Source organism: Centruroides vittatus, unplaced genomic scaffold, assembly GCF_030686945.1.
Source record: "Centruroides vittatus isolate TY-2023 unplaced genomic scaffold, ASM3068694v2 contig_301, whole genome shotgun sequence".
Taxonomy (NCBI): Eukaryota; Metazoa; Arthropoda; class Arachnida; order Scorpiones; family Buthidae; genus Centruroides; species Centruroides vittatus.
In genome coordinates this window covers 3,523,316-3,753,008 of record NW_027121927.1, presented here as the reverse complement: position 1 = coordinate 3,753,008, position 229,693 = coordinate 3,523,316, and the positions used below count along the sequence as shown (strand labels likewise).

General features: G+C 27.9%; 10 protein-coding genes across 18 annotated transcripts; 4 read left to right on the top strand and 6 right to left on the bottom strand.

The window, feature by feature from the left end:
• Positions 1–3,591: 3,591 nt before the first annotated feature.
• On the bottom strand, positions 3,592–7,623 carry LOC136972784 (ras-related and estrogen-regulated growth inhibitor-like protein). Its single transcript, XM_067267428.1, has 4 exons — positions 7,486–7,623; positions 5,348–5,404; positions 4,515–4,591; positions 3,592–4,317 (listed from the first exon to the last, which is right to left on the bottom strand). Exons 1-4 carry the CDS (start codon positions 7,544–7,546, stop codon positions 3,868–3,870), a joined length of 645 nt encoding a protein of 214 aa, XP_067123529.1. The 5' UTR covers positions 7,547–7,623; the 3' UTR covers positions 3,592–3,867.
• Positions 7,624–14,570: 6,947 nt separating this feature from the next.
• On the top strand, positions 14,571–46,885 carry LOC136972720 (phosphatidylinositol phosphatase PTPRQ-like). Its single transcript, XM_067267328.1, has 30 exons — positions 14,571–14,912; positions 17,885–18,002; positions 18,859–19,134; positions 19,332–19,619; positions 20,061–20,348; positions 22,371–22,658; positions 27,730–28,017; positions 28,088–28,372; positions 28,459–28,746; positions 31,892–32,179; positions 37,634–37,918; positions 38,459–38,752; positions 38,824–39,126; positions 39,238–39,365; positions 39,463–39,661; positions 39,733–39,876; positions 40,089–40,223; positions 40,296–40,440; positions 40,533–40,597; positions 40,675–40,792; positions 40,861–40,941; positions 41,034–41,115; positions 41,218–41,308; positions 41,570–41,646; positions 43,970–44,104; positions 44,179–44,301; positions 44,375–44,526; positions 45,328–45,463; positions 45,541–45,622; positions 46,560–46,885. Exons 1-30 carry the CDS (start codon positions 14,844–14,846, stop codon positions 46,601–46,603), a joined length of 5,295 nt encoding a protein of 1,764 aa, XP_067123429.1. The 5' UTR covers positions 14,571–14,843; the 3' UTR covers positions 46,604–46,885.
• Positions 46,886–52,389: 5,504 nt separating this feature from the next.
• LOC136972758 (bombyxin A-2 homolog) lies at positions 52,390–59,211 on the top strand. Its single transcript, XM_067267384.1, has 3 exons — positions 52,390–52,521; positions 56,436–56,640; positions 58,825–59,211. The coding sequence occupies exons 2-3, from the start codon at positions 56,436–56,438 to the stop codon at positions 59,034–59,036; spliced, it is 417 nt and encodes a 138-aa protein (XP_067123485.1). The 5' UTR covers positions 52,390–52,521; the 3' UTR covers positions 59,037–59,211.
• Positions 59,212–67,999: 8,788 nt separating this feature from the next.
• Positions 68,000–69,244, bottom strand: LOC136972719 (zinc finger MYM-type protein 1-like). Its single transcript, XM_067267327.1, has one exon. It carries the CDS (start codon positions 69,242–69,244, stop codon positions 68,000–68,002), a length of 1,245 nt encoding a protein of 414 aa, XP_067123428.1.
• A 3,853-nt stretch (positions 69,245–73,097) lies between these two features.
• LOC136972718 (DNA ligase 1-like) lies at positions 73,098–85,939 on the top strand. The gene is made up of 10 exons (XM_067267325.1): positions 73,098–73,362; positions 73,406–73,621; positions 77,257–77,435; positions 79,074–79,335; positions 81,425–81,546; positions 83,310–83,459; positions 83,923–84,072; positions 84,537–84,662; positions 85,152–85,301; positions 85,766–85,939. Exons 1-10 carry the CDS (start codon positions 73,098–73,100, stop codon positions 85,937–85,939), a joined length of 1,794 nt encoding a protein of 597 aa, XP_067123426.1.
• Positions 85,940–98,613: 12,674 nt separating this feature from the next.
• Positions 98,614–102,115, top strand: LOC136972757 (uncharacterized). The gene is made up of 2 exons (XM_067267383.1): positions 98,614–98,708; positions 98,787–102,115. The coding sequence occupies exon 2, from the start codon at positions 98,810–98,812 to the stop codon at positions 100,913–100,915; it is 2,106 nt and encodes a 701-aa protein (XP_067123484.1). The 5' UTR covers positions 98,614–98,708; positions 98,787–98,809; the 3' UTR covers positions 100,916–102,115.
• Positions 102,116–103,573: 1,458 nt separating this feature from the next.
• LOC136972755 (tyrosine-protein phosphatase 10D-like) lies at positions 103,574–131,998 on the bottom strand. 2 transcript variants are annotated; one of them, XM_067267381.1, is made up of 26 exons: positions 131,434–131,998; positions 131,036–131,285; positions 130,665–130,946; positions 129,195–129,470; positions 127,617–127,886; positions 127,438–127,535; positions 127,075–127,243; positions 126,727–126,987; positions 125,456–125,596; positions 124,648–124,773; positions 124,251–124,399; positions 120,289–120,427; positions 119,931–120,209; positions 118,809–119,090; positions 118,590–118,717; positions 117,057–117,152; positions 115,215–115,281; positions 114,903–115,120; positions 113,476–113,668; positions 112,315–112,486; positions 111,008–111,260; positions 108,494–108,751; positions 108,276–108,424; positions 104,466–104,601; positions 104,287–104,392; positions 103,574–104,223 (listed from the first exon to the last, which is right to left on the bottom strand). In XM_067267381.1, exons 1-26 carry the CDS (start codon positions 131,497–131,499, stop codon positions 104,192–104,194), a joined length of 4,596 nt encoding a protein of 1,531 aa, XP_067123482.1. In that variant the 5' UTR covers positions 131,500–131,998; the 3' UTR covers positions 103,574–104,191. The 2 variants fall into 2 exon arrangements, with proteins under 2 accessions (XP_067123482.1, XP_067123483.1); XM_067267382.1 differs by having other exon boundaries at positions 131,036–131,209.
• Positions 131,999–143,083: 11,085 nt separating this feature from the next.
• Positions 143,084–145,800, bottom strand: LOC136972813 (achaete-scute homolog 1-like). Its single transcript, XM_067267451.1, has 2 exons — positions 145,216–145,800; positions 143,084–143,512 (listed from the first exon to the last, which is right to left on the bottom strand). Exons 1-2 carry the CDS (start codon positions 145,783–145,785, stop codon positions 143,441–143,443), a joined length of 642 nt encoding a protein of 213 aa, XP_067123552.1. The 5' UTR covers positions 145,786–145,800; the 3' UTR covers positions 143,084–143,440.
• Positions 145,801–157,084: 11,284 nt separating this feature from the next.
• Positions 157,085–175,335, bottom strand: LOC136972754 (uncharacterized). Of its 8 annotated transcripts, none has more exons than XM_067267380.1 (6): positions 173,359–173,612; positions 170,913–171,054; positions 167,093–167,146; positions 166,871–166,966; positions 158,042–158,136; positions 157,085–157,802 (listed from the first exon to the last, which is right to left on the bottom strand). In XM_067267380.1, exons 2-6 carry the CDS (start codon positions 171,034–171,036, stop codon positions 157,527–157,529), a joined length of 645 nt encoding a protein of 214 aa, XP_067123481.1. In that variant the 5' UTR covers positions 171,037–171,054; positions 173,359–173,612; the 3' UTR covers positions 157,085–157,526. The 8 variants fall into 8 exon arrangements, with proteins under 8 accessions (XP_067123481.1, XP_067123475.1, XP_067123480.1 ...); XM_067267374.1 differs by lacking the exon at positions 173,359–173,612 and adding exons at positions 173,715–173,894; positions 175,205–175,335 and having other exon boundaries at positions 157,086–157,802; positions 166,871–167,146; XM_067267379.1 differs by lacking the exon at positions 173,359–173,612 and adding exons at positions 174,675–174,824; positions 175,205–175,317 and having other exon boundaries at positions 157,086–157,802; positions 166,871–167,146.
• A 16,179-nt stretch (positions 175,336–191,514) lies between these two features.
• On the bottom strand, positions 191,515–199,404 carry LOC136972812 (toxin Tbo-IT2-like). The gene is made up of 4 exons (XM_067267450.1): positions 199,250–199,404; positions 192,423–192,512; positions 192,277–192,337; positions 191,515–192,089 (listed from the first exon to the last, which is right to left on the bottom strand). Exons 2-4 carry the CDS (start codon positions 192,502–192,504, stop codon positions 191,951–191,953), a joined length of 282 nt encoding a protein of 93 aa, XP_067123551.1. The 5' UTR covers positions 192,505–192,512; positions 199,250–199,404; the 3' UTR covers positions 191,515–191,950.
• Between the last annotated feature and the right edge of the window lie 30,289 nt (positions 199,405–229,693).

Here is a 229,693-nt window from a genome sequence, read left to right as displayed (position 1 = left end):
TTACGGGATATTCGTGAATAATGTGGTAACGTGAGTCGACGATGGAGTTAAGCATTAAATCAACTAAACAACGAATAAGCCTATAACTATATTTTTATTCTGTGAGATTATAACTTTTATATACAAATAAATGGAGACTATGATAAAACAATGGTTAAGTTCAACAATCAAATATGCGAGGATATTTTGTTCTTCCACCTATAGTGGAGAGTCCTTGTGAACAACTGGAAGTTGAGAACTGGAGAAGGAATGGCTAAAGTTTCGGCACTCGGCAAGGATGCCAAAACAGGAGCGTTGGCTAAAGCCTTGATCACTCATTAAGAGTATCAAAACGAAAGCAAGTTGGAAGGTGACTTTTCACCTTTTATACTAACCTTCAATAGCATCATTGGAATATCATGCTACGCTTTTACATGAGGGAGTCGGGCGGTCTTGCGGATAGTCGAGTGAGATACTGCACTCGAACTATCACTTCAGGAGGAACTAAATCGTTATTCTCCATGAATCAGAGGAAGGGCTTCCCTTTACAAAGATAGATGATAGAAAAAATTGATATAATTTTAAAACAAGGGAGATATTTGTTAAAATTTAACTCCATATTCTCACACACAAGTATTGAAATTGTGTCAAATTTGACCCTTAGTTATTTGCAAATCACGTTTTGAGACCTGAACCCAAAAAACTCAAAAAAAATTCCGTGTTTGTTTTGGTGTCTATTTCGTTTAATATCTCAGGATGGGGTGAAGTTTATGAAATGAAATTTGGCATAGTAGCTTGTATATATTGATGCAATTAAATTTTGGTTGGGAAAAGTTAAGGGGGTTGGAGAGGTAAGAGGGTGATTTCGTGTCATATCTCGCGTGAGGTTGGACTTAATGAAAATTTTACTTGTTAGCATTTACAGTTTTTCAAAAAACTCATCTCTACCCTCGAAATTAAGTACAGTAGAGCGTCGATAAGTGGAACGTCGGTAAGTGGAATGGTCGGAAAGTGGAACGATTTTCAGTCGGACTGTGTCGTGCTGAATCGAATGTTTTTGATACTAAATTTACTTTTAAAGTATAATTTTCATGTTTTTTTTTATATTCTTTAATATATTTATTTTGTTTGTACAAAATGCAGAAATAATTTTTAACGATACGATAGCCTCGATTATTATTATAAAAATTTTCGTTAGGCTTAAAATCGACAAAAATTCAACACGAAGCGACACGCAACGGAGAAAAATTCAACAGGAAGCGATACGCAACGGAGAAAAATTTGAACATCGGACAGGTTAATGTATTTTTTCGTACAAAGTCGGAAACTGGAACAAATCATTAACTGGAAGGACCCCAGTCCCCAATTGGTTCCACTTTTCGACGCTCTACTGTATTTTACTATTTTATAATAATTATAAAAGTTTTATATTTTTAACAAAATCTGACAACAGATGGCGCCATATCCAATTTATTTATTTTGATTATACCTCATAAAAGCCGGGAAAGTTACTCAAGTCAGTTGCTAGATTTTTTTTTTTTTTTGACTGATCTTAAATATATTTATGGCTCACATTTATTTCACTGTTTAATATTAGATTTGGGTCTTTATTTAGAAGTTTGGTTATTTTTTGTGACCAGAAACATATAGGAACTTAATTAGAAATTTGTATTTATATCAATTAGCGTATGGTAAGATTGCAACATAACAAAAGCAGTTTGCAAGAGCCTAGTAATGATATCAAGGGAGGACTCACCGCGCTTTCAATTCACTGGTAAGATTCTGAACTACAACAAAACAAATGTTCTGAGAAGACCATTTATCTCATTACTTAGTTTTTTATACCCCAAACGTGTCTGAGAGTGATTTGTAGTAAATAGTACAAATCTCTGTCAGATATCTCAAAAAAATATGATGTCACTTTGAAATAAAACTAATGAATGATAGGAATCTCTTCTTTATATACGGTAACATGCATCCATATGCTCTCCAATAACCATAGTTGGAGGTCCAAAGCATTCTCTACTCCAGCCCAGATGTCTTTGTTTGACATTTACATATTTAGTTTTCCAAAGGAAATTTAGAGCAGATGTTAGTGAATTATTACATTTTTTCGGGTGATAGTTTGAGACATATGTAGTCGCAAATGTTTTCTGATACCCAGAAGATATTGAAATAGTTTATTACATTGAACTCAAAATGACAAACACAAATCAATATTTTTTATTGTTGCAATTTTTTTTAACATTTACCAAAAATTTATTATAGAAATAAGCAAGAACAATCAATGTTAGAATCACTGTGTTTTGCATCTGCATGTGAGAAAACTATTCTAATGTATTTATATATCTAATATCAGACTTAACAATTGTTTTACATTAATAAGAGCCAAATGATGTACAAGAGTGCCTGATACGGAATTTTTTACTAGTACAGGGCAGGAGTGTTATGGGTTTCGTGCATTTTTATTTATATACAAAATTCTCTACACTTAAACAAAATTTGAACAATTATTTAAGAAAATTACTTCTTTCTTACATGCAGAAATTAGACAATAGAGTTCATATTTAAAATTCTTGTCAAAAATTAATTAATGAACTACGGTTAGAAGTCTCACTGAAATAAAACTCTTGACAATGAAAAACACTAGAAGTAATATTTTTTATTCGGAATATCTCAGATAACCTAAACAAATTTCTTACAGGCGTTTTACAGGAAAAACAACTAACATCACTGAACATAGTGCTAAATTTCAAGTCTTCATTAGCAGTTTTTAATTATTCAACAGTGTTGTATATATAAATATTAGTCTTTGTTATTTAAATTAATCTCGTGTGCGAGTTGTTAACATTAGTTTAGGATCCAAGATTAATCAAAGTATATCTTTACTACAGATGATTTCTATTCGCTATTTTGTAAATTTTAGCATTAAATTAGCTAAATTAAAAAAAAGACCTATATGGGTTACTCGAACACACAATGTATATAAATTGTCACTAGAGATCGTGTTTACACTTGCACTCCATATCATTTTACTCTTATTGGAAAACTGTCGGATGTATTGATTGACACCTGATCGAAGAATTTCACCTTGATCGTCCTGAAACTCGATCAATCAGAAAACAATACAAGGAATAACTTGAAACTTGTAATTACCTCATTCTTAAAGTTTAAGATCAAATACTGATACGATTTAGTCAAGCCCCCTTTTTTAACGTACAAATCGAAAGCCACCAGTTGAAAATAAAACCTCGTCGCTCGCGTTTGCTTCTAACAATAGATCGCGACCTACCGGTTGATTAATAGTGCATGAACACCGGAATAAGCAATTTTTAGGTGTTAGCGTTTATAAAAGCTTATTATCACAAATACTTAATAGTGTGACGAGCGCAATTTTAATTGCGTAATGCTTAAATTACGGCCAAAAATGCCAAAATTTAATGAACAAAAAAGAAAATGGCGAGGCAAATAACCTCATAAAACTATTAGCAAATTTGGCAAATTGACACGATGCAACAACAGCAATTCCAAAGCCATAAAGTGTGACAAACGAGTAAAAAGAGGCACGTTTCCGTTAAGCAGGATGTTAAATTTACTGGAAACAATACAAAATTTAAAAGATTTCCTTTTATTTACAAAAGATTCTGTACAATAGAAGACTAGATACAATATAGAAAAATCTATACAACTAAAACGAGAATATATACACAGCAGTGAAGATGTTCATAAGACAAAGGATAGTGTCACAAATGTCTTTGTTGAAGCTGGAAAGGCGCACAGGCTTTCGTCCATTTTTATACCAAGACAAACAGAAGTAAAGGACGCTTCTGGCAGTCTTTCAACAAAAAGAATAAAGTTCGTCCGTCTGTCTGGCACCCATTTTCCTCCTCACAAAGAAAACGACGTTCTCCTTTTTCTGGTCGTAGTTTTGGCATTGTTCTTGCCGAACACAGCACCGAACACCTTAGAAACCGTGATGATGCTCAGCTTTCTGTGACGTGGCAAAGTTCGCTGCAATTGTAGTGTCCGAGCTTCTCGTATCAGCGAGTGGATCGCTAAATTAACACCCACGTAACTCTCCGCCGCGGACACTTCGTAAAATTGGCATCCTAACTGCAAACTGAGCTCGTGCCCTTCGTCGACGCTCACTTCCCTGCCGTGTTCCAAGTCTCTTTTGTTACCTAGCAACACTATTGGAATGTAACTTGGTGCTTTCACTTTGTGTACGGCTTCTAAGCATTGTAGAGCATAATTGAAACTGTATCGTTCGCAGATACTGTACACCACCACTACGGCATCGGCCCACCGTATCTGTTCCACTGGAAAGTATTCTTCCTCCTGTGTCAATTGCAAAAACATCCTGTGTTTAACTCTCTTAACACGTGAAAGCCTTATTTGGTTTCAACAAGCACACATCCAATGCTCTAAATTACGATTAATTACACTTAATTCGCGTATTGTGCGAGTTTAAAGTCTGATTAAAGCATTGAATAGTGCGTTTTTTGATTTCAAAGTACACAAAGAACGTTACTTACCGACCATCTAGAAAGATCGAATATTTCTACATTCGTAGCGGTATCGTCACACGTTATGGCTTGTTTGTACATCCAATCTAAAAAATACACACACATTTAATGCCTATTTTAAAACAAATAAAGAACACAGTGCTCATTTATCGCGTAAAGAAACAAAATGCTAATGTATTGGAAGCAGTTTATGTTTTGTTTTGGTTACACAAACAAACTGACGTACTATTTCCAAAACAAGGGATTAAATGCAAAACAAGGGATTAAATTTTTTAGCAGCTAAAAAATATTTTTTTTTTGAAATTTTGCTAACGATAACGTTACGCATTCGTGCAGCAACACGTGCAACGATAAAAAAACTTATATGCAAAAAAAATCGAAAATTCATTCTTAAAAAACAACAGAATTAAGCGCTATTTTATCAGCTAAAAAGGAAAGGAAAACGTCATGTAAAAAACGGAATAATGATAGGAAATAAATGTTTAACATAGGGAGGATAATTAATGACGTAAAAGGCTATTGTCGAGCGAATTTTTCTACATCAGCTTCATCTAAGCCATTGTGTTCACAGCAGCGTAACAAAAGGGATTAACAAATGCCCCAAAAGATAATCATATCGAACGAGCTAAACAGGTGAATGCCCAACACTACGTGTAAAATTACCCCCTAATCATTAATTCGGTTCGAGCGAAAAACGCTAATAAATCATCATCAAAAAAATTTAACCCCTCTTATGTTATACTTACGTTTACTATTCTAAAAAAAAATAAATAAATAAAGTAACACCCTACTTTAGTTACATATTTTGGATAATTAGTAATACACAACCCCCTTCTTCTTACCTGAATTCGATCTGTATTCTCCTATGTAGCGCTTGGTGAGATATCTTACTATCACAGCTGCAAAATAAACAAAAAAAGAACCATGAGTGTGCGTGTTTTTGGATAATATCAATCTGGAATGTTTTAGAAAATAAACAAATTAGTTAAAAAAGAAATGCCATAATTCTTTCTCAATGGAGAGAGGGAGTGAAAGTACATATAAGGTATAAGATCTGTCCAATTGCTTTCGTCACACTTAACGTGCCAAGTGTCGAGATTCGGAGAAAGCTGTGTTTAAGAATGGTGGGGGGATGATTTTTATAAGTAGTGTTTCGAGTTCCGCGATTCATGTAATACAGGAACTGGCGTTCGATCTACCGGATCTAATGAAAACCTCCTACCAATACACCAAAGTAAAGCGGGCTTTATCGATTATACGGCACTTCGAAAGCACTAAATTATTCACTTAACGGTTATCTAAATACTAGTCTTTTCGCTTAACTCGTGGTTATAATGAGTGCGATCAACCGGAATGCGCTATTGGTCGATTAATCGAAATTCGATTATCCAGCAGTTTAACTTTCGTGATCGAACAAAAGAAACCACAGCCTTAACTGTCCAGTATATGAAACAAGTTATAGGAGAGTGCAGCTGTCTTCTCGATTATCCGGAAACAGACTTTGCTTAATCGAACTAGACCGTATTCGCTTCTTTAAATAATACAACAGATTACAATAACTAATTACCTAGCTGAAGAGTTAGCCTCTCCATTATCCGGAAACGCGCACTTCGTTATCCAAACTACCGCCGATTAATCGGGAGCGCAACCGATACTTTCTCGTATCCGGAAGCATAAGCTTATCTCTTCATTTAACCGGAAGTAAAACTGATACTTTCGATTAACCGGAAGCAAAGTTGGTCATTCCTCGACCGGATCGAGACACGAAAAAAAACAGCGCGTAAAGTTCAACGAACTGCTAAATTGTTAACAAACGTTCCCTCATTATTTTCTTCAAGAATCGAATTTTCGAAACGTCTGAAGTCTAGCCGAAGGGTGGAAACAATGGAGTCCAAGGGGGAAACACTGGAATAAATGCTGGAAAATTATTTATTACGCTTTTAAAAAGTTATTTTAACGTTTAAAATAGGGTTATATGTCAAGAGTAGGGTATTTATTTAACCTAAATTACCGTCGTTTTGTCTGCTGCAACACTTACAATTCGACTAAATAAAACATTCCCCCCCTCAGTTTGGTCAACACGATCGCCTTAGCAACGGCACGGCTCCACTTTAACACGCGGGGGTGGTATCAGATTGACAATGTAACTTTTAACAGGGGGAAGGGGAGGGGGAGTGGCAGACTTTGGTATCGATTTGTGTTACTTCGCCAGTATATTTTGCCATGTTCAATTCGTTAAAGGACGTTACTCTCTCTCAATCTGGTGTTGGAGGGGTTGAAGTTTTCGTAATGTTAAATGCACCACCGATCCTTAAAACACGATCCTTAAACTTGCTATAAACACGTGGGCAAGTTGCCAAAATACGAGTGAAGTATGTGATATACAGTAGCGTATTCTAGGCAGGATGTGGTGATTTATGGTTCTTGGTAGTCAGTTATTAATGTTAGCGCGAGTATAACGTAAACTTAAACTTAAGAAGAGAGGAAATATTCTTGTCTAAATTTAGGGGAAAAAAATTTCTAAAAAATACACTAGTTGCTATTTATTATACCCTTAATTTTTGCAAACTTGGCCCAAAACACTCGGTCTCCTGTTTAGTTTCCTCGTAGCACAATACTAGCCCTGACCCCATAAAACATCTTTTGTAGCTTTGGGTCGCGTGTGACGCAAGTTGGACCCTCTCAATAACTATACTGACCCTAATAGAAGTCACGTGAACTGTTTCAATGGATAGTACTTCCACCCCTTTGACCTATATAGAAAGTCCCCCCTAGTAGGTTACTGTGGCATCGTTCTGGGACCTTCACACCTCGTTTGACCTTCGTTTCTAACCAAGCAAATTAGGTCCGAGCTATATACGTTTTTTAAAGTAAATACCCATAATTATGGGCTTAATTTCTCAAGAGGAGGAGTTGCATTAAACAATGTAAACAAAGAACGAAAGTGTGGAAGAGAATGACAGCACACACACACACTCACCTGATTTTCCTACTTTTTTGCTACCAAGAACGAGGACCTTAACAGAAGTGAGGTGAGTCATGTTGCACTCACACAGCTCCCGATCATAACTGCTTCTAACAATCTCAACCCCTATGTTCTTGTACCGCCAAAGCGACCTCTATACTTTAAACCGCACCACGTGACTCGGCTCACCCTATCTGGAGCGTCACGTGGTTTCCGACAACACAGCACTAAGCGCATTTTTAGTAAATTACACTTAAATGCGTGTCAATCCCATTTTCACGCATTAACCCGATTACTCTCATTCAAATTGTCATTTTTGTTCGTCCAAAAAAATCACTTTTAGTGGACCCAATTCAAAAAACTCACTTTTTTTAATTAATTAACTTCTATTAATGCACGTACGCATTGGTCTAAAAATTCAAAAAGAATGCAAACCCAAGCATTTTTTGTTTTTTTGACTTCATTTTGGACACGTTAATTAATTTTTTAGAAGCAAATTCGGGAATGAGTTCATAAAGTTATAAATGCTCTATACTCTAATTGATGCTAATCTGCGCCTTATATAGGTTACATAAGAGAAATTTGCTCAGTAAATTAATTGATTTTTTTTACACCCACCTGGCCTAAATATCACCCGACTTTGTACAATCAGCTGCTGCACTTAGCCTATTCCTTAATTTATGCTTCAATGTATCCAAGATTCCTTCTAAAAAATCCCTACGGTATGCAAATTCCAGAAGCAGGTAACTGCTACTGGTGTTACTGTCTATCAAGTGTGTCCTCTTTGATGCACTTACATCACTAAAAAGCAGTTTTAACGTCGCCCGAATGTAGCATAAAATAACCTGTACTGCGCTTTAGTTTATTCAACCGTACGTTCTGTTTGTCTATCGAAAAAATTATCCAAAAAAACTCAATTACTTTCACAAGAATGAATGTCTGACTCATAAAAATTCCAGTAATTTGGAAGATGTACGAAGATGAATTTTGGCAAGCTCCCACTTAAAAAAGAATATTTTGGGGGATTTTATAGAATTTAAAAGCACGCAAAACTCCTTAAATAATTAATGGCGGAAAAATACAAATTTCATTAAATATTGTTAAAGTGATATTACGTTTTCAAGAGAATAATTTTGTTTTTAAATTTCCAAATTTTTAGGTGTTTTCCTTTAATTTTTCTCGTGTGTTAATGCTAAATAAAGCATCTCACGAATTGTTTACGCGTTATCAAGGTAAAAGGTGTTTTTTTACGCGATGACATTTATGGTAAAGTGTAATAAATGGAAGGATTTTTACATGTTTATTTTTATAAAACGGCTAACGATTGGTTAAAGAATCGTTACTCTGACGACGTAACTTTAAAGAAATTAATTATAATACAATATAGAATGATATACGATTGCTTTATTTATATTCTAAAAAATCCTACACGAAATTTAATTTAGTAGAAAGGCATTGAAAATTCGACAAAAATAGCTTTTTTTAGAACGTTAAATGACCCTCTAGAGTGGTGCTATGACTTATTAATATTCATCTTGGGAATTTCGTTTTATTTTCTTTCGATATAATAAATTTTTTAGAATTTTAGGACACGTCTCTAACGTCTCTTTATGTTCCCTTCCGATAATTCGACCTGATTTTTTAAATTAATAAACAAAGCTCATATTTTCTCTCCCTTCTTTTCATTTTATATTTTACATTTAAGGAAACGTAAATGCCAATTTTTAGAAGAAAAAGTACTAATGAATTGTCTCTTTATATTTCTTTAAACACGTGGCTATTACCGCTTTCTAAAATCTACTTTAACCTTTGAAAATTCAATTAATTGCTAAGTAGATACGGCTTTTTAGAACTTTGCGAGTTAAAAATATATTTTTTAATCACGAATTTCTAACAAAAGCGCAAGCAATAGTAATGTATAATAAGACATATGTAATAGCGCTAGTATTTTAAGAAGTTTCAGATGAAAATAGAGTAATTTTAATTGAAAAATTTCTATAAAACACAAACGTCTTAAAACATTCGTTCTATAAAACAAACGTTCTATAAAACACGAATAGTCCGTTCTTTTGATTTTAGATGTTTATCGATGAAAAATATATAAATTTCATTTATAAACTTCTAAAAATACAAATGTTACCGATCTTTAATACTAGATTTTTTAGAATGATAAGGCTTTTATTTTTAGAAGTTTACGTGTTAAAAATATATATATATATATAATAATTTTCATAAACTTCTAAAAGTTCAAACAATATTAATATACGACAGAATATATAATTTCAGTATGTCCATGCTTGTGTTTTTAGAAATATGAGTCAAAAATATAAAAATATATTAAATTTCTAAAAACACAAAACGATAATTGTTTTAGATTGTGTTTTAGAAAATGTATGATGATTTTTATTTATAAAACTTTAGAAGAGACTAGAAATAATTTACTGAGTGGTACTTGTATTTTTAGATGTTTATCAACTAAAAATATGAAATAATTTTAATTCATAAACATTTAACATAAGAAAGAATTTATTTACGACGATGCATTTTTACTAGTCGCGTTTAAAAATACGAAAATATTAATTCAAAAAACGCAAAAAACTAAATAATAACGAGCAATTATGTATTGTTATAGCGTTACAATCCGCAATTTTTAATCATACTTTTAATTTATTTAATTTAAAATATATGCTCTCCACCTCAAATTAGTAGTGTCTTGCCCCTGTACATCACACTTTTTCTTTAATAATAGTGTCGTGACGGTCATTCAATAACTGCTTCCAGGGGAAGATTTTTGAATCGAAATAACGTAATTTTCGGTTTTCTTCGGAAGTTTATATATAGTTAATTGGGGCCTCCTGAATCTACTATTTCCATATCTAGTCTCGTCATTCGTTTTTCTCATTCCTTTCTCGAGATTAAGAAAAGACAGATAGACGGACGGACGACAGTGAGAATTTATAGGTCTACAATTTTTTCAAATTGCATCCTAATGATAGTGATTTTAGAAGTTTACGAGTTAAAAATATATAATAATTTTACGTAAACTTCTAAAAGAACACTGAAATAATAGTGAATGATACTGAATATGATTTTAGACTGAAAGTATTCGTGTTTTTAGACATTTGAATCAAAAATAATTTTTATTCGCAAACTTTCAGCCAATAATAATAATGCGGATTTTTTTAGAATAACAGGGCTTACGTTTTCCAAATTAACGAATTAAAAATATATAATTTTATTTCTTCGACTTCTAAAAAACGCAAACAATACTAACTCACGATAGTACCTTGTAGAGTAGTGCTTTTGTTTTTAGAATTTTACTAGTATATATACATATATTTATATATATATATTTTAGGTCATAAATTTCTAAACAAAACACATAAATAACTGTAGGGTATGATAATGCATGCACAACAGTTCTTGCATTTTTAGAAGCTTCAGTTGAAAGTATGTAAACATTAATTTTTTTAAAAGCATGCAATAACATTATAAGATGTGTTTGCGTTTTTAGAAATAATGAATCAAAGAGCTTTTTAATTAACTCAACTTCTAGAAGTACATACAATAGTAATAGTATATGATAAGTACTTGTTAAGTAATGTTTGTATTATTAGACGCGTGTGAATTAAAAAAGAAAACAAAAACAGAAATAATTTTAATTGATAAACATCTAAAAACGTAATCGATGATGATAATAATAATTGATGAGGGTGCTTACGTTTTTAGAAATTTACGACTATTTTTAACTCTCTCACTTGTAAAAACACAAGCAACAATTGTATTAGACAAAAGAAAACTGTGTTTAACACACGGGGAGTCGAACAATAATCTTTTTCTATCAATTGAAATCTAAATTTATCTTTTTACGAGTGACAAATTTGGGGTCAAAGTAAGGGTCAAAGGCAACGATTCATATAAAATAGGTCACACATAGTGTAACTGTTCTCAGGAGTTTACTGGCGCCCGTTCACTGTGTTCGAGTAGTAACTAATATAGACCTTGTTGTGTAGCGGATACAAGGTTAAACGATAACAAGGTACTTTGTCATAATCTAAAAAAACCGAGTGGCAATAAATAAAAAATAAAAAGAAAAAAGCCAAGTTAAGAGTCAGTCGTACTGACTACAACTCGATTAAAGTAAACAAATAAAGGGCTCCAAGATGAATTCTCAGACGAAGACTTCCGTCTGCAACGTGCCAAGTGTTGTTAGATGCATTTCCGAGAAGTCCACTTTGTAGTTGTTTTTTTTATTCATTGTTATAACGTCTTGACAGATTTATTCGATTATACAAGATTTATGTACGATAATTTAACTTCTGCGCTTCAAAAAATCGGAAAATTTCTCGATTTACTTTTTAATTTTAATACTATAATACTAAGTAGAATCTGTAGAATAACGGATGCCTTTTTGGCATCTCTTCTTCTTCCCTTCTCTCCCCAACGATTCGGCTAATTGATAACAAGTTTGCATCTAAAAAATCCAATTTTTTAATATAGTAGCCAGCGCGTGTAACTTGTATTTTTAGAATAATATTTATTAAGTGGATGCCTTCTTGGCGTCTCTTCTTCCTTCCTTTCCCACCCCCTAATGGTTCCTAATTGATAACTCTTTAAATCCCCCGGAATTTTTTTTTTAAAGTATTTATTTAAACGCGTGTATTTTTAGATGTGTACAAAATAGAAATTTTAAATCTGCGAATTTTTATGAAAATATTCTTATACAAATTCGTGTTTTTTTTTTAATGCAAAATGCGCAGGATTTTACCCTTTTCATTAGACTTTTTAGTGTTTGCGGACAGACTAACAGACGTTTTCATTTGTTAATTTTGTTTGTTTGCTGTCTGCAGTTAAGTGAAAGTTACTTTATTCACTTGTGTAATTTTAAAATAGCTGACCTTGAGGTCAACGGTCATTAATTCTAATAAATTTTTTTTTGTTTCTTTGTTTTATTTTTTTAAACTTAATTGTAGACTAAACACAATTATTAATTTTTCGCGTAATTAAGTATATATTAACATTTTTGATGTCTTTTTTAAAAACATTTTTACTAATTTTCACGTTTTAGAAAAGGTGACGTGTCTCTTGTTTTATTTAAATTTTAATTGTGTTTGGTTAAATTTAATTTTTAAATTTAAAAGAAAAGTGTAGTTTGTTTAAACTTATACTTAAAGTGTCGCCATCTGTTAGTGAACGTTTGAAACATATTTGAGATGGTTTAAATAATAATAAACAAAACTCAAAACCCAATACGGAAGGTGTTAAGTGGTTTGATTGATTGCTGTGTTTGTCAAGTTCGACCGGATGTTTCTTTCTCGTTTAAAAGAATGCAGGAACGTTAAATTTATGAATGAAGCGTATAGAAAATTCATGATTTAAAAGTAGATTCTAAAAGATTTAATTCCTTTTTTTTAAATTTAAATATTAAATTTGAATAAAACGGAAATTATTTTGTTACGTAATCAGACCAGTACTGTATAATAATTTAATAAATAATAAAAAATAGACTTTGTTCTCTCGTATATCAAAGCCGTGCATTCATTTTTCAATTGTTACGTTTCTTCAATATATTTTTTATATTATTATTATTAATATTCAAACTTAATAAATTTTCTTATTTACTTAACGAGTTTCATAAAGATTTTTTTAAATGTTGTCGCATCTTTTTAGGTTACTTAAGGGCACGATACTCGAATTTCCAGGAAATATCCCGAAAACGTATTATAATTTTGCATTGTTCAACATCATTTATCGTTTTATTAATGTTTTATTGAAATTTCTATACATTAAATTCGATTATAAATAAATACCGCAATTTTTGGTTATTTTTCTTTTACAATATTTAAAAGAATATTGAAAACGAAACTAATGTTATTTCATTTTCGATGTCTATGATTGAACGATCTCTATGATAATTTTTTTAACTGAATGGAATTTAATAAAATTTAAATTATCCTTAAGTTGTCATATAATGACTTTTTTATTAATAAAAATTATATAACTTGAAATAATAATAATAAATATTTTACTTAAAAATGATGAAACAAAAAAATGGCTAGATGACGTTTGTCTAAATTTTTAAATCCTAAATAAACACATTTATCTGCCTTATAAAGTGCTTAAATATTTGAAAATGCTATTTAAATAAAAGTTTTGAGATGAATAACTAAGTTATTTATTTTTTAAATATCAATGTAATAAATGAATCATATCGTTTTGCAGCAGATTGTCGTTTTGATAAATTAATTATTTGTTTATTGATATTAATGTTACTTTTCAAATTAAATAAATGATTATAACAGAATTTTAATTATTATACTTTAAATAATATTTTAATTTCATTTTAAAACAATATTTAAAAAACAATTTAAATTTTCGTATTTCTGCCATCTAGTAGTCAACATCAGAATTTTGTAATAAATTTATACACGCAATATTTAAATCCGAATTTTAATTTAAATTTCTAGAATTAAAATACATTAATATTGCAGTATAAAGTAATTATTTATTACTCATAAATTATAATCATAAACAAAAGTAATTAAAATTGAAATTAACGTTATTTTTATTAATTACGTCAAGCTTTTTGATTCATGACATCTTAACTTAATTAACTATGAAAATAATTCCTTTTTTAAAGCACAATTAAAGAAAATTTCGCTTAAAATATTGTTTATTTTTAGCAATTCTTCTTAGCGTATTTATTTTTAAATCTTATTCAACTTCTTGAAATTCTAAACATAACACAACACATTTACACATCTTCTCTACCGCTAGATGGAAGCACCACATTTTAAAAAAATAAAAAATAAAAAGTTTTAATCGAAAAATGAAACGATTTTTAAATAAATAATTTTAACATAATTATAAAAAATATACAATATAATTTTACGAATTAGATATTGTATATATTATATTTTATAATAAAAAATGTAACTACGCAATGAAATTATAAACTTTACGTATAATATTTTTACATTTGTAATCATTACAAAGCGGAATTGAAACCAAAATTATTATTACTGTAATAATAAAATGTAATAATATGATATCAGTTGGAGAAGATAAGATAAGAAGATATTTTTCAATTATTTAACATTTTTAATATAATATTTGCATATCGAAACGTTAAGTATCGCGCTTCTCGTGACCGTGAGATCGAGAGAAGTCGAGAGTTCTTGTAATAGTTTAGTGTCTCCACCTGGCCCTACAAACAGGAAACACGTGCTTTTTTCGGAAAGCACGTCACTCCTACGGAAGTTGCCCAAAGTTCCGCTCTCCCAGAGAGTAAAAGAGAGTAAAGATAAATGTCGTCGTTTAGTTAAATAGAATATTCTCTCCCGTTTAATGTTTTGCTTTATTTTTGTTGTATAATGTGTCGCACGTACCACGTGACTATCTACACCCCCTTCTTGATTGTGTTGCTCTCTTCGTGCTACCAGGTAAGTTTGAATGAACTTTGATCTACAAAGGCAAAGGTTTTTAGAATGTGCTTGTATATAATATATATATAGTTATATATAAAACTTATATTACTCATCGCCATTTTACTTTAATTATTTTAAGAATAGATCTATGTTAAGTTGCTTCGTCCCAAATTTCTATTTATAAATCCTTTTTAAGTTCCGTTAACAAGATACTTGAATCCATTCTAAATACCAGAACCATCTTTAAACACTAGAATGTACCTTAATGTATAGATCATGCGCTTTAATTACGATTGAAATGAATTAGAATTAACCTTAAACCTAATCCAAATTTATTGTCTGGCGTTGATAAGTGTCATATATATGACTGATAAAAGGTAAATAATCGAGTTATCTTCACGAGTTTATGAGCGGTAACGGTGATACTGATGAACCACAAAAACATCTCTATACAAAAATATAATTGTAAATATAGAAAGCTGCAAGTCGTGACAAGTAAAAGTATCGAGCTTCTCTAACCTTGTTACTATTATTTTTTGATTATTTGGTGTTTTTAGATGATACATTCAAAGAAAAATCCATGCCGATGTATACAATCCGCTGTACTGTACATGTATTGCTTTGATAAGTTTATCATCACAAAATTGTATCACGAATCATAAAAAAAGAAAAAATAGGCAATTTGTTTTTGAAATTTTTACTAAAAAACTCGATTTTTTGGTAAAAATTTTAAATTTCTTCTTTACTTATTAATTGTTGATGATTAGAGTAATTTTGAGAGCTTGAATTGAATTTCAAGATGGCTTTACAATTTCAAAATATTTCAGATTTTAAGGAATCTTTTATTAAAAAAACAAAGGAAAATAAAAGAGAAAAAGGCAATTTTGTTGGAATTTATCTTTAAAGTTTTATTTATTTTTTGTTTGAGGAATTTGAAGGAAAAAAGCTTTAAGTTTCTCATCAATTCTTACCTGTTTTGATGATGATTAGAGTAATTTTGAGAAGATGAATCAAACTTTAAGATGGATTTCTTGGAAGAAAAGTAATAAATAAATTTAAAAAACAACTTTATAATTATTTTTAGATGATGAGTAAACCGTGATATGATAAATAATATCTAAAAAACATATTATTTAATGATTATATAAGTAAAAAACAATTATGTAATTGTTGATTGAAGTTATTCTAATTAATAGTAAATTAAAGTCGTGGAATGTTTTTAGGAATTTTATAAAATTTCAAATGGGTTAAATGAAAGTGTTAAATATTTCCTCCACTTCATTTCTTGTTAGAATGTGATAAATAAACGGAAATTAGAATGTAATGGTGGATATTTCTATCTCACTTCCTCGACTTCTTGTTGTGTTCGACCCAAATGGCTGAATAAAAGGTTAAATCAAATTATTAAATATGCTGTTTATATATTTTATATCATAATTAATGTTAATTAGATTTAATTTATATGAAGCTTAAATTTAATTAACTTTAATGATTTGAATTTTTAGATAGATACCATATAGAATAACAACTGTCTATGTACTGTACTATTGATAAAATGATCGTATTACCATATAGCATATCATACGAGCAAAATAAAATATACCATAAAATAAAGAGCATACTATACATACCATAATGTATCTTAAAGGGATAATACACCATAATGTCATTAGATGAGGACCATAATTATGAAACCTAATTTTATAGTAATTTTCCTGTAAGAGATAGGAAGCGTAAGTTGATAATATACCATAAAGTAGGGAGCGTAATTCAATACGTCATTTAATGGGAAGTTCACGATTGCATTTAGTATAATTAATAACAATAAAAAAATTTAAAAATACAGGTTACAAAGCTTAAAACATATGCTTTCTGTGCTTACAAACTATGTTCTAAATAGCTATGAGGACAAACTATGGGCAGTTAGTACATAAACTGTTATAACAGCTGTTATAAAATTAATACGCGAACAAAATTATGTGTTAGTTAATAAGATTTTGGAATTTCATTAACTTGAAACTTTGAAACTATGACTCTTCGAATTCAAACAAGTAAAGTGATGAATAAATTTATATATTTATTCATACGTTATACTGTAACTGTCACGTTAATGTGTTTTGTTCAAAAATGACTCACCCTCCTTTCGGCCATATGATTTCTTTTTTGGGTGTCATCTCTGTCTAAGAATTAATTTTTTTAATATATTCATGGCGTAATCTAATTATAAATGCATAAAGTGGATCATAACGGGATTTTTTAGATGTCAAGGGCGATCTCCATATAAATTATTCCAAGGGTGGTGTTTCATTTCCGTTGTTTTTGATATTTCAATTAATATTTTTGAGGATATCGTTTTACAAGAAACGTTACGCAAATTTCTCTGTACGAGAATTAATTTTAAAATTAAAACTTTCATAATTTTGTTTCATTTTTAAATATGATATGCGGAATTTACATAGGGAGTGGATTTTTGAATTTTAGAAAATTGAATCTTTCAAGAGATCATCTTGAGAAATCCACGGATCTCCTCCTTTCCATTGGGGTCGGTTTTATTATTTTTTAACTGTTTTTTTATAATTAGGTTTGAAGTTTCATTGTTTAAATAAATGAAACGTTGTTATTAATAATTATTAAATTTTTTGATTTGTTTTGTTATGTATTTTAAGATTTGAATAAGTGTTAATCTGGGATCTCGCTGAAACAGATAAATATATTGGAATAATTCGATAGAATTTAACTTTTCCTCGTTGGTTATAGATTTCGAATGTCCAAAAACTTGTTCAATTCAAAATACACAAATGGAATATTCAAAAAATACAAATTTTTTCCTAAAAAAATCATTAGAAACATTCACAAAATCCATTTATGTGAATTCTCTTGCTACTTATTTAATTGATTTTTAAATAACTTTTTATGATTTTTAAATAAACTTTTTTAGAATTAAAATATTTGAAATCTTTTATTGCTTTGTTTTTTTTAATTTTTAGGCTGTAATAATTACTAATACAACATTTCCACCTATTACAAATGACAGTTCCGTTAATAACGAAAGTACAGAAACCAATTTTACAACAATTTCTACAACGACGGATTTAATATTTCCAGGTAAATAATTTTTTTAGATATAGACGAATATTTGGAAGTAATGTAAAAAATATTTCAGAAACCTTCGGGTTTTAGATACAAGATGGCAGCACCATGCAAACGTTTGATATGTTGGAATATTATTAGATTATAACAACAACAATAATAACTAATTAAAGTAAATTATGAACACAAACGAATTTTTACAGAAAATTATTCCAAGAAATTTGAAAAATTTTATTTTAGGGAATTGTTTATTTAAACGTGTTGTTTCATAAGCTTGCAAATCTAAATAAATATATTCTGTGTATATGTGTTCTTTGTTTTTTTATAAAGAAAATCCAATAAATTGATAAAAAAAAGTATAAAATTGGGATTAAGTTTTGCTTATTTACTTTAACAATCGTTAACAATTTTGTAGAATACAGACAAAGACACATTGTGGAAGAAAAAATAATGAATGAATAAAAAAAAATTAACCTTTCAAAAAACTGTTTTTTGTTGTTTTTAGAAACTTAATAGCTTGTGAAACTCAGTTAAAAGTTATTGATCATAAAACGCATAATTTTAAATTTTTTAATTTGAAAATATTATTAAATTAAACTTAAAACAAGGAAAGAGCGTATTAAATGTAAACAGAGCTTAATAAATATCTATTTCCTTCAAAAAATGATGTTTTGGAATTGGAGACTTACATTTTACATCACTTTATCTCTAATTAAATAAAAAAATTTAAAATTTATTTTTTTTTTATATATTACCTTATAATTGTCAATATTTGCAAAAAAAAGAATTACAGTATATTTAAGTATTAAATCAATAATTATCTTGTTTAGAAATAAAAAAATTAATATTTTTTTTTATGTTTAATTTTTAGATATACAAAATTTAACAGCTGTTGCTATAAATTCGAGCTCCATAAAGTTAACGTGGCAAGTCTCTACTGGTGCTCCACTGTTGAGTGAATTCATCGTCATCTGGACAAAACTTTCAAATAGCTTTACTTCCAAAAACACTACTGTAAACGGAACAAATGAAATAGTAATAGAAAATTTAGATGCTTGGACCGAATATCAGTTTATAGTAGCAGTTTTGTTGAAGGACAATGATTTAAGATATAGCGCAAACACAACGGAAAAAACTGAACCATCAGGTATTGAATAATGATTTTTGGATAATTTGATATAAAGACACCATACTTAGAAATTAATTTTAATGGTACATTAACGTTAAATAAAATTAAATGGAAAATTTTAAAATAAATCAAGCATTAAATTTGCTATATTTATTCAATATTTTCGTACTTTTAAATTGATTTTAATAACCAAACTGGTTCTTTTTTATACACAGCTCCAAGTCAACTAAAAATTCATACTACTAGGACAAATACTTCAATTTTTGTGAAGTGGAAGGAGCCCATTCATCCTAATGGACCATTAGATGGATATATAATTATATTAGAAACGGAAAAAGATAATAATGTCAAGAATAATACTTATAATAGAAGTATCACTTCACATACGTTTGAAGGACTAAATCCCTGGACTAATTATACTGTCATTTTAATTGCTTTTAATGAATGGGAAGGTAGCAAATTGGAGACTAAAGTTAACAAAACCGTTGAAACATCATATGGAGGTGAGTTTTGATTAATCATTAATTCGTAAAAGAGATATTTTACCTGAATATTTTTACTTTTTTGAATTAGTGCCGAGTGTACCTGAAAATTTTTCAGTAGTTACTAACATTTCTAGCGCGATACTAACATGGGAACCTCCAAAAAATCCAAACGGGCCATTGGATGGTTTTAGAATAATTTGTCGGAGAATGCATGATAACGTTTCAGTTAATGAAACAAACGTCGGTAGAGACGTTAAATCCTATTTAATTGATGGATTAGCACCATGGACCAATTATAGCTTTACCATAGTCGCTTACAATTCGAATTTAACTAGTAGAGAAGCCACTGCAAATATGGAAACTTTGCCTGACGGTAATGTTGGTATTTTAAGCTGTGTATGTGTGATGTTTTTATAATGTAATAATAAGTATATTTAAATTGTTACAATTTTGAATTAGCTCCAAGTGAACCTCGAGAATTTGAGGCAATTGTTAACAGTTCTAGAGCAATATTATTGAGTTGGAATGAACCAGAAAATCCAAATGGACCATTGGATGGTTTTAGAATAATTTGTCGGAGAATGCATGATAACGTTTCAGTTAATGAGACAAACGTCGGTAGAGACGTTAAATCCTATTTATTTGGTGGATTAGCACCATGGACCAATTATAGCTTTACCATAGTCGCTTACAATTCGAATTTAACTAGTAGAGAAGCCACTGCATCTATGGAAACCTTGCCTGATGGTAATGTTGGTGTTTTGTGCTGTGTATGTGTGTGTGATGTTTTTATAATGTAATAATAATAATATTTAAATTGTTACAATTTTGAATTTGAAGTGAACCTCGAGAATTTGTAGCAATTGATAAGAGTTAGAGAATCCATGATCGCATTTTAATTAATAATACAAACATCGGTAGAGATGTTTCTCAAACGGGATCCCGGTTGTTTTTTTAACCCGAGAAATCCTGCAAATTTCTTAAAAATTCACTTTTTTCTTATTTTGTGTTAAGGTCGAGAAAATTTTGAAAATACAAAGTATAATTAACTCACAAACTGTCAGATTACATTTGCATTTATTAATTTTAAACCTACTTGATAGTTTTTAAAATTTTTCCTCGTTATGGCATATCACAAATGGTCAATAGTCGATACGTAGCTTATTTGTGGCAGGACTTTGAAAGTTCTTTACTTGTCAGAACCTGTAATATCTGGAATACTTGTGCTTATGCTGTCTTCATTTTTAACCATGGCCAGTAGCTTCAGTAGCTGCGTAACGCCAGGTTGTGCAAATTATACAAGGATAGAAACGAGTATGAAGTTTTTCTTCATAAACATGATTATTAAAGAGAAACGAATTATTGGGCTATAAGTCTAATGCCGCTATTAAAGCAGCCGAAGTAGACAAATCAAGAATACTAGACGGTAAAAGAAGTAGGCTACTGTAACGCATCTCGAAAACGAACAAGAAATCTTCCAGGCTACAGGTGAAAAAACACATAACGTCTGTATTCTCTTAAATGCGTTAAAGACGATTCCACCCACATCAATTGAGTCGAAAAGGGCATTCTCGGTAGCAGAACTTTTCTTTAGTAAAATGAAAATCAAATTGAGTGATTGGAGTATTGACCATCTTCGCTTTTTAAAATCTTATAAAAATTTACAATAATATTTTGTATTACGTTTTATTTAAAAAAACGAAAATTACTTTTTAAGTTAGTAGTTTGATCAGAGTTCATTTTTTAAAAATTTTCTACTCAATTCAAAGCATTTTTGTTGTTGTTGTTGTTGTATGCAGTTTCCAGCAAACTTCAATAAATCTCTTCTATTTGTGAAAATTTCTACGTAATTCAAAGGTAATTTTTAATATATATCTTACACAGCATTATTAATATGATTTTGGAGGCTGCAGAACATATTCAATTTCTTTAAAAAATGAAAAATAATTACAAGTAGGCCTCCTACAACACGGTACCTTTACAACGCGTTTTCGCTCCAACGCGGTTGGAAAAAACGCGGAAATTTTCTTACAACGCGGTTTAGGGTATTTAGAAACGAATTATCTTTCACATAACAGAAAAATCGCAACGGATCACATAAGTGCAGTGGAACTTGATGAAACAAGTTCAGATATTGAAATAAGGCCAGTCAAACATTCTCGAACAACTATAAGTGTCGATGAGGACTGAATTTGTGAGCATTACATTATGTTTCTTTTTGATTTTGACTTGAAATCGTAATATTTTTAGTTTTTATATGATGTTGAATTTTATTTAAGCTTTTTATGTACATAAATTTAAAATATGATTAAAATGTTACACCATAAAAGGCAGTTTTTCTCTTTTTAGAACTGAATCCCAGTTTTTGTATTAAGTTGGTGTTTCCTTTAACGCGATTTCCCACGACGCGGTATTTTCAAGGAACGTATCTACCGCGTTGTAGGAGGCCTACCTGTATATAATTTGATTTCATGATATTTTGTGTATCTTAAAAGTAATTAATTCTATCCCGGAATTTCCCGGGACAAGCAAAAGACCGGAAAATGCGAAACCCTAGTAGAGACGTTAAATCCTATTTAATTGATAGATGAACCATGAACTAATTACAGTTTTATCATATACGTTTACAATTCGATTTTAGCGCATAATATAGAGAAGCTAGTATTTTTATAAAACCTTGAGTGCTAGTAATGAAGTATTTCATGTTTTGCACATGTAAAAAATTTTAATAATGAAGTACATTTGAATTATTTTATTTTTGAATTTTAGCTCCGAGTGAACCTCGAGAATTTGTAGCAGCTGTTAACAGTTCTAGAGCAATATTATTGAGTTGGAATGATCCAGAAAATCCAAATGGACCATTGGATGGTTTTAGAATAATTTGTTGGAGAATCCGTGATAACGTTTCAGTTAAAGAGACAAACGTCAGTAGAGACGTTAAATCCTATTTATTTGGTGGATTAGAACCATGGACCAATTATAGTTTTACCATAGTCGCTTACAATTCGGAATTACTGAGTGAAGAAGCTACTGTATTTGAAAGAACCGCGCCTGAAGGTAACATTTCCACATTTTATACTTTATAAAGTAGATTTATAAAATTTTTATAAGTTTATTCACTAAAACTTCTTTGAATTTTATTGAGATTATTGACAATATTATTCAAAGTCATACCTTAATATAATACGTGGAAAGACTAAAATGTCTTCACTTTTGCCATGTCAATCACCAGGAACAACAATCTTCCACTGCAGAGACGACATACTTCTTTACGAATATGAATAATTACTGTAAATTTCATCCGAAGTATTACGCACTTTTTTATTTGCTGCTTTGAATGGTGTTTTTAGATAGCAAATATTGTTCTGGATATTTAATCGTCTGAGTATGTATACATAGGCTATATACTAACACAGTGTTTCTCAAACTTTTTGGACCGCGACCCCCCTTCTGCACTTAAAAATTTTAAAGGACCCCCGAAGAATAAGTATGTGTTGAAAAACATCCCGGAGGGAGGTGGTTAGGCTCGTATTTAAATATTTATATTATTTTTATTATTTATATGTGCAATTTATTTAAGTAAAAATTATTTTATATATTTTTTATTTCTATTATTTCTAAACATGAATCCATAGTAAATTTATAAAATATTTAAAAAAAATTGATCTGGCATCAATTTTTCAGCGACCCCCCCAAATATTTTTCACGACCCCCACTTTGAGAATCACTGTACTAACAGATGAGCCCGATATGCTGTTATGTTTTGCCCGAGCAACGGGCAAAACATAACAGCAAAGATTAAAATTAAGATTATTATATTTTTTCGTACTTCCAACTCATCTATTAAATTATATTATAGAACTTAATTTATATTTACAATTGTTACTTTACGTAAGGATTTACCACACCGAGTGACCAATCTCACACATTTTAAAACTACTGTAATTTTTAAAATGTGTTAGATGTGCACTTGGTGTGATAATCCTTGCGTAAGATAACCTTTGTAGTTATATAAATCAAACACTGTAATATAGCAAACATTAAAACGAAAACCATATAAAGAGTTTGGTTATGTCAGTCTACCATTTTTATATTTATCGCGATACTCGGATTGTACGAAATGGCACAATTTCATTGGTCAAGTAGACACCAATTCAAAATACGATATCTTAAATTTTTTAAGATATATTTTTTACTAATGTTAACTCTAAGAAACGGTACCATTCACAGTCGAATATCAAACGGTAATCTGCCACCGAATCAAATTTCGCGAAAAATGCACCAAATATTTAGACTCGGCACCCTCGAAAACCACTAAAAACATATTGTGTGCAGGCTGGTAACCTAGAATTATGTAATTTTCCTATTAGAATGCCGCCATACTTCTGGCCCGATAGAAAGGAGGACTTTTTTTTTTTTTTTTTTAACTCTTTCCGCCCTGTGGGCACTAAGAGGGCCTCTTTTTAGTAGGCCCATTATCGGTTCGGCCAGGCCCACAATGGGGCGACCGGGTGGTGAGGGACGGGGCCCGACATATCCGAACGGACCACCCCCCGAAAAATTCCTGGGGATTATTCGACCCGTTCGGATTCGATCCCGGGTCCCCCAGAGCGGTAGGCTGCCACCTTTACCGCTCGGCCATCCGGCCGTCTAGAAAGGAGGACTGTTGCGGAAGGGAGTTGAAATTAATTCGACCAAAAAGTAGTAGTTGACCACCGCCCAGAAGAGAGGATGATTAACTACTACTTATTATTACCGGTCTACTATTAATATTTTAAAAGTGATCCGTGTTGGATAAGTTGTGATGGTTCCGTACGTGATGTAAGTTGGTAACCTTAACGTCAAAAAGACTTCATATGAGTTCTTTAAACAAAAAAATCTTATGCAAATGCCAGAACAATTCCTTTTACGTGATTATAAGGTGTTTAAATTTTGGCAACAGATTGTATAAACTACGTGGGAAGTATTGCGTTTATAGAAAAATTATTGGGCTGCAATGAGAAAAATTTGCAGACCTATAAATTCTGTCAGTCCCTGCTTGTCTGTCCTTCCTTACTCTCTAGAAAGGAGTTAGATAGATGAAAGTCGAGACAGATATGGAAAGCATAGTGGCACAAAGCCTAGATGAACTATATACGAACATCAGATTTGGAATTGAAGTTACGTTACTTCGATTCAAAATTTTCCCCCGAACAAAGTTAGATTGATGATCGACACAACTCTATTGATAAAAGGAAAAGTATGATGTACAGGAGCAAGAACACCGCTAAAAGAATTGAGAACAATGTGACGCTGTCACGATAAATAATTGTTTGTTAGAATTAGTTTGGTTTATTTGGTTACAGCAACGCGATACATCAGCGATCTGCTAAGAGGCATGCATCCTAGGAAAACTTTTATGGGAAGCTGGACCTTATTTAGGTGTTACTAACGTGAAGAAAACCCGGAAAATGCCACGTGGCCGGCCCGTTGGCCATAACCGAACCTACGACTTACTACCAGAGCTTTTTTATCTACTCGGCAACTGGAGGGCACTTTTTAAAATTAAGAAAGTACCGTTCATAAATGGAAAAACCCGAGTTACATATGAGTCATTCACAAGCCAAACAATTAACTCCACATTTTGAATTTTTTTAAATTTTAGTGTGAAAGCACTTGATACACTTGTAAGTTTTTATATTCATAATAAGTTTCCCTAATAATAAGGATCAATAGTACTTAATGACAAAATTTTATTGGTCATGGAAAATTTTTTTATTAATTTCAGAAGCCAATAAAATTAACTCCGTACTGTAACGTTAATCCGCCAGCGCACACTGCGATTGCAATGCTGCAGTGTGCGCTGACCAGTGCTTTATAGATAACGATAAATTATTTAACGTTATCTCATCACAAAGAGTGTAAGTAAAAGTATTGGTTACAGTCCAACTGCCGCAGAAGTAAGTATACTTATGGAATATCGAACGATTGTTTTAATATTCGTGACAATTGTTTTTAGAAAGAAAGAAAAGTTATACCCGTTATATCAAGATGGATAAAACTGAAAATAATTTTTTTCATTCCTCCTATTAAATTCATTCTTCCTTTTCACAGACCAATTCAGAAGTAACAGTCAATTAGCTTGAAGAAATAAAAAATCTTAAGGCATTGTAGATAGATTATTAAAAAATTACCACAAAGTTAAAAAATGATCAAAGTTATGCAAAGTTACAGAACAGTTGTTATTCATTTTTGCGAAAAGTTTTTAATAAAAAATGTACGCTAATGTGAAGACTGAATTTCATGTTACTACGTTTTTCACTTGAAAATCGATTAACACCGTCAATCACACCAAAATCGTAATAATAATAACGATTATAGCATATCTGTGCTATCTTATACATTTTATATGTCGTTAAATAAAAGATACATCTACAATAATACATTGTACAATGATTATATGAATTTATATTTTACGAGGAATTTAAAAAAATGAATGTATATTATTTTGTCACTTTTCTCCACTTCTTATTTTATGGAGTTAATCGATTTGGCAAGTGAAGGGCTCGTATGAAAAATTAAATACGGACTTTTCACAGGATAACACTTTCTATTTCACGCAGGCGAGTGCTATATGCTACCTATTACAGTATTAATGTCGCAGTAATTAGGTGAATATAATACCGTACAAATATATATATTTTTTAAAGTCACATCTTTGTCCAAAATACTTCATTATTTTGTTAAATTTTTAGCCAGTAGATGGCGATACCTGTAAATCGGTATATCGAATGGAGATAGAAATTGATTGATTTACAGAAATCCAATAGATACTTAGATAATGTCTAACATTCTAATGTTAGACATTATCTAAGTTAGCGATAAATAAACGTAACAGCCGAGTTTCGTAGTAATTGGTCGAACGGCTTAGGCATATATAGCGAACAAACATTCTCATTTATATAGGCCTATATTAGGGTGTCCCTTATTTTTCGATTATTTTCTTTTTTAACGCATAGGGCCTAGTTTTGTTTATTTTACCCTTAAATACTCCCACAATAAATTTCAGCTCATTTTGATCACTAGAACCAGTGCCGACTTGCATCGAATCATTTCCATACATATGGTGCTAGAGAAGTGGCACGTATTCGCTTTGTTTGCCATTCTAACACAATTTGTCGGGCTATTAACACGTATAGTTTTTTTTCGAAGATATCAGTGGAATTACGAAGCACTAAAAAACATATTTTCTTAGTCGGAGAGATAAACCACCAAATCACGGGTGCAAAATTACCGTCAAATCGGCAAGTACTTGCAGTTAAAAGTTATTGATCATAAAACGCATAATTTTAAATTTTTTAATTTGAAAATATTATTAAATTAAACTTAAAACAAGGAAAGAGCGTATTAAATGTAAAGAGAGCTTAATAAATATCTATTTCCTTCAAAAAATGATGTTTTGGAATTGGAGATTTACATTTTACATCACTTTATCTCTAATTAAATAAAAATATTTAAAATTTATTTTTTATATATCTATATATATATAATCGAGACGAGTTGATGATAATGATGATAATAATAAGAATCAGTGCAGAGTCTAAACGGTAGAGTTCAAAGTTGAAATTTGGTACACAGTTAGGGTACGTCACGGGGACGCACACTAAAAAGGGATTTTTCGAAATTCCTCCCCACGGGGGAGAGGGACAGGATTAAGTCTTAACACTGGAAGTGTTAAGAGAAAGCGACGTGCAAGACGCAGATGCAGTTTTTTTTTTTCGTTTTTGCGGAAAATCGAACATATTTTTAGACCCATCTAAGAATTCTCTAATTAGTCTAGAAACAGGGACCCAATTCTTGCATTCTGTGAAAACGGGTGAGCTTAACTATAACGTAATAATCTTAATCTTCGCTACCGTTACTTTTGCCCGAGCAACGCCGGGCCTACCTGCTAGTTACCTTATAATTGTCAATATATGCAAAAAAGAACTAGTATATTTAAGTATTAAATCAATAATTATCTTGTTTAAAAATAGAAAAATTAATAATATTTTTATGTTAATTTTAGATATACAAAATTTAACAGCTGTTGCTATAAATTCGAACCAAATAAAGTTAATAATCAAAATGTTTCTTTTTTTATACACAGCTCCAAGTCACCCGCAAATTTATACTAATGGGACAAATACTTCAATTTTTGTGAACTGGAAGGAGCCCATTCATCCTAATGGACCATTAGATGGATATATAATTATATTAGAAACGGAAAAAGATAAAAATGTCAAGAATAATACTTATAATAGAAGTATCACTTCACATACGTTTGAAGGACTAAATCCCTGGACTAATTATACTGTCATTTTAATTGCTTTTAATGAATGGGAAGGTAGCAAATTGGAGACTGAAGTTAACGAAACCGTTGAAACATTGTATGGAGGTGAGTTTTGATTAATCATTAATTCGTAAAAGAGATATTTTACCTGAATATTTTTACTTTTTTGAATTAGTGCCGAGTGTACCTGAAAATTTTTCAGTAGTTACTAACATTTCTAGCGCGATACTAACATGGGAACCTCCAAAAAATCCAAACGGGCCATTGGATGGTTTTAGAATAATTTGTCGGAGAATGCATGATAACGTTTCAGTTAATGAGACAAACGTCGGTAGAGACGTTAAATCCTATTTAATTGATGGATTAGCACCATGGACGAATTATAGCTTTACCATAGTCGCTTACAATTCGAATTTAACTAGTAGAGAAGCCACTGAAAATATGGAAACTTTGCCTGACGGTAATGTTGGTATTTTAAGCTGTGTATGTGTGATGTTTTTATAATGTAATAATAAGTATATTTAAATTGTTACAATTTTGAATTAGCTCCAAGTGAACCTCGAGAATTTGTAGCAATTGCTAACAGTTCTAGAGCAATATTATTGAGTTGGAATGAACCGGAAAATCCAAATGGACCATTGGATGGTTTTAGAATAATTTGTCGGAGAATCCATGATAGAGGTTTAGTTAATGAGACAAACGTCGGTAGAGACGTTAAATCCTATTTAATTGATGGATTAGCACCATGGACCAATTATAGCTTTACCATAGTCGCTTACAATTCGAATTTAACTAGTAGAGAAGCCACTGCATCTACGGAAACCTTCCCTGATGGTAATGTTGGTGTTTTGTGCTGTGTATGTGTGTGTGATGTTTTTATAATTTAATAATAATAATAATTAAATTGTTACAATTTTGAATTTGAAGTGAACCTCGAGAATTTGTAGCAATTGATAAGAGTTAGAGAATCCATGATCGCATTTTAATTAATGATACAAACATCGGTAGAGATGTTTCTCAAACGGGATCCCGGTTGTTTTTTTAACCCGAGAAATCCTGCAAATTTCTTAAAAATTCACTTTTTTCTTATTTTGTGTTAAGGTCGAGAAAATTTTGAAAATACAAAGTATAATTAACTCACAAACTGTCAGATTACATTTGCATTTATTAATTTTAAACCTACTTGATAGTTTTTAAAATTTTTCCTCGTTATGGCATATCACAAATGGTCAATAGTCGATACGTAGCTTATTTGTGGCAGGACTTTGAAAGGAAATGTTACCTTAGGATCCAAAATGGCGGCCAGGAAAATTTTTCCCTACTTCGGAGACTGCGACGTGGAAAAAAATTTTTTCTTCCATTCAAGATGGCCGCGGTTCCGGCCGCCATCTTGAATTTCTCTGCAGACTCCGCGGATTTTGTCACCGAAATAAACAATAAAAAACAACAAAAAGAGGAGTTTTTCACTCACTTTTCGATTGTTCGATATTCTGAGTATGATCTCCTGTTTGGGGGTCGACGAAATTTTTCGAATGTTGACAGTCATGTTCGACCACTACTCCTTCTATGTCGTCAATATGCATATATCCTTTCCATTCGTCCGTTATTATCGTACTGCCGGAATTCACGTATTTATAAACGATCCAATTCACAGTGTTTTCTGATCTGTCGTTCACCTGACATATGAAGCAATTCTTATCTTCATCGCAATGAATGCAAACGGACTCGGTCGGCTGTATGCCTAATTTTACAGCAAAATTCGATGCGTTATCGATACGGGGAGGCAAACCTAGCTCCGAAAAGTCGTCTTCCATCAACTTGTAGAAATCACGGGAAGTGCATCTCGACCAAAATTCATCGTTGCAACTCAAATCGGCAAAACTAGTCATTATCGAACAATTGGCAATAAACTAAACGAGGGGAGGTAAGGATAGGGAAAAAACACGCTTTTTCCTTAATTTCTGATTACTTGGTTCTCTAACTTTTAGGATTAAATTGTTATAAAAGAAATAACAGTACTTACTAATACTAGAGGAAATAATAATAATAAATATTCAACGATAGCAATTTGTGTGCGAATGAAATATCGTTACGAAAAAAAAACACAGCAATTAATCCAATACGCAATTCGTCGCAACACAGCAGTAAACGATTCCAACTGGAAACTAGTCGATTTGCATAAAATTGCCCAGAAATGACCAGAAATCACGTCACAGATCATGCATTTGCATATTCGTTCGTAACACACCTACGAATTTCCCGCCGATTTTACTCTTGCACGACGTCACGAAAAGGCTCCCTCTACCGTCGCAAATTTACACACTACCGTCTCCGTTTCGAGGTTACACGATACTCGGCAACGTCGAACGCAGGGTAGAAACCGAACGGGGAAAAATTCCCCACGTCGTCGACGTCGCGACTCTAGGGAAAAAAATTTTCCCCATCGCAGTCTCCGAAGTAGGGAAAAATTTCCCTGGCCGCCATTTTGGATCCTAAGGTAACATTAACCGAAAATTCTTTACTTGTCAGAACCTGTAATATCTGGAATACTTGTGCTTATGCTGTCTTCATTTTTAACCATGGCCAGTAGCTTCAGTAACTGCGTAACGCCGGGTTGTGCAAATTGGACAAGGATAGAAACGAGTACGAAGTTTTTCTTCATAAACATGATTATTAAAAAACAAACGAATTATTGGGCTATAAGTCTAATGCCGCTATTAAAGCAGCCGAAGTAGACAAATCAAGAATACTAGACGGTAAAAGAAGTACTGTAACGCATCTCGAAAACGAACAAGAAATCTTCCAGGCTACAGGTGAAAAAACACATAACGTCTGTATTCCCTTAAATGCATTGAAGACGATTCCACCCACATCAATTGAGTCGAAAAGGGCATTTTCGGTAGCAGAACTTTTCTTTAGTAAAATGAAAATCAAATTGAGTGATCGGAGTATTGACTATTTTCGCTTTTTAAAATCTTATAAAAGTTTACAATAATATTTTGTATTACGTTTTATTTAAAAAAACGAAAATTACTTTTTAAGTTAGTAATTTGATCAGAGTTCATTTTTTAAAAATTTTCTACTCAGTTCAAAGCATTTTTGTTGTTGTTGTTGTATGCAGTTTCCAGCAAACTTCAATAAATCTCTTCTATTTGTGAAAATTTCTACGTAATTCAAAGGTAATTTTTAATATATATCTTACACAGCATTATTAATATGATTTTGGAGGCTGCAGAACGTATTTTAAATTACTTTAAAAAATGAAAAATACAGTAGAGCGTCGTTTATTCGAAAGCCGATCAACCGAAACGTTGGTTATCCGAAAGCTTTCCAGTCGGACTGTGTCGTGCTGAATCGAACGTTTTTGATACTAGATTAACTTCTAAAGTATAATTTTTTTGTTTTTATATTTGTCAATATATTTATTTTGTTTGTACAAAATAAAGAAATAATTTTTAACGATACGATAGCCTCGATTATTATTATAAAAATTTTCGTTAGCTTAAAATCGACGAAAATTCAACGCGAAACGACACGCAACGGAGAAAAATTTCAACATGGGATAGGTTTATATATTTTTTCGTACATAATCGGTTATCCGAACAACCCCAGTCCCCAATTGTTTCGGATAAACAACGCTCTACTGTAATTATGTAATTTGATTTCACGGTATTTTGTATATCTTAAAAATAACTAATTTTATCCCGGGATTTCCCGGGACAAGGAAAATACCGGGACAAGGAAAATACCGGAAAATGCGAAACCCTAGTAGAGACGTTAAATTCTATTTAATTGATGGATGAACCATGAACTAATTATAGTTTTATCATATACGCTTACAATTCGATTTTAGCGCATAATATAGAGAAGCTAGTATTTTTATAAAACCTTGAGTGCTAGTAATTAAGTATTTCATGTTTTGCAATTTTGAAATTTTAATAATGAAGTACATTTGAATTATTTTATTTTTGTATTTTAGCTCCGAGTGAACCTCGAGAATTTGTAGCAGCTGTTAACAGTTCTAGAGCAATATTATTGAGTTGGAATGATCCAGAAAATCCAAATGGACCATTGGATGGTTTTAGAATAATTTGTTGGAGAATTCGTGATAACGTTTCAGTTAATGAGACAAATGTCGGTAGAGACATTAAATCCTATTTATTTGGTGGATTAGCACCATGGACCAATTATAGTTTTACCATAGTCGCTTACAATTCGGAATTACTGAGTGAAGAAGCTACTGCATCCGAAAGAACTGCGCCTGAAGGTAACATTTTTTAATTTTATATTTAAAATTAAATACCGGTATACAAAATTCTACAAATTGTCGACTAGAATCTATTCTTTATTTTCGACTTTGCAATTTGCTTTCCTAAAGCAAAACGGAACGGAATTAGCAAATTTTATTTTGACTTCTACGATTCAGATCCAAGAATTAAGAAAAAAAAACAAAAAGTACAGTACATGGAGCATTTTTAGATCTGGAGAAATCATACGACTACTGGTATATATTGATAAGCTTCGAATAATTTACTGAACATTAGGACGGGAATAGATTTCCTAATGGCTATTAAATGATTGTCATTATTATGTATTAATAAAATGTGGCCAATTTAGATATCAAATCAATAGAAATTATCTGCGGCCTTTTAAGGGGTGATTCTTTGTTACCGTATTTGTTTAATTTTATAATTCATAATATTGATAATTGTTTCGATAGAGAAGACGATGGAATAATTTTAGGAGATTGTATATTTAATTCTCTATGCAGAAGACATGGTTCTTGTATCGCTTACTAAAATTGATCTCCAAAGGAAGATTAATTAAGCTCATGAGTATTTTCTTTAATTAGGAATGAAAATTAATCAGAAAAAACATATATAATGATTTTCCGTAAAGGAGATAGAATATCTAAGAAGGACTGCAACTTTTATCTAGATAATATTAAACCGTATTTTTGATGAAATTGCTTATTTAACTGTTATGAAAATTAATTTGAAGACGTAGTCTGTCCGAAATTAGTAACCACCATTTATTCACTTGTGTTCCAGAATACAAACATTTGACGACCTGACCTTTCTTTTTAGGCTGCTTCACGGTCAAATTTAAAAACATTCCTCTAAAAAACATAGAATTATATTTACACCAAATCACTTTTTATATTTAAAGAACAAATTTGAGAGAATTATTTATAATTTGATCTATTTAATGGGCAAGATGAAGATCAATACGATTCAAAATCATTTTAAGCTATTTTCCTCAATAATTAAGAAGTCTATTTGCTATTCACTCCTAATCTAGAGTTTTGATTGGATGAGTCATTTGGAGATTATATAGATAAAATTTACAAGAAAAATTATTATGTGTGGATAAGTCAGTTTCAAGTTGTGCCATACATCAAGGTGTAAATCGATTAGAGTTGGTGCCATTTTTTATGATGAAAATTCTGAAATTTTTCAAGAGAATTAATGAAAATAAATTAGTTAATATTGTATTGAACGAGTTTAACGACTGTCAAACCAGAAAAGTTCATATACAAATAATCGGTATATTAGATTTATTCACGTGCCATGGGGTTTATCATGTTCTGTTTAATGGTTCTGAACAGGATTGGAAATTTGGTCAATATATCTTAATGTCTAATATTTATAATAACGTAATCAACTACGAAAACCAATGTATACAAAAAGCAAAAATTCATAGCTGGTATTCAAGTAATTTAGCTTTTTCTCCTTCAAAAGTCTATATTTATTCAAAAATACCTTTCAAAGCGAAAAGATTTTATATGCAACTAAGACTAAGGCCAGGAACACACATGCGTAAAATTGTGTGGCAGAAAACTGAATCAAAAATCAGCTTTCGGTTCAGTTTCTGTTTTACGCTTTTATGCCAGAACACAAAAATTCTGGCCGAATAGGAAACACCACTGCCACTAACAGTGCTAATTTTATTAATTTTTTCCTCTCATATATAAATTACTTTGTACAGTACCTTCCATTTTTTTCTCCGCTTCCTCTGCTATAATTAGGGATTGCAATCCAGCTGGATTTTTGCTGGACCATCATTCCAGCTGGATCCAGCGCGGATGTATTTTTGGTACAATAGTGTTATCTATCTATCTATCTATCTATCTATCCAGCAATTTATGGTTTTTTTTAAAGAAATAAAACATTTTTTTAAAATACTTAAGAAACTTTTATTATTTAGATTGGTCACTATAAATCAGTAAAACGACTTACACATTTAGGGGTAGTAAACTTAATTAACTTTGGTTCGGTTTAACACTTGAGATAGAGATAATGAAACTTTAAATGTTTAGTTAGATTATACCTATAATGTAATCTTTAAGTTAAATAATACAAAAGGTAATACTACTAATTAATTATATTAATATGTTATAATATTGTAAGGACGGATAATCAGTGGCTATAAGTCTTACAGTTTTCTTATATAGGCTCTAAATATCAGTCTGTAGTTATTTATAAGTAATTTAATTAGTAAAGTAGTGAGTAAGTAATGAGTAGTAGTCTAGTAGTTAGTTATTATTATCACAATCATGAATCACATACATTCATATCATCATATATCTAAGATACTGATACTCATTAATTTAATTAACTTTCTAACTAGGTAGTTTCAGTTTCTCATTAATTTTCACAATAAAATTGCCTATCGTAGCCCACTAACCACTTATAGAATAAAAATTAAAAACTCTTACTTAATAGAATTAGAGTAGAAGTTATAAAATATTAATCTTGTCTTGAATAAAGTATTTTAAAGGATTAAATAAAATTAAATCAATCACTTCTGTTATTTTTTGACTTTTCTGGAAGTAGGATCTCAAGAAATAAATGGTATTGATGGTGTCTCCCAACCTATTTCCTAATGAATTGCATATGTATCCCGCTGCAGAGAAGGCCCTTTCTGCCTCTACGCTAGTTGGTTCCAGAATCATCAAATAATCATAAATTGTTCCGTCACGTGATTGATTGACTCTCCTAGTGCATAATTCTAATTTACGGTCGGATATAACATCCGACCGTAAATTAGAATTATGCACTAGGAGAGGAGTTACTTATTTTATTTAGCGCGAAGACACTTTATTTAGCGAAGCGGAAAGTCAACTGGCAATTAGATCAGCAGAGGTAAAAGAGCAGGCGGTGCGATATAGAGAGGGATGTAGCACGTCCCACACTGAACGGCAACGTCACTCTCGCCGCCGAGCGATAACACACGTAGCAAAGAGGCAACGCCGACAACGTAGACTTTTGCGCCATTATTTAGAAAGTTAATTGAGTATTTGCGGATCCGCAGCGCTGGATCCAGCACCAGGTGCTGGATCCAGCAGGCCGAAGAATGCGCTGGATTCAGCTGGATTGCTGGATGAGGGATCCAGCAATTGCAATCCCTAGCTATAATATAGAAAATTTAAATTAATACACTTGTATTCCGAATTCAAATAAAGAACGTGTGATCTAAATACTAGGCCTATATATCTATTCTACTAGACCTACCTGTTATTTGAAATAACTTACAGCCATCCATAAACGTTGTTTAAATACAGTGTATTTATACATGACGCTGATGTTGTCGAACGGATTCAATAAACCCCTCTATTTCATTTATTTGTCGTTTTTTCGAGACCGTCACAATTATAGGGTTGACCCTCATTGCCGCCATTGTTAGAATAAAAACCACGTGTCTACTTTGACGTCACAGAAAAGACTTCTCTTTATTGGAGGAATTTTGGCGTAAAAATTTTACCGCGTAAAAAGTAGAGACATGCTCTACTCTTTTTTCAGTTCTGTTTCAGCCAAAATTTCAGAAAAATTTTTACGCTTTCTGTTTTATGCTAGATTTTATGCCGAATTTTACGCATGTGTGTTCCTGGCCTAACAGTTTTATATGATGATTGATTCAAACTTTTCACAAAAGACAAGTATGGGGATTGTTATGAACCAATTTCAATTTTTTACTTACTTTGTGAATGCAGAGAACTTGAGTCTGTTAGAGAGGATAGTGACTGAGCAGTTAACCATAATTTAATTATTATGCAATATTAGTAATATCGCATGGTAAAATGAGAGATGAGTAAAGAATATGATAAAACTAAGGATTTTTTCTCAAAGACTTCAATTCGAAGGAAGAATTATATCAATTAACTTTTCAAGCAAGCTCTGTTTGATTTTAAAATTGTATAACTTTTTTCCAAATATGTAAGAAACGTCGGATTTAACGTCACAGTTAATGTTAAATTTAATATTATTTGATTTATGATGAATTCAAAAGTTTAACATATAAATGTTAAATATAATTAATCTATTTTGATTGTAGTACTTGTAACTGGGCCCATCCACATTACGTAAATGTTTTTGATTTGATTTGAAATTCTAAAAATGTCTATGATTTTATTCACTAAAACTTCTTAGAATTCTTTTGAGATTGTTATTCAAAGTCGTTACTTCTTCCGGATTATGAATAATAAAATTTCATCCGAAATAATACGTAATTTTTTATTTGCTTTTTTAAATGGCTTGTTTAGATAACGAATATTGTTCTGGATATTAAATCGTTTGAATATATATATAAATATTAATTATTAAATATATATAACTAAATAAGTACTTATAATTGCTCTGAAGCCCTAACAGAAAATCAAAAAGGTTTTTCGATTTCGTTTATCAGGTTTTAGAAGAGTAAATAAATAAAAGAAATGCAAATCACATATTTACACATCGGTAAGATTAATATATGCTTACCGAATACGTTTGTTAGCAATGTTTTTGATATTTTCGCTAAAAAGAAAAGAAAAAAACAAGTCTGTCAATCATTTGAAAGGAGATAGTGAAGTGAAAAATGTTGCCATAACTAAAAGGTTGTTATGCTTTACGTAAGAAAGATCTTTCACCTTGTTTACTCGTTGAAGAGAACTTGTTTGATATAGCTTACTAGTCCTTTACATTCCTTCTCATTCGACTCCGATGTACTGTCGTATGGGAGGGAGAATGTTGTCTTGATCGTTTCTCGAGCGATGTCCTTTGAAATCATTATATCTGACATTGACTTTTTTCTTTTTTGAAATCTAACTTACCACTGCACATTCGATTAACTTGAACGAGACATTCACTGAAATTTGCAAATATTGAAATTTTCTGGTTTTTTTTCCTCTTCATGCTCATCAGAAAAAGGAATTTTTTTATTCAGATTTTTTTAAATGGAAGTTTGTGTTGTTTAGAGTATCTGTACACGTTTTGAAATTATATATATATGGGTTTATTGAAAATAATTTATATTGATATCCAAAAAAATCAACTTCTAAATAAAAGAAATTGTACTTGTAATGCCATCTGTCGGTAGAATTTAAATTTTTTACATTAAAAAAAATGTACTGTACGCTTGTTATTCAGTTGTCATTTCAAAAGAATCAATATGAATTTTGTAATGTTTTTTTTATGAATTTATATACGAAAATTTCAAATAAAATAAAATATTACTTAATAATCGATTTTTTAAATATTTTAAATTTTTGTTGTGGTATTTTGATATTGTTTTTGTCAAAATAATCGCATTCATATTTTCTAAAATCTCCGAAAACAAAGTGAAAGAGATAACTACGTTAAAAATCCTTGTAAATTTCTGCTTGAATTTGTTGCTTTGTTTTTAAGTTAAACAGATTTTTTTAGATATTTAATTTATTTTCTGGTTTAACTGTTTATTTTAGCTCCCAGTGAGCCATTAAAGTTCAGAAACATTACTTATGAGCCTTACAAAGTGAAATTGCAATGGCAGAAATCTACCAATCTCAACGGACCCATCAATGGTTATACGGTAATACGCAGAACGAACACTGAAGTTGAACATCTTAACACAAGTAACACTTCTCTGACTGTCGAGAATTTACGTTCTTGGACATTATATGAATTCAGTTTATCTGCATTTAACACATGGAATGGAAGTCTCTTAAGGAGCCCAGAGAAAAAAATTGAAGTTAAAACCAAGCGTCCAGGTATTTAAATTAATAGGAACTAATTAAAATTAACACTTTAACCAAACTAACGATCGCCGATGCATGTTTATGAAATGGTTTGCAGAATTTCTTGGTCCCTACTCGCTTAATTTGATCCCGTATAATTCAACCACTATGAATGTTAGCTGGGAACCACCCAAATTGTATAATTACAGCATCAATGGCTATCGTGTTACTTGGAATGAAAGCAATGAGTTCAATTAACCCTGTGTTGCAAGTGATAACTGTACGTGGAGGAATGAAAATTCTGAAAAATTTTCATCTCAGATTTGCACTCCGCTACCAATTATTCTTTCTATGTCTATGAGTTTATTAAAAGAGGTGTTGGTGAATATTTAATGAGCAATATAAGTTGTGCTACTGGAAAAACCAAAGATGATTTGTAATTTGGATTGCCTCTAAAATTTTGTATAATCATCTTTCCTCTAAATGTAATTGCATGTATACTCAGTTTAATGCAAATGAATGGAATGTTTTGATTTTGGTCTGCAGAAAATTCAGAAATTTTCTTTGTTCCAGTGCCTGTATCTCCAACAAATGTTAGTTGTCACAACTCCAGCAGTACTTCTATTACTATCAAATGGGGGGAACCATCTCCATACGTGGGAAATATTATAAATTACACAGTTAACTACTGTAAACTTACACAGAATTCAGCAAACAAGAATGAAAAGAATGAAAATACAGAGACGAAAAACCTGACTTTAAACGATTTAGAGCCGTATACAAAGTACGAATTTAAGGTTTCCGCATGGACAAGTAAAGGCCAAGGCAAATGGAGCACATTAATTATTTGTCAGACGAGTTCTTCTCGTATGTTTTAAATTAAAATTAAATTATTTAGCAAATGTTACGAAGAAACATTAATCCTGTTTTATTTGTAGAACCAAATAACATAACTGATTTTAAAGTATCTGGAAGATCCCCTACCTCGTTGAACGTCACCTGGTCACCACCAAAAGAGTTTCCTGGTCCTACCAATTATACATTGACGCTTTTCAAATTAGATAGATGTAATAAAAAGCCTAGAGAGAATGTTCGAACACTAGAGAACATTGGTTATAACAACAGCACTGCCTACTTTTTCAAGTTGGAGCCTTATACTAAATATATTGTGGACATTCGAGCTGCAACAGAAGTAGGGAACTCACTATCATTATCATTAGAAGAGGAGACGTTGCCTGATCGTAAGTTACAAAATATAATTTACTTTACAGCCATGAGTCCTCCAATAGTTCTCAAGGGGGACTAGAGGTGATTAAATATTATTATATTAAGTATTTTTAATTAAATAACAGGTCCTAGTATAGTGAGAGATGTAAAAGATATTAAAGTTAATCCAACTAATATAAGTATTTGTTGGAAGATTCCAGAGAAACCAAATGGTAATATAAGAGAGTTCTTCATATCTTATGTAGAATCAAAGGTAGTGAATTTAGTAGAATTTTTTTTTTTTTTTGTTTTGTTTTGTTTTTGGATGAATTTAAATTTAATTCCATTCATAAATTTCTAATAATTTTAAGGACAAGAGATATAACAGTAAAATTATCACACGTTCTCACCGTGAATGCGAAGTGGATCCTCCATCTTACAACACAACAATAGATCAACTTTTGCCTGAACATTCTTACGAGTTTTCGATTTATGCCAAAGTTGATGACACGAAAGGCGGTTTCATCAGTGGAAAAGAAGAGAATTTCATTCGTACTCTTCCTGCTGGATGTAATTTTCTTAGAAACTATTCGAGAAATAATTAATTAAAATATTGATTTATTTTATGATGTTTTTATTAGGGCCGCCTTTTCCAAAGAAAAATATCACTATTATAGAGAAGTCTCAACGACAGATTACGTTTGAACTCTGTAACGATACATTTTCGAATAGTATGGGCGCTATTATTAAGTATGCTGTTATAGTAGGAAGAGCTGGTCATATAAGTAAGGATAATTAACACTTACATTATCTAAATAATTAGTTTTATGTGGGAAATCCCTTTATTTAGCCCCTAATGCAGTGTTCCCACATTAAGAAATCTGCTGGTTCTCTAATAGATAACCAGCAGATTTCTTAATGTAACTAGCTGTTTATTTACATTATTCTTAAAATATCACAAAAATAAAATATTTAATATATATATATTTTTTAATAGGCGATACACCAGAACAGGGGGATCTCAATACAACTAAATTACCCACGTGGTATGAGTTTGTAAATAATAAATGTACTAAAGAAAAAAAATGTACTAAATATCAAGCTACACCGAATTTTTGGAATCCATTTAATGGTAAAATTTATGGTTAAAAGTTATTAAAACTTTTTAAAAGTGATAAAATTGAGCATGAAAATGATTTTTTAGTAAATGATGATTCTGTGAAATGCAAACCAGTTGGCGACAGTAACTTATGCAAGATAAACTATACTTTGGGGTATGATATCAGATGTAAGAATAATAATACTAATCATTATTGTAATGGACCTTTAAGACCAGGCATTCGTTACAGGTAAGCAATTTAAACATTATTCCAAAAAATCCAATTGTTTCCTGACTATAATAATCACGACATAATAATACTCTTTGAATTCTTACTTTTAGCATCAAAATTAGGGGATATACAAACTCAGGATTTGCTGAAACTCCTCCCATTTGTACAGAAACAGGTATCTGAAATTAAGTTTGTGGAATTTCTTGTTTTCTTTGATATTAATTTTGCGTTTTTCGTTTTGTTTCGTTTTAGAACCCGAAGAAGCACAGAAACCAAAATCGGGCATTATAGTTGCCGTTGTTGTTAGTTTATTGTTCTTAATGTTATTAGTAACCGGATTTTTTATTTATAAGAAATTTGGAATTATCAAGTAAGAATAAGAAGTGTTTTTTAAATAAAGCTTTTTAGATTAATTTGTAATTTTTTAATTGTTTATAGTAGATTTTTTGGTAAGACAGTAATGGAGACTTCAACAGAAACGAATGATATCAGTTTTATGTCAGTTATAACCAAGTCTAGGTAAATAATTGATGATTGTTTTCGACATATTTAAAAGCTATTTTTTTAAAAAAAAAAACTTATGAAAGTTAATTATATAATTTTATTTGTAGACCCGTAAAATTAGGCGCATTTGCCAGTCACGTTAGTTCTATGATGGCAGATTCTGCACTGAGATTTTCTCAAGAATTTGAAGTAAAAATTAGTGCCTTTTTTATTCCTTTGATATTTTTTAGATGTCAGAGATTATAATTAATAAGTTTTTTACGTTTTAAACGAAATTTTTTGATTAATTAGGAGCTGAAGTCTATTAGTCCAACTCATTCTTGTAGCGCAGCACAGATGCAAGAAAATAAATTAAAAAATAGATGGATTAATATATTACCATGTAAGATTTTTTTAGAAAATATTCTCTATAATCTCTATATCCTTGAATATATTTGTATGTTTTAATCAAATTATCTCTAATTTTTCATTGATAATTTTAATAAATTTGAAAATATTTATATCTTCGTTATAGATTAAGTTGTCACATTATTAGTTACTGAAATTATCTGTATCTTTTGATTATTTTAAATGAAAAATATCAATTAAATTAACTTATTGCTGTGTTTTTATAAGAGTTAATATTATTATTTTTGTTTTTTAGTTGACCATTCCAGAGTTAAGTTACTTCCAATGGATGATGAACCTGGTTCCGATTATATTAATGCTAGTTATATACCGGTATGTACATTTTATTGATGATAAATTTGAGTTTTTTGAATTATTTTTATAACGTAATTTTTAAAATTTTAGAATTAATTTTAAAAAACATTCTGTATTTTTTTATATCTGTCTATTACAGTATCTTTTACGTAACTAAGTTATCCGAAACTTAAATATGACTCCCTTTTTTATAAATTAATCAACAGATTGTTAGAATTTCTCGGCTTCTAACAATTTAATTTCCTATAAATTCTTTTCCTAACATTTATTACTTTTAACCTAAAATGCTTACGATTTAGGTGTACCTCGCCTGTGTTAAAACCTACACCTTGTTATATCAAGTAGTGAATCTTAAATTTGCTTAAGTAAAGATCGGTCAAAAAAATGACATCCAAATATTTTTATATTCTTGGACTCGGAACCTTGAAACGTCGATAGTTGTTAGATGGTAACTCGATTTTGTTCACGTACATTGTACCTTAATTTAATAACTTATGTCTTTTGTCGAAATTTCTGAAATTTTGCTAGGTAGTTTGTATATTATGGGGATTAATGCTATTAAATTTTGGTGGTTAAAGGTCCAGAGGAGGAAGATAGAGGGGTCGTGTCATATCTCGAGTAGGGTCGAAGTTAATGAAGATTTTACCTATTAACAATTTTTTTTTTATATCAAGCTCATCTTCACCCCCAAAAGTAAGCCAGTAAATAATTAAATATAAAAACTTTTTAAAAATAAAGTATCATAATAGATGGCGCCACCAGTATTTTAAAATTTTTTGCCGAGAAAGTTAATCAACTCGTTGCTGGATTTTTTAAAATGTTTTTTATAATGTAATTTTTAAAAGATCGCTAAGTTAAGTTTTTCTAAAAGGTTTTATAGCAGAAATAATTTCCAAAACTTACAGATATCGCTAATTTAAATGAAGTCATTTGAGACTGAATTATGATTCTTTTTTATTGTAAATTAAAGAATAACATTTGGAATCTTCCAGTTTCAAACAAAGGAAAAAAAATGAATAAATAAATCTAAGATTTATTTAGGAGTTTTAGCGCAAAATACTCGAGATATTAGAAGTATTTTGCCTATGTTAAAGCTAAATTGCGCTATATCGAATGATTAAATCGATAAAGCAAATTTAATAATTCGATATAGAGCGAATTTATTAGAATATATTTTTAATTTTTCGACACCAGACAAACAAATGCGAAAAATCGAGATTATTGAATGAACTTTGTACATGTGTTTACAAAGTTTCAAATGTAAATTATATTTCATAATTAACTTGTTTAAAAACTTTTAATTTCTCAGAAAATTTACTAAGTATAAACGACGTTAATTACACAGAAAAGATCACAATTTACAAAATAAGGTAAATACCAATAAATATCCCACTCTTCTAAACTGTTTTCTTTTAATTGGTAGTATAGTTTCTTATCATGGAAAGATCACCTTGAACTTATGTCTCTTCTTGTCCTTTATGTATCAATTTATGACACATCTAGTTACTGAGAAAAGAATAAACTATCTTCGGAAACAAGTATGATAGTAGCATTAGTTGAAGCGACAAGTCAGACAACAGACAGAGAGATTTATTTTTTTTTATGGCTGAATGGATAAAAAAGAAGCCTTCGTCAGTACGATCTATATATGGTTTCCACCCCTCCCGAACTTATTGTACTGTGTTTCTTTTCTTCCGACACCCCACAACAGGTGCGAATCTGAAGCCCACCTAGTCCCAACAGCTTTTTTTAAACTCCTGATCGCTTCCTTGTATAGATTTTTTTACTAGTATTGTAAACACAGGTGTTCTCACTTTCACTTGGATTTCTTATTTTTCTACTAAAAGAAGGAAATGCGTTTACAGTTTAGTTTTTAGTGTTTCTTCCTATCGTTTTAATGTTTAAAGTTGTATAGAATATTGAGTTTACATTGTTTAAAAATACCTTAAAATCTATAGAATTGTTCTATTTATGTATTTAGAGCTTTGTTTATTCGCTCGTATATAGAAGACAGAAAATATTTTATAAAAAGTTATATCATGTATAAAGTAAATCTACAGAGTTGTGCTTATAAACAAAGACCTATATACTACTATACATATATGTAACATAATTCTGTTTATATTCTAAATAGAGTAGGATGTAAAGCTTTTACTATACGTAATAATATATAGAATTTAGCTTACCTAGATAATATATAGTGTCTTCTGTATAGATAGTATGCAAAACTTATATATTGTACATAGCTAATGTATAAAGCATAATGTGTTTAGATAATGTACAAAGTCCACGATATATAGGTAATCCCATTACCTAATATATTTATTATTTATGAATCTAGGGATTTAACTCTCATAGAGAATATATTGCTACGCAAGGACCTTTACCAAATACAGTTGATGACATGTGGCGTATGATATGGGAGCATGGAATCTCCATGATTGTTATGTTAACTCAATGTGTGGAGAGAGGGAAAGTAAGTAAACGTTTAATCAATATTTCTATTGATAACCAGTAATTACAATTTTAATTTTTTTTTTAAACAATTAGACAAAATGCGAACAGTATTGGCCTCTAGAAAAAGAAGAAGCAACATACGGAGATTTGAAAGTGCAAACAATCCACGAATCCATCCTATCCGACTATATAATTCGCAGCTTTAACGTTTCGCTGGTAAAGAGCAATTTTTAAAACATGTATTTTTAGTTAATTTATATAAATATAGTGATATATTTCTCATCTTTAGGGGGAGAAGCAACGTGTCATGACCCAAATGCACTTCACAAAGTGGCCTGATTTCGGTTGTCCCGAAAATACGGAGCTTCTGATAAATTTCGTACGAACCGTAAGGGATCGAATGATCGAAAACGATCCGAACCCTATGTTGGTTCATTGCAGGTAACACAGTATACATTTAAATAAAATCATCTAAAAACATTACACGATATTTTCTAAAAAAAACAACTAAAATAAAATTAAACTTTTATATATTTTGTATACGTTCGTAAGGTTGTTTGTCCACTAAATAAATCTGCGCTTGAACTATTTATAAATATTTTTAACTTGCCCGCCTTGTACGTCCCTTAAACTGTACAAACGACCTTGACATCAGTCACATTTTTAGAAGGCATTCTAGAAATTCTTTTAGCAGGAAATTTTTTTGATGACAACAACAACTATACTTCGGTCAACAACGAATATATATATATACACCATACACACACACATCAAATAAAAAAATTATAGTAAAACAAGTTGTCTAGAAATTCCACCTGACACATTACTACTTACAGCACTATACATCGTCGTGAAAGACCTTCAACTGTAACTTATTTACCACCCGGAACAGCGGTCAGTGTCCTGAGTTTGTTCAAAACACCCAACGATTTACGATGGAACTGTATCTAACTTCTCATCCCCCGGCATTTTTCTAATAACTGTTTGCAAAATATTTAAAAAAACAATAAATAAATAAATAAATAAAAATTTGATTACATTTTGTAGGTCACAGACTATTTTATCTAAAATTTGATAAAGGAGATTTTTTTTATATAAAAAAAAATTACACTCACTCATGTGATACAATATACCGATGTGTGTTCTTGTGATCCTATTAATTTATTAACATATTACATAAGTTTATCTCATGTTTTTGGACTCTTTTACTTATTTTTTTTATAAAAACTTGTATATTTTCAGTGCTGGAGTAGGTAGAACAGGTACTTTTATAGCTGTCAATAGGCTAGCAAAGCATATCGAACTATATGACGTGATAGATGTGTTTCACATCGTTCTAGATATGAGGCAGCATCGAACAAATATGGTACAAACGGAGGTTTGTATAAGTTTTTTTTAGAAGTGTATATATATATATATAAATTCAAAAAATTTATATGTTATTTGTTTATCCAGGATCAATATATATACATTCACGAGTGTGTGAGAGATTTAATACAAGAGAAGTTTGCTAGAAATAATGAAAGTTATAAAAATGGTGAGATTATTGGAATTTTTAATGATTTTTTTTCTTATTCCATAAAGTAAATGATTTGAGAAAAAAAACACTTAAATTCATCCCTTGGGTCATTTTTAATGATTTTTTTAAATCATTTATCATATTCATTTAGGTGAATAATTGTGTTTTTGAAGGTTATTTAATTATAATTAAATCTCTAAAATACATAAAAAATTGAGAATTTTTCATGAAATGTTTTGAAAAATTTTATTAATTTTTTTAAAAATTAAAAAATATTCAAAAATATGAATTTTAAAAAAAAATAATTGTAAAATTTAATCTGATATTAAAGTAATTATTAAAAAGCTGATTTTTTTTATTATATTTTAAAATTAATATTAATATAATATATATATATATATATATATATATTATATTGTAACAATATAACAATAATAATAATAATAATAAATAAATAAATAATAAATAAATAATATAATATATATATATATATTTATTTATTTATTTATTATTTATTTATTATTATTATTATTATTATTGTTACCAATTATTATAAAAATGCTAAAATTTATTCAAATTATTATTTTTTATATTTTACTAATTTTAAGTCATTATATGTAGACTATTTCTTCAAAAAGAATTTGCGTAACGATACATTTATGCTAATTTTGTAAAGTAAATTACTTTCTCTGGCTTAAATTTATTTTTGATTTAAAGGGGGAAAAAGCTATTTATGTAATAAATAATATAAAAACTATTGCATTCTAAAAAATCGTTTAAAAAACCTTGCTTTAATGCTATTAATCACTATCAAATGTCATGATTATTACAGTTAATGATTATATTCTGAATGTAAAAAAATTCAATTTTAATATCAAAGTTTATCATTTAATATTAGAAAGTTAATAATTATGTTTAAAATACATCTAACGTATTTTTTGTGCTTTGTTTTTAGATGAAACATATGGAAATTTGGGAAATCATACCACAAACATCTGACGTTCTGTCAATCGTGTGTTGTTGGAAAATGTGAAAAAGCCATAATTGATGTTATATTGTTATATTTTTTACCTATCTAGTCAATGGTTCCTGATTCGAAAAAATTATCTTAAATTTCGATGTAAATTAATTTATTTCTTACACGATTTTAATTTTTTAATTTCATGATGTTTTTGTATATAATATAATATATATATATATGATGTATATTTTATCGAGAAGATATTTTTCATTAAAATTTGGCCTAAAGTGGGCCGAAATAATTTACAAGGTTACATTATACTTAAATTTAGGAAACATAAAAGAGTATAAAATTCCAAAAACACTACAGAAATTAAGGTTTATTGTCTTATAATGGAATGAACCTTCTCTATAATTTTTTAGATGTATCTAATAAAATTCAAGATAAAAAATAAGATAAGGATAACAACCTTCACCTTTTTATCAATACTAATGTTGAACTTCCGCATCTATATAGGACATGCTAATACTAATAAACATGTTGATCCCGACTATTCTAAAGACACAAATGGATCATGTTGCATATGAAGTTTTTTGATATTTAAATTTTGGTTTTTTTTCAATGAAGAATCCTGATAAAATTTATATATACAAATGATGATAATATATAGATACAATTCCAAGAATTATTTGTAAACAAATTTGTAATCCTTTCAAAATTGGGACGTGTGGGTGGATTTATGTCTACTTTTAATGGATATAAATGAATATAATCGCTTCATTTTTATGTTTATGCTAGCAGTTTTTAATTCTAATTAACATAGAACCCAATCAAAATAAATTAATTGTAAGTAATTATGTATATATGTTACGTATGTTCTGTCAATACATATTCGTTTTAGTGAAAGGCTGCATAGTTCAGTGAACGTACTCCGTATAATGAAGCTTAAATAAATTACATACTTTAATGAACATCGTCACAGTTACGTATAGATTTTGTATATTGAATTAATACAGTCGTTATAATGAAGCACATATACCGTACAGTACATTAATGACTATCCATGAACGACTAGATGGACGAGGCAGTTAAGACCTTACCTTATCGCTCTGGGAAACCCGGGATCGAATCCAGGCAAGCAGCCCCAGGAATTTTTCGTGGGCGGTCTATCGTGGATATGTTGGAGCCCATCTCACTGCCTTTCATCCCCCCTGTGTGCATGGTAAACAGGCGCTCTTAATGTCCACAGAGCGAAGAGTTAAAAATTAAAAAAAATCATCGTCCTTATTAGAGTGATATATAGATTATTTAATTCACTCGATACATATTCATTTATGTTTTATTATAACCCTTTCGTTACATATATATATATATGTGTGTGTGTGTGTGTGTGTTTATTTTGTGTATGTGTATGTGTATGTAACGAAACGCAGGTTATATGGCTACTTAAACACTCCTTATAATGAAAAATTGTTAGATCTTTGATACAGTTTTATAATTTAAATATTTTTTAAAAATAAAATCTGCTATAACCTTTAAAAACTGCATAACCGAAAACATGTAAGAAATTATCTAATTACCACGAATGACAGACATTTTGTGTAATCAACGACAATGTAAAAATTAGCTCTTTATTGGAATCAAAGAAAACAATTTTTAAAATTCGAACGAAAAAAAATTTAATTTAATATCTAAAAAGTCTATCTTTATGAAGAAATATTTTTTAATTAACGAAATTTGAAAAATGGTGTCAATGCTTTAAACTTACCTTTAATCGCTTTTTTAAAGGTTAAATTCCATTTTTTTAGAAATTATTTAGAAAATTAAATTGTTTTTAAGATCCGTAAATCATTTTTATTGAGTTCTTTTGCAATTTGTAATTGCAGTGGATGCAGAGATAATCGATTCTTTTTCTTCACCTCGCTTCGATCTAATACATAACATCTTCAACAACATATTGAATTTATTGTAAAAAATTTACATTTAAATGTTTGTAATTTTTGATGTAATAAACGAAAAAAACTTTAAATTCTAAAACACCATTTTCAAATAAATTTATATTAAAATATTTTAATTATGATAAAGTGCTTTATAAAACTCATATATATTGGGATATAAGAATATAAAAACCATGTTAACAATTTACGATTCACGTTTACAATTTAGTCTAAAAATTCATGGTTTTTTAAATTTATTGACAACTAAATGATTTTTTATTCTAAAAACGTGTTTTTTTTAAAATAATATAATATTTTTCAAAAAATACAATTTAGTGTCCATATCTCTGACGATCTTCAATGAGTTCCATAACGAAACTAGTTTGATGCCCACGTCGTTCTTGAGATACTGACAAGCTTATATCACATAGCTTCATTACCCGAGATTTTTTTGATATTTTTTGATACCCTGAAACACACGAGATTGTCTAATAATACCATTAATATAAATGTTGTTTATAGCAAAATAATTCTTAAAAGTTACTTTTAATAAATAACATCGGTGTTAGTATTAATCACTTATAAAAAATTCACTCGTTAAACTTATTTGAATATCTAAGAATTACCTTAAAATTTCACATAAAAATACATAACATATTTTTTGATAATATTAATTTAGTTATTTGAAAAATGTAAAAAAAAATATATATATATATCAAAAATTTTATTTGCGGTGTGTTTAAAAATCTAAAAGAAACGTTAAAAATATGTAAAATATACGTAAATAAAATTATCAAAAATTAATATGAAAAATCTAAAACAAAAACTGTAAAAATATAGAATAAAAATAATCCAAAGAATATATATATATTAACTTATTAACGTATTGAGGTGTTGTTTACTTGAATATCTAAAAATATACATAAATTAACGTGTAAAAGATTGACTTGTAGTCTGAAGATTCAAAAAACACGCGAAAAATATCTAAAAAATATACAGATTGAAATATTGTTTAAGAGAGAATGTAGGTGTCTTAAAGTGATACCAAGTTTCGATTTAATTCGGATTTGTTGGAATCAAAGAAAGAAAAAAAAAAAAACGGAAATGGGTTGACAGATATCAAATAGCTTTTACTACTCTAGTCATGTTTACAAATCTAAATACCCGGAAATTGCTTGTTCTTTGTTAAAATTATTGTTTTCAGTTCATTCGGTTATTCAGTCTATACCTTTTATTAAATATAAATTTCTTAAAGAAAGGGGAAAAAACATTGTTTTTTTGACATTTTTAGAAATTAATAACATTAATAATTCTTTATCATATATTTTCAAGAGTATCGAATTATATTTGTCTATGAAAATTGAATAAAATTCATTTTTCTCTGATGTTATTCTAAAATAACGGTTTATAGCTATTGACGTTTTTTAGGATATTTTAAATAATTCTAACAATGTATGAAGACGTGAGTTTATGTTTATGTTTAGTATCGTAGGAGGTTTGAAGGGAAAAAAATGTTGTTTTTTTTTTGTATAAGAAAGGAAAATGATAAATTTGATTTCTTTAGAATATATATATATATATTTCTTTTCGATCTAACAGTAAAACGTATGATAAATATTCATGTTTTTTGTTGAAAAATTTGTTTAAAATTTATCATTTAAGTCTAAAAAATATTACAGATTAAATCTAAAAATACAAATTTTGTTTTGGATTTAACTTTAAAAATAATTATATTTTTTGTTATAAATTTATATATTTAATTTATAACATTTTTATGTATTTGTTTCACTCATTTAAATCTATAAAAGTTTGATTTAGTTTTCGTAATTTATACACATCTGTAAAATAAATGTTAAAAAGTATAAATTTTCTAAAAATACAATTTATTACATTTAAACCTGTAGATTTTTTACATTAAAAACATTTTTAATAAATAAATAAAATTTAAAAAAGTGTAAAAATTTTTAGAAATATTTTATTAATCTAAAAATCAATTGTATATCCAAAAATTTTATTATAACTAAAAATAAATTTATATAATTTTCTATGACATTCTTTAAATAATTAAATTATAATAACGTTAATTTAATTTTTGGCATTCTTTTATTTTTTTAATGCTAATTAAAGACATTTCTTTTAATTCATTATTTTAAACATCAAAACTGTAAAAAGTCTTCAAAAAACATCAACGTTATAAAGTAAACAAGTTCATAAACATCAAAAAAAATCATTAAAAATTTTTTTCTTTATATAAGAATATTTAAAATAAATATATTAATGAATTTATTTGATAAATTAATTAAATTTTATGGAATTTAATTAGAATGAATTTACCACGACTCCAAATTTATTAATTATCTTCTAAGAAATTTTCAATGAACATAATAAACAGATCATAATTAATTATCATCAAAGAATTATTAAAAATAAATAAATAAATATGTTTTTAGATAATTATTTTCTAAAACAACCATTTTATAAACAGCTTTAAAAAGTCAAATAATATCATACATCTAAAAATCACGTATTAATTATCACAAAGCATGTTTCAGTGAATAAAATCGAAGTTTTTAGATGAGATAATATAAAAAAAGAAATATTTTTAGTAATAAAAATAACGGTTCAATAAATAAGTGCATTATATAAAAGATTTATTGTTTTTCAATCTAATTAAGCTTTTTATTTATTCTTAATTTATTTATTCAATTTATTATTTACGTGGTATTATATTTACAGCAAATTGCGTGAATTTTATTTATATTCCAACGCTAATTATTTTTCCAATGACATTTATTTTCAGTAATTTATCGAAGAAAAAAAATCGTAGATAAATAATGAAAATTAACTAAAAACAGAACAAAACTGTAGACTCAGATAATATTTTTAATGAAAAAAACCGAATTTTATTGACCTATACTACGATATTTCATCATTATAATGTGTGATTTTAGAAGAAAATAATTATAAAAAATAATAATAACTAAATTATTTATCATATTTGTTTGTTTAAATATTTTTTGGGAAAGTTCTCATATATTTAATTATTTAATTTTCTACTTTATTGTAAGTAGAAATCAATTTTTCGTGAATTTTTAAAAATATATATTTTAACTTTTTTGAATTGTTTTATTTAACTTGAACTTTTTAAAAATAAAGTATTATAAGTCGCATTTATATATTTTTGTAATTATTAGAAAGTAAAATAATTAAATATTTGTATTTTCAGAAAGTTGAAATTATACTTTTCAGTTCGTAATAATGATATAAAAATAGTTTTTAGATGATGATAATATAGCATTATTATCTAAAAAACAAAACTGTAGTATTTTTTGTTGTTTTTAAGAATTTTCAAAATAAAGAAACAAAAAATTGTATTAGATAATATTGTTTTTTAGATGATTATTACAAGTTTATGCAACAATAAATTTTTGTTTGAGTTTTAAAAAATGTTTTAAGCAAAATAAATTATATTTATTTTAAAATCAAAAAACAAAATTAAATTTAGAAGATAATCAAATAAAGTTTATATAATTTTAAACAAATTGATAAAAATTTTATAAACTTTTATGCAATGATAATTTTTAAATAGATACCAATATATAAATATATTTCCTGTTAAACAAATATCCTGCCTTTAAAATATATGTATTTTTAAATAGTTTAAATATAGAAAAAATTTCAAAAAAAAAAAAAAATATTTCTTAAAACTTACCAGGAAAAAAGAAAATCGTTTCAAAAACTACAGTTAAAATAAATTAAAATGTTACAAGTTATATGATTGGCCGAATAAATTACCAATAACAACATCGATCAACCTTCCCACAATTCTGTGCTGAAATTATACAGAAAAAGAAAACAAAAAAGCACCAAAATAAAAAAAAAATACAGGAGCATTTTACAGCGCCACCTCAACGTATAAAAGTGAGTAGTTGCACTGACATTGCTAGACTTTCAGCATCTCCCTTCGTGTCAATAACAAGTGTCTCAAAAAACACACACACAAAAAGGAAACTAACAAGGTAAGCAACGTCATAATACTTTCGCCGTTCTCTGTTTTTTCTTATTGTTCTAAAAAAAAATAAAAAATAAAATTTTTTTTTTAAATTAATATGTTCTAGCCTGTCAATTATATGCCATGTCGCAAATAAGTTTTTCTTTTTTAATGATGATTATATATATTCGTGTTATTTTTAGTATCTGAAACTTTCATTTCACTGAATTCTTTTGTTATTCGTTATACTAAAAACTCAATCTTTTCTAATTAGTATAACGTGTTAATTGAGTTTTACTCGCAAATTTTCTTATGATAATATATATATATATATATATATTAATATTACTTTTTAAACTCTAAAAGCTTCCACTTTTGTCTTTCAGTAATCTGGTTTTTAGATATTATTCTAAAAAATCAATCTTTCCTGAATTAAGATATAATATTTTGTCATCAACTCGTAAGTTTTTTTATGATAAATATATGTATGTTAATGTTAATTTCTGAATCTAAAAACTTTCATTAACTCTTATGTGTTTTGATGTTGTTTTAATAACTTGGTCTTTCTGTCAACAGTATATTATGCTGCTGTAAGTTATTAATTTTATTAATGCTATTTTTAGAATATAAAAATTACACTCTACTCTAAAGACCGACATTAATTACTATGCGGTTTTGATACTATTCTAAAAACATTAAGTAATCTCTAAATAAATGCCTCGTATTTTTTTAAATAAAACTGTATAAGTTATTTTGATGATGAATATAATGATTTCATTTTACTGGGAAGCCTTCTATTAGGCTAATTCGTGTTTTTGATAATGTTCTAAAATCTCTGCCTTTTCAAAATTAGAACGTTGTATTGTATCAATAATATTGTATTGGTTGTAAGTTATTATCTAAAAGATAATAAATTTCGTATTAATGTCGTTTCTAGAATCTAAAAAATTTCCTCAAATTCTGTAGCTGTTAATTGTGTTTTAAGAGTCAAGGCGATTTTAATTTGTTCTTGTTAAAATGCTACTTATAGTATATAGTGTCTGATTTTTTTATTGATTCAAATTAGAAATAATTTTGTTGCTAAGGCATTACCATCAAAAAATACGATAAAGATCTACTCTTAGTGACTATTAAGGTACAAATTTTAGTTAGTTAGTTTTCTTTATTTGACTTTTTTTCTAAAAGATCTAAACCTCTTTACGAAGTTTTCTCTCATCCTATATTTGGTATATCATAATTAAAAAAGATTTTTAAAAAATTTGAATTAAAAAAAGAACACAATTAAGTCGTTAATGAGTGTTTTTAATGGCATTAAAACGTTACATTTTCTTCGTAAATTGCATTGATAAGCTGTAAACAAAACAATAAAGAGGACGTTTCTTGTGTTAGTTTCCTAGCTTCTGGTGTTTTGTATGGTATCAGCGGGGTGCACAAACAGAGATTATCTTCCTTTGTTAACTCGATTTTTAATCTAAACATTTTCAAGACACTTACCTGAGCCATAAATTAATTTGTTGTCTCGTTACGGCTCGAATTTTTATGGAGTTTTGTGTTTCTGGGATGGATTCGGGGCCAAATTTACACATAAACTACATCTTAAAACTTCCGTAGTTTAGGGCCTATGATTTCAAACTTATTGTCATTTAGTGAATGAAATGGGTCTCTGTTACTGTACGGGAGCCTAGAGGATAGAATGTATATAATTCTGGAAAATTATTATATTATAAAGATATATTTTGACTTTAAATAAGTTCTAAAATCACTTTGAATACATACACTTTAGTGCACTATATGTTATTTATGCCCCACTCTCTCTCCTTGAATGGAAATAGAGATAACATTCCTAGAAGAGGATTACAAATAACATTACACACTCACAGGAATTCGCTTGTTTATACAAAATATTTCTATGTTTTCGACTGAAAATAAACAGCAAAACACATTGATGTTCTATGAAACAATTAGTAGTAAGAGGTTTTAGAAAGTAGTTTTATATGTCACTGCAATTACTCGAGATAGATAAAAGATAAATTAGTTTAGACTCATTTTTGATGAATACATTAAGGTGTTTTAGTTAAAATAATTATCTTAACAGTCATACTGATGAAAACAGCGCTAATTTGTGAAGATAGATAAGATGAGATTAATGAGATTCACTTAAGAGGAAGGAGGTATTTTTCGTATCTTATCTATCGCATGACACATTTTGCATCTTTGTTTCGTGTTTGAAACAATGATAATTTTTGTAAATTCCTGTTTTACTCTAAAATTGTATATATTTTCTCTATTTTTTAAATTAATTTGGAGAGTTTTCTTTATTAAAAGTCATTAAGATTTTTAATTATTTTAGATTTTTACGGTATAAAATTACAGTATATATTTATCATATTTTCTTCTTTCCCCTCAGTTAAGAGCATCAAATAAATCTGAAAAATTATTAAATTTTGTGAATTAATTAATTTAATTTTTAAAATTAAGACACTTGAGTTTTTGAATTTATTTAAAAACGTACTTTTAAATATTTATTTTCCTTTAAAAAATCGGTTTTTTTTAGATTAAACTTTTACTTTCAGATTGCTGCATTTAGAATATTTAGATTTATTTAATTTAAAAAACATATTTCCCTAAATTTAGAAGACAAAGTATTTAATTTAATTTATTTAGAATTATTGCCTTTAAAATAAAGTTTTTGGATTTAATTGAATTATGTTTATCTAATTAAAAAAAATTAAAACTTTATAGAATTGTTTTATTTAAAAAATAAATTTTTTACATTTACTTTATTAACCATTTATCTAAGAAAAATATCAATTAAAAGTAATTAGAATTTAAACAGATTTTTTAGAATCGAATTTATTAACAAATTTTATTTTTTATTGAAGAAAACATAAAAATATAATTTAAATTTAATTTTTTTTTAAATAAGTAAAAAATAAATAAATTTTTTTATTATATTTCAATCTTATAAATATTAAAATAGAGTAAAATAATTTGATATCATAATTTGCCAAGTGAGTCGAGTAAACATTTTAAAAGATTCTTTAGAAAATATTCAAATAAATTATTTCTTTTCTTGAAAGAAGATCGCTTAAATAATTGCGAAATCATTTATCAAAAAATCACATGATTTTTGAATACATTTTCTGTTGTCTCTTTAGGGGGAAAAAAACTTTCTGGACCCAAATTTGTTAATTAAATTTTAATTTTTTAGAATTTAAGTGTATTTTGAATAAATATCATTCATTTATCATAATTACTTTCTAAAATTCGTAATGATTTTACATTAGTTTTTTGAGATTTTTATCAGCTTGTTTAAGTTTGATTTGCGAAATTGAAGGGTGTTTATGTTCTTCATTCACGCATCTTCGTTTACTGTCTTTTCTTATTTTTATATTATTTTCTAGTGAATATTTACATAATTCTCTCAAATTATTGCAAATATATTAAGTTAAATTATTAGAAATGGTGATTTTTTTAGAAAGTTAATAAACAACGTTTGCTAGTGAATTAAATCATATACATACTGATCTTTTACATGATAAACGGTTAGAATTTTATTTATTTAGTATACTGTTAAGGTGCTTAATCTATTAATTTTTTAGAAGGTTGAAAACAAATAACATTTAATGATAAATTAAATTATCAATACGCTTAATTTTTAGTTGATGGTAAGCACTCGGAGTTTAATAATTAAACTATTAGCATAGTGACTTTTTAAAAGATTATTGATCAGCATGTTTATTTTAAATAGAAAAATGGACTTTTGTATCCTGAAAAAATTAATTTTCTAAAGAAACCAATAAATATTTTCAAAAAGTGACAGTTTTATATGCTACAGTAAGCTAATTTAATGATGTACCCACAGGATTTCTCTGCATATAAGCAAATTATTTACAGTGAAATACAGTTATATAAAAAGTTAATTGAGTGATATTTTTTTAGATGAAAGCTCTATTGACGATGTTGGGGGTCTGTTTATGTACTGCTGCATTTCTATTGGTCAGCGAAGCATTACCTACTGATCATCGTATCCAAGTACGAAGAACGAGATTGTGTGGAAGACACCTGGTTGAAGCTTTAGCACTAGTTTGTGATAGCGAATACTACGAACCTCAACCCCTCAGAAAGCGCAAGAATATGATCAAAAGTAAATATTCACACTTTAATTAATTAGAATTACTTATAAAGTAATTAAAAGTAATCATAATCCATTCATAATATAGTAAAATGTGTGTAAATAGAGGACGTTCTGCTGTTTTCATGCTTTAACTCATGAATTTATAATTATAAAAGTATTAAAAAAGTGAATTTTTAGAAATTGATAAACTCACTGAATATTAATTACAATCATAAATTAATTAAAATCAATTATAATCGCGATATAAAGTAGTAAAACGTGTGTAAACAAGAAAGAGCTCCGCTGTGCTTCACTCTTTTGATAAGTAATTATAGTTATAAAATTAAAAATAATTCAATTTTTTTAAAATTTAATAAGATTATTAGTTAATTTAATAAGCTTATTAATTATAATTGGTCATAAATTAATTAAAAATAATCATAATGGAATCATAAAGTTGTAAAATGTGCGTAAACAAAAAAGACTTTCGTATATGTTTTCACATTTTAAATATTTAATTATAATTATAAAATGGAAAAAATAAATATTTTTATTATTTCGTAAATCTATTATATATAAATTAGATTCATAAATTAATTAAAATTAATAATAAAATAATTAAGTATGATTATAACAAACTCATAAAGCGGTAAACATAGCTGAGATTGCTCTACGTTTTCACGCTTTAGATGGTTAATTATAATTATAAAAGTTCAAAAAGTCGATTTTTAGAACTTGATGAGGATAAATTATTGGATATAGAAATAATATCCAATAATTTATCCTAATAATTTCTAATTACAAATTAATTAGAATTACTCATAAAATATCAGAACTAGTCATAATCGGGACGTAAGAAACGTGAGAAAATATAACGAAGTTTTCTCTTCTTTTGCACGTTTTATATAGTTAATTATAATTATAAAAGTCCAAAAATGTTTTTTTTTTTTTTAGAATTTACTAAGCTTATTAGATCGTTTAAACAGTATATAATAATTTAATTATTATTAAAATGAAGAGAAACGAGGGTTTAGAATGTTTAAAACTTCTCTTTCATCCATTAAAATGGGTATAATAAAGTGAATCATGTACTCGAATAATGCGTGAATATGCAAAGTTGGTTATTCCAAATTCTATTTATTATAATAATAAAGTGAATAACTGATCCTACTTTTAACACTGTTTAATTAAATTATTCTAATAAAACCAAAAACTAAGTAATAATAGCACTTAAAACAGATTTAAGTATCCCTTTTACCTAAAAATAATAAACGGTAGCTTAATAAATTAAGTAAAATAAACAATTTAATCATCGAAATTTAATTAAAACAATTTATTCTAAAAATTTTATTGATTTTTTTACAAAAGTTTTTTGAACTTTTAAACAATTAAATTTAATTACGAACGTAATTTGTTTTACTGATTGTAATTTATTACCATGAATGAAATTAAACTGTCTAATCTAAAAAATTTGGGAGTTTTTTTAATAAATTTTTTTTGAATTAAAGTGTTTTAAATTTGCTTAAATTGAGTAATATTTTCTTCATTGTAAACATCGCTCTACTGGAAATTTTCTTAAAAAAAAAAAAAAACAGAAAAGAGCTCGTTAGAAGGGGAAAAAAAGAATATGGATTGTTTTCATCAACAAAAAATCAATTTATTTACTAAAAAAAAATGGAGAATTATTCAACGTGAAAGGTCGATGAACTGAATAAATTTAATGGATTCCAAAGAAATTGCTTTCACTCATTCTAAAAAAGTGCGAATGAAATGACGAAAATCTCCTTACCCCATTGCATATTAATAATATATCATGAAAAATATTTTAGAAAATCCCCGAATAATTCTTCACCGAATTTTTTTGAAAATTTGTCAACAAAAATAATTTAGCATTTTAAAAAAATCTAAATTTCAATTAAAAATAAATAATAATAATAATTATAAACTTTAAAAATATATTTATAAAATTAAATTTTCAGAGTAGTTTATTCGATATACTTCCATTTTTTCGAAAATATCTTTTAATTTCTTTAATCAAAATAATTATCATTTAAATTTATTTACTTATTGATTTATTAGATATTTCTTTACACCAAAAAAATAAAAAATAAAATAAAATCCCCAAAAATACAGTATAATATTGACTTTTTATTGGAATTCCATACTTGAATTTTTTAAAAATTAATTAATTAATTAATTTGTTATTTCTTTTAGTGCCATGGAAATCCTTGATGGAAGTCCCAGAAGGTGTTGGATTTTTAGATCGGAAGCGCGCTCTATCATTTTATAGAAACGATGATTTTTTTGAAAGACGAACACGAGGTATTGCTGACGAATGCTGTAAGAAGAGTTGCACTATTAGAGAACTCGCTTCTTATTGTAAACATTCGATTTTTTACGACGACGACACGAACGAAAAGAAATAATGAATTAATATAAAAAAAAGAAAACTTCATATCAGGGACCGTTTTATTTTTCTTTTATTATATTTTTGTTGTCTACATTTTACTTTTCACTCTTATGCACGCGTCCATCACTGTACTTCTGTATTCAGTGGCCAATTTCGATCAATAAACTATTATACGTGTTCAGTAAAAATAAGTCCTTTATTCGTCATAATATACTTATGCGCTTTATTTAATTATGAAGCGCATTACTGAATTTTTTTTAGCATTTAAAAATTTTTAAACATGATTAAAGCACAAAAATTAACTATGGGTGCTTCTAGATGGCAAACGAGCCAAAGATACACTCGAGTTTCTGGTTTTCTTTCTACCAACCTATTGAAACCGCTGATGAGCCCAACAGAAACTTACAATTTTGGGGGGTTTCTACTAAACTAGAAGCTTTGGGCAGTTAGTTTTATATGAAACGAACTGTCATTCGCTTGTCTACTACGAGTATGTGGCAAGTATAGATAGTAGACAATATCTGAACGGTCGAAAGCTGCACTTGAACACGTCTTTTTGAGTAACTTTAGTCACGTTTAAATAATTTAACGCATGTTTATAAAATTTAGACGTGTCTAACGTAAGCAAGTTTATAAAAAAGAAATAAACTAACTGAACTTTAATCTAAAATATATCAACGTGTTTAAACAAACGTGTGTTCATCGCGCATACGTGTCAATTGTTATTGATTAGGTTTATACTGCGTTTTAGTTAAAATATAAACTTCTATTTAAATAAATCATAATAATATTAAATATTTATAAAAAAAAATTGTAAGGCTAAGTATAAATTAATAATTTTTATACTCGAGAGTATAATTTTTATACTCTTGTCCATTTTTATTCATGAAATGGACAAGTTAAATCTAAAGCTAAAACGCACTAGTGCTTATCTATTACTCGATTTGAAACTTGTTTTGGGCAAGTTTAAACCTATTTAAACAAGCTTAAACTTGCCTAATAGAATTATTGACGAAAGATTATCCAAAATTGTAAATTTCTACTACTAAAATTGGAAATTTTTCTGGATATTTTTGAATGCAAGAATTTAGTAAGTTGCGTCACGATAAACCAATTTTTGCGTAAAAATTTTTCAAGTGTTTTGACATTTTATTTTATTTTTTTAAAATTATATAACTTTATAAAGCAGTTCCATTGTTAAAGAGATGAAATCTTTTAAAAAGATAAATTGAAAATTCAATATAATTTAAAATAAAATAAAATCAAATTGGTTTGATATACGACGCAGACTACAATGATTGTAAATTAAGCGACACCTAATGGTTACTCAATTTGCGTCACACTAAAATTCGTCTGGTCATATTGTTCGAGTATTATTTTTAGATCAATTAAACTTAATTTTTTTAATCTTTAAATAATTTATTTATTAAATAATTTTTGATAATTTATTATTCAATACTTTTAGATTTTAAACGTTTTTTTTTTTTTTTTTTTGAATAAATTTACTGTACGGTATAAAAAATCGTCTTTAACAATTAGTTACGTTGCGTTTGCACTGCCATCTGGTATAAAAAAAGAGAAATATGAATGAATGGAAGCATAAAAGTGATTATACTTAAAAATTATCAAAAAATTAAAATATGTGTCCTGTTTTCATATACAGTATACAAAATAGACTTTTTAGATATTTAAATATTGATCACCCAAAGAACTATATCTGTACATAGCAAGTAAATATATACAGTACCGTACATAGTTCTAATCTCATTCCATCTAAAACTCATTATTTTTATTATTTTAAAGCTACAAATGGGTTTTTAGAACAGATATTAGCATCTTATGCTCTAATTAAAAAATATTGTATCACTGTGAAGATTGCCATAACTTAAATTAATAATCACGATATGGTTATTTTTGGAATATTTTTTGAAAAAATTCCTGATAATTATTTATTTTTCTCTATCTTTATTGAAAAAAAAAAAAGAATATATAGCTTCATTATTCTCAACGTTAGCTGTGACATCGTTTTTAATTATTGTAACTGTAAGCTAGATAGATGAACTGTAGCGGATAATTCACAAGAGTTGTAATAAAGACAAGCATTGACAACAATAAAAAACTTATTTTTGGACATTCAGCTTATGACATAGAAGAACTTTAAGAAGCATTTAATTAACCAGTGTTAGAAAAGAAAATGCTTCGTTAAGATTCTTCTTCTTCTCTATTAATTATTAAGAAATTAAATATTATTTTTATACTAATATTTATATTTTTTGCGTTTTTAATGAATTTTAATGTCAAATTAGTGATTAAAATGTAAAATTGTGGTTTAAGTGTGAGTAAAAAAGTTCTAAGTTTATCTAAAAATTAAAATTCGTATATATAAAAGTAATATTTTATAATAATGTTCAATTAATATTTAAAAGATTGCATTAGATAATATTCAGAAAAATTATTTTAAAATATTCTTATATAAAAAAATTCGATCTGGAAGTTATTACCAGATAAAGAATGGTGCTGTATTCAGAGGGCTTCTCGTGTTACTGAAAATTGGTCTATATTATGAAAATGAAACGATTTATACAAGAGATTAATCATAAAATATTTTAAAATATTTATGATTTTCTCCAAAACGATCCTAATTTAAATATTCAACATATTCAAGACATTCTTAGATGCTGTCAATTCTAAGAGCATTTAAAGATTTAAAGAGCATTCTGGAGAGTTAATCAACGATTAACTCTCGAGACTCGTGAAAATGATGTGATTTTTCCTCCCGTCCTTGTTACTCTATGTCAAGATCGATGCTACAGTTTATTTTCAGAGTTCCAAATAAGTTACAGGATCACAAATTAAGAATATTTTTACATTCCAAATCTATTTCATCCTCAATATAAATCATTATATTAAAAAATATAAAACCAGCAACAAAAACATAATCTGTAATTCTTTACTTCTTTTAGATCATTTCCTATTTGGCGTGATTTCATTCTGCATTAATTTAGCCTTAATATTTATATAATTTAAAATTTATATCTCGGATTCAACGAAAGAACTTACCACTTAATGCTGTCAAGTATTTATAATTATTTGATTTTTAAAAATTAAGTTGATATTGCTTGTAATGATGTAATAAATTATTTTGTAGTTTAATGTTGTTTCCTATAGTTACTATATTATAAAGTTACGAAGAACTTTATACGACTATTATATAACAGAACGAAAGTATGGCGATTGTCAAAAAATGACCCCCACCCCAAGATTTATATATTTTTGTACTCGGGACCTTGAAACATCGCAAATGCAAAACACGCAAAAAAAGTTAGAGTTTTTTCTGCATATATGGATGTTAGTGTGTATGTGTGGGGGCATGATTTTTTTACCTACTTTGAAATTTAATGACTCTTGTGCCTTTTGTCGAAAATTTCTGAAATTTTTAAGGGAGGTTTGTGTATTAGGGTAAAATATTTCTAGAAATTTTCAGGAAAATCGGACCATTAGTTCGGAAGATATTAAGGGAATGGGGTAATATTTCAAAAATCTTCCAATATATAAAAATTTTTACTCCTACAAATTTTTAGTTCAAAGAATAAATGTATTTATTTGGAAATGTTTTTAAAAAAATCACTACAACTCCCAAAATACTAAAGTTCATTTTATTTTTTAAATAACTTTTGGTGGAATAAACCAATCAAGTTCTACAATATCATTTCAATAAGTATGTATTAATAAAATACTTTTAAGAAATTGATATTTCTCCAACCCCAACTGTAAGTACGAAGTAATTTTACGAAATTCTTTCAGATAAATATTTTTTTTTTGTGTTATTAATCACAATTTTCATCGAAATTAGATCGAAATATGTTGAAGAGATGGGAGAGGGTAATATTATTAGAATAGTTAAATGACGTTCATTTTACAAATAATCATTTATATTAGTAATTTTATGTAAATTTGAATACATATACAGTAGTTGGTAATATTAATTGTTAGGGATGAAAACAAATAAAAAACGCGGAAAAATCCGGCAATAACGTTTCTAACCTTTACTTGTTAGAAATAAAAAAACGACATAAAATAACGAACACCGATTGGTTTTCCCTTGTCTCCAGGTAACAATTCGAAACCTTTCGGAGCGTGGGAAACGCTCAACCCTATACCAATCAGATATTATTCCTCCGAACTTTGAAACTCTCCATTGTAATTCCAGCTTATTGTTTACCTTTCTGACATATAATTTTTTATAATCTTTGCGAGACTGTTGGGCACTCGTTAAGTTTTGCGTCGGTTCTATTTTCTTATGTTAAAATAATATGTAGAACTATCTTTTGAATCTCCTTATGTTTACGATTCCCAAATGTTTTTACTAGTGTTAATTCTTTTCACGTCCTTTCCATAATATAAATTCTGCAAGGCAAAAATTACATAGTGATAAATTCATATTACTTATAGCGATAATAATAATAATAATAAAATAAGTTATTGTTTTTACTATTATGCTATTACAACTATCACTAATATCTTTGAAAAACAGCTTTTCGGCTAGGATATTATTTTACATTATCACCGTTCGTTTCGTCTCCTAATGACGTATTCAGAGTATACACGATTAGTTATTCGAATAAAAAAATCTATCTTAATAACACAAATAAATCAAACAAATTGAAATAAAGTATATCGTTATAAATATATAATATAATAAAGAGACAGATATAGAGTATATTTATTATTCGATATAAAAATAACAAGAAAAATGACATTATATTAATTTATTAACAATTTTGTTTATGAATCTGATTCAGCTTTACTCATTAATCTATGAAGACCATTTGAGAATATTCTCTCGAATTATATATAGCATTCATCGCTATTCATCGGTGCTCTTTATTTGCTTTTATCTTCGTTGACCAGTGAGGATAAGGTATTGTCTTACACCGGCTTTTTAGTGTAGAAATGTACACTGACAAGTGAGACATGACGAACAGTGACGTCACAAATGAAACGAACAGTGACGTCATAGCTACACTTGTTAAGTGTAGTTAAGTGTAGCTATGACGTCACTGTTCGTTTGACGGCATAACATTAATTTGACGTCAAAGCTAAGTGTAGCCATGACGTCAAATTAATGTTAGTGTATAGTGTACACTATACACTTTCTAGATAAAACTTTCATTATTGTGTATAACTTCCAGGTAGTTTCTCAAATGATTTATTACTGGGCACCTGAATTTTGAACATTTTTCACACTTCAGTGGTAATGGATCATCATTTTAAAGCTATATTCATTTATTAAATGTGCATTGAAATAGACACGAAATTTTTACCACAATTATGACAAATTGCACTCATCAAATTTATAAAATATAAGTATAAATCCGTACGACAATTACAAAAACAGACAAAACCTCTTTTGAACTGCATACACGTGTAAATACAATCTACATTTCTATCCATTTACTAACGTAACGATCTCTGTGATTGGTGGATTACTAGGATCGGTTTGATTGGTAGAATTTCAACTACTAATACACCTTCGTAACCTAAACAATTCATTTATTAACCAACAGATGGCGACATGTTATAAATCTGGAAGAAAGTTTAAACTGGTTTAATATGACGTCATGATTTAACTGATAATGGACAGTGTGATAAAATGACGTACAGATGATTTAATAGAGTTCATTGTTTCACCCAATCGAACCAAACATTAAAGTAAAGCGTAAAAGTAAAAAATTAAAGAATGTAATATTAAATTTTTATTGTTTAAATGATAGAATGAAATAGTTTAAAAATACTTAAAAAGCGTATAGAAACATTAAATATAATAAAATACGTAGTACATATTAAAATACAATATATAATAAAACTTTAAACAAGTATAAATTTATTAATATTTCATGTGTAATATATCGTAAATGTATACGGAGATAGGGGAAGGTAGGGCAGGATGAGGACGTTAAGGTTTGAAAAGTCATAAGATGGCAACCACTTTAATGAGAACAATAATTTTTTTTATTCTCAGCAACTACATTTCGTAATATATAATACAAAATTTAATTTTTGAAAAATCTTTTTTAAAAACAAGAAAATTTAATATTTTAAAATTATATGTAAATGCACCATCTTGCCTCACCCATGGGGTAAGATGGGGATATTATTTTTATATACAAGAAGGACAAATTAAAATGGTTAAACTGTCATTTACTTCAATATTGGCACAAGAACAGTGTGCCCATTTATCACAACGGCTATATTTATTATTATTTTCCGAATAAATAAATATAAAAGTTTGAACTTACTCGTATTTACTTTACCAGACGATACTGTCACTTCGCGCATGCTCAGTTTCGCTATTTTGTAAGCAGACAATATTTTTTTTCGGAAAAAAATTTTTATTTCGATTGTTATCTCACATTTTATTTCTTGTTAAGGTAGGATTTAAAATTTAAAAAATGTTTTCATACATAAAATAAAACGTAAAAACATAAATAATAAAGTAATACAGTATATACAGTACAGTTAGATATGATTTAAAAGTGGAATATTTCATTTTCTATAAAAAGATCATTTTTAAAATTATTTTTTTATATATTCGAAAAGGTGATATAGAATTATCAATGACAACGAATTTAAAACTACTGTAGTTTGCTGCAGTGCGTCTAGCCAGCAGCAGAATTCATGGCCAACCTTGGGCAAGATGAGGTACCCAATCTTCCCCCCACCATCTTGCCCCAACGGGCACTTTTCATACTGACTGCAAACACGGATCAACTTTATTTCAAAACTAAACAATTTCATTCTTAAAGGTTACTTTGAATACCATAATATCTTCGCTAAAAGGTAATGTAAAAGTTCCAGTGGCGTGCCGTCATTGGAAGCGGTGGAAGCGCCACTTCCACCTTCCAATGACCTTCCCTTGTATTTTCTAAAATATAAATTTTCATATTTTAACGTACTTTGAATTAATTAAAATTAATATTTTATTATAACCGCATTATGTATCTTATTACAAATTTCTATACTACATGTGAAAAAAACGATAAGATTGCTATTGTATATTCGAATATCAGTGGCGGGAGGAATATCGAAACCGGGTCAGCTTCCAAGCAGCCAGATTATAGGCATTGGCGCATGCGCTTTACAGAACACCAACCTCACGGTTTAGCTGGTGGAAGCTATATACGTATAAAGCTTCCAATTTTATATTCCGGACAGGTTTTGGGCTGTTAGCCGCCTGCCTGCTAGATATTTGGCCGCCCTCGCCCGATTATGTGAATCATGAGTAGACTAGATTTATAACTTAACCCGACCGATAGGAGTTTACTGGCATGTTTTTTGATAGTTCTGTATAGTTGACAGGAGTTAAAAATAATCCATTAAAATATTTGATATATTTATTCTGCGTTTATTCTGCTCTCTCAACTTATATTACTTACGGATTTAAATGTTAAACCGGTGATATTACGATTTAGTATGTCCCATCTGTAAGGGGATGCAGAAAAAACGTGTACCATTCTTGTATAATGTTAAAAAGTTAACTGTTACTTTGGCAGCATCATTTACAACCAAATTTAATGAATGAGACGTACAAGATACAATAAAAGCTCTAGAATTTATTTTCCTTAAATTTACGATTCATGTATCCATTGTCATAAAAATTGTATTTCCACTGTTTTCCCAAGACTACAGATATTGAGGTACAAAGTAACTGGCTTCGACTTATTTCTATTTAAAAAGTAATTAAATAATTAACAGATTAGAAAATTGGGGACATAAATAAAACCCTGCCGAAAGAGCCAGAATTTTAAACGAAAGCTTAACCCAACCAATCTCTAGCCGAGTACAGTGGGGACTGATTTCTTCGTAATATTAGATAATAACGACAGAAATTTCTCCAGTTCAATGAGAGTGACTAAAAAGTTGTAAATTTTGAAAATTTTCGTGGACACTGGTCCTAAAACGAATTAGTTAGAAAGCAAATGACGAACAATCTACTTAGTATTAAGTTTAACATATTTAGATTTTTACAGCTATGGTAAAAAACGTTTAAAATTTACGACAACCCTGTCGCGTTCTTTGAGGTACACTAGTGATGCGAGAAAAGAGACATTTGACATTGACCGGTATCGGCACCCTCGAGATTTGGCATGCAAACACTGCACGCAGGGCCGTTCCTAGGGTATCTGCCGCCCGGGTGCGAGAATAATTTTGCCGCCCCTTCCCCCAAAGTTGTTAAAAATTTACAAATAAAAAAGATAAAGTAAATTTAAGTTAAAAAAATTGTACAAATATACACAGTTTATTTAATAGAATATAATGTTACAACTTATTTGTAATGTAATAAAGAAATAAATACATAATTCATACATACAGGCAAGGATGCTAACATATCTACTATTTTTACTAATAAGTTATACAGTAAAGTTTGCTTTTCTAGCCTTTTTTAATGCAAATGTCTTAACAATGTTAGACACATCTATATTTTTTGACAGCTCTTTTTCAATACTAATAATGGATAAGTCTGAAAGCCTTTCTTGCCCCATTGTAGATCGTAGATAATTTTTTATTATTTTAAGTTTGGAAAAGCTTCTTTCCCCACTAGCTACTGTGACAGGTAATGTTAAGAAAATTCGTATAGAAATTACTAAATTTGGAAATAGATAGATGAGGTTATTTGTGAATAGGTAGTTAATAACATTCAATGCGTTCATTTCAGAGTTAATATAGGGTGCAACATTGTCAATTTCATCATATAAATCTTGAGCTAAAATATCTTTTTGATTTTTACATGGATCACATAAACTATTCTCTAGAGCTTTACATTTTGCAAATCTAATTGATTTATCCATTTGAAGGAAATTATATAGGTTGTTAAGAAAATTAAACAATGTATCATGCTGCTTTATTTGCTCGAACCTTTCTTCCAATTTTGATAATGCGGTGTCCAATATTACAAAGTAAAAATTAATTTTGAATTGGTCAGCCGGGTGCCTCGTCTTCACACTCGTAATCAAATAATCGCTTTTTTGTTCGGGGTCTCACAATATTAATCGGAGGAAACGAAGGGTCACAGTCGATATCATCGGCAATTTTTTTGGCCTCTTCTAAAATATCATTAAAACCTTCATTTGATCTAATATTAGATAAATAAGTTTTCGTCTGCTCCAAGATTAAAACGATATTAGGTAGTGTAGAATCTGACTCCTGCATCACTTTACTTGCAATATTAATTTTTGTTAACACAATATTCCATGTAATAATAGAACAAATAAATTTAAACGACTTGATTTTTAAGAGTAATGAATTTGCCATATTTCTGGTTTCAGGGTCTCTGCTATTATCAGAATAAAGTGCAAATAAAGCGTCATATATTTTTGCCAAATTGTATCTAAGAACTTTCAAAGCATCTATTCTACTTTCCCATCTAGTACTAGAAAAAGGTTTTAATGATAAAGTTGGGATTTCATCTTTTAAAACTTGCCAACGTTTAGTCGATGCAGAAAAGAAAACGTAAAGTTCCTGCACAATAGCAAAGAAATTTGTAATTTCTAAAGACGCTTTTGCAGCGTCATTAACAACTAAATTTAAGCTATGGGCCGCACAAGACACGTAAAAAGCTCTAGGGTTTAATTCAAGAATTTTTTTTTGTAAACCATTATTGCGACCCTTCATATTCGCACCATTATCGTAACCCTGCCCCCTTAAATCTCCTAAACAAATGTTGTGAGTCTCCAAAAAATCCAATAAAACATTGGTTAAGCCTTGTCCTGTCGAATCTGATATTGAAATGAATCCCAAAAAATGCTCCCTAATTTCTATTTGCTTTGATTTATTATTTAATAAAACAAATCTTACTACAACAGTAAGTTGGTCTTTGTGGCTTACATCAGGAGTCGAATCTAAAATAATAGAAAAATATTTACTAGCTTTTAACATAGATATAATTTCATGTCTTATTTTCTCTCCCAGAAGGGAAATTAGTTCGTTTTGAATATGAACACCTAAATAATGAGGCATATTTGATGGAGTTTTTCTAATCCTGTTAATATGATCGGATATCGTATCATTAAAGTTTGCAATTGTTTCAATTAATTTTAAAAAGTTTCCATTTTGTTGCTCATATATCTTGTTATTTTCACCCCTAAAACTCAAATTTTGACCGGCTAAAAATTTAACAACATAAATTATAATTTTTAAAACAGAAACCCATCTATCTTTTTCCATGTTTATTAATTTCTCATTTAGTGAATCAGTTGTCGTTTTAGAAGAAATTGATTGTTTTAGATCAATCCAAGATTTTGTATTGCAAATGTGACCTTTTGATTTTTCATGTCGTTCTATAACCTGACTTAAATGTCTCCAATCATTATAACCATCAACTAAATCACTAGAAAAAGTTTTAAATATTTTGCAAGGAAAACAATATACACAGTCTTTTGATTTAGAATACACCAGCCAAACTCTTGGAATTATTTCCCCATTACACAGTTTTTTTTAATAATAAATAGACGAGAAACCTCTATTGTATTTATTTAAAGGAAACGTTATATCAGCTTCTGTCAGTTGGGTAGGCCCTAAGTCTATCAGAGTTAATTTAATTTTATCCAATAAAACACCAGGCCAATAGTTAGGATCCTCATGAACATGAAGATTTTCATTTTCAAAACTTACTTCTTCAGGACTTTGTTCTTTTAATAAAACACCTGCTTCCATTGTAGTTTTGGTATTCGACGAGTCCTCCTTTTTTTCCCCGCTACCGACCACTATGAATTCGGTCTCCGTCACATTTACATCTCGAGCTTGGGAACTTGATGGTGCCTCCTGTGATGTTGAGATTAAAAACGTTTCGAGTGAACCACTAGCCTTTTTAACTAATTCTTCCTTTTCACGCTTTCTTTTTCTGTACTGTGCGCCAGAAAGCCTTTTTCGATTATCAGACATCTACCAAAAAAAAAATAAATCCAAGTTATGATTCGTCGAAAAAATTTTGTTTTCGAAGATTTAAAGAAGCATAAATTAATTAAACTTTGTTTTTCGAAAAATACCAACTTTTGAAAGGAAACTTTACAAAATTTTTTATTTTGTCTGAAAATTTCAACATTTTTAATCAAAACAAAAAAATATTAAGATTATGCTAATCTTTAATTAAACTATGTTTTACTAATAAAAAAAAGAAAAATGTTTTACTATTGTTATTATGTTGGTATTATTAAGTTATAAATTTGTTACACAATATAAATTTAATTTAACAAAATATTATTTAAATTTTATTTAACCACGCAAAAGCAAAATATAATCAAATTAATGTATGTACTCACCTTTAATTTTTACTGTCTCTCTAACCACGATATCAAACAAAAACTTTTTAAGCTGTTGCGATTTACACGATTACACGTTTAAAATTAAAATAAAATAAATTATCCCGGTGCGTGCATTTCTATGCTTTGACCACAGACGAGTATTTTCCTGTAAAATCTTCCTCGCGACCGACGTGAAAAATAGCTTAAGACGAGTTAAAACAAGAAACTGTTATACTTGCCACTTGTTGTGGCCTGAATAAGTTGTGTATATAAAATTTGAATTTGAAATATAATTAATAATATTTAGAATAGTACATATATTCAAATAATATTAGAATAGTAGTATTTTAATGATAATATTTAGAATAATATTTATGTATTACAGTGGTGCCTCGTATAACGTACGCCTCGAATAACGGACGCTGCAAACAACGGACTTTCTGTTTGGCCGTTACGTGACTCGAGCAACGGACTGGCTGCGAACAAAGGACTTTCTGGCATAATTGGTGGCTGCTCCATGGGTGCGTTCTTTAATAGCGGTCGCTCTGCGTCGCCGCTACTAAGGGAGTGCACTGCTGTTTGTAGGCATTTAGGAACGACGGTGAAAGAAAGAAAGATGGCGGCGCCCGCACTATCGATAGTATCGTGATGGAGGAATCTATAATTCTAAAATATGAGCTTTAAAAGGCAAAAGAAGGGTCCCAATTGTAAAATTTAACTATAAAATGGATTATTTGTTGAAAGAGCATTCAAAATAACCTCGAAAAAAAATTCGTAAAAAACACTTACATCACCGCGTGCGCTAACTCGCGCTTTCACAATTTCTAAATTCTCATTCATAAAACCACATAATGGACCCGGAAACGAAACTATGAGAGCCACGGAGGACGCCATGTTGCTTTCCACCGTAAACTACTGCTACAAGCGGCCGTTTTTGCCATTCGACGGCGCGCGCACTCCCACCGGAATTTAGGAACGCGTTCCGCAGGAATTTTTGAACGGATGTCGCGCGCGCAGAGTTACGCGGAGGAATAAAAGAACGCACCCCATGTTCATTTTTTTATGATACAGAACGGTTATTTTATGCTGCGGAACGAATTAGATGTTTTAACATGTATTTCTATGGGAAAATGCGTTTCGTATAACGGACGTTTCACTTAACGGACGTGCACCTGGAACCGATTAAGTACGTTATATGAGGCACCACTGTATATTAATTTAATGATAAATTAATTTTTCCCTTTTTTTTAAGGCGGCTCGCGCCGCCCCCTAGGCTTGCCGCCCGGGTGCTCCGCACCCTCTGCACCCCTGGGTCGAAACGGCCCTGACTGCACGCCTACCTGAGCCGTCTCTGATTCCATCCATTAGCAACTCGTATGGAGCTATTTGACTAAGTGGATTGTTTTAATATTTAAAAAGTAAAGAATATTTTATGTTATTTTTATGTACGTTTTTTTACAAAGCTACATTTAATTATAATTTTCTTTAAAAGTATATTAATACAATTGAACAATATATTGTACCAGATATGTATATCCAGCGCACATTTTATTTCACCGAGTAAGTTTTTATAATTTATTTTTAATTTTAGCCCTTATATTGTGGCTAGCGATTCGGAATATAATTGTGATATTAAAAATACATTTAGAGAAGTCTACAGTTTTTACTGGCTTATCGAACAGATGAATACGAATGGACCCTAGACCAGAGGTGGCCAACAAGTCGATCGCGAACCCAATTTTGGTCGATCGCTCGCGATCTTTTGACTTAATGTGTTACACTTGTAATCGCACGCAACGCGTGAACGTAACGCGCAAACTCAACAGTATGCATGCAGTTATGACTCGACTCAGAAAAACATAACCATTTAGCTTGAATATTTGGTATCTTTATGCGGTAGCTTCTTTTCTTGAAAAAAGAAATTGTGGAATTTATAACTTTTCTTTTAACAAAGATTTGTGTGAAACGTATTAGCCAAAAAATTTAGACATATTTCATATGGAGCAAAAGGCATTAGAAAATGAAATTATAATTTTACAAACTGATTTAATCTTACAAGCCAGAAAATTTGAAGAAGATTTTTGGAAATACATCAACCGAGAAAAATAGCCCAGTATCACCGAATGTAGCGAATTTATTTATACTTGTTTCGGATCTACATACCTGTGTGAATCGGCATTTTCATCCTTAAAGTTAACGAAGACTAAACAACATTCTGTCCTGACTGATTCCCATATTGAAGACTCATTATTACGAGGGCTGTTCGGAAAGTTCGCGGCCTTGCCTATATGCGGCGCTGCGATCAATTTAATTTTTGGCGGGAATAATTCAGCCATCTTTGCTAAAGATACGATACCAATTTCCGCTTGATTTGTCGTAAAGTTTTGCCACGACAGCTTAGCAGATAGTCAGTGTGCAAGTGCTTTGTCAAAAATGGAGAAGACGGAGACTCGTGCGGTCATAAAATACCTGACGAAAAAAGGGTTGACCCCATCTCAAATGAAAGCATGGATGAAGTTTGACATGGATGAAGTTTTGGGAGAGCCTGCTCCTTCGTACACCACTGTGAAAAATGGACAGCCCTTTTTAAATCTGGCAGAGAAAGTGTGGAAGATGACCCTCGCAGCGGACGGCCGTCAACTGCTGTCACTGAAGAAAATATCGACAAAGTTCACGATTTGGTGTTAGCAGATCGCCGTTTGAAAACGCGTGAGATAGCTGAGACAACAGGCATCTCTGTCGACCGAATGCACCACATCTTAACCGAAAATTTGGGTATGACGAAGGTCTCAGCAAGGTGGGTGCCGCATCTGCTGACCACCGAGCAAAAACGTGTTTGCACTTTGATGTCAAAGGAGTGTTTGGACTTCTACCAGAAAAATCCACAGGATTTCTTGCGTCGGTTTGTGACTACTGACGAAACGTGGAGCCACTACTACTCTCCTGAAACAAAAGAACAGTCGAAGCAATGGAAACATCACAGTTCGCCACCATCAAAGAAGGCAAAGACAGTTCCATCAGCAGGGAAAGTGATGGCCCTCGGTTTTTTGGGATGCTAAAGGCATAATCTTTATTGACTACCTAGAAAGAGAAAAGACCATCAATGCTGTCTATTACTGTGAACTTTTGGAAAAACTGAAGAAAGAAATCGAAGAAAAGAGGCCACACTTGAAGAAGAAAAAGGTTCTGTTTCACCACGATAATGCACTTGCACATTCCGCCAGAATCACCGAACAAAAGATAAACGAACTTCGCTTCCAATTAGTTCCACATCCACCGTACTCGCCTGATTTGGCCCTCAGTGACTTCCACCTTTTTCCAAACCTAAAAAAATTCTTGGCTGGAAAGAGGTTCCACTCAAATGACGAAGTCATCTCTGAAGTGAATAAGTATTTTGCACACCTTGACAAATCGACTTATTGTGATGGCATAAAAAAGCTAGAACATCCCTGGAATAAGTGCATTGCTAATAAAGGAGACTATATTGAAAAATAAAAAAAGTTTTAACATTATTTTGTTTGTTGTTCTATTTGAGACCGCGAACTTTCCGAACAGCCCTCGTATTATCTTCGTCAGGATATACACCTAATTATGACTCCTTGGTTAGAGACGTGAAAACTCAGTCTTTCCATTAATGTTAAGATAATAAAATAAATTCTAAATCTGTCTTTATCTGTAGGCTAATTTGAATTAATAAATATTGTTAATAATTACTCATGATGTTTTAATTCCACTAGACGTGAGTTTTTTGAACCGTTAAATAATTATGTTGATTTTTACGTAGGTACCGCCTCGTACTAAAACACCCTGCATACAGAGTGTTTTAGTACGAGGTGCACTCCCACCAACTATTGATAGATTAGCAAAAAATAAGTCTGAACCTTTATATCATTTTTCCATGATAAATTTTCCTGGCCCCCCAAAAAATCGCTAAAGTGAAATCTTAAAATCAAATTATCAGCCATACTGTGCATTTTTATAACAACTTTTTCATATTTACGAACAAATAGTACCACAAATTTTACATTGCAATTAATAACAAAATTAAATTACATTTTAAGTTACTAAAATCTATCTTGAAAAAGTGTCGAAAAATCGAATTTTTTAGGTACCGCCTGTATCGGAAAGAACTCGTAGCTGCAAATATCAAAAGTTGGGTCTATAAATTTATTTTCTTTATGAGCCTATACCTAGAAAGATTAATAAGTGATTTAAAAAATAAAAAATAGTTTTGAACATATATTTTGCTTATCTACCCATAGCACGCGGAAGTGCACCTCGTACTGAAACACAGTGTATAAACATAGTATGTATTTCACACCTCCCCTCCCCATTTAGACTATGCCTATGACAACAAGTCGATCGCGACATATTTTTAAGATAAAAAGTAGATCTCACGTACACAAAAGTTGGCCACCCTGGTCTATTAGACTTGGTTGAAAACGCTTGCTAAATGAAAGCGAATCCCAGTAGCCAAAAAGGTGTTTATAGACTGATTTTGAATTATTTTGCTCAGATTGGTTTACTTTATTGAATTCATTTTCTATTTACAAATGAATCTTCATTATATTTAACAGCTGGAAATGCCTTCATTGAAATACGAGTGCAATCAATACCTCTTGCAATATGTAAAGAATTGCGTTTGGAGAAACGCGATGATCTCTCGAGACGTAAACAAATTATTATAATTATGAATAATAAGTAAACTTTTGATATAAAATAGTTTTCGCAAGGTGTTCAGCATTTATCTAATCGCGTGCCGCGTAGTTTTCCAATGATATCTTAACTGCTGTAACACTACGTTACGGGTTCTCGACCGAAACTAGACACGTCGAAATCAAAGTAACGTTTGTTTAAATTGAAAATATACAATCAGATAAAAGCACAGTATGAGTTGTCAGAGTCTTTCCGCCAAAAAACCCGAAAACGTTCCCTCCTATCCTCCCGCTACGAGCATTCCAACCAAAATGCCAGCTTCTATTTTCCTTACAAAAGGCGCCCTAATATTCACAATAACTCTTAACAATACAATTTTAACAATCGTAGAAACGAGTTGTTTATCCGAAGCGATTATTGTCGGACGCAAATTTTTGAAGAGCGGATTAATTTTGAGATAAAACGTTGTATAAGTAAGTTAAATTATCTTATTTTGTGTTTAATTACATTAGTTGTGTTATGGCAAGTCCTTAATTGAAATCAAAACAATGCTTCAATGCTGATTTTCGTGGCATAATTTAAGAAATTGAAGCCTGCCATTTATGACACTTATTTGTAAAAATTACTCTACTAATCAAATCTCCGATGCCTTTAATTGATAAAGATAACGTTATTTTTAATTATTGTAATTATTTTTACATTTCCGCTGTTATATATAATGGAGAGAAAGTACAGTGAGCGATGGAAAACGACTTTCCCCAACATTTTTACACTTTTTGAATTGGAGGAACTGTGAAACGTATAGAAATGAAAAAAAAAAACCTTAAATCTTCAAAAGTATTAATTCTGGTCAGAGTTTTACTAGGAACTTAGGCGTAAGACTAAGGGAGCATAGATATAACGAAAGAAAAGGGTCTAATGCTACAATTTTGTCACAAATGGCGTGAGCCCAAGGTTCTGAACTGAAGTGAGACGAGGCAACAATTATCAAACCTTTGTCTTCTCCAACTTTATCAATGACGGCGAAGATTGAAATATATAGATGTAGGCTACAAGAAGGCTGTTTAAATGCAAGAGATGCCGAGAGCCTGCCGTCAGCGTGGAAGTTCATGGTTAAAAAATTTACTAAAAACTCTGACCAGAATTAATACTTTTGAAGATTTATGTTATTTTATTTTGTTTAATTTTATACGTTCTTCCGTTTTCTCTTGAAAAAATTTTTAAAATTTTTGTTTTAAATTTTTTGATTTAAATTTTTGTATTCTATTCATGGAACGTATCTGTTTCATTTTCGTTTTCGACCTGAAGATGGCCTGTTAATCGAGCTGAAAACGTTTGTTTTTTCAATTATATATATTTCTCGGCAACAAATAAGGTGTTTTGTTTCTGTTTATTTATTATGCTGAGTACTTTTGATACTCTAGTATATTAGTATTCACATATCTGCATATACAGTCACGTAACTTCCGACAAGATCATTGACACAGAGGATAGATACACTGTGTATTATTGAAACCTATGCTCGGGCCTTTATCCACAGCAGAGCCATAATCTGTGTAATAAAATTGTTACCGCTGTCTCTCTGATAAAGTCTAGAAAAATCTATCCAAATAATTAAAAGCAAATTTCAAAAAATATAGTAAATCAAAGCACTGTTTAAAAATTGTAGGATCTTTGATCAATCATCCTGTCTTCGGTTGCTAATATATCTATCATTGACCCTGCAGTCAGATCTTTGATTTTGTTTGTTATTTAATTAAAATACTAAAATATCCATAGAATTAGTCTTTCAATTCGACTATCAAGAGACTATTTATACTCGAAATGTTTTAATTTTTTTCAATATTTTAACATTAGTAGTCAGTGACCAATGTCATACTGTAAGTCTTGATACCTAACAACATTTACCCTCATGGTTATACATAGTTACGCACAATGCATAATTATATAGAAATAATAAAGTAATGAATGTATTCAATATATATTTTATATATTGAATACAGATGTACGTTATTGAATACAATTATACGTTATTGAATACAATAACGTGAAACTCTTTCAAATATTTGACTACTTATTTACTGAATTTATTCACGTTATTTCTGCCTTTTTGATGTTATACAAAACTAGGTTTTGATTTCAAGCTTAATAATGATTAAACTACTAATTTTGATTTAAGAGGTTGTTACAGACTGAAACACAGATTGCGTTTTTATTATATAAAACATAAAACTTTATAATAAAGATATGTAATTTTTATTGTAAATTTTCATATTTCAGTGGCTGAAGTATACGTTCAAAAAGATAATAATAGTAAAATGTCAAGAATTGAACTGAGACGAGTGTCTAAAATTTATAAGAAAGAGTCAGTAACAGAAATTCTTGAAGAGAACAAATCAAAAATCAAAAAAAGTGTGACTACGGAAACATATTCCGTAATTTCTAATGAATTTTCTGTTGTAAGTTTAAAGTTAATTTAATTATTTTTCAATTTTTCTATCATTTGAAAGTTGAGTAATACAAACCTGATAAATACAACATTGTTATATTAATACCAAAATATGCATATATATTTATTTATTCAGCACAATGAAGTGCAATTGATTTTGATCTGGGAATAGAATATTATCACATATTTTGATTCCAAGTCATAAATTAGAAAGACAATATCATTTTGCAATTAAATAATTAAAAGTATACTCTCTTTGATAGATTTAAATAATTAATTTTACGTCATATCTCTGATGTGAATGAAAATATCCACGATAAAAATTGTTGTTTTTGAAAAGTTATAATGCGAAACGACATTCTTGTGTTTATAAATGTGTACAGATTGCAGATAATTCAACAGACAGGCAAACAATGACAACGACCAAAATTCATCGTGACATAGTTACAATGCAAAGCGGCAATACTTTTGTCAGTTTTTTTTAATTTAAAAAAATGACACAACTCTCGGTCTAGCCCAGACCCCATATATAGTTAATCGACACTTCGGCTCTCTAAGGTTCTCTTAGGGTGGTCTCGGTTCTCATCTATCTAACTCCGTTCCCGAGATTAGCGAAGAACAGTCAAACAGCCAGACCAACGACAGTGCAAATGTATAGTTACAATTTCAAAATTGCTGTTCAGTTAATATACACTTGGGGTGCAAAAGTAGGTATATGTTACTATCGAAAAACATACAGGAAGAAAATAGGAAGAAAAAACATATACATGGCGGTTATAATTAAAGTTGCCCAACTCAGACCTGTCTAGAGCCCATTCTCCTGAAAGTATTTTGATGAAACTTGGTATATGTGGTATATAGACCACGGAGAAAAGAAAAATGCAAAGAAATTTAGTTCGAATTTTTACAACTAGTTGAAAAAATGGCGCATGAAGAACAGTAAAAACAAACTGGAAACAAGCAGATTTTTATTCACAACATTTGTTCAATGTGCAATCCATCACATGTTCAAAACGCTTTACAATGCTGTAAGACGTTTTGAACACGTGATTGATGCAAATGGATTGCACAGTAAACAAATGTTGTGAATAAAAATCTTTTGTGTGTTTTTATTTTGTATTTCTTGTTCTCTATGCGCAATTTTTTCACTTAGTGGTAAAAATTCAAACTAAATTCTTTTGCATTTTTTTCCCTGTGTCCACATAACATATATATCAAGTTTCATCAAAATACGTTCATAAGAACGGGATCTAGACAGGTCTAAGTAGGGCAACTTTAATTAGAACTACCTTGTATTTTTATGTACAAATTAAATCACAAATAAGGAATACGAACTAATATAAGATTGTAAGAATAATAATAATGAACAACAAACATTTGTATTTCTCAGATTTTCAACTGCATATCTATATTTGCACCCCCTCCGTATTATTGTCAATGAAGTCTTAATGTTTTCATTATCACTCTGCGTTAATGTACAATAAAGGACAATTTGAGCAATATTTTTCCAATTGTCAATTACAACCACTTTTTGAAGCTGCCTGTCATCGCGTTATTAAATTCGTTCAGCAATTACTAAAAATATAACTGTCGAATATTATTAATCAAATTTAATATTTAATAAATGTATTTAAAACTTTTTTTTCAGAGTTCTGCCGAAAATTCGCATGAAAGTGTTTCTTCGACGTCAGCATCAATTGTCAATACAAATATCGAACGTCGTCATTTATTCAAAAAATTTATGATAGTAAAAAAGTTTTCTTCAATAAGAGAAGTCAATTACAAAGAGGATGAAACAAGCCTTCTAGACGACTATTCATCAGAAACTCGTGATAGTGAATTGGGGGCTACATCAAGATATTGTACAAAAACGATTGACGAAATCATGAACGAAAATGCTGATGAAATTGGTACGATGATAAGTTATTGCTTTTATAATACAACGTCTTTCAATTTCTCTTATAATTAAACAGTAAGAAAAGTTTTCGAATCGTCTGTATAAAAATTTTAACATAAAATTAGATAAGTTTGTTAGTATTAACATTAAAATTTGGTAATTAATGTTTCTTGCATTGATAATGAAATTAGAGTGGAAGAATACTTTAGAATTTATTTTACTTAAGCAGAAGTTTCTTTTTTGAATGAAAAGTACTTTAATGTTTGTTGTATCTGTTTAATTAAAATTCTAATTTTGTCACACATTCTATCACTCTGTGCACTTTGTCATTCTTGAATTGCGGATTAGTATTCGAAATCATTTATATCTTGTGTTCACTGCAGACGGATAATGTAACTGTATGTTTCAGAAGCGTGATCGTTTTTGTATAATTTATAGTTAATGGCCGCTTTATATTTTTTACACAAAAAAGAAGGCAACATACACACTAAACGTACCATATTATATTTTTCAGAAAGATTAACAAACAAAATAAAGAAAGACCTACAAACGACGAAGAAGTTGTTTAAGCCGGAAAAAGTCGTTGATAATATTGACTCATGTTCCAAAATTTCTGATGAATTTTCTGTTGTGAGTTTTAAGTTAATTTAATTATTTTTCAATTTTTTATCATTTGAAAATTGAGTAATACAAATCTGATAAATACATCATTGTTATATTAATACCAAAATCTACATATATTTTTTTATATTTATTTATTCAGCACAGTGGAGTGCAATTGATAGGACACAAAGAGCTTATTACATTCTTTATTTATTCATTGATGGGCGTTTCGGGTTCTTTTATCTCTTTTCAGTCAGCCTTTAATTCTTTTTCTCTTATGCATAAAACTGTAAAAAGCGAATCAATTGCACTCCATTGTGCTGAATAAATAAAGTAAATAAGAAAACACAATTTAAAGTAAGAGAAAGAAACATATTTATTTTATGTAAGTTCACTTCATACTATTTATTTATGAAGTTGTTCCTTGTTTAGTTTTTAAAATTGATAGATTCGTTTCACACAGAATATTTGAACTATTATTGCTTATATTAATGATACTACGTTTAGAAATAATTGCTTTCATTTGATCTGGGAATAGAATATTATCACATATTTTGATTCCAAGTCATAAATTAGAAAGACAATATCATTTTGCAATTAAATAATTAAAAGTATACTCTCTTTGATAGATTTAAATAATTAATTTTACATCATATCTCTGATGTGAATGAAAATATCCACGATAAAAATTGTTGTTTTTGAAAAGTTATAATGCGAAAAGACATTCTTGTGTTTGTAAATGTGTAAGATTGCAGATAATTCAACAGACAGGCAAACAATGACAACGACCAAAATTTATCGTGACATAGTTACAATGCAAAGCGGCAATACTTTTGTCAGTTTTTTTTTATTTTAAAAAAATAACACCACTATCGATCTAGCCCGGACCCCGTATATAGTTAATCGACACTTCGGCTCTCTAAGGTTCTCTTAGGGTGGTCTGGTTCTCATCTCTCTAACTGCGTTATCGAGATTAGCAAAGAACACTCAAGCAGCCAGACCAACTACAGTGCAAATGTATAGTTACAGTTTCAAGTCCAATGAATATACCCTTGGAGTGCAAAAGTAGGTATATGTGATTATGAAAAACATACAGGGAGAAAATAGGAAGAAAAACATATATTTTTATGTAGAAATTAAATCAAAAATTAGGAACACGAACTAATAAATGATTATAAGAATAATAATAAATGAACACCAAACATTTGTATTTCTTATATTATCAACTGTATACCTACTAAATCATACCCTCCATCTCATGTTTAATGAAGTCTTAATGTTCTCAATATTACTCTGCGATATCCACAATAAAGGACAATTTGAGCAGTATTTTTCCAATTGTTCATTACAACCACTTTTTGAAACTGCCTGTCAACGCGTTATTAAATTCGTTCAGCAATTACTAAAAATATAACTGTTGATTATTATGAATCAAATTTAATATTTAATAAATATTTAAAATTTTTTTTAGAATTCTGCAAAAAGTTCAAATTTTCAAGTTGAAAAACAAATTGAAAAAGATATGAACAAGTTAAAAAGTTTTTCTATGCCAGAAGAAGTGGCATATAATAATGAGAGATTTCTGCCAAAAAAAGAGTTCAGTCGAAAATCTGATAAAGAGGTTAGAAAATATTTTCCTGTTTAACCTTTTTCTAGGTTAAATTTATTTTTATTTATTTATTTATTTATTATTCTGGTACAAAGACCCTGTTGTGGGGATAAAACAAAAAACAAAACATAAGCATACATAATCTTACACAACAATATAAACAAATTTCACAGATATATTCACTAATTGTAATAACCTAATAACAAAATTACAAAAATTCATAAATTATTAATATCATTTCTAAACTGAATTCAAATCAGAAAACAAAAGACTTAAAGAACTACATGGGAGAACTATCCGAAAGCAAATTAACAACCAACTAGGTTAAAAAAACTTTCCTATAAGAAAGGAAAAACAACAGTTTAAATCACTTATTAAAAAAAAATCGGATAGTCTCCCAAGCAGTCCAAGCAACCACAGGTTAAATAGTAGGCAGGCCACGCCCCAAGACGAAATTTACATAAAATAATCACTACTTGCTTTAAGCCTAAAAACAATTTTTAAAATAATTAAATGAAAAATAAATAATCCCAAAAGTCTCCTCGCGGAATTTTGACAAAAAAGTACAAACAGCGATAATATGAAACGCATCCAATGGCGAGTCAGCTGCCCCACATAAGCAAATGTCTCTTCTGTAATTACATAAAAAACTTAATGAATTACATCTGCTTGCATTAATATGCCCATAACATTAGAAGAAAAATTACTATTATAAATAGAACAATCAAAAAAGGTTTTATTCAAACTCTTATACTACTCACAATAAAATCTTAATAATATATCGTTATTCAACTTCAAAACATAGTTATCAAAATTATTTAACTTTAATAAATAAACACTGTTAACATCTTGTAACAAATTATCAAAATCGATTTCGTTTCTTGAACAATTAGCTAACCAATGCTTCGACCAAGGTAACTCAACTTGTTTCAAAACAATACGCAAACAAATCTTACTAAGACTTTCTTCGTTTAAACTCAACGTTCAAAATATCCAATTAACACATTTGTTCAAAGTCAAACAAGATAAAGGAATCAATGAATATTCCATAGACACTAGATAACCAGGAGTACACTTTGGAAGCCCGTACATTCTCTCAATAAAAGTGACTAATACTGTATCCAAGCTCTCCGCCTGAAACCCCCACACCTTGGAAGCATAACAAAGAGATGAACCCACCACGGCATTAAAAACCTTAACTGATCCTTCAAATTACACAACTTAGCAAACTGACACATATGAATAACTTTGTCCGTTTTTATCTCGGCATTAACTTTACAAGACCTCACATGAGTATTAAAATAACCATTACTTTTAAAAATTACCCCTAAATACTTATATTGTGATACAACAGAAATTGGAACACCTCAGAACCACCATTTGTCAGCCTTAGAAGCCTTACTACCATTTCGACAAACCATAATTTTAGATGTGGCAAGATTCAATTGTAAAATAAGAAACACGAACTAATAAATGATTATAAAAATGATAATAATGAACAACATACATTTGTATTTGTCAGATTTTCAACTGTATACTTATATTTACACCCCTCCGTATTATTGTCAATGAGGTTTTAATGTTTTCATTATTACTATGCGATATTCACAATAAAAGACAATTTGAGCAATATTTTTCCAATTGTCAATTGCAACCACTTTTTGCAGCTGCTTGTCATCGCGTTATTAAATTCGATCAGCAATTACTAAAAATATAACTGTTGATTATTATGAATCAAATTTAATATTTAATAAATATATTTAAATTTTTTTTAGAATTCTGCAGAAAATTCAAATCATCAAGTTGATGAAGAAATAGAAAAAAATATGAAAAAGTTAAGAAGTTTTTTTATGCCAGAAGAAGTGGCATATAATTATAGGAGATCTCTGCCAAAAAAAGAGTTCAGTCGAAAATCTGATAAAAAGGTTAGAAAATATTTTCCTGTTTAACCTTTGTCTAAATTAAATTAAACACATGTTATCATCTAATGTTAATTTGTCCGCTTAGAAGCTTTACTACCATTTCGAAAGACCACAATTTTAGATGTGGCAAGATTCAATTGTAAAATAAGGAACACGAACTAATAAATGATTATAAAAATGATAATAATGAACAACATACATTTGTATTTGTCAGATTTTCAACTGTATACTTATATTTACACCCCTCCGTATTATTGTCAATGAGGTTTTAATGTTTTCATTATTACTATGCGATATTCACAATAAAAGACAATTTGAGCAATATTTTTCCAATGTCAATTGCAACCACTTTTTGCAGCTGCTTGTCATCGCGTTATTAAATTCGATCAGCAATTACTAAAAATATAACTGTTGATTATTACGAATCAAATTTAATATTTAATAAATATATTTAAATTTTTTTTAGAATTCTGCAGAAAGTTCAAATGATCAAGTTGATGAAGAAATAGAAAAAGGCATGAAAAAGTTAAGAAGTTTTTTTATGCCAGAAGAAATGGCATATAATAATGAGAGATCTCTGCCAAAACAAGAGTTCACTCCAAAATCTGAGAAACAGGTTAGAAAATATTTTCCTGTTTAACCTTTGTCTAAATTAAATTAAACACATGTTATCATCTAATGTTAATTTGTCCGCTTAGAAGCTTTACTACCATTTCGAAAGACCACAATTTTAGATGTGGCAAGATTCAATTGTAAAATAAGGAACACGAACTAATAAATGATTATAGAAATGATAATAATGAACAACATACATTTGTATTTGTCAGATTTTCAACTGTATACTTATATTTACACCCCTCCGTATTATTGTCAATGAGGTTTTAATGTTTTCATTATTACTATGCGATATTCACAATAAAAGACAATTTGAGCAATATTTTTCCAATTGTCAATTGCAACCACTTTTTGCAGCTGCTTGTCATCGCGTTATTAAATTCGATCAGCAATTACTAAAAATATAACTGTTGATTATTACGAATCAAATTTAATATTTAATAAATATATTTAAATTTTTTTTAGAATTCTGCAGAAAATTCAAATCATCAAGTTGATGAAGAAATAGAAAAAAATATGAAAAAGTTAAGAAGTTTTTTTATGCCAGAAGAAGTGGCATATAATAATGAGGAGATCTCTGCCAAAAAAAGAGTTCAGTCGAAAATCTGATAAAAAGGTTAGAAAATATTTTCCTGTTTAACCTTTGTCTAAATTAAATTAAACACATGTTATCATCTAATGTTAATTTGTCCGCTTAGAAGCTTTACTACCATTTCGAAAGACCACAATTTTAGATGTGGCAAGATTCAATTGTAAAATAAGGAACACGAACTAATAAATGATTATAAAAATGATAATAATGAACAACATACATTTGTATTTGTCAGATTTTCAACTGTATACTTATATTTACACCCCTCCGTATTATTGTCAATGAGGTTTTAATGTTTTCATTATTACTATGCGATATTCACAATAAAAGACAATTTGAGCAATATTTTTCCAATTGTCAATTGCAACCACTTTTTGCAGCTGCTTGTCATCGCGTTATTAAATTCGATCAGCAATTACTAAAAATATAACTGTTGATTATTACGAATCAAATTTAATATTTAATAAATATATTTAAATTTTTTTTAGAATTCTGCAGAAAGTTCAAATGATCAAGTTGATGAAGAAATAGAAAAAGGCATGAAAAAGTTAAGAAGTTTTTTTATGCCAGAAGAAATGGCATATAATAATGAGAGAATTCTGCCAAAACAAGAGTTCACTCCAAAATCTGAGAAACAGGTTAGAAAATATTTTCCTGTTTAACCTTTGTCTAAATTAAATTAAACACATGTTATCATCTAATGTTAATTTGTCCGCTTAGAAGCTTTACTACCATTTCGAAAGACCACAATTTTAGATGTGGCAAGATTCAATTGTAAAATAAGGAACACGAACTAATAAATGATTATAAAAATGATAATAATGAACAACATACATTTGTATTTGTCAGATTTTCAACTGTATACTTATATTTACACCCCTCCGTATTATTGTCAATGAGGTTTTAATGTTTTCATTATTACTATGCGATACTCACAATAAAAGACAATTTGAGCAATATTTTTCCAATTGTCAATTGCAACCACTTTTTGCAGCTGCTTGTCATCGCGTTATTAAATTCGATCAGCAATTACTAAAAATATAACTGTTGATTATTACGAATCAAATTTAATATTTAATAAATATATTTAAATTTTTTTTAGAATTCTGCAGAAAGTTCAAATGATCAAGTTGATGAAGAAATAGAAAAAGGCATGAAAAAGTTAAGAAGTTTTTTTATGCCAGAAGAAATGGCATATAATAATGAGAGAATTCTGCCAAAACAAGAGTTCACTCCAAAATCTGAGAAACAGGTTAGAAAATATTTTCCTGTTTAACCTTTGTCTAAATTAAATTAAACACATGTTATCATCTAATGTTAATTTGTCCGCTTAGAAGCTTTACTACCATTTCGAAAGACCACAATTTTAGATGTGGCAAGATTCAATTGTAAAATAAGGAACACGAACTAATAAATGATTATAAAAATGATAATAATGAACAACATACATTTGTATTTGTCAGATTTTCAACTGTATACTTATATTTACACCCCTCCGTATTATTGTCAATGAGGTTTTAATGTTTTCATTATTACTATGCGATATTCACAATAAAAGACAATTTGAGCAATATTTTTCCAATTGTCAATTGCAACCACTTTTTGCAGCTGCTTGTCATCGCGTTATTAAATTCGATCAGCAATTACTAAAAATATAACTGTTGATTATTACGAATCAAATTTAATATTTAATAAATATATTTAATTTTTTTTAGAATTCTGCAGGAAGTTCAAATGATCAAGTTGATGAAGAAATAGAACAAAGGCATGAAAAAGTTAAGAAGTTTTTTTATGCCAGAAGAAATGGCATATAATAATGAGAGTATTTTGCCAAAACAAGAGTTCTCTCAAAAATCTGAGGAAGAGGTTAGAAAATATTTTCCTGTTTAATCTTTGTCTAAATTGAATTAAACATGTGTTATCATCTCATGGTAAACTCTTATTCATGACCACATTTCATTTTTACTTTATCTTATTTTGAATTAATTGTTTTGAATTAAGTCATTAAATTATTTCATTTTTTTTCTTAATATTTATTAAAAGTCAGTTATTATTTTATTATTCATTTTGTTTATTTTTATTTAATTCATTGGGATATATTTTATATTACTTTACTGATTATAAATTTTTCATATTAATTAAAATGTAATATTTTCAAAATTTTTTAAATGAATATTAATATTTTCGACTTATAAAATTACTTTTCACTTCTTTCAGAAACCAACGAAATGCCTGGATTTGTTCCAGTTCTACTTCCACAGAATTTTAAGTTTTTTCTGTCTCAAGAAATCAAAAGTCTAACTTATTGAAAATGGAAGTGGAAGATTTTGGATATGTCTATTATTTATTTGTTTCCAATTTCTTTAGTTTTCCTTTTTATTTGAAAAATCAAAGCAAAGTTTTAATTTCTTTCCTTCTTTTTCTTATTAGAAAAAACAAAAAAGTTTTAATTTTTCTTTTTCTTATTTGAAAAAACACAAAAAAGATTAGTTTTAGTTTTTCTTTTTCTTATTTGAAAAAACACAAAAAAGATTAGTTTTAGTTCTTCTTTTTCTTATTTGAAAAAACACAAAAATAAATTAGTTTTAGTTCTTTTTTTCTTATTTGAAAAAACACAAAAAAGATTAATTTTAGTTCTTTTTTCTTATTTGAAAAAACACAAAAAAAGATTAATTTTAGTTCTTTTCCTTATTTGAAAAAACACAAAAAAAATTAGTTTTAGTTCTTCTTTTTCTTATTTGAAAAAACACAAAAAAAATTAATTTTAGTTTCTTTTTCTTATTTGAAAAAACACAAAAATAAATTAGTTTTAGTTTTTCTTTTTCTTATTTGAAAAAACACAAAAAAGATTAATTTTAGTTCTTCTTTTTCTTATTTGAAAAAACACAAAAAAAATTAGTTTTAGTTCTTCTTTTTCTTATTTGAAAAAACACAAAAAAAGATTAATTTTAGTTCTTTTCCTTATTTGAAAAAACACAAAAAAGATTAGTTTTAGTTTCTTATTCTTATTGAAAAAACACAAAAAAAGATTAGTTTTAGTTCTTCTTTTTCTTATTTGAAAAAACACAAAAAAGATTAGTTTTAGTTTCTTATTCTTATTGAAAAAACACAAAAAAAGATTAGTTTTAGTTTTTTATTCTTATTTGAAAAAACACAAAAAAGATTAGTTTTAGTTTCTTATTCTTATTGAAAAAACACAAAAAAATTAGTTTTAGTTTTTTATTCTTATTTAAAAAAACACAAAAAAATTAGTTTTAGTTTTTCTTTTTGTTTATTATTTGAAAAAACAAAAAAAGATTAGTTTTAGTTTTTATTCTTTTTTGAAAAAACACAAAAAATTAGTTTTAGTTTTTTATTCTTATTTAAAAAACACAAAAAACATTAGTTTTAGTTTTAGTTTTAGTTTTTCTTTTTCTTATTTAAAAAAACACAAAAAAATAGTTTTAGTTTTTATTCTTATTTGAAAAAACACAAAAAAGATTAGTTTTAAGAATTTTTTTCTTATTTGAAAAAAAGGATAGTTTTAGGTTTTCTTTTTGTTTATTATTTGAAAAAACAAAAAAAAAATTAGTTTTAGTTTTTTTTCTTATTTAAAAAACAAAAAAAAGATTAGTTTTAGTTTTTTATTCTTATTTAAAAAAACAAAAAATTAGTTTTAGTTTTTTATTCTTATTTAAAAAACACAAAATAGATTAGTTTTAGTTTTTCTTTTTGTTTATTATTTGAAAAAACAAAAAAGATTAGTTTTAGGAATTTTTTTATTTGAAAAAAAATTAGTTTTAGTTTTTTATTCTTATTTTAAAAAACAAAAAAAATTAGTTTTACTTTTAGTTTTAGTTTTTCGTTTTCTTATTTAAAAAAACACAAAAAGATTAGTTTTAGTTTTTTATTCTTATTTGAAAAACACAAAAAAAGATTAGTTTTAGTATTTTTTGTTTATTATTTGAAAAAACAAAAAAAAGATTAGTTTTAGTATTTTTTTCTTATCAGAAAAAACAAAAAAGTTTTAATTTTTTTCTTTCATTTTCTCATTTCAAAAAACAAAAAAAAAGTTTTAATTTCTTTCTTTTTCTCATTTGAAAAAAGTTTTAACTTCTATGTTTTTCGTTTTCTTGAGTTTGAAAAAAAATCAAAGTTCGGTTTTTAAAAAGAAGCTTTCACTTCAATTTTTTTACGTTTATTACAAAATAAGTTTTCACTTCTATGTTTTTATTTATGTAATACAATAGAATATGGAACTGTTATTCATAAAAAATGTTGTATTATTAATTTAATAAATAAATTTTTATAATTTATCTGCATACATTATCAGTATATTTTATTACTATTAACTTTGATATTCTTGCTAATAAAATCAATGCTTCGATAATTTAATAAACACACAATACAATTTAATAAACATACAATACAAATATAATATAACGTCTTAGTCGATTGTAGGGAAAAGAAGTGCCCCGTTTGTTTCCCTCTGCAGGCGCCCCTGTACATAGTTAAAACTTATTGTACTTGAAAGCTTTTTCTTTCACTATGTTTAATATTTCACCTTCTGGCATATAAAATCATTGTCTATGTGAAAGTTTCTTATTACATTAGCAGTAGTGCTGTCATTTAATGAGTTAATTAAAATGAATTAATAAAAATGAATTAATTAAATTGTAATAATATAACTTTTTCGATTAATCAAACGTTGTCCACTTATACGAGTTGCCATAATACATTTTTTTATCTCTTGTATTATTTTATTATTTTAAACAAATCACGTAATAAGTTTTTATCAAATTTTATTTTTTTATTGCCGAGGAAAAAACGGAATTCATCTCGTTTCCAAATATCTTTTGATATTAATTTATCGAAAGATTAGGACGTAGGAGAAGTAATATGAACAATGAATTAATGTTTTTCTCGTGTTACAGAATCTTACTCTAAGCGTTACTCTCACCGAATAAAAACGGGTTACCTGGAAGGTGATCCGTGGCCGCGCCACCGCCGTGGCTACATATCCAATTCCTTACATCGGGGTCATAACGAGTTATGTCGTTAAATCGATAAATACTAACAGAAAGGTTTCTTTTTCTCTATAAAGCCGTCGATATCGCGAGGCTGATTCAATATCCGGTTTGAAAAACAACGGGAGATAAAGGCGGAATTTCTGTGGAAAATTCCTTTTGCTGTCAGATTAAGATTATTACGTTATTTTTTACTTTTAACTTTTCTATTATGTTCTATTATAGTATTTGATTTATATTTACAAAGGTTATATTACGTAAAAGTTTGACATCGAGTGACCAATGTAACGCATTTTAAAAATTCTTTAAACCGCGAACACTAGATTCCCGGAGCGGTTCTGAGCTGTTAGCCGCCTGCCTGCTAGATATTTGGCCACCCTCGCCCGATTATGTGAATCATGAGTAGTCTAGATTTATAACTTAACCCGACCGATAGGAGTTTACTAGTATGTTTTTATGATAGTACTGTATAGTTGACAGGAGTTTTAAAAAATCCATTTGATATATTTATTCTGCGTTTATTCTGCTCTCCCATCTTATATTACTTACGGATTTCAATGTTAAACCAGTGATATTACGATTTAGTATGTCTCATCTGTAAGGGGATGCCAAAAAAACGTGTACAATTCTTGTATAATGTTAAAAAATTAACTGTTACTTTGGCAGCATCATTTACAACCAAATTTAATAAATGAGACGTACAAGATACAATAAAAGCTCTAGAATTTATTTTCCTTAAATTTACGATTTATGTATCCGTTGTCATAAAAATTTGCCTTTCCACCGTTTTCCCAGGACTACAGATATTCAAGTACAAAATAACTGGTTTCGACTTATTTCTACTTAATTTCTACTAAGAAGTAATTAAATAATTAAGAGATTAGGGAATTGGGGACATAAATAAAACCCTGCTGAAAGAGCCAGAATTTTACTTAAACAAAAGCTTAACCGAACCAATCTCTAGCCAAGTACAGTGGGGACTGATTTCTTCGTAATATTAGATAATAAAGACAGAAATTTCTCCAGTTCAATGAGACTGACTAAAAAGTTGTAAATTTTGAAAATTTTCGTGGACACTGGTCCTAAAACGGATTAGTTAGAAAACAAATGATGGACAACCTACTTAGTATTAAGTTTAACAAATTTAGATTTTTACAGCTATGGTGAGAAACGTTTAAAATTTACGACAACCCTGTCGCGTTCTTTGAGGTATATTAGTGATGTGACAAAAGAAGCATTTGACATTAACCGGTATCGGCACCCTCGGGATTTGGCATGCATGCATATGCACTGCACACCTACCAAGATCGTCTCTGATTCCATTTATTAGCCACTGGTAGGGAACAATTTTAATTAAATGGATTGTTTTAATATTTAAAAAGTAAAGAATATTTTATGTTATTTTTATGTGCAGTACGTTTCTTCACAAACTATATTTAATTATAATTTTCTTTAATTGAATATTTTGTACCAGGTATGTATATTTGTATATCCATCACACATTTTATTTTAACAAGTAAGTTTTTATAATTTTATTTTTAATTTTATCCCTTATATCGTGGCTGGCGATTTAGAATGTAATTGTGATATTGAAAATTTATTTTAAAAAAGTTTTGGCTTGAGACCATATAATGTAAAAGGGAACATTATTAAAAGAGAAAGACCAATGCCTAAATTAAATATAAATACGTCAACAAAAAATTTGTTCGACGTTTTCACAATAAAATTTATGAAGACATAAAATGACTTTGTGGATGCATAAAAATGCAAACATTGTTTTGTTGGCCTTGCCTACTATTTTCAAATAAAATTAGTGTGTGGAATAAGAATGGCTTTATTTTGTAGAAACTTTGTAGCAGGCGTAAAATTAGATGAAGTACTGCTGAAACACGGAAAACTGTCTTACTTCTAGGGAATTCGATCCCGGCCCTTATTTCTAATCCCGGGATTTCGGAATTATACTTAGTCAATCCCGGGATCCCGGGATTATTTCGGTATTGAGGGTTAATAAAAAATAGAAAATAAGAAAGTCTACAGAAATCAGCTCTTTAATCAACAAATCAAAATTTAGACAAAAATCAATGTATTTTATGGTATACACCTAGCTAATCTAATTACTCTAATTAATTTGACTTAGAGTCAGACTAACCAGACTTAAAATCACTCAGTCTTCATGTTAGTTACTCTTCTTCGAGCATCAGTAAGATCTCTTTAAATGTACATAAATTGAAAAAAACCTTTATGCAGGGCCGGATTTACATAAGGGCATTTGGGGCCGGTGCCCAGGGCCCCAACAAAATACAGGCCCCACAAAACTATGTTTAAACATAAATATTTTTTTCAATTAACGCGACAGCCTAGTGTGGCCTAATCATGAGGGCCACAGGCAGAGAAAATCAAACCCGGAAAAAAAAACCTATGAAACATATCGGAAAATTCCGGGAAAAAAATTTACCTAGGTATTTTTCAATTAAATTAAAATAATTAGTTTTACACAATAAAATATATTTATTTTTACAATAACTTTATTTTTAAATGAAGTTTACAATTTCCTAGTTGAAATCTAGTTGAAAGTACAGTATTTTGTGTACATTTTCTAAATCATCAAATTTGCCTGCTCTTAAAGGAGGGCCTCGACAGTATTTGTGCCCATGAGCCTCTAATTGTTAAAACCGGCCCTGGTCATTTAACAGGTAACCCAGTGAGAACTGCTTGTCTATTATTTTAGTTCAAAATACAAGAAGTTTTATGTTTAAATGATAGGCAAGCAATTCTGTTAAGAGCACTCGCACTGAACGTTTCGCTTCATGCAGTCTATTTTGCAACTTTTTTAAAATGGTGTCAATCCCGAAAATCTCGGGATCAGGAAAACTTAATCCCGAAAATTTCGGGACTAAAAAGTGGTCGGGATTCCGGGATTCCGGGATCAAATCCTATACTTACTTCCAAACAAAGAGAGCGATTCGGACGTTCTCTGGTCCAAAGTCTGCATTTCTAAAAAAATAATAATAATTGACGTGGAACCCTTTGATTTCTAAGATGATCTTGTGTATAAAAGTAATGATAATGTGGGAATATTTTTCATATCAATCAATTCTTCGAACTTTTTAAAATTTTTATTAATTAATAAAAATTTAGTTTTATGAATAATTATTTTATAAATTGATTATTCATTTAGTTTTATGAATAATCAATTTATAAAATAATTAATTCAGAAATGTTCTAGTTAACTCGTTAAAAAATTAGCTTTAGATAATCCTTTAACGTATTAAATGAGCATTTTCAAATTGACACGGGCTCATTCTGATGACCACACAATAGGATATTCTCGTGTCGCTATAACAAATTCACGTATAACGTAGTCGGATACGAATTTAATCTAAAAGTATAAAGATTTTCAATGGATAATTTATGTGGATAATTCCATTTCTAGGTCATACAATTTTATATTCTTTATGTCATACAAATCTGGTGATTATGGTGGAGGGAGGATCACAACAGTATATTGTTTCGCGAGGAATTCTTGTACTATGGTGTGTGCAATAGTGTTCTGGTTCTGATACAAATGTGCTATTTACTGGTAACATTATACAATCATTGAAGATCTGTTTTGTAGTCTTCTTGATTCATTGGTGCAAAACCAAATTAAACTAAATTTTAACTTTAAAAAATGTAGTAAAACTGTACATAAACATTTAAAAGCATGTCCGAAACAATTTCTATATACAGAAAAAACTGATTGAGAATTCGAATTAGCAGTTGTATAAACGATAAAAATTTAGATAAATTATCTTCGGTTTTTAACTACTTGTAGAAATTGGGGAGACCGAGGCTAGTTGTTACAGTTTTTAGTCATTTCTATGCATTTTGTCAAAACCTACATTTCAGCTTCCACTGAACTCTTGCTTGCCCACCCCTGGTATATACCTACATATCTTTTGATTTGGTTTATAATAAATATATGAACATTCAATAATTTTTTGTCATAGTTATTAATTATTTTAGAAACTGTGTCACCCTGTGACGGGGTATGTTGTCATAGAGTAAGGGGTATATTATCACAGGGTATATGTAGTCTAAGTTCTCACATTTCCTGAGTTTATTTTGGTTATGTTAAATTATGCATAATATGACACTTACTCGTGCCAATTCTATAAAGAAAATAGATTACTAATTTACTATTATTTATTCTGCGAAAGACAAGTAACTCGAATCTTTACATACTGTCTTCAGAGTCACAGTTGTAACAAACATAATATGGATTTACATCTGTACATAGCTCGTGAGACCAAACTATCATCACAAACCAAACAGAAAATCTTTTCTTTTTCTTCTGTTGAGTCAGTCTTAGTGACAAGTTGCCCCATTCGATGTGTGACAATTTACCCCAAATAAACTTTCTTAACAAATCGGTTCATAGTTTTTAATTTCAAAATAGAAAATTCGATTCCTCGTAATATATATAGTACATTAAGGACCCATCTAATAAGAAATACAGTTGTTACTCACCTTTTACTAATTGCAAGTTTTCAAACGGCACAAAACATGATGCATCAAAATTTACGCGACTTGCTGTAAATCTTTTAACAACTAATTAACGGAAAACAATACAACGGATATTATTCGAATTTGGTAATGACATAGGCTCGCCTACATTATTACCAAATGAACCTACTCCTAGATGACGTAACCGTTCAGTTTTGATTATATAGGAGATATTTGCACTGTGACAACATGCCCATTGTAAGTTGTGACAACGAACCCCGGTCTCCCCTACCCCTGTGCTTTAAAAATTCTGCTTCTAAACTAGCTATATATATATGGGAATTTTAACTCAATTATTATATTAAAAATTCTTAAATCAAACTCAAAACCAAAATAATTTTGATTTATATTCGATAATTTAATATTAATCTTATGGTTAATCATGAAAATTATTGTTTATTCAACGATTACTTAACAGTAAATTTTGGTTTTGATTTTGTTATAATTAATTTCTAATTCATAAAGATCAATATGAGAAGATACATAAAAAATGTATTTTTTATGTGAGTATATGTCGAATATGTTTTTAATTTTTTTCAGTTTTGGCTTGTTTCACCTTGTGGGCACTAAAAGGGCTTTTTAATCATACTTATCATGGGTTTAGATTTTTAATTTTGATTGATGGGATAAGGCAACGCAACACGGGAGATCTGCCAAGAGTTAAATTGGGCATCTATGGAAAACTCACCCCTATTTAAATGCGAGATACATGAAGAAAATGCAGCTCTTGGTGAGACGCGAACCCACGACTATCAGTTTTCAGTAGGTTAATGGGGTTAATCCATTTGGTATTAATCGTCTCTTATAGGTTCGGCCAAGCCCGCAATGAAGTGACCGGACCGACAAATCCGGGATGGATCGCCTATGAAAAATTTCTACAATTTTTTCGATTGCTCGGATTCGATCCCATATCCCCAGAGCGGCAGGATGATACCTTAACCGTCTCGGGCGACGGCTAGATGGCCGAACGTTTAAGGCGTCAGCCTATCGCTCTGAAATCCCGAAAACGAATATTGACGGATCGAAAATCACCAAGAGTTTTTCAGATGGTCCACCTCACATATGTCAAGCTTCGACCCTCACCACCCAGCCGCCTTACTGAGAGCCTACCCGAACTTACAATATAGTTGATAAAAAAAAGGCCTCTTAGTGCCCACAAGTGGAAAAAAAAACTGTCTCGGCCATGCGGCCGTCATGTGTTTTTAGATTATAAGATTGCCACTTATCACCTTTGTATTAGACTTTATAAAAAATAGCTTATCAAATTAAAATTATTTTAATATTACAAAATTTTTTATATTCATATGATAATGTCTATAAATTCTCAGAATTATTTATCAGATAATAGGATTTGAAAAAATATAAACTCTATAAATAACTATAATCTATAAATCTATATCTCTATAAATCTAAATCTATAAATAAATACAAACTCTATAAATGTTCGGCTATCTGGCATTCAGATAAGGAGGTTATTATCCATTATTTACTTATCATCTTTCCCATCACTTACCATCGCGACCTCCGCTTCGCATCGTGTTCCAATATTGTACTTTTTGAATATTTTAAAAATTTGAAATGTTTTAAGTTGATTTCATCTTCACTTTCGATTATTATTTATTTATTTATTTACTTGCTATCATAACAAATAAATTGCATCGAGTTGTCTTTTTATAGGCTTATGCCTATGTCAGATATAATGAGTTGTAGTATGAATTATGGTAATTGTATTAAATTCTCCCTCTATTGCAACTTGTTTTTAAAGAGTAGTGAAACCAGAAAGCTTGTAACCTATAAGCCTGAACTTAAGTATAATTATAGACCTCTGGAAGACCAATAAAAGGTATGGTAAAGTGCAACAGCGACCACGTGCGTATAGAGGTACTTTAATTAAGGGGGCATATGGGTTGATTTTCCCGAAATTTTACAGTAATGAAAACATAAGTGTCAATTTTTAATTTGCTATCACTGATAATTTGTCAACCTTTATGCTTTATCTGATATTTTTATGTTGTCTTGCTTTTCCTGAATTTCATCTACTATTTTGTCCAATTTGGGAGGGTAATTTGTCCCCTTACTTTCCCTACTCGTACATTTTTGATTATGTCTTCTATTTTATTTTAATGCAATCACGTCGATATCTATACTTATTAAATTATATGATATTACAAAACATAATCCGGTGAAGGATTTCGAATATCGTGCCCAGAGACATCATCACAGTAGTTTTTCACGTTGTCCTGACTGAAATTGACTTTCGGGACACGAGGCAACACGATTTGCTCAGTAATAAAATCTTTTTTCAAGTGGTTGGAGCTCAAAAGTTTTGTGCAACTCGGAATAATCCATTCCCTACACAGTGGATTAGATTCGGATACCCGAGGCATCTGAGATTGCCCTGAATTACTTCCTCTGGAGTTTTGTGATGGGTCGCGTTTATGCTTAGCCGCATAAACGCGACCCTGCCGCTCTATATTGAGGAGTTTATGACTTTAAATGAGTCATAACATGTTGATTCAGAGCGATAAAAGAGTTCATATATATATATAACTTTTAAATGATATATAAGACATATCCTACATTTTTATCTTATATCCAGTGCTCAGGAAGAATTTTCAAAGTTATTGCGAATGCCCTACATTATAAAAACTTTAAAGCTTTTAAGAAATGAGTATGTACTGTACATAATTTACAATAAATGCATTGATTTATGAAGCAAATTAGCCTTCATAGGTAATCGCTAACCACTATTAACGTTTTTCTCAATAAATAAAACTATAAATAAAACATTTTGAAATGAAACGTCTTCGTTTTCACTCATGGTCATCTGATTACCCTAGGAATAAATTAGTAAAATTATGTAATATTACCTAATTTAAAATGCTTAACGCAGCGATCTTATTAGCAACGATTTCGCTTTAAACTTCCTGCAGCCATTGCAACATTGCTGAATTTAGCGACCCGATAGTATTAGCAGGATCTTTTTACCTAATAGTCTGTCAACTGACGTTTTCAATTCATGCATTCCAAAGGAGAATATTTTGGCCGACAGAAGGGACAAAGACTAGCAGTTCGGTAAACAAAGGTAGTTTTGCTACGAGAGCGTGTTTTAATAGTTTTTATTTAGATTATATTATAGACCAGTGTTTTCCAACCTTCTTCGATTAGCAACACACCATAATTTTTAAAATGAAAGTGTTTAAAATTCTTTTAAATGTTGTCTATTTTATTAAAATTTGAAATAAATTACGATAGATTTTAAAAATTTTGATAATACGGAAGTTAAAGATAGCAAGACAAGATAGCTTCACAATTTTACAAATTTGTCTATATAAATTTATTATTATTATTTTATAAATAAATTCTAATTGGAGGTAAAATTCGGGTGAGTTAACAAGCTTGCTTGCAAGTTGCAAGTTTGCTTGCAAGTTATTCTTGACGCCATCTTTCGGAGCTTGAGAATAAATTGAAAGTAAAAAGGTGTTGACAGACCATAGGATAAAAAGACTCCGGTAATATTACAGAAACGGAAAAACGGAGACAAGACTTCTTTCCGGGAACAGAGGTTCAAAAACTGGGACTGTCCCCGAAAAGCGAGGACGGATGATGAGGAAAAGCATCACGTGATAAAGCAACCTGCTCCAGATCTCGCTACAAGAACAATCACGAGCTTTGTGAGTTTTGGAAACATTCGTCGCTGAAACGCATATGGCAGATTTTACATTTTTCCCTAAATTTTCCCATTCTGCTGATTTCCTCCTAAATTTAGGGGGAAAATCACTAAGTTGGCATCATTGATGACAATCGAGTGAATTTACGTCATGTGAATATTATAAAAATTACTAAGCTGTAGTATGAATTATTATTTTGCTAATATAATAAATAATTTTTAAATAAGCAATAATAATAAACAAATCGATATTAAAAATATAAATAAATTACGTCATTTGTATATCATGTGCTCAGACGGCAGCTTTACCTATTCTTACTCCGCGTTATACAAATACGTTCCGAGTTTAATGTCTAATAAATATTTTTCTGAAAATCGCTTCCTAAATATTATTACGTATTACTACTAAAATAATCAAGATTTTTATTACATATCATTTATAACATGAAAATAAAAGTAGATTAAAATCAAAACTAACGTGTTGACATTAATCTTCCTCTTCTGATGACGCCGTAGTTTTAGAAAGAAGTTCGGCTACTAGGGGTATACAGTATGCGTGTTTGTAATTATTTGTTTTTATTTTTTAATTTTATTTTAATATAATTGGTATTTTTATATTCATTAAACCGATTAAACAAATGTATTTAACTGTTATTAAAATGTGATGATATCATTTATTGTTAAAAGTAACTCCCTCTGGCGTATTTTTTTCTAATTGTAGTAAACACGTGATTGTTTGGTTTTGGTTTTGGTTTCGTATGATTGTCCAGTACTTAAACCTTCAGCTGCTAGTGTAGTATCTCGACAGTGCATTACTTAAATATGTAAGTAAACCTTTATTATAGCACTAATTAGTTATAATTTTATTCATTCTATTAATGAGATAAATGTTAATTTTACAGTGTTATTAAAGGTACTTTAAAACATGGATTTTTACAAGATTTGTTTGATGTTTTGTGTTATTTGTTGTTTCTTTTCTGGGTTTTTAATCAAAAACGCAGATGGAGGTGTTTGTGGTAAAGCAAATCATAATGGATCAGAGGGTGAATTGGACCCTCACAGCGAAAACTTAGCAGGAGAAACATGTAAGTGGCACATATTTCCAAAACATCATGGAATTCAAGAGACATTTTTGGTTTTTAAAGAGTTTGAATTGGATTCTCAAGACAAATGCACTGTTGGCAAGCACAATGGATCAGTTTTATTTGGACCATTCTCTGGCAAGATAGGAACATTCAGTATATTGGCGGGTTATTTATATCTGGATGTTGTTTTGGAAACTGAAAAGCCTCTTTTGGCTCGAAAATTTAAATTGTTTTTTACGGCAGAGAAGTGTGATTATTACGTAGACAAGGAAAAGGGTCGCATTGTTTCACCACTTTATCATGATACACAGCGCAAGTACGAAATAGTTACCTGTACCTGGAGATTTCGGGATTTTAAAGGGGTAAATCTGAGGTATTGGATTAAATTTGATGAATTTCATCTGACTAACAGTACTTTGCATATAAAATATGATAATTACGAAAAAGTTTTAACAGGTACTGATGTGCCTTCTGAATTTTCTATACCTGAACAGACCAGTTTTGAATTGCATTTAAATACTAAGATACAAAACGAGAAATTCTCTTTGGACTATATATTTGGAGAACATATTGTTCCTGAAAAAACAACTCCTGGTGAAGTTGGTCCAACAACTACCCCTGTAATTATAAATGATATCCCATTAATTTGTGGTAAAACTGATTATATTGAAGAGAATGGAACAATAACATTAGGAAATACAATGCATACCACTATAGATTTTGAATGTTTTTGGAACATTAACTGTGAAAATATTCTTAATGCTAAAGAATTACATATCCAAATTATGGAATTTGAATTAGCAAAGGAAGATAATGTGACAGTTTTAGATTCCTCTGGGAAAGTTTTATTTGGATCATATCATGGTAAGAAAGAACCTTTTTCAATACTTACTGGTGTTTTAAAATTAAAATTTCATGTAGAAATAAGTAAAAAACAGAAATTTGTAAGAAAGTTGAAAATTGCCTATAATGCTAAAGATTGTGTTAACCAATTAACAAATGAAAATGGGATTGTGCAATTACCAATTTTTGAATCTGGAAAATCTAAAAGCATAACTTGTTCATGGACATTTAGTTCACCTGATAAGACATTTGTTCGAAAAATTTCGTTTATGAAGCATAAGTTTAATGGAAAATTGTCATTAGAGGGCAACATTCACCCAACAAATACCTACACACAAAATAATCTTCCTTATATTTTGGCAAAAGAAAATGGAGTCATAAAGTTAACTTTTGATACAAATTCAGATAATGAATTCATGTTTGTTTATGAGAAAGTTATATCTGACTGTAGTTCATTTATTGAGCTAACTAAAGAAACTTTGATTTCTTCAGCACTGAAAGATAATGCTTTTGACTATTGGGCCAACTGCTTTTGGATAGTGGAGAGCCCAAGAGATTCTGTCATTACATTGGAAATTCAAAAACTAAATTTAATCAATTTGCAGGATTATGTAATTGTTACTGATGGAAACAGTGAGAAAGCTCCTTTATTGTCTCAAATGAATGCTGGTAATCAAAACGGAATAAGTAAGAAAGAGATAATATCACGAAATAACTCTATAATAATATTTTTTCATACTCAGTCAGTTCATGTTTCAGAATTTGAAGCAAAATTAAGCATTTCTAAATGTCCATTATTTTGTGATAATGGTTATTGCATGCTTGAGAAATGGAAATGTGATGGAATTAATGATTGTCATGATTACACTGATGAAAAGGACTGCAACAAAACAATAATAATACTCCCTTCAGTTGAGCCTCCGATGGAATCCAAAAAAAGTGATAGCAGTAATGGAGTTTCAGACTTAGCCATTGGATTAGCTGTACCAGCTGCTTTTGTTGGTGGAATACTAGTCACAATAGGAATTGCTGCTGGGAAGCAAATGTATAGAAACCGTGTATCCCGGGATTATGGAGCTTTCCCAATATTCAATGATCCATGAAGTTCAAACAACTCTTACCATCCTGGGGCCAGATTCACAAACATCTTGTATCATAAGTTAAGACAAATTTCCTTGTAAGTTACTAGATATGAAAAGCTTTATATTCACAAAGCACATCATAAGTTATAAAATTGTAAAAAGTCTCAAATATTATATCTAATGACTACTACCTTTTCCAGTATACTGGCTTCTGAGAGCTGAGTATTTGGCTCCATTGGTAAATAATAAAATCAATAGTTATCATTATGTTTTAAAATATTTCTTACTCTAAACTACTAAGATGTCATCAAATACTGAAAAAATTGATAAATTTCTCAGTGGACTGTTGTGTAAAAATATCATTCATTATTCTCATTTTTTAACCCCAAAAAATGAATATATATATAAATATGTTGTATTGCAAAGTTACCAATATTTCGATTAATGTAACTACCATTATCAGTTTTGGGCATTTTTGTTTCAAGCCAAGATCAGGTAGTTTTCTTTCATATTTTATACTTTATCACTTAATATGCCATCTACAAAATATTTTAATTTAACAAAACAACCCAATTTTATTTCCTCAGATATTACAAATGTGAGAAAATTTCTGAAAAAATATCACAAAAGCATTTTGATTGGCTTTATTAAAACAGAGGGGGTCACTAATGATGTCATAAGATACATTCTTGTTACTAATTTTTTCTGTTTTATGGAGTATTCCATGATGTGTTTTGTGAATATGAAATGTAAAATATCATTAGTTTCTCTCTGAAATTACAACATGGTTTCTGGTAACTTTGCATCTTATGAGATATTTATGAATCTAGCCCATAATTTTAAAATGTGATAAAAAAATAAACTAATACAAAAGCTTTTTAATGTAAATATAGGGAATATTTTAAGTTTAGCTTGATTTTTAAGACTTGAATGTTTTGACATGTTCAAAAACAGGTGATGTTATGTATTTTATCGTATTTTACGGACTATAAGACGCACCTGAATTTTGGAGGCAATTTTTCGAAGAAAAAGTGCGTCTTACAGTCCATAAAATACAGTAGTTGTTTTGTTAATTTTTTTTCCAGAACTACTGTATTTAAAAGTTTATGATGTAAAGTTTAAAAAAAAGTGTGTATGTGTATCAAATTCCATTTGATACTCTCACTCACCAAATTTGTTTGATTGTAAAAATTTTATTTCAAATAAAACTTTTTTGTTTTACATATTATTTACAATGATATATTTACACCACACAAATTTCGTACTGTAGTATGAGACTAATTGTACAGTACATGTTTAGTTGTTGAGCACATAATTTAAAGAAGAAATTACTATTCAGTTTAAAGAATTTGGTATTGTTTATTAGATGTATTAAATATTTTCATTAATTGATTTTAAGAAAGTTTCAAATTACTGTGAATATTTCATTTTATAAGCATTATCACTATAAAAATGAAATTGTTAAAAGTTACAAGACACACTTTTGGTCATTTAATATATTGTAGTCAAACGTTAATCCTTGTAATGTGCCAATAAATGTTCATGAATGGATCCTTCATAAATATTAGAGAAACCTTTTGTATTTAGGAGTTAGAAGTGGGAACTGTTTTGGACTCTGAACTGCTAATGCACACTATCTTTTTTACTTTTATCAATATGGCTTTTTGTGGAACCGCAAACTCCCATCTCTATTTGCACTTAAATTAAATGAAAATGTTCCACGAGTTTTTAGGAATAATGAAGTTAAATTTTTAAAACATAAATTTAAAATATCCATTTTCTTTATTAGTTCATAATTTGTTTTTATTAGTAACTAGCAGCTATGTATGGTCAAAAACTAAGAAGACAATGTTAAAATGAAAATCATATAATAAGTTTGGATATTTTTACATTTATCACAAAGTAATACTACATTTATCAAGGAGATCAAATCAATGAAAATGTAGGGTGTTCAGGTTTCATGAAAGTTATTTTCCTCAAGGTCCTGAGAATAAGTTTGAAAAATTTGATGCAGATCAATCAAAAAGCTTAGAGAGAAACATTCTATTAAATATGTATAATAAAACCAATGAGGAACAATCTAGTCCAACAGACTAGGCAATTCCAAGGAACCATTCTGTCAAAACTTCCATAAGCAGAACTGGATTTTTCCACCTCTACTATAAATTACTAAATGTACAATTCTGTATTACAAACTACATCATCACTAGGTCACATTACATACAAATTTGTTTGAAAGATGGCATGCTACATATAAGTCATTGCTTGAGATTACTTTGTCTTTGAAAATGTTACTAAACCAAACATGATACAATCAAAAATCTCAATTTAGCATTATGTATTTTGTATTTTCCTCATTTGTGATTACACACTTATATTAATAAATTGATCAAAGATCTAACTCATATTTTCTAAGTTATTTTTTTATTCTGAATTAACAACATATTTTGGAATTAAATGTAATGAAATATTTTGAGATACAGAACATTACCAAAAATTCTTGCTGAAAGAGAATTTGAGTGACTTAGAATTTAAAAGCAATTTTTTCTATAAACAAATGCCAATTATGCATTTATCTCAAACTATTTCACAAATTGTAAAATTATTTATTGATTTATTATTGTAACTTTCAACCTACCATGTTTTTTTGTTACTGAAATTCAAAGAGGTTATTTTTTTCTACCCTGTGAGCACGGACAACCTTTTTTTCTCGGCCCATTGTGATTTCAGCCAGACCCTGACATATCCAAGATAAAAAACTGGTAAAATTTGAGATTCTGACAGTCTTCAGTCTGGGTCCTAAAGAATCAGATTGAAGCATTTAATGCCATGGCCACAGCCATTAGTCAGATCTCCCATCAATGAATATCATGTTCTGAAATTGTTTTAATCTAAAGAATGTTTTGTGAATATCCACATGCTATCATCTGCATCTTTTAACAGTATATGTTAGCAATATAATTTTACTATTTATGATGGATTATCACAATCTTAAAAATTCCAGTTTTAAAAAATGATAATATACAAATTGAATTACATGAGTTGAAAATATTTCAAAGATTAAGTTGATGATACTTTTTCTAATAAATAAATTGCTAAAAAGTTCATAATATGAATATAGTTTTGCTGGCATTAACTTGATTTCAGTTCATGTTCTTCATTAAAAAGAAACTAAAATTTTCTTTATAGTCTACTGAAGACTGTCTTCTGAAATAAATATTTGTCTTCATATTGCTGTCTGAATAATCTCTTGTCAGACAAATTGATTATCTCAAATAAATATTTGCAATATTAAAATTATATTCCAGATTCAGCAATTCCTTCATCATCTGCAATGAAAATTACATATTTAAATGAATTATTAAAAATATCCCAAAATTCTCTTAACTTACCTTCATAACCTTGATTTTCATGAACTTCTCCATGTATGGGATCAATAATATCTTCTTTTCCATCCAAAACACACAATAAACATTGATAAATACATATATATTGTTGCTAAAAAAATAAATTTTAGATTTTAAAAAGTCATTAAAGATCAAACAATTTCTTAAACTGAAATGCATCATACTTCATTTTGAACCATCCAAACTCGCTCCATTCTCATCTCCCGAACGATGCCAAATATGTCAGCAAAGTCATATTTTTGTATCTGTTGAAGAATGTGGTCTAGTGCAATAAAAGTTCCTGATCTTCCCACTCCAGCACTATTAAATAAATTTTTTTATATGTTAAATCTTTAAAAAGAAATTATTTTTTGAATTATATTGTTTACATATGTTAGTATTATCATTGGAATGTCAGTCTGAGGTTTTTCTACTATAATAGAGTACTTAAGTCTTTATGAAAATGTGATTTTTATAATGCTTAATCAACATACAAAAAATGTATTTACTATAAATACATTTATTCATTATAAATGGCTATTTTATAGCATTAAAAATATCAAATTGTAAAGTTAGAGTATGCTAAATGATTGATTAATGGAGCAAGATTCTGGCATATAACATGTCTGACTCAAGTTTTGCTCATTGTTTCTTTGGTAAAGAATGAGCTAAACATATTGGGTTGGACTATATAAAATTCTAGAAATTTTGTCCTATTAATAATATGCAAAATGGTAAATTCATATATTGAGATGAATAGAAATACCTCTGGCTAAATGATTGTGAATTTCTGGGAAATATTGTGAAAACCTTAAGAGGTATATTATAATTAAGTTATTGTGTGAGCTCTCTCTCTCCATTTGAAAGGAAAGGTCAATAATAGGATAATTTTTGTTGTTTCAATTATAATTTGTTATACTAAAGTTTGTTAATGTAAGGATCAGTGGAAACTATGTAGGTGTAATAATTCTGATTTATGTTAATCTTGATTTATACTTTGTTAATTTTCATTAATAAATTGAATTTGTTTTGATATTGAGTATGTCTGGATATATATAATTTTTATAAGGTCTAACTCCATTGTCTTACGTTATACGTTATGAATGTTCCCTCCTTAAACATTGGGCAGATTGAATCAAGAGTTAGGACACATTGACTACCCTAACTGGAGTCAGCAATCCTGATTTTGAATTAAAGAAAACGGGGTCTAACTGGAGCCCCGGAAATTCACATCTTTACCAAAAGTGCTGGGCTTTACTATGGCAACATTGAATGTTCTTTAACGTCATGTTTTAATAATTCATCTGTTGTTGCTGTGCATATGGAATTCTATAAGGGGGATGAATAGATAGGTAGTATGTGGGTATGGATTCAAATCTCATTTCTGACATCAGATGTGACCAGTGGTGATATTCGAAATAGTTAACAAAGGGTTCGCTAGCAGAAAATTTTTCCCTGACAATCACCGACAAACGAAATGAAAGTTTTGGCTAGAAATAAATACAATACCTTTTCTTTCGACATATTTAATAATCAGTGGCGTATTTGGAACATAAGGGGCCCTGGGCGAAGACCAGGTAACAATAATATATTAGTGCTGTCGATTTTTTTCTTTTTTTTTTAGGCAGAGAAATTTTTCACCCCGAATGGCACTGCTGATAATAGACAGATGTCATCGTCTCTCGAAATACAATATCCTTTTTATTTCACTATCCATAGCCCGACACGTGTTCCACAGCCATCTTGTATTATCTTGCGCACGTGAGATTGTGGGATCTTTCTTATGACTGGATCTAGTTTCAAGAACTCTCTTGAATCGATCGCGATTAAACCTCGTTTCGGTCGAGATTGAAACGGTCGAGAGAGATCGCACCAAGACATAGTCCCAACCTTGCTCACAATCTAGATTGAAATGCTCGGTGCGAACGGAGTATAAGGCTCTAGTTTAGTAGTATTACAGAGTATAATACGTATATTTTAATATATTAAAAAAAAAAAAAAAACAAAACCACTGAGAAATGTTCCGTGTGTTTAACAAGGTTCGGAAAACTGAAAATTTTAACAAGGGGTTCAGCCGAACCTGTGCGAACCCGCTGAATATCACCACTGGATGTGACTCCCTTTTATTAGCATTGTCAAACCAAGACTTCCACTCTTCCAACACATGACAGAAGTTGGGTGGTTTAGTGGATGAGTCATAAAATCTCATGCTAAAACTATCAAATTTGAAGGAACTGGTGTTATCACACTTTAATAGAAAGGAAGTTCCTTCTCTAATTTTGTATGTTTTACAAAATTTATCAAACATTTTTAACAAAATTTTGTAAAAAGGCAGATTATTTTCTCCTGATTCTCACACGGCAATAATGTGATCTTGTAAGTTATCTTAAAAAAATATTTATCTTAGCCTCCTCAACAACTTCAATGAGTAATATATGAAATCAAATTCCTTGTTATTTTTTCTTCTTTTACTTGATGTTTCCTTTTGTTCCTATTCATGGGGTGAAAAGAAACAGTAACTTGTTTCACAACTAGAACGATAAAAGAAAATGCTTTTTCTTTGCAAAAATAGGTTATTAGCTTCTTAAGTTTTATATTATGTTCATCACAGAACTTGTATAGAATGAAAAACAAACCTTTCAAAAAACTGCAGAAGTCACTTGGATAATCTGAAAAACTGATTAAATAAATAAAAATGAAAGAGCTTTTAAAAATAGTGAACTCATCAGGAAAACATGTTATTGAAACATGATGAAGAGCTAGTAATGGGAGACAGAGAGAACAACATCCCATATATGAAGTAAAATTCCTTGTGTGTCTGAAAATTTCAACATCTATAGTGTTCTTTAGAAGAACACCACTTTCCACATCTTCAATTCAATAAACTTTGATATATAGTCTGCTGGAGTCCTTTTTCTTTCCATACACTAAAGTTACACTTAAGAAAAGTTCTCACTGAAATAAATCAAGACAAATAAATCTATTCAGAGCTAGGTCAACATGTTGCCAGCCTAGCGAAACAATTTTTGTACTTTGAAAAATAATGTATAAAGAGATAGCATTGAGAAATTTCTGATTTGTTGATTATTTTCCTCGTCAGGCATGTACAAAATTTTTTGAAGTTTTGTTTCTATTCACCCCAAATTACAGTATGTGCTCCAGGTTTTAAACCTATTTTTAAGAATATTGAGGATTGAATTTAAAAAATACATACAAAATTAAAAGCTAATTGTATCAGCTTTTATCATCAAACTTTTACTGTACTTTACATGTTTGATATGGAATTGCTGTACGCTCCCTCTACAGGGAGCAATCTGTTTAATCTGCAATACGTTTTACAAACTACTCTTTTTATCCAGATTCAAAATCCAGCAGAGTTACTGTGTTGTGAATGGAGTTAACGGTAGCATTTGTTTTCTTTACTAAATTCAGCAAGAACACTGACTACTACTACTACTACATTGCATAACTTTGATGATTTTGTTGAGAACTTGTATGCTCAATGAGGCAGCTATTGTTTTGAATAAGCATTTCCATTTGTTACAGAAATTTAATATCAAATGTTTTAACTGTAGTCATTTTTCCACATACAAATTATGAATTTACCATAATGAAAAATATATTAAAATAAGAGTTTTTTTTATATTTGAAGCATGCCATGCCATAATGTTGTAAATGCCAAAAAGCAAACTTTTCAGGAGAGAGAAAAAACTTTCTAGTGAATGAATTCATTTCAATTTTACAATAAAATGGTAAAAACTCACTATGTTACAAATTCTCTGGAATATCAAAATGATGTAAATATAAACCATAACATTTTGGGTGCCAAAAGTCAAATGATTTGCAGTCTGACACTTTAAACATTATGACTTTACATAAATTAAACTTCAAAATATAGCCATTTACAGCATAACTATTGTCACAGTATTTAGAAAAAAATGTCATTTACAACATTATGGCATTTGCATGTATCATTTATTTTCCTATTTACTTACCTGCAATGAACAATAACAGGTTTGCTATCAAATAAAACTCTATCTCGAAATGCCCTGACAAATTTTACCAGCGTTTGAGGGGGATCTGGTACTCCAAAATCTGGCCATGTTGTGAAATGGAAATGTCTAACTATTCTAGATTGTTCACCCTTTAGAAAAAAATATTTTAAATTATTTATATTAAATTTTTAAATATATTTTTTGATATAATGTAATACCCTGCAAATTTTAAATTCCGAAATAGTCCAATGGGCATATTGAGATTCTGTTAAAATGGTAACTTGGATATCTCCATAATATACAGACTGCATATCAAATGGCCAGTAGTGATCACACTTTTCTCTTCCTTTCTCAACACATCTAGTCAGCATGACGATGGCACGGCAGTTCTGTTCCCACACCATTCTCCAAAAGTCATCTCGTGTGCTATGTAATGGTCCCTGAGTTACAATGAATTCCCGTGGTGAGTTGAAACCCTATTCAAAAGCATTAAAATATTATATAATTGTAAAATAAATTTTAACATATTATTTATATAAAACGTTAATGGAGCTATTGAATGTTCCAATTTCTTAGAATTAGCCTAATTTATTATCTCATGTAATTAAATTATCTGAAATTATTCTGAACTAAACTAAATTATTTTGAAATGTTTGGAGTCTCTGAAATTGAATATATATATATATATATATATATAAATGCACACAAACATTTTAGAATCTGTAGTTTTCTATTTCTTTATCCAAAAATAATGAAAAACAAATTTTGAATATCATTCAAAATAATTAATTAGTTATAGTCAAAACTTCCAGCAAACTATGAATTTTGCAAATTTTAACAATAAAGAAAATACAACATAATTCAAAAGTTGAACTAAGTATAAACAACTGGAACTGGATGAAAAGGTGTTAGTAAACTTACAATATCTAATCACAGAACCTCTTCAGCATCCAGTGAAACATTTGTGATTTGCAAAAACACTTACGTAAGAACCAGATAACCGGAGTGGTTGAGATTAGGGTCGCTAACATTTTTGTAGCCCGTACGTGTGTGTTTACGTAAGTGTGTTTTTGTATTGAATCCTATTTGTGACTTGTTTCATCTTTCACACTTTACTAGATGCTGAAGAGATTCTGTGATTAGATGTTAATGTGAAAATTCGAACCCACCAGAATCAAAACGCTAATAATAAAATATTTTATTGTTTGGTTCACACGGAGAAAACATGAATCATGAGGAACAACATTCGAATAATGCTGGTTGGTGAAAACGAGAAACATGACTGAGACGATAAAAGGGCGACGAGAGATGAAAAGGGGGTCGGTTACATAGTGTCGATTTGACAGTGTGTGTGCATCCCAAGTCCCGAGGGAACCCGACCTCGAACAAAGGAATACCTTGCCGAGGATACTTTAACTGGTAGCAAGATTGACTCGGATTAAGAGGTATGACTTCCCCCAAAGTCGTGTAAACTCTCCCTCCACGTATCCAAACTTAGGCGACAGTAGCTCACCCCTATTGTAACTGTAGCTTTAGTCTTAATAAATTGTTGTTGTTATTATACATTGTTAATGTTCTTTATTCGAGTATCGCCGCCGCTCTACCGTTGGACCCATCCTCTTCCGCACTCTCACTTGCGTAACGCGTGACACGTAACAAAACCGAGCTGCCATCTTGACGTGGGCAGGTCTCACAGACTTGTTAGCCGAGAAAAAGGAGGTGCGACTCCGTCCACCTCCCGGCGCAGCCACATTAATATATTTCCAGTAATAGAAAAGTATATTTTTGTTAGTAAATTTACTAACAAAAATATACTTCTCTGTTACTGGAAATATATTTAAAGTGAGTTTTGAATTAAGGATAATCTAAATGAAACATTATATGTATTTATGATACATACGTCAACATAATAAAGAATAGTTTATTTTATAAAAAGGTTTAGAAACCACTTTCTAGATCATTACAAACCATTAAATTAAATCTCATCTATACAGGGTGTATTAATACCGTGATTACAAACTTTCAGGAGAGATAGAGTACACCTAGATGATAGGAAATCACATAACAATGCATGGTCAGAAACGCTTTCCTGGCACGGTAGTGACGACACAATGGTGGGACACAATAGTTCAGGTGGGGTGGTCCGGTGCATTGGCCTGCTTGATCACCAGACCTCACTTGTCTTGACTACTTCCTCTGAGGGTACGTCAAGGCACTGGTGTACAAAATTCCTGTTAACAGTGCTGTGGTACTTGTTGCACGCATCATGGCAGCTGCTTAGGAAGTCTGGGACACGCCTGGTATTTTCGACAATGTTAGATCTTCATTGTGCCAGAGATGTGAGGCCTGAATCATGGCCCAGGGTCATAATTTCAAACACCATCTTTGATTTTGCTGTACTAAGAATAATAAACATGTTTTATCACCCTGTTCGTGTCCTTCCTTTCTTGTGTTTTGTGTCATCACTAACATGTCAGGAAAGCGTTTCTGACCATGCACTGCTATGTGATTTCCAATCATCTAGGTGTACTCTATCTCTCCTGAAAGTTTGTAACCACTGTACTGATACACCTTGTATATGATCACAATAAATTTTCAAAATTTATTGTGATCATAATTATGAAATTATGAAATTTTTTATAATAAAGTAGACATCAATGAAAAGATTATAACTTAATTTTGTTTGTTAAATATTTATAAAAGTAAATTTGACATATTTTATAAGTACTTACAGATACATAATTTGCATTGATGTAATCTGAACCTTCTTCATCATCACTTGGCAGTAATTTTACCCGAGAGTGATCATAAGGCAAAATGTTTGTAAACCGATTCTTTGGCCTGTTGACAGGTAAATCAGCTGCTACACATGGTTTGTCACGACCTACATGTTTCAGCATCTCAAATTCTTCTGCAAATCTAAAATCTGAATCTGCAGACATTATGCAATAATGTTCTGCAAAATCCTTTAACTTAACTGGATGGCTGGAATAAAGTTATGGTTTGCATAAATATATTGTGTTTGATATAATTTTATTATTTTATACTTAATTTATTAAACATTATTCTCTACAGACATTTCATAGATTTTGTACAGATGAATTATTCTAGATGTTTAGAATGTCTATTAAAATATATGTCATATATATGAGTATAAGAAATTCAAAACAAACAGATAATGTTTCTAAAATTAAACGTTCTTAAACTTTTATTGAACATTTAAAATCAGTTTATAAAGTGTTTTATATTAATTTTTATCTGTGTTCATCAATATTTTGTCATTGAAAGTGTTGCATATGGCATATCAGTAACACAGACTGATCACTGATTGGATAGGTATATTATTGATCTGATACAATTATGATGTAGATGAAGTTATTATATAACAGTTGTCCAGTTATTTAAATTCTTGATTAAATAACAAGTATATGTCTTATTTACCACAAATTCATAAAAAAATTATTTCTCTGTCCTATGACAAACTCAAAAGTACAATTTGGCCCAAAAAGTGAAAACATTGAAACATTCTGATACATATCTTAAAATTATAAAATCATATTGTGTTCATAGTCAACAAGAATCAAGCACGACACGGTTTCAAGTCATTAATTTAGATGCTCCAGTATCAAGAGGAGTAATTGCAGCTAAAGATGGTACATTAACATTTATGGTAGGAGGTAAAAAAACTGAATATCAAGCTGCAAGAGAATTATTGTTATGTATGGGAAAAAATGTTATACATTGTGGTGGTATTGAAAAGGTCAAGCAGCTAAGATTTGTAACAATATGGCCTTAGCAACATCTATGATTGGTACAGCAGCATCAATGAATTTAGGAATAAGGCTTGGATTGGAAGCAAAGCTTTTAGCACAAATATCAACTAAATAACAGGGAGAAGAAAAGCCAAGTGATCGTCGTAAGCACTATATTGTATTCATAGTCAACATATCTTAAAAGTTTTGCTATTTATACCTTAATAAAAAGTCTAAAATGAGAAAGTTTTTAATATTATATGCATTACTTAAGTAATAACAATTACCTTGTGATGATTTCACTCTCAGGAATTGATAATGTATCGGATTTATGCCTATCTCCATTTCTCATTGAGGGTACGATTCTTCGTCTTCTCCAAATTATAAGACTCACAAATGTTATTACCAGTAATGACAAAGGTATCACAATACCGACAATCAAAGGAGTATTGTCAGGATCTAAGTTAGTATAAAACAATATAAATAAAATTTTTGTAAGATTTAAAATTAAATATGGATACAACTATTTTATAATTATAACATTGTTAGCATTACAATTTAAAAAATTTATTTTGTGATGCTAACAAATGATAAAAGAATTAATGAATATATTAAATATATATAATAGGTATAGTGGAAGAGTTGAAAGACACCAGAAAAAAAAGAAAGGTTTTCATCACAATAATTTATATTCTCCTTATCTGTGCCAGTAATATATATTTTATTGAGCATCAAACACAAGACCGTGTTATTTATTAAACACTTGGTCAAATAACACGGTCTTGTGTTTGATGCTCAACATATAAGAAAACACGGTTTCAAGAATACCTAAATTATATATATTTTATTCTTTCTGTGTTGCAGGCACTAAAAGAATCTTAAAAATGAATTATGAATTGGTCAGGCCAGATTAGGAATAGAATCCATCAATTCCAGTCTGGAACATTTGTGAAAATTTCTGAGGATCCAATCTTGAATCAAACCCTAACCTCTTAGACAAAATGGTAAAAGCATTGGCTTGTTTCTCTCTCTAGTTGTTGTTGAATGCTTTGCAAGTGATACAATCAAGGGATACAAGAGTTATTTATATTAATACTGATATTAAAAAACCCAGGAAAAGACAGAGAGAACAATTGAAAGAGGACATAGAAAATTGGACACGATTAAAGCAGAGTGGAAGTACATTAGGTTTGATAAAATAAGAAGTTTGCAGTATATTAACTCAGCATGTAATTCTCAAAACAAATTTTCATTAAAGAGAGTTAAATTTTTGAGATGTTTGCTATTTATTTTTAAATGCTATAATAATTTTTATAATTAAGATTTTAACTTTTATATTAAAAAATAGAATATATTTATATTTAAAGGCTTTTCGCAAGACACCAAATTATATTACTTATACTAGTACTTATTTTATATCGTGATAGAAAAAAACTTAAGAAAATTACCTGTTTGAATTCTATGAGAATAAACAGTATCTGTGAATTTATCACTTGCAGTGAAAGCTCTTAATTTCACTCTATAAGATGTTCCTGGTTTTAGAGGACCATTACAGTATCCTTTTACTCCTTTACATTCTGCCACACCTATTACATAATCTTCTACAAATGTTCCGTTGAATGGATAATATGGATTTGTTACCTATAAAATAATTATTTTTAATTACCTTGAATTTCAAATAAAAAGATTTTAATTATAGTCAGTTAAAAGTATTATCAATTTAAATTATGTAATTAATTATTAATAGTTAAAAAGTTGACTGCTATTGTCTAGTAATAGTTTGTTCTGTAAGATACTAAAACAGAATGAACCTATCTTTTGAATTTAAAGATGTTCTTAAGAACCTTCTATTACTATTTTCACCTTTTAAATGTCCTTAGGAAGAATGATAATGTTTGAAAGATCTAAAGTTTTCTATTTAAATTGCTTTATAGGAGCTCTAAAGTAATTTGATATACATATTAAATAAAGAAATTTAATAAGTGGACTGCTTTTGTGATGTAGTTGGTTTCTAGAAAACTACCATTGAGTCATGCTTCTTCCTTAAACTTAAACTAAGATTATAGCATCACACAGAGATGGACAATCAAAAATACAGTATATTATTTCATATAGTCATGACAGAAAATTTATATTAGTTGTAAAAGTAGATGGTTGCAAAGTAAGCAGTCATAAAACAGAGAAATAGTTCACTTTAAAAAGCCTACATTTTTTATGTGTACTTTTAAGTAAAATAATTTGAAATAAATGTAAAACATACTGGAATAATATCATTACTTTTGTAAATACACAGTTTTCTCATTAAAATCATACAAAATAAAAGAGAAATTATTTAACTTGCTTATGTTCTCTTTCTGATTCCTAATATTCATAATATTATACTAAAAATGACATATGGTTTAGTTTTAAATACAGAATTAACCATATGCATCTTATTTCTTTTTCCCCCATTTAATTTATAGCTTATTGCTAGATGTTCAAATTTTATCAAAGGATTTATCAAATGGGTCAAAAATTCAAACATTTAATGAAAAACGGTAACTTAAGTGAGAAAAACAAATATACAGCCAATCTTGTAATAAGGATGAGGAGAATAATATTTCTTTAAATATTTATTAAATAATTTCTTATAGACATTTTGTTTATTTAATATATATTTAAAGAAATATTATTTTGTAAAGCTCTTATAATCTGAAATTATGAAAGTGAATAAAAAATGAGTCATATAGAAAATTTAATATAAATTACATAATGCCATATTTAATCTTCAACATGTTTAAAATTTTTTATAGAATACTTTATAAAGAAATATTAAATTTTAAATGTCAGTATTAAATATGTATTTTAACAGCACAAAATATTTACAAGTTAATACCTGATAGGGTGGCCAAACAGAAAATCCCTGAACATCACTCCAGGTTGGTAATTCTAATTCTTTAAATTTGTCATTATCATCTTCAGAGATTATTAGTGTGTAAGCAACAATGGGTCCATTCTTCTCACTAAAATAGCTTTTTAGAAATCTTACTTGAATTGTTGTCGAAGTGTGACTAAGTTCTGTAGGAAATATATTAGATGCTGGTAAAGGTGGAGCTGGAAACAGAAAAACTTATTCTGATTTTGTTTACTAATATATAAGATTCTTTAAATTCACATTTTTTAATTAAAAGCAGTTGAAAATTCTCACCACCAATTGGTAAAGATAATGAAAGTATAGATATTTGTCCAGGACCAATTTTTGTATGAGCCTGAATCTGAAATATTCAGTTAAAGATTTACAATTAAAATATCATAAATTTTTAACTGAGTAATTAATTCTATTTAGAAAATATATTAGATAAATATACAATATGACACAAATAATATTAATATTATAAGAAATTCAGATCATGACTATGATAAGTCTCATAACTAATAAACAGAAATTATAAATAATGCTGGTAAATTTACTTGATTGTTGATGTATGTATATATATATACATATACATATACAGTCCCGTACAATGCACAAATAAAGCAAGTAACAACCCTCAAATTTTGTCAATCGGAGGTATATGTTTTTTTCAACTTATAGGCCTAGGTTTAAACTTTCATAAATCATGTGATAATGCAGGTTTCAATAACGCAATTTTCTATAATGCATAACAAATCCCCCGCATTGTACGGGATTTTACTGTATAAACATCTCAAAGCCTGATATTTTATAATGAAACCAAATAATATCTGGAAGTGAGGGATTGGACAGATGTCCAGGTAATGTTATTGGCAACATATCTGCATGATAAGCAGCAGTTGTTGATTTGAGTCCTGATCCAGGCAATTCTTTTCTTCCAGAATATTTAAACTTTTTAATAAATATTAACTAATTATAATTATTAAAATTAATAAGAGATGGTATCTAATGCTTACTCAGTATTTAATTATTAATAGTAGTGGTAAAGTAGCCTGATTTAAATCTGTTTGGTTTCATTATAAAATATCAGGCTTTGTTTATATATGTTTAATTTGAAAGTTTGTGTTTATATATTCTCAAAAAATTCAAAAATTTAATAACATAATACTTACCAACATTTAAAAGTTCAAATTATGAAATATTTCAAAAGCTGGAACTTTTACACAATAATAAGGAATGAAGCTTATACACTTTTCCAGAAGGATAATGTTTTTTAATTTACCCAGTAACAAATGTTTTCAGCCTCCTTCAGAAACCTAATGTTTTATTTATAATAAGTATAACAGGTATATATAATAACAGGTGAAAACGTATAATTTCAAAATCCTGTAATAATTTAAATATTAAGATGCAGAAGAACAATCTCAAAAACAATCTAAATTTGCAATTCTCAGCTTGCATTTTATGTTTCTTCTGTGTCAGCATGATGTAAACCCCTAAATGAGGCCAAAAATGTTTGCTGCTGAATAAATTAAAAAACATTATCCTGCTGGGAAAGTATGGGTTCATGTTCATTCCTTGTTACTTTAAAACTTCAAACTCTACAAGAAAAGCTGCTTTATTGGAGTCATAATTGCAAAAACATCATTCCTTAGTATTTTTTGATCTCTTAAGTCCATCTTCAGGGAATAAAATTCACAAAAATATCCAAAACACAAAATTCAAATCTAATCAAGCATATCATTTTTGAATTTATTCAAAAATTATTTGTTTGCTTGTAGTGATGTTTATTTTTCTATAGAAAAGAATCAGCCGGGAGCAGGACTCATACCTGCAACAGCCGCTTACCATGTGGCTGTGTTGCCAGTTATGCTATCCAGACCTCTGTCCAATCCCTCACTTTTAGATATAACCATACTAGTTACTCAAAGTGTCAACTGGGGACAATTCAGTGTCCAAGGCCTGTAATCATCCACTATGGCACTCAACCAGCTTTACACTGGCATGATGTATATATACATATATAAACATCTCAAAGTGCAATAATTATATTAAAGCTAAATGATTGCCAAATTAATTTTCTTGTGTTATTCAAAAATTATTTAAAACAAGAACAATAAATAATATCATACATACCTCAAAAATATAGGATTTACCAGGTTTTAAATTATAAATTGTTCCTTGTGTTACATTAGGACCAAATATTTCATGTTCTTCTCTTTCTGGCTTATCCTTAAAGCAGAAAAGTTTGGAAAAAATGTCTAAATTTATTTTTGTGTGTATGAAAATAAATAACCAATTTTTATACATCAATTATCTAATTATCAAAATATATGCAATATTTTTTAAATAGATTTATGTAATAAATAATATTACCATATTTAATTAAAACTATTATATAAATAATAACTGTAATACTGTATGATGAATGTTGAAGAAGTTTCTAATTTGTAGTTTTACATTTAATTTTAGGCAAAATTATGTTTATAAAATTAATTTATTGCAGAAATATTAATAATAAGCATTTAAATTCCCAATGTTTTACTTTTTTCATTCATTTTAATGGAAATCTTTTAGCTCTTGCAATAGCATAATACTATTCATGAATGCAGCTCACAATTGTTCTGAAAGTCATTTTATCAATTTGAAGTCAACTGTTTAATAGTATTATTTTAACTCAGATCACTTTATTGTAAGTAGATTGTAATCCTGAATTGTATTCTTCAATATCACAATCTATCCATATATTAAAAAGATAGTATTGATAAAAAATGGTTGGGAGACTAATATAAATCTTTAATAACAATATCTATAAAATAATAAATGTACCTAGTTGCATGGTTACAATGCAAATGCCAAGTAGAAAATGAGTGATAATATAATTATCATGTTTATAGCAATACAAACCAACAAATAAAGAATATTTTTACTTAAATTCAACATCTAACTTAAAAAATCCTTGAAAGATAAGATAAATGTTTGAAATTAGATATTATACTCAAATCAATTTTTAAGAACAGATTTTATGCCCAAATCTCATCTTCAGAATATTTATTTTATTGTTTTCCAAGAGCTTCTTTAAGAAGCATTTTACTTGAATTTAGCATAAGAAATTGTTAAAAAAAAATATTCAATAATCTTTATTTGCTGGAACATTTACTTTATATTTCCAATTCTATTTGAAAATTGAAATGTTTTATATTGATATTCATATCTAAATATGATGCATAACTGAAATTAATACTTATTACCTGCAGTTGTAATAATGAAGATCTAGAAATTGTTACTTTAATAAAAAAAAAAGCAAGGCAATAATTCTTTTTCTCACATAGATGCTACAATATGTGATGAAATTAAGGAATTTGTTCACTCTAAACAATATAGTTATTAAGCTACAGCTTAATGAATTAAGGCATTACAACTAGTTAAGTCCATTATGGGTGAACACAACTCAAATAAAGCCATCCAATGCAGGTTAAAGATGGGAAATGATGCCCCAACCCAAACTTCCATGATAAATTATATGAATCTGGATTAGGAACAAATCCAGATTTACATTATATTGTAGACTGTCAGCCTATTACTAACAGTTTTTTTTTCTGTGTTAAAAAATAAATAAAAATTATATGAAAATAATAACTAAAATATATACAGTTAATAAGAAATTACCTTTAAATAATAAGTTATCTTGAAGCCTGTTAGTACACCATTCTGATCACTGGATGATAACGACCATTGTAAAGTAACTACATTTGGTTTCACATCTAATGACTGAAAATATTGTACTTTGCCTGGAACTATTTAATTAAAAATCACAAATTTAATTGGTATAATTAACATAATTTAATTGATTTATTTTGTGATTGAGACAATCAAACTTTTCATTACCAGATTCTCTTGTATGAATTGTTTCAGAAACAGGTTTGCTCCGTTGAATGGTAGATGTGTTATAACCACTTAGAACAGTAACCAAGAATGTATAATTATGATGTGGACGTAAGTTTTTATAGGATATTTTTTCTTTAAGAGTAACATTCTTCACTAAGTTTCCTTCATGGTCCTGATATTGAACTTCATATCCATCTTTGTCCCCGAATGGTTCTTTCCATATTAAAATGATATCAGTGTCAGTAACAGCAATTGCTGTGATATTTTCAACAGGTTCTGGACCTATAAATGTGATTAATAAAATCTAATTTAACATATCTTGTAACAATTATTATATTGTTAATTAAAGAAATTCCTATTTAATTTGCTAGTAAATACAAAACTCTATATTTTATTAACAAGTATCATTTTTAAATATATCAAATATAAAACCGTAATTAATAATAAATATATATTCATGTTATGTATCAAAGAAATGAAATAAGTCAAATGCTTTAGAGATAGTAACATGGAGAGAAAATTTTTAGAAAGTCAATGGGTAAAGATTTTAGGAAATATACAGAATAAAATAATAATAATTTCTGTTTTATCACTGTCCTAATCAACCTCATCATCATCATCTACTTGTTTTCTTTAAACAATATCAATATACAATATAAAGCTAGCTTTAATCTTGCAGTAGATTATCACCCAGGATGTATTGCAACTGGACTCTTGACACGATAGTATTTCAACAAATACTGTCGTGTCAAGAGTCCAGTTGCAAATAATCTACTGCATGATTAAAGCTACATTTATAAATCTTAGAACTGTGCTTCCTTATGCAGACTGATGCTCTTAAAAACCACCAATATGGTGCTCATTTAAATGAACTACTCCATTATCAGATGCTCTGTTAACAAGAGTCACACTAATGTAAAGCATAGGAAAGAAAATCTGGTACAGGAAGAGTGCTCTTTTAAGTAAATTGTTAAGTAGATTCAACTGTATTATGATTTCAATTATTTTTATCAAAGTTTATTATTGTTACTGATACTCTTTTTATATACAGTATAAGCTAAATCATTACTAATTTGCTAAATTATTTTTGAAAATACTTTATAGAATCATTAAAGTACTCACATAATCTTGCTTGACGATGCTGAGGAATGCTATGAACTCCTCCACTAATTGTCCAGATGCTTATATTATAAAGTCGTCCTGGTATTAAGTCGTTAAATATTACAAGACGATTTGTATCATTAAACAGTTTTTCTTGCTCTTCTATGTTTGTTCCTAATAGTTGAAAACGATATCTGTCAAACACAACACTTTTGGTAGGTGTTGGAGTATATTTAATTCTTAGAGTTCTTGAGTCTTTTTCACAACTAACAGTATGAATTACTGAATGAATTTCTGGTTCTGAAATTAACAAATCAGTAAAACAATTAAATTTTTTTCAGGAATCTTTAACAAAAAATAAATAGAAATAAGACATTACTTGTTCGAACATTGATTATTACTTCTGGAGATTTAACTTCATGACTGACTACATAAAAATGAAATTTATATAACTCTCCTGGAACTAAGTCATTTATAATGTCAGTTACTATTTTTCCAGAGGAAATGTCACCTGGGACCTATAAAATATAATTTTATATATAAAGTTTTTGTATAGTTTTAACAATCACAGTATTTAGCTTCTTAAATATAATTTGAATGAAAATTATATAAACATCTTTCAGTTGTAATATGTTTAAATATCTTAATTGATTTATCTTAATTTATACCAAATTTAAATTCTGGCAAAAATATAATTCTGTTTGAAGCAAAAGTTTATTTCAAATCATTAAGTATTAATTCAATAAATTTAAGTGAGAGACAATGAATTAGTTAGCATAAGGCATCATATAGCCTTGATATATGGTGCTTCATGATATAGTCTTGCAGTCAGCTTTGATAGGCATTTAATGTTCTCATAATTGAGAACATTAAATGACAACAGTTATGTGACTAAACAGTTGGACCAACAACAGTTATGCTCATTACAGACAGCCCAATTTACAATAAAGTTAGCAAGTATGAAAGATGAGAATGAAACCAAATTTATACAACTCAAGATAAACTGTGGAAGTCTCAATACTAATGTGGGAATCTAGATTCATGTGATGGTTGATAAGTTTAATGTAACATGTATAGAAATATTGGATGAAATTTGTAACAGATTTCAAATTCATTTAAAAGAACTAGCAGGTAAGCTAGGCATTGCCCAGGGCCGGCCTTCTCGATAAAGGGGCCCGGGTGCAAGAAACTATTTGGGCCCAAATGTTTTTCTAAAATAAAAAAATTTACAAACACGAACATATATTAATGCATGTTTATTTAAAGCGTGATTTTGTTCTTGCTAATACATTAATTACTTCAGAAAAATTACTAAAAATACTGCATTCTTGATAATGTTGGGGCCCCCTCAATCGCGGGGCCCCGGTGCGTAGCATCCGCCGCAACCCCCGATGGCCGGCCCTGGCATTGCCTAGGTATAAATTATCGTAAAAGTTCTTTGTGAAACAACAAAGAGTGCAAATTGAACAGATATTCTTTTTGCTTATGGGCAGGAAACAGAATGTTTAGATTTGAAATGTGTAGATTAGTATCTTCTCCAAGAAATTATTCAGTAACAAAAATGTGTGATATTAGAAATAAACAAAACACGTATCAAACAAAGGTAAATTTGAAAATAAAATTTATAATACTTCTTTATATACAACATTGTATGTTTTCTGAATGGAGAGTATACATAAAGGTTGTTAGCAGTTTCTATCCTAGAGCATCCTACATACAGCTGACCATGAGAAAAACATTCTTCTTGTAATTGTAGGCCAAGAACTTTCAATGTTTGTCTCTGTGATTTGTTAATTGACATAGCAAAGCTTAGTCTTACTGGAAACTGTAAGTGTCTAAATTGAAATGGCATCTCTGATATTACAGTAGAGCGTCGAAAATCGGAATCAATTGGGGACTGGGGTTGTTCCGATTACCCATTATGTACGAAAAAATACATTAACCTGTCCGATGTTCAAATTTTTCTCCATTGCGTGTCGCTTCATGTTGAATTTTCGTTGATTTTAAGCCTAACGAAAATTTTTATAATAATAATCGAGGCTATCGTATCGTTAAAAATTATTTCTGCATTTTGTACAAACAAAATAAATATATTGAAGAATATAAAAACATGAAAATTATACTTTAGAAGTAAATTTAGTATCAAAAACGTTCGATTCAGCATGACACAGTCCGACTGAAAATCATTCCGATTACCGGCCATTCTGATTACTGGCATTCCGATTAACGACTCTCTACTGTATTAAATGTATCCTAGGAATAAATGTATCCAAGAAACTAAAAGAATTTTAAAAGGTGGCAAGAATAACAGAAGTAGAATGAGCCAAATGAGTTGCATTGGGAAAATTGGCAACATTATTTTGGGTAGCCTAGATTGCAATAGTTGTAGCTTGAGTCCCACTCCAGGCAGGATCTTTTCTTCTAATTTTCTAAATTAATTAACCATTAATTTCTATTATTACATTTAGTATTAAATTGTGGCAATTAATTATCACTAAAACCTTAATAATTCTGTTGATTCTTTGGCTATCTGTAATCATTTTGATTATTATACATTATTTTATGAAACAAAACTTTATATTAATTATTTGAAAACTGCTTGATATTGTAAAGTATATGGAATTTTTTTAAACAGATACCTGTCTTAATAGGACACCTGTCACCTGTCCTAAATGAACAATGTCTCATCTCCTGAGACTTTCTATTAAGCCCAAGTTTAATGTATTTATTAACAAAATTAGCAATTTAATTATTACACAAACTTAAGATGCAATTAATTGTTTGCAGAATAAAATGAATAAATCCGTTGGAAGATTAAATAAGAACATCAGAAAATTTGGTAAGTTACAAATCAGTTTTTAATGCAACTTTTATATGCATAAATCATTTTTTTTATAAATTTTGATGTTTTTGAATGGATATAATTTTAGTACATTAAAATTTATTATTTGCAGATTATTTTTTCTTTTAATAATTTCAGAAATTAAAGCTATTATATTTTCTTTTCTTAATTTTTTAAATTGAAAGAAATAATTATTTATTATTTATTTTTCTTTCAAGACCGCATCATAATGTAATTTTTTAAATACACCTTAAATGGAAAACAGAATCTAAATTATAATTGAATTCAACACATGTACTACTACCTGATATACATAAATGAATTGACAACAAGATGAATAGATAGTACAAAGTTCACTCATATGCAAATTTTATGCCACAACTTGTCAGTTTGACAATGAGGAAGAGCAATATTCTTTTGACATCAAATATAAGACACATTCTGATTTCATAAATATTAAAATGTGAAAATGTACTGTACCTCTTAAATTAAGGAATTACAGTAAAGTGGAGAGATGACAAACTGCGTAAAGCAGCAGATGCCTCAGGCATAAAGCAAACCATTACATTAATATGAAATTATGTTCATATAAAGAATACTTTTTAATTTTATGATAAATCAATAAAAATATTTAAAATCTAAATAAATTATATTATATTATACTCATAACTAACTTCTCAAAAAACCATATATAATATTAAAAAATTTTAAATATATTTAAAAATAAATTTGATTCATAAATATTTAAAATCTAGTTTTTAATTCATATATAAATATTAATATATTTACGTAACCTTAACATCAATTTAAAAATATTCTTTGAGGTCACAGATATTAATAAAATTTAAGTAATCAAAATTTCCAAAAATATAAATTTTTTTCTTATGAAAACATAATACATTCAATAATTATTACAAAATAATTTATATATACATATGCACATTCATGCACCTGATTTTTTTTCTGAATAAATAAATGCTAATTTAAAAACTGTGTTTTGTATTTATAAATAAAAAGATATTTATTTCATCTTTTAATCTTTATCTTATTTAAACTTATAGGTAAATAGTCCAGAGATTAAAAAAAGTGTCAAGTAATATTGTGCCAATGAGTTTACTCTTACACTTCCTAGTTCCTTATTCTTATCCTGAATGACCTCAATATGTTTTTAGAGGGGGAAAGCTATTTATTATTACAACTTAAGCTAAGCATGTCCATGGAATCGAGTTTATCAAGCACTCGATAAGTCAAGAGACCTGTAATACAAGTTTTGACTCTTCATGAAAGAAGACCTCTGGCACATAAATGTTATTCTAAAACAGAACGATGACCAAAGAAAAAATTGTCTGATTGTGTTTTTTAATGGTTATCTGACTAATTAGTGTCATCATGGATTAAACAATGACCTTTATTTTTAATGACCGATCTGTATCTCTAATTATATCAACACCAATAAGACAAAGAAAAATTTTGATATTAAAAATACTGTTTAAAAGTACCTGTCGTGAAAGTTGATCTTTTGGTTTTCTAGAGGAGGTATACATTATAGAATATGAATCGACTTGACCCATAGGAACTCTCCATTGAAACGTGACATTTCTTGAATCCAGTATTGTACGGATATACTCTTTATTAATGCTATTTGGATCTAAAAAAAATAAATATTTTAATTTAATTTTTAAAAAAATTACAAAATTCAAATATATCTATGCTTATTTTTTAAAAAAATCAGTTTTTTATTGGAAATTTCTTTTCAGCATACAGAAACAGTGCAAAATAAGCAAGAAGTATAGTTTTTGTAGCCTTGAGAATATCATGACCCACTGGTTAAGTCATGATCACCTTAGTTAAGATACATGGAAATACATATTATGATAAAATATTTTATCAACTTACACAATGTTTGCTGAAGAATCACTGGATCGTAACACTCTATGTTATCAAGAGCTGACACAACTTCTATATTATATCTCTCGCCTGCTATAAGATTTCTAATTTCATAATTTGTAGTATTTGTAATGCCTAAAAAAGTATAAAAGAGATTTTATTAAATAAAAGAATTGTGATTAATTTTCATTTCTTATACTTTAATTCTAATTAGGTTTTTTAAAAATTATTACTTATTAGTATAAGAACTAAGCATTTTTTTAAAAAGCAAGCATTCATGAATGAATAAATTAATTCTTAACAGAAAATCTAGATCTATATCAATAAAAATGTAACTCTATCAAAAGAATATACAAAATGTCAACTACATTAATTTTTTACCTTACATTTGACCCAATTATGCCTTAAAGCAAGATTATTGTAAAATATATGAAAGAAATAAAAACAATTTGTTTATAATTAAATTCATACAAATGAAAGAATGTGAACATGAACTTATTAAACTATAAAAATAACCCTAAAAGTTTCAATTAAAGTTGTTAGAAAATAAAATATGCTAGCAACAGTTAACCCACCCTAAACACACTAATTCTCAGATCTCTAAAATTATACAGTATGGGACTGGACACTATTCTGATTGGGGAAGATGTGGAATACTGATGCTGTTTTTTTGGTCAGATTTGGTCATAAAACATGGCCAAATCTGACTGCAGTAACTGTCTGCTATACAGAGAACAAATACCATACATACACCCTATATCACAAAAGAAATAATAAAGCTGAATAAGAAAATAAAATATAAAAAATTCTTATTTACCAATTTTTTTCACCTGTGCAGAGTTTATTGGATAATATCCAACAGAATAATAATCAATTAGTGACTGTGGTGCTATCCAATTTAACAACAACGTTGAATTTGTTACTTTGGCAATTTCTAAATTTTCTGGAGGTTTAGGACCTGAAATTTTTATTATTAATAAAGAACTGTTAAAAAAAATTCAAAATATGTCTTAACATTTTAATTGATTTTGTTATTTATCAATATGAAAATGAAAGTGTCATACAGAGATGATACAATTTAAAAATGTTTAGTTAAATAGCATGAATCTAGATAAGAGGAATTAATATTTATTTAGATAAAAAGCAGAGAAAGGATAATAATAAATAGTTCAAATAAAAGAAGATAAAGTATATATATGACAACAAGAGAAAATATTTTTAGTTACATAACAAAGAAGATCAAGGATTAAACTTGCTTTCCAGAAGTAAAAGCAAATAAATAATTATGTGTTTCTTTGCACACAGTTTAACATCATAAAATATGTATTTTTTCAACAAAATTCTGTCATAATAATACAGTATGGATGTCTCATTCATTTCCTTAATGTTTGAAATTAGTCTAGTGTATTCAAAAGATATGTTTATTGTTTGTTAACATTTTTTTTATATATTCAAGGGAGAGACATCAATTATTACACTTACATAATAGAATTTACATAAAACAGATATAAATTTACATTTATAGAATGTTTTTTTCTAATGATTTATTGCATTTTTATAAAACTGCAAGAATAAATTTACTGATATTTCATAAAGAAAAATGCTATATCTAAATTATATAAAATAATTCTCTAATTACTCAAAACAAATTTTTTAGAATTGTTTTTAAAATTGGATTATTTTTTTATGTCAAATCAATTATCATCATTAACTTTATATGACATATCATCATCTAACATTTCTTTAATTAAAAATGTTTATTTTAAAAAAAAAACTTAATTTTTTGCAACAATTTAAATATAAATTATTTAATAAAATAATTTTTTAACTATATTGCTGGTACAATAAGCTATGTTCTGATATGTATATAAATAGCTAGAAATTACAGACTATTTTAATATTACAATTCAAATTTATTTAATAAATAAATTGAATTATAAGTGTAAAATAGCTTACAATTTTCAATTGTTTGGTTCATTGTTAAACTGGTATAAATTAAACAAACATGATTAACTTTATAAGTATAAAATATGATAGTGTAAAAGACAGATTTTGTAATAAGATATTACACAAAAATTAATCACTTACAAACTGTCTTAATCACAGAATGTGGATCACTCCATAAACCATGACTAATTGCGTGAACCTTAATTTTGTATTTGGCACCAGGATACAAATGATTCAATACAATCCAAGTATTAAATGTTTTCCTTTCTTCTTTTTGCTTTGTGTCATTTCGGACAATCACCACGGCATATTCGTCATGTCTACTCCGTACATCAGACTTCCAAGAAATGTTCCATCCATATTTAAGAGGCATCAGACTTTCAATTACAGGAGAAGCTGGTTCTGGAAGAAGATACACAAATAATTGTAACTAATTATTGATTTAATCTTTAACATATTGTATAAAACAGATCGAATTTAACTACTAACTTGTTACTTCATAAATGGTAACAGGATCACTAGTTACACCATTACTTAATGACATGATACTAATGGAATAATTTCGACCAGGAAGTAAATACAGTAATTGGACCTTTGTTTCTTTAACAACTTGTACAGTTTCATCACTATTAAATGTATCTAATTCATGATATTTTACCTGAAAGAGTACACAGATGTATTTTATAGATATAGCATTAAGCTCTATAATAATTAAAAACATACATACACAAGCAAGATGAGAGAATTTTAACATAAATGAAAACTAATTATGGGATAAAATTTAGGAAAAACTTGCTACTTTTATCACAAAGGATTTAGAATAACAAAGGCAAGCTTCTAAAAAATATTTACCATGTATGAATCTTGCAAACTATTGTTTGGAGCATTCCACTTAATCCACATATAAGCTTCATCTGAAGATGTATTAACCTTTGTAACCGGTAAAGGTTCTAAATTTATAAAATTATATAATAAAATATTATTTTTAATTATCATAAAAACTATAAATTAAATGAATAATTATACAATACTTGTAATTATAGTTCCTGTAACATTTTGGCTATGTACATGACCACTATATGTTTTTAAAAGGACAGTGTACTTGTGACCAGGCTTCAAATTTGTGTCAAATATTATTTTTCTCTCTTTATCTCCATTAATTGTATGTCTCACTGAATTTTTATGGCTTAGCATAATTTGATATTTATCAAATTCAGAATAATTACTTGGTGGAGACCAAGTCACAACAAACGAATAGGAAGTCACATTGTGAAAAGTAACATTTGTTGGTGGAAGAGGCACTGTAAAAATAAAAAAATAAATATATTTACTGTTTGTAAATATCTAGATTTATAATACAGTAATCTGATTCAGTCAGAATATAATATTTCCTATTGATTTTTATCTGTATGATTAACTATTATTGCAATCTATACACTAAGATTAACAGTGATATCAATATTAAAACATTACAATGAACAATAACAAATTAAAAAACATATTTTTTAAGAATATCTTTTCATACAAGATCTTGATCTTTGGATAAAATCAAGATTTAAAAATGATAATTATAGACTAAAAATGAAATGACTATTATAGAGAATATATCTAGCCAATATAAAAATAGAATTTAAGTTAAAAAATTAATTTTAACTAAATTTTAATTAACTAATTTTAATTATGTAAGAATTGAAATAATTGTTACATAATTAAAATTAATAACTTTATAAAGAAGATAAAAAACTCTAGGGAAAAAAGTAGATTTGATCAGTGATTTTAATTGTAAAATTGATATCTAGAACTATTGTGTGTTGAAAATTGTTGCTTTGTATGAGTATGGAATTGAGGTATGTCTGACACTGTTTGTGATTATATATATTGACACTGATCTGTATTATTACATGTGATCGACTGCTTTGATATACATCTGTACAAATTCTAATAATTGCCAAAACTGTATTGTTCTTCTTGTTCACCTCTACACTCCAAGAACAGAGTTATCACTATTATATTTTGAACTCAAATCATCTTAATTCATGTTATCTTAGCACAGACTCATCCATCAATCCAATATGTTTTTATCAAACTACTTAAGGAAGTTAGCAAATAATATTCAAATCTTGTGACATCATCTCTATTCTTTCTTGGAAACAATACAATCTGACCTTCTAAAACTTTTATTTAATAAGATATTGTATAATAAATTATTATATAAACTTTTGCAATTCAATAATCTATGATATTATACATAAGTCATCTGAAAATGTGCATTGTAATAATAAAAATGAATAGTTATCTAATTTAAAAATTATTATTATTATTATGTTATTTTATTGCAAAATTATTTAACTTTAAAAGAGTTTTGTGATATATAAAAATAAAATAATATTGAAAAAAATCAGTGAAAACCAGTTTTTCAAAAGATTATTATAGAATAAGGAAAAAGTAATGAAGGAAAAAGTATACAATTTTCATTGTATAAAATTTCAAGTTTTATAGATTTAAACCTTTAACAACACATAATACATTCATATAGTCTATACAAGTTTTGAATATAGTAATGAAAAATATTCAAGGGGAAATTTAATAAAATACACTTATATACTTACAGGTATGGTAACTTCCTAAAGTAGGACTGCTCAGTTGATTGCGACTTACAGTCTGGACCGATATATTGTACCCTCGACCAGGAACCAGATCGTGGAAGGCTCCCCTGATTTGATCAGGCTTTTTATCAAAATAAAGAACGGATTCTTTGTTATCATCAGAAGAAATGGCAATTCTGTATCGGTCGAACACTCCAGATGGAAAGGGAGGCTGCCAGAGCATCATCAGAGTCGTTTCATTACGGAAAAACACAACAAATCGACCAGGAGTATTGGGTTCTAAGAATAAATATCAAATACAAACTTAATATTTAAATAATAAAAGTCAAATGTTTGGAGAAATTTTTTAAAATTTTAATTTAAAATATCTTTCGATATTTATAATGAAATGACCAAATATCTTAAAGGATGCAATCCAAAAATTTGTATATGTCTCTTAACTACTAATAAAAATTTCAGAACGTACTGTAAATATTGTGTAGTATTGTGAATTGTATGTAAAATTTTGTATATATTCAATAAACCAATTAATAAAAAATAGTGTTTAGAACAGAATTATTTTTTAAAAATTTTGAGTAGAAATTTTATAAAAATAATACAGTAACAGTATTTATTTAGTAATATTTAAAAAAAATTAATATTTAATATTCCTTATTAAAGCACAATTAAATTCTCTAATGTATTTAGGAAGGGGGAATATATTAAAAGTCATTATAATCGTTTTTAGTTCAATAAAGTTGAATTCTGTAAAAATATGTATGTATTTATTCAGTAAAACTTTACAATAAATATGCTACATCATCACTATTTGTTTTTATCAATAAAACAAAAACTGACCAACTATCTTATCAATGAAGTTATGAATATTTAGTATTGTTTTGGTAAAATTTCAAAAATTGGGGCATGTTTAAAAGCTAGAATATAATTTTGACTGATTATTACAAAGTATAAAGTGAGAATAAGCTGAAATATGAAAAATTAACATATGTCATTCTTGTTTTCCATAAGACTTGAAATTTTTATCATATATAGGATCAAAATATATTTTTAGACAGACTTATTTATTGATAGCATTTTACCAATATAACAATAACATAAATCACTACATAACTCTATAAAAATATTTTATGTAGAAGCAAAATTTATTTTTATAAAAAACTTCAATAGAGTTTGACTCAAGACATGCTTAAAAGTATGATTGCTATTAAAGTTTTTTCACTAGACTATTTTTTACTATATATGACTTATTCACTATTTTTAAAAGGCTATCTTTCAAAATTTAAGACTAAGCAATTATGACAATGGAAAATTGTGCTTAATTGACTATTATAGTACAAAGAATGAATGAAACTGATAATTAATACATATAAAAACTCAGAACACTTCAACTCAATATTTTACTCTTATTCATTAAGATAATATTTTCTACATTCAAAAAAAAAAACCTATTGTAACATATTTTTAGAAACTTACTTGTGGTAAAGTTGACTGAGGTATATTTGATTGATTCTTTCCCCTGAAACAAAGAATATATCCTGACTTCATACGAAGCACCGGGTATTAAATCTTGTAAAGTAAAAGGGGAAGCTCCTTCGTTGAGATAAAATGTCTTAGAAGTCGCATCGTCTTCTTCAAATAGAGGCAGTCTCACTAACTTAAAATCCGTGTAGCCACCAACCGAAGGAGGTTTCCAAGCCAGCTGAACAACTTTCCCAGAATGGACCTCATAAGTTAAATTGAGAGGTGGATTTGGCTCTAATAAAATAGAAATTACAATTTTCAATATCAATAAAGAAAATGCTTAGTTTTTATAGAAAAAAAATATATATAACAACAAGCATTACCAACAGTCACAAATTTATTCCATATTAACTCATTATTCACAGTTTCTGAAGTGTGATATATCTGGAAAACATACTCAGTCCCAGGAGTGACATTATAAACAGTCAACCCATCTTTAACAGAGGAAACTTCAAAGGTAAAATTAGGAGGGGGTGAACCTTCTGGTGGATAATAATCTAAAGTAAACGTTCCTTTATCAATATTTGTCACCTCTTCTGGAAAATATAATTCCACCTCCACACACAATGATATCTAGAATTATATGATAAATCATTTATGTAACGTATTAACATACTTTAGATTCATTTTTTGGAGATTCATTCAAGTATAATTGTTAAATTTTAAGGGTAAAGTAGTATTAAAGTAAGCTGTAACGCGTTTAAGTCATTTATCCACTTACCTGGAAGATAAATCCAATAAAGATGAATAAAACAAGCATATTCCATGCATGGTTATCCTTTATCATGTTCTTAGAACAACAAATGAATCATCTTAATTCGAGCAGAATCATAGCTGAGAAGTGACGAGTAGAAATAACGGAAAATAATAGTTTTCCCTTTATTTCTTATTGTTATTTTTTTTATATGTCTATTTCGTTACGTCCTGAAGCAGTCAACGAACTTGTCCATTTCAAATAGACCACTAAAGTCACATGGTCTGTACAAATTTCACAGTTTGTATAGCTTTAATTATATGTAATACGTCAGAAATTTTCACTTGAGCGCGAGATCAACTAGAAATCAACTTAATGCAAACTTTTTCTCTAGTCATTTCGTACGTTAACTGATGTGGAACATAATGATTTTTAGTACGTCTACACCGGGAAATGATCTACTTTGTGCTAGATCCGGGTTGTACTTGGCCCCAAGGATAAAACCTGTTTCTTCTTTCTCCTGGTTCCTCTAAAAATACTCGACAGCGTGACTGAAACGCTCACGATGTTTCTTATTGGAGAGGCCACGCAACTTGACCACCAATGGAAAATTATGTATAAAACTTTTACTGTTTTATAACGTAAAAACTCTTCCAAAACAATAACAAAGTATTTACAAAAATATCGAGAAATTTAAGTATAAATAGCGGTGGTATAACCAAAAATTTTTGTACTTTTTACTACTTTTTTCCCTCTCATATAAACTTTTTGCTTATAATTTCCGCAACTAGATGGAGCCACTTTTGCTTTACCTGACAGGTAAGAACTGACATAATCTCACTTGTACTGTACATCTACCTAAAAAGGTTACGAGGAAAGTTTAAACTTCTAATAAATTTAAAACGTAAAAAGTTTGTAAATTTTGCTTGTTTGAAAGATTAAAAATTTAAAAATAAAATTAAAATATTTTACAATTTAGATATTTTTAGAACATTTTAAAGTAATTAACAGTAAATATTTCACAACAACAAATGCGCTGCTTTCAAAAAATATTTTGAAAATTAAAGAATTGCGGCGTTGTTTTCTATTTTAAAGTGATTATTTTTATTCAAAATATTTCGAAATGTGATTTTTCTCTATAAAAATTAAATATTGAATTTAAAAAAAAAAACACTAATTTTAGATCATATTTATTACAAAATTCATAAATTATAAGAGGCAATATTACAAATAACATAAAATGACATTTAAAACTACATTTTATAGTTAAAAAATCCAAAAAATTTGATATTTTAGATATCATTTTCTATTCGAATTTATATATTACTCGCTATTTATTACATAAATTATTGTATTTTTTAAGCTAAATATTCTAAAAACTTTTCCAAAAATAAAAATTTAGCAAGACACTTTGTTTAATTTATAAAGAAAATTCATTAATTACGCTAACTTTTATAAAGATCAATGAGTATTGTTATTAATAAAGTTATTAATAAAGTTTATAAAGATCAATGAGTATTAAGTATTGTTGAGAAAAGGTGTGAATAAAAAAATTAAATAAAAAAAAACCCTTTAAGTTGTTAAATATTTGACAGATTTTTTAGAATCATCTCACGTAACTTTCTACGAAAATATTAGATTGATTTTTATTTTGTCCACCCCACTATAATTATCTATCTATTAAAACCCCCCTTTCCTATACACACTATCCGCAATGTATACAGTACAAGAAGGTGTTTTTTTACATCTAAATTTCAAATTTTTCTCGTTCAAGGTCGTGCCAACATCTAATAAATTCAATTGAAAGTTGGAAATTTCTTAAAAATTCGTTTATTTGAAGATATCAGCCGTTAAATGATGAATTGCGACAATGGAATTTATTGTATTTCCACTTAAAAGAATCTTCTAAAAATTCCCAAATCCTGCTTGAAATTTTAAAAATTTACAGCTTTATAACAGATTTTTTTGCTTTTTTTTTATTATTAAGTCTTGAATAAAATTCAATTAAGTTAATTTTTAGAATCTATACTTTATGTATGTATAGATGAAGTGTAATTTGTCTTAATCGAGATGGATGTTTTTTGAAAAATTGCTTCTAATAGTTACCAATTAACCCCTATAAATTCGCTAATGGATTAAGTCTCTTGTTTCTATAATATAAAATATAATTAATTTAAGTTTTTTTTGATGGATGCGATCAAAAAAATTTCTTTCCCGAGAGATTAATTTGAGGAATAAAGGTTATATCATGACCCCAGGAATTGAATCAAAAAAAGGCCCCTCTCACCTTGGACTGTGCCTTCATAAATAGGGTAATGGAACTTGTTCATTGGATTTCTAGGTGAAACTTAGTCTAGGAGTTTTTTGAAAGTTATAAATAATCAAAAATTTATGAAGCTTATCAATTAAGTTGTGTTTTTTTTAAGATTTATGTTTTTGATGGTTATAAATGCTAGACTGTGGTAACATTATCATTTTTTTTTTTTTTTCTGCAGTTTGTACGTATGTCTGTTCGTATGTTTCGTTAGATATCTTGAAAAAATTTTGAGATAAAAATTGCAAAGATATTGTTAGAGGTTTATTAAACATTCGTGTGCTTTTTGAGGAAATAAAACATGGATTTTAGTAACTGTCTGAATTAAATATCTCGAAAACGGTTTGAGCTAAATCACAAAATTTTTAGGATATTTTTGGACGTTCGGTACACATCTACATATTAAAAAATTTAATAATTATCATAAAAACTCTCAAAAATTAAAAAAGAAATTTACAATAAAACCTCCCATTTGTGACCACTCTCGGGGAAAATTAGAAGTGGTCATGTATGGGAGATGGAAACAAAACAGAAACTGTCATTTATAACTTGTATCTCAACACGAAAATTCTGTGTAATACCGTAACAACTTACAAAAACAAGAAAATTGATTTGGATTGATTGTATAAAGCAATGCAACACGTGCAAGGAAATGATCGGCAATGAGAGAGGTTCTTCTATGAGAAACTGGCGAAAATGGCTGTATTTAGATGTTAGGGACAAGAAGAAAATGCGGAAAACTCCACGAGACTAGGCCGTTGGTGAGACGCAAACCCACGTGTTCAGTGATTTTATGCACTCCGCTATTGGTGGTCCAAAAACAAGAAGCTTATGCTTTTGATAATCATTGTTTACTCTTCTTATGTAATGTAATGTTTATCATTAAGTAGGCTACACTGATTTTCAATTTTCGGTTTACGTAATCTAAACAGAAAATGTGGAAAACAATAGTAATGTACGACGAGGTTACATAAAACTAAGTAAGCCTTATTAACTTATCTGAAAATGTTTTCTATCAAAAAATAACAATGCTGAAAATCTACAATGGATAAACAGATACGAAGAACAAAAGGATTCAAAACGAATGGAAGAATTAAATGCCAAAACTGTAAACAGAACGGTAAACAACTGTAAATTCCAGCACAAATTCTTAAATAAATAACGTTTTTTGACCTTAATAAAACGTCTTCGTCGGGCTAAATTACTTTGAATATTCAAAGATACTCGCCAAAACGTCTTTTTATATTCGAAGTAACGTAACCCGATGAAGGCATTTGTTATTCAAAGGTCTTCATTAGCTTACGTTACTACGGTCAAAAAGTTATTTATTTAAGAATTTGCGCTGGAATTTATGGTTGTTTACGGTTCTGCTAACGAATATAAGTTGCCATAAAGGTCGCCAGACATACTAATTCTCTTATTACGGTAGGGAAGTTACATTTAACTGGTTAGTAATAATCGTAATAGAATTATTCCATTGATTTACGTAGGACAGGTATACGTCCTACGTAAATCGATGGAATTTTGTTGTTTCACATATGGGATACGGGCACAAAGAAAAGGTGGTCACAATGGGAGGTTTTACTCGTATGTGCTACAGTTTTAAATATAATTTTAATACATTTAGCAACAATTTAACTTATTTTTCGATTTTGCGTTCGATTTTAAAATTTTATTTACTTTTGTAAGTGCTTGTAGTGAAACTAATTATTTGCATTTTTTTTTTTTTAAATTACTGTGCTAATTTTTAACTAAAAACTCATACAAATAACATTCAAAAAATATAATTATTTTCCTTGAAAATTAAGCAATAAATGAACTATTTTTGGGTGTTTAGATAGTGATTTATTAGAAAAGTAAATTTCTTACAATAATGCTTTTCTATTTACTCATTGAAGAATATAACTAATATAATGAATAAAGTGTAATTAGTTTTTGGAGCGAAATGAATTTGTTACGCTCTAAATACAACAAAAATTAAATCTGCATTCAAATAAAACGCAAGGTTTTTTTTTGTTTTTTGGAATTACTTCAACTATTATCAATGAATTGGAATTACAGAACATTAAACATGTTTATAGATGTTAAATCAGTTAAAAGAACTTTCACTTTAATGACATTTTTTTCTATTTTTCTTTAAAAAAAACTTTGTTTTTAATAGATGTTTGAGTATTTTGAAAATTTGTTTAAATTTTAATATAATATTAATTAATCCTGTATTAAAATACATTTAAAAATGCGACTTTTGGATATATTTTACTTAATAGGAATATTTTATTTAAATTAATTAAATAATTTTATTAGTTTTAAAAGCATTTAAAATCTAACAAAATTCTTAAAACTTAAAATATTTTTCTAAAAATTGCCATATATTTAGTGATATTTTTAGATGCTATTTCTTTTACTTTCTGTCATTTTGTTCATAAATTAATTTAATTTAAAAACTTTTAATACATTTTTCCATAGTTCATACGTATAATAAAACGTTATTGAAATATAAATATAATAATTTTAAACATAACAATTATTTTATTAACATTTTTATACCTATGAATTATTAATATATTTTACTATGTTTTTACAAAAAAACAAAAACCTGATTAATTCACGAAGAGATTCTAAAAAAATTTATCTAAAAAATTAAATTAGATTTGTTATAAAAAGTATATAAAATTAATAAAAAAAAGTAATAAATAAAATATAATTTAAAATTACAAAGTTTTAAATAACTTTGTAATTTTAAATTATATTTTATTTATTTATTTTATTTATTTAAATATAATAATTTAAGTTTCATTTGGCATACATTAAAAAATATTTAAAAAACAAGCAACAATCTTTTTAGATTGTTGCTTGTTTTTTTAATATAATTTAGTTTAATTAACTTTTTATAGTCTTTTTATATGTAATAACTTTATAAAAAATTATTTTAAAATATTTTTATGCTTATTATTTAATCTATAACTTAATCTATTTAAAAAAAAAAACTAAATTTAAGCTGATTATATCAGTTTCAAGCTTTAAAAGTATATAAATTTTAAAAAAATACAAATATAATTTCTAATTATTAATCTACTCATATATAATATTGTGAATTAAATATTCATTTCACATAAACTTAAAAAAACATTAAAAATTTCCAAAAAAATCAATTAAATTTCAATTTTTTTTAACTTTATTCATGTAATAACCTTCTAAAAATTTATTTTTAAGCATCCATAAACTTATAATTTATTAAAATACAGTAAATCTCCTAAATTTTTATAGAATAAATTGATTAATCTGTAAAGCAATACCATAAAAAAATTAAATTAAATTAATAAAATGGAATTTAAGCTGTAAAATTAAAAATCGGTAATGAATATAATTATTTATTTTTTTAAATTAAAATAAGATGAATGAAAAGAATAAATTTAAAAAGATGTCAACTAGAATCTACTTAGAGCAGAACAGGATTTGTATCATTGCCTTAAGCTTTGTACCTCTTTATTTATATTGATAATGATGACTTTTTAATGTTAATTTTATATAAAAATGATATATAAGTCTAGGGTTTTGTTTTTTTTATTTAATTTTTTTATAACTTACAGATTTTTACAGCAATACTTTCTCTACATGCCATGTTATAATTTGTAGCTGTCAGGTAAACTCAACCACATTCATTTATCCATGATTAAGCTTCTGTATCTAACATGTCTTCATTCATTTATTTCATTCCTTTTTAACGATTTGATATAATTTTATAAATTTACATGTTATATTGAGTTATAATTTTGTTATTTATCATGTTCATATAATACAATATCATTTATAGAAGAATGTAAGATTGGAAATTATTATTTTATGCTTAAATTTTACTCATTTTAATCAGCTTTAAAGCTTTTGGTCAATTAAATTTTATGAATAATGATTTATAATTTGCATATTAGAAAAATAGAATCTTAGTATTAAAAACTCTGAGGTGTTAAATCATGATTTAACACTTCAAAGTCTTTAATAATAAATGTAAGGCATGCAAACTTCACTTTTAATTTAAATCAAACCAAAAAAAAAAAAAAGTCAAAAACTGATAAATATTCCATAAAAATTGTAAATCTTAAGCGTTATAACCTTCAGATTTTTATAGATTTTAAGCTTTAATACGGAAACACCTTAGATATTCAAGTTCTATAAGTTTCAATTTAGAAGTTTAAGGTTGAAAATGTATATAATTTAAGCTTTTGAACTTCAAAATTGAAGGTTAAGCTAACACGAATTTTAAATCTTACCACTTATAGGTTCCGAAACGAATAAATTCTCGAATTTTAAACGTTTCAAGAAAGTAAATTTCGTAAATAATAATTCATGAATTGCAAACTTCATTTTCTTTAAGTAATTGAAGCTCTTTCTTCTATGGAACTTTAATTGTTTTAGAAAATATCTTTCAAGATGTTTCATCATCAGAGATTTTCACAACTCATGAAAAAAGTTTCCAGTTAGATAATATTCAGACAATAGCTAATAGCTGATATAATAATAGAATGTTGTTGTATATGATTGCTTATTACACGCCTCCCTGTATTTGATAACAACACTTAAGCAGAGAAATCGAATTCGTCAGAAAGGCAATGTCCTACCAAAGGGGTTCTCAAGGGGTGCTAAGGGCAATGGCTGCAACACTTCTCTCCTATTGTTGTCATTTATAAAATTTCAAAATTAAAAATACTTCAAAGTTGGAGAAGAGCTGATAAATTTATAAAAAATCTCACCCTTCTTTAGTACTGGATCAACTCTAGCTCAAATTGTTTCATAAAAATTATGGCAGTTTATCAATCTATTTTAATGATTTATGAAAGTCTAAATACTCCAGAATTAGAGAAGAATAAAGAATTTTATTAAATAATCCACCCTTCAGTCGCCTAATAGATCAACTCCAGCTCAAATAGTGTCATAAAAATGAAAGTTTTTAATCCATTTTTGAGATTTATAAAATTTCAAATGTCTAAATGTTAGAGAATAGTCGCAAATTTGATAAAGTATCACACCCTTCTTCAATAGTGGATCAACTCCAGCTCAAATTATCTTCATAAAAATGATGAATGAAATTGTTATCAATACATTTTTATGATTATTATAATTTATTTTTAAGATATTTTAAGCTTATTAAAGATATTATCATTACTTATACGACCTTGAAAGCTGTTAAACTAATTCCGAAACAACGACATTATAGTAAACAACGGGTACAAAAAGTTGATGAAAGACAATTAATGCTATCCTGAGGGTATTTTTTGGACATGTTGCCGAGACATTGTGCCTCACCCTAGACACTCCCAAACTAGAAGATCATAAGTCATACATTGGTTCCAGTTAGTTGACTATACTGTTCGAAAGCCTTTGGCTACTCCTGACCTGCTCTTAGTTAAATGATAGTTGTCGATGACAACTAAGTATCATCGGTCATTTGTTTTTGATGCAGTAGCTACATGCCTATGAGGTAAACTTTTCAACGATGCAGAGCGATCATTAAATATTTTGTGGTTTTTTAAGTCTTCCCAACATAAATCTCTTTTAAGAAGAGATAACAAGCTTTAGAAAGATTCACACCGTATCTTTAGTTGAATTTTTTGATAAAGATTACATGTCCAACTTTGGTATAAATCTAAATCATTATACGGAATGCTAAATTGTATTGTTGGTATGTAAAAAAATACGAAATTTTGACTAAAAATTCAATTTAAAAGATGTAATTGCCACTTCTAGTGTATGGATACCATAGTTAATTCATTTGAATCTTAAGAAGTGTTACCAAAAAGGAGTGTTGTCTTACGTGAAGACATACAGAAACATGTTGCTACACTGATTTTATTAGCTTATTTAGTACTATTAAGGTTTTTAGCAGTCTATTGCCGAGTTTCCTAAGCGGTAAACCACGCTCTTCAGCTATATTTTTGATAATTTGATGTTCTTGCAATACCCCAAACAAGTAAAAAATGCTTGTAAAAAACCTAACAAAGCTAAATCAGTATGCTTAACATTTTCTCTTCTTATCATTACAAATCGAGCCAATTTTCGTTTGACAATATTTATCACAGAGGATAACAAAAAAACCTATCGACAAACTGTCAATCTCTACGATTTCGATGCCACAAATCGCAACTGATTTAACAAGGTGCACTCACGTCAAGTCAAGGTTTTTCGGGTTTTCAATTCGACACCAGCATTAGAGAAATCATTAACAGACGAAAATATTATTCAACACCCTTTAGGCAGGACCAAAAAAAAGTAAAAAGAAATTGATGAAACATCCTACTCCATACGAAATGCATCAAAGTATTAAAAGTAAGGCAGTGCGTTTGTAATTAGGAACTAGCCGCCCGTGCTGATTTGTTACACCTCTTTAATTGCTTGGGACAGTCACGTGCAGAGAATATAGTGTCTAGTATTGATTACAGGCTGTGGATGTGTTGATGACGTATTTCAACCACCGTGTATTATAGTTTATCTTCTTGCAATGGTGTAAATTGTGGTCCTACTCGTTGAAGACGAGATCGGTATCAAGGTCACCAAGCTTTGTGTGCTAATGGGCCATAACAATGAATTCCAAAACAAATTTTGGTACCGTCTTCTCGACTACAAGCAAGGATATCATAAAAAAATTTCCATTTGGAGTACAATATTGATGAATATTTCCCCCGAAAACAACTCTATAATCTCTCTATTGACCCGTTGCGGGAGGTCTAGAAAGGTCAACGTGACATAGAATGTCTGTAGCAAGTTATTAAGGTCAACAGAGGTACGAGAAGAAATTTTTATATTTTCTCGTATAATTAATAACTCCATGAAACTTCACTAACGTGTATGCTTTGCACGTGTTAAGATTTTAAAAATTAATCCTCGTAATTTTGTCATTAAAGGGGTGATGATAATTTTATCATTAAATACTTTCTTTCTCTTATTTCTCAATTGTTGTAAATTTCGTATATTGATACCTGGATCATGACAGGTATCAATTATGACAGAGTTCACGATAACCATGATTGGTAACAATGACGTATCGTCATGTAAATCCCTCAGGCTTATACTTCCATTGGGGTAATGAAGATAATTTTTGAAGGTGCGAGTATGAATCCAGGTCAAGAAAAAAATTACCTTTAATAATTCTAGGTTTTAAATTGACTAAAATAATAATAAACGATGAAGGTCGTGATTATATGTTAATGGTACACGAAATTCATTAGTGATCGTTGCATGATTGTGAATATTGTTATTTCAGCGCATTGTTGAGTGGCATGCGATAAGTTGTCCCTCACTTAATCAGTTTCCATTTAGTGTAAGCAATATTTACACTCAGTTGACCATCAAATCAGTGGGTTCACGGAACATCAGCCAAGTGGAACACCTTCATTCAGCTGAACCCATTGATGTAACTGATGATTATATTGTTAATATCATCAAAGATAATTGTATAAGCGCACAGATTTCTGAAAAACTCTGAATATTTGGCTCTAAAAACATCTAAAAACATAAATATTACTAGTTTTTATGCCCCGAAGATCTGAATGGTATCATAAATCAGTGAAAGCAGAAGGTATTTTCAGTTACATCTTATTCATTTTCTTGAGGCTAAACGTCAAATAATGTTGTTTAAAAAGATCAAAGGTGAACAGAAATTGAATTGTAGGAGAATAATTCAGTTCTGGGAGAGTATCATTATCTAAAAATCTCGAAAAGTCTCACGAAAGTTCTGAACTAATTTGTCGGTACATCGTTGTGACAAAAAACCCCAACGTGTGACTTACAACGTAAGCTATTGAAAACAACGTGGAGGGTCTGAGATCCTCCTTCATTATCTAAGAATTGTCCACACTGTTTCGGCCTCGTACATTGTCTGAAAGGAAAAATCGACTGTCAGATTACTTTATAGAATGTATCCTTTCTAAGAACATCCCTAGAGCTTTCTAATGTCTAAGTGTCATTAATTGTACTATTCACAATTGATGATACGTAACCTTACAGGAGGTAATTTTTTGGAGAATTATTGTTGCGCACGAGAAGGGTTGAGCTTCAAAAAATATATACATGAAGAAGTAAGTACACTATTTTATTAGGTGACAGTCTTTTTTCTTCTGAGAAATTCCTCATATGTATGCAAAAACACGCGCTTTTTTAGATGATACCTTTAGAAAGTGTTATGAATTATTCATTGACTTTTAAATTGGTTTAATGAGAATATATTAATTAATTATATGGTTAAATATCTAGAGATTTTTATCATAATTTTATTTGATAAATTCATTTATATGTTCTTTATATGGGCTCGTTTCCAGGAACACTATTTCTGTTATTAAAAATATAATTCGTTTATTTAAGGCTTGTTTTTTTAATATAAATTTTAGAGTAATTTATCAACTTTCAAAGAAAGCAGAAGGTTACAGTTCCAAAAATAACATATTTTATATTAAAATTTCAAAAAACCCAAAAATATGATGAAATTTTTAAAAGAAAACCTTAAAAAAATGATAATTTAACACACATTTTAATCCATTAAAATTGCATTTTATAATTTTAAATAATAGAAAAAAATTGAATAAAAACGTTATAATTTGAATTATTAGAAAAATGTATTTAATTCATATTTGAATAAAAAAAAATTCTAAAAAATTTAAAATTTCAAAAAAACATTTTACTCTCTGATGAATTATCTCATCAAATATGCATGTAAGTTCAGAAATATTTGACAATCAATCAATTTATTCGTTTCCCAAGAGATGATGATTTTTTGAAGACGAAATTTTTTAGAATTTTAAATGTATTCTAGTAAATTAGCACAAAATCCTATCATTTTATTAAATAATTTTTTATGCTAATCTGAAAAAACCAACTTCTTTTATTTCTCTTTATTTGTTTAAGACTGCCTTATAGGGAGAAAGTGATGAATTTGTATACAAACTCTCAACCTAATGAACATGATGTCCAAGGGAGAGATATTGTTCACAGCGTGTGTTCATTCTATGTGTGTGTTCTCAACCTATTGATTCTCATGGTAGTGCCTCACGATCTCGTGGAGCGCTGTCCAACCCCAGTGTCGCCTGCTGGGATTGGATAATCTCTTCTCAAAGTGTTACCTCTTATTCACTTTCCTCCACCCATCGATGACGTAATTTTATATCCTACATCTAGCATTATAAGTGTATATCAACGCAAGAAGCTCGTGTTTTACGTTATCACTCCAAAAGAAAGAAAACTTGAATATTATGGAATGATTATGATAAGAATCCAATTGACTTTTTAATAAAATGACAAAAATTTTATGTAAATTCTAATCTATGTGCAATATTTATTGTCACTGAAGTACAATTGATAAGTGACATAACATATACAACATAATCAACTTGTACAATTATAATTTTTTTGTGTTTCTCACGTACATATACATAGATATATTCCTTGATAAGAAAATTCATTGAGTATTTAATTTTACGTCGATAATGATGATAATTTACAAGTTTTTTTTTAGTTATTTTATCACAATTAACGTTGTCCCTACGAAATGGATGGTGCTTCACTGCAGTATCGCTAAGCTTTGCTGTGAAAGTATTAATGAATGGGACTTTGCTCTTCGTGCTTTCTGTTTTCTATATTTTTTTAATATATTTATAAATTTTTGTAGTTTTAAACTGATAAAGAATAGTCGAATATAGTCCATTTTTTGTTTGATTTGATACAGATGAACGTCGTTTAACTGGACAGACCACCACTGTAATCATCATAAAATGGTAAGTAGTCGCTATAGCTGTCTTGTTCGCATGACTGTAAGCGTAAAAGTATAGGAATTATTATAAATTTCTTGTTTTTATTACAATTTTTAATTAAAATATTTATTAAGTATATTAAATTATCATTTTATATCATCATTTTAATTTTATAAAAATTATAATTTACATCGTAAGTTAAAGTTTTAATCATTTAACTTAAAATTTCGTAAATTTTTAATACATTTTAGTTTAAATCACAGATTTAACTTTTTAGAAGTAAAAAATCTCTATCATCTACATTCAAATATTTCATAATTGAGAGAGGTTTAGAATAGGATAGAATTAAGATGTTTATCCAAGTCTTGGAGATTAAAATTGGATTTTCTGAAATTTATTATATAAAATAAGTAGAATATGTGATAAGTTTCCATTTTAAAATGATAATTTATACAATATAAAAAATTTTCTAGAGATATTATCAAAATAAACTAGAATATAAAGCAGAGAATCCAAGTTATCAAGAGGCAAGAATTAATATATTTATATAAACTTTAGCAACATTATAAGTAAAAAAATATGTATATTTTGATACCAAAGCATCAAAATATATAAATCCTAACACTAGAATTTAATATTTATCATATAAATCCTAATTCCAGAACTAGAATATAGAATTTATATATCTAATAGTTATAGTTGATTTGTTTGCATGCTCAGGTCACATATAATGGTCTCTTATAATAAATATTCCTTAAAAAGATAACTTATTATCTAAAAAATCATTTCTTATCCTCAAAATATAATTAAAGATAATTTTAATTATATATTTCTATCTATTTTTACATCATAAACATATATTTTATTATAAATTATTGATACCTGAATTAAATTTACAATAATTTATGTTTTTAGATGATGTTTTTTGAATAGTATTATATATATTAAACTTCACATTCAATTTAATTATCAATGAATTAGAAAATTAGACAGGTCTGTGACAAACTCTTTAAAGATTCATCAATGAATAAATTATTATACGCTTGGGAAAGATCTAAATAAATACATTTAAATTAAATGGATCCCTTAGGCCATATATAAAAACATGAAATTGAATATACTCGAAATTTAATTATAAAATTTTTTAGATTTTCTTTGATTATATTAAAGATTTTTAGAAATTATCCAAAATTTAAGTTTTTTTTATTTTAATTGGAATATTTTAATAAATATTATCACAATACGTTTGGATTTATTATTGTAAAACAATAACAAAAAATATTCTTTAAAAAATCACAATATTTTAGAAGAATACAAATTGTTTAGAAGCTGGGAAACCAAAAATAGCTTCAAAATATTGGTAACTTTAAGAAAAAGTATTTTTAATTAATTTTTTAACAAAAAGATCGCATTTTTATTTGGAAAATATAGCATTTTTTGGAAAGTAATGAATTAAAAAGCATGAAGAATTGTGATATTTTTGGAAAAATTGTAGCTGCTTAAGAGTTTAGGAACTGATAAATCAGCTCCAGGAAATTGTTGGAAATTTCGACAGAAATTATATTTTTAAACAACGCATCAAAAATATTGTGTTTTTAGATAAAATATATAACAATATTTCCAATAAAACAATTTTCAATTTACTAATGACCTATAATTAATCGTTATCGATCGAATTATGGAGAAGTGTTTTTTAGATTCAATATAAAGCCCCATAATAGAAATGTATGATATTTTCAGAGATTTAGAAAGGAAACTCACCGATTCTAACGTTATCCATCTCTGTCCAACTTGGTTTTCCTTATTTACAGCATTTACATCAGTTTCCAGATAACTGTTGTAACTCCTTAAACTATCGCCATTAGCAACTTCAGTGGATAGATCATCATCAGCTTGTGATAACATATCCTGCAAGGCATTTATATATTCTATAGCTCTGTGCAGTGTTTTAACTTTAGACAACCTTTTGTTTCTATTTTCAATGGGTACAGACTTCCTTAAACGAGCGAAAGCATTATTCACAGCTTGAACCCTTCTTCTTTCTCTTGCATTTCTTCTAGCTACAAGATGAGGCGGTTTTTCTCGATGAGGTATGTGTTTATAGGTCGATTTGGTGTTTACTTTTCTACATTGTTTCTTCCTCTCCGATTGTGGCTGAGAACCCGTTTCGGAATTGTAAGTTAAAACGGATCCTTCCATAGGATAAGACTGTCCTTGATTCCACGACATGCTGTGAGGTAGTACAGATTGGGCATATAGACACGAGCCGAATTCTTCGCTAGAAGACACTTGAGACATCATTACCTTTCTCACCACATCGTCAAAAAACATGCACTTTATACGCCCAGTTCAGGCAACTATCTGAGAACAGGCGGTGCCGAAACTCTTCCTGCACGTGGCAAGCCATCTCTCGTTGGCCAATCAGACGACGCTCGGATCTCATTGGCAATTCTCGAGAATTACTCACTCCATTAATTTTGAGTGAGGTTGGCACGCGCTGAGATTGGACACTCTCCCTGTGACACGTGCTGTTTGTATAATTGGATAATAACGTTTTGTTTAAGACCGAAATCCTTCGTTGTGCTCTGAAAGACATTTAAATTCTCTTAGGTGCAGCCATATATAACTGTAAATTTTAAAAAATAAATCTTTCTATCTCTTTCTACACTAAATTGGCAACGTGTTATCACAGATATTACATTGATGCGATCCACTTTTATTTAAATGCACCCTAATTTTTGTATTAGATCAAATATTTAATATAAGAGTCAATTAACTTCGCAGTTTAAAAAATACTAGCGAGTTTTCTCGAGGTTAAATGGAGGATGCTGAAGCTGGTCAGACAGGTGATGGCGAACATACGCCCGAGGCTGGCAGGTGAACATCGGAGACTGTTTTCCGTCGCGAGCCATGCACGAGCCAAAAACCACGCCTAAGGCCCAAAACTTCGTCTCTTGCATGTTGAGTGACACGCGCCGACAGCTGGCCAACACATCTTATAACGGTTTTGCAATCAAAGAAAACAACACAGATCTAAGACATAGGAAATTTATTATCCAAAAGATTTCATTCTTATAAAATAAAGTTCGATTTTCGTAAGAGAACATCACTCGTTATCGAACAAGTTGAATGGTCGATAGATCCAAAAACAACTCGTTGTTACATCGATTATCGCAAACGGAAAATGGACTTTTACAACTTAAATAGGACACAAAACCTCTCTATTGCTGTATAGATTCACTAAAATAATAAATTATTCAAAGTAATCTTATGAAATTCGCAGAAAAATGCTAAGTTTTGACATTCGATGCCAATTTTTTTGCCTTCTTACTGTAGTTTCTAAAAACTCATCTTTATTTCCCTATTCTTATAACGGGTTTCGTGTTTAAAAATCCCTAGGAGGTCCTTGGAGCAGATGGTTGATGTATTTCTTTTAACAAATATCAAAATATAATATTATTTTGTAAAAATTTTACAGGTGCAGAAACGAACATCCTGAAAGATTTTATAGATAAATCACTGCTCATTATACGAGCGCCAGATTTGTTTATAATGCGAAAAATGTAATGGTTTTAAAATTATTTTATGCTTTTTAAACTATTCTAGCATATATTTTATTGTTAAATTTAATTTTATTTAAAAATTTAAGAACGAATTTTAACATAAATGCCTCTTAAGAAAGCAAGTTCGCTTGCTTAATAACATTTTTTAAATAAAAATATGTTTTTTTGTAAAATCATTTAAATTTTAGTAAATTAAATCTTTGATTTTCTTAATATAAAAAAAGTTCTAAATTTAATTTAATGGCGTATAAATTAAATTTTTTGCTCGAAAATGTGGAAAAATGTAACTACTTATTCTACACTTTCTAACAGTTTCATGTACTGTACGTAAATTCATTTAAAAATAATTTACATTAAAATTATATAAATGAAAACATTCGAAACTTCATTTTATAGAAATTTCTAATTTAAATATAAATTAATTTATGTTAAAGTTACCGACGTTTATATAAAAATGGCGATAAGCTCCATGCAGAAAGAAGGATGATTAAAGTTGATTGATGATGGATAAATTTAATATAACTATACAAAGTTATACTTATGGCATTATATCTACTTCTTCAGTTGATTTTACGTGTTTAAGAGCTGTAAGTATTTACCAAAATTTTTTTTATGATCGCCTTTTACCCTCTCCGAAACAACTACAACATCCACTACGTGTTTCTCATGGTAATTTTAGCATAATGTTATATATGAGATTACAATCTGGACTCTGCCATCACTTCTTTTTTTTTCATTTATACCCCCAAGGTGATGCTTAAATGACCGCAATAAATAAAAATTTCACATATTCTTCGTGATCTCGGCACGTTTAAGTTAAAGTCATAAATGCGAACAATAGAATAAAGCTATAAATGTTGAAGATTTTAGATGATTTGTCTTTCCTTGCGATAAAATATAGTTAGAAAAAGTACAGTGAATTTATCAAATTCTTCGAAAAATTAATTTAATACTTTTATAATCATGTTCTTAGTCCTTAAAATCATTAGTGTAGGAGTAAGAGTACGAATCAATAGTTGGTTATAGAGGAAACTTGGCTCCAAACAAAAGACTCCAGGGTAATTTTATAGCTTTTTAGAGTGTTAAACTTTCTTTATTTTAAGAAGTAATATTATATGTATGAGGAATACACGTAGTGGGTAGAAGAGGAGCTCGAGTATTCGAGTATTTTCATTAAACTACCATGGTTAGCATCACCTGCACGCCTGGGGCTTTCTACAACACCTACTGTGGTCAGACGACGAGGGAAGAGAAACGGAAAAAAATCTCTGTCTACTTTATTTACATTCTTGCATGGACACACACCTGCTGATGACGACACTAAAATAGTTTTTAAGTTCATACACACTCCCAATATGGCCGGATTGATATAAAATCAATGGAAAAAATCCTATTTTCTTTCATGATAATTTGAAAATTTATATATATTTTACTACCTTATATACCTATAATTTAGGTTTAACAATACGAGAAGCATACGAGGGTATGATTTTATTTTATATTCTAAAGCACGTTGCTCGACCAAACCATAATGTTCAAAGACAACTCTTATCCAAGGTCTTGTAAATTGGGTGCGACTGTTTTATGACTACTTTTTTTATTTTGCCCCTTTCGTCTATGTATCTATGGTTACTAGAAAGAGCACAGACGAAATATGTCTACACCCAGGACTGTTGTCTGCTGTGATGACATCTATACCACTTAACGAGAAATTGATGTCGAGATGTGATGTAAATAGTGGTGTTTAAAGATATCTAGTTTCCCAACCCCTTTCTTCAACCCTGAGTAGGTGCGGTATTCGAGATAACACTTTTATAAAGGAAGAAAGAAGTTCTAAGTACCTCTATCTAAAAAACTAACAGGGGTCAATTGAGGATATAAAACTTTATAATGAGGAATTTTTGGTAGAATCTTTATTAATCGTTATATACCATATATTTATATATGATACAAGGGTATAACAACGTTACCATCGCATCCTACTGGTGTTGGTTGACCTGTTATTCTGTTGAAAAACATCCCCATAAGCAAAATATAATGATTAAATAGGGAAGGAGGGATTTGTAGTATTCTACTGCAGGGTTAAAGGTGATTGACGGTTGTGAAGAATCCTTTCTGTACCCCAATACATCTGATAGTCGTGAAAACCCTCGAGGAATCAGCAGTATATATATATAAACTCGATGTACAGCAATTAAATTTGAAAGAATTATTTACTTGACTGTCAAAATTCATGAAGATTTACAAATTCAACGTGGTGTAGTACAACGTGTTGCTTTACGTTAATTTGATTAATTTAGACAATACATTAACAATTATAGTCGTTATAAAGAGTCAATTTTCATGATATTTGATACATTGGAACCATTTTAAAAGGTACAAGCTTTAAACCAGTTGTAAAGAAAACGTCCTTTCCAAACAACAAAAGTCGTTATACCACTTTGGCTCACCTGCTCGGTAGCATGGGCTTGTGACACTTTGCTTCTTTCTTCCTCGCAATACACTCAAAACAAAACTAGAAGAATATTAAATTCATCTCCATCTAGTTTATTTATAATACATATATATGACGCGAATTTTGATCATCCTCTCCTTGTCCAACGACCAACGAGTAAGATTGATGATAGAAAAGAGTGGTCTAGCAGTGATTGAACTTTCACAAATTTAATAAAATACTTCGAATATTTTTTATGTACCAAATAATTTACGAGTTTCAAAAAAACAGGAAAAGAAAATAACGAGCCGATTTTAGAGTTTAACCCCTCCACCCCGAAGCCTCAAAATGGAGTCACACGCATCTAAAAATTCCTTCCATCTACAGTAGAAACTAACTAAATTCCAACTCGTATGTCGATACTTAGAGACTAATCAATTAACTACTTATCTTGTTCGATAGTCTACAATTTTAACGAACAACGAGGAAGGGTTTGGTGTTTTTTTGAACTTGAAATCTCTAAGAGGCACAATAATTTCAATAGTGTTACCTTCGGACTTCCGTGTTGAAATTCTTTCCCTTCTGGGCAATGTTAGAATTATTCTTTATGTTCTGTTCAGCAGAAGAGACCGGTTGAATGTACTTAATACATTACAGTACCCCCTCGCTAACTAGGTGTGTGGCATAGACTAGAATCACGTATGCTTTCTGTGATTATTATAAGTAATGTATACAGAAAACTCGTAAAAACTATAATAATATCTAATTATTATTCTATTGAAGTATTCAGGAAGCTTATAATTTCCATAATACAATAAGAGTTTAAGCATTTTTCTTACTAGTTAGAACTATTTTTACGTTAAACTAGAGATTAAAAGGGATTATTTTCACACTTCGACGATTAAAAATTGCATATTTTTTAATTTGGCGCTTTTATAAACATTAAAAAACGCGAAGTAAATTTATAGAACATCGTTATATCGCTAAGAAGAGAAATATAAATTGTCTGGTCGCATCAAAAGGTTAAGTACATTCACCTATACTTGTACACATACCCTTATGTGCGGGTGATAATTTGTTATTTATTCAAAAAAATAAATGTCTGACATTTATATATATATGTTAGACATAATATATTATGATAATAAGTATAAAAATTTAATTTAGAAGTATAAAAGTTGTTAAAATTGAGAAAAATTGCCATCGTTTATATGTCTGAAATCACTTCGTGTATCAAATACAGATCTATAAGTCAGTGTGATGTGCCACACCTTGTATAAGTCTTTATCGTGACCTAAAAGACTTTGTTGTTTCCTCTTATCACATTATTCAACTATTTATATGTGAAGATTTCTAAAAAGAAAAATAAATTTGCTACAAACTGTTAGACTGTAGTACTACATATGAAAGCGGAAATGGTACTTTTTTTAGAGACGTAAAAATATTGTTAAAATGAAATAGATAAGAAGATATAAAAGGAAGACAACCAAAAACGAAATTGTTTAATTATTTATGTGCAAGTTTTTCAAAAACACATCACTTCAAACTCAATGATGTCATTTCAGGACGGGTGTTAATTTATTAATTTATAAAATAAAAAATATGTATGCTTTTTTATTTCCTCGTCATATCATTTAACTGTTTATATAGCGCATAAAGTTTCTAAAAATATCGTTTCATATTCTTACATGATAAGAATTAACATTCAGTACCACAAACGAAAGTAGCAACGGTTCCATTTTACAAAAAAGCACAAAAAAATTAATTTATTTATAAAATAAAACAAAATCCTTGTTATTTCTTTATTGCATTAAACAATTATCTGTGAAGTTTCCAGAAAAACACCGCTACGAATTCGTAAATGATAAAAATTAATAATATCCAGCACTATAACGAAGAAACACCGCTTCGCAAAGGGACATAAAAACGTATGTTTTTTTTTTTTTGTATTATTTTTACGAATTAATAAGTTTTATTGTTTTTCTCATCACATTATTCCACAAGATACTCAAAATCAACCCTTTAAAACTGATAAATGGTAGGAATTAACATTCAACATGAAAAACAAAAGTAGCGATGGTTCCGTTTTACAAAAGAGCGCAAAAAATTTGACTAATTTGTAAAATAAAACAAGAATTTCAATTATTGTTTATTTTTTATTGCATTAATCAATCATTTGTGTGTGAAGTTCCAAATAAAAGAATTAGTACGAATTTGTAAATGATAAGGATTAAGAATATTCAGCCTATAAACGAAGATAGAAACGGTATCACTTCGCAATAAAAACTCACTAACTTTATAAAAATAACACAAGAAATTTTGTTGTTTACATCATTATATTATTCCACAAGAATTCCAAAATAAAAAAACACTCCTTTAAAACTGATAAGTGGTAAGAATTAACATTCAACACCACAAATAAAAATAAAATTGATGCCCTTTCAGAAAGGAAAATATACATAAAAACACAAAAAAATATTGTTTAATTTATAAAATAAATCTTTACTGAGTTGTTTCTTTATCACATTATTGAAGTATTTATGTGTAAAGTTAAAAAAACAGCACTTTATACTCATAAATGGTAAGACTTGAGCACCATAAATGAAGATTAGAAATGGCATCATTTCATAAAGGGCGTGTAAAAACTTGTTAACTCATATAATAAAATAAGTAGTCAAAAATCTCTCGTGTTATTCAACAAGATTTTCGTAAATAACACGACAACAAATCTCATAAATGGCTTAAAAGTTAATATTCAGCAGTAAAAACGAAAGTAGAAATGGTGCCCATTCAGAAAGGTACTAAGCACAGAATACGTGGTTTTATAGAATGAGACAGGTAAGAAGATATGATAATGAGATAAAATTCGTGGCAGACGTAGAAGGAGAACAAGAAGAAGCAGATGTCCCCAAAGGACGAGATAGTTTGGCACGTGGATCACTATCACACCTGGATATGTGCGGGATCGAACCGGACAGGAATGACCCCTGTGTGACCCAATGTAGACCACTACACTAGGCTAGACGTTAATAGAAGTGGCGAACACCTGCCTGCTTACCCAAACTCACTTCATTAATTAAGCATAAAGATTTTATTAAAAACGTTCGGACGGAAGAAGGGCAATCACAGAACATTATAAATATATAATGAAGGGGATTTTCTAACGGATTTATGTTCGAATCTTTCGTTGGTTCGCCAACTTCTCGGAAATTGTCTGGTAGCATTGCGCATGTTCTACGTCTCACCTGGCTTCGTGAGTGACGTCAGAAATCTCAGACCAGCTGTTCGTGAGGTAATTGTCATGTGATTTAACTCTAGACGGTTAAGTTTAATTTCCGAGAGATTCTCTCCCCCCTAAAGCTATAAATTTTCAATTATAAGTTACTTTGTCGTTTATTTTCTCTTCGTTTTATTTGTTTTCTTTCAAAAAATCCTTTGGAATTATCTAAAAATGCAAAAATTGTCGTGATTTTTTTTGTTTTTTTTTTTACTTTTGGAGGGGTGATCTGAGGAGATTTCACAAATTTCTTATTTTAAATCGATTTTATAGCTTCTAGTATTCTAGTGTAGTATACAAACGTGTGTATATACTTCACAATACAAAATATATTCAAGTAGATCGTTGGGTTTTTAATTTTCCTACATACAAGCGCCTTAATTAAATATGGCGATGGGTTAATGAAACGGCATTTTAATTTGATTTCTCGTTAAAAAATTACTTTATAAAACTTTTTCCGCTGCGTATACTACATTGCCAATACATTAAAAATATATGCAAATAAATTAGATTTAATAAGTCAAAACTATCTTTTTTAGGTATTTTTTCTCATTTATTTTTTAAAGTAAAATATGGCGACGGATTGACAATACATAGTTTCTAATTCTAGTGAACCTTCTTGCGATCAGAATTACGGAAAATTCATTATAAAAACACTAGGTATAAAGTGGTAAATAGTTTTACATATTATAAAGTTCAAAATATATGCAAGAAAATCGCTCTAAATTATTATTTTTTCGTTCCTCATAACACATATACAGAAATGCATATATTAATAGAGCATTTAAATATGGCGACGAGTCGACGATACGGCGCTTCTAAATTTAAATGTTTTTTTATATATATATATTGCCCTGATTTTAATTAAACTGTTATATTTTTCAAAAAACATCTGTCTAAGACAGATCGAACTACCGTTAGATTTAAACACGTCTTAGTCGGTGGACAGGTGGTAGTTTTGTTAGAATTCGTCGTGTTATGATACCGTTAGATAATATAAGGATACAGCTGTCTTGTCTTCTATAATAAATACATTATTTTTTATAATGATAAAAACAAGTTACCATTCTATGAGGTCAGTTTTATCATTTTAGAACTTAATCCCATGATTAAATTTTTTTTAAATATATTAAATTTCTTTCTACTTTTAGAATATTTGAACTATAAATTCGATTATTTAGAAAATTAAAAACTTTAAAAATGCTTTGAAACGTTTTAATTTTTAATTATAAAAAATTCTATTAAATATTAACGCCAATAAAAAACTTTATAACTCTCTTTTTGATTGTAAGAATCTTAAAATGTAATAATTAAAGCCGTTAGAACCATTAAAACCATTATGAAATTTTTGTGTGGTATAAAAATCTAAATTGCAATTTTAGATTATTTTCCTCTAATTTTTTGAATTATATATTAGAAACTGTGTGACAGCTTTTCTAGATTACCAAAATAAAAAAATGATTTTAAGTTTTACAATGTTAAACAATGACAGAATTATAAGGAAATTTTTAATATTCTTTGAATATTTTAAAAGTGAAAATTATTCTGAATTAAAAAGTAGAAAAAAAAACACTAAATATTTTCAGTGTCTTTATAATCTTATTTTCCTCACAACAAAGTCACACAGAGCAGTGTTTTACAGTTGATTATAGGTGACATTTTAGTAGTAATCTAGAATTACTGTACGAACTTTGTTACGTACAGTAACTCTAGATAAGCGTAATAAATCAGCAAAATTTACAATCGCATACAATTACTAATCCGCGATGAGGAAAAGGTAGGAAAACATTGATATAGAGGATAGCACTTTTATTTTGATGATATCCTCCGCCTAGGCATGCAAATATAAACGTTCCTCTGTTGTTTATATAATTATAAAACTACGATTCGTAATTTAAAACCATAGACGATAATTTACAAACAATTTTTGCATGCTGAGCCTCTAAATAACGGTAGACTTTGCTAGTGACTGTTGTTTTAGAGGTACGAGAAAAACAAAATTATGAAGACACTGAAAAACTTTTTAGTGTTTTTTCTTACTTTTTACTTCAAAAGTGAATTATCTTCCATGGTTTCAAATTTTTATTAATGAAAATTAGTTATTTAAGATTAGGACAGTGTATTGGTCTAGTGTTTTTAGATTATAAAACTCAGCATTACATTTTTTAGAAACGTTAGAATTTACATGAGATCTTTTATAATGTTAGAATTATTTATTAAACATTTTTAAAATGTTAGATTTCTCTTTAGAATATTAAAACTCTAAATTATTTAAAATTTTTGTATCAGATTTTTATAATATTAGAACTCTGAAATAGAATTTTTAGACTACTAGAACCGAATATTAGTTCTTTTAGGCGACTAGAACAGTATGTCAGGTTTTTTACACCCTCCAGAACTGTATATCAGGTGTATCTGTGACCTTGTAATTTGCATTAAATCTAGCATCAACTCTCGAAATTGTATACTAATTCGAACAATTAGAAAAATATTTCGAGTTTTTCTAATTAAGACCACCCGCAAGAATGCTAATTTTGCATAAAATTGCATAATTTAAAGCGAAACAAAGCTTCGAAAGAACAAAAGAAGTGACAAAAATCATCATTTACTTGCCCTTATAATGTGATAATTAGTTAATTTGTAAAATTATTTAGTTATAATAGTTAACTAATAAAAACAAAAGCGTGATCTTATACAATAATGGTATGAGTGAGTTAATTAAGTTCTAAATAAACTTACTTATTTGACGTTCTGGAGTGTTTTTTGATGGTTTATCGTATTAATTAACATTCTATTCAGACGTAAGGTTCTTAAAAAAATACGTGGATGATGATCGTCGTGATTTTTCAGACAAAGATAATTTAGAAATTAGTAAGATTTTTAGATGTTTTCTTCTTAAATTATACGTTTCGTTGCAATTTATCACCTCGACATTCGATAGATCATTGCAAACGATGTAGTAAAAAATAAAAAAGGGGTCATCCTATTTGTTCATAATGGATTAGAGGTCAGTTGTCGCCTGGGGTTCGAGTGCACTTATAGTTTTTGATGGTAGCTAACGGGGGTCAAAGTTCATTTTCTGATTGAAACTAAGACCAGTCGGTGTCCACTGTGTAAATGTAGACAATACATTAAGTTGTCATGAACGTAGAGATGTCACCAAAATCCAAATGATATTTTTGTAAGTTTGACCCCATGCGGTCCAAATTCATCAGCAATGTCAAACCAGGAATACTTATTTATATTTAAATTCAGAGAAAACCCCCTCGCATACTCACATGATTTATAAATTATTTACGTATGAACCACTTTAACTTAAGAGGCCCATTTAATAATAATAAGGCCGTTAGATGTTTTGGAAACGTGAAAGAAATTTTAAATTATAATTGGCGAATTTAAGCATTCTAAAATCTAAAAAAAAACCACTCAATTCGCAATTAAAGATGCGTATCTTTTTACGTTTCCACCCTTTTAAACAGAAACAAAGAAATTGTCACTGTCGAATTTCATTAGAAAGGCGGCATCTAACGTGTTTATACCTAATAAATCTTTCTAAAAAAACAGTTATCTTGGTGTTTTTTGAATGCTGATGAGACAAAGAAACAGTCTATCATTTCTTAGTCCTGATATTTTTCTAGCATCATCTTACTATTGAATGGATATCAATTAACTGCACGCTATGATTCCTCTGGACACGTGCCACTACATTCAATAAGGAAAAAAAACTAACCCCGGTTTTTTGAAGTCAAACTCTTCACCCCTTGTTGAAGAAGCTATTGAACAGATGTCCTCTAGGTAAGAAAAAAAAATCTCACAATAGAATGAATGATTTAATGATTGTATTCAGCTTACGAATGTCAATTCTTTCGTGAATTGTTTACTTTTAAATATTTCTTTAAAATATTTACACGAAACAATGATGTTAGCGCCTAAAAACATTTATTTGCTCATCATAAATAATACCTTTAATATTCACGGCTGTAATATAAATGTTTTTGTAAAAGGTTAAATTCAAAAAAATGCCCTCATAACTACATCAAAAACACCTCTTTACATCTGTAGCACTAAGTATAAAAATGTCAAACACGCAGATTAATTACTAAGTTATTTTTTAGAAAATACCAAAAAAGGAGGTTTTCTTTAACATTTTTTTTGAGCAAAGATTTAAAAAAATATAATAATAATAACTTACACACCAAACATTAAGTTTTATATGTAAATATTATTACAGATTAACTTTCACATGCTTAAACTATAATAAAGAATTTAAATTGTGTGTGTTTTTTAAAATGATTCTAGCTTGAAAATACGCAAAAAAATGATATAAGTTCACTATGCAAATATACAAATATACTTTATTTTACAAAATAGGGTGTTCTTTTTAGTAAACATGACATTGAAGAGATTTTTTATCAAATGTTTTGTATATATTCAAAAAAATTTATTAATATAATGATTTTTATATAATCTATATATAAACGTCTTTGTTTCTTTGGCAAATAGATTTACAAAAAAAAAGAAAAAATCGGATTTTTACACACGAATTTTACATTATTTTTTAATCCCAAAATATTTCAAGAGAAAGAAGAGAATTAACGGTTAAAAAACAACCTAAGACAACTGGTGCGCATTATATACGATGGCAGCAACGTTCATACGCGATACTTCCTTCTAGTGTGGGGGGAAATTTCTTTGAAAGAAGGATTTTCGTAGGTCATGTTTCCGATTGTGATGACAGTCGCTCCACCTTCTCTCGTGCGAACATCGGTTATTTGTCGATCGATAGAATTGGCACCGTTTAGACGTCCACCCTCCCGACACTCCTCTGCTGATGTTTAGGGGATATTTCCCTAGGAGGGTAGGGATGCCCGCTGGCATCCGTATACGCTATGCTCAGTTCGGAACCGTATTTTCTAACAGAACGTGGGGATTCGAATGTCGGATTACCGTAGGTTTCACTGAATTCACCTTCTGGATCTCTTGTAGCTGCTTCGAATGTTTGTTGCTGCCAATATTGTATGTTTTCCAGAGCGCATACTAGTCCTAGGAATATATCCACCACCAGTATGAATATCTGAAAAATATCGATGGAAACTGTCTAGAAATACTACTAAATTTATCACAAAATATTATTAAAATTGTCTAAAAATACTACTAAAAATAAAGGTTTTTTCCCCTCTAATTTTCACAGTAATTTCTGGCAGTTTGATTATTCATACTAAAATTTTAAGGCATTTTCATACATTAAGAACCATCTAAAATACATTATCAAATCTACAATCAAAACTTTATTAAAATTATTTAAAAACTTACCTGAACCCAAAATGCCCAACCTTTATCCACAACATAATCTACAAATCTATTCTCTCCAATGCTTGCTAACACAGTAGTTAAAATGGCAAAAATCACTAAAAAGAAAAAAAAAAAAAAACACTTGAAAGTGATGTCAAATATATGATATTTATGTATTTTGACTTTTTCGGAACCTCTACACCAAAGGCAATAGTTGCTTAGTGACAAATGATGGGTGGAGTTGCCATCTGTAATTCTAAATTCATTTCTACATGAATTATATGTTGTTTGGCCAACATCATAAGCTATTATTATGCATTTCAATTGCTTTCATTATTTTATAAATAAATTTATATAACAATTTTCTAAAAATACACATTTTGATAAATTAAAAATAATCTATTTATTCGTTAAGTAGGTAAAGATTATAAAGAATATAATTTTTTAATGGTCAAAACTTTGTTAAATTTAAAAAAATATAAGTACAAAAAATAAGTCAAAAATATGTCTTTTTAGATATTAATTTAGAATTAATTGATGTTAAACAGCCTGAAATAAGCAATTAAATTGAGAGTTTTGTAAATCTAAAGAAGGAAAATTAATTTTGTTTTTTTCTTTTCTTAAATGGAAATCAAAACTGTAGATAAAAATCAGTATATGACCTTCTCCATAATAAATAATTGCATTATGTAATTTTGAATGCAATGTATAGTGCCGCATGTCGTAACCAAAGCTTATTGATCAAACGGCTAACACATGTCATTCCGCACGCCCGACAAAAATCTTAATAACTTCAGTTTTGGATCAATAAGCGTTGTTATATGGAAATCTCAAATTCCACTTTCTGCATTAAGCATGTTTCAGTTACATTAGAATGTACTTAATGCAGATAACTGTCATGTATAAGTGATGCAATTTGGAAGATGCTATTGTATAAAATAATGCATTTTATACTTTATCAAAACTTTGAAATTCAAAAATTTTTTTGTTATTCCATTACCCGTTCCTGTTAGTCATTCATATTTTATATGCATTAATGATAATAATACACAGATGTTCTATAATTTTTAGTCAAGTTTCTATAAATTTTCTGTAATAATTATATTAAGCATAATATTGGAAAATCAATATTTGTAATAGGCTACAAAACAATTAAGGTCGAATATTTACATTATTAACATATAAACAATAGACAGATAGATCCAATGTATTTGTAATATACCTTTGTATATCACACATGCATATATCACATGCGATTAGTGTTTGGCTTGGCTGGATAGCCAATGGCTATGCAGCCAATAATCCAGACCAATAATAGATAATAGCATGAATAATAGCACATTCCAGCTATCTGCAAACTGCCTAGGATACTCCTAGTTTTCAATTCATAAAAGATTGAGCAAACTCCAAAGTCAGATGTGAATAAATGTCAAAAGAAAATTTGACATCTGTAAAGATATATTTTAGAGCAATAATCTTTCTAAATGAAAAATGATGATACCATTTATGCCCAAAAAAGGAGGAACTTGCTGCATACTTACAAATGAAATGAAAAGGAATCCCCTCAGCAGAGTCATGAGAATGAAAAAAATCAACACCATTTGAAAAGGTAAGGAAATATCACACTATTCAAATCATTCTAACTCTTTAAAATAATAATAATAGCAATTTGTACAATTTTACTTCTCAGAATTTTGTTAGAAGTGCACTTCTAATGCAGCAATTTCAGCTTATTTTAATTACAGAATCCTTTTCACTTTAATGAAAAGTTTTGAAACCTAACAATTTTTACTGATTAAAAATAAAACAAAAAATCAAAAATAATTTATTGAACATACAAAAATAGATTAATAATGGAAAAGCAACTATTATTAATTTAAATTGGTAATTAACATGAAGGATTAATTTTAGCTTTTAGCAATGATTTCATCAGATGTGGTGGGAGCTCAACTAGGATAATCAAATGCATTTGAATTTTTTGTAAATTGCTAAATGATGACAAAAGTATTGCTCCCTTCAGGCTATAGTTTCTCCAACAGGAACGAATACTTTACTATTTGAATACAAAGAAACAAATACATGGGAAAGAATCAAAAACAATTCAATTTTTTCACCATTAGACTAAACAGATTTTATATTCCACAAATATGAGCTGTGCAGAGTTTGTGCATGATCCCCCTTCCCTTATTGAATATTAATAATTTTTTAAACATTATTTAATTAATTTTTTATATTAATTTTATGCTATTAATTAATTCTCAAAAATTAATTTTATTGCAGAGCCCAAAACTTTTTATTCGTGGAACCCTGGGTTTTGCAAAATGCAAGTTGGAAACCACTGTTCTAATGCAAATTCCTACAGCAAACCATATTATGCATTAAACAAATTTGTTTAATCTCATTTTCAAATTTCAATTAAGAACTCTTCTAAAGAAAACATTTATTTTTGAGTGATATTTCTTGTTACTTTTTGCATAAATTCTATCATATAAAACATACTAGACAAAAACTTATATGCTGTTGCAGTAGCATGCGGAGACATTTGATGATAGAGAAGCTGTGCTGGCCCAGGATAGAATTATTGGAAGCATTATACGATATTTTGGTGGGTAGCATCCATGAGCTAAACTGCATGAGGTTGGGGCTCTGTAAAGCACATGCACAAATGCCTGTAATCTGGCTGCTTTACACCATCCAAATATTTTCGCCGTGGAAGCGGTCCCATATTTGACAATATGGCACTTCCGTTGGGAATATGCATATACGAATTTATATTCAATTATACAATAGCAATCTTATCATTTTTTTTCACATGTAGTACAGAAATTTGTAATAAGATACATAATGCAGTTATAATAAAATATTAATTTTAAGTAATTCAAAGTACATTAAAATATAAAAATAATCACATAATATGTATTTATATTTTAGAAAATACAAGGGAAGTAGTGCTTCCACAGCTTGTATGGACGGCATGCCACTGTGCTGTTGTTTAGATAATCAAATATGATTATTTTGCCTGATTTTTAATTCTTAATCAAAACTTCAGGATGTTTCAGCTTGACATCATTCACCATTGCTATTTTGACTCAAAAAGAAAAGAAAAGAAAAAAATTATATTTATCTCAATGGCACATGTTTTTCTATTTGAAATATCAAAAATATTTAGAGATCTCTCTTTTTTATCATATTGGAACTAGACAAAAAATTTGTCTTTATAAACACATCAGTGGTTCTACAGATGACTTAAAACATGGCCCAACATTAATATTGAGCAGCATATTGATTAACAGCAATTATTACATTACTTGACATTACATTGCTAAGTGACGGTGGATAATAAGAATAGTCTGGCACCTTAATATAGGCAGCAAACAATTTTATTCTCAGAAACATTTTTGGTCCTAGTGTGACAATCTACAGCTTAAAGTACATTCTGTAAGTTAAAAATAGTCATAATCTTTGATAGATGAAATGGTCAGATGATGACTAAAAACACTAAAAATTTTTTTGCCACCTGAATTAAACTGTCAGATATACATCTAATAGAAACTATAATGCCAGATTATGTGAATTTTTATGAGAAATATCTCTCAGTTGTATGATTAGATAGGCAATATGTTTCATAAACATCATGATTTATATGTGACATAAAAGTTAAATAAAGTAAATTATTATATATAAAAAACACACCTTTTCATATGTTTCCAGCACTTCTTTATAGTTCTTACAAACATTTTTGGCTTGATTTAAAGGCCTTCTTCAGGTTAAAAGCTTTTTTTTTTCCTTTTAATTGAAATGGCTTCTAACCTGAAGAAGACCTGTATATCAAGCCAAAAACATTCATTAGAACTTTAAAGAAGTGCTGAAAACTTATGAAAAGGTTTTTTTTTTAAATATATAATTTATAAAAATTCCAGCTTATGGAAGAAAATTTAGTTTGAAGTAAATTATTTGATAACATATAAAACGTTATAAATTTCTTTAAAACTATACCACTTCCAATCCTAATTATGTATTTTTATAAAAGAAACAAAATACTTCTTTGACTTTATCAATTCTTTGTTACAGCATTTGTATTACATCTAGATCTTATACATTACAGATAATTTAAAATAAATGACTAATGTAAATAATATGATATTAAAAAAAACATCTGACAAATTTTTATTTGAATATTCATTCACTATTTATTTTCTATATCCTACTAATCATCAAATTAAATACAGTCAAACCTCAATTTAGTGCCATGATTTGTTTACTTCTGAAATTGGTTCCAAATTGAAGTACCTCAAACAATAAGAATTACATGTACTGTAGTAATGAGGTCTATGTCAAGTTTTAGTTCAAAAGCTTGAGAGTCAAGTGATTTAGTGGTAACAATGTTGTTTGCAATGCAAAAGATTGTAAATTTAGTAATTCATGGATACCAAAATTCTCAGTTTAATATTTACGAGATCCATTTATGAGTATTACCGTATTTTATGGACTATAAGACGCACTTTTTTCTTCAAAAAATTGCCTCCAAAATTCAGGAGCGTCTTATAGTCCGTAGCCTCCTATAGGTATTTTTTTAAAAAATTGCTTAAAAATTAAGGTGCGTCTTATAGTCCGTAAAATACGGTAATTGGTGCCAATTAAGAGACCATACTGTTTAGTTTTTGCGAATTTCAAATTAAATCACACCTTTACAAAGAGAAGATAAAATTCTGCAAAACTACCCACTGTTTCAGCTGATAACACTTTGTAGATTTAAAAAAAATCTATGAAACTTAATTATAAATTGCATCTACTTTTTGGACTTTCACAGTAATGAACTATATATACATTGAAAATAAATTGTATTAAGTATCAACTGAAAAAGAGCTGATGATAAAGCAGAGAGATCTGTTTTTGTTACATTTACAAAAAAATTCATCTCAATGAATTTATGTTGTGAGAATATCATTAAACTGTGTTTTGTCCTATATAATTTGTTATGAAACAACACAAGTTCAAATGAAAGTTAATATACTTTTGACTACTAAAAATATGATAATTAACAAACCATTTACTGATTTGCTAAAAATTTTCTTCTTTTTAATTTATAAATGCAGACAACCTGTACATTTTAACACTGTAATTTTTAATTTAAAAAAAAAAAAGAGACTAAAATTGCTGATGTAAAAACTAACTTGACAAATTTGCAAAAACTTAGGAACAAAAATAACTAGGCTATTGTAAATTTGTTATCAAGTTTTTAAGTTTCCCTTCCCACATTTTTTGTTGAAATTTTGCTTTTGTTTTAGATAATGACCAGAAAAAAATGAATTCTACTTTTTAGAATATAAAAGCAGTTTCTTTGGTATTTGTAATCAACATTCAAACACAGAAAGGATTTTTTTTTCATTTAGAATAAAAGTGAACTGCTACATTTTATCTGTACACAAAGAACAAATGTGTATAAAAACAGTGTGCTGCTACTGGTATACTTTCAATTCATATAGTTATGAAAAAGGGGTACTAGTAGAACATAGTTTTTGTTATGTATAGGAAAACTGTGCTACTAGTACTTTCATACATTTGTATTTAATGCTAGTTATAAAAATACTAGTAGCACAAGTTTATAAAAATAAAATATAACTAAGTGAATATATTTCTAAGCATGGAACATCATTTAGTATAAATATTAATAAATCAAAAAAAATCTATGGCAAAAAAAATCTTTGGCTGACACTTAACAAAATATTACTAGCTTCATTTTTATTTACAATAATATAAATAAATAAATTCATTAAAATTTCACTAAACTGAAAATTAAAAACAATACAATATAAATTTATATTTTGAATTTGGTGAGATTTTAATGAATTTATTCATTAACTGTGAAAAAATTTAACGCATTTAAGAAATTCCATAAAAAGTTCTTTTTAAAAAAAACAGAGATTTATTTACCTAATGTTTTCAGACAGTGTATTTCAACATATACTGCCTGAAAACATTATGCTGTTTCACTTATCTTCAATGATACAGCAATGATACAGGTGAAGAAACAGCATTAAAAAAATATTAGGTAAATAAATTTTGTTACTGAAAGCAGTCTTTACAAACTTCTTAAATAGTTATTTTTATCCTTCTCTTTATATTAATATATTTAACACAATATTAGTTGTTTAATTGAGTAAAACATGAATTCATTGAGGAAGATTTATAAATATTTATGATATGCTAAGTTTTAGATTTGAATGTGATTAAATTTTATGATTGAAGATTACAGAATTATGATTTAGAGACAAAATACAAATAAAGATTAAGATATTTTCCTATAATAAAAAGTAAATTCCATACTAAATTGAAAAAAATGCTTCTGTATATTTATATTGTGATTTAAAATTGAAAAATATTTCAATAGAATTTTTATAGTATATAATTTTTTCATTGCTTCATGAATACTTATTAAAATTATTTTGTAATAATTTGCAATCCACTAAAGATATCAATGACATAAATTAATCTTGAAGAAAGTTTATAAATTATTCTAAATATTATTTATGTACTTAAATTACTTTTAATTAATGAAATTTATTCAAAATCAAAAACAAAATATAAAATAATCTGAAGAAGTAATTATATATTTGAAAAATATTATAAATTATATAAATTATCTCATATTATAAATTACTATGTATATAATTATAATATTGCTGCTATATGTTCTTACAGATTAAAAATTCCCAAATAATATCATAAAACAATGGCTTTACTAATATGTAAAGTAATCATTAGCAAATCAACATTAATTAAATGAACGTAATTAACTATTGTTTTTTAACCCTTTGATGCACTAAACATTTTACAGTATTAATTAAGAATCCCTTTAAGGCAAAGAACATTTGAAAATGTTACTCTGTTGAATTAAATATGAATGAAATTTGTGAATGCAAAATTATGCATGTACTGTACAATTAATCAATCATAATGTAAGTTAAATTATTGTAGGTGATACATAATATATATAAGAAAAATTTTGTGTTTAAGTAAAAGCATGATTATAAAACTTCACTTGGGAAGAGAAAACATATCTAAATTTCTTAAAGTCTTAGCAAAGATCTGCCCATAGGAAGATTAAGATACATTTATATTTTGGTAAAACAGGAATAAAAAAAAACAATGCATCACCTTATAACAGGCTAATGAAAATAGTTTACTATTTTTTTAAATAAATATGTATTATGATTTAGTTCTCAAGTCAACAGATTACAATTTAAAAGATTTCAGAAACAATGGACCAAAAATTAATGATACCCAAAACACATTATTAGCTTTTGACAAGCATTAGTTCAGTCTTGGTTAGGTTATTTTAACATTCATTATGTTTTGAGTCATGTACACAAAATAATTTTATTGTTTATATTGGTTATATTATACAGTTTATTGGTTTTTCTAATGACTTTTGTACTTATTATTTACATTGCTTAAAAATTACAGATAATTGACAATTACAAACACTCTTACCTATAAATCTGCTAAATTGTAGGTCATCTGAACTTTTAGTAAACATCATAAATTTCTTTTAAATCAATATAATAATACATTTTTTTAAAAGTATATTAATATAAACAAAATTATTTTCCTAAATCTGTTATCATCAATTTTTTAAAGTTATGTTCCAATTACATTTCTCCAAAGATAACTAACTTGATTGTAAGAAAATGTAGAGGAGTTTAACTAATATAAATATAAACTTATTACAGTAAAAATTAGAAATTATTTTATAAAACATTTTAGAATCTTTATATGATTTTTAATTATTTAGAAGTAAGAAAAACAACGCATCATTAGTTTTAATTTTCCAAAAATCCATATTAAAAGAGCCCTTTTTAGATTAATCTGCATACTATATTTATCTTTATGTAATTTTGTACATTGTATCTTAAAGATGAATTTTTTTATAATCCAAAACATGGTTTATTTTTTTAAAATTAAAAATTTTGACATAAGCAATGTATTAATTTTTTTATTTTGTTAATTTTAGTCTATTGGATAATTGAAGAAGATTTATTATACTGATTAAACTTGCAGATAAAATTGACAAATTAAATCAATATAATAAATCCTATTAATAGATTATCATCATAATAGATTAAAATAATATTTAAAAGATTAGAAGCATTAATTAATTAATGTATTGTCTTGTTTCTTTCTTAATTGTAATTCATTCTCAATAAAAATTTTACTTGAAATATTTAATATTGATTATGTTTATGATAAATTTAAAATATTTTGTTTTTGAAAATAAGTTAATTTGATAATCACATTTGTTTAACAAGCATAAATCCAATTCAAATGGTTTTTTTGGAGTGAAAACTTTTAACAAACTCAAGTATTTTCTCGTCTTAACATATTTCATTAGAAGTCAAAAGGAGGAAAATAGAGACCATGATAGATAATACATTCTATATCTCTCTATTTTTTCTTGTTAATGGTGGACATAAAGCTTGAATATGCTTGAAGTTTCTAAAAAGTTTTTTCCAAGAAAAACAGTTTGAATTGGACTTAATTTAACAATATAATTATTGTTTATGTTCCAAGCATACTTTTATTTATGTTTTTATAAAAATACAGATATTAAATAATAATCTGAAAGTATTAACTTCCATAAATCCTAAAAATTGTTTTCTTTTCTAATAAAAATAGAATTTATAAACTGCTTTAAAGAAAAAATTATATTTATCACATTTATTTTTGGATGCTTTTATGATTTTCATTTTCAAGTTCATGAAGATGAGCATGTAAGAGGTTTAAAAAAATTATATCTAATACTATATTTTTCCTAAAATGTAGATTTTTTGTTATTTTATAAATACTTACCTATTATAAAAGATAGTGTTACTTTAATAATGCATAGGCGATTTGGACGAATGACAAACTTTGAAGTTTTCTTGATAATTTGAATTATACGAATGACTGCAAAAGGAAGAAATGTCAGCAGTAATAATATGTGTATAATTGCTATGTATCCAGCAGCTTCAATGTGTGGAGGTCTTCGAAAAAACGTGTCTAACTGATCACAATCTATGATTATGCGCTGACCTTTTCGAAAACAGAGATTCCAGAGACCATAATGACCGACTTCTTCTTGATTTCCTAAAATTAAATTTAAAAAATAAATTAGTGAAGATTATTAATAAATTTTATTCAATAAATTATATTTTATAGTTCACAACTGCTAAAAAATTTTCTAATTCTAGATTGTATTTAATAATATTGAAAAAGTATATAACTTATCTATTAGAAGACAATCTGGCATTAAAAGAATATAATTAATTGCATAAAATAAGAATACAATAATAAATTTATTTACAGTTATAATTATGTCTATTATTAAGAAATATTGTAAATTTACTGATTGAATTGAATTTGTTAATGCAAGATACCATGCTACTATGAGCTCTATAATTTGATTCAATTTTCTCCATTTAAAGTGGACAATGACATCAATTACTATAAGTAAAGGATGGAGAACAATGCTTGGCTTGAATTTTCCATTTAAAAATCAAAAAACTTTCAGAGTACTGTCTTAAGTTACACGTGTAACATCATCGAGTGATATGAATTTGCTCAATGAATAAATCTGTATCATACAAACACTTAATATATTCATAATACATTGCTAGTAAATCGAAACTAACTATCCAGACTGGATTCAAACTCACACTTCTCATAGTGCTAGGTGAATATCTTACTGTGTAACCATTTGGCTAATTTGTATAAATAATTTATATGTTTAATATTGTCAAAAACAATTTCCATTTAATACATTAAACTTATAAAATGTTTCAGAATTTTTTAAAAATTTTAATTATAATCTTGAAACAAATTGCTTATATGTAATAATTAGAATTTATTATTATTTGTTGGGTATAAATTGCTCTGTTAGTTCTATAATTTTTAAACTTTCTATTTTGTAATCCAGATACCAATATAGGTCATAATTCTCATTAGAAATGTTTCAAAAGTATTGAAGAAAAATTGGCTGTACTATAGATTACCACCTATGGAATTTTGGGACTTTGAGTATATATTTGAACTCGGGACTGAAACAAGTTCAACGGTACCCTACTTTTGGACCAGAGACGAAAAATAAGAAAGTTATCATATTTACAATTTCTTGCCTTTCGCAATGCATTCTACACCATTTTAGTTTTCCACTAGGTGGCATTTGACTGTTCGTGCTCCTGATGGACATCCCGGAGGGGAGACACCGGCAGGCCGCCGAATGTTTAACGCCACTAATTATTGATTCATGGTAGTTCTGCGGCAAGCAACGCGACTCCCAATCGCAATAGCTGGAAACTTAATCCAAGATTTTGAGGACTTACATTTTCGAATATTGAATCCACTGTAAAAAAATAGCAGAGTTAGTGATTCACCCTTTGCTGTTCACCCTTCACTGTTCATAACCTAGGTGATGTTTCTTGTGTATTCCGAGGCCGCACAACAGCGCGGCCGAAGCAGCGACGACAAGGTGGGCGAGCACCACAGGTGCCGACCACCGAGGAGACGCTGCAGCTCCCCATAGGCTTAAACTTATACTTACACTCCAGGCAAATCCTGATGTATCCAATCTTGTAATTCACTGTAGGTCCAGTGATCAATGGTTTTGAGGTAGACATGGTAATGAGGTAGACAGTTTTAAGCAAGTAATAGGCTTAGCAGAGAGAGCGATGCAACTCCCAATCATCGTGCGATTGCCGGGAAAAAGTATGATAACTTTCTTATTTTTCGTCTCCAATCCAAAAGTAGGGTATTGTTGAACTCATCTCAGTGTCTTGAGTTCAGATATATACTCAAAGTCCTGCGATTCCATAGGTGGTAATCTATATAAACCCCGAAAAATCTAAATTGTTAGTGTACTTTTTCTGATTTTTCTTTCTACACATGGTAATGGAAAGTAGAATATCACTATTTAATATAAAAATTTGTTAATGATAAATTCAAACTATTCTAAATCATAAGCACATTTTAACAGATTATAATTTAAAGAGTATAGAATAAGATGCTAAGCTATTTTATCTTAATGTATTCATGTAAAACTTGGTTGTACAATACAGTAAAACCTTAATTTAATGGATTAATTCAAGCAAGAGGTTTCTGTTAAAGCAAAAAAGTCCATTGTGTAATTAAGTAGGTTTTCCAAATGCATGTATTAAAAAATTGACAAATTAGTTCTCTTACCTGTTTTTATCTATGTAGATATGCATAATTTTAACTACACAATCAATATTTTAATTTCACAGAAAAATTTTCTATATATCTACTATATAAAACTGAGAAACTGAGCAGTCTCTGTCACAGTATACTGAAAACGGCCACTAGGGACACCCCTAGCTATTATTTAAATTAACAATAAATTCAGTTTTTTGTATTTTTGACTGTGTTTTAGTAGGGTTGGTCGTGAGAATGCACATTAAGAAGGGATTTTTTAAAATTTCCCCCATGGGGAGACCGTGGGGGGAATTTTAAGAATTAAGGATTACCCTGAAGAACTTGGCTTCTGTACTATTTTAGATGCGGTTTTTTGCATTTTTGACTGCATTTTAGAAGGGTACGCCATGAGAAATTCAGTATATTATTATTATTATTATTATTATTATTTGTAATATGAATTTATTATTTATACCATGGAATGACACCGCTGCTGCTAAAATGCCTACTAGAAACCTCCCGGGCTACTAGTGTATATATATATTGCTTATGTACTCACTGTATTTCTGAGACTGTATTAAACAAGCATACAATCTAAATCAAAATAAAAAAATAAATATTTTTTAGAGAATACACTTTATGAGCAGTGACTCTTGGATTTGTAAAATATAATAACCTGTTAATTTAATTACATATAAAAAGCATTTTAAAATTAACGGGGTGTTAATTTTTATATATGATATATGGATCCGAAATTTTGTACATTAAATCAAGATTTTACTGTATGATCTATTTTGATGATAATTTTAATAATATAAATTACAAATAATTTTATTTAAATATAACTGAATAATTATTAAATTGATAGATATTATAAAAATTCATAAAATAAAGTATGTTGATTATTTTTACTTTTACCATAATTGTGAGATAACTGTAAATAACTGCAGTATTTATTTGTCAATTAAGAATCTAATTCAAATTGTTTTTCTTAGAAGGAAAAAAAAATATTTTAAAGCTTTTGGACATTGCCAGAAGTCCTAGTCTTAACTACTTTCAATACTACTGAAGTTTTGGTGTCCAATAGCAAATGAATATGCTTATGTTGCATATTCAGGCATCAGATTGTATGTAAGTGTAAGTGCATACAAGACAACATCCAATATATTTATGCAGGATATGACTTTGAATATGCACTTAAGGTTTTTGTTACCTTTAAATACCAAAATTTGATAAGACCAGATATTCAGGAGTCAACAGCAGTAAACAAGTTCATTTATTGACTGTTAATGATGATAAAGCCTAAAAGCAATGGAATTTGTAAGAAATTTTTTTCTGACAGAAGCAATTTGAATCAGATTTACACCTGAGGAATTTCCTTAACAAGTGTGTAACTTAAGAATAATTTCCTAAAGTTGAAAGTCCATAACAGCAATCAAATTTTAGACCATACATATACTCAAATTTATTTTCATAAAACTGTTTGTTTTACATTGGAGAACAAAAGACAAATAATTCAATTTCAAAAGAGACTCATAATCGTCATAATATCAGCATAGAAACAGTGCTGTTTATAGTAACAAATTAATGAAATTAGTACATCATTTTTCTCATTACAAATATGTTATTATATACTTACCATACAAACTACTAAAAATTTGATATATTCTTACTAAATATTAGAATCATGATAGAAATTTCTTACCTCGATCTTTTCTAGCTGAATATTCTCCCCAATGAGAAGAAGGTAATATAATTATTTGAAGTAAGAGACTTAAAAGACATAGCAAGATTGCACAGACTGGAAATATTGCCAGACTTCCCCACATTCCGACATCTTTTAAAATCTGAAATTAAAATATATTTCTTTAATTGCTTCTTTAACAATTCAATAATTCAAAGATATAAATTTAATTCTCATTTTAAAATCTTCATTATTATTAATTTAGTCAAAATCATGCATTAATACCATTAGTTAGTGGATAAAATAATTAATTTTTTCAATTGTTAGATACAACTGCATGTAACATCAATACATGACTATAATAAACAAATTAGTTTGTTTCCATAGAAACAGAATCAGAAAGAGAAAACAACATATTAAGTAGAAATTCAATTCCAAAATGAAACAATTCAACAATAAAGAATCTTGGTAAATGCAATTTTTATTAATTTAAAATTAAAATTAATTTTATTGAAAACTAAACTTTAATTTAAAATATTTTCTTGCATAAAAGTCCTTCTTAAAACACTAAGTAATTATCTAAAAGAAGCAAATATTACTATATTTAAAACTAAACAAAGTTGCAATAATGCAATTTTAATATCTAAATAAAATTTTCTTAAGTTTCATAACATGAAATTTTTAATATTTTTTAAATATAAATTTATTAAATATTAAATGCAATTCGAATCCAGCATTTTTCTGGTCTGATTCAGAGGAAAAAAAGTATAGTTTTATATTACTATCAAAGTCATCAATTGCTGAGAAAAATATTACTAGATGGAGAAAGCTTTACTGGAGTCTAAATATCATCATTGGTACAACTATTTATTAAAATATTCAAGTAAAACCAATTATGTGTACTAAACTTCTCTTCAAATAATAAAAAAAATCTTTATGTAATAGACTTCATACCTATTATTTTAATACGAATGATAAAATTATACTGCTGATAGGCAGATGTAAATTTTCCAATGTTCATATATCTATATTCATGTATTCTATATGCATTTTTCGAATTTTTTGAATCAAACCTGATGATGACCGTTGAAGACGGTAGAAAACATTCGTTTTCAAGTGAATTTTTGCTGGTTTTTCGGTAATTATGTATTTATTTTATTGAATTCTTACACCAGTAGTATTGTGGTGATTGTATATCTATATTCCACATATTGTCATGAATGTAAAGAATATCAAGAATTAAGATTAACTAAGGATCTTATTTTTTATGGAAGGATTTTTATTAGAAAAACATCTGTTTGAATATTTAGCTATAAAAAATATAAACTATGTAATAAAACTATTTATTTTCTTAGCTGAAGCAATGAAAAGATTTGAATAACCAGTGAAGATCTAAACTAATCATTTTTAGGTTTAATAATTAGATTCCTTCCTCCTTTCTTTTTGCCTAGGATAAGATTTGATAAAAATGTAATTGTTATTTATTTTTGTAACTTTTATAAATTTTTCTACTAAATTATTTTGTATCAACCCTATAACAAATCTGTCCCTTTATGAAAGCAATATCAAATGTTTAAATCATACTATTTTAATTAAAATATATTATAATTATAACTAAATTTTTAATTGTTGTTAGTTAACTTATAATAATAATAATAATAATTTGAGGGTAATAGTGATATAGAAAACTTATTAAATTAATTATATTTATTATATTTAAAAAAAGAAGAAAGGAAAAAATATATTAAATGCAATTCTATTCTGAATCTAAAAATATTTATAAATTTATGATTTTTTTTTTCATTAAGTTGATAATGAAATGAAATTCAATTTAAATAGCACAGAAGTACTTGACCTACTTTTCCAAAATACAAAAAAAAATATATATATATATATATTCATTGATAAAATCAGGAAGATAACTAAATAAAAAAAATATAATTTAGATTATTGAAATATTCAAAATACAACATACATTTTTATCATATAAATACATTTTTCAATTAAATTTTATTACAAGATAGAAATGAAGGTTTTTCCAAACAGCATAACTTGTAAATCATATCAATTAAATAAATTTTTGCTTTTTGTATTAGATACTTAGAAAGAAAGATAATTTAGTTTAAAATATGAAAATCCAATTAAATAATAATCATAATAATAAAATAAATTTTAAATTCTAAAAAGTTAAAAGTAAATAATTTCTGTTTACATTATCATCATCAATTGATTTGGTATACTTATATTACTTAATTATTGCATTTATACATTAACGAAAAGCGATCTGAGTATTTTTCTGAGCCTTGAGAATGTTGTTGTAAGGTGTTTACTGTTATAAACCGTAGCGTAACAACGGTTATGAGCAGCATTTTCTATGATTTTGGCACAGACACATACATACATAAAACAGGAAAGAATCAGATTTGAAAACTAAGGTCGTTGCCTTTAAAATAATCAGTTCAATCACCTAAAACAGACGTCGATTCACAAAACCATCTGGTCCATTAAACACCATCTGCTTCTTATGCCCTTCGATATAGAAGACGTTTGTCCACTTACACGTCACACCTTGACAATATAATCTGTTACCAATTTGTATACCTTCCACATCTCAATAATTAAATCCAATATTTACCTCGTGTCATCTAACACACAACTGAATTCAAACAAACAATAAGCATGCATCCACGTTGTCCAATAACCACGCCCTCTAGTGCATTATAGAAAATGATTATTTTTACGTAATTTAAAAAAAAAATTACTTCTATTTTTTTCGATAAATTCAAACGAGAAAAAAAATATATAAAATATTCAAAGATTTACCTTTCAAATAAATGGTAAGTTATTATTAAATACAGTATATTCATCGTAACCGTTGTTCGATTTACTGACCATCCATTGTTGCTCTTCCTGTTACCATGGTGACTTCCCGCCGATGTTGACTCGGTCACGTGTCCCGAACCGGTTATGCCGATTTATGTCATAAAATGTCCGAAAAATTCGCTTGAAATTAAACTTATATATATTTTTTAATAGTAATTAAATTATAATTAACGATACTAATAAAGTATTTTATCGATTTGTGGGGTTAATTAATCGATTTAAAAATTATTTCGAAAATTTAAAATGCCCCATTGGACGTAAAACTAGTTCAAAGAATGTAGGTCGTTATTAATCAGTATTCGTCATAACAACTAATGTTATACTTTTATGTGGGATGAATATATCTTGGGGATAACTTGCCTAATTTGGAAGTTAAGGTTTTTAATAAGGGCAAAATATTCTTGACTTTTATCCATATCCAGTTCGTTGGCATAAGGAAGACCCAGAAAATAAAATAAAATTTAAAAAACAAAAGCTAAAAATATCTTAAAATTACCATGATTTTAACCACTAATAAGCATATATAATAATTTATAATAACTATATTTATATATAAATAAGGAATTTTAATCATTAAAGAGGTTATTTTTAAATTGCAAAGAAAAAAAATTTATATTAATTTCTATATAATATGAAGAATTTGGAGAGTTTTATTGAATTTTTTTCTTATAAAATACTTATTTTACTAAGAAAACGTAAAAATATTAACTAAATTCATATTTTAATTAAAATTTGTGAATAAAAAACAATTTTTTTTTCATAAAAGTAGTGAACTGTTTAAAGTTTTAATGTAAAAAATTTATTTATAATTTATATTAACAAATAATATATAACATTAAGTAATTTGAATATTATTTTATCCAGAAAGACCAATTTAAAAAATAAAAAACAGGTCACGACCTTTGTGACGTAGGCGTGTCTAGCAAGGTAAAGATGAATGTCAAGGTGACACGTCACTTAATATTTCTTTTATTTATTAATTTTATTGTCGTTTGCCATCTGCTTTACAAACATTTATCGAATCGATAATTAATTTAAGATACTAAATACCTTTAAATTAAAGTAGAAAATTTCATTTGCAATTCAAAAAGTTTAGATATAATTATTAAAAACGATATAAATACGCTTAAGTTTATTAATATTACATCTTTAATACTTTAAAAATAATTAATTTTTAAGTTATTATTTGTTTATTTAAAAAAAAATTTATAAAGAAATAAATAAAAGATGGAAACGTTCTATTTAACATTTATGAATCAAAATTACTTGAATTATTATTAATTAAAATATATTTTTGGTTGGTTAATCATGCTTTTTACTTTAATTTATTATTATGCATTTTTATTTTTATTTTAATATTAGTATTTAGTTACAAATCAGGAAAATTTATGTAATTAAATCGAGATAAGTATAATAATATTCATACTGACCTAAATGTAAATGATCACTCTTTTACATTTTCCTACTTCCCGTCTTTTAACACAAATATTTATTTTATCGTGTCATTAAATTTATAAAATATTAAATACATAAACAACTAAGAAAAAGGATATTTAAATACGTAACAAGAATAGGTGACAAAGAGGCTCCATCTGTTATCGAAAAAGCAAACAATAAATGATATGAATAATTCTATTATAAATAAAAATTATTCGTTTATTTTGTTTTTTTTTCCTTTTTTAAGTACAATTTATTAATTTTATTTACAATTAATAGATCTACTTTTACATTTTGAATTGATTTTTAATTATATGAACAATATATTAAATTCTGTATACACTGTACATAAGTTAAAAAAAAAAAAATATGACTTTATAAGTATTCATTTTAAAGTAGTATTAATATGTGAAGTGCTAAAGAAATATACGCAGCTGAAAAAAAATAAAATAAATAGATAAACAACAGCTTGAATATGCAAGAAAGTGGCTCCATCTCTTATCGATAAAGCACAAAACAAATTAAATTGTTTAATTTATTACAATAAAAATAAATAAAATTTAGTAATTCTCTTCAGAATTAATAAACTTATATTTTGCAGTTTTTAATATTAAAAGGAATGAATAAATAAATTATATATACATATACTGTATATAATATATATATATATGTTAAGAAACAATTAACATAATGTTTATAAAGATTTATTTACATAAATAAAATCATAAATCACTTAATTATTCATATAATTAACAAGCTTATATAAGTATCATTGATCATTGTACAGATAATGAGAATTTATTGTACTTGTGCTTAATGTTTTCATTACAAATTCAAGAGATAAATATTAATTATTATAAAGAATTATTAAGATAATTACTAAGTTTATAATATTTATATATATATACGAAGTATATATGACTTTTATATGATAAATTATCTAGAATTCTAGAATTAAAGCCTTGAGTTATAATTTATGACTTGTTTTGGTTGTTGAATGGAATATTTTTGAATAGAATTTATCTTAAAAAAAAAAGGAAAAAACATTTAATAATGTTTATCTTCATGTCCTAATGACAAACATGGGTCATTATTGTCATCATTAGCAAGCAATAACAATCATGAACACTAATTACTATACTCAATATTTTCTTTTTTCTTCTTTATTCCAATCTTTTGAGATAAAATTGGATTATTTTTTAAATACATTTTCTCATAAACTTCATTTATTTACTAATAATCATTCATTTTTTAAAAGATTTCTCTTTAATTAATCCTTTTTTTTTTTTACTTTTTCTTAGTCTTTACACCAACAAAACCCATAAAATAAGATTACAAATAGGATACTTTTGCATATTTATTCTATATAAATATTTTTAGAAATTAATATTAAAAATATTGAAATGATTTGTAATATTTTGGAATTATTTTATAATTTTTAAAAAATTTATAAAATAAATACTCTAAATTAATTATGAAATACTTATTAATGTAGTTTAATTAATCACATGATTAATTTAATTAAACATTAATTAATTAATAACTTAAGTAATTTTAGTTAATATTTAGCTTAATTATATTTCATATTTACCAAAAAAAAAAAATTACTTTTCTGGAAAAATAGTGAATATTCTCTATCAAAATATTGATAAATTGTTAAATATTTTTTTAAATAATAATTTTGAATAATTCTAAAAAAATTATAAAATTTATATGAAACACGTGGAAATTATTTTTAAAATCTTAATTATACCTTTAAATGCCATGAATTTATATGGTTTTTAATGATTATTTTTATTAAAAGTTAATAAATAATCTTTAAAAAATGACAAAAATTTCATAAAATTTGTAAAAAATTCTGTAAAAGTTATTAAAATATTTTTGAAGTTTTTAAGTTAGTTGAATAATAAGCAATTTGATAAATTGGAGAAGTGTCAGCTAATTATCCTAACTAAAGCATATTTTATCAATAAATATGACTTTGTCGGATAATTAGAATTTAATTAATAGCAAACTTCTGATCCTAAAAAAGAACAGAAAAAAATATGAAAACATTAGAAAAGTAATTTTTATAAAAAAATCAATTTTATATTTCTGGAAATCTTATTTGTTACAAGACTTTTTAATCATCGGAGTATATATATTTTTTAACATTTAAATGTAAAATTAATCAGGATTTTTAGATGAAATTATATGCTTAAAATTAGAATCTTTAGATGTAGTTTTGCTTAAAAGTCTAGATGATTTTTTCATTTAATTGTATACTGAAAGAATGATTCTCAGATATTATTATATGCTTAGAATGGAATTTTTAGACGCAAATACTTGATTAGAGAATAATTTTTAGAGAAAATAAACTTTTTTAAGACTGTAATATAGCAACTTTTCTCTTTTGATGCTACCGATTAACAAAGTGCATACACTCGGAAAAATGGGATTCATTTAAGATTCAAATTTATTAGAATTTACAACGATAATTATAACGTACAGTCAAGTATAGCACCTGGCTCTAATTGTGTAATTGACAAATTTGGCACTAATAATGATTTTGCGCGTGAAAATCGAATTATTATCACGTTCGTAGGCACGAATTGAAGCAAATATAAATTAATTAAAATTTAATATTTTTCAATTAATTATTCCGTTTTCAATGAATTTAGCCTAATTAAGATTTCACGTGCCAATTATATATATATATATTTTTTGAATAAATCCGTTATAAAATCTAAAAGAAATCTATTCGCGAAGTAATCTTTAGATGTAATTTACTTATTATTATTTTTTTTTAAAGTTATAAGTTTTATAGTTAGTTACTTTATTAAAATAGTTGTTTTATTATTCTTTCTGTTTGTCTGTCCGTCCAAAATACACAAAATCTAAAAGATTACATAAATTTTGCAAGAACCGCCAGAGACTAATTATTTGTAAGTCTTGCTTCGTCGAACAGGAGATGTATATGCACATGTTGTAGCAATGATAAGTTGGTAACTATAATAATTATGAAGTATTAAAGTATATAAATGTTTGTATAAGTTTAGCGTAGAATAATCTAGACGTTACCATGTTTACAATCGTAAAATGCATCAAGTAAGTTGCAGTTCTTAAAAATTTTTGATAGTTTTAAAATTTCTACTTTTATTAGTTTTTATCGCGTTGTAAGAATATAAAATATGCATTTTTATGATTTTATTTTATAGATTATAAGCTTATATACAGCTTTAATAATTACAATTATATGAAAATACCAGAATCTTATCTAGAAACCTTAGTTGTTATTGATCTGTTTTGATCCGAAACAAATCGCATAAACCATAATGAGATTACATTATCTTGCTACATAAACATATTTTAGCTACATGGTCTCGTAAAGAAATCTTTTTATTTAATGATAATCATCGGTAATTATCGAGCAATAATCAATCTTAATAATTAATTAATTATTTTATATTTACTATATTTAGAAAAAATTTCGTAATGTCTCGCGTAAGATTCGTAACATGCGACGTGCTTCATCGTGGTTGTTTGTATAATATAAATGTATATATTACAGATTACAGAATTACAGAATTTTAACACGTTAATTTGATTGTTATGAGGTATGCAATGTGTTGTAGCATTCAAAATTCTTCTAAAAAAGCTTTTTAAGTGCCAAAACATTCAAAAATACTCGAACGTCACTCTGAAGGGAAGCTCATTGCATATTTTTTCTGTTGAAGATTTTCTGTTTTTAATGTGCTGTTGAGCACATTTAACAACTTTATAGTACATAAATATGTTATTTTTTAATATAAATCAATGTAAAATATGGAATTTAACGATTTTCTGTTATTTCTAATCCTCGTGTGACGATGTGGCATAAGTTATTATAATCGTCTATGATATATTATAATGCAATGTGATATCTCTTTTAAATGTTCAACAAATTAATGAATTCCCGACAGGTAATTAAAAAAAACAGCGAAGCTGGTTAAAACCGCTTTTAAATGCCCTTAAAATAATGCTTCGGTTAACCGAATTTAGAGTCCCCCTATCTATTTTGTTTTTGTGTGTGTTTTTAGATTTTTGATTAAAAATTACTGGTAATATGAATGAATGGGTAATTATGAAAATGAATGGAATTAAATTTTTATTAAAAAAATTATCAAAATAGTTTCTTGTAATATTAAAATATATATTAAATTTGATATAATTAATTAAACTTCTTAATACTGCAAAATGTTAATATTTTTGGCGATAGATGGCGTTAGTTACCTTTTACACGTTACTGTGTAAAGGCGCAAAATCTTTAATTATTTTCATAAATATTTAATTAAAAAGTACTATATTAAAGCTATTTTGCAAAAGATTTAATAATAATAAAATAAGTGCGAAATTTATTTGAGTTTAGCTTTTTTGAATGCCATTTTTATTAATATCTATTAATAATATCAAAAATTCTATAAAATTAATTTTTAGTGGTATATAAAAAAATATATTTACGAATTTCACCTTAACTTATCAGCCAGTAGTTCGCGAATCACCCAAACATATTACTACTTAAGGTAATGCGATCATAAAATAAACAAGGTTGGAAAACCAATACGTATCAACTAGTAGTTCGCGAACGCCCCGATTATATGATTACTTAAAACAAAATAGTCGCCAAATAAGCAAAGTTGGTACATCTTGGTTGGGATGTCTTTATTTACCAACTGGTAGTTCGCGAATTCTGGAATACATCACTAATTAAAGAAAGATGATCGTCAAATAAACAAGGTTGGGAAATATTACTCTATGGTATCCTATATCGATCATTAAGCCATGTTAGAAGGTAGATAACTGAAATAGAAGGTCCACCCCGTACTTCGCTGTAGGGTATACACTCTGTACTTGACATTCTGTTAGTAAGTCACATCCTGTACGCCTTTAACGCTTACAAACGGCTTAACCGAGGGTGAGGATTTACAAGATTTACTCTCCTTTCTTCCACGTCTTAGTATATACGTAACAATAACCGTACAGCTGATTAAAGTAGAGAGAATTGGTGCAAGTGTAGGTGGAAAGATTATATTCTTGTTACGTAATTGAATAGAAGGATAGATAGTGGGATCCACATTGACCTGGCAAATAAAGGTCGCTGCAAACAAACAAAAATCGATCAATGCAATTGACTATACGAAATGAATGTATGTAGCCTTATCATGTGCTTTGTAAAAGAATAGCACGCTTGATTGAAAATGGCTTACAGGAATGACGTTCGCGGAATTAAATTGAACATAAAAGGCAATATTTTGTGTATAAGCAAACACTAAGCCAGTTTAAAAAATGAACTTTATATTCATTGGCCTCAATGGATTATAGGGATGACGTTTTCTTGAATTAAACCAATAGCTTGCAAGAACGATGTTTTTCGATTAACTCAATGACTTATAAGCGTGACGTTTTTTGAATTAAATTAAACGTAAAATGCAATATTTTATGTATAAACAAACACTAGACGAGTCACGTGGCTGATTTTTTTAGAAGTTTTGTATACCTGACAATCGAAGTGAGGGGGAAAAATGCTGTAAGTAGTTTAAAATCATTTTATTTTTTATTTTTTAAAATATATAATTTATAGGTTTATTTATTAAATTTTGACATTTATTTGATGTATTATTTTGTATTTCTGAGTAAAAGTTTCGTGTTTATTAACAAGCGCGTTGTATGAATATCTGACGTGTTTTCCATCCTAATTAAACTCTCGCTTCCTCTGTTGAAATTTTCGAATATTTTAAGTGCCACGTGACAATGTATTATTGTTAAATTATTGTTAAAGCTAATATGAAAATTTGTAATAGAATGAGCTATAAAGTTAACAATGACCATGCAATGTTATGGAAGAATGTTTATTGCGTTTAGTGGACAACTAAATGAAATTTTATGTTTAATAAGTTTAACAAGAAAGTTAGTTCGAGTTTCTAAATTTATTTTTGGATATTTATGCTCTAAAAATTTTTAAATTAAATTTTTTAAAATTATTTTTTAAGCTTTAAAGAGTGATACTGGATTGATTCTCCTTTTATAATAGGAAAAATAAGACTTGTCAATAATTTTAGTTAATAAAATATAATTTAAAAATTAAATTTTGTTTCTATTTTTTTTTTTTTTTTTTTTTTTTTTTTTTTTTTTTTTTTTTTTACAAAATAGCTTAAAATAAATGTATTTTTAATTAGGCTAATAAGAAATTTTCAGGAAGTTTTTGTCGGTCTGTTTGTCTGTTCTCAACGTTTAGTTAAAACTGAAAATGTAAGTTATAGAATTGAAATTTTTTAAAATTATGGTGTTTTTTACACTTATTTTCATTGAATTAATATCAAAAACTGCCAAATTTCTGTAGTTTTTAGAGTGAGTATGAGTTATAAAGATGAAATTTTGTAACTAATTCTCCTGTCGTTTTGTCTATTCACAAGATGTTTGTTAAAACAGTTACTTTATTAGCGTTTTTAATAAAAATTAATTTAATTCGTTGTTTTGAACTGTTAATTAATATGATATTTTAATCTTAATTTATTTAATTTTTTGATCTTGTAAAGTTTAAGGATACTTTGAATATTATTTAATTAAATTACACTTTTCTTTATCTTCAAAAAATTATTATGTTTACTTTTAATAATTTTTCAAATATATTTTGTTTTTTTCTTTTAGAAAAATAATTAAAAAGAATATTTACGTCCAACAATTTTTCTAACTTTTGTTTAATTTTGAAAGAAAATTTTTACACAAAGTAAATTATTGTTCATTAAAACGTTAGATAATAATAATAATTTTCAGCTTTAGCTTATGTCAATCTGTTTGTCTGTCCAACAAGTTAAAACAAAAGCGTTAGAGAGAATTGATTTTTTTTTTAAATTGTCGTTTTTTATATCGAATTACACTCATATCTGTGCTAATAAAACGCTGAAAACAAGCAAAATTCCATTTATTTTTAGAAGGAAATACGATCTAGAACTTTTGTAATTAGTTCGTCTGTCCGTTTGTCTATCTGTAAGTAGTAAATTTAATTATTTGTGCAAAATAGTTATTCCTTTATACAAATAATTAATGCTTAGAGATTGTCATTTGTGAGCATAGATTCTGTTTTTAAATTCTAAAAACACTTAGAATTTCAATGAAGCAAGATTAGTAATATGATGATGTAAAAATGAATTTTACAGATTTATTTTTAGAAAATAATTCATTATAACTTGTGTAATTTAATTAAAATTTTTGAACGGTAAAAGTAAACAATGTACAGGAAAGTTAGTTGGTTTTAATTATAAATAATGGAGACTTTTTTAAAAACTTATATTTAATTGAAATCTGATGGTGTGTTTGTCTGTCTATACGCCATAAGATCTGTTTACAGTTTCTATTTCAGTAAATTCAGAGCTTAACGGATAAACAAACAGACGAATAAAGTGGATATAATACTTTTATTTGTTTTACTGTTTTAAATTGTTAAAATCGTCTATAACGTCTAAATATTCAAATTTAACGCATTAAGATAGATTTTTTTTTTTTTTTTAGAAATTTCTTCAGATAAGTTTAATTTTTGTAAAATAATTTTTCTAAAAATTCAGTTAAAATATCAGCTTCAGATACCATTTGGTATGGAAGGTTGTGAATGATAAAACATTAAAAAATCAATTGTTTTATCAAAAAAATTTTGATTTCTATTATTTATTTAAATATATTTTAATAATTTCTTTGTTTTAATATAATTGTAAGACATAATTATGCAATTAATAAACTAACTTTTGATGTAAAGCACAAGCTTAGTAATATATTGTCAGACAAAAGGTTGAAGAGTACATCTTATGATACTTTATAAAAATTATTTTTTTATTTTCTAAATATTTTAAAATTACTAACAGAAAATAACGAGAAATATTCTAAAATAATACATAATTTTTATTAATGAACTGTTTTTATAAAATTATTCAAATTTTAACTTCATCATTTTGTGACTAATCACTCGTCTTACCTATCTCTTCTCAACAGGTAGATCGCGCACCCCATATTTAAAATCAGTATAATTGCTTCCAATATGTTTAAAGGATGTCAATATATAAAATAATTATATTTATAACCTTCTTATGAAATTATTAATTACTTTAAAACATAATTAAATATTTTTAAATAAAATTTTAAGATATTAACAATTGTATAGGTGTTTAATATGTGATACAAGATTAAAGACATTTTAAGATCAATTAAATTCATTCTGGCATGTATGTAATTAATGATTTAATTAAATAAAAGATTCATTTATCATGAAAATTTTCGGTTATGTTCGAATTCTCACGAATTTAATGAATATAAATTAAATGATATTACAAAAGGTTATCAATTGCTATAAAACTGTGCTTAAGATACGAAGAAATAATTCAATTTTTTAAATTTTTTAGGTGACTTTTTTGATAATTTTACCCTCTATTTACTTTTTACACGATTACTTACAAAGAAAGTGATACATAAATGCGCTAACATTTGTAGGCTTATTTAATGAAAACGTCGTGATGTATTTTCAGTACTAATGTGTGATTTTTTGGAAGAATTTAATAAAGAAAACACCTTATCTGAATCAATTAAAAACGATACAAATGTTTTTATTACGTAGGAAAAAACGTGAAAGAACTAACAAAATATTATTATTATAAAGAGTTGAAAAGATTATTTTAGAAAGGAAACTTTTTTTTATCTCGATGCCAGAGGGTATTTTTCATATAATGATACCAAACACCTCTTATCTCTTCGAGACTTGTGCTTTTTTAGAAGACAACTGAGACAAATATCGATGTTTTTCTTTATTGATATGAAGTATAGAGTATTCTTTTCTTACATAAAACTATTCAATTTTTGATATATTGCTCTCTCTACACTGTCCTTAAATTACACCCTCGTATCGTCTTCTAAAAAACCCCTTTTGAAATTTATCAAGACGATTGTTAATAAGTAATTTAGAGGGTATTTTCAGAAGGGTTTTAGAAGGATTTTTTTCCTTTTTTATTTATTAATAGTATCTAATAGATTTTTTTACAGGGTTTGTGATTTTTAGAGTTTTTATGGGTACTGTTTGTTTAAAAGAGCTATTTAATTTTTACTTTAAAAACACTCTCTTAAATCTATTTGATACTATTAACAAATAATTTTCTAATTAATAAAATCTTCTAAAACCACCCTTTAAATCTTAAAGGGTAGTTCTTGAGGGTTTTGTGTGTGGAAGATTTTCGAGAGTGTCGTTTTTAGAGGATCTTTTTCACTTTCTAATGTAAAAATCCTGCAAAAATTATTTGTTAATAGCTTCTAATAAAACAATTCTTTCATATAACAAAATACAAAAAAATTTATTTGGTTTTGTTAGATGAAGGTAATAGAATCTCTTCTTAAAAAAAGAGTATTTAACAGTTGGAGATTAATTGAATTTGGTAAGTAAAGCTCCTAATTAACTGCACAATCAATCAGTTTGTTAGAAAATTCGATAGAAAAATAAAAATTTTAGGTAAGTTTTTAGATTTAATGATGATATTAATTTTATAATAGTATTAATGCAATTTTTGACACGACCTTCGGCCAGGGGAGGTGCTTTTTTTGAATGATAAAACATAAAATACGTATCGTGTTCATTATGTTTGTATACGTTCGAAATGCGTGAAACATTACGTGAACTTCTCGTGACTTATTTGCGTGACTGTAATTGATCTTTCTTGTATAAACGATATTAATTCTACTACTATATTCACGCGATGATTATGCTGAGATCCTCTATGATAACGATGTAAGATTACACACATATATATATACACACACATATATCTATATATCTACGTACAGAACATGATTTAATGCGTGTATCATCGAGTGATTCAATGCTTCTCAAGCAAAATAAATCTTCAAATAATTAAATCTTGAACCCCATTTTCTATTTTACTAATTAATATATTGCTTAATTAATTAATTAACATATATTATCTTTGTTACTTATAAAGTACGTCCTACACGTTAATTAAATCACAATTAAAACTTTAAAAAATGTATTTTTCTCAAAATATTTTACTTGATAATATTTGGATAAACAACTGTTATTAAATTTTATTTGATGTTTTTTTTGTTAATAGTTTAGCATATATTTACTAACTTCAATGGTTTTATTAGCTAATTTAGTAGTTTTTTTGGAATTGAATTTAAATTTTTTATGGTTAATTAAATTTAAGTGATATAAATTGAGTTTTTTAGATACTAAATTTTAAAAAATAATACTAAATTAATAATATAATTTAATAAATTGAAACATCTAAAATGTTTATACAACTTTTATGTATGTTTTGAATTCAGAAAAAGTCCAAAAATATCAATTTTATATTCAAAATTATTATAAAGCAAACTGATTTTTTCGAAAAAGAAAAAATATGTGTATATTATACGTTTATATATTATTATACATGCGTTTATAATATTATATTTGTTATCGGCCAAACCCGATTTCAGGCCAAACTAGTTTATCCTACGCGTGTCAGGATATACTAGTTTAGCCTAGGACAATCTAGTTTGGCCTAAATACTTTAGGCTTAACTAGTTTGACCTAGGCCGAACTGATTTATGTACTACAAATAGGTGCCAGTATAAAAAAAAAAAATGATTTTGTGTAATGCCACCACAGTACACCCTGTGGTTTTAAAGTGTACCTAGGCAACCCTAATGGCGGTGCTTCGGTTAGATTGGTTTGGTTAGGTTAACTACATCTTTTTTCTTTTTTTCAGAATTACCGTGAATCAATAACTAGTGACGTTGAACAATGGGCGGCCTGCCGGCGGCTCTCCTCCAGGAGGAGTCCGTCGGGAGCACGAACAGTCGGAAGCGTCGCCTTTGGGGTTACCTAGGTACAGTTTAACCCACCCTGTAAAAATAAATAAAAGATTAAATATTTTATATGTTACACTAAGAAACACAAACAAGTTCATTTTTTATTTTAGTTTGACTCTAAAGGTTATTTTTATTATTTCGTTTGAATTTTTGAAAATATTTTCGAAAGTTAATTATGTTTAAAAGTGCATGACTTAATGAAAAAAGTACAAACTGACAAGTACAGATTAGCTTATTTTTATTTTATAGTTTTGTACAAGTGTTGTGTCACTTCTAATCAATACCGTTTTTTATAATTAATTAGACTATGTTGAATAAATATTGTTCATCTAATTGATTGCCTTTTAATTTTATTTTAACCATTAATATACTTGAATAATAATTCTAAACCAGTTCGGCCTAGGCCAAACTAGTTAAGCCTAAAGTATTTAGGCCAAACTAGATTGTCCTAAGCTAAACTAGTATATCCTGACACGCGTAAGACAAACTAGTTTGGCATGAAATCGGGTTTGGCCAATAACACATATATATTAAAAATTAAATATTAACCCTAAATAAAGTAGTAACGAGTTGCTTAACTTTCCCCGGCAACATTTAGTAGCGCTATCTGTTACGATATTTTATTAAAAAGAACTTTTTATATTTTTAACTATTATAAAATGGCAAAAAACTTAATATTGAGGGCAGGGATGGATTTTATAAAAAAACTATAAATGCTAATAACGAGTAAGATCGTCATTAAGTCTGACTCTACTAAAGATACACACGACGCATTTTATCTCTCCAACCCCTGGACCTATAATCTCCAAAATTTAATAGCATCAATTTCCCAGATAAACAAACCTCCCTGCAAAATTTCAGAAATTTTTGACAAAAAGCACAGGAGTTATTAAGCTTTAAAGAGGGCGAACAAAACGTGTCACCCTTTTTGAAGGTAACACGACTCAACAACCATATATACAGGAAAAAAAAAAACAATTTTTTGCATTTCTCGACATTTCAAGGTGTCCCAAGTACAAAAATGTAAAAATCTTGGGGTTTTTTTTAGCCACATTTAGGCCACATTACGATGCATCAATCACAGATAAGTAGCAAAAATATTTAGAAGGATTTTTATATTATCAAACTTTCAGAATAATTTTCTAAAGTATGAGATAAAATAATTATTTATTATAAAAAATCAATTTATAACTGTTACAAATGGGAAATTATTTTCTGTTTAAAATGAACTAGTTGATTAATAAAATATTTTTGTTTTAATTTGATGAAGATAAAGGTTGAGAATCTCACTTTCAAGTATTAGAGATGATATGCATGTTTTGAATGAAATGTTGTAGAGATTTAGATTATTTTATATTATTTAAAGGAAAAATAATATATAAAATTATTATGCAAAATTTAAAAGTTCTATTTTAAATTAATTTTTATATCTCTTAATCATGTATATCATTAGTTATAATGAATTTTCCAACTGGTAGTTCGCAGTTTTCCCATACATAACTATAAAGTTTCTTATTAATTAATTAATTAATTAAAAGGTATAAAACTAAGAATAATATTATAATTGATAACTCTAATCTATAAAATTTACAAAAGATAAAAATATTTTATAAATTGGAATAAAAATAAATTATAAAAATAAAAAATAAAAATTGAAATTGTGCTTTCTTTTTGTAAAGTTTCATAAATTTATCGTTAAAATTAAAATGATTAACTGTATAATTAAAATATTCTATTAAAATAACTATAAAAAAAACTTTAGCTTTATTTTAGTTTAATGAAGATGAAGATTGGGAAGTTTTCTTTCGTATGTTATAGATGATGTTATCACCTAGAAGCTCTTTATTGTAGAAATTTGCAATATTTTAAATAAATTATAAATAAAAATACGCGATAAATCATTCTAGAGCCACATAAAAATTGTATTTTAAATAAATTTTTTCCTCTCGTAACCTTAATACTCATTATATACAATTATCTTTTCAACCAGTAGTTCGCGGATCAAATGCATTAATATATGGTTTCCTAATAATTCAGAAAATTAAAAACGATAAAAATAAGCTATACATTTTATAAATTAGAGTATTTTGTAAATTTTGATTTAAAAAAAACCCAACAAATTTAAGGAAATAATGTTGAAATTGTGAATATTTTGATTGAATTTTCATGAATTTATCACTAAAATTGAAATAATAAACATTAAACGTAATTCATTTTAATAATAACACATGAAATTTTCATAATTATAAAATTAATTACTGTAATTTTAATGTTGAAAACGGTAGATAAGATTCAACATAGTTGAAAGATGAAAACATAAATGTTGTGCAGGTGGAACACGAGATAAGAACATCAATAAACTATCCTCTAGCGGTAACATGATTTAATAATGTAAATTTCATAATATTAAATTTACAAAATATAAATTACAATTATCAAACAATAATTGTACTGCTTTTATATTATTTATTAAACTTTAATAACATGTTATCTTTTACCATCTTTCGATCGATATTTTACTCTAAAAAACTCGAATACGTCTTTTTTAGAAGATAAATATTATAATTATTATTATATAACGTTACTTTCTAAACAACATAACTTTTAAAAATATATATATATATATATATAAACTGATAGTTTTATATTACAATAAATCAATAATACTTTCTAGTGTATAAAATATTTTATATTTTATTAAAAAATCAAGTGTTAATGTCTTTTTATTAGAATGATTTAATCAAAAGTATTTTAGGATTAAATTGTATTTTTTTATAAAATACAAGAAATTGTTTAAAGTAAACTACAAAATACTAATGCACTGTTTTGTAGTTTTTACTTTCCTGTTATATATAACAGAGAAAGTATGGCGATTAGTCAAAAAATGACCCCCAAGACTTTTACATTTTTGTACTTAGGACACCTTGAAACGTCGCAAAATTCAAAAAATGTTTTCCTCCCTGTATATATATGTTGTTAGTGTGTGTGTGTGTGTGCGCGCGTGTGTAAGTATGACACGATTTCGTTCACTTTTTTTGAAGCTTAATAACTCCTGTGCTTTTTGTCAAAAATTTCTGAAATTTTGCAGGGAGATTTCTTTATTTTGGGGATTGATGCTATTAAATTTTGGAGGTTAAAGGTCGAGGGGTTGGAGAGATAAAACGCGTCGTGTGTATCTCTAGTAGAGTCGGACTTAATGACGATCTTACTCGTTATTAGCATTTAGTTTTTTTATAAAATCCATCCCTGCCCTCAATATTAAGTTTTTTGCCATTTATAATAGTTAAAAATATAAAAAGTTTTTTAAAATAAAATATCGTAACAAATAGCGCAACTAAATGATGCCGGGAAAGTTAAGCAACTCATTTCCAGTTGCATTAGTTAAGCAACTTACACTTTAAAAACATTTAATATATTGTATGACAATATATTAAGTGTTTTTAAAGTGTAAGTTGTTTTCTGGTATGTAAAATTTACATTTTTTTTAAAATAAACATTTGTATATTTAATTTAAAAAATCGAGTTTCAATGTTCTTTTATTGTAATTATATTTTTAAAAATATAACAAATTTTTAGGAAAATGGAAACAGTTGGCTTATATTACAGTGAATCAATACTACTTTCTAGTACACAAAATTTATACGTTTTAGAATAAATATTTGTATTATTTTAACTAAAACATTAAGTATTAATGTTCTTTTATTATAATTATATTTTTGTGGACAGACATTAAACAATTTTTTTTAGAAAAATCAAATTATTGGATTTATATTTTTCTACTGTTTAAAATTTATATATTTTTAATAAATATTTGCGATTTTTTAATCTAAAAGGTCATGTATTAATGTTCTTTTTAGTAAAAAAAAAAGAAGAAAAAATTCAAAAAAATAAAAATGATTGGATTTATATTACAATAAATCAATACTGCTTTTTTAGAGTTTAAAATTTATATTTGTATATATATTTCCTATAGATATTTTATTATATATCTAAAAAGTTTAAGTATTAAATCTCCTTTTATTAGAATGATATTTAGAAATGTAATTTAATGAATAAAAAAAAGTTGTTTTTTGATAACGGTTTTCTTAGAAGTTGAACGATTTTAAAAGTAGTATTCTGTTATTTAAAATCTTTCTACGATCGATGGGAAAGTAATTTTATGTTTTATTTTAAGAAGGAATGAATCTCTTATTTGTAAAGATTTTAAAAAAAGTATTTTTTAAGAGATTTTTTCCAAAAAACACACAATGTATCGATTTGATTTTATTACATTGTCGAATATTCAAAAAAGTATTACAGAAATTCAAGAATTAATATGAAAATGTGTTTTACTTACTCGTAAATTTTTTTTATTTACGTCTGTTTTAATAAGAAGTTTCTATTTATATATATATATATATATTTTTATCTTTTATGAGTTTGTATTATTATATTAATATTTTATAAGCTTCGTTTGTATAAAGTTACTTTATAAGCGCCAATGATTTATTTTAATTTAAAATTTAAATTAAATTTTTATGTTTTTCTTATTCTTAATAAACAGCTGGAAATTTAATTTAGTTTTCGGAATATTGTTTTTTCAACCGGTAGATCGCGATCTATTTATCATATACGTAATTTTCTGGTTTGCTGAAAGGTTGAGAAGTGCTGATCTAGAATGTAAATAATTGCTCGTATTTATAGAAGAAAATTGGAATAATAAATGGAAGAAAACGCTTTTTATTTTATATTCGTTCATTACAAGAGCAATTTATTATTCAACGTTTTATTTATGTTCCTATTTTTAAAATTAATTTCACGTCAAACAGCGGAAATTTCGGGATATTTCCTGTATCTGTAATGTACTAACACAAGAACTGCCGACGTCACGGATTTTGATATACACTAAAGGAAATGATGTTGTACAGACGTCACTATAAGAAACAAAAATCGCTGACGTATTAATAATACAACAATACGAAAATCGCTGACATCACGAATTAACTTATCTAAGAAAGGAATGACGTTTTAGAGACGTCATTATACGTAAGATCGCCCAATTAACTGAGCCCTAAGGGGCCTCGAAGACATATGATATATTATTGCGATCTTTATAACTTTCACTAGATTTTTATAATTTTGACAATTTTAAATAAAATGACCCGCCTATGGTTATAATATCAGAAAATAATTTTTGTAATAGTCTATATAATAGAGAAAGTAGCCCCGAATAATGTTAAATTGAACCAAAATCTATCTCGCGGTGGTCCTGATTATACGAAGCAAAAATATCTGACGTCACGAATTACGATATTCACGTAAAGAAGTGACGTTATAGAGACGTCATTATATAATTCGAAAATCGTCGACGAATCACAGAACAGAGCAAAAATTGTCGACGTCTTGTATTACGCTGTTGTGACTTTATGGGACGTCATTATTACAAAATAAATGAAACGAAGCCATTTTAAATGTGAATTTTATTGTTTAATTTAAACAATTAATTGAACAAAATTGATTTATTATATCTTCTATTATTTTTATATTAAAATTACGAAGATTTTACAGAAAATAATTGCTTTACTACTCAAAATATGAGGAAAAAATAATACTATTTTATTACATTATGTTTATTAACACGTGGAATATTTAATTCTACATCGTTGTACAATATTGTTTAGGAAAATATTTTAAAGGAAAAGTAAATGTTTTTTTGATTTTTTTAACGTTTTTAAACATGAGTAACATTTTCGGAACAATTTTTTAACAATAATTACATATACATATGTATATATATATATTATATATATATCCGATATTAAACGATCTTCTAAAATGCTTTATGGATAGACATGTATCTTGTATACTGGTTGACAGACAGACAAAAGTACGCTGGCTTATTTACCCCATCGTTGGAAGAGGCCTGCTCTTTGGCAACGGCAATTGGTACCCCACAAATTGCAACGACACGATGAGTTTTCGCAGCATCCATTGGGTTTGTTATCGCACGATTTGCCTCTTCGAATACAATTTCGCCTGCGAAAGTTATATCAAAAATACATTAAAAAAAACTTGTAAAAATAATAAAGAAAGATTTATTTTGGATAATCGATTCGCTTTTGTAAATGATAGGTTGCAGAGAACTTTAGCTTTATCGATACTCATCTTTGATTACGGGTTTTCAAGATAAAGTAGACTTCTTTGAAAATGGATCCATACTTACTTTTCTGCATTCAAAATCAAATTTTCCAATCGATCGCTGTAATCTTCTACCGCTTCATCATCTAAAAAGACAAATAAGTGTATTTTTTGAGTTTTTTTAATGATTTTTTTCCAGTGAGCGACGACAAATAATCCAAAATACATTACCAGTTGGTGTATATGGACTTGCTAGAATGGCATCAGCCAAGAGAACCAATCCAAAAATGACCAAGATCGAAACGCAATTCATATCTTTAGCTGAAAATAAATGAAATCTTATCTTTCATACTCAATCATTTATTTAAATTTTTAATTTTTAAAGTAGTTAAAGTGTTGAAAGTTGTATCGACCCATCAACAACTCTCATTAACATCGACTATGTTGGATGCAACTCATCAGATGTGGTTAATTGAGGAAAAACTGAGGATGTGAATAAACAAAATCTTATTATCTCGTATTCTTTCTAAAAAAATTCAATTAGCAAGTAACAGATTTAGAAACGTTATCTAATAAAACCATCGATAATCATGGTGTTAAGCCATGGTCTTTAAAGATTTCCTCTAACTAATTGCTCGAGAAATAAATAAAAAATTGAAGACAATTACCAATAAAACGTTTTGAACATATTTAAACTTGTTTTTTTTTATAATTTTCAACTAAAACCTAACTAAAATTGATTACATTAAAAAAAATTCGATTATACTAAAGATAAATGAAATATTTCTAAATTAATTCTCACAGGATTAAGTTAAATTTTATGCAAAGAATATTTTACATTTTTTTAAAAATTTAATTCTGAAAAAACGGATGAGGAGAGTTGGAAATTCGCCAAAAAATATTAAGAAGAACATTTTTTGATATATTCTAATTAAGTAAATGTAAATGATGAACTAAATTCACGTATCTGATGTCGAATAAATAAAGCAATAAAACAATTTTAAAAACTACATTAATTATCGAAAACTAAATTTAAAAAAAATCACTTAAAAACGTGTTTTTTTAGTATTTTAAATCTATTTTCTGTACATAAAAACATGATTTTTATATTATTAAATAGATTTATATCGTCAGTAAAAACATATTTTCTCTATAAGCTCAAGCAAGCGTGCTTAATTCCGTCAAAAATCTAAAAAACAAAGTATATTTATCTATAATTAATTTTTTTAGAGCAATTATACTCGTAACTTTTCGAATTTTAAATTTTTCTGTATCTAAAAACAATAAATCGTTCTCCTTATAAACATTAAATAAAATATTTTAATTTTTAGATGATTTGTAGATTTTTATTTACATTTATAAGTTGTAGTTTGACTTCATATATAACTGCACGCTTAAATTGTGCTATGACTTAGCTTTAAAAAAACTCTCTAAAAATTTTAATTCTTCTGAAAAGGTTTTTAAAATAATTACGTTTTTAAATAAAGATTTGTACTTTACCTTTTATTGGTAAAAATGTTCTTTATTTTTGTATAATATTCCTAACTTATAGCTCCAAACATCGTAGCAGTTCACTATTTTATTACTTTATCACTAACTTTACTTGATTTATTACTTGCTGATGTCTATTAAACTAGTCTAGATCAGTATAATAAAAAATTTAAGCAATAAAATAACTTTATTTTTCTAAGTAATAAATTGCCATTAAACAGTGAAGTAAATATTCTTTTATTTTCCCAATTGTTTAACATAGATTAGACAGAGTAGAGCAGATTTAAGAGTATAAAAGACAAAATAAGGAAAGTAGAATCAAAATATTTCTTTTATTATAAAAAAAATATAAAGTGGTGATTCTAAAAAATCATTAAAATTTTAGAAGCCGTTGTTTTTAATATTTTTATTTATGTTATATTTGGTATTAGGTAACTTTCGAATATGCACTTATATATAAACAAATGTCATAAAAGTAACTTTTATCTTTAATTTGAAATTAATTATATTATTAATTTATTAAATTAAGTTTAATTTTAAGTAAAAATCTTGTGGCATTTTTTTTGTATATACGGTAGATAAATAAATAAATAAATTTAGTTTTAATTAATTTTTTCCTTTAAAATTTTATTGAAAAGCAGTCGAGTGTTACACTTTACTCAGTTTCTCTACAATTTTACGATTTATTTTTTTTAGAATTTGTTGAATTTTTGTTAAAGTAAAAGACTGAAAATTTACAATTCAAAAACATGGTTTAAAAATAAAAAAATAAGAAATAAAAAAGAAGAAAGTGGTCCTTCGCGGGTAGTTTAAAAAACATGCATATGTAAACGTAATGTTCTTTGCGAATAAGATCGCATTTAAGGTTTACGCAGCTAAAAAAATCTATAAATTGATAAAAAAATTAATTAGAAAAGTAAAAAATCAAGACATGAAACCTAGAGATACAAATCCTTTGCGAATATTTTAAAAGAAACAGAAAGTTTTGAGTAAACAAAGTCGCATTCAGAGTTTATCCATGTAGAAAATTTCTAAATTTCTAAAAAATTTAATCAAATCATAAAATCTTATCACAGAAATTAATAAAAATAATTCTAATAATTTTGTAGAAATGTAAGATGCTAGCTTATATTCTACGGTTAAGTCGCGGGTTCGGATCTCTTTACAAAGTTTAATTTATTGTTTCGTTAGTGTCGAATGATTATAAATACGTCAATGTTATTTGATCAGTTAAGTTATTTTATTGGAAAATTTATTTAGATGTTGTATATGTAAATATAATTTCTTGGAAAAGCGAAACGTCATTTCGAAATCAAAAATTTATTGGAATCTAAGAGGAAATAAATGAAATAGGAGAGAAAATCCTCGAGTGGAAATTGCTGAATCTTCAAAAAGCAGATATTGAAAGTGTCCAGAAACGTTATAACATCCAATAAATCTCTCTCTATTCATCTAAAAAGTTAAATTTCTAATTTAAATAACACTAAAGTGAAATATGTTAAACAACATTCTTAACAAATCGCTTTCTCGTTTACTAAATCCTCGATAAATTGTTTTTTGAACTGTTACGATTTTTACAATCTGTACGTAAATATCCTCGAAAAATTGTTTTTTAAATTGCTATAAATTTTTTGTAATGTATAAGGATCTTGTTACGAATTTTTTAGAATCTGTAACTAAATATTCCTGAAAAATTGTATTTTGAATTGCTTCGAATTTCTTTTTTTGAATCTGTAAATAAAGTGTTTCTCGAATTGCTACGAATTTCTTAGAAACTCTACGTAAGTATCCTCAAAATTGTATTTTGAATTGCTGGAAACTTTCAGAATTTTCATAAGTATCCTCGAAAATTGTTTTTTGATTTGCTGCGAAGTTTTAGAATCTATAAATAAGTGTCACATTATATAAATTTTTCAAAAACATCTGAAGATGACAATCAGATCTTTTTGAATAATGAAAGATATAAAACTATGTGTAATATCTTTTAAATTTTATGTTAATACCATCACTTATCATCTCGTGTACACGTAATATGTTCATGTCATGCACATGTATCACATGTAACGAATCATTTATTCAATATTTAATTTTTTACAAAGGTCAAAGATTTTCTGACAGGTTTAATTAAATATTCGAAAAAAAATTATAATTCAAAACTTTATCAAACAAAGCCAAATAAATATGTTAAATGATCAATCTTCATCCAAGAAAACGAACTTTTAACATGCAAAATGCATTATTTTTCTTGACGTAATAGTGTAAGTTAACATCCGTCTATGTAAGAAAGTAATAGTATGAGTTTTTTGGAAGTAATTATAACACAAACTTTTTAAAACATCTTTAATATTTAATCGATTTAAAGCTTATATTTATTAAGATTTCTTAGATGCTAAACATTTATTATTTATAAATTTACTTTGGTTTAACTTTAAAGCAATTATCGACTCTTTATGAGATTATTTCCAAAAAGTTTATGCATTTTTGGTAATTATTTTTTACCTTTTTTTAACATCAAAAGCATTTTGTGTCATACAATTAAGTGGATTTTATCGTTAAAGACTTGTCTCTCCAACATCTAAAAAATCCAATTTCTAACAATTATCTATCGCTTCGATTGATCAAAAAGAATCTTATATTTAACGATTTTCTTAATGTAATTTATATTTTTAGAAAGAAATAGCTTAATAATTATTAACTAATTAAACTTAAATGCTTTAGAAAATGTCATTATAACCTCTGACCTTACACGCTTTTAAAATGAATTTTTTTAAGTAAATTAGTGTAAGAATATATAATTTAAGAATAAATATTCATTTAGGAATTAAATTTTAATAAACTTATTTAAAAAATTGCATATTTTAGATTTATAAAAAATTAAAATTTACTTGAAACTTTTTATTTAAGAATTGCCCTTCACATAGAATAAAAATTAAAGTTTTTAGTTAATATTATTGCATTATTATATTAAAAACGTCTAATTTTTTAAAAAATCTTCTTATTCTTCAAAATCCAAAAAATCCTTTTATCCTTTCGAATTTTTCATATTCATTGAATTGTTTTTCGTAGGATTGTACCAAAAAACGCATATTTTTAAAGATATTTTTCACTTTTCTGAAAATCTAAATTCTTATATCAATTTTACTCATAAATATTATTTATAAAAACCAAGTAAATATGTAAAATTTCAAAAAATTTTAGGTCGATTTTTTTCAGAGAACGTTTAACTTCCAAAAAATTAATATAAAAATGACCTTAATTCGTGTACAAGTGCATTGCTGTTTCCAATTCCCGTATCTACAATAACTGTTTCTCAAAACATATTCAAAAATATTATTTTTATTTTATTACTGTAAAAATTTTTAGATTTATTTTCCTATCCCTGTATTAATTTTATTCATAACTGTATTATTTTCTTAAAAAAAAATACTAAATGAATAATTCGTGATTTAAAATAATGATACCGAAAACGTAAATATTGTGTGAGGCGTGTAAAATTTCTAAATGTTTTAGATTAATTTTCTGGAATATTTTTAAATTTTCCAACAAATTAATCTAAACATTTCCTTATTATTTAATATGCAAAAACATTTTTATTACGGTTTCGAATTGTTCGTATCGAATAATCGTTTCTTGGAGGAAACATATTCAAAAACGTTATTTTTATTTTTCTACTGTAATAATATTTACATATTTTTTTTATTCTTCTACAAATGTAATAAAATCTAGTATTAACTATACTCATAACCGCGTTATTTTCTAAAAAACCGAGTGAATAATTTATGAAACAATACCGGAAACAAAAGTATGAAATAAAAATTTTTATAAATTTTAGATTAATGTTTTGGAAAAATCTTAACTTTTTCCAAAAAATTAGTTACAAGACTTCTTAAAGAAACGTTTTAACAACTAAAAACACTTTTATTTCTCCTGTTTTTCGTACCTGAAATAAGACTTTCTCGGAGGAATCAAATTCCAAAAAGAACTGTTTATATTTGTTTTATTACTGTAATAATTTTTAGATGTTTTTCCTTATAAAAATCTAATAAAATCGTGCATTAAATTTACTCATAACTGTGTCATTTTCTAAAAAATCGAGTAAATAATTGATGAAGATTTTAAACAATAACACCGGAAACAGAAAATTTGTAAATAATAAAACATATGTAAATTATTTCTTTTTAAAAATTTTCCAAGAAAATGAATAAGAAAATGATTTTTTTATTCATGAATTTTATATATATATATATACATACATACTTTTTACTTAAATAAAGATATTAAATTGCGAACCATTCATACTTTTGTAAGCAACGTAGCAGAGTGATTAAAATGAATGAATGACTTACATCTAAAGATGAATATTTAAATTTAGGATTAGCTAGGTGAATAGATAAAAGAATTCTTTCATAATAAAGAATTCATTTTGATAAAGTTGTTTATTATTTTGAATCAATTCTCGAACGACGTTTATCCTTAATGATAATGTTCCAAAAAAAAAAACACACGTAATAAGAACGTAATTAATGATAACAAAGCCAAGATTGAAAGCAAAAGAATCGTCTTTCTCTCGCTTTCTAAATTAAACCTTTATCTAAAAAAACAATTTATCACTTTATTAAATTCAAAAAAACAGCTAAGATATGAGGTTTTTTTTAAAATTTGTAGAAATTTAATTTTAAAGGATTGAATTACGCGAGTGCTGTTGTTAAACTGTCGAGAATTTGTGGGGTTTTTTTTGTGGTTATTTTCATAAAAACGAATTGTTTAATCTCTATTGAAACATATAAAGTTATTTTATTGTATTCAGTCTAAAAAAAAATTACTTTTTTCGACTAAACTTTCAGAAATTTACTCGTTAAATTTGACAATCTGTGTGCCAAACACGATACAAACTTTTGTCACGTTGTGAATTTTTTTAGAAAAGTAATTTAATAGAGAATTTTTAGAATCTAAAACTGCACATTTTCTATATTGAAAGCTTGCAAATTATATGCTAATTTAATAACTATTACAATAAAAAAATGTTCTTTTTATTTGAAATTTTAAATATATTTCCATTTTTAATTAATAGTGAAATATTTGAAATGAAATTTTCTAAAAAAAGATGAAAATTAAATTACAGAACTAAAGATAAGAACTCTTTACCAGTTTAGAGTAATGATTAGTTTGATATTTTTATCTCAAATTTAATGATTTGCTATGTTTTATACTGTTTATAAATATCCCATTCAAGAATTTATATTTATACTTACAGAAATATATATAAAATATTATCTAAAAATTCATTAATATCAACTCCACATAATTAATTTATTAACAAAGTTAAAATCTAAAAACTTCACACACAACATTACGATATACACAAAAATATGCAAAAATTAACTAGAGTAAAGGTTTTTAAATGTAATTTTTTAAAGATAATTTATATATAACAATAGAGAAGTATATGTAAAATACAAAATAATCTATCTCTTGTAGGATAGAAAGTAAATTAGGACCAGATGTTACTCTTTAAAATCATAAAAATTGCCTGTTGATTCACTAGTTACATACACAAATATACTTACTTGAATGACTTGACGGTCTTCCTCTATGAGAAACGATGCTTTGTCAATGAGAAATTTTGTCACTGATACCTAAACTATCAAAAGCAACACATTCGAATACAGTTGGGTTTGCTCTTTATATTCTCTGGCGTACGGGATGGTGCGAAAGGTGCGCATTCTCAGTACCAAAAATCAATATTTTGTGTGTTATTTTCTATGATGTCACCGAGTTAAAGTTTTATCGAGTTGCTAAAATCACTACAAACATGAATATAACTACACCAAAAGAAAATTATTTGACTCTTTATGTATTTTGTATGCGATGGTACGAAACGGATCGTTCTAAAAGAAAAAAAAAAAAAAAAATTGTAAAAATTTTTTTTTAAATATAAAAAATTTAATTAAAAATTATACGGCATTTCATTTTTCTTTAAAATATTTGAACGCATTTAATGATATACAATTACGTTAATTACACAGTATTTGAAATTAAATTTTATTGTCTTAATATACATAAAATCGATTTTCCAGGCGGAATTTCTGTAATTTAAATATATTTTAAATTGAGGATTTTATGTGAAATAATTATAATTATAATTAATTAATTAGTAATTATTACATTTAAATTAATTTGAAATTAAAAAATAAAAAATAAACTGAGAAATGATGAAGCTTACACGTGATGAATTTACTAAATGATAGCAAATTCCAGTACTTCTCCTAATGTATTTTCTCGATTACTGTTTAATTTACAAATCTAGTAACCATCAAAACTGTGTATTTACTTTCGCTTCCGGTTCACAAACAATTATTAAGATTGTTAGCTGAATAGAATTAATATGAATTCTTAACTTAATGAACTAACAATAATATAAAACTATACATGAAAGGAATTTTAATTGTTCTTATCTACTGACTAAATAAAAGTATTTAAAATAGATTTGTTCATATAAATATCTTTGCATTTGTTGATTTACTTGTCTATATATAGCTTGGTAATTAAAAATTTATGCTAAAAAGCAATCCCTAGATGAAGGAGATCCGAAGTTTTAAATTAATGTCATTAGCATTGTTAATGCCTTCTAATAAAGTCGTGCCGAATTTTTTGGAATTTTGTGGTTTATACTATCGTAATGAAGTGTTTTATTTGATAAAAATAGCTGAAGGTTGTGTTAAATAACTCATAAACAGTTATAACCAAACAAAATGATTGTTCTTTACAAAAATTCTCAACAAATTTTGCTGAAAGGCGTGTTACACAATTAATAAACTTACACGAATTTTCTTAATTACGTATTCGTATTTGCTTAATGTAAGAATTAAATTAGACCTTCTACTTTTTATGTTATGATCTTGATTAATCTAATTTAATCCATATTTGTTTTGTATTTTAATTTTATTAAACACCAATTGTTTCATCATTATATCTCATTTAAAATCTAAATTTAAAAGTTTATATATATATGTTTCCCCTTTTAAAAAATGTAGTAATTATTTAATTTGTAAAATATGAGGCTTAAAAATTTCGATATAACTAACATAATATAATATTTAGATATTAGCTATATATAGCTATTGTATTAGCTATATAAATACTTCTGTGCCTCATACTCATACTTGGGGTGAGTAACTACTAAATTCTTTAGTAAAAGTATATATAGTATTAGTTTTTCTTTTAGTTTTTAATAAGGTGTATCAAGCTGCTTGCATTCTAGTGAAAACACTATTTTATATTCTTTGGGAATGTATATTTTATAATATTTACTACAATCATAGATTATGAGGCATAGTTCTATGCTTCATACATTATGAATTGTATTTAGAAAAATTTAACATTCAGATATTTAAATTTAGCTTTTTCAGATTTTAGTCAGGTGTATCAAGTAATCAAAACAACTGTGAAAGAACTATTGTATTTTTTTTAATATTCTGTACATAATAAACGAATATTCTAATTATATACAGTTTCAACGATAAATAAATTCGTCAAATGATATAAAATTATAAAATTTTATTAATTTATTTACCAGATTTTACCTCATTTATGAGCAATAAAATGTCAAATAATTATATTTTCCTTTATTAACTTTCATAAATATACTTAAAAAATTATGATATAATTTTAGATATAAATATTTTTTATTTTAATTTTTTAGAAAAATTTTTTTTATGTATTTATTTATCTGAAAATCTAATTTTTACTTTCAAAAACTTTTCTCAGTCGTTCAAAAAAAAGAATTTTATAAACGTACTTGCAACTATATGTAAGGACTATAGAGAAGTGACAATTGTGACACAAACAATTTGAAAGTGGTAGTTTTTTGAAGTTTATATTTTTAAAAAGTAAATTTTTAAAAAAAATTCTTCTTTTTAAACAGTTTATTTATTTAAATATTTAAATAATTAATTAATTTTAAATACTTAGAAATAAACATAATATAGTTAACCTTTTTTATATACTGGTGAATGGGAATTGAATCATAATTTTTGAATGTAGGGTTTATTTATATAGGGAAGAAGGAAGAAATTTTTATGCTTTGTCTCTCGAGAGAATATACAAACCTTTCTAGAGTAGTAGAAAAACCATATAAATTTTATGAGCATCCAATCAATGTATTCGAACCTTATCACGTAAGAGTAAAAGAAATTTTATTTATTTATTTGTCGCTTGTATTTTTTATTATTTTTTAATACTTTTCCTGTTTTTAGTAAGAAATAAAATTATTATAACATCTATTAAATTAATTTTATGCATTGTAATATATAAAAATGTAATTTTTTATCATTAGTTTTTAAATATTCGAAATAATTTTATTATTATTATTTTTTTCTAATTATTCAAAACAGCTGTGAATATTCAAAAATTATTCCTTGCAAATTCAATTAAAAGAATTGAAATGGATTAATATTTTATATAAAATGTGCAATTTTTAGATTAAATAAGAGATATTCTATAAATAGTGAGCCTCGTGTGAATTGTTAATATAATTACAAATGTTTTAACTCTCTTATTGCTCATTATTTAATTTTACACGTTGTTACAATTTATTATTCATTCTCGTAATTATCAACTTGCAACTCATTCGAAATGTTCTTAAAATAGGAAGAGTTTAGTCGTTAACATAAAGTTTTATCTACAAAAAAAAACACATATATATATATATTCTTTTTATACTTATGTTTACTACAAAATCGATTTGTTTTTTTGAATTCAAGAAATATTTAAAAGAAAGTGTCGGATAAGGCATGGGTAATATATTTTTATGATCAAAGTTATCGAAGTGATGTGAATATATTCGAATAACTTTTGATTATTCTTCTTTTATTTCGTATATTTTGAATCCCAAGTGTAAATTTTAGAAGATTAGAAGCTTATTTAGAAGATTAAATGATCTAAAGTGTCATACGTCTTGAGAAATTTGATTGAAATGGTTAATATTTTATCATTGAGAAAATATAAAATATCAAAGAGTTTATAAAAGTATAACTCCTAATACTTTTATTTTTTTATTATAAAAATTTATATTTATTGTTTTCAATTTTATAATATATATATATATATATATATATATATATTAAATCTAAAAATACAATTTATAATTAATAATAATCATTATAAATTTCTAAAATATCTAAGAAAGTTTTTAAAAATAAATTCGCGATATTTATTAATTAATTTATTTATTACTACTTTCCCGGCTGTTATATAGGCCTATAACAGAGGAAAAGTATGGCAATCTGTCAAAAAATGACTCCCTTCAGATTTTTACATTTTCGAACTCTGGACCTTGAAATGTTAAGAAATGCAAAAAAATTTGGGTGTAATTTCTGTACGTATGGATGTTAATGTATGTGTGTGGGGGCATGATTTTGTCCGTTCTCTTTGTGGCTTAATAACTCCTATACTTTTGATCGAAAATTTCTGAAATTTTGCAGGGAGGTATATTTATTAGGAGAATTAATACTGTTAAATTTTGGTGATTAAAGGTCGAGAGAGTGAAAAGATAAAAGGGGATCGTGTCTATCTCCAGTAGGATCGGTCTTAATAACGATTTTACTTGTTATTATCATTTACAATTTCTATAAAACCATCCCTACCTTCAAAATTAAGTGTTTTGCCATGTTATAATAATTAAAAAAATAAAAAGTTGTTTTAATAAAATGTCATAACAGATGGCGCCACCAAATGTTGCCGGGAAAGTTAATTAACTCGTTGCTGGAATTTTTTAAAATTTTAAATTCGTCATTTAAAAGGTTAAAAGGAAATATTTAAATATTGATTTTGATTTTTAAATTTAATATAATTCATTTAATAAAAAAACCTCTAAAAATATATAAATGTGGACGTTTAAATAACTTCTTTCACACAAAGTAATTTTTGTTTTTACATTTAAATGTTTTAGAATTTTACAGAAATTTTCATTTGGTATTTAACATTGAAATTACTTTAATGTTCGATTTATTTCTTAAAAAATTTAAATATACTTTATTAAAATGTGATATATTATTAAATTTGATATTTTCACGAAAAGAAATTTAAGTAAAAAACCAACAAAATTAATTTTTTAGAATGTAATTTGATAAATTACCTACATCAATGGGAGTAATATATTTTGCTACGTATTTACTTATTTTTTGGTAAAAATTCAAAAGTAAAATTTTCAGAATTTTTTAGAATAAATAAGTTAGTTGCTAAGGATCATCCAACCATTTCAAGACATCTAAAAATATGTAATTTACTTCCAAAAAATGGTATAAATGTCTGACATTTAGAAACTAACGCAAACTGTTTGCTGGTGTTGATGGATTTTTCCAAATATTGAACCATTAGTTACACGCTAGATTATATTGAGTCGAATTTTACCAAGTTATTTAATCTAAAAACATCAGGTAAACATTTTAAAAAATCGGAAATTTTTGAATTTCAATAAGAATTTTATTATATATCAGTAATAAATCGATAAAAAAAAGATTACCTGTTGACTTCCTGCCTTTCATACTCAATTAAAAATTTCGAAAAAATTTTTAAGAGATAATAATTATTAAAGTTTAATATTTATTTTTTGGGAAATTAATCATTAATTTTTAAGTTAATAACTATAAAATTTTTAATTATAAATTCTTAAATGTTGGGATTATAACTCATCAAGACCATGCCACCATCTGTTGATAAGAAGTAGCAATTTCTATTACTTTTTTTTTTTAGAAAATAAAAAAATTACTTAATTAAATCTATTAATTTATTATATTAGTGAAGTTTTGATACCCAAAAATTTTTTATATATAATAAAATTATTGAGTAATTAAATAAGCCGAATTGTAATTATTTTATACATCTCTCAAATTTCTTTTCGGGTTTATTTTAGAAAAAACATTTTTTTTATCAATTTTTTTTCTTTAAATAAAATTTAACGATAAGAATATGTTTAAGAAGGTATTAAAATTATTATTTTTTTCAAATTTTTTCTAAAAAAAAATTAAGAAAAAGACATCATCATTAATTCTATAGATAATTCTCTTTATTTTTATAAGAAATTCAAATGACAAATCAAAAAAAGCTGTGTGTGTAGTTTTTGGATGACACCTGCTGGGTAAAAGATGATGGTTACCATGGTAACAATGCGTGTGATCGCATCTTTGTTCTTCCTAATGACAAGTTTCGAGACAGTCACATTCTTGGCACGTTGAACATTGAAGGACTGAAAGTAATAAAAGATGAGAAAATGATTAGAAATAAAAACAATAATAAATGAAATTATAAATATAATATATTAATAAAATGAATAAAACTCTTATTGATTTGTATATAATAAGAAATTAGTGATGCTGAAAAAATTTACTAAGTTTAATCGAATATATTCTAAAAAATTCCATTTTTAAAATCTTCTTGAATTTAAACTTATAATATACTATATAAATTATGTATAACTCTGTGTGTAAATCTACATACAGATTCTCAAAGACTTGCATTTGAGAATATATATTTGTATATAATCCATATAACTTATAACCTGTAAAAAATTCAACTTCTTAGAGGTTATAACTTATATAGATTATGTAAAAATTTTTCTAAAATATTGAATTTTTTAGTATTTGTTTTTAAACGAAATCGTATATAGAAAATGTAAAAATCTGCATTTTTAGAATATTTTTCTGTAGGCAAAACTATACACAGAGACAGAGACTTAGACTTATTTTTAGAGTTTTTACCCTATTTAAATTTTTTCTAAATTCTTTCATTTAACGATAAATACGTTTTCCTTTAAATTGTTAAATTAATTACTCGAAATAATTTTTAAAAAAATTAAATTTGACAAGTGAAACCTTATTAAAATATTTAATTTTTATTCCTGTGTACGTTTTTTTAATGAAAATTTTCGCCAAGAGATGGCATTGTAGTCGATAGGGATAAATAGTGATTATTATGATTTAATTGTAATATATAATTATTATAATTAAACTTTTACTTAAATTTTCCTTAATGTCATTAAAATATAATTTAAATTAAATGCGCTTAATGACAAAAAAAATTCTGATAAAAACCTGATAAAATCAGTCATTTTATTTTTATTTTTATTTTTTTATAATTTCAAATGTTTCTAAGAATTTATTTTTATATTTAATTATATTTTGTAATATGAATATTATGTTATATTATATTATTATTATTATATAATGATTTTATTGATATATAGATTAAAAAATAAAATAATATAAAAAGAGTAAAAAGTAAAAAAAAAAAAATCAGTTTAATGTGATTATTTAAACATATATTTTGCTTTTTCTCTTCTTTAAATGACATTTTCACAAGCAAATATATATGAGAATTTTTGGAAATTTTATCCAAAATTCACAGTCTTTAATTAAAGTTGATTATTATTAAATTGTAGACATATATTTATTCATAAATTTATTTAGGAACCAGAAAAATTTGTTATTTTTAATAAAAAATAATTAACAATAAAGTAACTTCTCGTACTTTCTGTTAATAAAAATTCACCCTTAATTTTCATTTTCTTTGAAATCAAAAAATTTATCAACCAAGAACATCATTCCTTAAAAAAGAAAAAGAAATGAAATAAAAGTCGAATTTTTGAAATAAAACAAACGCAAAAATTTTTAAATTTTTATTTTTTAAAACTAAAAGTTTTATATTATTATATAAAAAGAAATTAGAAATAAAATTTGCATATTTAAAATATATTTATTTATATATTAATGTAAATGATGTTTTTAACTGGAAGACATTTAAATAAAATAAAATAATAAATAATTTTGGTTTTAGAAATTTGAAAATAACGTGTTACTGAATTTAATTATTTTGAAAACCACATCTTTTACTTTTCTAAAAACTTTGTTAATAAATAAATAATTCTAAAAACAAAAATTGTTTCTAAAATAAAAAGTTTTTAGAATTCTATAAATAATAATTTTTATCGATTTTTAAGAATAAGATTTTTATAGTTTTTATAATTTTTTTCATTTCTAATTACGAATATTTTTTTTTTGGTTTCTAAGGAAAAAGGTTTTCACTGTTATTAAAATACAAGTCGAAAGGCCCGATGCAGGCAGGCATCGGGGCATACTAAATTAAAAATAATAATAATAATATACTGAGTATTATACTGTAAAATTATAAAATAAATATAAAATAATCTGTATTGTTAATTTAAATTATTATAAATAATAGCTAGGAGCGCCCCTACTGGCCGTTTTTTGCATACCGTAACAGAAAGAAAATGTCCATTTTTTTCAGTTTTATATAGTAGATTTTTATGAAAGATAATTTTTTGTTTCTAAATACGTTTTAATTTTTAAAAATTAAAATTGTCGTATTTCTAAAGAATTCTTTTACAACTTTTTTCCCAAAAAAATATTGGTTTAAAATTGAAAGATTAAAAAAATTAAATTGAATAAAATTCTTATTTATAAATTTAATCTCAAGTAAGATCTTATAGAAGAATATTTTACAAATATAGATTTATATGAGTTTTTAGAAGTGTAAATAAATATAAAAAATAAGTTGTTTTAGAAATATTTTTTCTCTTTAAATACTGTTTGTTTTTTTTTCAGAAGTAAAATGTTTGTATTTTTTTGATTTACAAAAATTTTTTTTTATAATTTGTAATTTCTAAGAATGATCATTTTCTTCGTTGAATCTTTATTTATTTTTTTATTACTGAAGCAAAAAACTTTTCTACACGAAAAAGAATAAATACGAAATCATCGATTTTTCTCTAGATTATTCAAAAATCTCATTTCACTAGAAAATGAAATTTATTTGAAATTTTATAGCATTTTAATCTCATTTCTTACACGACTCAGAAATTTCATCAACTTACCTTTAAATAGTAGTTTCGAGAAGGTTTTCAATCAATAGTTACATCGCAGAACTGATTTTGTGGTTTTTGGAAAGGATAAATGTGTTTTAAGAAAAAGATTTTCTAATAATTTATTAAATTTATTCATTTAGTGATAGTAATTTCGTGAATCGATATCAGCAGTTTTTTAGAATATATAAAAATTATTATTTGTTTTTTGGATTTCTAAAAAAAACATTTAAATAATTTACGGTTATATTCAACGGTTGGATCTTTAAAAGATTAATAAAATCAAAGAAAACAGATAAAATAATTGAGTGTTTTTATTTCGAAAGGTGCAAGAGCATTAACTTCTTAGGCTTTCTTTAGAATGGTGTTGGTTATTCTATATAAAACTCTGTAGTGTTTTTTAGCATTAGGATGTGTCCCGATAGCATAGTTAGCTAATGCATCTGCCAAGCAGTCGAAAGAGTTAAGTTTAGGATGTGAATTAGCTCACATCCTAACTCAACTCCATTATATTAGGTCTGAAGCTTAGATGTTAATGCACTATTCTTTAAGATTAGATGTGATAAACTTATTGCTATTTTATAAAAATCAGTAATAATAAATTTTACTTGATCACATATACAAAATTCCAACATACTCCAGCAGTAAAGAATATACTATAGGATTATATAATAAAAAAGAAAATTATACATTAATTATAAGTATAAAAGCATACAAATTTTTAGAAACGTTAAGTGTATGAATTCTTTAAAACAATTATATACAAACTTTTTAAAAGCATAGATATAAAAAATTTTTTTTTTAAAAAAACGTAGGTGTATATAAAGTTTTGTAGAAGCTTAAGGCTATATGAAATTTTTTATAAATGTACAATATATATCTAGAAACATAGCTATGTTTGAAGTTTTAGAAGCATAAATGGGCCTATATATGAATATTTTAGAAGCATAGAAGGATGTGAATTAGCTCACATCCTGTTATAAGAATTTTTTTTAGAAATATACGTGATTTTTACACAAAATAACTTTTTAATTACAAAACATATGCTCGTTTTCAAAACTATTATTGATCATTTCGTCTAATACTTTTACTTATTAGTTGAACAATGACTATTTGTCCTACTTACCTGGTTATAAACCATTAAGTAGGTTCTGTACTTTGCTGTCCCCAATGGCATTAATACAGCCTAACTATAAATAGTAAGAATAATATATAGCTTAATTAAGAGAATGAAGATTATCATTCTTGATCAGAACACAAAATTCTTGAAAGTTAAAAAAAAAAAAAAAATGTATAAAATACAATAAAGTTTAAATTTTCCTCACAGTTTAGCAAAACAATAATAAATATTAGGTTAAATACTACATTAAATTTGTAACAGAACCAATTTAAATAAATTAGAGCTTAATAAATAAATAAATAAATAAAGTACTTTATTAAAAAATAATTAGTTTTAATTAATCAAAAAATCTAAATATCCACTTTAATATGAATTTAATTATAAGTTTTCAAAGATTTTAAACAAGAATTTTTTATTGTGGTTAATTAGGTTCAAATTAATTGTATAAAATTAATTAAAAATTCAAAAAATACTTCTTAAAGATGATATTTTTTAAATATAAACAACTAATTCTATTCCTAGGGCAATCGTAAATGACGTTTTTTTTTGAAAGTGTTGTTCGTAATTAATCAGATTAAAAGGAGCTTGCTTGTAATTAGAACAGTGAAATATGTTACTGTATTCAGAATTTTTAAAATGTAGTTTTGGAACGATAAATTATTTAGAATTATGCTAAAATCAAATGATCAGTTTTTAGATTTTAAATGTCACAATTCTTACAAGTTATTTCAATTCAATTTGTATAATAATAATAACCATTTATATAAACTTTACAGAATTATTTAGAATAAAAAATATATAAAATTAAATATTTTAGAATTTTCAAGACGTTGCAAGTTTATTTTAGGTCAAAAATACAAAAAATAAATTATTTAAATTTTATTTCTATCTCGTAAATGAAGTGTTAAACATCTTTTGTTCTCGTTTTTAATAAAATATATATATATATAAACACAAAGATGTCTGTAGAAAAATAAAACGTTAAAAACGTTAAAAGAATATAAACTTTAAGTTATCTTGGGGAAAAAAAGTGAATTATTTAAGTATTCCTTGAGTAAAATTCTTGTTTACAAGACGAAGTTAGAAAGCAAACATCAAGATCCCAAAGGCAATAAAGGGGTAAGGAATGAATACAAGAGGCATTCAATGAGGCTTTTGTAAGTGAGTGAGTATGAAGATCAAAGTTAACTTCAGTTTATAGAACAGTTTAAAGAGTAGGCTTTTAAATAAAAATATGCTATAATTAACTATTTATTTACACAAATTAATTTATTTTTATGTCTTTTCTTAAACTGTATATGACGTGTTGTTGTTGTATTATATCTAGATGATTAGAAGACCAAATATCAGGATCTCCCGCTGGTTTGATTATTATCCTCTTCCTTGTATCATGATTACAAATCATCAAAGGCGGCTTCGGCATCTTTTCATCAAAGAAAACGACTTGGAATATCATCTTATCTAATAAATAAGTGTTAACCAGGTTTGTAATTTTATGTTTTAGCAATTTATTAATTTTTTTTCTTTTTTGGCATATTCTCTACAGATTTATCAAGAATATCAATTTCCTCCTCTTTTTGAATAATTTATTCTCTATAAAAAATAGGCCAATTTGATTATATTTATATATAAAAATAAATGTTCTGGAAATTTTTTAGATTTATTATAACAGAATAAGAAATAAACATTTGTTTAGAATTGTAAATTGAATTAGTTAACAAATGAAAATCATAAATATTTAATATTTATGTACTGCACAGTACATATATTTAACTTTAATATGCATTTTTGGTTATTTTTATAAAAGTTTTTTCGATATTTTTTAATTGAAATCAGCAGTTAGTAAAAGATCTGATAGGTTATTGTTGTTGTTTTTGTTTATAATTATTTTTATAATTTTTGTATATTTTTCTTTTTGTTGTTATTGTATCGGATTGTGAAAACTTTGTTACAGCATGCACACTGTCTGCGTATCTGTGTATGCGTGAGTGAATGTATTTATGAATGTGGTTATGTGCGTGTTTTGTGCATGTGAGTGAATGCCTGAAATGTTTTTACAAACAAACTCACACACATATATTCACTGTGTATTGTGTTGTGTTCCTGTCAGTGAGTAAGTGTGTAAAAGTACTTTCACACACTGTTGTAAATTACTGTTTTAAATTAACTATCTTTTTTATTATAAGTGATTATTTTTTTGCAATTATCTGCCATTTTTGTCGTATTAACTATCTTTATAATTATATATTAAAAGTTCAGTTATAGATTTCATAAACTAGATGGTCTTATTTTTGTTTTCTATTTGAACCTCCTTTGCAATTACAATAAAATTTAAGTTTAAAAAAAATTTATGTTATAAATAGTATTAAACATATTTTTGAATTAGGAGCTGGTGAGTAGAAATGAATATTTGTAAATAAAATTATTCTGAGTGAATTTATAATACAGTATTTACAATATTCATTTTAAAATTAAATATATAAGAAAACAATTAGTTACAAAAAACAGCAGTTTCTTTGTAAATTATTATTCTTATATTTGCTATTATACACACTTTATATGTTGTTGCTGTTGTTGAGGCAATTTAATATAAATACTATGATTAATTGTAATAGTGTTTACAAACTTGTAATGATTTACAGTATAAATTTAATATATTCTATTTGAAATTGAGACTTCTCCCTGTATTTGTAATTGTCTGCTTTATAAAATAATAAAAAATACTATAAAATTAATTATAAGGTAAGGTGTACCAAATATCGTCCCCTACCCTAAATTCGTCCTTCATCACACCTGACGTTGATGAAACTGTCACCTATCAATTAGTGGCTGAATCACCTCACAAGTAGTCAGTTGGACGTTAGCAGTGAGAAGGTGATAGGTCTGTTGTCCGTTTTCGCATAATTTAAGAAAATTGATTTGAAGTATTGTGCTTTGAGTTTTCCTTTGGCTTCAAACCATCATTCTGACATATTTAGTTAAGTTACAAAGCGTTTCTTTTACATATCTGTAGCTTACGCCTTACTATTTCTATCCGCCTGTGGGTTGAACAATTGGACATAGAATGGCTGCCATATTTATGAACGTTGTGGTCCTAAATCCGTCTCCCTATGGAGCTCCTAAACTTGTCCGGGGGACGGATTTAGGCACCAACTTCACCTGATTCATTTTATTTCGCTTATTTTTCTTATTTTACCTATTATTTAAGAAATCTGGATAAAAGCTATTTTATTTTGTTTCATCATCCAACATTCCACGGTGACAGAACCTCCCTCACAAGACAAGACTTCAATTCTCCATTGAAAAACAGCGAAAACGTGAAGAATCAAAAAATAAGCAGACACAGTCTGCTTCTTTTTTGGCTAAGAAACGAATCAATAGTGGGACCAAAAACCAATCAGGAACATCATCTGTGAAGCTGTAAAGAGAACGAGAAAATGTGATTCGACTTCAGTCGACTCATAGGATGAAGCAAAAGTTCCACACGCATCAACAGATGATGATGACCGATGTGCAATGATCTTTCGACTGAAAATCATTCTCTCTGGACAAACAAGAAGAAAAATGGGTCCGACACACCAAATGCTACAATTGGTATCATAAAATGTGCTCTTCGCTACCAAAAAGATAGCAATTCATAGCGATCTCTGCTTGGATAGAAAATTTTATTACATTTAATACTGTTTTTTTCTTTCAAAATGCTGTAAATTTTAATAAATTTTTTACTGGCAGTATTCATTACTTTTTTCAGGAGATTTTTAACCTCAAAATACTAAATAACTGTAAAGGGGTAGGAGACAGAATTGAGACCCCTTCTTCTAAACATAAGAATTTGGGATTCAGCGACAAGGATGCTTTATTTGGTTAAATTCTAATATTAGGATTTGTTAATAATTCGTTCAGTGACTTAAAAAGAATTTTTTCGAATTCTTTAACTGTAATCTTATTTGAGAAATTTTGGATTTTGTTAAGGGGGACGATATTTGGGCACTTTACCATATAAAATTTAAAAAATTATAATTACTAGTAAAATTTTAAAAAATTTATTTTATAATAATAATTACTTACTTCAATTTAAATATAATATAATAATTAATTAAATCACAATTACGTTTCTCCTCACTTTTACGTGTTTTTAGATGGTTGATTTATATACTGTAATTTAAAGATTAATAATACAAATACAAAAGATTAATAAATACAAAGATTAATAAATACAAAAATTTAATTCCCCAATTAAATGTTTTTTTAATTTAAAATATTTCGAAATGACTATATTTCATTGTTCCATAGTAACATTAAAAAAATAAAAATAAACAATCTTAAGCAATTAAAATTTATTTGTTATTTTTAAAAAATGCAATTTTAGGAATATGAAAAATTAGAAAAAAAATATGTATTTTTTTTAATGATTTTCCTATGCCTGGCATTTTCAAAATCTGTTTTGCCATTTCTTTATGGGCATTTCTCATTTCTGTAATTTAACGACTTTTGATTACATTTCTATGATTTGGATAGTGCTTGAGGAAATTTTGGATATTGAAAAATTAATTTAAAATAATAAAAATTAAAATTTTAAATGTTTGAACGTATATATAGAAAAAAAGACTTGTCACATTACATTCGTAACCAATGAAAACTTTGGAAAACGGGTTAAACGTTATTTACCGGTGTAAAATTTCTTGACTCCCACCAGTTTACAGAACTAGTCGGAGTCAAGAAATATTTGACTAATAAGCAACGTTAGAGTTGGCGTCACGATCGATAATTAGTTTTAGTGATGTAACGAGCGAGTGACGTAACCGATTATATAAAAGTTATCTATAACACCTTGTTTATTATTGAAGCTGCTTGAATAATAAAAAGGGGGCGTGATTCAGAGATGAGTAATAATTAGTTCTTTTATTTGTTGATTAATTATATTATAAAACAGGATAAAATTGAAAGTAATAATTGAAAATGAAAGAATATTTAAAAATTGATAATTACATTTAAATATGACATATTTGTTAATGCATAATTAGAAAAAGTTTTACGTTTATTAATTATACAAAACATTACATTTGGAATACATGAATAGTGTTTGCAGTTTCAGTAGCGATGTTACTCGATATTGTTACGAAATTTCATATTTTTTTATGTCACGCAAATAGCCATGACGCTCGAAGTTATCTATAGCCTATTCAGTGATGGTTTTAGGTTAGGCCATAGACGAGTGGAAGGCCTTTTAGCCATATATGAGTTCATATAATGTAAAAACTGTAACATATGCTATTCCACATTGAACAAGTTCTAAGATTCTAATTAATGTTGGATTATGAATACTGGATCAAGACCAAGCATATGTTAGTGTGTATTCGAGGCCTCTTAAAAATACGACATTCTGTGTCCAAGTCTTATGCATAGATTGCTTATGTTTTCAACTGTTACTGGGTAAATTTATAGCTAGATTCAAATTCAATAGTAAAATATATTATAGCCTGTTATGAATTGTTTATATTATTTATTCAGAATTAATATATTAATATAGTAAGAATTTCATGTTCTCTTCTCTACAATGAATCAATGCTGTAGTGATTGAAAAATACTCAGTATTGAAATATACATATCTCACAGGTCTTATTCTGAAATTCAGATATCAGTTGCCTGAGTAGTGGTGACGTTATCTTATTTTAGTATGAGATAATGTCACCGCTGTTATAAATGACTTATCCGTTGAATTGCAAGTTTAAGATTCTTACATTTAATTTTTGTAATATAAACAAATAATGAAAAGTATTGTATATTGATTTAATAAACATAAAAAAGGACAATAGTAAAGTATAAAAGAAACATCAAAAGGTCGACGTCATCGTGGACCTGATTACATTATATTTTTTGATCCCGAGGCTTTAAAGAGCATGAATTGTGAAGAGACTTTTTTAATATTTCTTCTAAACTTGTGAAATTTTAATAAAGGTATTGTTTGAAGATATAGATTAAAAAGTGAATTTCAAAAAATTCTGTTAAAATTTTTACTATAATGGTCAACAAATAATCAGACAATTTCTAAACTTTTCTTCTAAAAATACTTGTTTTTAACTTTTTATGAATACATGTATGAAAATTTTTTATTAAAAAAATATCAGGCAAAGTCAGCTCTTAATTGATAATTAAATTTAAATTAGTTAATTTCATACTTAAACACCTAAATCAGTTAATTTCGAAACAAGTTTTTAAATAAAAATCATGTAATTTTATTAATTTCAAATTGTTAAATGTCTATCATATGCAAATCACCTTCAATTATTTCTGTATAAAAGTACTAGTGTCATACGTACCATAAATTCTAGAAGTGGTAGAGGTTAATGAGATGATAATTTTTTGTGAAGCAATCTAGAGCTGGAAATAGCTGAAAATTTTTATTTTCAGCTGTAGAAAAATTATAACTCTCAGAAATTTTGGATATATCAGTGTGGTAGGCCATCAGCCAACTCTGTCATAGAAAATGATCTCATGTCTCATCAATCATGGTACTGGGTATGATCTACTTAAACGATCTGTACATTTGACGGCAAGGTTCATTCCTATGTTGAGTTGATAAAAGTTAAATCTCATGGAAGGTGACTACATGTTCTTACATTTTGAAGACATCCATCTTATATACGGAGCAGTTTGCAGAAATGCCGCGGAAGATCGTCAGTTATACAAAAAATATCCTTAACAGACGACTTTCAATCAGCAAGGCTTTTATTAACGCTGATCGTTTGAGAGAAAAACGAATCGCCGAAAACTGATAGACTTCAGGTAGGAGGAAAGAGAACACTGCGGGCTTCAGATTTGGAGCAGGAAGTTCTTGATCGAGTCGCCGCCAATCCAAGAACAAACACTCATGCCGTTGCTAAGAAAATACACATTAGTTATGTCAGTGTTTGGCAGATACCACCTGAGGCACAGCTCTATCCTTACCATTTTCAACGAGTGCAAGCAATAATATTGATTGATTTTGAAGACAGTTTTCCTAATAATTTCTTCCAAGTGAGTCTCAGTTCCAAATTTTTTCTGTCTCGTGTTATTTACCGATGACTTGCAATTCACGAAATCCGGGTCACTGAATACCAGTCAGAGTCATCTGTTATGTAATGAAAATCCTCATAGCCTATCTGAACGCCGCGACGATTCAGTCAAAATTTGGACTGGCATCATTGGATTAGGCCACACTTAAAACGACGTTTGACTGCGCAAGTATGTCGAGATTTCTTGTAAAAACTTTACCAGAACTTTTTGAGGACATTCCTCTAGAGCCCACATGCTATCAAATGGTTCCAACACGATAATGTCCCGACACACTTTTCTCCTTGTGGCACGAATACTTAAATACTAATATCTTCGGCAATAAGTGATGAGAGAGAATATCCAGTTCTTTAGCCTCCACGATCCCTTGTCATAAACTTCCCGATTTCTTCTTCTTGGGATATGTAAAAAGTAGTGTATGAAATACCTGGAAAACAAAGAAAGAACTATCTATTCGTAAGATTTCAGCTTTTGATTCTATCGAAGCAAAAGCATTGTTCGAAAGAATATGACAAAACATGGTTCACCACTGTACTCTGCGTAATGAAATTACCACTTTGAACATTCACTAAAAGTACGAATAAAAATATCAATAAAGTTTCATTTATTCTATTTATCTACTGCTCGTTATTCCAAAATACATACAAAATAAGATAGAGAAAGTAAATTGCAGAAACGTGATAATGATTGCCTACCACAGTAAGGAGGTGTTCAGAACTTCTGTGGATCATAGCTCCGCGAAGTTTTATTTTCGACCTTAGGTTGTTTTATAAGAAATGATAATCTTATCGACCTCTATCATCCTTAAATTTATGCCATGTATTTTATGCCATACATTTATTCCAATAAAACAACAGATAAATTTCGAAGATATTGTGAGATTCTACATTAAAATTCGTTACGAGCCTTTACAACAGTAAATCTTTTCAAATTCCAATTACATTAATTTTGAATATTTTGATCTTTTCTGCAAAGTGGTGAATTTAGCAACGAATTTCCTTTAATCTGCTTATATAAAAAAGGCGTTCTAATGCATCTTATAACAATTTAAATGTTTGCAGAAACAAGAACCAAAACAAAAATTAGGTGTATATTAACTAAGTAAACAGTTTTAAAATTGTAATTTTTTAAAATCACAATTTAAATTCAAACTCTAAAATTTATATAATGTAGCAACATAATTATTTTATTTTCAAAAGAACAATCTAAATCCATGTTGTATCTTATGTAATACTTTGAGAAGAAAAGAAAGAGGAGAAAGAGAACAGAAGAAAAAGAAGAAAAACACGAAGAGAAAAACAAGGAGGGGAAAGAAAAAGAAAATAAGAATGTATTTTTTTTAATGTTAGCTTATTATTGCCGTATAATAAAAGTAATTCGTTTAAAATCAATTATAAATATTCTTTATCGCGGGAGCCAACAGGTCTAATTGATTCAGTCTTCGTATTGATGGGGACATCAAAAATATTTACTAAAAACGATTATATTCCATTGCGTTGTTTGAATATAAAATCCTTTAACTTTATCAAATTTTATACTTTAAAAGAAAAATAATTTAAGTTGAACTTCAACTAATCCGGATTCACTAGTCTGGCAGCTTCGATGGTTCGAGACTGTGATTTGAATCTGGCAATCATTTATTTGTACAATTGATCATCTGTTGCAAACGGAAAAACTGAATTAGAAAGTATTTGCAGCTTGTAATGTAAGAGCTTAGAAAATTTGATTCTGACATTAAGATGAAAGGAAAAAAATAACAACATCTGCCAAGGTTACAGCTCTTTTTTGTATTTTTTTTTATCACCTATAAAGCGACAAGTATGTGATTTTTAATTACTTATACTGAAACAAGTTAGCGGATTTTCCACTTCTAGATTTTACTTAACTTTAACTTAGATTGCATATAGAAACATAAATATATTTAAGAAGTAAATTTACAGCAGTGATGTAGTTGCAAAAAGAGAAATGGGTCTGTGCAGCCTATCCTAAACTATATTGTATGTATTGGGTACATTGCAGACCATTGATAATTGGCGATAGGCTGGCCAGATGGATGAGGGGTTAAAGCGTCTCTCGCCACCTGATCACCCTATGGTGAGCCTGGACGAACCGGCGATGAGCTTGGAAAATACATTTTAAGTGCTCACAGTGCAGAAAAAGTGAAAAATTAAATAATATAAACCCAACGTTATAGTAGTATATATTGCTATTTAAAGATTAGTTCACATGCAGATTCGTAGTGAAAAAATAAAAGTAACCCAACATGATTTTTATCTCCGGAGGAATAATAATGGTTTCTTATCAATTCCAATGCCTACATCTCAAAAATCTCAAAAAAAGCAAGAAAATGTCACATTACGTTACAGTTTTTAAATATTGAAGCCCTTATTGAATCACGTATCTGTGCATTTATCAATGTAATGTGGATGATGGAACACTAGTTATGCAACGAATATTTGGTTACTATTCGGCCTATTTTTCGCTATTCGGCCGAATACCGAATACTTAAAAACAGGAGTAAGAAATAACAAAAACACAGTAAATTAATCATTTTGGTAACTTTTACTAATGCTGAACCTACATTTCAAGTTCGAGAAAGCGCAATTTTTTGCGTATTTATCTAAAAGATTAAAGGAAAAGTAATATAACTAAGTTATTTTTTTAAGAGATCAGAAAAGGTAACAAATTAAATGAAAACTACCTACTTATTATGTAGTTTAGTCATCTATATACTCGTATACTCGTATAAAAGAACAAGTCCTGATAAGATAATTAACGCAGAGCCAAAACTACAGTACTAGTGCTAGAAACTTAAAAATTTGAAGGTGTGTTCCTTTTGTAAAGTTAGGCGTGCTAAGAAAAGATTTCTATCTTACAATTACGTGACTCATGGCATAGCCTGGTGATAACGGAGGAAAGAGACAGATAGGACGTCGGTATAAGTCACAGTTATTATTTCACAGATTCGAGACAGCTTGGTAGCCTGAACGACCCCAGGCTTTCGCCCGTGCTCACTAAGTGACTTTCATTACAAGCATTTAGCTTTCCGAAGTCTATGAGAACAATTATTTGGCATTGATGGCAGCGAATTTCGCGCCAATAAACTGCCTCGACTTTTTTGATTATGTTATAAACTTAATTTCATATTTATTTTCACATTTTCACTTCGCAGTCCTTCTCTGTTCTTTTTCCGTTATTTACACGTGTAAGTCATTTCATTGTTATCCACATTTGATATCATCACTTATCACATACTACTACTACTATAAAAGTTTAGAAGGCCGTACCTATGGCTTAGCCTTAGAAGAGAAGTGAGAAGAGGAAGAGGGGGAGGGAAGATGGGGCAAGGATGATAGAAAAGTGTGAAGAGAGGGCCGTGAGCGGTAAGTACCGGGCAGAGATAAGAATGCCAAGATAAGCTTTTACAAAACGTGGGCCTAGGCCCACAGAGAACAGTGTGGGTGCTCCAAATTGGAGGTGACAGATGAAACCCGACAATTACAGTACACTTAACTAAAACAAGAACAAAATGCTCCTTCGAAGGAGAGGTAGCACACAAACACCAACTCGGAGTGGACGAAAAACACCACGAAGCAAACGCCGTTACATGGAATTCCGAGTAAAGCACAGGTGGCAGATGAACATAAACTGACGAACCACTGTCTTGGGGGACCCTGAGTACCATGTAGGACTTACTACAGGTTCAGGGGTACAAGAAAGGTCGCGTGATGGACATTCCCCAGATGAGAACATAACATCCCCAATGTGGGGGAACAGAGCCCGATAGTGAAGAGGCGCCCGACAGAACACTCGGTCCCGATAAACCGAACACAATGAGATAGCCTTTAAGAAGCCGAACGTGGGTGCAAAGACGAACACCCGGTGAGAGCCCCAGGGCTCGACATAACAGAACAATACCACGACAATACACGAAAAGCAAGCATTCGCGACAACCTTTGCTGACAAGTTCCCATCTTGGGAAGGTCCTGGGTGCCATATCGGACTTACAACCGGCACAGGATTACAAAAAGCCGCGTGTAGATCTATGTGGCAGGATCAGAGGAGGGACGCCTACTGGAGCGCTGGTTAGTACTAGGATGAAAGTTCGGAGATGTGATCCCTGTGTTGTAGATGAAGGTCTTGAAGGCAGTTGTTGTTTTCTTGTTGAAGAGAAAGTCCTTATCACATACTGCCATGACGCTCATGTCTGTCCTCTACAACTGTCAAGAATTAACGCGATTGGCGAAGCGTAGTGACAGCGGGCCAATAGAGAGCAGGGTTTTTGCCATAATGCGGTTTGCGCGCCAATTTTTGTACGTGTGTTAATCAAGCCAAATAGTTTGGCCGAATATTCGGCTATTCGGCCACGCTCCTGGCCGAATATTCGGTATTCAGCCTGAGGTTGAATATACTATTCGTTGCAACATTATGGAACACCATCAATATTAGGAATTAATATCACAAGAAGCACGGTGAAGTAAACGAAAAAAGTGGAAACTGGTACCTGGCGTTTTTAAATTGAACGTATCATTTAAAATGCATTAAACCAGATCTGAGCTTCATTGCTATGTTTTGGAACAATTGCTGAGATACCTTCAACAAATAATGTTTGAATAAATAAACTTTTTCCCAAAATTCCCAAAGATGTCAGCGACGAACATGGTGAAAAGATTCACCAAGTCATTTCAACCGTGGAAAAGACAGCATTAATCAAAGTCGCATAGATCTAGTGATCTTGGAAACCACTGATGGCCTTGTGAGAGGGTAAGCAGTACAAGTGGAAGCTGTACGAGAGAGAGCTGTACAAGTGGAAATCAATATCAAAACGACATTTTTAAAGGTAAGTTTACGTATGCTTTTAAAACTTTTGCACTTATTTAATATTGTGAAATATACACTACTAGAGAGGTTGCGGCCTAAGTTCAAACTTTAAACTTGTACGCAGCGCCGGATCCAATAGGTGCGAGGCCCGATTGAATTTTTTTTGCGGGGCCCCTCAAATTTTAAATAACAAAATTAATTAACAGTTAATTTACATATTGAAATATGTTGTTATATTTTTAATAATAATATACCTAAATATTTATTTTTGTAACATGTACTATTTTTAAATATATAAATTTTGATGTGCTGAGAGGCCCCTTCAAGCTCGGGGCCCGATTGGCGCATATCGCTCCAATCGCCTCAAATCCGGCTCTGCTTGTACGAAAAGCAGAAGTACACGTTTGACGTTTGAACTCCAAGCAAAATACGTTGCGCCACACGTTCACGTCCCGCACTGATTCATGGAATATTGTTGAAAAATGGCGGAAACATTCAAGAGCGACGAAGGTTACCAGCGAAGGTAAATAAACAAATTAAACTATTTCTAGAAATTTACAAACGAATGGTGTTGTTGATGGTAGAAGATGCCGTGAAAGAACAAACCTATTTCTACAGTGTTATGATAAGCTATTATGAACACAAATATATTTGCGAGTAAACCACAAGTATAAACTTTGTATACCCTAAAACCGGATGCCGTACTCAAAACAGACAGATAAAACGTCGGTAAACATAAAAATAATTGTAGTAAATTTATTCCTTTGTAAAGTGTTCATTTTTTCATTATAATTTTAAATATGTATGAATTACGAAATAAAATATCGATTTCACTAAAAATAGTAGTAAAAATGACTGGTGTCCCGTTAACCGAAGAGTACCAAAAATTCTATAGGCATTTCACATCACGTGCAAAAAGATTGAATAATTAAATAATTTCTGGATTAAAATCGTTTGTTTCTTTACAATGTTATTCTTTACAATAGTACCTTAAACGGTGCCTAGCAGTGTATATGTCACAATAGCGAGGTTGAGGCCGAAGTTTTAAACGCGAAAAAGTGTACGTCGGACGTTCAGCGCCGCTTTCCTGTAAGCCTAGAAGTTTGACAATGACGTTTGGAATGTCGAGCATGATTCCACTGACTTTCCAAACGCCATTGTCAAACTTGTAGGCTTACAGGAAAGCGGCGCTGAACGTCCGACATACACGTTTTCGCGTTTAAAACTTTCGGCCTCAACCTCGCTAATATACTTATTGCAAGGCGGCTTGTAAGAGTTGCTTTTGGTGTAAGACTTTTGTTGTCCTACAGCAGTTTTTCATCTTTTTTTTTATCTCACAGCACAGTTGAACCTATAATTAAATTTTTGCAACACAAATTTTCGTGGAAAAAAATCACGTGGTTACTTGCCACTTAACCTAATTCTTTTTGTCTTTATTTTTAAGTAAATTAAATAAAACAGTATTGTTCTTCTTTAAAATAGTTATTTAAATTAATAATTTTCATTTACATAAGAAAAGCAATTAACACTAAGTCTCGATTTGCATTTAAAAGTGGCATGATAATTGCCTTTAGAAAGGCCTTTAAAATAAAATTATTTTTAAAAAATTTCATTTTAAGTAAAATAACTCGATGTTACGCACATATAATTTTGTTTATGAATATATATATTAACTGCATTATGTATACTTTTTTTATTATAACAATGAAAAACTCGTGAATCAATTTAAAGAAGTTTTAATTTTAACGTGTACACTTATTGTTCTTTGGGCTTCTTTTGAAAATAATTTATTTAGTAACCTTCAAAAATTTTCGCGGCACACCGGTTGAAAATCGCTGTCCTACAGGATCGAAACATGGTCTGAATTACATACAGAAATGTGGATTCTCATTCTGATATATCTGCCAATGTTCAAAACGGTGTAAATAAAGAAATAAAACCAAGTTAAAGTGATTTTCACAGACGCAGATGTTATATTCATATGCTATTTTTTGTGTGTAGCATTGATTCTTTCTTAAAAAAACAAAAAAAAAAAACAAAATGGGTTATTTTTGAAATCAGGAGGGTCCACCTATTTAACAATTTATTCCGGAGGTATAAATTGTTTATTGTTGGGTAATGTAACAGTAATGATAATAATAATCATGACTTTTGTCAGGATCGTGTTAACAAAACTCAAAGTACTGGCTATTGTAAATGCAGTAGGATTGAGCAGTATCCCGACTAGTCGCTTAGAACGTTACCAACACACAAAAAAACCAGTCCAAAAATTGCACAATATTGACAATTTTCGAGTAGTAATACTGCAAACTTTAAACTAATTTTGATTGGACACTATGACTTGAATAGATCTACAAAAATTTAATTTTAAAAATCATGAGTATTTTCTCTTTTATCTGATAAGAAAATGGGCGCTGCTTATCTCACCTACACTGATTAATAGAGCTGTAAAAATCAAGACAAATAAATGATTGCTTTTTTATTCATAATTTTTACTAATGTTTTACAGTACCATCAGTAATATTTTTTTTTCTTTTCACACTAATCTGTTATATTTTTCTCACTGTAGAATAAACTTGTGCCACAGGACTAGGCTTACATATGCATATGTAAGTTATATCAGTATCAATGTAGCGCTGTACAGAATACACATTATTTTCCCCATTTTGTTCACTAGTGGCCAAATTACTGAACACCAGAACACTAAGGCGCGTATTCGCGCCTAACCAATAGGCTGGCCTAAGCTCTCCAACTCCCGAAGGGTTGATTCCGAAAGTTTTCATTCTAAGAACAAAAAATTTTGGGAGATTTATTCTTTTTACGCTTAGCAATATTAAAATGCTATCGCAAAATGTATTCTTTAGTCTGTTCTAATATATAGGGCAAAACAAAAGCTAATCGTTTTGTCGAGTAACTATGGAAGGAATAAGCTCAATTTGGAAGTAGGAGAATTTAAATATCTTTGTTAAATTCCGGGAGAGTTGGTAACCGCATGAAGTTTTCCGGGCTTTCTTTATGGGCCTAACACCATGAAGAAAGCACGGTTCTCAGGCCAGTTTCTCATAAAGTCCTTCCGGGAGGACCATTTCCTTGGCGGATCGTTCATGTGTTGTGCTACCCTTTCTCATCAATTCAATCCAAGTCAATCTTGCCAGCCTTATGTTTTGCTGGTTCGAAAATTGCGGCATCTGTCTGGTGTCAAAGCTTGCCGGATTAACGAGATTTTCAACCTTACAATTTTTATCGCTATTTTACTCTTTTTTAATACATTAAAAAAGAGTAAAATAACCCCAAAAAGAAAACTGGCTTGATCTCTGAGAGACATCTATTCATGTATTTTTATGTTATGATAAATGCCCAAGTTGTATTTTATTGCTATTTCTCTTCTGTGAAAAGAATAAATACTACAGAAAATAGCTGAAACGTTGAACAATTTGATCTAAAGAATTGATTTGTTGAATGTACTGTACACCAATCGAAGAATTCGATATATTTCTACAACAATTTCATTTTTATATATATTATTTAAGTAATGTCATACATTTTCTTCAAAAAAATCTCTACAATATTTTCTAAATTTTGATAGTTCAATAACTTCTTTTGAAAATATTGAACTTTCTAAAGACACGTTTCTCAACTAAACTTTTAATCCATAAAAGTAAATAAATGTTTCTTATATACATTTATAATATAAATGAAGAAATTTTTCTTATATATTTTTTTAAAGATTAAAAGCAATGCTTTGCTTTATTTATTTAAAAATTTTCTCATTTTAAAGTAACAAAAATAACCATTCATATAATATAATTTGCATAATTTTTTGAAGAAATTATTTTAAAAAGTTAAATTTTTTTAAATCGATGACTGTATCTGGTAACTGTGCAATTATTTTATATGCATTACGAATAAGGAATTTTGCCATAAAGTTTCAAGAAACTAAATTAAAAATAAGCATTTTATTTTATTGCTTTAAGTTACAGATAAAAAGTTAATTTTTAAATAGAATTTTTTGACTCTTAAATATTTTATCTTTGAAATCCTTCTCTGTTCTTAACAAATATGCTTAGAGGACGAAAATTTATTTATTCTTTCAATAAAGAAAATCATCTCAATGTGTTTCAGTATGGAGTTACTTCACAGGTTAAGTTGAAAGTTGTTTTACACACGTTAAATATAACAAGAATTTAATTATTTCTTGTAATTTTAATATTTTCTCGTAGCATTTTATAAGTAAAATTCTTTTTGATTCTTAAAATTTCATAAAATAGACATCATCTCTGAACCATTTCATAATATGAATTTGTAGTTAAAATATAACTTAATACAAAATTGTTATTTATTAATCTTCTGAAAAATCTCTAATAATCCATAAATAACGCATCACGCATTTATTTTGAAATTTTTAAAAATTAAATCGTATATTTAACAAATATATTTTATGAAAAAAAATTGTAAATTGTTTTGGAATCCAAAAAACAGAAGTCAATGAAATTTAGTAATTCCGAGATCAAAAAACTTGCATAAATTTTTCATGAAAAATCGAAATTTAGAAGTTATGACGGAAAATTATCTTTCAAATTAAAAATTAAAACATACAATAAAAGAATTTTGAACAAAAATTATTTATTTATTTAATAGTTTTTACAACTTTTTTCTCATTTCCAGAAATACAGTTAATTCTTACAAATTCCATAAAAAGGTTTTCATTACGACTTAAAACTGTTATTAATCAATCTATTTTCATTATTAAATTATTATTTGAAGTGATTGTAATTGTAAAAAACGTTAATTTTGTTCATTAAGTTGACCTAAAAGATCGTGTCAAAATTTTACAAAGAAGAAAATTTGCAGGCATATTATTTATTTATTATTTAGTTACCTTCACGTAGCAATAAAACCCGTCAAAAAATAAAAACCGATTTCAAAATTAATCTGAAAAAACCAAGTTATTAATTACAGTAAAGGCAAATTCTAGTAAAGACAAACAAATTATTTAATTTTTATTACCTTTTTACCTATTTTAATAAATTTCAATATCCACGTTTATATTCTATATATTTTATTCATCCAAAATAAAATAAATTAATATTGAATTTATTTAAAGTGACTTTGAATTAAGAAATACTAGAAAAAATGGAACAGGAATATTAAAAGAAATTTTTATCATCGTTCATATTGAAAGATAATCAATCCACTAATGCTTCCATATATCCACTAACAGAAAAATGTCTTCTTATGATATTTTAAGATTAACCATAAGATAATTTAATAAAATTTTTTGATCCACTTCTAACATGAGAAAATTTTCTATCTTAAAGTCTCTCATCTAAGACTTTTGTGTGTAATCTCCTCTGGGATATTAAAACAGATATTCCCTTCTCTAAATGAATCTATATAACATATAGATTCACTTAGGAATAATGTAAGAAATGGAAATACTTTAAGTTAAACGAATGTTATCAAGAAATAAAGAGAAAGCAAGCAATAATCTAAAGAATAGCTGGATAGCAAAGAGAGAAACGAATGCTTATTGCCGATAGTATTGAAATTTCAATTATTACAGTGTATCTAAATCCATATTTAAAAGAATTGCAATAAGATATATATTCCTTTACTTAGACTCTAAATGTTTTTTTTTTTTTTTTTTTCAACATATTTAGTGCTGAAGCATTACCTTATGTAATGTTTTGAATGCATGTTCTAGCGCATTCAAAACACGTAGTTAAATTTGCATGCTCTTGATTTATACTTTCAAGGCACTGGTGTAAAACTGAAAAAATTTTAATCGGAATATTGTCTTATAAACTAAAAATCCGAAACGTCCTTCATTTTTTTCTGCACTTACATGCACGAAAAGAAATTGAACGTAAATATGTTTTGTTGCTTCTGAATTTCTGAATTGCGATTCTGAATTTCTTTTTGTTTTTATGAAAATCGTTTGAACTTTAAAAATAAACAGCAGAAAAGAATACGAACAAAAGAAATTATTAGAAATTTTTACACTGGAAATTTTATGAAGGATAAACTTTTCATTATAGAACAACTTTCACATTTTAAATATATGGACATTTCAAAGAACGATATATGATAAATATATATAATTAAGAGAATGGAACAGAAGAAAATGCTATCTTAAAGTTGAAGAAAGCGGAAGAAAAAGGGTTAAAATAATTGAAGCGAAGTGTAGCAGCAAACTGGTACTACTGATAGTATGGGCCAGTCTCTCCGTAATCTAGGTAGAAAGTTCAAAATATATCAAACATATGCGTACTTTTCTTAAGACAACATTTCTTTTTTAATATTCTACACACGTGAGTGGGATATTAAAGGAAAGGAATATTGTTTTTAGAGAAGAGATTATTGCACCCACGTACTGTGAAGCAGTTAGAAAAATCAAAAATGGTTATTCTAATGAATGAACAAAGGAGATATGCGGTCCAAACAGAACTTGGATGTTGTTATTTTATACTGGGTTGTCTCTGAATGTATGGAAAATAAAAAGTTTTCACTGTGTAAAAAGGAAAGGATGTTATGCCAAAAATGAAGTTTAAACGTAAGTAAATTTTTCGATGAAAGTTTTGGTATGGTAGCCATAAGTCCTCGTGAACGATCTCGGGTTTTCATCTCACTCATCTACACGAAATTATGTAGTACAGCTACAGAGTGCTACATGAGTGTAAGAAGAGACTAGTCCCATCCTGAAAAAGCATTATCCTAATGACGATTACGTATTTTGATCAGATATGGCAACATCTCATTACGCTCGAGATAAAATTGCTTTGTTTGACTAACACGGGATATGGTACTGTGCATTCCTCGTGCAAACAATGTGCTTAATGTACTGAGACCAGCCGTACGGTTTTGGTTCCTGTTAAAACAGAAAGCGTGTAGCGGAGGATGTGAGGTTAATTCCACCTGATACTTCACATAAGAATTCAGATCAAGCTCCGTCAATTTACGATTGAGGATTTCTAGAACTTTTTAAAACGTGTGAAAACAAAAGTTCAAAAGGCAGCAGACCACAGAGTAAATTCGAATTTGTTAAATCGACAGATTGATCAAACATGTTTTCTTTAATTTATTTTACTTGCGTTGTTTATTTTTTTATAACTCCACAGCATCCAGAATAAATCCCTTTTTGTATTCTGAATGTTTAGTTTATACACTCTTAATGGATAGAAAGGGAGTATGAGGATCGAATGTCAAATGTAGTAACGAGAAAGAAGAAGAGGAAGGTCAGTTAATACCACTCCGATCCTCAATGACCATAAGTATGAAAGTTAAGATCGAGAGAATAAATGATCTACGGAAAAAGGAAACGAGGAATGAGGCTTATGTTGGAGACCGGACATCTTTCCTCCGAATATAAAGGTCAGAAGTAATCAGGAAGCCTGGAAGGAATGAGAAACAAAGATAGACAATGCAACGCACGAAACTTCTTCATTTTCACAACACTCACGGACAAACAGGCGGAGCCTTTTAAGATTATTTCTATTTCCGCTTCAATATTCTCTCTTCGAATAGAACTCAACCTATAAATTGATATCTATCACGGTATCTATATTTTTTCAAAATCAAATATTACTCAAAAAGGCTGCGTCTGTTTTTAAACACCGTCACGACAACAAGCAACAACACTCCCATTTTATCACTTGTTTAAGTGTGGACAAAATAAAGATGAACTAGATAGAATCTCACCATAGTCTATACAGATGGAATGACTCTATCCAGAAATTCTTATCAGATGTGATATCATTCTATGAGATTCTATCTGGTCTTATACAAGAAATTTATCTTGTATTTTTATGTAGACGATAATACAACAAAATACAATAAAATATAATTTTATTTAAAAAAAATTTAGAAACTTTGATCATAAATTTTGAATGGATATTAAGGATCTGATTTAGTTCTATGAAGAAATTAGCATTTTCCATACTAGTAATTCGAAATTTAATTGAAGAAAATGCCAATTGTAAATTTGAAAATGAAAATTCCAACTTTGCTTTTACTATTTGCTATTTACACCTCGTAAAAAGTCTCGTTAGTTGCAAATATTTTCGGGCAATATTTAAATGACAAAGGATTATATAATTTTTATTAAAATTAACAAATGGAGAAGATTAATTTTTGTTAAGACAAACTTGTATTAAGCTGAATATATCGTTTATACAGTATAAGAAATTCGATAATCTAAAATCCAGAAATTACTTAATATTAATAAAAGATACGTATTGAAATTCAGTTGACATTTATTTAACTACAGATAGGGTTTATTTTTGAAAACGAGAAAGCATTATTCTGAATGTCAATTTAATATGCAAATGACGGTTACACCCTCGATAACCAATAACAACTATAAACAACTACAACAACTTGAGCAGGACTTCAGCTATCATTTCCATATTATAATTTTCATTTTCAACGTTAACACGCCCACACTTCAATACCTCGCAATACGCGTTGTCCTCCAAACACTTGCATTTTCTCGTAACTACCACGTTGAATTTTTAAAAAATTACTCAACCAGACATGGTACCAGGCTTTCTATAAACTTTATTCGGAAAAATTTCTCGTTGAAATGCTTTTATTTAGAGTTAACAACTTACTACCATAATCTGAATTCAAATTACATTGATAAATTTCTAAAAAAACTATCAAGAGATTTGAAATTATATATCTTATATAAGATTTTTTACATAAGATATTTATAGACTTATTATATAAGATATTTTTAGACTTAAGATTTATTTATATATCAAAATTTTTTTACATAATATATTTTAATTTTTACAGTATTAGTCTATACGAAACATTAAGACATATTTAACATATGAATTTATGTACGGTATTTTATGTACACAAGCATAAACTAAATTGTGTAATTCCTTATTTATAATCTAAAAAACAATATGATTTTTAGATCATAAATAAGGAATTACACGATTTAGATTATTCATATTTAATTAATACATTACTAATCTTTGTTTTTTTTAATATTTTTTATTTACATTTCTTGTTATAAGCCTCTGGGACTTATAATTAATAAGTAATTATTGTTTCGATCGAAGTCAAATCCGACTTTGCAAAAGTTTCGGAAAGAAGAAGTTATATTGTATTTTATCAATATGAATTATAAAT

What these genes read in the sequence shown, in the direction of transcription:
- LOC136972784 (XM_067267428.1), bottom strand. Translation starts at nt 7,546, where the DNA reads ATGACTCACCTCACTTCTGTTAAGGTCCTCGTTCTTGGTAGCAAAAAA. An exon ending in AGAATACAGATCGAATTCAG is followed by an intron (nt 4,592 to 5,347) that starts GTAAGAAGAAGG and finishes TGTATTTTTTAG; the next exon opens with ATTGGATGTACAAACAAGCC. An exon ending in TCGATCTTTCTAGATGGTCG is followed by an intron (nt 4,318 to 4,514) that starts GTAAGTAACGTT and finishes CAATTGACACAG; the next exon opens with GAGGAAGAATACTTTCCAGT.
- LOC136972720 (XM_067267328.1), top strand. Translation starts at nt 14,844, where the DNA reads ATGTGTCGCACGTACCACGTGACTATCTACACCCCCTTCTTGATTGTG. An exon ending in CCTATGTTGGTTCATTGCAG is followed by an intron (nt 44,527 to 45,327) that starts GTAACACAGTAT and finishes GTATATTTTCAG; the next exon opens with TGCTGGAGTAGGTAGAACAG. An exon ending in CAAATATGGTACAAACGGAG is followed by an intron (nt 45,464 to 45,540) that starts GTTTGTATAAGT and finishes TTGTTTATCCAG; the next exon opens with GATCAATATATATACATTCA.
- LOC136972758 (XM_067267384.1), top strand. Translation starts at nt 56,436, where the DNA reads ATGAAAGCTCTATTGACGATGTTGGGGGTCTGTTTATGTACTGCTGCA. An exon ending in GCGCAAGAATATGATCAAAA is followed by an intron (nt 56,641 to 58,824) that starts GTAAATATTCAC and finishes TATTTCTTTTAG; the next exon opens with TGCCATGGAAATCCTTGATG.
- LOC136972719 (XM_067267327.1), bottom strand. Translation starts at nt 69,244, where the DNA reads ATGGAAAAAGATAGATGGGTTTCTGTTTTAAAAATTATAATTTATGTT.
- LOC136972718 (XM_067267325.1), top strand. Translation starts at nt 73,098, where the DNA reads ATGACGAAGGTCTCAGCAAGGTGGGTGCCGCATCTGCTGACCACCGAG. An exon ending in TTTCTAATGAATTTTCTGTT is followed by an intron (nt 77,436 to 79,073) that starts GTAAGTTTAAAG and finishes CTTTTTTTTCAG; the next exon opens with AGTTCTGCCGAAAATTCGCA. An exon ending in AGATCTCTGCCAAAAAAAGA is followed by an intron (nt 84,663 to 85,151) that starts GTTCAGTCGAAA and finishes AATTTTTTTTAG; the next exon opens with AATTCTGCAGAAAGTTCAAA.
- LOC136972757 (XM_067267383.1), top strand. Translation starts at nt 98,810, where the DNA reads ATGGATTTTTACAAGATTTGTTTGATGTTTTGTGTTATTTGTTGTTTC.
- LOC136972755 (XM_067267381.1), bottom strand. Translation starts at nt 131,499, where the DNA reads ATGATAAAGGATAACCATGCATGGAATATGCTTGTTTTATTCATCTTT. An exon ending in TTTAGGAAGTTACCATACCT is followed by an intron (nt 127,887 to 129,194) that starts GTAAGTATATAA and finishes TTATTTTTACAG; the next exon opens with TGCCTCTTCCACCAACAAAT. An exon ending in TTCTCATAGAATTCAAACAG is followed by an intron (nt 112,487 to 113,475) that starts GTAATTTTCTTA and finishes ATACTAACTTAG; the next exon opens with ATCCTGACAATACTCCTTTG.
- LOC136972813 (XM_067267451.1), bottom strand. Translation starts at nt 145,785, where the DNA reads ATGTTTTTTGACGATGTGGTGAGAAAGGTAATGATGTCTCAAGTGTCT. An exon ending in GATGGATAACGTTAGAATCG is followed by an intron (nt 143,513 to 145,215) that starts GTGAGTTTCCTT and finishes TTACGCTTACAG; the next exon opens with TCATGCGAACAAGACAGCTA.
- LOC136972754 (XM_067267374.1), bottom strand. Translation starts at nt 171,036, where the DNA reads ATGTGGGGAAGTCTGGCAATATTTCCAGTCTGTGCAATCTTGCTATGT. An exon ending in TTCAGCTAGAAAAGATCGAG is followed by an intron (nt 167,147 to 170,912) that starts GTAAGAAATTTC and finishes ATTTAATTTTAG; the next exon opens with GAAATCAAGAAGAAGTCGGT. An exon ending in AACACTATCTTTTATAATAG is followed by an intron (nt 158,137 to 166,870) that starts GTAAGTATTTAT and finishes TTTTCTTTTTAG; the next exon opens with TGATTTTTGCCATTTTAACT.
- LOC136972812 (XM_067267450.1), bottom strand. Translation starts at nt 192,504, where the DNA reads ATGAATTGCGTTTCGATCTTGGTCATTTTTGGATTGGTTCTCTTGGCT. An exon ending in AAGTCCATATACACCAACTG is followed by an intron (nt 192,338 to 192,422) that starts GTAATGTATTTT and finishes TTGTCTTTTTAG; the next exon opens with ATGATGAAGCGGTAGAAGAT. An exon ending in TTGATTTTGAATGCAGAAAA is followed by an intron (nt 192,090 to 192,276) that starts GTAAGTATGGAT and finishes TAACTTTCGCAG; the next exon opens with GCGAAATTGTATTCGAAGAG.